The sequence below is a fragment of the Pan troglodytes genome, chromosome 18 (genome assembly GCF_028858775.2).
Source record: "Pan troglodytes isolate AG18354 chromosome 18, NHGRI_mPanTro3-v2.0_pri, whole genome shotgun sequence".
NCBI lineage: Eukaryota > Metazoa > Chordata > Mammalia > Primates > Hominidae > Pan > Pan troglodytes.
Window position 1 is genome coordinate 25917132 of NC_072416.2, and position 279741 is coordinate 26196872.

Here is a 279741-nt window from a genome sequence, read left to right on the forward strand (position 1 = left end):
ACAACAGATTGCAGCCGACTGAATACGAGAATCCAGCTGTCTCTTATTAAGCCAAGCATTAAAGAGATTTGCAAAAATGCTAAACAGTGCCCTTCCCACTGATTTTTTTTTTTGAAAAGTATTTTTCAGCCAGACATGATGGCTCACACCTGTTATCTCAGCTCTTTGGGAGGCTGAAGTGGGAAGATTGCTTGAGGCCAGGTATTTGAGACCAGCTTGGGTAACACAGCAAGACTTTGTCTCCAGAAAAATAAACTTTTTTAAATTAGCCGGAAGCAGTGGCACACACACCTTGTAGTCCCAGCTAAGGCAGGAAGATGGCTTGAGCCCAAGAGTTTGAGGCTGCAGGGGTCACACCACTGTGCTCTAGCCTGGGCGACAAATTGAGACCCTGTCTCTCTTTACCAAAAAAAGAAAAAAATTGTAAAAAAGCCTTTTATTTATGTCAACAAGTAGTGGGTTTATTATAGTGTAATGCATTAATAAATATTTTTAGGTATCAGTTTTAGTTTCTCATATGGAAAGTATCATTATATAAACAAAATAACATATATGTGTTAAAAACACGTGTGTGTGTGTGTGTGTGTGTGTGTGTGTATTCCACATAAACAAAAAGTCTCAGGTATTCTGTAATTTTTTAAAGTACAGAAGATTCCTGGCTGGGCATGGTGGCTCACACCTGTAATCCCAACACTTTGGGAGCCCGAGGCGAGTGGATCACTTGAGTCCAGGAGTTCCAGACCAGCCTGGCCAATATGAAGAAAACCCATCTCTACAAAAAACACAAATTAGCCAGGCATGGTGGTGCATGCCTGTAATCCCAGCTACTAGGGAGGCTGAGGCAGGAGAATCGCTTGATTCCGGGAGGTGGAGGTTACAGTGAGCTGAGATGACACCACTGCACTCCAGCCTGGGCAACAGAGTGAGACTCTGTCAAAAAAAAAAAAGAAAGAAAGAAAGAAGAAAGAGAGAGGTAGGGAGGGAGGGAGGTGGAGAGAGAGAGAGAGAGAAAGAGAAAGAAAGAAGGAAAGAGAAAGAAAGAAAAAGAAAGAAAGAAAGAGAAAGAAAAGAAAAGAAAAATACAAAAGATTCCTAAGACCAAAAATTTTGAGAATGACTGCATTAGGACAATCTATGGAGAAATATACAGGAAACTAAGTGTTAAGGATATTGGCAAGAAAGTGGCTGAAATGATAGTCCTGAAACCTTGACTTGATGAGAAGAGAAAAGAAAAGGAAGGGAAGATTCGAGGAAATGCGCAAGGCCCGCCAGTGCCCTGAGGCTAGAGCACAGGTGTAGCGGGCACTCCAGAGGGGGCCAGAGGTCCCAATCTCGGGGTGGGCTGTTTGAATTTCTAATGCAAAGATAGGACCTATCGGGGATGATTGAGATCTGGGAGGTCTCCCCCTTGGTGGAGGTGGAAGAGGCGGAGGGAAGAACGTTCCTGGGAAAAGTGGCTGCATATGTTCCCCTAAAATCACCAACTTGCCCAGAGGACACTGTGTCTGCAGGGGTGTGGATGTGATGGGGGCGCGCCTGTACTGGTGAGCACGATGCTTCGCCTAGGTGAACGGGACAGGTACACGCGTGGGGTGGGATGGAGTGTTCATATATGTGGCTTGTGATATGTACTGAGGGGACGTGGGGTACACTCGGATGAGGGGTCTGTGGACATATTCGTGGCGCATGTGGGTATCGCTGGTGTCCCGAGGTGGGGAGGGAGAATGCGGAGCGCGTGCGTGCGGGGGGCGTCCAGTGTCCCTGAACCTGGCGTGTGGGGGCTGGAGCTTATTGGGAGGCGAGGGAGGTGGCCAGGGGAGCCGGGACCGTGCGTGTGGCCAGGCCGGTAGCGCCCAGTAAGCTCCACCCGCGGGCGCTCCCCGTGCTTCCCCGCCCCTGAACCTGCTCCCTCCCAGTCGGTCTCGCCGCGCTCGCCGGGTGTCCCAGTGTCACCAACACTCGGCCGCCGCCGCCAGCTTGGCGCGCACCGCCGCCTCCGCCACCGCCGACAGCGCGCATCCTCCGTGTCCCCGCTCCGCCGCCCGAGCAGGTATGACGGCGAACCCTGGCTCGCACCCGGTCTCCCGCGCCCTGCCCGGAGTCCCTGCGCGCGCGCCTTCTCCTGCCCAACCCCGGCCCGCGCGCTCCTGTCCCGGCCTCAGTTTCCCACGGGAGGGCGCTTGGGTGCCTGTCTGAGGCGCCTGGGACCCGGCCTGGGGACTGAACGGGTTGGGGGCGGAGGGGAGAGCTGGAGGCTGGGAAAAGCCCCCAGGGTACAGAAGGCGGACGGGGCGAGGGTCCCCGGCGTGTCTGGGACCTCAGAGACGGCGGCAAAGTCCTGGCACGGAGTGGGCGGGGCGAGAGGTTGTTCAAGAGGTGACAACAATGAAACTCGAGAGCGCTTTCTACGTGCTGGGCACAGCTCAGCAGAGCGCCTTGCTCAAACGACCTAACTTCGCTCACAGGGCATCCCTGTGGGGTGGTTCTCTTGCTGTCCCCACTTTGCAGAGGTGCAAACTGAGGGGCAGAGGGTGGGGAAGCTTCCCTACGTCCCAGGAACAAGTTGCTGAGCTCAGATTTGAACCCAGGCAGTCCGACCCTGGAGCCTACCTCGTGAGCTGTCAGTGGCGTCCGGGGAACGTGGGTTTCATTTGGGGTGATGTGGTGGAGGAGGCCAGATCCGAACGCCCTGCAGTTGTCTGCGCTGAGGATTCTCAAGTGCTAAGTTGATGTCTGGACAATGTCATATGACTTAGGTGTGCTGTGGAGGGAAAGGGTCTGGGATATAGTACAGGGACGTTCTCACTCTAGCGTGGAGGGGGAAAATGAGGCACAGAGTTTAGGGAGGAAGTAGCAGAGACCTCCAGTCCACAAAAGGCACATCTTCCCACTCACCTCCACCAGGGAGTAGGGGCAGAACAACCAAGACTGGCTTTGGTCCCTGGCAGCCCAGCTCTCACAAAGCCGGGTGGATGGGTCTGAAAGCTCCCAGAGACCTGAGCACCCCTGTCTCAGATCCCAGCATCCGTGAGTGACCCAACCTGCCTACCCATTGAACTGTGTAATTCCATGCAGAACACAGGGATCCATTCTTCTTCCTCTGTAATCTTCCACCCCTGCCCTCCCAGCTCCCCAAAGGTAACCACCTTCATAATTTGGAGTGTTTCCTTCTAGACCCTTTCCCCCACCTACACAGTCATATATACAGAGCCATAGAAAATATGTAAAATACTTAGTAATGTAGTAATGTTGTAGGTGGATATTTAATAGAAATGATACAACCCTTGGGAGGCTGAGGAGGGCGGATCACTTGAGGTCAGGAGTTTGAGACCAGCCCAGCCTACATGGTGAAACCCCATTTCTACAAAAAAAAAAGAAAATTAGCCGGGCATGGTGGTATGTGCCTGTAATCCCAGCTACTCAGGAGGCTGACGCAGGTGGATCGCTTGAACCCAGGAGGTGGAGGTTGCAGTGAGCTGAGATGGCACCATTGCACTCTAGCCTGAGTGAAAGAGCAAGACTCTGTTTCAAAAAAATAGAACTAGAAGTAGAAATGGTACAACCCACCTATGTCATTCTGCAACTTGAGCCCTCTCATCCCCAGTTATCCATGCTGCTGCATATAAACCCAGCTTATTTATTTAAACTGCTGCATGGATTCCCGCCGTGGATAATGCCTACCGATGGGAATTTAGGTGACAAAAATTTTCAGGTTGGTTTCTATTTCAGCATCTTCTATAAATTGTTATCTCTGGGTTAAGTTCAGTTTATTTTTCTTTATCCTAAACTAACTTCACAGGATCTGAATTTAGGCGATGAGGTCCTCTCTTTTCCACTGCTCACATACGGACCCATAAATGCACGCACACACACACATGCACACACATGCACACATATGTGTACATATGCATGTTCACACACAAGCACACACGGGCACACATACATGAGACATACACACAAGCAAGTGTACATGCATGCATACACACACACAGGTGTGTGCACACACCTCTATTCTGTCTATGACCAAGGACAAACACCACACTTTCTCTAGCTGCAGTCTCTGCAGGTCCCTAAGGCTGGGACTCAGCCAGGCCACTAGTTCTGCCTGGCCATGCCCCAGCGGGCAGAGGTTCCATCGGGGCCACCTCCAGGGGTTCTCTCTAGATGCCCTCCAAAGCCAAACTCAGCCTCCAATAGCAGACAGAAGGAGTTGAGAACCACGGACTGGCAGACTGGACTGTCCAGGGTCCTGTTTGTGTACCACAAACTGTAGGTCCAGGCTGTGGCCTAAAGAGAGTGTGTTTGCTATAGACTGACAGGACCCTTAAAAGTTTGGTGGAACCCATGATCTGGGTTGATGAAAAGCTAGAATCAGAGACACTACATTATAATCCCAGCTTCACCCCCTCCTAGTTCAGGCAATTCCCTTCCCCTCCCTGAGCCATAGTTTTCACATCTGTAAAATGGGCATGATAATAATGGCACCCTCCCCAAACTGTTAGGTGGATTAGTGGGGTGATGTAAATAAAATGCTTAGGGACTCATCAGCTTCAGTAAGCAGGAAGTCTTTTCCTGAACAGGGGAGACCTGGAGATGGCCCTTGGGTGGTGGGGGGATGCAGGGGTGATGCCTAGAGCCACTGTTTGTGACTTCATCCACACCCCAAGTACAGACCAGAGGGTCCTTTGCACTGAGCCCTGAGCCAAAGAAGAGATTTCCGCTTGTTGAGAGCCAAGCCCAGCTTACTGTGGAGTCCAGAAGTGTCATGTTACTTACAAAAGGCCTAAGGCGTGCCTGGTCCTGGGTTAAGACGCAGAAATGAAGTGAGCTGAGGTGCTCCCCTTTGGAATACAGGAGATAGCAAAAGTCACAAAGAAGGCCTGTGGACTTTTAAATTTTTAGATTATTCCCAAGATTTTAAAAATCAGTTCATATAAGACTCCATATTTCTGGATCCTCTTGAGATATCAGTAAAGCTGGCAATGGCCAGGCATGGTGGCTCACACCTGTAATCCCAGCACTTTGGGAGACCAAGGAGGGTGGGTTGTTTGAGCTTAGGAGATAGAGACCAGCGAGTTGCTTGAGCTTAGGAGATCAATATCAGTCTGAGCAACATGGCAAAAATCCATCTCTACCAAATATATATATTTTTTATATATAAATAAATATATATTATATATAAATATATATAACATATATTTATATATATAAATATAATATATAAATATATATTAATATATTATATATAAATTATATATATATATATATAACCTGGGTGTGGTGGCATGTACCTACAGTCCCAGCTACAGGGGAAGCTGAGGTGAGAGGCTCCCCTGAGCCCAGGAGGTTGAGACTACAGTGAGCTGTGATCACACAGTTGTACTCCAGCTTGGGCAACAGAGTGAGACCCTGCCTCAAAAAAGGAAAAGAAAGAAAAGAAAAGCAGGCAACTCCGGGCCAGACACTCAGCTGCCCCCTTACATGGAGCAGGCACCCTGCAGGGCATGACAGTCCCTACCTGGCCCACCCCTGATTCATAAAGAGCAGCTAATATAAAAGTTAACACCACGGACTCCACAGCCAATCTCTATCTCCCAGCTATGCAGTGGATCAGTGGATTAATTACAAGTTTCAGGCCAGGCGCAGTGGCTCATGCCTGTAATCCCAACACTTTGGGAGGCTGAGGCGGGTGGATCACCTGAGTTCAGGAGTTCGAGACCAGCCTGGCCAACGGGGTGAAACTCCATCTCTAGTAAAAATACAGAAATTAGCTGGGCATGGTGGTGGGTGCCTGTAGTCCCAGCTACTTGGGAAGCTGAAGTGGGAGAATCGCTTGAACCCAGAAGGTGGAGATTGCGATGAACCGAGATTGCATCATTGCACTCTAGCCTGGGAGACAAGAGCGAAACTCTGTCAAAAAAAAAAAAAACCTATGTTTCAAGCAAATTGTTTAGCATTTTTTGTGACTCCATTTCCTTATGTGTAAAACAGGCATAATAAATAGCACTTGCCTCAAACGGTTATATTGGGCATTAAATGAGTCAACACACATGAACCCCTTAGTACAGTGCCTGACTCAAGTAAACACTGTCTAACCATTGCTGATGCTGATGCTGATAATGGTGGTGTTATCAGCACCTGCCTGGCCCCTGTAACAGTGGATTATACTCCAATTATACTCCTTATAAAATGTGGTAGGAACATAAGTAAGGGAGGGAGGAAGGAAGGAAAGTAACTCTTTGAGCCCCTTCTTCAAGTAAGATGCTGCAATACCTTTTCTGGCCAAGGACAAGAAGGGAACACTTAAAGGAAAGGTTCAAAGAGAAGGGCTTTTTAAGGTGGGTTTTAAAGGATGCATGGGAGTTCTTCTGGAGCAGTGGAGTGAGAAAAGCATTCCACACAGAGGAAACAGCCTTTACAAAAGCCTAGAGGCATGAACAAAGGAAGTATGTTTAAGAAGTGATGTAGTCTGTTGTCACTTTGTAGTAGGGTGAGTAGGAGGAAAGATAGGAAGATGTATCTGGAGAGTGAGAAAAGGAACTTGAGGCCGTGATGGGGCGTGAGGCAGGAATAGGGATGAGCATTTCTTGAGTAACTAGTGTGTGCAGGTTCTCTTGTAATCATCACCCCTGTAGTCGTCATAATGCCCTGGGAGTCATGTTTTGTGATCTCTGTTCTACAGATGAGTTAGACTGAGGCTCAAGAAGAGTAAACCACTTGCCCAAAATCTTGCAGTGGGTCAGTGGTACAGCTGGAGTTGGACACCAAATCTGTCTGATTCAAAGCATGTGAGCCCTTGCTGAGCCTCAGTTTTCTCACTGTAAAGTGGAACTAGTACTAAAAAAACCCACCCTACAGGTGTGCTGGGAGGGTTCAATGACAGAGTGAATGCACTGCACAGTTCCTAGCATAGAATCTAGCACACAGCAACTGCTGCCGTTATTTTGACTGGAATGAAGCCTGTGCTCCTTTTTTTTTTTTTTTTTTTTTTTTGGCGGTTGTGGGGTGGTGGGGGGAACGGAGTTTCATTCTTGTCATCCAGGCTGGAGTGCAATGGTGTGATCTCGGCTCACTGCAACCTCCACTTCCCGGGTTCAAGCGATGCTCCTGCCTCAGCCTCCCAAGTAGCTGGGATTACAGGAGTCCGCCACCATGCCCAGCTAATTTTTGTATTTTTAGTAAAGACGAGGTTTCACCATGTTGGCCAAGCTGGTCTCGAACTCCTGACCTCAGGTGATCTGCCCACCTCGGCCTCCCAAAGTGCTGGGATTACAGGCGTAAGCCGCTGCGCTTGGCTGCCTGTGCTCCTTTATGCCCCTTGACCTAACTCACATGGTAGACCAGCCTTAGATGGGGGAACCCAGGGAGTGAATGACCTAAGCCAGTGGGTCTCAAAGTATAGTCCCCCCACCAGCAGTATAATCATCACCTGAGCTTGTTGGAAATGCCAGGCGCAGTGGCCATCGCCCGTAATCCCAACTGCTTGCAAGGCTGAGGCAGGAGGACCACTTAAGCCCAGGAGTTCAAGACCAGCCCAAGCAACATAGCAAGACCCTACAAAAAAATTCAAAAATTAGCCGGGTGTAGTGGCACATGCCCGTAGTCCCAGCTACTTGGGAGGCTGAGGTGAGAGGATTGCTTGAGCCCAGGAGGTTGAGGCTGCAATGAGCTATGATCATGTGATTGCACCCCAGCCTGGGCAACAGAGAGAGAACTTTTCTCAAAAAATAATGAATTTTGGTGTGGTGGCGCATGCCTGTAGTCCCAGCTACTCACAAGGCTGAAGTGGAAGGATTGCTTGAGCCCAGGAGTTTGAACCTGAAGTGAGCTGTGATCATCGGGCTACACTCCAGCCTGGGTGACAGAGCAAGACTCTGTCTCTAAAAAAGCAAAAAGAAAGAAAGACATGCAGAGTACAAGCCGGGTGCAGTGGCTCCCACCTGGAATCCCAGCACTCAGAGAGGCTGAGGTGAGAGGATCAATTGAGGCCAGGAGTTCAAGACTAGACTGAACAACATAGCAAGACTCCATCTCTGTACAAAATTTAAAAATTATCCAGGCATGGTGGTGCACACCTGTAGTCCTAGCTACTCTGGAGGCTGAGGCAGAAGGGTTGCTTGAGCTCAGGAGTTTGAGGCTGCAGTGAGCCATGATCATGCCGTTGTACTCCAGCCTAGGTGATAGAATAAGGCCCTGTCTCTAAAAAACAGAAATGCAGGTTCTCACACTCATCCCAGACTTCCCACATCAGAGACTCTCAGAATGAGCCTGGCAATCTGTATTTTATTTTATTTTATTTCATCTTATCTTATTTGTTTATTTATTTTGAGACAGAGTCTGACTGTCACCCAGACTGGAGTGCAGTGGCACGAACTTGGCTCACTGCAACCTCCACCTCGGGTTCAAGCGATTCTCCTGCCTCAGCTTCCCAAGTAGCTGGGATTACATGTGCCTGCCCCCACACCCACCTAATTCTTGTATTTTTTGTAGAGATGGGGTTTCACCATGTTTGCCAGGTGGCTGCGTCGGCCTCCCAAAGTGCTGGGATTACAGGTGTGAATCACCATGCCTGGCCACGATCTGTATTTTAATAAGCTCTCTTAGTGATTCTGAGGGACAGTCAAGTGTGAGAATCACTGGCTTAGTGTAAAACTTCAAATGAGATCTCCTCCAGCCGTCTGTGTCTGACTTGCACTAGAAGGGAGGGTGGATGGTGCAGAGTTCTGTCCTCAGCAAAGACATAATCTGGAGGGTATATCATAAGATAAAGGCATGTCCCTCTCGGTCCTGGAGCTTGGAAGAAACCATTTTTTTTTTCAGATAGAAAAGTTGCTAAGGGAGCTGGTGGAGTTCCTAGAACTATTATTCTTCCAAATTTGCTCACCATCCTATACTTACAGCTTCCAGTCTGCCCCCACCTGAGGGCCTGGGGCAAACTTGACTTTTAGAGGAGTTGCTTTCTAGTGAAGACTGCCCCTGACAGCTGAAGACCTGCTCCCACCCCACTATAACTGTATTAGTTAGGGTTCTCTAGAGGGACAGAACTCATAGGATGGATGGATAGATGATAGATAGATAGATGATAGATAGATAGATAGATAGATAGATAGATAGATAGATAGACAGACAGACAGGTAGATAGCTAAAGAGGAGTTTATTAAGTATTAACTCACATGATCACAAGGTCCCACAATAGGCTGTCTGCAAGCTGAGGAGCAAGGAAGCCAGTCCGAGTCCCAAAACAGAAGAACTTGGAGTCCGATGTTTGAGAGCGGGAAGGGTCCAGCGTGGGAGAAAGATGTAGCCTAGGAGGCTAGGCCAGTCTAGGCTTTTCACATTTTTCTACCTGCTTTATATACTAGCTGCATTGGCAGCTGATTAGCTGGTGCCCACTCAGATTAAGAGTGGGTCTGCCTTTCCCAGCCCACTGACTCAAATGTTAATCTCCTTTGGCAACACCCTCACAGACACACCCGGGATCGATACTTTGCATCCTTCAATCCAATCAAGTTGACACTCAGTATTAAGCATCACAGCCACCTTATAAAGAGCCTGTTCCTAGAGGCTCCTCTGTGCCTGTGGGCCTTCTCTCTTGGCCCCCGTGAGAGCACGTGTCAAGGCACAAGTCCTAGGCAGTGGGGAATGATCTCAACTCTACAAGAGGACTATTAAGGAGGCCCCAGGTCAAGCTCAGGTTGGGGACAGTCATATCCTGCAGATGACTTCAAATCAAGAAGCACGCCCCTCCATACATCCTCTTGGAAGCACTGATTAAGAGTCAGAAGGACAAGGCACCGTGGCTCACACATGTAATTCCAGCACTCAGGAAGGCTGAGGCGAGAGCATTGCTTGAGGCCAGGAGCTTGAGACCAGCCTGGGCAGCATAGTGAGACCCTGTCTCTATTTTAAAAATAAAAATAATAAAAGGCCTTCAAGATTGCTGGGTCTGACTACATAAAAGTTAGTATGTTCTGCATGACCAAAAAAAAAAAAAAAAAAAAAAAAAAAACCCCACATGAACTCAGGCATTCCAAGCTAGTTAAAATATTTGCCACTGTTATGACCAATAATTATTTTATGGATAGGGTTCTTGCAGGCTGAGCACAGTGACTCATGCCTGTAATCCAAGCACTTTGGAAGGCCAAGGTGGGAGGATTGCTTGCTTGAGGCCAGGAGTTTGAGACCAGCCTGGGCAATATAGTGAGACCCCACCTCTATAAAAAAAGAATGATTAGCCAGGCATAATGGCACAAGTCCCAGCTACTTGGGAGGCTGAGGCAGGAAGATGGCTTGTGCCCGGGAGTTGGAGGCTACAGCAAGCTATGATTGCACCACTGCACTCCAACTTGGGCAACACAGCGAGACCCTGTCTCAGGAGAAAAAGAAATGTGTTCTTGCAAATCAAAGACCAAATACCCATCCAAAAAGTTAAAGAGCAAAGGCTATAATTTGGTTGATCACAAGAAAAGAAGTGCACATTGAATTCACATAGATGAAAAGATTCTCAACTGCACTCCAAAAAAAGAAACCCACAATGATTATTTTCCACCTGTCAGGTTGTTGAGTAACACTCAGTGTTGGTGAAGATGCAGGAAAACCAGGACTCTCAAATTCAGCTGGTGAGGGTACAAATTGGTGCAAGTTCTTGGCCTAACTCACACCATGGCCCAGCCTCGGATGAGGGAGTCCAGGGAGTGAATGGCCTAGGCCAGTGGTCAGGGTGCAAATCGGTGCAAGCTCTTGGCCTAACTTTGAGGGCGGTTCGGCAAACATGTCAATGCTGAAGATGCACATACCCTATGAATCTGCCATTTCACCCGCAGGAATTGACCCAGTGGTTATCTCTGCATTGGGCACAACTTGTTAGAACAAGGATATTCGGCACTGTGAGAACAAGCAATTGGAACTGGGAGCCACTGGTGGCCCCTTGGCAAATGTGGCCCTTTCCTTTCAGACCTTCAGGACCAATGTAGGCCACCTTGTTCCCCTCCACATGCTAGGGAGCTCATTCCTTAGCCAAGATCTGGAAGGAGGACTAAGATCTGGAAAGTCTTCTGTAGCCTCTCTCAAGAGTTACTCCTGATTGGACTCATTTGAGGACCTTAAGCAGGGGCTGGGTTGCACCCTCCCAAAACTAGCTTTGTCTCACCCACCGGCTGATTCTTGAAATTCCTAGGTGGGTGTCTCACCTACGTCTATGTGTGGAGGTTGTTGATTCTCTAACTGAGCTCAAGATTTGAATCCTGATTGGAAAACACCACCACCATCCCACCTTACCCCTACCCCAGGAGGGATTACCTTTGTCTTTCTCAAGGACTAAGTTTGCACCCCAGCAAGAAGGAGTTGGAAAGAGGCTTTGGTAGGTTGGGTTAGGGAGCGAGACCACGAAGAGGCTTGGGGTCTGAGGCTGTGGACTTCAAGGCAGGCTTTCAAGGATTGTTTTAGAGATTGGTGGGGAGGGGAAATGTGAAAAGTTTAGAAACATGTCTGATACATGCCTGGCTCATTAATGGGGCCAGGAGGGGAGTGTTGGAGAGGAAAGGAGATAGGGAAGAGGGGGAGATTTAGGAAGACAGAGAAAGCCCCAAGAGATGGCCATGGGCCTGTACAGGGCAGAGACCCCTGCCTCCAGCACCCAACACCCACCCTCCCTCCCTGGTTGCATTTGGGGGTGCGGTGGGGGAGCAGAGGCTGATGTAGGGAGGGGGAGGCCTTCATTACCCCACTACATTGGAGGCAGAGCTTTGCCTGCCCTAGGAGAAGGGACCAGGGGAGTTCTGGTTTACCCCAGGCTGTCTGGGGAGCCGATTCCTGTCCTTAAAACATTTTCTTTCCTTTCTTTCATTTTTGTAGACAGGGTCTCACTATATTGCCCAGGCTGGTCTCAAACTCCTGGGCTCAAGGAATCCTCCCACCTCGAGCTCACAAAGTGTTGGGATTATAGGCATGAGCCACCTCGCCTGGCTCCTTAAAGCATTAAGGGCAAGATTTGGGTGCTGAAGTCTCCCAGTCTCCTTAGCTGTACCAGGACAGGCTGTTTGTTTAACAGTTAAGAGTTTGGGAGTCAGGCAGACTGGAGTTGGAGCTCAGTTGCAGGACAGGTGGACCCCCACCTGTCCATGGGATAACTTGGTGGGGGGAATTTGAGGGGATCGTGAGGCATTAGCAAGCCAAGTGCACAGCATGCTGACCCCCAGGCACTGGACCCACCCTGGCTATTGCTCTGATAACCTCCAAATGGCTACTATGCTGGTCCTGCCCTGCTTGGAGAAGGGATGAGGGTAGGGCAATGATGGGAGAGCTCTGGGCTGAGAAGCCAGAAACAGCTTTATCTGCAGAATTCAGGGAAAATGGAAATCTCAGAATCAGGGCCTTGGGTGAGTGGAGAGAGGGCAAATGTCCGAGTGGATGACAATCTGGTTGGTTACTAGTCGCCAGCTGTTGGAAGAGGAGCCTAGCCGGGCCTCACCTCCCCCGATCCCTTGGCACCAGATGATAGAGAGTGGCGCCATCCTGGCCACAGGATGGTGAGCCCACTGGGCAGATTCCCCTCCCCAACCCTCACAGAAAGCAGAACCTGGTGAAGAGCCGTGGTGGAGGGGAAGGAGGCTGCACATTTTCCTACATTTGGGTGGGAAGGGAGAAGATACTTTCTTTCCCAATACAAAGCAGTTCTCTTTGCAATTCATTCATTCATTCAAAAAGTATTTAGGGAGTGTTTCCTGAGTGCTATAACACTAGTTCACAGGAACTGAAACACTTAGAGGAAAGGTTTTATGTGTTTTGTTTACTGCTATTGTCCAAATTCCCAGTAGATGCTCAGTGAACGTTTATTGAATGAATAAATGAATGAATGATGGATGGATGGATGGATGCATATCAGCATTGGGCTAGACACTGAAAATACAGTGGTGACCCAGCCACATCTCTCATCCTCCAGGAAATTCCATGGACCCCCATTCTCTGGTCCCCTCCCCATCTTCACCCCTAATCTTGAACTACCAGTAGGGCCCCACAAATGGTGGCTGGGCCTGAAATGGGCAGGGCTGTATTCTTGTTGGATCTTATGATCCAGCTGGCTAAAAACCCTATCCTGAAGACCCCTCTACAAAGGATCTCATTCACTTGAGGAGGTGTAGTCACCTTGTCTGGGAACCCCGTTGTTTTGTTTGCCTTACATACAAGGACTGAACTGGATTCAGTTTCTTTTTCAACACATGCTATCGTTTGCCAAATCAACTCTGATAGGGCCCAAATGGCTCTCTCCCCTACAGTATAATAATAAAAATAAGCACCGATTTTTGTGTGTGGTTTGTTTGTTTGTTTTGAAATGGAGTCTCGCTCTTTCACCAGGCTGGAGTGCAGTGGCATGATCTCGGCTCACTGCAACCACTGCCTCTTGGGTTCAAGCCATTCTCCTGCCCCAGCCTCCCAAGTAGCTGGTACTATAGGCAAGCGCCACCATGCCCAGCTAATTTTTGTATTTTTAGTAGAGACAGGGTTTCTCCATGTTGGCCAGGATGGCCTTGATCTCTTGACCTCGTGATCTGCCCACCTTGGCCTCCCAAAGTACTGGGATTACAGACATGAGCCATGCACCCGGCCAGCAGCATTTTTTAAGTATGACTACATGCCAGGCATGTGCATTCTTTCATTGAATTCTTTCAGCAACCATATAGGGGTAGGTACAGTTTTTTAATTATTAATATTATTTTTACATTTTCCTTGTTTGTCGAGATAGGGTCTCACTCTGTTGCCCAGGCTGGAGTGCAGTGGCTCAATCACAGCTCACTGCAGCCTCAACATCCCAGGCTGAAGCGATCCTCCCACCTCAGCCTCTCCAGTAGCTGGGACTGCAGGTGCACACCACTACGGCCAGCTAACTTTTTTATTTTATTTGTTTTGGTAGAGACAGGGTTTGGCCATGTTGCCCAGGCTGGTCTTGAACTCCTGGGCTCACGCAATCTTCCCACCTTGGCCTCCCAAAGTGCTGGGATTACAGGCGTGAACTGCCACGCCCGGCCAGGTACAATTATTATCCCCCTTTTACACACAGAGAAACTGAGCTCTCTCACTGCAGGATTTCAAAGTATCTTTACAACAATCCAGTGAAACAGGTAATGTAATTGTCTACATTTCACAGAAAAGAAAATAGGCTCAGAGAGCTTAAGTAACTTGCCCAAGGTCACACAGAGCTAGCAAATGGTGTGTCTGGGATTCAAACCCAAGCAGTTTGACTGTAGATCCCACTCTGTTCACCCCAGCTTGCCTCTCCTCAGCTTCTTGGTGTCGTCTGAGAGGTGAGTGTGGAGGAGGAGGGGAATTTTTTTCTCTGTGACATGGCTCTCGAAGGCTTTGGTTCACCCACAGCCAAGTGTAAGGTTTCGGCTTTTCACAATGCCAGGAACCACCCTGGGTCACTGTGAGGGTGAAGATTCTAATCTCCCCCAACAAAGAGGGTACTCAGCCCCTTGCCTTCAGGGCGCCACATTCCCAGCCTTCAATTTTCCCTGGAGGCCTGGCTTCCTACAGCCAGATGGCCTTTGTAGGGGCTGAGGGGACCATGGACCCTGGGCCTCCTTCCCAAGGTTTTGGATCCAAGGCCATCTACTATGCCAGCCCAACTCTGGCACAAGGTGGGGAACGCGTGGCCCAGACCAGGGCCTGGAAAAACAAAGTTGGATTTCAGAGGTTGGCAGGAAATGGAGACAGAGCAGGAAACAGAAGGGGCTAAGAGAAAAACATGCCACCGGCTGGGTGCGGTGGCTCAAGCCTGTAATCCCAGCACTTTGGGAGGCCAAGGCGGGCGGATCACCTGAGGTTGAGAGTTTGAGGCCAGCCTGACCAACATGGAGAAATCCCCGTTTCTACTAAAAATGTAAAGTTAGCTAGGTGTGATGGTGCATGCCTGTAGTCCCAGCTGCTCAGGAGGCTGAGGCAGGAGAATCGCTTGAACCTGGGAGGCAGAGGTTGCAGTGAGCCGAGATCGCACCATTGCACTCCAGCCTGGGCAACAAGAGCGAAACTCTGTCTCAAAAAAAAAAAAGTCACCATTCTTTCCCTTTCTTGTCTCTGATTCATGCCTTCCACCTGGTGTTTGGCAAAGAACATGTTTATTTAATAAACTGCGATGCCATGGAACCCATTCTGGAGGCCGAGGGCACAGGGAGCCCAGCTGACCCAGCATGTATAAGCGCTTACTATAGAACAGGCATGGGAGCCTAGTGCAGTGGCTCACGCCTGTAATCCCTGCACTTTGGCAGGCCAAGGTGGGAGGATTGCTCGAGCCCAGGAGTTTGAGACCAGCCTGCCTGGGCAACATGGTGAGACTCTCTCTATAAATTTTTTTTCTTAATTAGCCACATGTTGTGGCAACTGTAGTCTCAGCTACTTGGAAGGCTGAGGTGGGAGGATCACTTGAGCCCAGGAGTTCAAGTCTGCAGTGAGCCGTGATCGTGCCACCGCACTCCAGCCTTGGTGACAGAGTGAGACCCTGTCTCTTAAACGAAGTACAGGCATAGGGAGCAATGTTTTGCCTGAGTCCTCTCATTTAATCTGCACATAATAACCCTATCAAGTAGGTACATCCTTACCATCACCATCATCATCACCATTACCATCCTCATAGTCACCATCACCACCATTCCCCTCATCACCTCTCACCATCACCATCCTCACCATCACCGCCATCATCATCATCACCACCATCATCCCCATCATCACCATCACCATCCTCACCATCACCACCATCAGGATCACCATCACCACCATCATCACAACCATTATCACCATCTTCACCATCACCACCATCACCATCCTCACCACCATCACCATCATCACCATCGTGATCACCATCACCACCATCGCCCTCACCATCTCCTCCATCATCACCATCACCATCCTCACCATCATCACCATCACCATCATCATCACCACCATCACCATCACCATCTCCTTCATCATCACCATCACCATCATCAGCATCACCACCATCAGGATCACCATCACCACCATCATCACAACCATTATCACCATCCTCACCGTCACCACCATCACCATCCTCACCACCATCACCATCATCACCATCACCATCATCACCATCATGATCACCATCACCCTCACCATCTCCTCTGTCATCACCGTCACCATCCTCACCATCATCACCATCACCATCATCATCAACACCATCACCATCACCACCATCACCCTCACCATCTCCTCTGTCATCACTGTCACCATCCTCACCATCATCACCATCACCATCATCAACACCATCAGTATCACCACCATCACCCTCACCATCTCCTCCATCATCACCATCATCATCCTCACCATCACCCTCACCATCACCTCCATCATCACCATCACCATCCTCAGCACCATCACCATTATCATCACCATCATCAGCATCATGACCACCATCACCCTCACCATCACCTCCATTATCACCATCACCATCACCATTCTCACCATCATCACCATCACCACCAGAGCAACATTATGGTCACCCACATGGTTTCCCAGACCCAAGATGCAGCCCACAGATGGGGTAACAGACCCAAAGGACATGATGACACGTCATCTCCTAGAAAGATGGCTAAGAATTTGGGCTCTAAAGCCTGAAAGACCTAAATTTGATTCCTAGCTCTGCCACTTTTGAGCTGTGTGACTTCAGGCAATTGACCTAACCTCTCTGAAACTCAGCGGCCTTGTCTGTAAAATGGTGATGATCACAGTTCCTCCTCACAGGGCTGTGGTAAGAGGCACATGAGCTAATGCCTGTGAGGCCCTGGCACAGGGCCTGGCTGAAATCATAAAAGGGAAAAACAAACACTCTGCAAAGGGGGCAGCAGTTAAGGGAATCACTCAGGGCGTCTGGTTGGTAGTTCCCAGCAGCTCAATCTCTGGATTGCAAGAAGTAGGTGTTGCCCAGCGTGAGAACGGGCACTGGAGAGCAGTGTGGGGACATGACTGGAGAGACCACTCAAGGGCCTTTTTTTCTTCTCAAGGAGCCAGGGTGTGGAGGGATGGGAGGGGAGCTTTTGTGTGGAACAGGGTCGAGAGTTCAGAGCTGATGCTGCCGCCAATCCGGTCTGAGAGAGAGCAGGGAGCAGGATCCTTTTCCAGGCTGCACAGAGGAGCTCTCAGGGAAAACTCCTTCCTGCTCCTGTCCCAAAGGGTTCCCCAGAGCGGCTGGCACACACCGCCACCATGCATGATGGCATTTCCTTGTGGGCTCATCTCCCTTTTTGATGATTTGCTTCTAAATAGCAGTAAAGGTGGGCACCGAAGGGTAATGCTGTGCCAGGGAATCCTGAGTGTCTTGCCTCCAGCCTCTAGGGCTGCCACAAATGCCTGTGGGGTATGTGTGCTGCCAACTCCAGGGATGTCATTGTCAATCACACAGACTACACACATGATGAAGGATGCTCCTTGGAGTTGTATAGGGCACAGTCTGCACAACCACACAGGGCTGCCCTGCCAGCCTCCTTCTTCCTGCAGAAGGTACAGAACTGTTTTGAGTGCCTCAGCTCCAGCTGCAGCTCAAGGCAGAGAAAGGTTGAATGTAAATGCCAATCAAGATGCAAATGGCCCAGGTTTGCTGCCCAAGGCTTGTTCTGGAGAAGATTGTGTCTGGGCATTGTGGTGACTGGTGATGGTGGTGGATTATTGATTGTCCTTAATATAGATTATCAGGAGGCAATATAGCAAAGTGGTTATGAGAGCAGGCTCTGGAGCAAACAGACACGGTTTCAATTTTGCTCTGCTACTTACTCTCACTGTGTGATTTGGGCAAATCACCTGACCTCTCTGTGCTTCCATCTCCTCGTCTAAAAAACAGGTGTATACTAATATGCGGCCAGGCACAGTGGCTCATGCCTGTAATCCTAGCACTTTGGGAGGCCGAGGCTGATGGATCACCTGAGGTCAGGAGTTTGAGACCAGCCTGGCCAACATAGTGAAACCCCATCTCTACTAAAAATACAAAAATTAGCCGGATGTGGTGGCGGACGCCTGTAATCCCAGCTACTCAGGAGGCTGAGACAGGAGAATTGCTTGAACCCGGGAGGCAGAAATTGCAGTGAGCCGAGATTGCGCCAAGGCACTCCAGCCAGGGCAATAGACTGAGACTTCGTCTAAAGAAAAAAATAAAATAAAATAAAGACTATAATAATATGCATGAGTGTATTCTAGCTCTCCCTGTCTTTCAGAGTGGCTGTAAGAAGGAGATGAGATCATGTGAGTAAAGCTAAGCACAGTGCCTGCTGCACAGTAAAAGATCACTAAGGGCCAACGAAATTGCCAGCCAGAAAGGTGGGGCACAGAGTCACCCATAGGAAGGCAGCTCCCTGAAATCCTGCCAGCATCATGGAGGATTTGGGGCCCAGCCTGAAGTCTTTGGCCTAGGGCCAGATCAAGCTGGTACTTGATTGGGCCTTGTCAACATAACCTTTTCATAGTCAAGTGCTACTAAGGTTTCTGAGATTGTGCAGGGGTGATTCTGTGTGCAAACACCAGGAAGGAGGAGGAGTCCTGCAATCTGGTTTTTTGTTTTGGGGGGGTTTTGTTTGTTTTGTTTTGTTTTTGAGACAGAGCCTCACTCTGTGCCCAGGCTGGAGTGCAGTGGCGCGATCTTGGCTTACTGCAACCTCCACCTCCTGGGTTCAAGTGATTCTCCTGCCACAGCCTCCTGCGTAGCTGGGACTACAGGCCTGTGCCACCATATCCAGCTAATTTTTTGTATTTTTAGTGGAGACGGGGTTTCACCGTGTTAGCCAGGATGGTCTCAGTCTCAATCTCCTGACCTCGTGATCCACCTGCCTCGGCCTCCCAAAGCGCTGGGAGTACAGGTGTGAGCCACTGCGCCCAGCCCAATCTGGGCTTCCTTGCCCTCAATTAATTCCTCCAGCCTAGCGGTCTGCATACTATGGCCCAAAGGCCGGTGTTTGATCCACCAGCTGTTTTTTGTGCAGCTTGTGAGTTAAGAATGGTTGACATGGTTGAAAAAAAAAAATCACATTTCATGACACCTGGAAATCAAATGAAATTCAAAATTCAGTGTTCATAAGTGAAGTGTGGTTGAAACATAGCCACGCCCAGTCATTTACATGTTATCTACGGCTGCTTTTGCACTATGATGGCAGCATTGAGTGGCCACAACATAGACTGTATGGCACGCAAAGCCTAAAATACTGCTGCCTGGCCCTTTCCCGAAAAAGTTTGCTGACTCTTGCTCTAGCTTTGTGGCTCCCAAACTCTGCTGCACATATTATCAAATTATCTAGGAAACATTTTATTTTTTGTTTTTTTTTTGAGACAGGGTCTTGCTCTGTCGCCCAGGCTGGAGTGCAGTGGCGCAATCTTGGCTCACTGCAACCTCCGCTTCCTGGGTTCAGACAATTCTCCTGCCTCAGCCTCCTGAGTAGCTGAGATAACAGGTGCACGCCACCACGTCTGACTAATTTTTGTATTTTTTTGTAGTGACGGGTGTCTCAAATTCCTGGGCTCAAGTGATCCTCTCACCTCGGCCTCCCAAAGTGCTCAGATTACAGGCGTGAGCCACCTTGCCCGGCCACGTCTCAAATGTTAACATGCGCATGAGTCACTAGGGGTCTTGTTAAAATGCAGATTCTGATTCAGTAGGTCAAGTGGGACCCAGCTTTTGCGTCTCTAACAAGGTGATGATGCCAGTGCTGCTGGTTCTGATGCCCTACTTGGAAGAGTAAGGTGGCGGGCTGGTGGTTCTCAAACTTTAGCATGGCCAGAGCCTCCTGGAAGGCTGTTAAAACCCAGATTGCTAGTTAAAACCCAGAGGCCTCGGGGGAAGACTGAGGATTTCCCTTTCTAACAAGCTCTCGGGTGATGCTGTTTCAGCCAATCTGGGGACCAGACTTGGAGAACCACTGCCCTCAGCTCTGCACTGACTCTCCCCAAGGGTCGGGGGGCCCCGCAGTCCACACAAGGTGGGATTTTTACTGTGTCTGAGGCCAGACTCCTTGACACCCAGTTCTCACTGAGGGAATTAGGTCTCAGTTGGCTTCTTCAGTCAACTGTCTCTGACCAGACTCAAGGGGTTTCCTCAAGTTCAAACCCATGACTTACAGACATGATTGGAGTTGTGAGACAGCAAAAGTTCTCGTCCATGTGTTGCAAACCTCTTCCCCATTCCAGGGGGTTCTGATCCATGCAGTTTACAGCCGAGGCCCCCTCTGAGGAGCTCTCACGTTAGACACCACCGTGGGCCTCTATACAAACAAATTTGAGCCCCAGGTATGAAGTCGTGGGTAGGCCCTGGCCTTCAGCTTCAGGCCTGGAGCCCCAGGGATGGGAGGGGAAGGCCACACCCCCACAGAGAGCTGTGGCTGCTGCAGCGTCAGGGACAGGGGCAGGGCCCTCTCTTGGGTCAGGCTGGGCCCAGAGCCATGTCCTCAACTGCCTTGAACAAGAATGACCACCTAAGCCCCAGCCGGTTTCCCAGAGTCCTTGAACTTGAGAGTGGTGGTGGCCGGATCTAGATGAGTGAGCTTAAGGAGATCAGAGATTATGAATTGCTGAATTCTCTTCCTGGACCTTATTTTATTTTATTTTTTTGAGACAGAGTCTCGCTCTGTCGCCCAGACTGGAGTGCAGTGGTATGATAGCCGACTGCAACCTCCGTCTCCTGGGTTCAAGTGATTATTCTGCCTCAGCCTCCTAAGTAGCTGGGACTACAGGGGTGTGCCACCATGGCCAGCTAATTTTTGAATTTTTAGTAGAGACGGGGTTTCACCATGTTGGCCAGGCTGATCTCGAACTCTTACCCTCAAGTGATCCACCTGCCTCAGCCTCCCGAAGTGCTGTGATTACAGGCATGAGCCACGACACCTGGCCTCCTTCCTGGACTCTCAACAGCATCATCTGCTTGCCTCTGGCTGGGGCTCCCTGTTCCTCTGAAGGCCCCGCCTGTGGGTGGGGTTGTGAGCAGGGCTGGTGTCTGCTGTCCATCCCAGGCAGGGCCAACAAGTCCCATAGGACAAGACAGCACACAGAGCCTGGACCCTGGGAAAGGCAGGGGTATTAGGAGGCTTGGACAGGCCTTCAGGCAAACCCTTGCTCTCTGCTCTCCAGCAGAGTGACCTTGGGCAGCTGTCTATGCTGCAGAGGCAATGACCCCCCCGGAGCATTGACTCAAGGATTAAATGAGATGATGGCTTAAAGTGCCGTGACAGTTCCTGGCACGTTAGGTACTCCGTGGACGGTGGCTGCTATCATCAGCGTAATAATAGATATTGGACAGACGCAGTGCCTAACACTTGTAATCCCAGCGCTTTGGGAGGCCGAAGCAAGAGAATCGCTTGAGTCCAGGAGTTTGAGATCACCCTAGACAACGTGGCAAAACCCTGCCTCTACAGAAAAAATACAATAATTAGCTGGGCATGGTGGTGTGCACCTATAGTCCCAGCTACTCAGGAAGCTAAGGTGGAAGGACCGCTTGAGCCCGGGAGGCAAACGTTGCAGTGAGCTAAGATAGCACCACTGTACTCTGGCCTGGGTGACAGAGTGAGACCCTGTCTCAAATAATAATAATAGATATTAATTATGATGATTTAGTTATGTAAACTGCCCCGACACAAACTCTCTCCCATTCCCTTGGAGCCTTCCAGATACAACAGTTTTTGTTTGTTTGTTTGTTTTATGCCTGAAAAGAACCTGTTTGGCTGCAACTGTATTCATTCCCATATTAAGCCCACATTTAAGTGCCTACAGTGCCGGCCATTGATCTAGGTCAGCACTATCCAACATACACACAACACAAGCCACAGATCGGAATGGCATAAGCAATTTAAAATTTTTTTTATTTTCTCTTTTGAGACAAGGTCTCACTCTGTCACCTAGGCTAGAGTGCAGTGACATTATCACGGGTCACTGCAGCCTCGACCTTCCGGGCTCCAGCGATCCTTCCACCTCAGCTCCTGAGTAGCTGGGACTATAGGTGCACACCACCATGCTTGGCTAATTTTTTTTTTATTTATTTATATGTTTTGTAGGCACAGGGTCTTGCTATGTTGCCCAGACTAATCTTGAATTCCTGGCCTCAAGTGATCCTCCTGCCTGGGCCTCCCAAAGTGCTGGCATTACAGGCGTGAGCCACTATGCCCAGTCCAGCAATGTAAAATTGTCATAGCCACATTTTAAAAAGTAAAAATAAACAGATCAAACTAATTTTATTAATATATTTCATTGAACCCATATATCCAAAATATTACTTCAACATATAATCAATATTAAAAATGATTTGTGAGTTTTTAAATGTTCAATATGTCTTTTAAAATACTTAATTGTGGAAAATACATGTGTATAGCAAAATTTACACTGTGATCATTTTTAAGTGTGCAGTTCAGTGGTCTTAACTCCATCCACATTATTGGTCCTCAAAAAATATTCTGAGGGCTGGGCACGGTGGCTCACGCCTGTAATCTGTAACCCAGCACTTTGGGAGGCTGAGGTGGGCAGATCACCTGAGGTCAGGGTTTCGAGACCAGCCTGGCCAACATGGTGAAATCCCATCTCTACTAAAAATACAAAAAAAAAAAAAAAAAAATTAGCTCGGCATCACCATGGGCGCATGCCTGTAATCCCAGCTACTTGGAAGGCTGAGACAGGAGAACCACTTGAACCTGGGAGGCAGAGGTTACAGTGAGCTGAGATCACAGCACTGCACTCCAGCCTGGGTGACAGGAGTGAAACTCCATCTCAATAAATAAAAAAAAAAACTGGGGCTACAGAGGAGGGAGGATGACCTCCATTCACAGAGGACTTCTTGGAGGAGGTGGCACTGGAGCTGCGCCTGGAAAAAGGTAGAGGATTTGTGGGTAGAGGTAAAGGTTTTGCACTCCAGGACTGAATAACAGCATGAGTGAAAGTGTGGTGGTGGGAATTCCCAGGGTACCCAAGGGCTCCAGCCTGTGGTTGCATGGGTATATGCAAATAAGAAGCCTCTCATAGGCACTGATCTCTCTCCATGCCAGACACTGTGCTAGGTGCTTCATATTTACAATTTAATCTTCACATCAACTCAATGAAGTCAGTACTATTTTCCCCTCATTTTACAGATGGGGAAACCAGGGCACAGAGAGGGTGAGTAAATTCCACAAAGTCACACAGTGAGTAAGTGACCCAACTGGGGTTCGAACCCAACTTCTTAACCACTACCCCATTGTAAAGGAAAGTGCAAGGAATTAAAGGAGACATCTAGGCTGGGACCAGGTTGCAAGGTGTCTTAGAAGCCAGCTAAGGGTTGAGGGGTCTTTATTCTATAGACACCAGTAGCCCTTGAAAGTTTCTGACAGGAGCGTGACATAGACAGCTAAGCCTCAGGGAAGTGCAGGCCAAAGACTGAATCTTTCATTTACCAAGCTGGGAAATTCCCCTTCCAGCATCAGTCCTTTCTAAGGCAGCCTTGCAATTAAGTATCTAAACTCAGCAACCACCTACACATTTCATCCTTCTTTCTCCCTAATGAATTACAGTAGCCAACCTTCATTCAACAGGATGCTGAGAGCTTTATATGCATTTTAACCCTCACTGAAAACCAAACAAAAACGCAAGGAGGGAGGTACTATTGCTGGCCTCATTTGCAAATGAGACAACTGAGGCTCAGAGAGGTGATGCGATTTTGCCAAGATCACACAGCCACCCAGCCAGTAAGAGATGGGATGAAGATGCCACCCAAGTCTGTCTAACTCAAAAGCTCACTTTTTTTTTGAGACAGGGTCTTGCTCTGTTGTCCAGGGTGGAGTGCAGCGGTACAATCATAGATCACTGCAGCCTGGAATTCCTGGGATCCAGCGAACCTCTCACCTCAGCCTCCCAAGTAGCTGGGACCACAGGCATGCACCACTTCACCCAGCTAATTTCTTTTGTTTTCTGTTGTTGTTGCTTTTAGAGACGGTGGTCTCACTATATTGCCCAGGCTGGTCTGGAACTCCTGGCTTCAAGCAATCCTCCCACATCAGCCTCTCAAAGTGCTGGAATTACAGGCCTGAGCCACTGGCCCCTGGCACATTTTTAATAGTAATAGGATCATTCCTGTTTCCCAAAGTGAAACAGAGAAAAAGAAACTATAGCTTGTCCTCCTACATAAGCCTCCAAACATTATCAGGTTGACCTTATTTTTCTGACTCTATTCTGGAACACCGCATTTTATTCCCAATGGAATAACCACCTCCCTTCTCCACCTCTACCCATCCTACCCCACCCCACACACACACGCCCCTGGCATCTTTCAAGGCTTGGCAGAAACTACCCTCTCCAAGTTGCCTCCAGCATTGGCATGGAGGGAGCAGATGAAACTGACCACACTCTTCCCTGCTGGCTGTCAACACACACCACCCATCCTGGGCAAGTGGCCACTTCCATTTCTGGGGATGGGCTTAGGTGCTCACCATTGGCACCCCCCCAAGTCCTCTTTGTCCACTGGGACACAATGACATGGCTCCTGGCATGGGGCCTGGTGGGCAGGGTGTTTTCCTGTGTAATTGTACTCGTACAGGATAAAGCCCGGTGCAGCTGAGTGCTCTGGCAATAAGGAAAGCAAACACAGCAATAAGACTCTGTCAACAAGGGTATGGGAGAAAGGAGCCATCCAGGAAATGCAGGCTCTGGTGCAGCCACCTCCTCTGAAATCCCTCTTTGGTTCACTCCGTCCCCAGCAGGACAGGTCCAGAAATTATGAAAAGAGTTGTCAGGCTGCTAGAGACCCAAGGCAGATTTTTCTAGTTGATTGAACGCTCTCCCTTTTGGTTGCTTTTATGCATTTTTCTTTTTTTTTTTTTCTTTTTTTTGAGACTGGAGTCTCACTTTGTCGCCCTGGCTGGAATACGGTGGCGCGATCTCAGCTCATTGCAACCTCCGCCTCCCAGGTTCAAGTGACTCTCCTGCCTCAGCCTCCCGAGTTTTTGGGATTACCTTCCTGCACCACCATGCCCAGCTAATTTTTGCATTTTTAGTAGAGACGGGATTTCACCATGTTGGCCAGGCTGGTCTCAAACCCCTGACCTCAAGTGATCTGCTCACTTCAGCCTCCCAAAGTGCTGGGATTACAGGTATGAGCCACCGTGCCCAGCCTCTTTTTTGAATTTTTTTTTAAACTATAAAAGTAATACAATTTTGGAAAACAGGTACAAATATCAGAATGCAAGTTGAAGTGCGCATCCGATCTTAATTTCTTATACAAACCCCTGTTCTGCCAAATAGTAGAAACTTAATTCCAACCCATCCAGCATCTCCCCAGATCCTTACACCAGGGTTGTACCTAAATTCAAGGAAGGAGGCTGGACATGGAGGCTCACATCTGTAATCTCAACACTTTGAGTGGTCGAGGCGGAAGGATTTCTTTAGACCATGAGTTTGAGACCAGCCTGGGCAACATAGTGAGACCCTGTCTCAAATAAATAAATAAATAAATAAATAAATAAATAAATAAATAAATGCCACACAGCTGTAGTCTCAGCTACTTAGCTACTCGGGAGACTGAGGTGGGAATATCTCTTGAGCCAGGGAGTTTGAGGCTGCAGTGAGCTATGATTGCACCACTGCATTCCAGCCTGGGCAACAGAGCAAGACCTTGTCTCTAAAATAAACAAAACAAAAAAATTCTTGGAAGCTTAACTTTTTTTTTTAAGTCTGTATTTCCTGCTTCCCTACAACTATCTTTGCCTAACAATAGATTTTTTCATATACTTAGAATCTTGGTTTTTTTCAAGCAGCATTCTATTATAAGCTTTTTTCCATTTTGCTATTAAAAATTATCTTCTCATTTATTACTTTTATGATGCAAGCAATATATGTTCATTGTAGGAAAGTTACAAAGCACAGATAAACTAAAACAATTTCTTAAAAATAACTCAAGATCCTGCTACCCAGAGATAATCATTATAAACGTTCTGGTTAATGCCACCTGTGTTATTTTTCCTATGCACATAGATACATATAAACCCACATGGTTTTTTTGTTTTTTGTTTTGTTTCTTTGCTTGTTTTGAGACAGAGTCTCACTCTGTCACCCAGGCTGGAGTGCTGTGGCGTGATTTCGGCTCGCTGCAAACTCTGCCTCCCAGGTTCAAGCGATTCTCCTGCCTCAGCCTCCCGAGTAGCTGGGATATAGGTGTGCGCCACCACGCCCAGCTAATTTTTTTTTGTATTTTTAGTAGAGACAGGGTTTCATCATGTTGGCCAGCCTGGTTTCAAACTCCTGGCCTCAAGTGATCCACCTGCCTCAGCCTCCCAAAGTGCTAGGATTACAGGTGTGAGCCACCACACTCAGTCATTATTTTTTATTTTTACAAATTTATGGGGAACAAATGCAGTTTTGCTACATGGATGTACTGCCTAGTGGTGACGTCTGGGTTTTCAGTGTAACCGTCACCCCAACAGTGTACAGCGTACCCATTAGGTAATTCCTCATTCCTAACCCCTCTCCTACTCTCTCAAGTCTCCAGTGATTATTATGTTCTTTTATTGCTATTGCCCAGGCTGGAGTGCAGTGGTGCAATCATAGCTCACCACAGCCTCAAACTCCCAGACTCAAGCAATCTTCCCGCCTCAGCCTTCCAAGAAGCTGGGACTATAGGCATGCATCACTATGCTCAGCTAACGTTTTTATTTTTTGTAGAGGTGGGATCTCGCTATATTGCCCTGGATGGTCTCAAACTCCTGGCCTCAAGCGATCCTCCCACCTTGACCTCTCAAAGTGCTGGGATTACAGACAGGAGCCACCATGCCTGGCCTAACATAGTTTTTTTTTAAAAACAAAAATAATTGGCTGGGAATGGTGGCTCACGCCTGTAATCCCAGCACTTTGGGAGGCCAAGGCAGGCGGATCACCTAAGGCCAGGAGTTCAAGATCAGCCTGGCCAACATGGTGAAACCTCCATCTCTACTAAGAATACAAAAATTAGCCGGGCATGGTGGTGCACGCCTGTAATCCCAGCTACTCGGGAGGCTGAAGCAGAGAGAATCACTTGAACCCAGGAGGTGGAGGTTGCAGTGAGCCAAGATTGTGCCATTGCACTCCAACCTGGGAGGCAGAGCGAGACTCCATCTCAAAAATGATAATAATAATAATAATAACTAACCATTTTTCTTAATGGCTCCCCAATACCTCATTGTGTGCCTGTATCGTAGTTTGTGGAACCCTTCTGCTCTTGCATGTTTAAGGTTTCTTGCCATGAGTGTCTGTATCCATACAGAGAAGCTGGGCAGAGAGGATTTAGCCATCGCAAAATGTGGTCACTTCTCAAACCAAAATGTGGTGCTTGGCTAGCAGGTGAACAAGAAAATGACAAACCAGGAGCCCTTCTGGCCTCATGACAAGATGGGTCCTCCAAAGGCCAGATGCACACTTGTTTTTCCTTGAAAAGGACATTCACAAAGAAAAGAATAAACAGGAAGGTTTTCCTCACAGCTATGACCACATCTTCTGTCTTAGAGTTTGGGGTCTTCCGGATCAGTTGGCAAGACATGTGTCAGGCTGCTGGGATGGAGGCCTATATCATCCTAGAGCCAGCAGTGGAGAAACCCACAGAACGAGTCTTGTAAGGAAGCCGCCAAGCATGGCAGCTGGGGCCAAGGGGTCAGTAGGGCCAGTTGTCTTTAAGTCACAAGTGGGAAGGTGTTTTATCTAATCTGGTGAGTTTACAAGACAAGAAAGGATCTTTGCTGAATCTGTCACCCCACGCAGAGTGGCATGTGCAGATGGCTTTTAGATAGTGCACAGACAATTGCTTTTCATCTCATTAGTAATTATTTATGTTGAGGGGTATTAGAAAACATATATAATTAGTAGCATCCAACCTGTGATTTTGTGGACATTCTTGCTTAGGACAAAACTAAAGTAGGTATTTAAGTAAAAAACAAGAGTGAGTCAACTTAAAGAAAGATATTAAGTAAATGATAGTATAATTGGTTCCCAGGGACAGCCCAGATCATGATGGGCATGAAGTCCATCCTTGTACATCTCAAAGTCAGCCCTTGTGCATTAAGTACTTAGTCCCTGAGAATAGAAAGACAGCCAGCAATCTTTCGCTCCAATCTTTGGTCTGCCTTTGCTACAAGAGGCCTCTGTTTTCAGAGACAGCTTCTCAGAGCTCCTTAACAAGCATGAGCTGGACTCAAGAACCCAGGAGGTACTGGAAACAGGCAGTCAGCACAGATGCAACATCTGAGTTCCTAAAATCCGGAAGTGGGTCAGGTCAATTTCAAACATGGAAGTCCTGTCCTGCAACAATTTGGTTAAATGCCTCTGAATCGTGGGTGGTGGTTTCGCCACCCAAGCTATACCTTGAGCGTTTATTTTTGAAGTGAGTTTTTGTTTGTTTGTTTTTTGAGACAGGGTCTCGCTCTGTCACCCAGGCTGGAGGGCAGTGGCATGATCATGGCTCACTGCAGCCTTGAACTCCTGGACTCAAGTGATCCTCTGACCTCAGCCTCCTGAGTAGTTGGGACTACAGGCACGCACCACCATACCCAGTTCATTTTTTAAGATTTTTTTTGTAGAGAGACGGTCACGCTGTCTTGCCCAGGCTGGTCTTGAACTCCTGGGCTCAAGCGATCTTCCAACCTCGGCCTCCCAAAGTGCTGGGATTACAGGCATGAGCCACCATGCCTAGCTTGTTTATTATTATCATTATTATTATTATTAGAGACAGGGTCTCGCTCTGTCCCCCAGGCTGGAGTGCAGTGGTGCAATCATGGCTCACTGCAGCCTCATCAGTTTGGGCTCAAGGGATCCTCTCACCTCAGCCTCCTGAGTAGCTGGGACTATAGGTGTGTGCCACCAAACATGGCTAATTTTTGTATTTTTTTGTTTCACCAACATGGTTTCACTGTATTGCCCAGACTGGTCTCAAACTCCTGGGCCCAAGCGATCCTCCCACCTCGGCCTCCTAAAGTGCTTGGATTACAGTTGGGAACCACTGTATCCAGCCTGTTTATTTTAAACCTAGTTTTCCTTTTGTATTTAGAAGACAATAATTTTTCTACTTGCCTAATGAAGTGAACCACAGCTAATAAGAGCTAATGCACCCATAGTGCTGTGAACTACACATTGTTTTAAGCACCCTCGGAGGTAGGTGTAATACTGCCCTCTCCATGCAGTTGAGGAGACAGAGACACAGAGATACCATGTAGCTTGTGCAGGGTTACACGGCACAGCTGAGCATTCACACCCAAAGCTTGGCTCCAGCAACCAAGCCCTGACCAACTCCCCAGTAAGGGGAATCATGGTAAAGCCCTTCCTTCAAACCGTATCTTTATCGCATCTTTTTTTCCATACTGGGGGTCATGCACACTCACATTCCAACCAAGCGATAGAAGGCTTTCTTCTTTTGAAAATACGCCAGCCTGGGCAACATGGTGAGACTCTGTCTCCACAAAATATTTTAAAAATTAGTTGGGCGTGGTGGCATGTGCCTGTGGTCTCAGCTACATGGGAGACTGAGGCGGGAGAATCACTTGAGCCCAGGGAGTTGGAGGCTGCGGTGAATTGCGATTGCACCACTGCACTCCAACCTGTGTCACAGAGTGAGACCCTGTCTCAAAAAAAAAAAAAAAAAAAAAAGAGTGAAAGAAAAAGAAGAAAATATGGCCCAGCTCAGCAAAACATTGTTGACTATGGCTCCAGGCAGAAGCCCATGTTTTGCAGCTACCCATGTGTCGCCTTTGAGGGCCTCAGGAAAAGTCACTTCTTTGTGTGGTTGTAGTGCCCAGGGACCCCGACTCGGCAGGTGGAGCACGGGCTGGACTTCAGCTCTTGTCCGGCATCCTCCAACCTGGATGGGCCCAACGTGAACAATCCCCTTGGTCCCTTGATGGTTAGGAAGAAAAGCAGTCACAAGCAGCTATTCTGAGGCTATAGCGGTTTTGCTCGGAGCATTGGCCCACGTGTGGGGTTGGGATTGACAAAAGCAGGCTGAGAGAGATGAGGGCCTTGGAAGGAACAGGAAAGAGGCCAGACAGGATTCTGAGGGGCATTTCCCCCAGCGCCTTGCTTTCGGATCCTGCAGCCTGCTCTCTGTGCAGTGCCTGAGGGGCAGGGATGTGTGCTGTACTGAGCTCTGAGGAATGAGATCTCTTGTCTTTTTGTTTTTTGGGTTGTTTTAGACCAGGGTCCTGCTCTGGTGCCCAGGCTGGAGTGCAGTGGCACGATCATAGTTCACTGCAGCCTCCAACCCCTGGGCTTAAGTGATCCTCCCTCCTCAGCCTCCTGAACGGTTGGGACTAGAGTCATGCGCCACCACACCTGGCTAATTTGTAAATTTTTTCTAGAAATGGGGTCTTGCTATGTTGCCCAGGTTCTTGAACTCCTGGCCTCAAGCGATCCTCCTGCTGCAGCCTCCCAAGTGGCAGGCATGAGCCACCATGCCCGGCCGAGATCTCTTAAGGGCAGTCGAGGCTTCCCTGGAGCTAGCTGCAGGAGATGGAGATAACCCGGGTTATGGCTTCACATCTGGAGACCAGACAAGGTTTTCCAAGGACCCTGGCACATGCTCCCTGAAAGGTGTGGCCAGCGTTCTTTATCACCAGCCAGCAGCTTTCATCTGAGCTCTTATCTGATACTTGCCATGATTCATCTTCCATCTCAGGACCAGCTAGATGGGCACAGCCGAGATGGATTGAGCCCACAGGAGGGCAGGGCTGTGTTGAAGAGGGTGGCAGGTCTCTGCCCCACACAACTTGCTCACCCTCCCCACTGGCTCCTGTCAGAATCACTCCCTTCTTTCTCAGCGCTCCTGGGTGGTGTGTAGCACCTGCAAGTTTGGCCTTAAGTACTCTCTTCTTTTCCCAACAGCCCAGATGACAAAGTTCAAGGGGCCAGGGAGCTTTTCCTAGTCACTTTTTTTTTTTTTTTTTTGAGACAGAGTCTCACTTTGTCATCCAGGCTGGAGTGCAGTGGTGCAATCTCTACTCACTACAACCTCTGCCTCCTGGGTTCAAGTGATTCTCCTGTGTCAGCCTCCCAAATAGCTGCTATTACAAGTACCCACCACCAGGTCCAGCTAATTTTTGTATTTTTTTTAGTAGATTCGCCATGTTGGCCAGGCTGGTCTCGAACTCTTGACCTCAGGTGATCCACCTGCCTTGGGCTCCCAGAGTGCTGGGATTACAAGCTTGAGCCACCACGCCCGGCCTCCTGGTCACTTTTATAAGTACACTAATCCCACTCATGATACATGATTCAGCACCTCCCAAAGGCCAGCCTCATTTCAACATATGAATTCATTTTAAAATATGAATTTGGTGGGGGGACACATTCATTCAGATCACAGCACCAGCACAGCTCAGAATTAGCACAGGAGGGGGAGCGTCTATTCCAGGTCTGAGTTCTGTCTCAACAGGGGCCTCTTTGTAGGATCAACACTGGCCATGTAAAGGGGTGGGATGAATTTACACCACCATGAAATGTGAGCTAAGGACAGGGCATTATAAGGAAACCCACAAGGCTGTTTTGTGTGGGGTTGGGTTTTTGTTTGTTTGTTTGTTTGTTTGTGATAAGGTGTGCTGAGCTCTGAGAAATGGGATCTCTTGTCTTTTTGTTTTTTGGGTTGTTTTTAGAGACAGGGCCCTGCTCTATTGCCTAGGCTAGATTGCAGTGGTGCAATCACAACTCACTGCAGCCTCAACCTCCTGGGCTCAAATGATTCTCCCACTTCAGCCTCCTAAGCAGCTGGGACCACAGGCACATGCCATCATGCCCAGCTCTTTTTTTTTTTTTTCTTTTTTGAGATGGAGTCTCGCTCTGTTGCCCAGGCTGGAGTGCAGTGGTGTGATCTCGACTCACTGAAACCTCTGCCTCCCGAGTTCAAGCGATTCTTCTGCCTCAGCCTCCCGAGTAGCTGGGATTACAGGTGCCCACCACCATGCCCAGCTAATTTTTTGTATATTTAATAGAGACGAGGTTTCACCATGTTGATCAGGCTGGTCTTGAACTCCTGACCTCAGGTAATCCACCCACCTTGGCCTCCCAAAGTGCTGGGATTACAGGAGTAAAGCACAGCACCTGGCCTCGTTTTTTATTTTTTGTAGAGACGGGATCTCACTATGTCGCCAGGCTGATCTCGTACTCCTAAGCTCAAGTGATCCTCCTGCTTTGGCTTCCCAAGGTGCTGGGATTACAGGCATGAGCCACCATGCCTGGTCAGAGATGTTTTTTATCTCCTAGGCTCCCTGTAATCCCACAGGTAGGCATTGCCAGGGCCAGGGCACCTGCTGACATGGTGAGGATTCCATCCTAGTGGAGTGACCCCAGCCTCACGGGTCTTCCTTCAAAGGAGCCAAGTGTAGAAAAGTGGCCTTGTTGGCCAGGCGCAGTGGCTCATGCCCGTAATCCAAGCACTTTGGGAGGCCGAGGCAGTGGATTACGAGGTCAGGAGTTCAAGACCAGTCTGGTCAAGATGGTGAAACCCCACCTCTACTAAAAATACAAAAACTTAGCTGGACGCGGCGGCAGGCGCCTGTGATCCCAGCTTACTCGGGAGGTTGAGGCAGGAGAATCGCTTGAACCTGGGGGCAGAGGTTGCAGTGAGCCAAAATCGCCCCATTGCACTCCAGCCTGGGCAACAGAGTGAGACTCCAAAAAAAAAAAATAAGAAGAAGAAGAAAGGGAGGGAGGAAGGAAGGGAGGGAGGAAGGAAGGAAGGAAGGAAGGAAGGAAGGAAGGAAGGAAGGAAGGAAGGAAGGAAGGAAGAAAGAAAAAAGGCCTTATTACTGAAGCATAGATGGCCACCAGGGCCAGGCAGGCTAGGTTTAGGTGCAGCTGTTTGCAGTTGTTGTCTGGGGAAACCAGCTGCCAGCCATTGAGGAATTTGGGACAACTAGAGACCTTGGGGAGTGTGGGATTTCCCTGCCAGGGAGTGACTCAGTCCCATGAGAAGCAGAGTCTAGAGACCTCTTCTCTGCTTGGCCATTTCTCTGTGAATGACAGTTCCAACCACCCATGGTAAACACCCAGGGCCATTTTGAATAATTCTACACCTTCCATAAAATGTTAATACCAAGAATAATAATTTTTAAAAATAACAATAGCTGCCATTTATGAACACTTACTTTGCGACGGGCACTGTGCAAACTGCTTCCCATGCCTTATCTTATTGAATCCTGACAACAACCTAGAAGGCACAGGTACTATTATTCCCATTTGCAGATGATAAAATTAAGGCTCATGGCTGGATGCAATGGCTCGCACTTGTAATCCCAGCAATTTGGGAGGCCAAGGTGGGGGGATTGCTTGAGCCCAGGAGTTTGAGACCAGCCTGGGCAATACAGCAAGACCCCATCTCTAATTTAAAAATTAAATTAAGTTAAAATTTAAAAATAAAGACTCAGAGAGACCAACCTATTTACGTCATGGATTGAGCCCCTTCCTTAAGGAGATGGCAGAACCAGACCCTAACTGGGGCCTAACTCCCAAACCCTACCCTGTCTGCCCTTGAATGGGAATGTTAGTCACATCCAGGTCCTTAACGCCCAGATGTGCTGCGCTTGCCTGCGATGTGGATGGGAATGACTCATCACCATGTAAGGTTGCTCCCTGCCCCATAGAATGAGAGGGTGACTCTGCCATTGCCACACCATGGAATGAAACCGTGGGACAGCCACCAACATGCCCCCAACAGGGTGGACAGCCACATTCCCCAGACACCACCCAACACGTGGGGCGGCGACCCCAGAGGACATCTCCACGTGGTGTGGGAGTGTGGCTACTGCCTCAACACTGCCTTACAGTGAACCTCCCATGACCCACCCCGGAGAACTCAGAGTTGACATCAGCATGACATTGCTGTAAATTCTTAGCATTTCAGGGCTCGAATGAATGATAAAGTGTTTCTAAACCAGTGCTTTCCAGCCTTTTTCGAGTCATGGACTATATACATGCATACTGTATGCACAGAATTCACACTACAGTAAAGAGACAAGGTGGCATGTGACCAACGGCAGTGGAGGGCAGGCAGTGGGGGACAGGGGTGCTCCAGCCGCCCACAGGTCTAGAACATCAACACTTCAGCTCACCTGAAACCCTGAGGCACACCCGTCTGGACTGCCCTAGTCCTGCCTTAACCTGCAGCAGCTGTTCTTCCTCGCTTTGCTTCTACAGCTCTTGTGGTAAAGCTGTTTGCACCCCATTCACCCCTCTGCAACCTTCTCATTCTAAGTGGTCAAGCTGTTTCCCATTTGAGAATATTACAGTGTTGCAATCAACATCCTTAAACTGTGCACACGTGTGTGCATGCACCAATGCACCAAAGCACACTTACTACATGAAATGGAACTGTGGGGTCATGGGCTGTCACATTTTAAATGTAGTAGGGACTGCCAGATTACTGTCCAAATGACTGCACCAATTTCAACCCCATCAGCACATAAACGTGTTTTTTTCCCCAGAGCTCGGCCCATACTTAGTATTATGGAACAGTTTAATCTTTGCAAATCTAATCACTGCTATACAAATTTGTTGGCTCTAACTCCAATCAGTCCACATTTTAAATTTTAATTGTTCTTTTCAATATTTTTTTTTCTCTTTCCTGTGGACATGTAAGCTACACGAAGGCAGAGATTCATTGCCTGACTGTTTTGTTCACTGATGAATGTCCAGCACCTAGAACAGTGCAGAGTACACAATGGATGATTAATCAATATTTGCTGACTGAATAGATTAAACATTGATATGATGCAAAATTCAAAAGGTGCAAAAGGAGTAAATAACTTTTTTATGTCTCCTTTTCTGCCTGTTCCCCCAGCCACTCAGTTCCTTTCTTGAGGGCAACTCATATTACCACTTTCTTGTGTGACCTGGTAGAAGGACTGCACAGATACAAGGAAATACCTCTATGTTGCCTAAGCTGGCCTCATACTTGTAGGCTCAAAGATCCTCCTGCCTCAGCCTCCCAAAGTTCTGGGATTATAGGAGTGAGCCACCGTGCCAGCCTGTATTTTCTTTTTTTTTTTAGATGGAGTTTCTGTCTGTCGCCCAGGCCGGAGGGCAGGCTTGGCTCACTGCAACCTCTGCCTCCCAGGTTCAAGCGATTCTCCTGCCTCAGCCTCCCAATAGCTGGGATTACAGGTGTGTGCCACCATGCCCAGCTAATATTTGTATTTTTAGTAGAGACAGGGTTTTGCCATTTTGGCCAGACTAGTCTTGAACTCCTGACCTCAGGTAATCCACCTGCCTCAGCCTCCCAAAGTGCTGGGATTACAGGTGTGAGCCACCATGCCCGGCCTCTATTTTTTTATTTTTTAACATAAATGCATGTGTGCTTCATATGCTGTTCTACCCTTTCTTTGCTCTCACTTAACTGTATATATTGACAACATTCACTGTCTCTGATCAGCTCAAATAAGACCTTTATCTTAGAGGGCTGTGGAGGAAGCCACTTTTCCTATCGTCTCCATTAGTCATGCTGTGTTTGGCTTTCTGGGAGCACCCCTAGATGTCAGGGAACCACAGCCTTGGGCAAAGGAGGTTCATAGGTGCACACAGAGGATGCGGGCAGCTGCATGGCCCCACTTCAGATTTCCCCAACACCCACCAGAACAGGTGCAAGATGTCAGGTGTCCCGTCTGAGCTAGTAGGTGAGAGGTGGCCGGAAGCCAGGCAATCTGGTTTCTATTTTCAGACCTGCCCTTTGACTCACCATGACTGTGGGTAAGTCCCTCTGAGTCCCTCTGTGCTCTAAATTCTCTGTGTAATGGGCATAATTATGCCCACCCCAACATACTTAAAAGGACGGCATGAAGCCACACCAGGAAATGCCTTGGAAGAGAGCATATGTCCTTGGACCAGTACATGCTTCAGCCCGTGAAAGACAATTAACAGGGCATTTCCCAAAGGGTGGTAAGCAAGACGATTTTTTTTTTTTTGAGACAGAGTCTCGCTCTGTCGCCAGGCTGGAGTGCAGGGGCACGATCTCGGCTCACTGCAGCCTTCCCCTCCCAGGTTCAAGCAATTCTCCTGCCTCAGCCTCCTGAGTAGCTGAGACCACAGATGCGTGCCACCATGCCCAGCTAATTTTTGTATTTTTAGTACAGACGGGGTTTCACCATGTTGACCAGGATGGTCTCGATTTCTTGACCTCATGATCTGCCCACCTCGGCCTCCCAAAGTGCTGGGATTACAGACGTGAGCCACCACGCCTGGCCAAGATGATTTTTCTTTCAATGATTCTCAGAGGAACCTTTTTCTGAATAGTTAAGAAAGTATGTTCATGTGTATTAGGAAAAAATGGCTCAGCACATCAAACCTGTTATTTCACAGGTGTAATATTGCTTTGTATTCATAGTAGTGCCTAGGAGGAAGTTGAGTTTATTTTAGCCAAAAATAAAAAAATGAGATGATGTGGCATTATCTAGTAAGTAAATAATGATACAAGTGCTACACAGATTTAGCAAAAATTGCAGAAGTGGTATACAAATGATCAATGCTAAGGAAAGCATTGAATTAGCAGGTAGTTAGAGGGAAATAACAAAATCAAGCTTATAAATATTTATATGAAATACTCATTTGAAATATTTCTTTTTACTATTTATTTATTATTTTTTTAGACAGTGTCTTGCTGTGTCACCCAGGCTAGGCTTGCAATGATACAATCATAGCTAATTGCAACCTCCAACTCCTGGGCTCAAGCAATCCTCCCACCTCAGCCTCCCTGGTAGCTGAGACCACAGGCACATGCCACCACATTCGGCTAATTTTGTAAGTTTTTTGTCGAGGTGAGGCTTTCAATATGTTACCTGGGCTGGTTTCAAACTCCTGGACTCCAGTGATCCTCCTGCTTCAGTCTCCCAAAGCACTGGGATTACAGGCATGAGCTACCAGGAGTGGCCAGGTTTCTTTCTCTTTCTTTCCTTTTTTTTTTTTTTTTTTTTTTTTTTGAGATGGAGTTTCACTCTTGTCGTCCAGGCTGGAGTGCAGTGGTATGATCTCGGCTCACTGCAACCTCCACCTCCCTACCAGGTTCAAGCAATTCTCCTGCCTCAGCCTCCCAAGTAGCTGGAATTATAGGCACCCGTCACCATGCCCGGCTAATTTTTGTATTTTTAGTAGAGACAGGGTTTCACCATGTTGACCAGTCTGGTCTCGAATTCCTGATCTCAGGTGATCCACCCACCTCGGCCTCCCAAAGTGCTGTGATTACAGGCTTGAGCCACCGTGCTTGGCCCCAGGTTTCTTCTTATTTAGTGCAAATATATATGACATAGTAAATCAGAGATCAGCAAACTTCTTTAAAGTACCAGATGGTTAATATTTAAACATTTAAAAAATATAGGCCAGGCACAGTGGCTCATACCTGTAATCCCAGCACTTTGGGAGGCCAAAGCAGGAGGATCACTTGAACCCAGGAGTTCAAGACCAGCTGGGCAATATGGCAAAACCCCATTTCTACCAAAAAATAATAATAATAACAAAAATTAGCCAGGTGGCACGCACCTGTAGTCCCAGCTACTTAGGACACTGAGGTGGGAGGATCGCTGGAATCCAGAAGGTTGAGGCTGCAGTGAGCTGAGATTGTGCTACCGCACTTCAACCTGGATGACAGAGTGAGACTCCGTGTCAAAAAAACCACAACAACAAAAAAGAAAGGCTCATTTAATACATTTCCTGCACCAAAGCTGGTAGCAACCATTTTTCTAAGAAGCCCTGGTTCTTTTAGTCAAAAATGGTATTTAGAGACCAAAATCTTGGTGCTGGGAATGCACATAATATTTGAATTTGTAAATAGAAATTGTGTCCAAGGTATGCCCTGGCTTCTCTAGAGATCCTGACAGCTCCCCTAAAACTCTTCTTCACTTTTTCTGGCCTGGACACTAAACCTCAGCTGTGGCTGTTACACCTGGCCAGGTGCTTGAGAATAAAGAGTCAGTCATGTCCTCTGGTTGCCCTTGCAGAGGCAGAAACATGCAAGATTTTTCAATAACCAGAGTCAAATCCACTTTCAGGTTAACCTTCAATTAACTTTAAAAATCCAGCTACCAGAAGCCATATTCCCCAGTAATCTTGGATAATTGAGGTTTTGCTACAAAAATAAGTACAGGGGATTTTAATGAAAGCATCTGACCTGCAATTTACAGGAGTCACAAAGTCAGACGTCCACATGAGCCAGAGCAGCTAATGAAAATAAGTAAAGAGGGCTGGGTATAAGACAGCATGGAATGGGAAGAATTGGGGTGAACTGGGAACACACTACCCATCCAGGGAGAGCAGCTGCTAGTCAAATCTAGCAGAACATGGTCATGCGGGGACAACTGTCACATCTTTCTGACTTTTCAAAGGATGAAGAAAATCCACTTTTTAAAAAAATGTGAAATCTCATCATTTTGAAATGGCAATGGATTAAAGTCTTTTGTTAGAACTTTATTGAGACATAATTTACATATAATAGAATGCATCCATTTGAAGCATATTGTTTGATGAGTTTTCACAAGTGTATGCATTTAATGAACCACCATCCCATTCAAGATCTAGAATATTCTCATCGTCTCCAAAAGGCTCCCTGTACAACTTTTAGTCAATCCACTGCTCACCCAAGGCCCAGATACTTACTGATCTGCTTTCTGTCACAATAGATTAATTCATATTTTCTAGGGGTTCATATAATGGAATTCTATAGTATGTATTCTTACGTGTTTAGCTTTTTACTCAGCATAATATTTTTTATATACATCCATGTTTTATGTATCAATAGTTGGTTCCTTTTTATTGTTGAATGGAATCCCATTATGGATATGCCGTAATTTATTCATTTCTTCCCCTGTTGGTGGGCGTGTGGATTGCTTCTAGGTGGGGGCTATTATGAATAAGTGAACATATATGTACAAGTCTGTGTGTGAACGTATGTTTTTCTCCTGGATAAGTAAAAGTGGAATTGTTGGGTCATATGATAAGTGTCCATTTAACTTTTTTTTTTTAAATATAGAGACAGGGTCTTACTATGTTACCAAGGCTGGCCTCAAACTCCTGGGCTCAAGCAATCCTCCTGGCTTGGCCTCCCAAAGTGCTGGGATTACAGGCTTGAGCCACTGCACCTGGCATCCTTAACTTTATTATTATTATTATTATTATTATTATTATTATTATGAGATGGAGTCTCACTCTGTCACCCAGGCTGGAGTGCAATGGCACGATCTCAACTCACTGCAACCTCTACCTCCTGGGCTCAAGCGATTCTCCTGTCTCAGCCTCCCAAGTAGCTGGGATTACAGGCGTGTGGCACCACTCCCAGCTAATGTTTTTGTATTTTTAGTAGAGACAGGGTTTCACCATGTTGGCCACGGAGTCTCAAACTCCTGACCTCAAGTGATCCACCAACCTTGACCTCCCAAAGTATTGGGATTACAGGTGTGAGCCACCGCGCCTGGCAACTTTATAAGAAACTATATCAAACTACCTTCCAAGGTGACTGTACCATTTTGCATTCCAACCAGCTGTGTAGGAGAATTCCAGTTGCTACACATCCTCACCAATACTAGATACTATCAGTCCTTCTAATGGGTGTGAAGTGATAGCTCATTGTGGGTGGTTTTGATCTGCATTTCTCCAGTGACTAATGATGGTGAGCATTTTTTCACGTGCTTATGGGCCATTCATATTTCCTCTTTTATGGTGTCTATTCAAATCATTGGCCCTTTTTTGTTGAACTGTTTGTCTTATTATTTAGTTGTAAGAGTTCTTTATATATTCCGCATAGAAATTCTTTGTCAGACATATGTATTCCAAGTATTTTCTCCCAGGAGCTTGCTCTCTCATTTTCTCAACCATGTCTTTTGAAAAGCAGAAGATTTTAATTCTAATAAGGTACAATTTATAAGTTTCTTATGATTCATGATTTTAGTGTCCTATCTGAAGATCTTTGCATATCCTAAGGTTACACAGATTTTCTTCTATGCTTTCTTCTGGGTGTTTTATAGTTTTATTAGGTCTATGAACCATTTGAAGTTAGTTTTTGCATATAGTGTGGGGTAGGAGTTAAGATTCCCTTTAAAAAAAATATGGACAACTACTTGTTTCAGCATTTGTTGTTGAAAAAAATTACACTTTTTTTATTTTTTTACGTTTTAATCTTTCTTTTAAATAGAGACAGGTTGTCACTGTGTTGCCCAGGATGGTCTCAAACTCCTGGGCTCAAGTGATCCCAGTACTTTATTGGCCCAAGGAACTGGAATTACAGGTGTGAGCCACCATGCCCGGCCAAGACTACAATCTCTTCATTGAATTACCTTGGCAAATTTGTAGGTCTAACAGAGCTCCTTAATCCAATGATCGGTAGATCTATCATTACACCAATACCACACTGTCCTGATAAATGCAACTTACAGTAAGTGTTGTTATCACATAGAAATGTCTTTCAACTTGTTTTTATTTTTCATAAGTTTTTTAAAATTTTGTTTTGAAGTGTGTGTGTGTGTGTGCATGTGTACACATGCATGTGTGTCTGATTTTGTTTTGTTTTTGCTGTTTTAGTTCTTTTGCTTTTCCATACATATTTTAGAATCAGTTTGTCAATTTCTACAAAAATTCTGCTGGGATTTTGGTTGAAATTGAGTAGACGCTAGAGATTACATGTGAGTTGACTCTAGAGGTTAATTGACATCTTAACAATATTGAGTCTTCTAATCTATGAGCATGGTATAGCTCTCCATTTATTTAAGCTTTCTTTTCATTTAAATGCTAAAACATCAGACAAGGTGCCAAGACAATTAAATGGGAGAAAGAATAGTCTAGGTGCTGGGACAAGTGGATAGGTACATGAAAAACAATGAAGTTGGATTCCTATCTCACACTATATATGTAAATTCAAAATGAATCAAAGACTTAAATATAAGAGCTGGAACTATAAAGTCCTTAGAGTAAAGCATAGAAACAGATCTTCAGGACCTTGGATTAGGCAATAGAGTCTTAGATATGAAACCAAAGCACACACGCAAAAAAGAAATATAGAGAAATTTGGCATCATCAAACTTAAAAACTTTTGTTCTTCAAAGGAGACCATCAAGAAAGTAAAAAGACAACCCACAGAGAAGGAAACACAATGTTTGCAAGTCCTGTCTGTTAAGGGACTTGTGTATAGAATATATAAATAACTCTTGCAACTCAGTAATAAAAAGATAAATAGCCCAGTTAAAAAATGATGAAGGATCTGAATAGACATTTCTCCAAAGAAGATATACTGGCCATATAATGGATCTAATGGCCAATATATAAGCCTATGAGAAGAAGTTCAACATCATAGCTATCAGGAAAACGCAAATTGAAACCAACGTAAGATATCACTTCACACCCCATTAAGGTAGCTGTAATAACTTTTTAAAATGGATAATAAGTTTTGGAGAGGATGTGGAGAGATTAGAACTCTCACACACCGGGTGAAATTGTTAAGTAGTGCAGCCATTTTGGAAAACAGTCTTGCAGTTCCTCAAAAGGTTAGACATAGAATTACCATCAGACTCAGATCAGGAGTTCGAGACCACTCCTGGATATATAACCAAGAGAAATGAAACCTATTTCTACACAAAACTTATACATGATCATTCATAGCAGTATTATCATAACAGCCAAAAAGTAAAAACAACCCAACTGTCCATCAACTGATGAATGGATAAATAAAATGTAGTCTCAACATAATATGGGATATTATTTAGCAATAGAAAGAAATGAAGCACTAATACATGCTGCAACATACCTTCAAAACACACTAAGTGAAAGAAGCCAGTCAGAAAAGACCACACATTGTGCAATTCCGTTTTTTGTTTGTTGAGACAGAGTTTCACTCTTGACACCCAGGCTGGAGTGCCGTGGCACAATCTCTGCTCACTGCAAACTCTGCCTCCCAGGCTCAAGCAATTCTCCTGCCTCAGTCTCCTGAGTAGCAGGGATTACAGGCACATGCCACCACACCCGGCTAATTTTGTATTTTTACTAGAGACAGGGCTGTACCATATTGGCTAGGCTGGCCTTGAACTCTTGACCTCAAGTGATCCACCCACCTCACCCTCCCAAATTGCTGGAATTATAGGCATGAGCCACTGTGCCCAGCCTGCAATTCCGGTTCTATTAGGGGTGTCCAATCTTTTGGCTTCCCTGACCACAATGGAAGAAGAATTGTCTTGGGCCACTTATAAAATGGACTAACACTAACAATAGCTGATGAGCTAAGAAAAAAAAAAATCTCCTAGTGTTTTGAGAAAGTTTATGAATTTGTGTTGGGCCACATTCAAAGCCATCCTGGGCTGCCTGTGGCCTGCAGGCCGCAGGATGGAAAAGCTTGATTTATATGAAACATCCAAAACAGGCAAATCTAGAGAGACAGAGAATAGATAAGTGGTTTCTGATGGGGAGGAGGAGAGTGGAGAGAGGAATGAGAAATAACTTCTAATGGGCATGGAGTTTTCTTTAGGGGAAATAAAGATGTTTTAAAATTGATTGTGATGATAGTTGAACAATGTGAATATACTGAAATCCAGTGAATTCTACACTTTAAATGGAACACACAACAAAAAATGCTAAAACAAATAGTTGTCCATATTTTTTTAAAGGGAATCTTAGCTTCTACCCCACACTATATGCAAAAACTAACTTCAAATGGTTCATAGACCTAATAAAACTATAAAACACTCAGAAGAAAGCATAGAAGAAAACCTGTCTCGTAAGAGAACTGAAACAGGGCTGGGCATGGTGGCTCATGCCTGTAATCCCAGCGCTTTGGGAGGCCAAGGAGGGCAGATCACCACGTCAGGAGATCGAGACCAGCCTGACCAACATGGATAAACCCCGTCACTATTAATCATACAAAATTAGCCGGGCGTGGTGGTGCATGCCTGTAATCCTAGCTACTCTGGAGGCTGAGGCAAGAGAATTGCTTGAACCTGGGAGGTGGAGGTTGCAGTGAGCTGAGGTCACGCGATCGCACTCCAGCCTGGGCAACAAGAGCAAAAGTTTGCCAAAAATAAAAAAAGAAAAAGAAAGAAAGAAAGAAAGAAAAAGAAAGGAAGGAAGGAAGGAAGAAAAAAAAAGCCGAAACACTTTTCCGCATTTATTGTTTTTGCATTTGCTAACAGGAACATTTACCATGAGTTCAGGGCCAATGTATAGTCAGCAATCTGTGACTCTGAAGCATGACAATTGGTGTCTCTTTCTGTGTGCACACATGGACTTAGTCTCTACTTTACTTGTTTGGATTGGGTTAAGCTGTACACTGATTCAATCCCTTCTCCATAAACTGTGTATACATTCCAAACACAGACCATCTATCACCGTGGGGGTGAAATCTGACCAGAACATCATAAAGTTGTTTGCAGCACTTACTGAGTTTGATCTGGCTAATGACCCAAGGGGCCAGACTAGTTAGATGCTCAGCCAATACTCAACACACTTCTGTTATTTGCCTACCATTGTAACAACTTTTGCTACCTGTAGTACTGTTGTTTACTTAAACATTTTTCTTTAAATCAATTCCCCTTTTTTTACTTAAGCACGTTTATGAACATAAAGCAAAAGTCAGTATCTCTTGCCATAAGTAGAAGGTGGCTCTTAAAAATAAGCCCAGTGAAAACAGAATGTTACCCATTCTAACTAGATACTGTTGCCTGAGCCTGAGGCCTCATTGTTAAACCTGGAGATTAGAAGAGTTGGAGAGGTGTTAAGGAGCTGTTGGTACCAAGCTGAGACTTTCTCCTTGCCTAAATCAGAATAATTACATGAGAATAGAAAAGGGTAGACATTCTAGAGGCCCTTTATATCTTCTACAACTACCTATTGGAACCTAATGTGATGTTCACCTATGTGGCTTTGGGGTGCTAGACTATATAAGGCAGACGAAGCCTTGGTTCTTCCCATATGCTTGAGTCATGGCAAACATTTAATACTTTGATGTTGCTCTTGTAGTTGCTATTATAATAACTGTTATTACTTTATTATTTCAGAGCAGGGAATAGACCTTCTGGGGAAAGTTGGGAGTGGGGTTACTCTATGAACATCCTCTTACAGCCATGATGGCTTGGGCAGGCACATAGAGTTTAATTCCTATCAGAGAATGGAGTTGGAGGTGGGGTGCAGTGGCTCACACCTGTAGTCCAAGCACTTTGGGAAGCCAATGCGGGTGGATCGCTTGATCCCAGGAGTTCGAGACAAGCCTGGGCAACATGGCAAAACCTTGTCTCTACTGAAAATACAAAAATTAGCTGGGCATGGTGGCATGCGCCTGTAGTCCCAGCTACTCAAGTGGCTAAGGTGGGAGGATCACCTGAGCCCGGGAGGTGGAGGTTGCAGTGAGTCAAGATCGTGCCACTGCACCCCAGCCTGGGCAACAGAGCGAGAGCCTGTCGAGAGAGAGGAGAGAGAAAGAGACAGAGAGAGAGAGAACAGAGTTGGAGGAGAAAGCACTTCATGCTTTGGCCAAGACCCCTTCTGGGGAAGGAAGGTGAGAAATGTTACTGTGTCAGATAATTGGATCAGGAGTGAATATGCTTGGGCAGGTTTAACATCTCTGTTTAGACGTGAAGGTCTGACCTTATACATCTGGATATTCTGTGGGGTGTCAGGCACTGTGCTAGGCTTTGTCAGGGATACAGAGCTGCTGCCCTCAAGGGGCTTGTGATCTCCTGGGAGAAGCCACAGGCACAAGAAACTAGAACACAGGATAAAACAAGGCTCAATTTTACTTGTTTTATCCTGTGTTTTACTTGTAAAAACAAGCTTAATTTTACTATTAAGCTTCTTATGGGTGCAAATGGCAGGCATCCAATTTGGATATGCATAAATAAGGAAGAAAATGTATTGTTTCCATATCTGATGAGGCCAGGAATGAATGGCTTCAGGCATGGCTGGATCCAGGTGTTCAAATGGCTAAGTCAGAAATTTCTCTCCATCTCGTGCCTCTTCTTTCCTCTGTATTGGCTTTATTCTCAGGAAGACTTCCCGTTTGGGCTGCCAAATACCACCAGCTTAGTAGGCTTAGTTAAAAGTGAGGTCTCTCCTTCAGTTATTCCAATATAAACTAATAGAATTGAGTCCTAATGTTCCACTTTGAGTCACATGCACATCTCCCAGAGCTAAGAGGAGAGATCAGCCTGGCAACTCACACCAACTGAGATGAAAGGGACAGCGGGATATCTTCACCTGAAACCTCAGTGCAAGGGGGAGAGTATGCTGGGCACAGAGGAACCACACTGCCCAGCATGGTGCCCCCAGAAGGGAAAGGCTCTCAGAGGGGGTGAGGGTCCAGCCTGAAGTCAGGAGAGCTTCATGGAGGAAGTGGCCTTTGGTCTGGACCTTAAAGATCAAATACAACTGGGGCTCCAGGAATAGAGCTGGGATGCTCCTGCCGCAGGTTCCTGCTCTGTGTCCAGAGAGAAGGGAGGGGGAAGCAGGAATGTCCTTAGAAACCCTCATGTGCCATAACAAGTACCTGGTGGTCTTCACAAGAACCTGCCCTCTCATGCATATGGGAAACAGAGTCTCATCCATGACCCATACTCTCCAACCTCATGCTCCGGACACAACCTCACCCCATTCTAATTTGTATCCATGGAACACCCTTTTTTCCTTTTCTTTTTTTTCTTTTTTTTTTTTTTTTTTGAGACGGAGTCTCACTCTGTCGTCCAGGCTGGAGTGCAGTGGTGCGATCTCAGCTCAGTGCAATCTCGGCTCACTGCAACCTCCACCTCCCAGGCTAAAGCAGTTCTCCTGCCTCAGCCTCCCAGGTAGCTGGGATTACAAGGGCCCGCCACCAGCTAATTTTTGTATTTTTAGTAGAGACAGGGTTTCACTATGTTGGCCAGGCTAGTCTCAAACTCCTGACCTCAGGTGATCCTCCTGCCTCAGCCTCCCAAAGTGCTGGGATTACAGGCATGAGCCACCGCACCTGGCTGGAATGCCCTTTTCAAATCCCAGCTTTGATGGCATCATACCCTCATGCCTCCAAAGGTTCCAGTTCTCTTGGGATTGAAACCCTAATCTTTAACACAGTCCACAAGCCCTTGCGTGGCCTGGCCCTGCTCACCCTTGCAGGCTCCCTCCCCACCCCTACAGGCTCCCTCCCCACTTCAGCCTTCCCCCTTCCCCTCCCCTCTCCTATCCTTTAACCTCAGCTCCTCCATCGCTTCTCCAAGGACTCTCAGACCCGGTCAGGCCTCCGTTTTCTAATAAAAATCACTGACACTTAGGTGCCAGGCATGAATCTACCCTCTCCATATTTTCATGCAGCCAGCCTCCACGACACCTTTATCAGGTGGAAGCTGTAATTATCCCCATTTTATGGATGAGGAAACTGAAGGACTGAGAAGGAGATTTGCTCAAAGTCACACAGCTAGGAAGCAGCAGGGCTGAGAGTCAAAGCCAGAAATTTCCCAGGAGTTCGAGGCTGCAGTGAGCCATGATCATGCCACTGCACTCCAGCCTGGGTGATAGAGTGAGACCCTGTCTCAAACAAACAAACAAAAAGCCAGAAAATTTGGTTACAGAATCCTTATTCTAAACCACCACCCTTTAATGCCTCTAGCATCTCAGGGCATGGGGTCCCAATCTTTCCTGTCATGTTTCATAGCTCTGCTTTTTTGATGGATTCTTCACTTAACATCTGTCTTACCCACTGACAGCTAGTGACAATGGAAACTGGCATACTGAGGACCTGGCCTGTGCTAGGCTCAGTACATAGCACTTTTTGTGTATTGCCGAATTTCATCCTCTCAGCAATCCTGTAAGTTAGATGTAATTGTTACAGTAAGTCTTCACTTAACATTGTTGATATGTTCTTGGAACTGCAACTCTAGGCTAAACGATGTCTAATGAAATCAATTTCACCATAGGCTAATTGATATCAACAAGACTTAAGCTCCTATGGCCTATTTCTGGTCACAAAAAAAGTCACCAAATTTCTAAGTAAAGACCAAAATGCTTATAATATTAAACATTGAAATAAATATGAGCTATACATACATTTAAGAAAGATTAAGACCAGGTGCGGTGGTTCACGCCTGTAATGCCAGCACTTTGGGATGCTGAGGTGGGTGGATCACTTGAGCTCAGGAGTTTGAGACCAGCCTGGGCAACACGGTGAAACCCCGTCTCCACTAAAAATACAAAAATTCACTGATATGGTGGTGTGCATGCCTATAATCCCAGCTACTTAGGAGGCTGAGGTGGGAGGATCGCTTGAGCCTAGGAGGTAGAGACTGCAGTGAGCCACGACTGCGCCACTGCGCTCTAGGCTGGGTAAGAGAGTGAGACCCTATCTGAAAAAAGAAAAAGAAAAAGAAAGATTAATAAAAACAAGTAAGATCATTATTTACCCACTTATTCAGTTCAAGGTCACAGTGGCCAGAGCCTATCTCCGCAGCTGAGGCCACAGGCGGGAACCCACCCTACACAGGACACATTCCATTGCAGAGCACTCACACACAGTCACACTCACTCACCTGGGACCATGCAGACACATCATGGGGAGGACATGTAAACTCCATATAGACAGTGGCCCTGGCTGGGAATCTACTTTCTTTTCTCATCAATGTTACAATGAAACATTGAACAAAACGACGTCGTTTGAGGACTTGCTATACCACATTTTATGCACAGAGAACCTGAGTTGAGAGTTTAAGTCGCTTGTTCACTAGGTTATGAATTCCCAAAGGGCAAAAAACCTTGTCCATTTTGCTCATTGAGTCCAGAAGGACCATTTGAGTGCCTGGCATATAGTAGGCATTCAATAAATGCATTTTGGTTGATTAGATGGATGGATGGATTGATGACGGATAGCCAAAGGAAGGAAGAAAAGAAGGAAAAAAGGGAGGGAGGGAGGGGGGAAGGTAAAGAGGGAGGAAGAACGGGGACGTACCGCCGCCCAGTTCCTGGACGTGACTGGGACATCCTCGCAGGCAAGGCTGGTGTCCCAGCTGATGTGCGTCCCCATGCCTCTCTGCAGGTGCCACTATGCACGTGAAGAAGTACCTGCTGAAGGGCCTGCATCGGCTGCAGAAGGGCCCCGGCTACACGTACAAGGAGCTGCTGGTGTGGTACTGCGACAACACCAACACCCACGGCCCCAAGCGCATCATCTGTGAGGGGCCCAAGAAGAAAGCCATGTGGTTCCTGCTCACCCTGCTCTTCACCGCCCTCGTCTGCTGGCAGTGGGGCATCTTCATCAGGACCTACTTGAGCTGGGAGGTCAGCGTCTCCCTCTCCGTAGGCTTCAAGACCATGGACTTCCCCGCCGTCACCATCTGCAATGCTAGCCCCTTCAAGTAGGTGGCCCCGGAGCGCACAGCTGGCCTCAGCAGACAGGCGGTTCTCTTTCTCTCTTTTCTTCCCTTCTACCTTTCCTTTCCTTCCTTTCCTTCCTTCTCTCTCTCCTTCTCTTTATTTCTCCCCTTTCTTCCTTCCTTTCTCTCTTTATTACTTTTCCTTCCTTCTTCTTCCCTTTCTTTTTTCTTTTCTTTCTTTCCTTCCTTCTTTCCCTTTCTCCTCCTCTCTGTCTTTCCATTTCCCTTCATCCTTTTGCAGCAACTAAGATTCAAACTTCATAAACTTTTGGCCAGGTGCAGTGGCCTGTAATAACAGCACTTTGAGAGGCAAAGACAGAAGGATCCCTTGAGGCCAGGAGTTGGAGAACAGCCTGGGCAACATAGCAAGATCCCACTTCGAAAAAAAGTAAATAATTTTTTTTTTAATTAGCCAGACGTGGTGGCACATGTCTGTGGTCTGAGCTGCATAGGAAGCAGAGGTGGGAGAACTGCTTGAGCCCAGGAGCTCGAGGCTGCAGTGGGCTGAGATGGCGCCACTGAAGTTTCAAGTCAAGGCTAAGAAAACATAATTAATTAAAAATAAAAACAAGAAGATGCCACTGCATTCCAGCCTGGGTAACAGATGCTATCTCTTAAAAATAAAAAAATCATAAGTTTCCTAGGCTTAGAGAGAACCTTGGGCACCCTCTGTCTTCAGGCAGGCCAGTGCCTATTTATCGATTCCACGCGTGTTTATGGAGCACCTACTATGTGCCAGGCACTGTCCTAGGCAACACAAATACAACAGTGAACAAAACAGAGTCCCTGTCCTCTTCACAGCCTGCCAGAGCAAACATGCCCCACAAAGTTGTCCCCACAAATATCGAATTCATTATCATTATGATGATAAAAAATAAAACAACTCAGCCGGGCACCATGGCTCATACCTGTAATCCCAGCATTTTGAGAGGCTGAGGTGGGCAGATTACTCGAGGTCAGGAGTTTGAGACCAGTCTGGCCAACATGGTGAAACCTCATCTCTACTAAAAATACAGGCGATGCCTGTAATCTCAGCTACTTAGGAGGCTGAGGCACGAGAATTGCTTGACCCCGAGAGGCAGAGGTTGTAGTGAGCTGAGATTGCATCACTGCACTCCAGCCTGGGCAACAGAACAAGATCCTGTCTCAAAAATTAAAAAATAAATAAATAAAACCACTCTTCAACAAATGCTTATGATATGCTAGGCACTGTGTTCAGTGTTCTTTGGGTAATTGGTGTCATTCTAATCCACACAACCACCCTAGGATTGGGAACTCCTGTCGCAGCCCCAGTTTACAGGTGAGGAGATGGAGGTTCAGAGAAGTAAGTGAGCTTGCCTGGAGATGCACAGTGGAAGACTGTGGGATTTGAATCCAGGCCTGATGTGATCCCAGAACTGCTACTTTTTAACCATTCTTCCGGGTTGCCCGTTCTCCATTCTCCGCTTGATAGCAAGACCTGTGAAGGGGACACAAGAGGAGACCCAACCTAGTCAAGGTTATGGAGAGACAGGGAGTCAGTCCAAAAACAAAAAATAAAAAAAAGTGCCCTAAGGAATGAGTAGAAGTTGGCCAGGTAGGGTGAAGAGAGTGCCCCCAGTGTTGGACACAGCAGGTGCAGCTGGTGAGAAGCTTGGTGCATTCAAGGAACTGAAAGAAGGGCTGAGTCACAGAAAACATTTTTATTCAAAAGAGAGTCCTGACCGGGCACAGTGGCTCACGCCTGTAATCCCAGCATTTTGAGAGGCCAAAGCGAGTGGATTACTTGAGGTCAGGAGTTCGAGACCAGCCTGCCCAACATGGTGAAACCCCATCTCTACTAAAAATACAAAAATTAGCCGGGTGTGCTGGCACATGCCTGTAAACCCAGCTACTCAGGAGGCTGAGGCAGGAAAATCACTTGAACTCGGGAGGTGGAGGTTGCAGTGAGCTGAGATCTCGCCACTGCACTCCAGCCTGGGTGACAGAGCAAGACCTTGTCTCAATTGAAAAAAAAAAAAGAAAGAAAGCAAAAGAAAGTCCTGACTGGGCACGGGCACAGTGGCTCAGGCTTGAAATCAGAGCATGTTGGGAGGCCGAGGCTTAAGGATCACTTGAAGCCAGGAGTTCAAGGTCAGCATGGCCAACATGGTGAGACAGCATCTCTGTTTTTAAAAGTCCTGGAAGGGAATTCTCACATAGTGATTACTTTCCCAATTATCAGAAAGTCCCTTCTTTCTATTAATAGGGTTCTTCCTGCCTTGGTGGGTTCTTAGTGCTGCTCAAGAGAATCTTTAATAATAATAGGAACGACAGCACTCCTTCTGGGCACTGATCCATGCACTTTATAAGCAGCACCTCATTGAATCTTCCCAACGATTCTCTGGGGTACTTATTTTTATCCCCCTGTTTTGTAGATGAGACAACAGAGCCTCAGGGAGGTTAAGTTGCCCAAGATATTAAGTGGCATGCCAGGATTCAAACCTGGAGCCCATACAGTGACCCATCAAGCTTCCCAGAAGCTGTGGACATCTAGGCTGTAATAACACCACCACCTGCACAGACGCCACCCTTCCCAATCCTCCTGTTCCTGTGTACACAGATTTAATGGTCAGGGAACTGGCATCGAAGGCCAATGTTAGCTCTGGCTGCTGTACATCTTTGTACCAGGACCTTGGCCTCTGTCCAGCATTTAATGCTCCTGCAGGAAGTTCTCCAGCCAGAGTTGGCACTTGTGGCCTCAATTACCCCACTTTGAGGCAGGGTCTTGGGTAAATTGGACATGAAGTGACTGGGGTGCAGGGCCCGGCCCCCACGGGGCCTGGCAGAGATACTTCTTGATAGATCCATCTCTCACTGGCCACCATGTCCAACATGGGAGCGCCACAGGGCTGAGGGAAGACATTGGAGCCAGCCTCATAGTCCCATTCATTTTCTGTCTCCTGAAACTGGCTCCTGTTCCCAAAGTTGCTCCCCCCTGGGAGGGAGATCTCAGAACCCCCATAAACATACCCACTGGAGCCCACCAAACCTAGATTCTAAACTCACCTCTGCCCTTTATCAGTGGAGTGACCTTGCAAAATCACACCAATTCCTGGAGCCTCAGTTTCCTGAGCTATATATGGGGACGGTAACAGACTTGTGGCAAACAAGACCTGGAAAGCACCTAGCACCTGGCACATGGTAAGCTATCAATAACCATGAGCCATTACAATTCTTCCTCACTCGAGTGTGAATTTCATAAGGAAAGAGACCAGGTCCCTCTTGTTTGCTACTGTATCGTCTGTGCCTTGCACAGTGCCTGGCACATAGTAGGTGCTCATTAAAAGTTGGTGAATTAATGAGTGCATGGGTGGTGGAAAGATGGATGCGTGGGTGGGTGGACGGAGAGGTGGGTGCTTAGGTGGGGTGTTCTTCTTATACATAGTGGCAGCCATGCTGGAGTAGCAGTGTGATATGGTTTGGCTCAGTGTCACCACCCAAATATCATATCGAATTGTAACCCCCATGTGTCGAGGGAGGGACCTGGTGTGGGTGATTAGATCATACGGGCGGCTTCCCGCATGCTGTTTTCGTGATAGTGAGTGAGTTCTCACAAGATCTGATGGTTTTAAAGTGGCAGTCTCCCCTGTGCGCTCTCTTTCTCTCTCTCTCCTGCTGCCATGTAAGACATGCCTTGCTTCCCCCTTCACCTTCTGCCACGATTGTAAGTTTCCTGAGACCTCTCTCCAGCCATGCAGAACTGTGAGTCAATTATACCTCTTCTGTTTATAAATTACCCAGTCTCAGGTAGTATCTTTATAGCAGTGTGAAAACAGACTACTATGGAGTGGGTCTCAGATTTCAGTTGCTCTGCTTTACAGATATGCATTCCTCCCCGCTAACCAGCCCTCTCCCCATCCAGGTATTCCAAAATCAAGCATTTGCTGAAGGACCTGGATGAGCTGATGGAAGCTGTCCTGGAGAGGATCCTGGCTCCTGAGCTAAGCCATGCCAATGCCACCAGGAACCTGAACTTCTCCATCTGGAACCACACACCCCTGGTCCTTATTGATGAACGGAACCCCCACCACCCCATGGTCCTTGATCTCTTTGGAGACAACCACAATGGCTTAACAAGGAGCTCAGCATCAGAAAAGATCTGTAATGCCCACGGGTGCAAAATGGCCATGAGACTAGTAAGTGGTCCCTGGGCACATATCAAGCAATGGGCCCCACCCAGTGAGGCTGATGGGTGTTTCTTTTCTGTAGTAATTTGAATCTCGCTGGGGGAAAGACAAGATGGAAGCCAGAGCCTGTTTTGCTTGTTTGCAGAGATTTTTTAAAAATAGAAATTTTTGGCATGTTAGTCAAGACTCTTTTGGTATAAGTGATCCAGCTCACACTAGCTTAAGCAAAACAGGCGATTCATTGGCTCACATGACTAAGAAATCCAGAGGTATACTGCATGCAGGCAAGGCTGGATCCAGGTATTCTAATGAGGTCATCAGGAATCTTTCTCCATCTTGGTTCAACTTTTCTCTCAGGCAACTTCACTCTCAGGCAAGATGTCTCCATGTGGAGGGATCCCCTCAGTGCCCTTGCTTAGCAGTGGTCCCAGAAAAAGAGCTCTTTCCCTATAGTCCCAGCAAAGGTCCTAAGAAGACTCATTAGATCACATGCTCACCCCTAAACCAATCACTGTGGGCTACAGCAGGGGCTCTCATGATTGGCCAGTCCTGGGCCATGTGCCCTGGAGTTGGGAGTGATGTCAGCCTCTGTGAGACCACATGGACTGAGCAAGGGGGAAGGTGGTTCCCTGAGGGAGGAACTAAGTCTTGTTATCAAAAGATAGGGGCATAAATATTGGGCAGGTGAAAAGCCACAGCTGTGCAGTACAGTCACATGCCAAGAAACAACTGCCCTGCACTGGGAGGCTGGTATGCCATTAGTTCTTAAGCCTAGAAGTGGGGACAAGGTCCCCTGCCCGTGTCTCAGGATCTCCTGGGAGCTCTGTCACAATACACATCCCTAGGCCCCACTCCTGGAGAATCTGAGTGAGCAGTTCTGGGCCCAGGCCCAGGAATCTGTATTGACAACAGGCTCCCTGGTGATTCTGATAATCAATCTTGGATGGGGATCCAGGAGGGGACCATACACTCCCCAGATGGGGAGCCACTGCCTTGCTGCTCACACTCATGGCGTTATGACTTCCACAACTGCTTTATCCCCACCTCTCCACACAAACTAGCCAACGTCATATGGGGGATCTGCTGTGGTCACACCTTCCTTAACCTCCTCGGCCTCAATTTCCTCATGATGATGGGGATAACAATGATACTTACCTCCTAGCTTTGCTGTGAAGCTTCAATGGGATTATAGATGTAAGACACTGGGAACAAAGCCCGGAACAGGGTAAGGATTAAGGGCTGCCATTACTTCCCCAAGGGGAGGCAGGGAGGCCCCCAGGAGTGGGCTGGCCGGGCGTGTTGGGAAGGGTGGTGTAAGAATGCCAGGGGAAGCTTCTCTATCCGGCCTCCCGGGTTCCAGCAGGGAGAACCAGCAGCAGCCTCGTGGCCAAGGCCAGAGTCCCAGGGCCAAGTCTGTCACATGTCTGTGCGATGACTTGGATGTCATGAGAAGCCAGATGTGACCAGATGGAAGGGTGCTCTGCACCCCGTGGTGGGCTCAGAGTGACTGGGTCTGTGTCTTTCCCAGGACAGATAAGAGGCAGCATTTCCTGTGTGTTGAGTTCCTTCTTGGTCTTCATGGCCTCCAGGGGAGCTGCATCTGGAAGTCTCTGGCAGAGGCTGGAAAAGGAATCAGAACTGTGTGTGTGCGCGTGCGTGTGTGTGTGAGCATAAGTGTTGCGGCCACTTGTGTGAATCTATGTATATGGGGTTCGGGGCTAGGATGGACGTGTGTTACAATGACATGAGGCTGTGGAGGTCAGAGAGAGGGCATCTTCTGTGCATGCCTCTGCACACATGACCGTGTGTGTGTTTTTGCTCATGCATAATGGTACAAGTAGGGGTGAGGCTGGTGGCTGTAAACTGAGCCACTGAGTCACCCTCCCTTGAACGAGGGGACCAGCCTCTGTGCATGCCCATGAGTTGGTCACTGGCTGTGGGTCACTTCCAAGAGGTTGCTGAGGGGTCTCCTAAACTCCCAGGCCTCACCCTCAGCAGCTGGGGGTGGGTGCACCAGCCTGATGAGGGGATCTTGTGATCAGCACGCAGCTGTGTATGAGGCAGTAGCCCTTGAGCATGTGTGAGCATGAGTGTGAACGTTTCCCACCACCAAGTTGCAGCCAGAAAGGCGGCTGGCAAAGCACAGCTCTTGCCCTGCTAGGGCCCTCGAGCAGTGGCTGGGGTCCTGCTAGCAGCTCCCACGCCACCCACAAAAACCCCTCTTGGCCTCCACAGTGTAGCCTCAACGGGACCCAGTGCACCTTCCGGAACTTCACCAGTGCTACCCAGGCAGTGACAGAGTGGTACATCCTGCAGGCCACCAACATCTTTGCACAGGTGCCACAGCAGGAGCTGGTAGAGATGAGCTACCCCGGCGAGCAGATGATCCTGGCCTGCCTGTTCGGAGCTGAGCCCTGCAACTACCGGTGAGAGCCACCCCAAGCCCACCTGCCCAGGCCCTGGCACCAAGAGGCAGTGGCATGTTACGGTTGGGAGCACAGCCTGCCAGGGTTCCAATCCTGCCCGGCCACTTACCGGCTATCTGCGGCACAGTTTTCTGTGCCTCGGTGTCTTTTAGGTCCTGTTTCCTGGAGGCAGAGCCTGAGGCAGGGATGCATTGAAGAGCTCGCGAAGCATTGAGAGAACTGTGTTAGGAAAAGTCTGCAGGGAAAGTGGGATAAGGAAGGAGGATTTGGAACATGTAGGAAAAGGAGGAAATAGAAAAAGAAAAAGAAAAAGGAAAGGCTGGGCGTGGTGGGTGGGTGGCTTACCCCTGTAGTCCCAGAACTTTGTGAGGTGGAGACGGGAGGATCGCTTGAGACCAGGAGTTCAAGACCAGCCTGGGTAATATAGTGAGACTCCAGCTCTAGAAAATAGTAAAATAAATTAAATTTTAAAAGGAAGGAGGAAAAAGTTAAACAAGGATGTGGTCTCAGGTAAAGTCTAGGCTCAGCTTGATCTGTGGGAGGATCTGGAGCATAAACTGAACCAGAGTGGTCCTCCCTTGAAGGAGGGGACCAGCCTTTCTGCGTGCCCCATGAGCTGGTCACTGGCTGTGGGTCATTCCCAACAGGTTGATGAGGTGTCTCCTAACCTCCCAGACCTCACTCCTAGCAGCTGGGGGTGGGTGCACCAGCCCGATGAGGGGATCAGGGTGGGCACCCAGGCATCTGTTGCCTCAGTTTTCTCATCTCTGAAGCAGGAACAATAATCATAGTTTCTTCATAGGGTCATTGAGAAGAGTAAATGAGTAAGTTCATGGCAGCACCTAGAACAAGGCTATGAGGCTGGGCGTGGTGGCTCATGCCTGGAATCCCAGCATTTTGGGAGGCTAAGGCAGGAGGATCGCTTGAGGCCAGGAGTTCAAGACCAGCCTGAGCAACATAGCGAGACCTCATCTCTACAAAAAATCAAAAACCAGCCAGATATAGTCATGCTCACCTGTAATCCCAACTACTCAGGAGGCTGAGGAGGGAGGATCACTTGAGTCCAGGAAGTCGAAGCTACAGTGAGCCATGATCACACCACTGCACTCCAGTCTGGGTGACAGAATGAGACCCTGTCTCTAAAAACAAAAAGAAAACACAAGGTTATATAAGTGTTTCCTGTAAATATTCTTTTTCCCTAACAACCTTTAATATGAGAGACTGGCAGAATGAGGGTAATGGTAACTCTGGAGGTCTAGGTCTTCTTGCAATTGACCCACAGATTCCCACCTCCTTGGCCTCCCAGCTCCTGGCAAACCAACCCTGGGCCTAAGCATCAGGTGTTGTCCCAGTCTCTAGGACAACCAGAAAGTGGGGGAATCTCCATTCTATCCCCTCCTAACAGCCTCCAGAGAGCTCAGCTGGCAGAAGCACGTGGGAAGGAGGCCTGAGGATGGGCAGGAACACTGTTGAGGCCTCAGAGCCCCTTGTCGGCCTCCTGACCCAGCCTCCAGGTGTGGGGTATGCCACACCCACCTCGGCCCCACCCCAGGTTTCAGCCAGTCCTGTTTCTGAGATTCGATGGTATCCTCCTTGATCTGGGGCCTCCAATGCTCACACTTCAGGCCTCTGTGGAAAGGAGCTTTTAGCTGAATCTTAATGCTATGGGCACGTGACAGGCTTCCAAGCTCACCTCCGAGGGACTGGGGTTGCAGGCAGCTCTCTGAACTCAGAACCTTCCAGAATCTCTAATGAGAATTCTTCAGAAAGCTCTGGGGCCTCTGTCCCCTCAAAATGCACAGGTGCAACCGGACATGTGGCTCACGCCTGTAAGCCCAACACTTTGGGAGGCCAAGGTGGGTGGATCACCTGAGGTCAGGAGTTCGAGACTAGCCTGGCCAACATGGCGAAACCTTGTCTCTACTAAAAATACAAAAATTAACCGGGAGTGGTGGTGCACATCTATAATCCCAGCTACTTGGGAGGCTGAGGAAGGAGAATCGCTTGAACCCCAGGGGCAGAGGTTGTAGTGAGCAGAGATCGCGCCACTACACTTCAGCCTGGGCAGCAGAGTGAGACTCTGTATTAAAAAGGAAAAAACAAATGCACAGGCACACATGGGCAGGGTTCTTGCACACAATGTCAAATAATTCAAGGCCACTAAGCAGGACAGAGCAGCACATATGTCCCATTGTACAGACTGGCAAAAGGTGGTTCCCATAGGTGGAAGATTTGACTGATGGCGCCCTGCTGATGGGATACCCTCTTCCTTGAGGGCCACCCCATGGCTAGCTGGTCACAGTCTGTGTTTCAGCCTCACTGTCTTGGCCAGGGTCCTTTGCTCAGGGCACACCCGCCAACCACACCTGCCATAAGGCTAGGGATACCAAACAGACTACTGTAATGTCCACAAGCACATTCATCTCACCCGCTCAGCTGAAAGAGAGCTGTAACACTGCAACTTCAAGTGCATGGCCCATCTGCTCAGTGAGAACATGCCCAGGAGCGAGAATGGGGCAGGAAAGTGAACCTGCTGTCAACTCCCTACCCATCCAACGGGATCCCAGTGTTCAAGGGCCTGTGTTCCACACACAGCCCAGCCCCGAAAGCTGTGCCGGCCACCTCATGGGTAGCTGGGCTGGGCTGGGTATAGCTGGCCTGTTGTCAACATGGTGCCCTCCAAAGGGAGCCCTATTTGAGTCATATGGGCTGAGGGTGAGGGACGGGTGGTCCCCCAAGGGAAGCTAAAGAACTGTTAGCAGAAACAGGGAAAATAGCTGGCTGATGGGCCACTAAAACCCCCAAATATTGGCCACATAACTTCTGCCATGTGGCCGTGGCGAGGGGTAGGGGGTAAGTGTAATGAAAGGGTCAAGGCTTGGGGTCTGGGGTTAGACCACCTAGACTCAAATCCTGGCTCCATCTTACAAGCTGTGTGACCTTGAACAAGTTTCTTAGCCTTGCTGTGCCTCAGTTTCCCTCCTTTGTAAAATAGGGGAGAGAACAATACCTACCCTACATGGTTACTTTGAATATTAAGTGAATTAATATGCATGAGTAACTGACCCTACTACTGGGCTTAATAAATAATAGTTATAACTATTACTTTTATAATAGTTTTATAACCCACATTTTAGGCTGGGCTCAGTGGCTCATGCCTGTAATCCCAGCACTTTGGGAGGCCGAAGCTGGCAGATCGCTTGAGACCAGGGGTTCGAGACCAGCCTGGACAACAAGGCAAAACCCCATCTCTACTAAATATACAAAAATTAGCCAGGTGTGGTGGCGCATGCCTGTAATCCCGGCTACTCAGGTGACTGAGGCACGAGAATCACTTGAACCCGGAAGGCGGAGGTTGCAGTGAGCCGAGGTTGTGCCACTGCACTCCCGCCTGGGCGACAGGGGGAGACTCTCTTAAAAAACAGCAACAAAAACAAAAACCCCCATTTGACAAGGAATGCAAATTCAATAATTATGCCAACATTTACTGGGCCTTTCTCGTCCCTGTAGGTGTCAGGCACTATTCTAAGCACTTTGCATGTTAAAATTGCTTTCACCCTGGCAACAAAGTCATGACAAAGGAGCTGTTATTTTCCCCTTATTTTATTTTTTTAAGAGACAGGGTATCACTATGTTGCCCAGGCTGGTCTCAAACTCCTGGCCTCGAGTGATCCTCCCACCTCAGCCTCCCAAAGTGCTGGAATTACAGGCATGAGCCACCATGCCCAGCCTTCCCCATCATTTTATAGTTGCTGTAACCTGCCCAGAGAGGTTAAGTAACATCTCTGAAGTCACACAGTTGGTGAGTGGCAGAGCTAGCAGTCTGGGCCAGGCCCACCCCGCGTCACTCTATTGCCTCATCAGAAAGGGTGATCGTCATCTTCCCTCCCTACCCACCTCTCCCAAGCCTATTTCCCCAGCCCTCGGCAGGTCCCAGTGAAAGGTACCACCCAGGCACCTTAGCATAGAGATCTCAGCCAACTGCTCTCTGAGCTCTTCCTCACTCCCACAGTTGACTGGTCACCTGCCTTCCTGAGTCAGCCTTGGACACAGCTGTGGGAATGTGCCTCTCTGCTCTCCCGGTGCTGGGCCACAGACACTGTGGCCCCTGCTTCCTCCCTCTCTCTCTGACTCCATCCTGTCCCCCTCCTAACATGACAAACACTCTAGAAGCAGCAGCTGCAGAATTAGGAAAATGTGAGCCTCATGTGGACCCCAACATCAAACTGCCTGGACTTGAATGTCAGCTCAGTATGTGACTGGGCATGCTACTTAGCCTTTCTGTGCCTCAGTTTCCTCATCTGGAAAGTGGGGACAGTGAAATAACCACATAGCATTATTGGGGGATTAAATGAGAACATATGCAAAGTACCTGGTGCAATGCCTGGCACATAGTAAACATTATAGGAGCATTTTTTTAAAAAGGCTTTTGGGCCGGGCATGGTGGCTCATGCCTATAATCCCAGCACTTTGGGAAGCCGAGGCAGGCAGATCACCTGAGGTCAGGAGTTTGAGACCAGCCTGGCAAACATAGTGAAACCCCATCTCTACTAAAAATACAAAAATTAGCTGGGTGCAGTGGCTCATGCCTGTAATCCCAGCTACTCGGGAGGCTGAGGTAGGAGGCTGAACCCAGGAGGCAGAGGTTGCAGTGAGCTGAGATCATGCCACTGCACTCCAGCCTGGGAGAGAGAGCGAGACTCCATCTCAAAAAAAATAAATAAATAAAAATAAATAAATAAATAAATAAATAAAAAGGCTTTTGGCCAGGTGCGGTGGCTCACTTACTCCCAGCACTTTGGGAGGCCAAGGAGGGAGAATCGCTTGAGGCCAGGAGTTTAAGACCAACCTGAGCAACATAGTGAGACCCCCCCATCTCTACAAAAAACAATTTTAAAATAACAAAATTAGGCCGGCGTGGTGGTACACACCTGTAGACTCAGCTACTCTGGAGGCTGAGGGGGAAGGATCACTTGAGCCTGGGAGTTTGAGGCTGCAGTGAACCAAGATCACACCACTACATTCCAGCATTCCAGCCTGGGTGACAGAGTGAGACTAAAATATAGAGAGAGAGACTTTGTTGTTGGTGGTGGTGGTGGTGGGTTTTTTTTTTTTTTTTTTTGAGACGGAGTTTTGTTCTTGCCCCCAGGCTGGAATACAATGGCATGATCTCCACTCACTGCAACCTCTGCCTCCCGGGTTCAAGTGATTATCGTGTCTTAGCCCCCCGAGTAGCTGGGATGACAGGCGTGCACCACCACACCTGGCTAATTTTTGGTTTTTTGCTTTTGTTTTTGTGTTTTGTGTTGTTTTTTTGAGACAGAGTCTCACTCTGTCGCCCAGGCTGGAGTGCAGTGGCGCTATCTCGGCTCACCACAAGCTCCGCCTCCCGGGTTCACGCCATTCTCCTGCCTCAGCCTCCCGAGTAGCTGGGACTACAGGCAGCCGCCACCACGACCGGCTAATTTTTTGTATTTTTAGTAGAGACAGGGTTTCACTGTGTTAGCCAGGATGGTCTTGATCTCCTGACCTCATGATCCACCCGCCTCAGCCTTCCAAAGTGCTGGGATTACAGGCATGAGCCACCGCGCCCGGCGTAAATTTTGTATTTTTAGTAGAGACAGGGTTTCACCATGTTTGCCAGGCTGGTCTCAAACTTCTGACCTCAGGTTATCCGCTGCCATAGCCGCCCAAAGTGCTGGGATTACAGGCATGAGCCACCGTGCCTGGCCTAGAGAGACTTTTTATTGAGGAATAGTTTTAGATTTACAGAAAAACCACAGCCTCCAACTCCTGGACTCAAGTGATCCTCCCTCCTCAGCCTCCAAAAGTGCTAGGATTACAGATGTGAGCCACTGTGCTGGCCTTTGCTCTGTGCTTTGGAAAGGAGTCACTAAATTCAGACTACACTCAGGGGAAGGGGAAGGGAGTGGCCAGCGGGAAAGGAGCATTGAGCTCCACCCCTCCTAGAGAGAAGAATATATATTGTTTGGAATTCTTCTGTAAAGGAAGATTTGTCTCTTCTCCTCCATTTATTTATTTATTCCATCATTTATTGACACAGTATGGACTCCTGTAGATTTAGGTTGTAATCCAATTCCATGTTATCTATTCTCTTACTTAAATTCTTCTAGCTTTGGCCACTCTGTCAGTTAGCACCTGTGTGCCTTTGATATGTCCTCACCTGGGTGGGTTTTTTAACTTTTGCCTACTTTCTGGCACTACAGGATGCCCCCGCCCTAGAATCAGCCATTTCTCTAAAGAGCTCTGTTTGGTTTTTTGGTTGTTTTGTTTGTTTGTTTGTTTTTGTTTTTGTTTTTGTTTTGAGATGGGATCTCACTCTGTTGCCTATACTGGAGTGCAGTGGCACAATCGGGTGCCCGATTAATTTTTTTATTTTGTAGAGATGGGGTCTCCCTATGTTGCCGAAGCTGGTCTCAAACTCCTGGCTCAAGCAATCTTCCCACTTCAGCCCCCCAAAGTGCTGGGATTACAGGAGAGAGCCAACAAGACTTGCCCAAGCTCTGGTTTTTTAAATTGAAGAATGGTATTTAGAAACCAAGATCTGGGCCAAGCATGGTGGCTTATGTATATAATCCCAGCACTTTGGGAGGCCGAGGTGGAAGGATTGCCTAAGCCCAGGAGTTTGACACCAGTCTGGCCAACATGGCAAAACCCCATCTCTACTAAAAATACAAAAATTAGCCGGGTGTGTTGGCATGCACCTGTAATCCCAGCTACTAGGGAGGCTGGGGCAGGAGAGTCACTTGAACCTGGGAGGCAGAGGTTGTAGTGAGCCAAGATCATGCCACTGCACTCCAGCCTGAGCAATCTCAAAAAAAAAATAATAATAAAGTTAAATAAAATTTAAAAATAAAGCAACCAAGATCTGGGCATATATAAGCATTATTATTACTATGGTTGTTGTTGTTTCAGGGATTATCCAACTAGTTTCTGCCCTGGAAAGTCTTTCCTGACCTCTGACCACACAACAGTGGTTATACTGCTTCCTGCCAGGATGCTCTATTTCCCAGTCTTTTCTGGAGGCTCACTGGTCTCTGTCTGCATGCCTGGCTCCCAGCCCAGCAGAGATTTCTGTAGGGAAACACCTGGCTCTGGAATCAGAGGCAGCCAGTCCTGGGAGCAGCCTCTCTGGGTGAAGAGTATTATCAACAAGCAAATAGTTGGCACGCACGTGGAGACCAAGAGCATGGCGCGGGCAGGAGGGGACCTGGCCACACCCCATGCAGCCTCCTGCTCCTGGGCTGCATCTGACCAAGACAGTTCCTTGGGAACACTGTGTCCCCACGCCCTGGGGCGAGGTCTCTCCTTCAAGAGCAGGGCCTGGATTGAGCTGGTTTGCTCTGCTCTGTTCTTTTCCTGTGGCCACAGCCCTGATCCCACAGTTTATAGACTCCATGGTGCCCGCCCAGAGCTATTTCTTCCCTCTGGGGCTTTGCCTGTGTTGTGTCCCTGCCTGGTGAGCCCTTTCTCCTCCCTGCCCTGTAGACTTAGCCATCGCTTACTTGTTCATAAAGTCTCAGCTCAGGCCTCCCCTCCTCCAGGAAACCTTCCCTGACTCGCTCCCCACTCTCCATTGGGACTTGGGTGTCACTTCTCCACACTTATCTCTGTCGATGCTCTTATCGCCTATTGTAATTTATTCATCAAATATTTACTGAGTGTCTGTGTGCTCTGTACCAGACCCTGGGCATGGAGCTGTGAACAGTAGCAGCCAAGATTTTTTGAGTATTACAGTATGCTAGGCATCCACCCCTTGCCGCAGTCATGTAGGGTGGGCGCCAGTATTATCTGGTGTTACAAATGGGGAAAGTGAGGCACGAAGATGTGACGTAACCATCCCAAAGCTCACCAGCTGCTAAGGGACACAGCCAGAATTGAAATCAAGCAGGCTGGCTCTGTGGCCTGTGCTCTTGACCTCTGAGCAATTCTCCTTCCAGACAGACAAGGTCATGCTCCCTCCCCGGGCTTATGTTCTAAGCAGGAGACAGCTAAGTGAGCAATTAAATCAAGAAGATAATTTCAGGCCAGGCACAGTGGTGGATGCCTATAATCCCAGCATTTAGGGAGGCTGAGGCCAGAAGATCACTTGAGGCCAGGAGTTCAAGACCAGCCTGGGCAACATAGCAAGACCCCATCTCTACAAAAAATTTTACAAATTAGCTGGGTGTGGTGGCACATGCCTGTAGTCCCAGCTAGTCAGGAGGCTGAGGCAGGAGAATATCTTAAGGCCAGGAGTTTGAGGCTGCAGTAAGCTATGATCACACCATTGCACTCCAGCCTGGGCAACAGAGTGACACCCTGTCTCTACCAAAAAACAAAAGGAAGATGATTTCAGATTCTGATGTATCTGATAAAGAAGATAATCAACTGGTTGAAGGGCCAGGTGCAGTGACTTACCCTGTAATCCTAGCACTTTGGGAGGCCAAGGCAGGTGGATCACCTGAGGTCAGGAGTTCAAGACCAGCATGACCAACATGGTGAAACCCTGTCTCTACTAATAATACAAAAATTAGCCAGGCGTGGTGGCGCATACCTGTAATCCCAGCTACTCAGGAGGCTGAGGCAGGAGAATCGCTTGAACGGGGAGGCAGAGGCTGTGGTGAGCCGAGATCATGCCACTACACTCCAGCCTGGGCAACAAGAGTGAAACTCCATCTCAAAATAAATAAATAAATAAATATAAATAAACTGGAGGAAAAGATCTAGAGTAACTAGGTAGAAAAGTCTATTACTATTAGTAATAAAGTACTATTAACTAATAGTTCTAGTCCATCACTTTGCATAGGGGTTCAGGGAGGCCTCAGAGCAGATAAAAGCTGAAGGATGGGGAGAAGCCAGTATCTGAAGAGCTGGTTAGAGAATATTCCAGGCACAAAGGACAACAGAGGCAAAAGCCTTGAGCTTGGAAACATCTAGAGTGTCGCTGGAGTGTGGGGAATGAGACATAGAAGGCCAGCATAGGGACTTTGCACTTTATTCTGTGAGTGACAAGAAGCCTTTGGAGGGTTCTCAGAAAGGGAGTACCGTGGTCTGACTCACAAATTTAAACAATCACCCTGACTGCTGTGCAGAAGGAAGACTTTAAGGATGAGCAGAGGCAGAGGCTCCAGCAAGAATCCAGACATGAGATGCTGGTGACTTGGGCCAGGGTGGGAGCGTCTGAGGTGGAGACAGGTGGACAGACTAAAGTCACATCTTGGAGCCTGGCGTGGTGGCTCACACATGTAATCTCAGCACTTTGGGAGGCTGAGGTGGGAGATCACCTGAGGTCAGGAGTTCAAGACCAGCCTGGCCAACATAGTGAAACACCATCTCTACTAAAAATACAAAAATTAGGCCAGGCATGGTGGCTCACGCCTGTAATCCTAGCACTTTGGGAGGCTGAGGTGGGTGGATTGCCTGAGGTCAGGAGTTCGAGACCAGCCTGGCCAACATGGTGAAACCCCGTATCTACTGAAAATACAAAAATTAGCTGGTTGTGGTGGCAGGCACCTATAATCCCAGCTACTCGGGAGGCTGAGGCAGGAGAATCGCTTGAACACAGAGGGCAGAGGTTGCAGTGAGCTGAGATGGCACCACTTCACTCCAGCCTGGGGTGAAAGAGCAACACTCCATCTCAAAAAAAAAAAAAAAATAGTTGGGCGTGGTGGTACCCGCCTGTAATCCCAGCTACTCAGGAGGCTGAGGCAGGAGAATTGCTTGAATCCGGGAGGCAGAGGTTACAGTGAACCAAGATCGCGCCATTGCACTCCAGCCTGGGCAACAGAGCAAGACTTTGTCAAGAAAGAGAGAAAGAGAGAAAAAGGGAGGAAGGGAGGAAGGAAGGAAAAGGAAAGAAAAGAGAGAAAGAAAGGAAGGAAGGAGAAAGAAAGAAAGAGAAGGAGAAAGAGAAAGAAAAGAGAAAGAGAAAGAAGAAGAAAAGAAGGAAAGAAAGAAAGAGAAAGAAAGAAAGAAAGAAGAAAAGTCACATCTTGGAAGGAGAGGGGGGTTGACAGGATTCCACTCTCTGTCCTCTGCCACACTGGAAGCTGCAAAAGGCAGCCCTGTCTTGTTTTGCTCAGTGTCCCTAGCCTAGCACCCACCTCAACAAACATTTATTAGGTGGAAAAATGTGGTTTCTTCCTGCTTCCCCTTGCACCGTTGAGGAAACCCAAGCTCAGAGGTTGAGTAAGCAGCTCAAATCTGTTGACAGTGGCAGAGCTTGGGTCGGCCCCCATATCCCATTTCACAGCCTGTCCTGGACCCAAGTCATTCTGCAAGTCAACTAGCTGAGACAACAGATACAGGAAATGGCTTTCTTATCTGAAAACTCGGGAAAATAACACCTGCCCTCGTGGGGTTATTTTGAGAATTAAATGAGATCATGAATACAGAAAGATTCAGCACAGGCCTGGCCCATAAAAGTCACTCAGTGAATGTTTGCTGTGGAGCATAAGGCTTCAAAGACAATACTGCATGGCAGGTGACGTTTTGTGTGTGTGCATTATTTGATGTACTTACTCTCATTCCTTCCTGTTTTTATTTTTAATTTTTTACAAATTATTATTGTTTTTTGATACAGAGTCTCACTCTGTTGCCCAGGCAGGCGTACAGTGGTGCAATCACAGCTCACTACAGCCTCAACCTCCCCAGGCTCAGGTGATCAATCCACATCAGCCTCCCAAGTAGCTGGGACTACAGACACCCACCACTACTCCTGGCTTTTTATTTTTATTTTTTATTTTTTATTTTTTGTAGAGACGGGGTCTCAATTCGTTGGCCAGGCTGATCTCAAACTCCTGGGCTCAGTTGGGCGCAGTGGCTCACGCCTGTAATCGCAGCACTTTGGGAAGCCAAGGTGTGGGGATCACCTGAGGTCAAGAGTTCAAGAGCAGCCTGGCCAACATGATGAAACCCCATCTGTACTAAAAATACACAAATTAGCCGGGTGTGGTGGCGGGTGCCTGTAATCCCAGCTACTCAGGAGGCTGAGGCAGGAGAATCGCTGAGATTCTCCTCAGCCTGGAGTGAGATCACACCACTGTACTCCAGCCTGGGCAACATAGTGAGACTCTGTCTCAAAAACAAACAAACAAACAAAACTTCTGGGCTCAAGTGATCCTCCTGCTTTGGCCTCCCAAAGTGCTGGAATTACAGGCATAAGCCACCGCTCCCAACCTCCTCTTATTTTTAATAAATAAAAAAAGAACAACATAGAAACATCAAGAGATATTTTTTAAAGCTGCTTACTTTGGAGACTTGAGAACATGCACTTCGACCGAACAGAGTTTGATGAACTCCAGCACACCAGTCATCAGAAGAGGCAAGGAGGAATTCTCCCCTGAGCCTTCTGGTGGGCCCAGGAGTTCCTCGGCTTGTGTCTGAAGGCCCCTGCCTCAGTCTTCAATGAGCTTCTCCTCTGTATCTGTCTCTCTTCTGTGTCTTCTAAGGATGCTTGTCATTTGATTTCGGGCCCACCTGGATAATCCAAGATGATCTCATCTCGAGATCCTTAGCGCATCTGCAAAGACCCTTTTTCCAAATAAGGTCACACTCATAGGTTCCGGGGCTGAGGACATGGATGTGCCTCTTTTGAGGTGTATATGAGACAGATGAAAACATCTGAGAAAGTTCTTTTTCATTTTTGTTGTTGTTGTTTGTTGTTGTTTTAGAGACAGGGTCTCACTCTGTCACCCAGGCTGGAGTGCAGTGGCACAATCATAGCTCAAGCAGCCTCGAACTCCTGGGCTCAAGCGATCCTCCCACCTCAGCCTCCCAAGTAACTGGGACTGCAGGCATGCACCACCACACCTGGCTAATTTTTGTATTTTTTGTAGAGATGAGGGTCTCACCATGTTGCCCAACCTGGTCTCAAACTCCTGGCCTCAAGCGGTCCTCCCACCTCAGCCTTCCGAAGTGCTAGGATTACAGGCGTGAGCCACCACGCCCGGCCAGAAAGTTCTTTTTCATAACTCATGGCCAAACCAGAGAGCCTGAGCCCCAACTCCAGAGAAACTCTCTTCCCCTGCTTTCCCAAGGGAGCCTGGGAATCTCCCCTCTGGTTTGGACCAGAGGATGGACAGAATGACCTGTTGCTTGCCTCTCCCTTTCGGAGCCCCTCCAAGGAGGAAATGAAAGGTGGACGGCAGAGAGTCGGGGGAGGCATTGCCTGTGGTGGAACCTGCCCTGCAGCTGATGCTGTTTCTTTTAGGAACTTCACGTCCATCTTCTACCCTCACTATGGCAACTGTTACATCTTCAACTGGGGCATGACAGAGAAGGCACTTCCTTCGGCCAACCCTGGAACTGAATTCGGTGAGTTTTGGTTTATCGTGGGGCCAGAGCCATGAGGCTTTAACCACCCCCACAATGTGGGACTGAAAGACCATCAGCTGTTGCAGGGTGGGACTGAGGGGGGACCGAGGCATCAAGAGGAGTGGCCGCTACCGAGGCTCTACTGTGTGCCAGGGGAGGCCAGGCCAGGCGCTTCCTCAGCCATTCCTGCCCACAATGCTCAGAATCCCTGGGGTAGCAACTGGTGTTCCCATTTTACTGATGAGCAAAGTGAGGACTTGGAAGCAGCACAGCTTCGTGGTCAAGAGCTCAAGCTTCAGCCAGGCGTGGTGGCTCATGCCTGTAATCCCAACACTTTGGGAGGCCGAGGCAGGAGGATTGTTCAAGCCCAAGAGTTCGAGACCAGCCTGGGCAACAAGGTGAAACCCCATCTCTTAAAAAAAAAATACAAAAATTAGCGAGGCATGATGGCACGTACCTGTAGTCCCGGCTACTCAGGAGGCTGAGGCAGGAAGATCGCTTGAGCTGGGAAGGTCAAGGCAGCAGTGAGCCATGATCACACCACTGCAGCTCCACCATTTACTTGGGTGGTGTTCCTGAGCTCCAGAGCAACCTTCTCAAAGCCTTAGTTTCCCCATTCATAGATTAGTATATAGTAGCAGAGCAGAGCATTTAGTATAGTAAATCGTATCTACTGTGTGAGCCATGATGATGAGTAAATAGTATAAGCCTTGTGAGTCATTACGATGTAATGTGGTAAATCGTTTCACCTGCCTAGGAAGTAGGGAATGCTCCATATATGCTGAGTATTCTGAGCAGTTTTTAAACAACTTGTCCAGGATCATGCAGTTAATACATGGACCAAAAGACATTGCATGTTCTTACCTGTAAGTGGGAACTAAATGATGTGCACACGTGGATATAGAGTGTGGAAGGAGAGACATCAGAGACTTAGAGGGTGGGAGGGTAGGAGGCAGGTGAGGGACAAGAAATTAATGGGTACAGTATATATGATTCCAGTGAAGGTTACACTAAAAGCCTAGACTTCACCACTGTATAATAATTCCATGTAACAAAACTGCGCTTGAACCCCTTCCATTTATACAAATTAGAAAAAGAAAAGAAATACATAACAGTCTCTTAGTCTCTCTGCCTCTCTGGTGTACAGTTTTTTTGTTTGTTTGTTTGTTTTCTTGAGACAGGGTCTCACTCTGTCACCCAAACTGGAGTGCAGTGGCACGGTCATGGCTCACTGCAGCTTCAACCTCCTGGGCTCAGGTGATCCTCCCACCTCAGCCTCCTGAGGAGCTAGGATTGCAGATGGCTAATTTTTTGTAGAGATAAGGTTTCATCCTGTTGCCCAGGTTGGTCTTGACCTCCTGGGCTCAAGCAATCTGCCCTCCTTGGCCTCTCAAAGTACTGGGATTACAGATGTGATCCACTGCGCCCAGCTGTACAGTTCTTAAAGAAAGACAGAGACAAACAGAGAGAAGCGGAAGGAGTCCATGGAAGTGAGGAAGTGGGGCATGGTGGATGACGGATCCCCCTCCCTCGGGGCTCATGTGTTGCACTGACCCCTAGAGAGGGGCTGGCGGACTCAGGCTGGCTGTGGTTTTGCGGCTTGTGAGCCGGGCACGGGTGGGAGTGGATCCCTCCTCCCATCTCTAGGTTCTGACCTCTGCAACCACCAAGAGGCAGGCTGTCATTCAGCGACCATCGGGGCCGCTGGCCAAGAGTAGGGCAGGTGAGCTGAGTGCCTTTCACTTAGCCCCCGTGCTGCTGAGAGCACTGCCACAGAGGTGCCAGTCAACTTACTCCCAGAGGCAGATGGTTATAGTCAGGGAGCCAGCTGCTGTATCAGAAGCCCAGCAAAAGCACTTCCTCACTGGAAGACCTCAGACAAGTCCCTTCACTTCTCTGTGCCTCAGTTTCTCCATCTGTAAAATGGGGACAATACTAGTACCTCCGTCATGCGGCCCTTGTGAGCATCCGAGGAGCTCATGTTTATTTTATTTTATTTTTGGAGATGGAGTCTCGCTCTTGCTCAGGCTGGAGTGCAGTGGCGCAATCTTGGCTCACTGCAACCTCCGCCTCCTGGGTTCAAGCGATTCTCCTGCCTCAGCTTCCCAAGTAGCTGGGACTACAGGCATGCGCCACAATGCCCAACTAATTTTTGTATTTTTTTTTTCTCTATTTTGATATGGAGTTTTGCTCTGTCGTCCCGGCTGCAGTGCAGTGGCGCAATCTCAGCTCACTACAACCTCTGTCTCCCAGGTTGAAGCAATTCTCCTGCCTCAGCCTCCCGAGTAGTTGGGATTACAGGTGCCCGCCACCATGCCTGGCTAATTTTTGTATTTTTAGTAGAGACGAGGTTTCACCATGTTAGCCAGGCTGGTCTTGAACTCCTGACCTCAAGTGATCTGCCCGCTTCAGCCTCCCAAAGTGCTGAGATTACAGGCGTGAGCCACTGTGCCCGGCCAAGGAGCTCATGTTTAATGAGGCCCTTAGCACAGCACCCCGCAGGTAGCAAGTGCTCAACTAGCCCTTATTGTCCTAACCAGAGGGACTCAACTCCACGTAGCTCAGGACCGTGGTGCGTGGGAGACTGGGTCCAGTCCCTTCCCTTGAGAACAGTCAAGAGGGGAAGGAAGACAGACAATAAAAGAACAATCACACAAATGAGGCAGGTACACAGAAGGAAAGTTCTGGGGCTAAGAAAGTGTACAACCAAGACCCTGACACCTCGTCTGAGCCATCAGGGAATGTTTCTGGAGGAAGTGATGCTGGTTGAGATCTGAAGGAAGAGCATGTGTTTCTAGGGGAAGGGAAGGGGCAGAGACAGCATTCCAGAGCTAGGGAATAGCACTCCAGATTGAGGAACAGCATTCCAGGTGAGAGAACAGAATTCCAGAGCAATGAACAGCACTCCAGGTGAGGGAACAGCACTCCAGAGTGAGGAACAGCATTCCAGAGTGAGGGAACAGCATTTGCAAAGGCATAGCAGGAGGAAGGCGTGCAGAAGCTCGGAGGCATTGAACGGGGACAGCGAGGGCACCTGTGGTGTGAGGCGGGGTGGCATGGGTGGGCCGTGGCCATGCTATGCCTCCTTGATCTACCTCCTGATCAGAAAAGAGATCACGGGAGGCAAGAGACACCTAGGGAGGAGGCTACGTAAGAGCCTGCCTTGGAGATGATGGGGGCTTTGCAGAAGGCAAGCAGTATTTGAGGACTGAGTTTTTGCAAAGTGGAGCCAGCCTCCTTGGCGGTCCCTGGAGGTCCCCTGGCTGGAGGGAGCTTGGAGAAGTGGGTAGTGGGGTCTCCTTTCTGCCTCAGGAGAAAGTTCAGGCAGCCCTCACCCCACCCTCCCCACAGGCCTGAAGTTGATCCTGGACATAGGCCAGGAAGACTACGTCCCCTTCCTCGCGTCCACGGCCGGGGTCAGGCTGATGCTTCACGAGCAGAGGTCATACCCCTTCATCAGAGATGAGGGCATCTACGCCATGTCGGGGACGGAGACGTCCATCGGGGTACTCGTGGTATGGCCGGAGCCCAAGGGCAGTCCTAGAGGGTCTGAGGGTGGGAGCCCACCTGTCCAGGGCCAACTGCCCTTGACCTGGGAGGAGGGGATCTGGGCCCCCCAGCCCTGGCCTTCCTTCCTTTTGGCTGGAATCCCCCCAGGGTGGCCAAGCTTTAGGGGAAGGTGAGCCCTCTGGTGCCCCCCCTGGCACCTGCAGGGGTCCACAGCCCTGTGTCCCCAAATGCTTGATAGAAGGGAGGTGCAGAAAGGGCTTCCTGGGGTGACCAGGGTCCCCCTCAAGCCACCCTTCTAAACACAGGACAAGCTTCAGCGCATGGGGGAGCCCTACAGCCCATGCACCGTGAACGGTTCTGAGGTCCCTGTCCAAAACTTCTACAGTGACTACAACACGACTTACTCCATCCAGGTGGGAAGGTGGTGCACGCCTCATGCCCTGGGGCCCCTGTCCGGGTTTATGGGGCCAAGGCCTCAGTACTCCAGGAGAGCTGGCCCCAGCAAGTCTGGCTCTGCTGGGCCTCTGTAGGTGGCCACGGGGCACCCCGGGCCTGTGGGACCAGTCACTTTCCTGGGCTCTCTCACCAGGGCCTAGGGTTGGCCACTTCTCATCCCCACATGGGCAGGTGTACCCCTGGGGAAGCCCAGGGGATTATGGGGATCTTACTCTGGGGTTTCCCAAGATGAAAACAAAAAATAGCAGCTAACACCATCAAGCTTCCATTGTGTGTGAAATGTTGTGCGAAGGGCTGGAACACATTCCATCGTCATTTAATCTTTCAACTGCCTCCCGCCATGAATCTACAATATAGTAATGACAGCAGCATTTATTGATAAACTAATAATGGCAGGGTTACCATGTGTTAGGCAGTCACTGTTGTAAGTAATTTACATGTATATGACATCATTTAACTTTCACAACAACCCTAAGATGTAGATACTATTATCATTCCCATTCTGGGAATGAGGAAATTGGGATTGACAGACCCCAGTTCAAATGCATCATCAATTTACCTGAGAAGTCCCGTTTTTTTTTTTTTTTTTTTTTTTGAGATGGGGTCTCGCTCTGTCACCCAGGCTGGAGTGCAGTGGCGTGATATTGGCTCACTGCAACCTCCGCCTCCCAGGTTTAAGCAATTCTCTGCCTCAGCCTCCCGTGTAGCTGGGATTACAGGTGCCCGCTGCCACACCGGCTAATTTTTTTGTATTTTTAGTAGAGACGGGGTTTCACCAAGTTGGGCAGGCTGGTCTTGAACTCCTGACCTCGTGATCCAGCCGCCTCGGCCTCCCAATGTGCTGGGATAACAGGCTTGAGCCACCGCGCCCGGACTTTATTATTATTTTTTTAAAAGAGATTGCTGGGCATGGTGGCTCACGCCTGTAATCCCAGCACTTTGGGAGTGCGAAGCGGGTACATCACTTGAGGTCAGAAGTTCAAGACTAGCCTGGCCAACATGGTGAAACCCCGTCTCTACTAAAAATACAAAAAAAAAAAAAAATTAGCCGGGCGTCGTGGCACACGCCTGTAGTCCCAGCTGTGCAGGGGGCTGAGGCAAGAGAATTGCTTGAACCCGGGAGGCGGAGGTTGCAGTGAGCTGAGATCACGCCACTGCACTCCAGCCTGAGTGACAGAGTGAGACTCTTGTCTCAAAAAAGTAAAATAATAAAATAAAAGAGAGAGACAGGGTCTTGCTCTGTTACCCAGGCTGAAGTGCTGTGGTGCCATCATAGTTCACTGCAGCCTTGAACTCTTGGATTCAAGCAATCCTCCTGCCTCAGCCTCCCTAGTAGCCAGAACCACAGGCATGAGCCACTGTCCCTGGCTAATTTCTTAATTTTTAAAATTTTTTGCAGAGAGAGTCTTGCTGTGTTGCCCAGGTTGGTCTTGAACTCCTGGGCTCAAGCAATCCTCCCACTCTGGCCTCCCAAAGTGCTGGGATTATAGGCATGAGCCACTGCGCCCACTGGAAGTCCCTCTTTGTATCTGCCCTCAATCCCCCTTGCTGTAGCTGGAGGCTTCCTTCTCATCCTGATCTCCAGAGTTAACCCAGACCTGCCGCTAGTCCTGGCCCCCTTGGAGAGGGCAGACTGAATCCTTGCAAAGGTGACAAAAATGACCACTCGCTGATACTTCCTCTCCAGCCCAGTCTGCATTGCCATATCAGTGCACTGAGGCATAACAAGAGGGCAGCCCAGTGCCTGCCTCAGTGTCTGGGTGCCCGAGCATGGCATGGTTTGCCCTTTCCCCTTAGGAAATGACCCTCCTGGTGCCCACCTGCCCACCCATTGCCTGGCTGGTTTGGCCACCTCGCGTCTGGAGGGACTTCTGCCCATTATGGAGAACTCTAGCTGTCATCTGAGCCTCTGGAGGGACAGACAGACAGACAGGACAGTACAGGGAGGTGGGAAACACGGAGAAGAAGGTACCAGCCCCAGAAACCTCATTCCAGGAAAACTGCATCTCTCGTTTCTTCCGGTGTGGTAGCCACCCAGGCCAGAAAACTTAGCCAAGAGCCAGGCCCTGATCGGGAGCTCTGCCTATCCCCATGGCCACCCCAACCAGGAGCAGGCTTGAGCCCACCCCAGCCTCCATCACAGGGCTTGGAAGGACTCCCACTTTCCAGATGAGACAGAAAGGTCTACAAGAATATAAGACGCCTTGGTGGGGCGTGGTGGTGCATGCCTATAGTCCCAGCTATTCAGAGGCTGAGGCGGGAGGATCACTTGAGCCCAAGAGTTTGAGGATGCAGAGAGTTATGAGCATGCCACTGCACCCCAGCCTGGGCAACAGAGTGAGACCCTGTCTCAGGAAAGAAGAAAACAAAAAACAAAAAAAGAGGCCAGGCACGATGGCTCACACCTGTAATCCCAGCACTTTGGGAGGTCAAGGTGGGTGGATCACTTGAGGTCAGGAGTTCGAGACCAGCCTGGCCAACATAGTGAAACCCCGTATCTACTAAAAATACAAAAATCAGCCGGGGGTGGTGGTGCATGCCTGTAATCCCACCTACTCGGGAGGCTGAGGCAGGAGAATCACTTGAACCCAGGAGGTTGAGGTTGCAGTGAGCCGAGATCATGCCACTGCACTACAGCCTGAGCAACAGAGCAAGACTCCATCTCAAAAAAAAAAAGAATGTAAAACACTTGCCCGAAACCCAGCTCTGGCTCCTCCTGGCGATGCCGTTTAATCTGCCTTCCAGCCCTGATTTCCTGCCCTCAGAGAGCCACAGACTCGTTAGGGGTAATAGAAAGGCAGGACATAGGGACCTGAGACGGAGCCCGAGCCGCAGGAGGAACAGAAGAGGACTCAGGAGCGCAGGTGTGGAGGGGCGGGGCCGAGTGGAGAGAGGTAGGGAGGAGCTGGCCAGGGCTGTGTCCAGGAGCCCAGGGTAGTCAGGACCTAGGAAACTGGATAGGCAATGAAACACCAAGAACCACTGCCTCCATCCGTGCAGCGCTTCCTGAGCACCTGATGTGGCCCTGAATCCTCCCTCCCAACCTCAGGAGACAGGTGTCCTCAGCACCCTGTTTCACCTATGAGTAAACCAAGCCCCGGAGGGTCATGACTCACCCTAGGACACATAGCTGGTCTCTGAGTGGACTGAAACCAGGTCAGAATGACCTGAAAGCCCAGTATGTTGGGGCCGAGTGAGTGGAGACTCATCACGTCCAGCCTCCTGGAGGCTGCCTGGGAGCCCTCCTCTTCCTCGCCCCACCAGAAGACGTTCTGCAGACCAGTGGGCCACTCACTTCCTCTGTCATCAGCTGTGCGTCAAGACGCCCAGAGATCATCCTTCTCCTGGCTTTCCCTGGGCAATTCCCTCTGGGAGGAAGGAGCATAGAGCCAGCCTGCCTGGCTTCCTCGGTGGCCTGTCAGGGTGCATCTGTGTCAGGTGCTTGGACGGAGGCTGGCATCCTCATAATGAGAGCTCTCTGGGCATTGGCTTTATTATTAGGGGCAAGCCGCTCTTCGCCATGTTAAAGGGTGAGGACCCCAGCTCTGAATGGTGGGACCTGGGATACTGCGGTCTAGCCTGGGTCCCTCTGTGGGGTCCAGAGACCTGCTGGGAAGCCCAAAAGGGTCCAGGACTGTGGGGTCTGTAGCTGCAGCCAGTCATCTCACCACAGCTTCTCAGCCCTGGAGCACCTCCACCAGCTCACCTACCTCCCTTAACTTGGGCATCACTTCTCTGGACACCCCTGGTGCTGGGATGGGGACATCACTGACCATGCCTGTGTTCTCTCCTTATGAACCCCCTACCCTCCCCAGGCCTGTCTTCGCTCCTGCTTCCAAGACCACATGATCCGTAACTGCAACTGTGGCCACTACCTGTACCCACTGCCCCGTGGGGAGAAATACTGCAACAACCGGGACTTCCCAGACTGGGGTGAGCGGGGGCACGGGGGATCGGCACTCCAGCCATCTGGGGCCACAGAGGCTCTGACCATAGAGGAGGAGGCAGAGCTCAGTGCCCTCAGCAGAGTCCAGAGATGTGCCCAGGGTGGCTCCTCCACAGTCTGAGGTCCCTCCTATGATCCCCTCCCAGGCCTCCTTTCTGCAGGAGCCCAGCCTTCTCTCTGCTCCTCAATTTCATGAAGCATGGGCTTGAAACACATAGGCATAGGATGCACGTGTCCTTGTGGGCCTGTGTCTGTGTGCCACACAAATGCTCACACATGTGCAACCCTGGGCATGTGGCTGCTGGCGAGTGTGTGCCTGCACTCATGTTTCCAAGTGCACAAGTGCAAAGGCATTTCCATGCTTGCGTCCAAATGCACAGGAGCTGTTCGTGACTGCAGTGGGTTGCTGTATGTAGTTTATGCACAGGCACAAATCACTTCCAGGGTCTGCATTTGTGCACTCTGGCTTTTGTGCACGTGTGTGTGTGTGTGTGTGTGCACGTGCATGTATGTATAAGGCCACGTGTCCATCTTCAGCATGTGTGTTCATGTCTATGTGGGCTCACTGGGTCTCTCTGCAAGGTGCTGGGTGGAAGGGGAGTGTGAGGAAGCCATTAGCATGATGGTAGCCTCCAAGGACTCGAAACCTGGAGTCACAGCAGGAAGAAGAGCCCTGCTGGGCTCACAACCAATTGGAGCTGGGGCCTGGGAGCCCTGGCGGTCTGGAGTCCAACCACCGATGAATGTTGTCAGCAGGGTGCAGTGGCTCATGCCTGTAATCCCAACACTTTGGGAGGCTGCGGTGAGCAGATCACTTGATGCCAGGAGTTCGAGACCAGCCTGGCCAACATGGCAAAACCCCGTCTATTAAAAAAAAAAAAAAAAAAGAAAGAAAGAAAAAAAAGTAAAAGAGAGAGAGAATAAAAAGAATGCTGTCAGCTGGAGACTCACCACTTACAACCAACACAAACTAAATGGGAAAACGTTATTCCTTCCAGTCACCCACCCTTTGTTCATGACCCCATAACCCTGTCCACCAGGCAGGGATGGGGATGGCCGGCAAAGGGAAAGCTGCTGGGACCCCCCTGAGCTGGGCCCCAGGCCAGGCTGGGGTGAAATGGCTGGAGGTCGGGGGCTGGGTGGGGAGCGGTGATTTTTCATGACACCTCCTCCCGCCACCTAACCACAGGGCCAGGAGAGCAGAGGGGCCAGCCAGAGGCTCAGCAGGGGACAGGGGCACCTAAAAAGCCCCCTTAAACCTCTTGGCCGCCTTTCTGTCTCCTGCGCAGCCCATTGCTACTCAGATCTACAGATGAGCGTGGCGCAGAGAGAGACCTGCATTGGCATGTGCAAGGAGTCCTGCAAGTGAGTGCGGGTGGGCGGGCACAGCAGCGGGCAGGCATGGAGGGGCATCACTGGCAGGGACCACAACAGGCCTGGCCTTCTCTTTCAGTGACACCCAGTACAAGATGACCATCTCCATGGCTGACTGGCCTTCTGAGGCCTCCGAGGTGAGACAGTTGGGGGCCAAGCTCCTGGCCCCCACCTTTGGCTGGGGACAAGTCTGGGCATAAGATGTGGGCTATTTGGAAATTTGAAGGGGGTGCCTTTTTCCCTCCCTCCCTCCTTCCTTCTCTGTTTCCCTCCTTCCTTCCTTCTTTCTCTGCTTTATTCCTTCCTTCCTTCCTTCCTCTCTTTTCCCTTCCTTTCTTCCTTCTCCCTTCCTTCCTTCCTCCCTCCCTTCTCCCTTCCTTCCTTCCTCCCTCCCTTCTCCCTTCCTTCCTTCCTCCCTCCCTTCTCCCTTCCTTCCTTTCTTCCTTCCTTCATTCCTTCTCCTTTCCTTCCTCCCCCCCTTCTTCTTTCCTTCCTTCCTTTCTCCCTCCCTTCTCATTTCCTTCCTTCTTTCCTTTCTTCCTTCCTTCTCCCTCCCTCCCCACTTCCGTTTCCTTCTTTCTTTCCTTCCTTCCTCCTTTCTTCCTCACTCCCTTCCTTCTCCCTCCCTCCCCACTTCCGTTTCCTTCTTTCTTTCCTCCCTCCCTCCTTTCTTCCTCCCTCCCTTCCTTCTTTCCTTCCTTCCTTCTTTCCTTCCTTCCTTCTTTCCTTCCACCAATATTCTCCCAGGCACTGTGCTGTGTACACAGCACAGAATTAGACAGACATAATCCTTTTAATAGGAGAGGGCCAAGATCACAAGCAGAAATAAAATCGTTTCAAAGTGTGATTATGGCTGTGAAATAAATAAACAGGTTATGGGAGAGAGTAACTGCGGGAAACTACTTTATTTTTGTATTTTTACTTTATTTTTTATTTTTGGAGACAGGGGCTTCCTTTGTCGCCCAGGCTGGAGTGCAGTGGTACGATCACAGCTCACTGAAGCCTCGAACTCCTGGGCTTAAGTGATCCTCCTGCCTCAGCTGTGATCCTCAGCTGGGACCACAGGCACATGCCACCAGGCCTGGCTAATTGTTAAACTTTTTGTAGAGATGGAGTCTCGCTATGTTGCCCAGGCTGGTCTTGAACTCCTGGCCTTAAGCGATCCTCCCACCTCGGCCTCCCAAAATGCTGGGATTACAGGCATGAGCCACCACGCCCAGCTTCTGGGAAAGCACGTTAGACCGAGTGGTCAGGGAAGGCCTCTCTGAAAAGGTGACATTGGAGCTGACACCTGGAGGCAGAGGCTGAGCCATCATGGGCAGAGCTGGGGAGGATTCCGGGCAGAGGGAGCAGGAAGTGTGAGGACCAGAGGTGGGAGAGAGCTGGGCAGGGTGGCCAGGCCCGCCGGGGAAGAGTCTGGAGGCCCGAGTCCTTCCTCCCCTAGAACAGCAGCCACAGCTTCCACTACGACCTTCCTCCTGCTCCTCATCCAAATTGTGATTCCCCCGGGGGCCTCAGGAAGGGACAGGGCTGTGGTCTACCTCCCCCAGGGAACAGAGCCATGACTGGGAGGGATGCTGCAGATGGCAACTTTTGCAACCACCTTCTTGGGTTCCAGGACTGGATTTTCCACGTCTTGTCTCAGGAGCGGGACCAAAGCACCAATATCACCCTGAGCAGGTGAGCCTGAGCCTGGGCGGGGCTGTGGAAGACAGGGAAGGGGTCCAGAAACTCGGGGCAGGAGTTTGGACACAGGACAGCTCCTCAGACACATTCTCACATGTGTCAGACCCAGGAGCAAGTCTTGAGGAGGAGGCACTAGGAGTAAGAGAGAGGAAAGGCAGCCACGGGGACTCTGAGTCTACCACCTGCTAAGGAGAAGCCTGTGCTTCCCTCTGTCACTGTCCATCCAACCAGCCATCCATTCATCCTCTATCATCCACCCACGCACCCAGCCATCCTCCACTCATTCATCCTCCATTCTCCCACCCAGCCATCCTCCACCCATTCATCCTCTATCATCCACCCACGCACCCAGCCATCCTCCACCCATTCATCCCTCCATCATCCACCCACACACCCAGCCATCCTCCACTCATTCATCCTCCATTCTCCCACCCACGCACCCAACCATCCTCCACCCATTCATCCCTCCATCATCCACCTCTCCATTCTCCCACCCACGCACCCAGCCATCCTCCGTTTATTCATGGATCTCTCCATCCACTCAACACAAACACTGGTTGAGCACAAGAAAGACACACAGTCCAAGCTAGCAGGATTCTAGGGGGCAAACATATGTAAAAAGGGCTTAAGGAGAGGAGGGTCTGTACAAGCCCCCTACTCTAGGAGTACAGCAGGGAAGGAGCCTCAGTCTGCCTGAGAGATAAGGGAGGTCTGCGTAGGGAGGTGGCTTTGAGTGAACTCTCCAAGGAGGAGTAAATGCTGTTCAAATAAGAAGAGGTACCAATGTCCAGGCAGAAGACAAAGCTTGAAAGCCTGGAGGCACGAGACAGCACAGACTTTCTGAGGACGATCAGATGGGAGGGGATGCCCACACAGCCACCCTTCTCTGTCCCAGGTGCAGTGAAGGCGCTCAAGGCTCAGTGAAGAGCTCTGTGCAGAGTCACTCCGTATAGCCCAGGCCACCCTGAGGGCACAAAGTGGGGAGCTCAGAGCAGATCTTTGGGGCTGTCCCAGGCCAGAGTGTCCTGTAGGGAACTGGTAGGCAAGGGATGGAGAAAGGGGGCCATAGGATGGGTGCTGGGCAGAGATGCCCAGAGGGGCTGGGAAGGGCTGCACTTGCAGTTCTTGTTTGGACCTCCCCACTCATGGGGGCATGCATGAGAGAAGCTCAGGACAGAGGAGGGCTGGGGCGGCCATCCCTGGCTGCCTTCCTGTGTGCATGTGTGCACGGGTGTGTGGGTACATGTGTGTGCATACATGTGGGTGTGTGCACGTGCATGTGTGTGCATGTGTCTATGTGCGTGTGTGTGTGTCTGTCTGTTTGGAAGGGGGATACATTAGTCCTGGCCCTTCTCGCTGCCTCCTGCAGGAAGGGAATTGTCAAGCTCAACATCTACTTCCAAGAATTTAACTATCGCACCATTGAAGAATCAGCAGCCAATAACGTGAGTTTAGGAGTCTCCCAATACCCCAGCCCTGCCCTGCCCTGACCCCTGCACCCTGAGGGTGGGGGAAGGGTTCTGAGCCCTATGAAGGAATTAGGAAGATCCCTAAGACAGTCCCAAGTTATTCCCCTGGGCCAAGATGGTCACCCCCTCCCGTTCCCACCCAAGAATCACCTCCCAGGAAGCTGTGAGGCTGGGCTAGAGGCAAGAATGTGTGGCCTGAGCTCACCCCAGCTCCCTGTTCCCCACAGATCGTCTGGCTGCTCTCGAATCTGGGTGGCCAGTTTGGCTTCTGGATGGGGGGCTCTGTGCTGTGCCTCATCGAGTTTGGGGAGATCATCATCGACTTTGTGTGGATCACCATCATCAAGCTGGTGGCCTTGGCCAAGAGCCTACGGCAGCGGCGAGCCCAAGCCAGCTACGCTGGCCCACCGCCCACCGTGGCTGAGCTGGTGGAGGCCCACACCAACTTCGGCTTCCAGCCTGACACGGCCCCCCGCAGCCCCAACACTGGGCCCTACCCCAATGAGCAGGCCCTGCCCATCCCAGGCACCCCGCCCCCCAACTATGACTCCCTGCGTCTGCAGCCGCTGGACGTCATCGAGTCTGACAGTGAGGGTGATGCCATCTAACCCTGCCCCTGCCCACCCCGGGCGGCTCGAACTCACTGAGCAGCCAAGACTGTTGCCCGAGGCCTCACTGTATGGTGCCCTCTCCAAAGGGTCGGGAGGGTAGCTCTCCAGGCCAGAGCTTGTGTCCTTCAACAGAGAGGCTGGCAGCAACTGGCCCGTTCCTGGCCAAGGGCTCCGTAGAATCACGGTGCTGGTATAGGATGCAGGAATAAATTGTATCTTCACCTGGTTCCTACCCTCATCCCTACCTGTCCTGATCCTGGTCCTAAAGACCCCTCAGAACACCCTCTCCTGGTGGCAGGCCACTTCCCTCCCAGTGCCAGTCTCCATCCACCCCAGAGAGGAACAGGCGGGTGGGCCATGTGGTTTTCTCCTTCCTGGCCTTGGCTGGCCTCTGGGGCAGGGGTGGTGGAGAGATGGAAGGGCATCAGGTGTAGGGACCCTGCCAAGTGGCACCTGATTTACTCTAGAAAATAAAAGTAGAAAATACTGGGTCCAGATGTGTTGTTTGTTTGACTGGGCAGCCGAGGTGCCCTGATGGCGGAAGGGCATCCATAGTGGCTTGAGAGAGACCCAAACTGGTTTAAGGGAAAGGGTCTCAAGCCCCTCCTTCCACTGCCAGCTCCCAGGCTGACACTCACTGATCCCTGCCTGGGTTGTGTGCCCATCTCTGACCCAGTCAGTGTGGCCAGTTAGATAAGCTGCTCTGATTGGTCACACCTGAATTCATCTGCCCAGACCTGAAGCCAGTTTGGCCCCCAGGAGAATCACATGGTCCAAGGGCGGTGGGGGCACAGTACCCACGGTTGCCAGATAACAATCAGGCTGCTTGGTTGAATTTGAATTTCAGATAGACAAACTGATTTTTTTTTTTTTTTTTGAGATGGAGTCTCACTGTCATTGCCCAGGCTGCAGTGCAGTGGCACGATCTTGGCTCACTGCAACCTCTGCCTCCTGGGTTCAAGTGATTCTCATGCCTTGGCCTCGCGAGTAGCTGAGATTACAGGCGCCTGCCACCGCGCCCAGCTAATTTTCATATTTTTAATAGAGACGGGGTTTCACCATGTTGGCCAGGCTGGTCTCAAGCTCCTGGCCTCAGGCGATCCACCTGCCTCAGCCTCTCGAAGTGGTGGGATTACAGGCATGAGTCACCGACCCCAGCCGAAAAACTGATTTTTTTAGTATATGTACATCCATGCAATACTAGAGACACATACAAATAAATCATTTGTTGTTTTTTTTGAGCATTTTATACATACATATTTTTATAGAGATGGGGTGTCACTGTGTTGCCCAGGTGGGAGTGCAATGGCATGATCATAGCTCACCGTAGCCTCAAACTCCTGGGCTCAAGCCACCCTCCCACTTCAGCCTCCCAAGCAGCTGGAATTACAGGTGTGCACTACCATGCCTGGCTAATTTTTTTTAATTAAAATTTAATTTTAATTTTTTTCATTCTGTATTTTTAATTGCTAAATACCGTCCCCCAAAAGCTTAAGGTCCCCAAAGAGAGATCAGGGAGCTGTCACCAGAGTACGGTCTGGCAGGTGCACACACAGCACTGCAGCACCCTGCTGTCACCTACCGGGCCCCTGGTGATGAAGGAGAGGCTGGCTTAGAGCCTGAGCCTCTGAGGGCCCAGCCTTCCTGGCCTAGGTCACCTGTGTCCCTTGGTCTGGAAGGTAAACAAGCTGGCCTCCCATCAAGTGCTCAGGATGGCACCTGTGGAAGAAGGAGGTGCCACAGAGTCGGTGCCACTTCAGTCAAAGGCAACGTTGCTAGGGGCTGAGTAGGGAGGGCTGAGTAGGAAACCGGGTTTCCCAGCTTGGGGCCTGGCTAGCTCGCAGGCTGGGCCCACAACTCTTGGTGGTTACCACCCTTACTACTTACTGTGTGATTACCGCTGTGATTACTTACTACTGTGATTACTGCTTTTATTACTAGCAGTAGTAGTTGTGGCCACAATCACTGTTACCATTTGTTGTTATTAAACAAGGACTACATTGGATCAAGTACTTATCATATGCCAGGCACTATGCCAGTAACTTTTTAAATTTTATTTCATTCTCATAACCACTGAGAAATAGTATAATAGCATCCCATTGCACAGGTAAGAACACTGAGGCTTAAGAGGTGAAGTAAGGTACTCGAGGTTTTTAAGTGACAAAGCTGAGACCCCAGCCTCACCCTCTGGGTGCCAATGGTCATAACAATACCAGTCCCTTACAGGAGCCCAGAGCTTTCGTATTTATTATCTTATTTGAAGCTATGGGGCATTATTATCTAGCCCGCGTGACAGCTCTTCAGTTACATGTCAATTTGAACAGGCTTAAGCTACAAAGGGAATTCATTAGCTCTTGTAGTAAAAGGGTTTCAGGCATGGCTGTATGCAGGGGCTCGCCTAGGTCTGGGGTTTCTTTTTTCTTGAGATGGAGTTTTGTTCGTTGCCCAGGCTGGCATGCAATGGCGCTATCTCGGCTCACTGCAACGTCCATGTCCTGGGTTCAAGTGATTCTCCTGCCTCAGCTTCCCAAGTAGCTGAGATTACAGCCACCCACCACCACGCCTGGCTAATTTTTATATTTTGATAGAGATGGGATTTCACTATGTTGGCCAGGCTGGTCTCGAACTCCTGACCCCAGGTGATCCACCTCGGCCTCCCAAAGTGCTAGGATTACAGGCATGAGCCACCATGCCCAGCCTAAGGTTTCTTTTTTTCTTGTTTTGAGACAGGGTCTCACTCTGTTGCCCAGGCTGTGGTGCAGTGGCACAATCACGGCTCACTGCAGTCTGGACCTCCTGGGCTCAAGCAATCCTCCCACCTCAGCCTCCCTGAGTAGCTGGGACTACAGGCATGCACCACCACGTCCGGCTAATTTTTGTATTTTTTGGAGAGAGGGTGTCTTCCCATGTAGCCCAGGCTGGTCTTGAACTCTTGGCTCAAGCGATCCACCAGCCTCAGCCTCCCAAAGTGCTGAGATTACAGGTGTGAGCCACCACGCCTGGCCCTATCTGGTGATTCTGTGTTGCTGTCCTTCTTAGAAAGGTTTCCTCCACGTGCTGTTCTTTCTGAATATCTCTTTACACCTGCAATTGCAGCCCTGTCCCCTCAGCACAGCAATCCCAGGGGGAAGAAAGCTCTTCCTGAACATTTTCCCAGCAATAGCCCCAAGAATGAGGCTTGTTTGGACCCACCCAGGGCCCATGATCATCCTGAACAGGTCACGGCAACAGGGAATGGATGAAGATGCTGCCTGGCCGGCCCTGAGTGAATCTATGGAGGGTGGCCCTTTACAGACACCTGTAAGAGGTCCTGTTCAGAGACATTTTGGAGCTGCCTGTAGATTGTGAGGTCAGGACCAGGCTGAGGGTGAGCATCGGCGAGCATCAGCTTGCCATCCCTGCTCTCAAGGGGCCGTGAGGGCCAGGCTGTGGTGCAATGGCCTCATCGCTAAAAGCAGGCTCCAAGTCATTCATTCCCCTGCCCTCTGGATCTAGCGAAGAGAAATGCTGTCCCGCTCCTACTCTGAGATCCCTTTTTTACGGCTGGAAACTTAGGCCTGTGGAGCCCAAATTGCCCAAAAACAGCATTCTGTAATTCCCAACTCTACCCCAAAAGGAAAGGAGGGTTACAGATGCCAGAAGACTATGAAATTAACATTGTGGGCTGGGCACGGTGGCTCATGCCTGTAATCCCAGCACTTTCAGAGGCCGAGGTGGGCGAATCACTTGAGATCAGGAGTTCGAGATCAGTCTGGCCAACATGGTGAAACCCCATCTCTACTAAAATACAAAAATTAGCTAGACATGGTGGCGCATGCCTGTAATCCCAGCTACTTGGGAGGCTGAAGCAGGAGAATTGCTTGAACCCAGGAGGCAGAGGTTGCAGTGAGCCGAGATCACACCACTACACTCCAGCCTGGGACACAGAGTGAGACTCTGTCTCCAAAAAAAAAAAAAGAAAGAAAGAAATTAACATTGTGTACATGTGGCCACCACCACTGTATTTCAGCGGCTTTTCAAATAACCCTGTGAGTTAGGTACCATTTTGACTCCCAGTTTTCAGATTAGGAAATGAGGCGCGAAGAGGTGAGGTGACTTTTCCAAGGTCACACAGCAGCTGGGAGGTGGCGAAGCGTTGAATCAAGCCCAAGCCTGTCCCACTCCACAGCCTAGTAGCTCTCATGAGCCCAGCACAAAGCTCACCACAAAGCTTCCACTTTCGAGCAGCATGTGTCACCTTCCAGGTTTCTGGCTCTCGCTTCTTCGAGGCAATAGCCAGGCTCAAACCCTGCCAGGAACAGCCTGTGATCCACCACATGAGAAACCAAAATATTTTTCTTTGTGTGGGTTTGAAGCCGATGCTGTCGGGGCCAGCCAAACTGGTTCTGAGGATGTGAGGATGGCATGTGTGGGAAGCCCTGTGAGGACAGAGCCGGTGGGACACTGGCCCTAGCAGCCCAGTGGGGCTGGTTCAAGAGTGTTGGAGGCTGGGCGCAGTGGCTCACGCCTGTAACCCCAGCACTTTGGGAGGCCGAGGCAGGCAGATCACCTGAGGTCAGGAGTTCAAGACAAGCCTGGCCAACATGATGAAACCCCATCTCTACTAAAAATACACAAATTAGCCAGACATGGTGGCATGTGCCTGTAATCCCAGCTACTCGGGGCGCTGAGGCACAAGAACCACTTGAACCCAGGAGGCGGAGGTTGTAGTGAGCTGAGATCACCCCACTGCACTCCAGCCTGGGCGATAGAGTGAGACTCCATCTCAAAAAAAAAGAACAGCCTTGGGGATGGCAGGGTCACTCCAGAGGGCTGGCCTGGGCCACCTGCTGGCCCGCTGGGATGAGATATCCCGCCACGTGCCCACCGTGTCCCACATGAGGAAGGCTGCCTGATAGCCGGGCAAGAGTACAGGTGCCGCAGTCACCAGGCTCACTCTGAACTCCGGCCCTGCCACAGGGTAGCTGAATGGCTCTAGGAAAGTCCTTAAACCTCGCCATACTGCGGATAAGACTCCCCGCCTCCCAAGGCTAGAGTGAGGTCTGTTTATTTATTTATATATTGATTGATTGACACAGGGTCTCACTGTCACCCAGGCTGGAGGGCAGTGGCGAGATCATAGCTCATTGCAACCTCCAATTCCTGGGCTCCAGTGAGCCTCCTGTCTCACCCTCTTGAGTAGCTGGGACTACAGGTGCCCACCACCAAGCCCAGATAATTTTAAAAAAATTTTTATAGAGATGAGTCTTGCTCTATCACCCAGGCTGGAGTCTAATGGTGCAATCTTGGCTCACTGCAGCCTCAAACTCCCAAGCACAAGCAATCCTCCCACCTCAGCTTCCAAAGTAGCTGAAACCAAAGGTGCGCATCACCGCAGGCTAACTGTTATATTTTTTTTTTGTAGAGACAGGGTCTCACTATGTTGCCCAAGCTGGTCTTAGACTCGTGGCCTCAAGCGATCCTCCCGCCTCAGCCTCCCAAAGCCCTAGGATTACAGGTGTGAGCTACCATGCCCAGTCTGTGGTGAGGTTTAAGTGAGACATCCCAGAGAGAGGCAGAGCTCAGCCCAGCCCCTGAGACCCAGGCAGGGCTCAATTCCAATGACAGCCCCTGCGACAGGCACCACTGCCATCCCCTTTCTTTCTTGTTAACAGAAACCCAATCAAGGCAGCCAATAAGCCCAGCTCAGGCTATAAATCCTGATTGGCCTAAGCCAGTGTTTCTCAACTGGAGGAAGTTTCTGGAGACATTTTTGGTTTCACAACTAGGAAAATACTACTGGCATCTAGTGGGTCAGGAAAGTTAAACAGCCTGCAACGCATAGAACAGCGTCAAACACAGAGCTGTACAGCCCAAAACGTCAATAGCCAAGGCTGAGAAACGCTGGTAGAAGCCAGCCTGGGCTTTCCCGCCTCCTTTGTAGCGGGGATGCCTCATGACTGAGAAACAGCCAGTGAGGGCTAGGAGAAGGCTGGCCAGGGCTTCCAGGGAAGCCGCCACTTGCATGATAGAAGGGACAGAATTGCTGCTCTACCTTCTCTGCTCCCTTTTTCCCTGAATGCAGATGCAGCACCTGCAGTTGCAAGAGTCACCTGCCACGATGAGGCCTCCAGCACATGGGGCTAAGTTTCAAAGCACAGGGCCTGACTCCAACCAGCCACTAAATCAGTGCATGTAGCCACCACTATTTTTTTTTTTTTTTTTTTTTTTTTCGAGATGGAGTCTCACTCTGTCACCCAGGCTGGAGTGCAGTGGCACTATCTGGGTTCACTGTAACCTCTGCCTCCTGGGTTCAAGCAATTCTCCTCCCTCAGCCTCCAGAGTAGCTGAGATTACAGGCATGCACCACCATGCCCAGCTAATTTTTGTATTTTTAGTAGAGACGGGGTTTTGCCATGTTGGCCAGGCTCGTCTTGAACTCCTGACCTCAGGTGATCTGCCTGCCTCAGCCTCCCAAAGTGCTGGAATTATAGGCGTGAGCCACCGTGCCCAGCCACCTTTTACTTCTTTTTTATTTCTTGTTATCAAGAAAAATTAATTTCTGTTTAAGTCACTCAAATTACGTTATTCCATTATTTATAGCCAAATATAATCTTAACAGATAGACGCTATTAATGAAAAACACTGAAGTTCATACACCATACATTTTAAAAAAGAAAAAATGTGGGCCAGGCACAGTGGCTCACGCCTGTAATCCTAGCACTTTGGAGGCCAAGGCAGGAGGATCACTTGAGCCTCGGAGTTCGAGACCACCCTGGGCAACAAAGCAAGATCCCGTTCCTACAAAAAATGTTTTAAAAAATTAGCCAGGTATGGTGGTCTCCATCTGCAGTCTCAGCTATTTAACGGGCTGAAGCGGGGGAGTTGCTTGAGCCCAAGAATTCGAGGCTGCAGTGAGCTGCGATTGTGCCACTGCACTCCAGCCTGGGTGACAGAGTGAAACCTTGTCTCAAAAAAAAAAAAAGGAAAAAACTGAAAGCCTAATTCCTTACCATGGCTGATGAGCCCCCTTATGATCTGGCCCCCAGCTTCTCCAGGGATACTGCTTCACCCTTTCCTCCATGAAGCCCCTCCTCTCCTGCCCCAGCCGCCCTTGGACATGCCTCAGGGCCCGGTCTGCACCACTCCCTGGGCCTGAACGCACCTCCTCCTTCACTCTCTGCCACATGGCTCTTACTCTGTAGGTCTCGGGCTGCCCACTTTATGCAGTGCCAGCTTCCACCCTGACACCCGCTTTTCTGCTAGCACTTACCTCTGAAATTATCCCCATTTACCTTCTTCTCCCTCCCTCTCCCACTGAACATAAGCTACAGGGGAGGACCCATATCCCTAGACATTCCCAGTGCGCACAACATGGCAGACATGTGGGAAGCACTAAAAAATGCACTGAAGACGTAAGAGGCCGGGTGCAGTGGCTCACACCTGTAATCCCAGCACTTTGGGAGGCTGAGGCAGGCAGATCACTTAAGGTCAGGAGTTTGAGACCAGCCTGGCCAACATGGCAAAACCCCATCTCTACTAAAAATACAAAAATTAGCCGGGCGTGGTGGCGGGTGCCTGTAATCCTAGCTACTCGGGAGGCTGAAGGGGGAGAATCACTTGAGCCCAGGAGGCGGAGGCTGCAGTGAGCCAAGATCACACCACTGCACTCCAGCCTGGGTGAAAGAGTGAGGGGGAAAAAAAAAAGAAGAAGGAAACAGTCTTCTTGCATTTCACAGTAGTTATTTATTCAATTTTCAAGATCTGATCCTTTAAAAAAATTATCTAAAAAGTCTTCTCTGATAAATAATACATCTTTAATTTACAACTCTTTTTGATTATACAAATGAAACAAGTCTTTTTTTTTTTTTTTTTTTTTTTTTGAGACAGAGTCTCGCTCTGCTGTTAATTTTTGTATTTTTAGTAGAGATGGGGTTTCACCATGTTGGCCAGGCTGGTCTCGAACTCCTGACCTCATGATCCATCTGGCTTGGCCTCCCAAAGTGCTGGGATTACAGGCGTGAGCCACCGTGACCAGCTGAACCAAGTCTTTTTAAAGTAACTTCTGCCCAATCTTGGGCAGAGTTTCTGAGCAAATCTGTGCTGGTGAGTCGCGAAACAGCAGCCCTGGCTCTCTTGGTGGTCCGGTGTGTGGTGGGGTCAGTAATTCACACTCCGCATGGTGGCCACGGTGGTGGCCAGGCGACGGGGCAGGCCTTTGCTGACCTGTCTATAGTCCTCAGGCCTGGTCTTCAGGAGCGTCACGATGTGCTGGAGGGTGCGGGACGGCTGCAGGCCCAGGGCATCCATCACATTGATCAGATAGTCTGTGGGGGCGGAGAGGAGACAGACAGAGCTCCACAGACTCAGCACCAAGCAGGTCAGAGCCCCACAGGGCCTCCCCTGAATATGAAACAGAGAAGCTGCCCTGCCAAGTCCCTAGATGCGGGGCGCCAACCCTGCCCTCAATAGGCCCTTTACTCACCAGGTTCTTCCCACAGTGTCAGACCAGACTGTGAGCTTGGCTCGAGTCTAGGAACTCTAATTTAATAAAGAACTAACCAACATCACTCCCATCCCCAACCACACACACACTCACATGCACACACACGCACACACACTCTCACATCCAAACTCACACAAACTCACATGCACACACACTCACATGTACACACTCACATGCACACACACTCTCACATCCACACTCACACACAACTCGCACACACACACATGTACACACACTCACATGCACACACACTCTCACATCCACACTCACACACACTCACATGCACACACCCGCCTTCAGCACCAGTCTGAAGGACCAGCTGACCTCACCCAAAGCTCTGTTCTGGGGACTCCTGGGTTCCAAGCCCTGGCCCCCAGGGTATCCACTGACCACTTGGAAAACCCAGAGGGTCAGGAGACACACAAGCTTGTCTGAGCAGTTACTAAAGACCTCCTGTCAGAACGCCGCAGTGAAGACAAGGACAGTGTCTGGGGTGGGACCCTGGTATAACACAGGTTTCCACATTTCCCAGATGACCCCTGAGGCACTGGGGATACAATCGGATACAGATTTCTGAGCCTACCCCCAGACTAGGTCGATGAGCATCCCAAGAGAGGATTCTAGGGTTCTGTCATTCTACAAAGCGACCCCGGTGGTTCTAACCACCAGGCAAGCTTGGGCAAAACAGACAGCATGGGGGAGCAAACCAGGTGCAGCCAGGTGTGACCTCAGAGAAGCCCTTCCACCTCCCTGAGTCTCTGCTTCCATCTGTCCACAGTTACCACCCATCCGGCAGCATGGATAGGGGATGAAGCGGGAAACGAACATGAGAGCACCTGATGTGTCGCAGGTGATCAATATATCAATGCTGCCTTTCCCTCCTGCCTGGGCAGTGCAACCCAACCCAAGGGAAGCCTTGCAAAGCCTTCTCCAGCTCCTCCCAGTTCATGCTTGGAAAGACTAGAAGACAGCACCACCCGATATGCCCCTGGCTAGTTTTTTTTTTCTTTTCTTTTCTGAGACGGAGTTTCACTCTTGTTACCCAGGCTGGAGTGCAATGCTGCGATCTCGGCTCACTGCAACCTCCGCCTCCTGGGTTCAAGCAATTCTCCTACCTCAGCCTCTCAAGTAGATGGGATTACAGGCGCCTACCACCACGCCTGGCGAGACGGGGTTTCGCCATGTTGGCCAGACTGGTCTCAAACTTCTGACCTGAGGTGATCCACCCACCTCAGCCTCCCAAAGTGCTGGGATTACAGGCGTGAGCCACCGCGCTCAGCGCCCCCCCACCGGCTACCTTCTGATCTTGGGTTCATCTCTTCTCCTTGACTAAAGTGGAGCTCCAGGCAAGGCCTCAACCTTACTTGTGTTTTTTGTTTTGTTTTGTTTTTAATATTTTGTAGAGACAGGGTCTCGCTATGTTGCCCAGGTTGGCCTCAAACTCCTAGGCCCAAGCGATCCTCCTGCCTCAGCCTCCCAAAGTGCTGGGATTACAGGCATGAGCCATGGTGCCCAGCCCCCTGTGTTTTCTTTTTAGGCCCCACTCAGGGCAGGGCCAGGAGGAGATGCCTGCTCTGTCATGGCTGACTCAGGAAGAGCTGCTTCCCAGCAAAGGTGCCGCCAGGCACGTACTTACTCCTTTACAAGTTTATCCATAAAACCATGAGCTCCACTTGACTGTCAGCCAAGAGCTGCAAAGAGCTGGCCCACAGTCTACTAGGACATTTTTGTTTGGCGAGCAGTGTTTTTTGTTCTGTTTGTGCTCATGCTTAATTTGAATGTCTTTCAGGTGTGCATGCTTTGCCACAGACCTCACCACTCTGTCGCCTTATACCCTGTCAGTTTCATATACTAGCCTGACCTTCCCTGCCCCTAACCGTACATCCTTACAGTGTAAGCTCAGTAAGCATGGGAGCTGCCTAAAGCTTTGTTGTCTCTATCTCCTAGAACTACAGCTGGCACACAGATGCTCGAGCAATGCTGAATGAGTGAAGAAATGAATCTGCAGGGGGAGCTTAACAGGGAGGAATAACAAGGACAACTGAAACTGAGGGGCAATCCCTAGATTTCACTCCACTCACTAGTTCCAGTTCTTCCCCCTGCTGCTGCTTGTACTAACAGGGAACACCAACACGCATTTGAATTCTCTCATCTCTCTTTCTCTGAAGGGAAGTAGCCAAAAGGCTGCCTGTTCCTCTGGTAAGTGCTGAGAGCTGACTATGAAATGAGCAGGGGTCAGGAACTCAGGACAGCTGGATCCCAGGCCTGGCTCCATCACTAACAGCTCTGGGACCCGGAGGAAAGCACCTTGCTTCTAGTTCTTCTTCTGCAAAACAAGAGCCAGAAGCCAGTTGAGCCTGGCTCAGCCCTGTGGTCACTGAGGACGAAGCTCTGGCTGTGTCCCCAGGGAGCTGATCTTTCAGGCTTCTACCACCCGCTCTCCTGACCACCCCGAGAGGTGCGTTAGGCTAAAGAGCAGACAAGGCAATGGAATGGCATCAACAGACTGGGGAGACTCCCTGCCACCTGCCAGCAGTAGCCCCATGCTCAGAGTACACCTGGGCAGTGAGGCCCTCCAGTGAAGAGGGCAGGCAGGAGCAAAGGGGACACGCCCACTGACTTGGCAGGCAGGATGCTATCTGGATGGAGACCACAAAGTGACCCTGGCCACATGGCCTTGTTATGCAACTGCCCTGGGCCTCTGTTCCCTATCGGTATGATGGAGAAGAGAGCACCCACCTCACAGGGGAGTTTGGAATTACATAAGATGATGGGTGCGAGTGCTTGGTCCAGCGCCAGGCATGCCTGGTATGCAGTAAGAGCTCATTAAACACTGGTTGGGAATTATGGCACAAATGGAGCGGGCCAGGTGGGGCCAGGCTGCAGGACTCGCTGAAGCTTATCTCACTGAAGCTCCCCTCAATGGTTCTCAAGTCCTCTTCGAAAACATAGATGTCTGAGCTTCAACCCGGTCTTGCTAAGTCAGAATCTCTGGGGCAGGGCCTGGAGAACCTGAATTTTCAACCAGCTTCAGAGCCAAATCCACAGCTGAAGCTAAGGGGAGACTTGGGATGAGATTCCTGGAGGGCAAAGGAGAAACTGACAGATGCAGCAGGCAAGAGCTGTCCCTCCCACCGCCTGTCTTGTGGGGACCCACCGATGTCAGTGGCCAGCTGCTTGGCAGAGTGTGGGCTCAGCTCGGGGATCTGTAGGATCGCATCACAGTAGGTCTGCATTGTGGCTCTGGCGATCGAGCCCAGCCAGTTGTCAGCCATGTTGTCCAGCTCGGGCAATTCATCCCCTGAAAAGAAAAGGAGGTCATCAAGGAAAACACAGGCCTGCAGTAGCTGCTGAATGCACCAAAGTACCAGGAAGCTTCTGGTCTCAATGGGAAACACAGGAAACCGAAAACAGTTACATCTTAGGGCCAGGTGCAGTGGCTCATGCCTGTAATCCCAGCACTTTAGGAGGATGAGGCAGGCGGATCATTTGAGGTCAGAAGTTCGAGACCAGCCTGGCCAACATGGTGAAACCCCGTCTCTGCTAAAAATACAAAAATTAGCCAGGCGTGGTGGTGCGCGCCTGTAGTCCCAGCTACTCAGGAGGCTAAGGCAGGAGAATTGCTTGAACCCAGGAGGCGGAGGTTGTGGTGAGTCAAGATCGCGCCACTGCACTCCAGCCTAGGTGACACAGCAAGACTCTGTCTCAATAATAACAATAATACAGAATACAAAGTTACATACAAAATACCATCTGCTTACAGAGCAGAGCCAGAAGGCACAAGCGAAAGTGGAAATACCAGTGTGTTCCACAGTGGGATGTGGTTATAGATTTTTTCAAGTTGTGATATTGTTTTAGATACAGCATGTGTACAAAAAGTACATGTTAGAAGGTTAAAAAAAAAAAAACAGGGCTTGGTGACAAATGAGCCCAAGGATAAGGTGTCATCTGGAGTTTCTACCCTGGAAACTGACAGCTTGACTTGTAACATCGCCAGAAACGGTCCCCGCTTACCCTGCTCAGGAGGAAATGGCAGCTTTCCAGCGTGCAATGCCAACTCTAAGGCAGAGTCCTCCTGAGTCACAAATGGCTCAAGATTCAGGGGGAGGGACATGATGTACTGCCCGATCTGAAACAAAAGAAAGCGCTGTTAGCCTGACATTGACACATACGGGTTATTACTTTATGGGTACATTTGTGTGAAGGCAAACGGCAGAGAGACAAAATTGCTAGACCTCGGGTGATCCCAAGTCTGATCTTTCTAGTATGTGGTGATGCTTGTTATGGCAGTACCCTAAAAAAAGAATCACTGGTAGCTTGCATATAGATTATAGATTCATCCTTCTTATAATGGCCTCAATATTTTTGAAATGCATTCAACACAATCTCTATCTCCAATGAAGTAATGGATATCAAAATGCTTTGTAAAATTTGAAGCATTGTGTAAATATAAGTATTATTACTGTTCATAGGTGAAAAACCAGTAAGATACTAGTGTCAGAAAGTGTGGGGCCAAGCAAGAATTCAAATCCTGTCTTCTGAGGCCAGGCACAGTGGCTCACACCTGTAATCCCAGCACTTTGGGAGGCCGAGGCGGATGGATCTCCTGAGGTCAGGAGTTCAAGACCAGCCTGGCCAACATGGTGAAGCCCTATCCTACTAAAAGTACAAAAATTAGCCGGGGATGGTGGCAGGCACCTGTAATCCCAGCTACTCGGGAGGCTGAGGCAGGAAAATCACTTGAACTCGGCGGGGGCGGAGGTTGCAGTGAGCCAAGATCATGCCATTGCACTGCAGCCTGGGCAGACTCTGTCTCAAAAAAAAAGAGACTCTGTCTCAGAAAAAAAAAAAAAAACCTGTCTTCTGGATTTGGATCTGATTCTCTCCCTCCTAGATAATTTAACCAGAAGAAGAAAGGAATTCTGTTTGAAAAAAAGCCATTTATAACTATAAATTAATTTGGAGAAAAAACTATATTGTTTTCATAATATAAACTCTTGAAACTAAAGATAGACAAAACCTTGGCTGGTGGGGAATTGCAAAAGGTCATTTGCAATTGTCCTAAAAGACATTTAGGACATGCCCACAATTAGCACAGTCTTGGTCATGTGTTTGTCAGATATCCATGTGATGCCAAGAGTGTAATTTAGACCACTGTTTCCTATTTCTATTGTAATTCATTGTTTTGTGTTTTAAGGTTAAGTATGTGTTTTGTTTCAAAATAAGGGGGTTGACTTTTCAGGTTTCAAAATGATAATATATGTTTTTAAAAGGTCTTTCTGCCTGTTGTTGCTTTTTTTTCTTCCTGCTACATATTCATTCCATGACATTCCTGTCACTGATAATTAATTCTGTAAACTAAAAGTCAGGAGACTATCAAAGCAAGATCTTCTCAATCTGGCTTCACACATGTCTACGTAACAGCGGGCTCCTTTCAGGGTGTGGTGTCCAGAAGTTAACACAGACTCGAAAATCTACCCAGACCAGAGAACTACAGGATGATCATGCCCTTCTTTCCAAACATTCAATATGGTTTGGCTGTGTAAGTGTAAACATCCATTATTAGTTTGGTGTTCCTTTTTTCTTTTTTCTTTTTTTTTTTTGAGACAGAGTTTTGCTCTTGTTGCCCAGGCTGGAGTGCAATGGTGCAATCTCGGCTCATTGCAACCTCCGCCTCCTGGGTTCAAGCAATTCTCCTGCCTCAGCCTCCCGAGTAGCTGGGATTACAAGTGCCTACCACCACACCTGGCTAATTTTTTTTGTATTTTTAGTAGAGACGGGGTTTCACCATGTTGGCCAGGCTGGTCTTGAACTCCTGACCTCAGGTGATCCGCCCACCTCGGCCTCCCAAAGTGCTGGGATTACAAGCGTGACCCACTGTGCCTGGACTGGCGTCCCTTTATAAGAGGTACACAGATGGTAAAATAAATCATTTTTTTCTTTCATGTACTTAGTATAATCTTTCACCCAAAGTAAGCAAGTGGCCACTTACCTCACTAATAACAACAGCTACTGTAAATTTCAGCTTGAAGTGTTAACAAATTCATCATTTTTCCCCAAGGCTGGGGGAAGAGAAGGATGCTGATTTCTGGTGTTGGAATTTCTCTGTACTACAATAATTCCTCTCAACAAGCCCTTCCTGAACACCTACTACGTACAAAGACCCCAGACATACTCCTATATTTGGTATACCTTTCATCTGTAGCCATAAGCTTTTGGCTAAGTCCACAGACTCAGTTTTACCTTGCATATATATTGTTTTTAAATTTCAAAGCATTTTCTCCTATTTCATCTCTTTACAATGCTCACATGATTCTGTGTGGGTGAGGGCTTTCACCAACAAGGCAAAGTATCATTTAGGTGAAAAATTTCAGTAATCTGACGTCTCTAACTTCAATCAATTGGCCTTAGACTGTAGGGATTGCTGGGGTTCCTAGATCTCACGGTGCAGGTTTCTCCCAGGGATCTTGTCTCTATTCACTCCTTGGAAATCAATATGGAAAGGGCTGCTTATCATCCCACCTGTGGGTATTTGTCTACTATTCTCACATATGCAATCAATATTTCTTGATATCCTGGTTGGGTTAACTCACTGACTTGGGAAAAATGAAGTTTTGAGGTCAGACAGACTTGGGTTGGAGTTTTGGCTCTATCACTGTGAGAACCTGGGCAACTTAATCTGTCAGGACCTCGGATCATCATCGCTGAAATGAGGATGACCTCATATTACTTCAAAAGGTTGTGGTGAGGGTAGAATTAATACGTGTGCTATGCACGTAAAGCAGCTGGCGTCCTAACAGAGCAGCCACTGGGTAAGTCGCTGCTTCCTCCCAGCCCCACTCCCACTGTGAAGGAGGGCTGCCACACCTGTCTCATGGACATGATCTGGCCCAGCCACTAAATAACCTGGCACTGTCTCTGCACACAGTACGTGTTCAATTAGGTGTTCCTTTCCTGGGTTCAGGTCATCAGCCTCCGTACAGCTCAGGAGGACAGCAGCAGGCAGGGAAGGGCCCGGGCCTGGAAACTCCTCCTAGCCCTCATTCCCTCTCTAGACCTCAGTTTCTTCAACCTTAGAATCAACTTGGTAGCCACTCAGGTCCCTTCCAGCACCATCATTTTCTGAATCAATTTAGACTGCAAGCATACTATCTCTGCTCTAAAATCAGATCATTCAGCCGGGCACAGTGACTCATGCCTGTAAACTCAGCACTTTGGGAGGCCAAGGTGGGCAGATCACTTCAGGTCAGGAGTTTGAGACCAGCCTGGTCAACATGACGAAACCCTGTATCTACTAAAAATAGAAAAATTAGCCAGGTGTGGTGGTGGGCGCCTGTAATCCCAGCTACTCGGAAGGCTGTAGCAGGAGAATCACTTGAATCTAGGAGGCCAAAGTTGCAGTGAGCCAAGATCGCGCCACTGCACTCCAGCCTGGGTGACAGAGGCTCCATCTCAAAAATAAATAAATAAATAAAAATAAAATCAGATTATTCCCATGGGTTGTAAAGACCAACCCACATCTTAACAGTTTCATCAGTAGAGGGTATCAGGTGCCCTGGGAAATAGAAGGGAAATGACTGTTGTTTTAGACTTGATACTGCCCCAAATGAACAGAGAGCAGAGAGCCAGCCACCTCACTGCCTGCCAGAGGGACTGCCATGCACTTCTTGCAATTATACAACATGTACTTTTTTTTTTTTTTTTCCTGAGGCAGGGGTTGCTGTGTGGCCCAGGCAGGAGTGCAGTGGTGCAATCACAGCTCACTGCAGCGTCGACCTCCTGGGCTCAAGCGATTCTCCCACCTCAGCACCCCAAGTAGCTGGGACCACAGGACACACCACCATGCCTGGATAATTTTTTACTTTTTTGTAGAGGCGGGGTCCCCCTATGTTGCCCAGACTGGTTTCAAATTTTTGGGCTCAAGCAATTCTCTCGCCTCCACCTCCCAAAGTGCTGTGACTATAAGCATGAGCCACCATGCCCAGCCTAACATTTATAATACTTTTAAAATTCCTTTCTAGTCATTTTGGCAGAGTCACAACTTACACATAGGGGTTGGATTCTAAGGCAAGAGCGTAAGGCAGAAATCACCTTGAAAAGTCTCAGAAATCTCCCATTGTGTGAGGTGAGTGTGGTTTGGCACATATTACTCCTCTATAGTGTTTCTTGTGCGCACTGACATTTAAGAGCACCTGAGCTAGACTGCAGGAAGGAATGGAAGGAAAGGCCATGTGCAGGTGTCTGGGTGACTGTCAATTCCCAAGGGTGAATGGGGAGGGCAGCAAGGACTCCACGTGCCCCCATTCCCCTGCATGGTTTATTCTGTTCTCTTTTAATATTAAGCCTCTATAACTGTAATTCTTCTGAAGAGATTTGTTTGTTGCTATGAAGTTAAACATGAAAGCACTCCACACAGAGCCTGGCACATAGTAGGTGATCACTAAAAGCTGGCTGAATTTGAATTCACAACCACAAACACACACTACTCTTCTGAAAGTCACAGAGAAGAATTGGCCATCTGCCTCCTGTCTTCCCAAGTCAGAATTTCCCATTAGACTCTCAACTCTGACGCCCTCAGGTACTGGCCACATCTCATATAGGGAGAGATGGTGAAGGAGTGAGAATGTGCTGGGGTCTGGAATCGCCATGTGGCTCTGCTGATCTTCTTAAAGTCCAGGATCTGGGTGCAGACTACCCCAAAGCACAGGCTACCCAAAAGGATCAGATAGCACCCATGGGGAAATGACTATAAGGGCAAGAATCAAAAGACAAGGAAGGTCTGAAAGACTTCGACCACCCTGGAGAAGCACACAGAAGCTCTTACGTTGCTGATGTACTCGAGAGGGGTGAGACTAAAGGCAGGCAGTTCATCTGTGAGGGTTTCTCCGATGCCAGCCGTATTCCAGCTCTAAGGGTGGAACAAGAGGACACAATCAGTACCTAGCAGCCAGGCAGCTGTGAAGACGCCACCCAGAAATACACAAGAAGAACATGGCCTTCCCTGGAGGCACTGTCTTTGGTTGGAGCTGACCGTTGGAGCCTCCACCACTCAGCAGGCAGGGGCTTCTCTTCTTTAAAGCTTCACCTGGAAGCCCGCCATACAGAAGGCAACGAATTCTCTCTCCGCATTCCTGCAGGTCCATGAAACAGGAACTGCCACATTGGCTGAACTGTGGGGTGGGAACTGATCCCTTTCATTTATCTCGCTGAGATTGTAACAGGAGAAAGTTGGATATTTTTGGTCCAAGTTTCTCTGCGTAGCGGGGCCACTGTGTAGAGAGGTGCTGGGTGCAGACAGCCTCACTACTTCGTGGGTCCTTAGCACCCTAAGGAGAACAGGGCACCCTGAGGTCCCCCACAGAGGCCACGTGTCAGTCCCTTATCTGGGAGGGAGACCTAGGAAGCCCCTCTGGCTGCAGGAAGAGCCAAGCCTCATCGGCAATACTGCTTTACCTCAACTAAAGCTGCTGCTTTATTTCTCACCACCTTCTGGATCTGTTTCTCAACTCATCAGAACTCAGAGGGATGGGGATGGGACGGCACTTCCAAACCCCAACAGCTGCCCCTCTGGCCTCTCTGTAGTCCCCCTGTGCGAGGAGAACCTCAGCACTAACACGTGTTTCTTGCCATTTGGAGTGGAAACATCTTCCGTGTTGCTGTGGGAGCCTTCCCAGCAGTTTATATAGAGTTGGGTAAAGGACCTGTGCACATGTGCTCACAGACTTCAGAGTGGCACACCTTCACACAGAAATCTCGCTTCTTACTTCCAACCTGAGCCACTCTAAAGCCAGCCTGGAAAACAAGGCCCTTTCTGGCTGAACTCTGGGAGTGACTCCGGCGGTCATGTAGGAACTGCTGTCTGCAGCCACCTGATGCCGGATCCGGTTGCCTGATCCTTTAAGTAGCATTCCGGGAAAGGAATGACCATGTCCAACCCTGGGCTCCCAGCCCAGGCTCAGCCTCGGCAGCCCTCCCTGTGCTCTCTAGCGCCCACTTGATTCGGTCTCATTTTCTTTGATGTAAATGAGCCCTTTTCTTCCCCACCCCAGGTGCCCCCAACCCTTGTCCTACAGTTTTCTAGACTCTTTGTTCTTGCCTGCGAATGCTCTTTTGTCTCAAAAGAGCCTACATTTTTTCCAGCTAACTCCCAGTCCACCGAGAAGGAACACGCCAACCATCCACATTTACCAAGTACCCAGGATGTCGAGTGTCTTGTGCTAAGCTTTGCAGGGAAGAGATAAAGAAATGTAAGATTTGCTCCTTGCTCTCTAGAAGGGAGCTACTTGGGGAAGCAAGACCCCCTGACATACTCCCACCCTGTACACCCCCACACCTCCCATCCTGTTCTGGCCCCTCCCCTCTCCCCCCTGCAGACACATGAGTGCTGCCTCCCACTTCTAGAGCTCTCGGTGTCAGAGGCAAGGAGCAAGAAGAGCTCAGGGCGATTAGAGAAGCGGCTGGCCATAGGATGTATGCGGTACACAGAGGCAGACAGAGGCTGGAGGGAGAAGGCACAGCTTTAAACACCAGGCTAAGTAAAGGCTTTACCTTGAACAAGTAAATTGCAAGGGAAAAAGAGAGAGAGAGGAAACTTACCATTCAAAAACGACAAAAAAGACATCCCAATAAATCTCTACGTGCAGGATCCTGGATCCTACATCCTGACTCAAAGGGTTAAAATAAATTATGCCATTTATAAAACAACTGGAAATTTGAACACTGATGACATTAGGAATTCCTTTTCTTTTTCTTTTTTAGGGTTGACTATGGTACTGTGATTATTTTTAAGAGTCCTTCTATTTCAGATGAGGCGGTATGTATGAAACAGGATGGCTAGGAGTGGATCATGGTTGGAGCAGGTGATGAGTATATGGAGTTCCTTATACTCTTCTCCCTACTTCTGTGTATGCGTGAAAAGGTCCATAAGAAGTTGCTAAAAACAGACAATCAGACTAGCCCTGGGGAGGGTTTTGAATGAGGAGAGATAAAACCAAAACAATGCTTTGTGAAGGTGAATACAGCAGCTCTGCAGAAAATTGGGGTGGGGGGCAGATGAAAAGCTCAAAAACAGCTCAGAGATGATGAGAATCCCCTGTGGAGACAGGTGTGGGACACAGAGAAAAGGAAGGGACAGCAATCCTTGGTGGTTTGTCGGCAAAGAGGGGTGCAGCAAGGGAGCCCAGATGGTGACAGGCTGGGAAGCAGAGTGTGGGGAGAAGCAACGGCTTCCAGGAAACCAAGAGCAGGTACCAATGTGCAGGGCGAAGACAAGCACTGCTGCCATCCATCCCAGGGACTGCAGCCTGGAGGCCCCAGGAAAGGCCTCAAAGGGGAGGCAGGAGGAGCAGCCTCAAAACATGAACAGGCAGAGGAGAGAGGGAAAGAACAGCTGGAGTGGGAAAGAAGTTTGGAAGAAGCGCAAGACAGAGTGGCTTGAAATAGGAGGGTGCTTAAAAAGCAGCAGATGGCTGGCTGCGGTGGCTCATGCCTCTAATCCCAGCACTTTGAGAGGCTGAGGCAGGCGGATCACTTGAGCCCAGGAGTCTGAGACCAGCCTGGCCAACATGGTGAAACCCCATCTCTACTAAAAATACAAAAATTAGCCGGGTGTGGTGACGCTCGCCTGTAGTCCCAGATACTTGGGAGGCTGAGGCATGAGAAGTGTTTGAACCCAGGAGGCGGAGGTTGCAGTGAGTGGAGATCACACCACTGCACTCCAGCCTGGGCAACAGAGTGAGACTTTGTCTCAAAAAAAAAAAGGAGGGGGCGGGGAAACAGCAGAGAATGTCACTTGAGGGCAATAGGGAAATGCTGCAGGTCATTTTTTAATTGTTCAAAATTTATTTAAAGTGTCCTTCAAATGGGCTTTTCTATCCATCTGTCACCAGGTAAAATAGGTAAACTTCAATAATCCATTTTGAAATCAAATATAGCGTTGGTTTGTAGTCTCGGAATATAAAAGGGCAATAGAATTTACCAGCAAATGCTGAAAACAAACATTTGATGACCAGGGTTTAATTTTCAAATCCTTAAGGCCAGAGTGTTTGCCTTGGTATTGTGTGCTGGCACCCTCGGAGTGCTCCTCCTAATCTCCAAAGCCACCTGCGCCCATTCCCAAGGGGCCACGGTGCTGTGGTGAAGCCGGAATGAGAAGGTAGGGCCAAGCACCCAGGAACTCCACCATCAATAATGAACTCTGGAATGCAGAAGTAGAGGGAAAAGGACGGGGGAAGCACCACCCCTGTTTAAATGTAGAACTAAGCTGGGAAGCACTGAGGTTTCAGAACAGAAGGTCAGTACCGTCAGCTTTGACAAAATAAAAATAATACAAACAACCCAATCTGCAGGTGAGGGAGGGGACAGGAGAGAGACAAAGAAAGCTAATCCTTTCGTTTTTCAATGGATCATATGTATCAGTATCTGTCTGCAATGGAAACAGGATTAACAAAAAGCAATGGCAACTCCAATCTCTTCATACTCATAATCTTTTTTTCATAACCTTGGAGAGAGCTTCTGGGGAATGAGTATCTTTCGTGGAGAAAAAAAAAAAAATCTCGACCAGGCTTGGTGGCTCATGCCTGTAATCCCAGCACTTTGGGAGGCCGAGGTGGGTGAATCACTGGAGGTCTGGAGTTCAAGACCAGCCTGGGCAACCTGACGAAACCCCGTCTCTACCAAAAAATACAAAAATTAGCCTGGAGTGGTGGCAGGCACCTATAGTCCCAGCTACTCGAGAAGCTGAGGCAGGAGGATCGCTTGAACCCAGGAAGCAGAGGTTGTAGTGATCCAAGATCGTGCCACTGCATTCCAGCCCGGGTGACAGAGTGAGACTCAGTCTCAAAAAAAGAGAAAAGAAAAGAAAAATGTCTCAAGTTCAATAATTCCTTTAGATTCATTTAGTGTCTCTTTTTTCTGGTTAAATTCAAATAAAATTATATTGTGCATATCTTGTTTTTCTTAAAAACAGCATTATAGTATAATTCCATTTCTTCCTTATAGATCTATCCACTGATGCCCAATCAGCCTTTAACATGTATAGGCGTGCAGAAAGAGATGTCTGGGTTGCTGGACATCAAACTGCTGACGCTGATTATTTCTCAATGGTGGGATCTTGGAGGTATTTATTAGATTTTTTTTTTTTTTGTATTTTCTTGTATTGCTTGAGTTTCTAAAAATAAATACCTATACAATTTTTATTTTAAAAAAATCAAGTAAGTCATTCTTCTTAAAAATGAGAATCACAGAAAAGAAGAAAACTACCACTTATTACGCATCTACTCTGTGGCCAGTGCTATGCTAAATTCTATCAATATACAAAATCTCACTTAATCCTCATCAATCTATATGAGAATTACTATATCCCCATCACACAGATGAGGAAACGGAGGCTCACGGAGGAAGGAATGACTCAGCCACGTGATGGCACCCGCCTCATTTCTGCTACAGCTCTCCTCCACTTTACGTCCCCTTCTGTGCTACAAATACAAAATCTGATTGAAATAGATCTCATGGCATTTTGCACAGAAAAATCATAAAGAGTGAAAATCACAAACTTCAAGGGTAGAAGGAACCTCACGATCATGTCGTTTAACTGAGCAATTTTACGGATGGGAATCCTGACTCCCAGTGAGGGGGTGAGGCCTGACTGAGACCATGCAGGAGCCCTGGACTCCCAGCCTTGCAGGCTTTCTAGAGGGTGGCAGAAAGGAGAGCACGTTTGATTTTGCCAGATGAGTTCTTGTCATTTTGTAAAAAGATCTCTTGGTTATTAAAGGCCCATAACTGGAATCCAAATGGCCTTGAAGGGTCAGTAAGATACATTAACCAGGGGGCTGTCCCGCCCAGTAATCCAAAAGGAAAGTAACAAGATCTGGAGCAGGGGAAAGACAGCAAGTAGAGAAAATAGAACAGGCAATGCCTTGAAAAATAATTCGGACAACCAGGAAAGAGAAGAGGGTGTGAGGAAAGGAAAGTGAGTCGATTCTAGAAACAGCCAAACAGAAAAGGTATCAAGGAAAGAAAGGAACAGAACCCTCCAAAGCCCCCTCAAAAACACAAGTTCAATTCTGATAAGGCACTCCGCTGAGTAAAGTTCCAGAACCAATTCTCCAGAAATGATTCGTGTGGTGTGAAAATAATTCAATCTCAAAAGACAATTAGCTCTTCTGACCTGGCCTAACCTACGAAGCGGCACATAATCTCTATTACTTCTCTGCTGCTCCAAATAGGGAAAGTTAATCAAGCAATTTTAATAATCCTGAGAACCGCCTGTGAATAAAGTATCAGAGTAACTACAATAAAGATAAGAAATTCATGCTAAGCAATGAGGTGAAATTGGAAAGTGGCTCTTTCCGGCTTGGGAAAGTTAAAGCGGGATCTTCCCAAAGCTCTTGGAACAGGGAGGGTTAAGCCCACACTCAGTATGCTTGAGTTGGAGGCAGGACCCGGGGAAAATTGATGTGGTCAGTGAGAAACTCACGTCCATCTTGGAAATAAGCAACAGCTGTTGTTTGATGCGCAGGAACACGGAATCGAAAGCCAGCTGGTGGGCCTGCTGGTTAAGCCGAGTCAGCGCTGCTCGAGGTGCAGCCAGCAGGTTGTGGTTGCTTGACCCTTTTTCCTAAGACAAGAAAATGCAAAAGGCAGTTGTTAGGCCTGAAACCCAACCCAAGTATTAGCTAGTTAACCATTTTGAAAACTCACAGGAGAACTGGGGGTTCTATGCAATAGTGGTTCCCAAACCTGGCTGTGCCCCAGGCCCCTCTGGAGAATATGCTGAATTACAGATTCCCAAGCTCCACCCCAGAACTACTGCATCAGAGTTCACTGGGGTTGGAGCCCAGAAACCTAGATTTTAAATTCACTTTCCCAGGTGATTCTGATGCACTTGGGCTAACATGAGCTCATGGACTAGCAGTTTAGGAAAAGTTCACCTGTGACCATCCCTCAGGGATAGAGGAGGTGGGAAAGAGGGGGGAAACAAGATCAGAAGCTTCACATATAAATCAGAGTGATGGACAGAGCCCTAATTCCCGGGGAGGTCAGGTCAAATATACTTGGCTGAAAGCCAAAGTATGTACAACCTCCATGAGTCCCAAGGAATTCCAAATAGCCTGAGAAAATAGAGATGGAAAGTGTAACCTTAGTTTTGTTATTATAAATGAACCGATTACAACAGACATAAATCAGATTAGCAATAAAGATAAACAGAGTTGCTTTAACCTAATCACAGAAGCATGGATGAATGAGTTTCCAGAATTGCTTTACGAAGTGTTTGTCAAGCTCAATGCAACCAGTTGGTGGGTCAAGGTGCAAAGAGATGGGGAGGCCCTGGGAGAATAGCACTGAAGCCTCAGACATGTCCAGGCCCCCTGTGCAGTTCATTCCAGAGCTCTAGGCTGTGGATAATTTTCTACTGCATCTGGCCAGGTGCAGTGGCTCACACCTGTAATCCCAGCACTTTGGGAGGCTGAGACGGGCAGATCACCTGAGGTCAGGAGTTCGAGGCCAGCCTGGCCAATATGGTGAAACCCTTTCTCTACTAAAAATACAAAAATTAGCCAGGTGTGGTGGCGCATGCCTATAATCCCAGCTATTCAGGAGGCTGAGGCAGAAGAAACGCTTGAAGCTGGGAGGCGGAGGTTGCAGTGATCCGAGATTGTGCCACTGCACTCCAGCCTAGGCGACAGAGTGAGACTCCATCTCAAAAGAAAAAATTTTCTACTGCATCTGGTGCTCCAGGAACAGCAATGTCTCCTCTGTCTATCACCAAGAGTGAAGTTAAAGCCAGACCAGTGAGGGAGGAGGACGGTTCTGCAAAGGATGCCCACGGTCTTCTTATGACCCTGGAAGCCATTCCCAAGGAATTGTGTGACTCATTCCATTTGTTAGGAAGTTCTCCTGTCCCTGGACCCCAAGGGGCTCAAAGTCAAGGGCAGCGTTATGGCAGGCAAACTAAGAGTTTAAAGAAAAAAACCAGGAGGGAACACCAATCCCCAAGTCCTCATGGTCCCATGTGGAAGAACTTGTACTTGGGTAGACTCCTGGTGACTCTGCAGCCTGGCTTCTCCCTTGGAAAAGAGTAGTGACTTCTCTTGCTCCGCCTGGTATCCTGGGTTGGGATCCTCTATTACAGGTTCTGCCTGCCTGCAAGCAGTACACATCTGATCCTCTCTCAGGAGGCTGACCCTGAACAGGGCCAGGGGCTGTCCAGCTCTGTCTGACCGGCTGACAAGTTTCATTCTGGAGTGAATTACAGCAAGTCCCCCTAGCCGCAGATCTAAACCCACATTCTCTTTTTTCCTTTTTTTTTTTTTTTTTGAGATGGAGTCTCGCTCTGTCACCCAGGCTGGAGTGTAGTGGCACAATATTAGCTCACTGTAACCTGTGCCTCCCTGGTTCAAGTGATTCTCCCACCTCTGCCTCCCAAGTAGCTGGGACTACAGGCGCGTGCCACCACACCTGGCTAATTTTTGTATTTTTAGTAGAGACCGGGTTTCACCATGTTGGCCAGACTGGTCTTAAACGCCTGACCTCAGGGGATCCACCCACCTCAGCCTCCCAAAGTGCTGGGATTACAGGTGTGAGCCACCACACCTGGCCTAAAGCCACATTCTCTAACCTGGCTTTTATCAGTAATAAAGATCCATCTCTTCTAACCTCTACATCTGTATCTCAATGGGTTTCAAGTTTAATATCTTAGCTCCTTAAAATCCCAACATAAATGAGACAGAGAGGTAGTAGCAGGGTACGTCACAGGCCAGGGCCACACACAGGGCCCGCCTGTAACCCAGAGAGGGAGAGGGTGAGTGATGAGAAGAAGCCTTTCATTTGCAAGAATGCCATTCATTTGGTCTCATACCTTAAGGGTATAAAGTATTTCCATTAAACTGGCATATTCAGCAGGGTTATCTTTCTGGAGGTAATTATATTCTTGCCATGGGTTCTTGGCAGAGTTCTTCTTGTCTGTCAAGATGCTCTCCTGAAAACCAGCCAGGCTCCGGGGGCTGCAGGAATCAGATAGATACTTCCCAGCTGTGGACAAAATCCTGTAATGAAAGGAATGACCATTATGCCCTGAGCTATTTGCACGGAACTTTCTTCTTGGAGCAGTCAGATTGCTCCTTACTAAATTCAAAGATAATCCTCATGAGACAGACTGAATTAAGGTCCAGTTTATAAGGCAACGAAAGGATGCCCTTCATCATTGAGGAGTGAGCTGGACCTCAGGTGCACAATAAAAAAACCCCAGTGTTTTTATTCCTGCTGAACATTCACAGTGCCAGAACATGCTATCTCCCTAATATGACCAACAGCCTACATAGGGGCAGCTCTCAGTTTAGTCTGGAACACTGTGCACCTTCTATGGAGACTTTTCTTGCTATATGAGCATCAGGGTGTAGAACAGTCAAATGCCAGCATGGGCCACCACCACCACCATCAGAGAGACCACCGGGCAGGATAGCAGCTGGCTGGCTCCTAGAGAACAGTGACAGCAGCTCGCTGCACGCCTCTTTACCCATGGGCCCACCTGTCCTACATGCCGAGCTTGCATGGTATTTGTGTTTGGTGGCACTGGGAGGTTTATTTTTGTGGTTTAGGTGCTACAGAGAGATCTATTGAGGCTGGCACTTTCCAAACTCTTTGAGAAAGACAAACGCCTAGAGGAGGTTTCATATGATAATCCACCCCTTGTACTGCTGGGGAAGTGGAATCTTGACCTCCACCCTGTTTTCCTTAGCCCAACTTTACCACCCATCCTACCCATCTAAATATGTACAGAATTACATGAACATGTGTAACGCATTATGACACATCCCAAATTTGGCTAATTCCCTGCCTTCTCCTTTACTGTAATTTCTTATGAAAACATTGCTTTGGACATAGCAGTTTTTAGGATGCACTCACTATTTCAAAAACAGATCCTTGAGTTGTTCAAGAAATGCCTGTACTTGCAAATAAATCCCTGTGATACGATCTTCCTCAGAAGCCACTGCTGACATAAGCAGCTACCTGCCTCTGCCATTAAGTTCAAGTTCGTTCTTCCTGTTGCTTGAGCCAACCAGTAACTTTGGTTGGGTCTCTTATCTGTCAAACTGTGGCCTGTCTCTGCCATTGCCTTACTTCCAGTCTTCACTAGTTCTTGTCTGGATCACAGCAGGCTTCCAACTAACTGGCTTCCCCTTCCTCTAGTCCTCGAAGTTCTACTTAATCTGTCCTCCTAAGGGTTAGCGGAATGATCTTCCCAGAAGGCAAATCTGATTTTGGCTTTTTCCCAAAGATAGTGCTTCACAGGGGCATTAGAAAGGCTTGGTAGAGGAGAGGCCTTAAGGACCCCAGGAGGTTTCAGCCCTCTGCGCCATCAGCCAATGGCAGAGCTCCCAAAGGGCTCTTGCTTCTGTTCTGCATTTAACACATGCTGTCTCATTTCCCTCCAACTGGACGGTGAGGACAAAACACAGACTGTTCTTCATTTGTGAATTACTAGCACCAGCACAGTGCCTGGTACGTGGCAGGGGCTCCACAACTGTTGAAGGATGGGTGACCCTGGCTTTAGTGACTAGGTCTTCGGGGGACAGTTCAATGAGACAGTCAGGTTTTGGAAATCTAGCATAAATTTACAAGTTCCCATGGCTGAGAAGTGGGCAATAACTTGTCATAGTTGAGGGAACCAATGGAATTGTAATCCTCCCTCCTCTGTGCACACTGCGTTCTCTTGGCACAGCAATGAGCATACTGGCACATGCTGGATGCTCCCATTAATTTCTAAGCTCTTTGAGGGCGAGGATTGAGTTTAATTAACTGATATTCCCAAGACCTAGCTCAGAGCCCAGGAAAGCTGTGGCACAGTGGGAAGGGAGGTAGGGGTGAGTAAAGTGGGAGACAGAGGTGAGTGGGGCGAGAGATAGGGGCAAGTGGGGCGGGAGGTAGGGGCGAGTGGGGCAGGAGGCAGGGGGCGAGTGGGGCGGGAGGCAGGGGGCGAGTGTGGCGGGAGGCAGGGGGCGAGTGTGGCGGGAGGTAGGGGGCGAGTGGGGCGGGAGGTAGGGGGCGAGTGGGGCGGGAGGTAGGGGCGAGTGGGGCGGGAGGTAGGGGGCGAGTGGGGCGGGAGGCAGGGGGCGAGTGTGGCGGGAGGTAGGGGGCGAGTGTGGCGGGAGGTAGGGGGCGAGTGGGGCGGGAAGTAGGGGGCGAGTGGGGCGGGAGGTAGGGGCGAGTGGGGCGGGAGGTAGGGGACGAGTGGGGCGGGAGGTAGGGGTGAGTGGGGCGGGAGGCAGGGGGTGAGCAGGGCAGAAGGGAGAGGCGAGTGGGTGGGGAGAGGTGGGGCAGGAGGTAGGGGCGAGTTGCTAAGGAAGGTCTGTGCTCTTTGTTGGCAGTTTCTTCTCACGATTCTTTGTTTTCCGTCATTTCTGAGACCACCAACTGTCTTTAGTCCAAGATTTTTTGTGATGGTTCTCATTATGGGGAAAGGCTCACAGCAGGATAGAGTGGGAGCAGCTGCTGCTGTTCCTAACTCACTCCTGAATGCCCAGCACAGAAATTGCGTGACTTTCGGGAGTGAATAAAACCAAAGTGCCACAGGCATACAGTAGAGCGTGTGTAAATAATATAAATGAAGTAAATGGTAATTCCTAGGACACAGATTTTCCTTAATCTCTTAATGAAATCAAGTATTACATTCTGAAGGGTAAGGAGAGACTGGTTAGGAGCACGAATGGGGACACAATAGATAAAAGATGGGCCTCTCTGGGCTGCATTTTGCAGCCCAGAGAGGCTGAAAGCCTGGCTGAGCTTCAAGTCAAGAACAGCCTGGGTGTATCCAAGGGAGCTCCTGAAAGAGATGATGTCATCCTGGAAGCACTAAGCCTGGAAAGGGACAGTCACCATCTGTGTTCCTGGCTGGAAGGCTGCACAGTGTGCATGCGTGTGTGTGTGTGTGTGTGTGTGTGTGCGTGCATGTGTGTGTGTGTGTGTGTGTATGTGGCAGGCGCCTGTAAAGCTTATCTTATCTCCCCATCAATCTCACCAGCAGCACCTAGACTCCTACCAAGGACCACTCCCCACCAACAGGCGGGTGGCAGAGGCAACAGGTCAGAACGCGCTGGGCCGCTCCAGTGACAAGATTGACATTGGCCACCCAGCTCTTATGATCACTTCCCTGCAGAAAGGGATCATTTTGTGATTTACGGGCTGAGTAAAGCAAGGCCGAGTTGAAATCTCATCTGAGAGATTTCTCTCGTCCTGGGCAGCTTGGGCCAGATATAGGGAGATTGCTGTGGCTCCTCTGTATTTTCCTAGCACCCATTACTTACTTTTGGAACAGTGGTGCTTTCATTTCACTTTGTACCACCACTAAAAATTTCATCACCCAGAGATTACTTTAGGGCAATAAAGAATCACCTAAGAAGGAGGTTAAGGGATTGCTGCTGGTCCCTCAAACAACTGTATGAAACAGACTTCTTCCCCTTAACTCCTAAGGAATAGAGGCATCAGCCATACCAAGGGAATCGAGAGATTTCATTTAAAGGGATAAAGAAAGAAATGTGGGAAGCCAGAGCCCCTTGAAGGGAAAAACTGTCTAAGGAAGGCCACCTCAGGGCAACATAAAAGCCCTGGCAGGTATGAGAAGAGAGGAAGGGAGTAGGACAAGCTTTTCCAGGGCAGACCCCAGAGATTCCCCTTTGATACACAGCCCTTCAGCAGCACGGAATTTGACTGCAGGACCCAGAAGGCAGGCTGCCTAAGTTCACCCCGATCCTGAAGGCTGGCCCAAGGGACTTCACCACCACTTGTCACACCGTTTCTATATGGAAATTTATTTTTAGTCCCAACAACTAATTTATAAACAAGCAGTCGGAACGAAGCCCATTCCTAATTTGGAGACAAGATGCACTGTTTCCTCATTTAGGCTGAAACCACCATATCAAACCAAAATTATGTGACCCCTGCCAAGTAGGACAAAGCCTTGCCCTTTTTAGGTGCTCAATAAACGTTTAATGATGACAATAATGACACGCTGTATCTAGGTACAGACAGTCCTCCAGCCCTGTGGCCTTCACATCTGGCATATGCTGTCCTTGCTGTACTGTGTACTAGACCAAGCTCGTGCTGATCAGGAACCCCAGGGTGTAGAGGACAATGACTCCTCTCTCCTACCTGTTGGCTAGCTGCTGCTCGAAGTCCCCACAATGCCGCAAAAGCTCCCCACAGGTGGCTATTATCCTAAACAAAACAAAAAGCACTTCAAGTTCAAGTATCTGGAATGCCAGCCTTTACAGGACAAACATTGTCTTATTCATAAAAATCCTAACTATTTGCTCCTTTGGGTAGTTCTGGTTCTGGGAAAGCCGTTAAACATCTGCTGGCCTGAAATGTTTCATTCATTAGTCATTAATGTAAAAAGAAAATGCTGGTCCCTTCCAATAACCTCCATTGTCACTGGCATCTCTGCTACGAAAGCACAATTCTATCCATGGCCCCCTCAAATAATTTTACATTTCCAAAATACTCAGCTTTGTCCTTGAGAAAAACAGGGTAGAGATATTTTATATCTAAAATTTATTATTTATTTATTTATTTATTTTTGCAACTAAGTCTCGCTCTGTCACCCAGGCTGGAGTGCAATGGCGTGATCTTGGCTCACTGCAACCTCTGCCTCCCAGGTTCAAGTGACTCTCCTGCCTCAGCCTCCCAAGTAGCTGGGATTACAGGCGCACGCCACCACGCCTGGCTAATTTTTGTTATTTTTAGTAGAGACGGGGTTTCACTATGTTGGCCAGGCTGGTCTCAAACTCCCGACCTTAAGTGATCCGCCTGCCTTGGCCTCCCAAAATGCTGGGATTATAGGAGTGAGCCACCACATCCTGCCTGTATCTAAAATTAAAAACAAAAAAAATGTATCACTTAATATTTGCTAGATGCCTGCTAGTTTCCAGACACAGAAAATGTTTTGGTACTCGAAGTATCTTTCCCTGATCATATGAAAGGCAGATGAAGATTAATCCATTTGTTTCTCAGAGATAAGCCCAAATGACCATCATATCCGTATTGAATGATCCTTTAATTTTCAAGTAATTTTATGCCAAGCCTCAAACTCCCAGCTGCTGGGCCCTTCAACACCAAACTCATAATGTCAGGACAAATCCAAGGATTAAAAACATCTTAAGTCTAGTTAACTTTTAACTTTCTCTAAAAGTGCCCATCATCACCAGGGTATCTAGGCATTCCATCATAAGAAAAGTTTATGAGAAGGTAAAATATTCCACTTCCCTTACGTGCAACAGAACAAACTTGTGCATAATATTTTCCAGAATACCAAACCACCACGGGTGATAAGGGATACAGTTAGCATCTAGAACATTACATTTTTTTAAAATTTAATTTTATTTTAAGTTCCGGGATACATGTGTAGGACGTGCAGGTTTGTTAATAGGTAAACGTGTGTCATCGTGGTTTGCTGCACCTATCAACCCATAGAACATTACATTTCATCAAAACAATCCAGAACAGAGCCTGTGAGGTGAGGTAATAATCTAAAATGGTCCTGAGTGGTCCTGGATCTACCCAACGGCCTTAGGTGGGTCTGGGTCTGCTCTGGCATGGGCCACCGCATTAAGAACCACATGTGTCACGGGCAAGGGTCAGGTAAGACATGAAAGTGGGTGAAGTGCGCCAAGTGAACGGCCATTTCTCTCTTGGGAAAATATATCCAGGAAGAATGGTTTTAAGAAAAACAAACTTCCAGATTGCTTTTTTTTTTTTTTTGAGATGAGGTCTTGCTCTGTCACCCAGGCTGGAGTGCAATGGTGCAGTCTTGGCTCACTGCAACCTCCACCTCCCAGGTTCAAGCAATTCTCCTGCCTCAGCCTCCCAAGTAGCTGGGATTACAGGCACGTGCCACCACGCCCAGCTAATTGTTGTATTTTTAGTAGAGACAGGGTTTCACCATGTTGGCCAGGCTGGTCTTGAACTCCTGACCTCAGATGATCCACCTACCTCGACCTCCCAAAGTGCTGGGATTACAGGTGTGAGCCACTGTGCCCAGCCTGCTTTTCATCTGTTGTATGGTGCTTCTCTCCTCTGCCAAGTGGTCTGAGAGCCTAATCGTATCACTATTAGCCCACTTGGGAGAGGAGAGAAGCACTGCACAACAGGGAACCCGTGCCCAGTTTCTCAGGGACCCCTGCTGCCAGCCCCAGTGGCTATGACAATGCAGGCCCAGTGTTGCCTGAGCATCTCATTTTTTAGGTGACATTAGAAATCCGGATCATGTTAAATCTAGTTTTTAAATATTGGCAACAAATCCACTTGTTAAAAACTGCAATGATCAAACATGTCCATAGGTCAAATCTGGCCATAGGCCAACAGTCCATGCTCTCCAGCTGGACATGTCAAGGAACAAATCTTCTCAGGCAACTGCTGATCGAACCTCCATCAAGCCTCAGGGACTGGGGCAAAATAGGGTGTCTACCTAGTGGCCCACAGGCCACACAGGCTATTCCAGAATCTGGCCATCAACAACCACTTGAGAAGGTCACCTCAATTCCTTTCACTGAACCTTTTTTGTTTTGAGACAGGGTTTCGCCCTGTCACCCAGGCTGGAGTGCAGCAGCAGGATCTCGGCTCACTTCAACCTCCACCTCCCAGATTCAAGCAATTCCCCTGCCTCAGCCTCCTGGGTAGCTGGGATTACAGGCATATACCACCACACCCAGCTAATTTTTGTATTTTTAGTAGAGACGGGGTTTCACCATGTTGGCCAGGTTGGTCTTGAACTACTGACCTCAAGTGATCTGCCCGCCTCAGCCTCCCAAAGTGCTGGAATGAAAAGCATGAGCCACCAAGCCCAGCCCTCTCACTGAACTCTTAAATGGCCCTTTCCAGGCCAAATAGCGTTGCCTGGAACCATTTAGTACCATGTACCATGGTTCTCAGATCCAGAAACAGGATCCGATCACCTATGCATTTTCTAATACATAAGCCCTAAGTTATTTTAGGTCTATAAAAACTATACGCTAAGGTGGGGGTAAAAAAATCTCACATCAAATATAAAAAATTTAAGTCATTAAAGGAGATGAGGCATTTGTAAAGAACTTTTAAAAATATCTTAAGAGCTGGAGGGGTCTTTTTGTTGGTTGGTTTGGGTTGGGTTTTATTGGTTTGTGTTTAGAGTCTGGAGTATTTGCTTTTTAAAAAGGCAGTGAAAGAAAAAAAACGAACCCCTTCCAAACACATTTGTCATTTTTATATACTATATCATGCATGTTTATGCTGGCTACATTAGGAACAAGCTTGAATTACAACCCCCGGTTTACCTAATGGAGTTCTGAAAAGCCGTCCAATCTTCCTGGAAGAGGGAGTTAGGAGGAATGTGGTCCAGTTTGCACTTCTTTCGTATGGACTGGAGAGTGCTGGTGAAATCAGACACATACCTGCCGGGAAAGGGAAGAAAATGGTAGGGAGGTCACCACTGATTCCCCAACTCTAAAGAGACCTGGAATTCTACAGCTCTGGACAAATTGCTAATGGCCTTGAGAGCATCTTTAGAGGCTCCCACCGACGAGTGAAACTGCTTGTAAACCTCTGAACACAAAAAGTTCTTCTCTATGTGGCAAGACTGTCTTCACCACCTGGTTGAGCAGTTTCTAAAAGAGATGCCCAAGAGGAGAAGGAAGGAATAATCGTGAAGTTGACTCCAGGGAGCAACCAGGTGAGAGATGATGCTGATAAATCCCCCCTCATCCAGATAAGTACATTTCTGTGAAAGCAGGTTTGAAGAACTGTTTAAACATCACGGTCCCATGGTAATAACTGACTGTGACCTGGGATAACGTAAGGAAGGTCATGACATCCAAGGTACCTCTGCATCATTCTTATCCTCTAAATTTAGATTAAATATCCGTGGCACAAAGATTAAAGTTTCACGGCTGGCAAGGGTCTGACTTTAATGGGACAGACGCATGAAAGTGGATTCAAAGCCAGGAGATCCTCCCTCACAGGCTGCGTTGTTTGCTCTCACTGTACACACATACTTTTCCCTCACAGCATCTAAAACACTGTAATTAAACAGCTTGTTTAGACAGGGCATGGTGGCTCACACCTGTAATCCCAGCACCTTGGGAGGCTGAGGAGGGAGGATCACTTGAGCTCAAGGAGTTCGAGACCTGCCTGGGCAACACAGTGAGATCCCATCTCTAAAAAAAACAAAAAAATTAGGCGGGTGTGGTAGCTCATGCCTGTAATCACAGCACTTTGGGAGGCCGAGGTAGGAGGACCACTTGTGCATAGAAGTTCAAGACCACAATGGGTGACATGGCAAAACTTTGTCTCTACAAAGAATACAAAAATTAGCCTGGCGTGGTGGTGCATGCCTGTAGTCCCAGCTACTCAGGAGGCTGGGGTGGAAAGATGGCTTGAGCCTAGGAGGTCAAGGCTGCAGTGGGCCATGAGCACGCCACTGCACTCCAGCCTGGGTGGCAGAGCAAGACCCTGTCTCCAGATAAAGAAATAGCTTGTATGATGCTTATTGCTGCTGCTAGACTTTAAGCTCTGGGAGAACAGAGTCTGTGCCTCATACTTATATCCCCAGGAACTAGCACAGAGCTGGATATAAAGGAGGGAGTCATGTCCTCTGAAAGCTAAGAAACCTGTGACATTTGCATGCATCACAAGAGGCCTTGCCGCTTGCCCCTCCCAAAACGAAGCTCTAAATGAGGAAGGTGAAATGTGAGGACCCAGGCCACAGCCCCAAAAGGTCAGTCCATGCAGTGGAGACACAGGCCACTCAATGAACCAACTGGAAGAAACGGCTTCAGGCCACTCCACTGACTGCAAATGATCCTGCTGCTCCCTTTACAGAGAGCTCGATGCTTTCAGGTGGAAAGCTGCAAAACCCAGAGTACCACTGACAACACCTTCCCCTTGCACCAAGAGAGGTGACAGCTTTCTAGAGTTATAAGTCCCAGGAAGGAGAGGGGCTGGCCTCAAGCACAAACTGACAGGGGAATGTTAAGGAACATGATTGTGCTTTAGCCATGGGAAGTTAAACAACCATGTCACCACCTCTGCAACTATGGCAAATATCCATGTGCTCTGCAGAAAGAGCAGGTACACACTGCAGGAGAAGGAGTTTTGTTTAGCCACTATTCTCAGGCATGGCTATAAGCAAATGCTTTCTCTATTTCATTAGCTGTCAATCCAGAATTCTAAATGGTTTGTCATGAAATCTCAGAGGAAAGTGTAGCTTTCATCACATCATTTTTGTTCCCAAACCCTCCAGCTGTTTCTCACAATACACATTTCCAATTGTCAACCATGTCAGAGTCACCGTGTTAGGGGCTTTAATGATATGCTTTTGGTTAATATTCACAACCTCCTTGGAAAGGAGATATTGTCATCATCAGTTTACTCAGAGAGGAACACTACCATCTCTAAGGTCCCCACTAGTAAGTGTCCAGAGCTCCCGTGCCCATCACAGTCTTAATACCCCTCCTTCTTGAACCACCGGTTGGCCACTATACTCTATGCTTCATCCTAGTTCGAGTTAGGCCAACCTGCACCTGCCTTTCCTGCGTACCCTGTCCTCCTTGCCCCTGCCTCCCTTAATACCCTTCCGCAAACCCTCCTCACTACTGAACAATGTGCCATTTGAACCCTGCTCAAGTTAGCTTCGACCTGATTTCCCTGATTTTATAAGCATCAGCTATTTTGGTAACTTCAAAATCTTCCCTTTTAGAGAAGATGGCCTGGGTTTTCCAGATATACTTTTGTACAGTTTGAATGCTTAATATGGTAATGTATTATTTTTATTTTTTTTTATTTTTAATTTTTTGAGACAGAGTTTTGTTCTTGTTGCACAGGCTGGAGTGCCATGGCACAGTCTTGGCTCACTGCAAGCTCTGCCTCTTGGATTCAGCAATTTTTATGTCTCAGCCTCCTGAGCAGCTGGGATTACAGGCATCCACCATCATGCCTACCTGATTTTTGCATTTTTAGTAGAGATGAGCTTCGCCACGTTGACCAGGGTGGTTTCGAACTCCTGACCTCAAGTGATCCACCTGCCTCAGCCACCCAAAGTGCTGGGATTACAAGCGTGAGCCACCACACCCAGCCTGATGTTTCTTTTTCTGCAGGAACACATCCACGCTCATCCGGCCACACCAGATGATGTGTTCCTATAGAAATGCCTACGTGGAACTGCCCTGGGAGGTGCTGGATGCCCGATGGCAATGCCAGGGAGCTCTGGGTCCAAGGAGCCTCCACAGTTCACAGAGGCATGCTCAGTATTTCTGGAACAATCAGAGACAGGGCTTCACCATGTTGGCCAAGCTGGTCTCGAACTCCTGAGTTTAAGCAATCCACCTGTCTTGGCCTCCCAAAGTACGGGGATTACAGGCGTCATTCACCGCACCAGGCCAAAGGTCCTTTTTCTTGTTCAAATAAACTTTGTTAAATTTAACTTGTCTAAGGTTTCTTTTTTTTTCTTAACATACTTTAACTGCTGCACAAGTTTCCCTCATATGAATATGTCACATCTTAAGTAACCTTCCCCAATGGGTAGACATTTACGTTGTTTCAAATGTTCCACCATTACAAACAATGCCACTATGAATATCCTTAACAACATCCTCTTGGGTTCAGGTGCAAGTGTTTCCCAGGGTTCAGAGAACAAATACAGAACACGTGCATTTTTATCTGGGACAGACACTGCTCCAATGTGGCCCGTCTGGTCCCCAGTTCCCCAGCCTTACTTGGCAAAGAGGGATTTCAGGGCTGACAACAGGCCGCAGGTCCCCAGGCCATTGGTGAATCTGACGCATCTGTCAACGGCTGCAGACGCCAGACCAAACAGCTTGTTCACGGAGTGGCTCAGCTCCTGCACACAGTCAATCACTTCCCCATGCTCCTGGTCAGCAAATACAGACAAAGCTGCATTAGGCTTTAGAACAGACAATGTTGAGATAGGGGAAGACCTCCAAGCCTTCTCATCTGTAGTAAAATCACTTAATAACGATGTCAGAAATATAGTCCCAACCTTTGAATGCTTCTCTAGAGCCTGAATCAAGGGAGAACAGTCTAAGTCATCAGTGGGATCATGGAAATTCACTCCTGGCAGAAAAGCATGATCGAATGTCTGTCTACTTGATCCTAATGCTTTTCATTGCTTTCCTCTTTTTCTGTGATTATTAAGATGGCATCTCTTCCTCTGGCTCTCGAGCTACGATTCAAATTCTCCTTATCAGACGCTCCAAAGAATGTAGCAAAAGGGGGCTGGGTGCAGTGGCTCAAGCCTGTAATCCCAGTACTTTGGATGGCAGACGTGGGCAGATTGCTCCAGCCCAGGAGTTTGAGACCAGCCTGGTCAACATGGCGAAACCCCATCTCTACAAAAAATTAGCCTGGCGTGGTGACATGCACCTGTAGTCCCAACTACTGGGAAGCTGAGGTGGGAGGATCGTTTGAGCCTGGGAGATCAAGGTTGAAGTGAGCTGTGATTGTGCCACTGCACTCCAACCTGGGCACCATTGGACTTCAACCTGGATGACAGAGCAAGACCCTCTCAAAAAAATAAAAACAAAAAATAAGGCAAAAGGAAAATGCTTCCTTCCTTCAGGTGCAAGTATGGCACTGAAGTGCAATAGACTTTCTAGGTATATCCCTAGAAAACAAGAAAATGGTAAGAGGCAGTAGATTTGAACTACTATAAGATCAATTCTGAAATATCAATGTACCTCATGCTAGACAACCTTATGACTTGAAAACAAAATAATATTTGAAATGGAAATGGCCTCAGTTCCACCCCTGGTGCCCACATAGCATAGTGAACCTGCCCCTGCGGCATTGCCCATGAGTGCTAAGATCCTGTGCCCATTTGCATGTCTTCCTTAAACAAAAGACCGCCTTAGTAAGAAATTAGTTAACCAGGGAGATAATCAACTTATCCCCCAAAAGATTTAAGCCTCTCATTTTGTTTAACCTTCATTGGGGATTTTAAATAGAAAACTAGGGCCCGGCAGGGTGGCACATGCCTGTAATTCCAGTACTTTGGAAGCCCCAGGTGGGTGAGTTGCTTGAGCCCAGGAGTTTGAGACCAGCCTGGGCAACATGGCAAAACTGTCTCTACAAAAAATACACAAAAATGAGCCAGGCGTGGTGGTGCATGCCTGGAGTCCCAGCTACTCGGGAGGCTGAGGCAGGAGGATCACTTGAGCCCAGGAGATCAAGGCTGCAGTGAGTTGTAATCAATCGCACCACTACACTCCAGCCTGGGCGACAGATGGAGACTCTGTCTCAATCCATCAATCAATAGAAAATTGGTAGCAAATATATGGTCTCATTTTACATTGGGATTACAAGAGCCCACAAGTGCTTAAAGGTCATATTTCAGCACCCCGAATCCCAACCCCCAGCCCTCTCCCAGACGTGGCCAAGACCCTGGCTAACAGAATGCTTCCTCAGTGGCCCCAGGACACACTGCGACTTTACCAGAGGCACAGCACTCATCTGGATGAGGAGGTTGCTCTCTTCCATGTCGCCATACTTCAGCTGGTAGGGTTTGTATGGATCATACACAGCATCCACCAGCTCCGTGACTTTTACCAGATTGTGTTCATCTTTAGGGAATCAGAAATGTAAAACGATAATGTACAAAGAATCTGAAATTAACTGTGGGAAAGCAACAATCAAGAGGCGCTCTACTAGAACTTTCCCCATTTGATCTCCAGAGGGGACTACATTTTGTTAAGCAGCTTTTATCATTCATGGAAGCTTCTCCTACAATCAGTTCAGCAAATATCTGGATAAATTTGGGCTTTGCACATTGTTTGCCTAAAGCACTATTAAAGACACCAGCCCCCTGAATCCCATGACCCACCACGAATAAGAATCCCTTCAAAAGATAACCCTCATTGGCCGGGCGTGGTGGCTCACGCCTGTAATCCCAACACTTTGGGAGGCCGAGGCGGGCGGATCAACTGAGGTCAGAAGTTCGAGACCAGCTTGACCAACATGGAGAAACTGAAACCTTGTCTCTACTAAAAATACGAAATTAGCTGGGCATTGTGGCACATGCCTGTAATCCCAGCTACTCGGGAGGCTGAGGCAGGAGAATCACTTGAACCTGGGAGGTGGAGGTTGTGGTGAGCTGAGATCACACCATTGCACTCCAGCCTGGGCAACAAGAGCGAGACTCTATCTCAAAAAAAAAAAAAAAGATAACCCTCATCAAGGTCAGGTTCAAGAATTGCCACAGAGGCTGGGCGCGGTGGCTCACACTTGTAATCCCAGCACTTTGGGAAGCCGAGGCGGGCGGATCACCTGAGGTCAGGAGTTTGAGACCAGCCTACCCATTATGGTGAAACCCGATCTCTACTAAAAATACAAAAATTAGCTGGGCGTAGTGGCGGGCACCTGTAATTCCTGCTACTCGGGAGGCTGAGGCAGGAGAATTGCTTGAACCCAGGAGGCGGAGGTTGTAATGAGCCAAGATCATGCCACTGCACTCCAGCCTGGGTGACAGAGTAAGACTTCATCTCAAAAAAAAAAAAAAAAAAAAAAAAGAACTGCCACAGAGAAAAGGCAATACAGGAAGAACAATTCCCATGCCACATGTTCCTAGGACTTCCTAGAAACAGAATACCCCCACTGGCAGGTCGTGGTGGCTCACACGTGTAATCCCAGCACTTTGGGAGGCCGAGGTGAGCGGATTACTTGAGGTTAGGAGTTTGAGACCAGCCCTGGCCAATACTGTGAAACCCCATCTCTACTAAAAATACAAAAAAAATTTAGCTGGGCATGGTAGCATGCACCTGTGGTCCCAGCTACCTGGGAGGCTGAGGCAAGAGAATTCCTTGAACCCGGGAAGCTGAGATTATACCACTGCACTCCAGCCTGGGCGACAGAGCGAGACTCCGTCTCAAAACAAAAACAAAAAACAAAAGGATACCCCATAGCCCAGGCATTCCAAAAATTCCTACGTTCAACCACATAAAAATGTAAAACACGCTGTATCAGAATGTAAATGTGCATATTCTACAACACAGTAATTCAATTCCTGAAAATCATCTCAAAGAAATCAACAAATACACAGAGACAGAAGGATGTTCATGGAAACATGGCTCAGAATCAGAAAGCTTTGGACACAGTCTCAACAGGGGATTAGTAAATGTAATAGCCTACTTACTGGTATCCTCACATCCTTCTGGTCCCCTCCTTCAGCTAGTTTTATTATTACTTCTACAGCCTCATCCTCCTTCCCTCTTCCTCTAGCTCCCAGCCTTCTCTCAGTTCCTAAAAGCTTCCTTCTGTTCACATGCTGATCCTCTGTCTGGAAGGACCGGCTTCGTCCCTTCCCCTCTTCATCTAGTTAACTCCTACTTCTCCTTCAATACTCACTCAGCTAAAGTCTGCTGCTCTTGATTTCTGGCACCAATTTTACAAGGTTTTGTAGAGATTAGGTAAAGTAATGTGGGTCTAACATGGTAATAATCAAATCTGCACATGTATAGAATCCAAAGTGTTATTTCTTTTTTCTTCTTCTTTTCTTTTTTCTTCGAGACAGGATCTCACTCAGTTCCCTAGACTAAGGTGCAGTGGTCCAACCACAGGTCACCATTGCCTTGGCCTCCCAGGCTCAAGAGATCTCCCCACCCCAGCCTCCTGAGTAGCTAGTACTACAGGTGTGTGCTACTATACCTGGCTAATTTTTTTTTTTTTTGTAGAGATGAGGTCTATGTTTCCAGAGCTGATCTTGAACTCCTGGACTCAAATGACTCCCCCACCTTGGTCTCCCAAAGTGCTGAGATTACAGGTGCGAGCCCCCATGCCTGGCCCAAAATGCTGTTTCTGAATGGTGAGTTGAGAATGATTTCTTTTTCCTTCCTTGTTTTTTCCTAGATTTTTCTATAATGATAAAGTCAACCTAAATTTTTAAAAATTTACTTTATATTGCATAATCTTTTATATTTTGAATTGTATTAGGTACATGTATTAACTATTAAAATAATAGAAAAAATGTTAAGGGTAAAATTAAAAGTTAGGCAATATATTTACAACATATTTGATAAGCAATGGTAAAAATTCCTCACTATATAAGGATCTTTCAGGAATATGCACCAAATTTGTAACAGTGGTTAAAGTGGGATTATAGGAGAGTTATTTTGTGTCACAGATTTCTATATCATTAATTCTTATAATACATATTTTGTTGCTTTTTATAATATATTTAATAATATATTATTTTAAATAAATTGCCCTTACAAATTAACCAGAAATAGGTTAAACTCCCAAACAGAATAACAGGCTAAAGAATAAGCAATTCAAAAGAGAAAAGATACTTTTTATCATGTAACTTTCAAACTTGCTAATAACCAAAGTGAAAAACTAAAAATGGTATATCAGTAATTGTCTAAGAACCTGGCAATGACAGGAGAAAAAAAGAATCTAGTGCTGGTGAGGGGATGGCAACACAGGCACCTTCGTTCACTACTGATAGATACAAAAACAGGTCTAAAGAACAAAATGTGTCAGGAGACTGAGGAAGGAGAATGGCATGAACCCAGGAGGTGGAGGCTTCAGTGAGCCGAAATTGTGCCACTGCACTTCCGCCTGGGCAACAGAGCGAGACTCCATCTCAAAAAAAAAAAAAAAAAAAAAAAGAACAAAATGTGACAAGTATCTTCAAAGTTTTCATTTCTGAGCAACTGCAAATTTAAACTTATCCTAAGGAATAATCGGAGCTAGGCTCAAAAACTAATGTATAAAACAGTTCATTATAGTTTTATATATCATAGTGATTAAAAATGGTAGTAAATTGGCCAGGTGTGGTAGCTCACACCTGTAATCCCAGCACTTTGAGAGGCCAAGGCAGGAGAATCACTTGAGCCTAGGAGTTTGAGATCAGCCTGAGCAAAATAGGAAGACCCTGTCTCTACAAAAAATTTTTAAAAATGAGTCAGCCTTGGTGGCATGTGCCTGTGGTCTCAACTACTCAGGAGACTGAGTTCAGAGAATCACTTGAGCCCAGAAGGTTCAAGGCTACGGTAAGCTGTGATAGTGTCACTGCACTCTAACCTGGGCGACAGAGCAAGACCCTGTCTCAAAAAAACAACAAAAAAATAAAGACAACAAAACTATGTCTTAGGAAAACATTTAATGACATAAGAAAATGCCCATTATATTATTTTGAGCATTTCAAAAAATGAAAATATAAGACTGTCTACAACCAATATTTTAAGATATTTTGTATATATTATATAACATATATTATTACATGTAAATATATAAAAGTATTTAATATATTTAATATATGTTATGTATTTATTACATAATATTTATATGGTAGATATTAAGTATTTATATTAATATTTGTGAACAATGTATATTTATATTTGTATTACTGGAAGCAAATAATGTTGTTGGTGGCTCTGACTGATGAGTTTATGGATTGTTCTTGCTCTCTTCTTATTTTTGTGTGTGTTTCCAAAGAATTTTTAAGTTAAAAGAAAAACTAAAACTCTTTTGGAAAACCTCAGGGAGAATCATTAGTAATCTAGGTCAGGTGTGGTGGCTTACGCCTGTAATCTCAGCACTTTGGGAGGCCAAGATGGGTGGATTGCTTGAGGTAAGGAGTTTGAGACCAGCCTGGCCAACATGGTGAAACCTCCTCTCTACTAAAAATACAAAAAAATTAGCCAGGTATAGTAGTGTGTGCCTGTAATCCCAACTACTCAGAAGGCTGAGGCAGGAGAATTGCTTGAACCTGGGAGGCGGAGGTTGCAGTGAGCCAAGATCACGCCACTGCACTCCAGCCTGGGCAACAAAGCAAGTCTCTGTCTCAAAAAAAAAAAAAAAAAAAAATGAAATCTAAAGTCCCAGCCAGGCATGGTGGCTCACACCTGCTGTAATCCCAGCACTTCAGGAGGCTGAGGCGGGTCAATCACCTGAGGTCATGAGTTCGAGACCAGCCTGGCCAACATGGCGAAACCCCATCTCTACTAAAAAATACAAAAATTAGCCTGGTGTGGTGGCACACACCTGTAGTCCCAACTATTCAGGAGGCTGAGGCAGGAGAATTGTTTGAACCCAGGAGGTGGAGGTTACAGTGAGCCAAGATCACACCGCTGCACTCCAGCCTGGGCGAGAGTGAGACTCGTCCCATGGCTGACTAGCAAAGCACTTCCAGATCTGTCTCAAGGGTGGTTCTCTTCCCCACTACATCCATCCCCAGGGGAAGGATGCAGCCATTCCTTGCTCCACCTTCGTCCCACTGTGCTGCAGCAACTCGCCTTAGCCCAGCTCTCTCAACTCTCCTTAGCCACTTCCACAAAGGCATCACGGTCCCTTGGAAGCTTCCCCATCCACTGGGCCTTTCCCATAACTAAGGCCTGACCTGTGAGCATGCCAAAAACACCGATGAGTCATCAGGAATCCGAACAATAAACACACTCCCTGGAACGTACAAGGCAATTATACACAGATGTAATTAAAGAGAATAACTATTAAATAAACCAAGTCAGTGACACACAGCCGCCGAACAGCAGAACAAGGCCTTCCTGAAGCAATTTCCTGATTTGACAGCAACATGCGTCACGGGGTCTGTGTTCTTTAAAAATTTATGAAGCTTTTAACATAGACAGGAAAGAGCTTGGAGAGCATCACACACCAGGCACTGTTTACCCAAATGGGAGTAAGGGGTGCTCTGCTCTCAGTTGGCCACCAGGGAAAGCCCATTTTCTCTACAACAACCTGTAGTCCTAACACAGCTCCCCTGCCCTGGGACACTTGCTGTTGCTCCTTCAAAAAGCCCCTGTAGGCTGGGCACAGTGGCTCATGCCTGTAATCCCAGCACTTTGGGAGGCCGAGGCGGGCAGATCACCTGAGGTCAGGAGTTCGAGACCAGCCTCAACATGGAGAAACCCAATCTCTACTAAAAGAACAAAATTAGCCAGGCGTGGTGCTGCATGCCTGTAATTCCAGCTACTTGGGAGGCTGAGGCAGGAGAATTGCTTGAACCTAGGAGGTGGAGGTTGTGGTGAGCCAAGATCGTACCATTGCACTCCAGCCTGGGCAACAAGAGTGAAACTCCATCTCAAAAAAAAAAAAAAAAGCCCTTGTAGCCTGTTTGTTCTCTAAAACTGACTTTTGAGGTTGAAATGTCTGAGGCTTCGTGATGACTTCAAAGGATAAGCACACTTGCCTCCTGGTGTAATCTGCCGCCAACTCTTTGCCATAACATCTACCTGCCTCACTGTGATGCCTCTTTTATATCCCAAGCCCCACAGAGGTGTCCATCACTTCCCCAGAGCATGTAAGGCACCCAGGCAGCACTGGAGCCAGGCAAAGATATTAAACAACTATTTCCTTGATGGCAACGTTTTTTCATGGAAAAGCCCTCCACATCTGCTGAGAAGGAAAACACCGATCCCTTCCATTTCTGTAAAATCAGTCATCTGAAAAGGCAAACAAATCCAGGCCCCAGAAGCTTCAGAAAGAGCGAGTAAAGACAAGCTAGAGAACTGGCAGGAAGGAATGTTTACGTAGGTGGGGGAGCAGTGCCATCTCCAAGCCCTTGGCGAAGTGGGCGGTGGTGTCGTAGAACTCCAGCAGCCTGGTGAGCTCCTGCTCGGGCCCTGCCCTCTCCACGCCGTTGCTGAGGCAGGAGGGCAGCGAGGGCATGAGGGCCCCCAGGGTCTGAATCAGCAGCACCATTACCACCTCGTGGGGCTTCTGGAAAACCTGCAGTGAGAGAGAGGTGTACCTGCCTTAGCACATGGAGCCAAATAGGAGCCCACCTTTTTTAAAAAACTTTTTTGAGATGCCAGGCACGGTGGCTTATGCCTGTAATCCCAGCACCTTGGGAGGCCAAGGCAGGTGGATCACTTGAAGCCAGGAGTTCAAGACCAGCTTGGCCAACATGGCAAGACCCTGTCTCTACTAAAAATACAAAAATTAGCCGGGTGTGATGGCGCATGCCTGTAATCCCACCTATTCAGGAAGCAGAGGCAGGAGAATCACTTGAACCCGGGAGGTGCAGGTTGAGTGAGCCAAGACTGTGCCACTGCACTCTAGCCTGGGTGACAGAGCGAGACTCTGTCTCAAAAAAATTAAAATTAAAATTAAAAATTAAAAACTTTTTTGAGACAGGGTCTCACTCTGCCACCCAGGCTGAAGTGCAGTGGCATAATCATAGCTCACTGCAGCCTTTAACTCCCAGGCTCAAGTGATCTTCCCACCTTAGCCTCCCAAGTAGCTGATACTACAGGAACACTACCACACCTGATTAATTTTTTATTTTATTTTATTTTTTTGTAGAGACGGGGTCTCACTATGTTGCCCAGGCTAGTCTCAAACTCCTAGCCTCAAGTGATCCTCCTTCCTCAACTTCCCAAGGTGTTGGGATTACAGGTGTGAGCCACATCACCTTTTAAAGAAGTATAACTTTTAAAGAAGCTATCTCCTGGGTCATCTCAAAAGGATCTCCCCTGATAGATGAAAAGTGATCTAGTTTAGAGCTATAAGCCCAAAGTTTTCCTCATGGCAAATGTGAACATGCTCAGAAAGTAAACTGGCAAGACTTGGAACTTGCAACTTGCCTAGAACAACTGGCAAGTTTATGTCTATCAGTGGCCCCAAGTGTCTAGCTATTTTCAAATCTAACGAACACATTCATGTGGCATTTTTTTGATGGTCACCAAAAATTAACTAGAGAGAGGACTATGGGCCAGGTGTGGTGGCTCATGCCTGTAATCCCAGCAGTTTTGGAGGCCTAGGTAGGTGGATCACTTGAGGTCATGAGTTCGAGACCAGCCTGACCAACATGGTCAAACCCCGTCTCTGCTAAAAATACAAAAAAATTAGCTGGGCATGGTGGTGCACGACTGTAATCCCAGCTACTTGGGAGGCTGAGGCAGGAGGATTGCTTGAACCTGGTAGGCAGAGATTGCAGTGAGCTGAGATGTTGCCACTGCACTCCAGCCTAGGTGACAGAGCAAGACTCTGTCTCAAAACAAAAGAAACAAAGAAAAGAAAAGAACTATAAACCAACATGCCTTATGAATACACATGCAAACATCTTCAAGAAAACACTAGTAAGCTGAGTTCAGCAGCATATTAAAAAACATTGTACACCATGATCAAGTAGGATTCACCCAGGAATGTGAGAATGGTTAAACTAAACAAAAATGAATCAAGGCCGGGCACAGTGGTGGCTCAGCCCTGTAATCCCAGCACCTGGGAGGCCAAAACAGGAGGATCACTTGAAGTTAGGAATTTGAGACCAGCCTCAAAAAATAAAAATATTATAAATCTCTAATTTTAAAAAATGAATCAATGTAATACACCACATTAACAGAATGAAGGGAAAATACATGATCATCTCAATTAATGCAGAAAATATATTTGACAAAATTCCATACCCTTCATGACAAAAACACTAAACTAGGAATAGAAGGAAACTTCCTCCACATAATAAAGGCCATATATGAAAACCCACAGCTAACTTGATACCCAATGGTAAGAGATGGTAAGAACAGGAACAAGATAAGGATGCCTGCTTTTGCCACTCTATTCAACAAAGAACCAGAAGTCCTAGCCAGAGCAATTGGACAAAAAAGAAAGAAAGAAAGAAAGAAAGAAAGAAAAGGCATCCAAATTGAAAACAAGAGTTATCTCTGTTCACAGATGACATTATTTTATGTGTAGAAAATCTTAATCCACAAAATACTTTTAGAGTTAATAAATTCAGGACAAGTGCAGAGTGGCTCACGCCTCTAATCCCAACACTTTGGGAGGCTAAGGTGGGAGGATCGCTTGAGCCTAGGAGTTTGAGATCAGCCTGGGCAACAAAGTAAGATCCTGTCTCTACAAAAAATGTTCAAAAATTAGCCAGGTGTGGTGGTGTGCACCCGTAGTCCCAGCTACTGGGGAGGCTGAGGTAGGAGAATTACCTGAGCCCAGGAAGTGGAGGCTGCAGTGAGCTGAGATTGCACCACTGCACTCCAGCCTGGGCGAAAGAGCAAAACTCTGTTGCAAAAAAGCAAACAAACAAACAAACAAAAACCAGGCTAGGCACGGCGGCTCACGCCTGTAATCACAGCAGTTTGGGAGGCCAAGATGTGGTGGTGGGCACCTGTAATCCCAGCTACTTGGGAGGCTGAGGCAGAGAATTGCTTGAACCCAGGAGGTGGAGGTTGCAGTGAGCTGAGATAGCGCCACTGCACTCTAGCCTGGGCAACAGAGAGAAACTCTGTCTCAAAAGAAAAAAAAAAAACAAAAAACAGCTAAACTGCTGAGGACTCTCCAATTTGTGTTTCTTCCAACCACCTACTGGATGTCACCATTAGGATGCGTCACTCTCACTTGGAATTTAAAAGCAGTCAGAATTGGAATTCATTGTTTTGCCACTGACCTCCCCAGACCTGCTTCCTCCAACTTCTGTGTTCCCGTCAGTAACATCTCCATTGAACCAGGATGAAAACTGCCCTCTGACTCTCTGTTCTTGTGGTCCATTCATCAGTTACCAGGTCCTAACAACTGTTTATTCTTCTTGAACTTCAACATTTCCATCACCATCCTTTACCAAAGGTTCTTACCTGTCTCCAGCATAGCCTCATCAGTTCACCCTCTAGACCACCACCAAATTCGTTATTTTTAAATGTTATTTTTAAAATTCAAGGCCTAGCACGGTGGCTCACACCTATAATCCCAGCACTTTGGGAGGCCGAGGTGGGCAGAGCACTTGAGGCCAGGAGTTCGAGACCAGCCTGTGCAACATGGTGAAACCCTGTCTCTACTAAAAAATACAAAAATTAGCCGGGCATGGCGGCATGCACCTGCAGTCCCAGCTACTCCAGAGGCTGCAGCATGAGAATCACTTGAACTGGGGAGGCGGAGTTTGCAGTGAGCCCAGATCATGCCATTGTACTCCAGCCTGACCAACATAGTGAAACCCCATATCTACTAAAAATACAAAAAAAAAAAAAAATTAGCTGGGCATGGTGGCACATGCCTGTAATCCCAGCTACTCAGGAGGCTGAGGCAGGAGAATTGCTTGAACCCAGGAGGCGGAGGTTGCAGTGAGCCAAGATCATGCCACTGCACTTCAGCCTGGGCGACAGAGCAAGACTCTGTCTCAAAAAATAAAAAATAAAAAATAACTGCTACAACTCAATAATAAAAAGGCAAATAACCTGTTTTTTTTTTAATGGACAAAAGACCTGAATAGACATTTCACAAAGGAAGATGCACAAATGGCCAATAAGCACGTGAAAAGTTCCTCAACATCCTTAGTCATCAGGGAAATGCAAATAAAAACCATGATGAGATACTACTACACACCCACCAGCATGGCTGAAATTAAAGAGAATGTCAACACCTAATTTTGGCAAGGATATGGAACAACCAGAACTCTCACACACTATGTAGGAGTGGAAAAAGTACAACCACTTTGAGCAATGTGGTTGTTTCTTTTCTTTTTTTTTCTTTTTTTTTTTTGAGATGGAGTCTCACTCTGTTGCCCAGGCTGGAGTGCAATGGTGCAATCTTGGCTCACTGCAACCTCCACCTCCCAGGTTCAAGTGATTCTCCTGCCTCAGCCTCCCGAGTAGCTAGGATTACAGGCATCTGCCACCATGGCCGGCTAATTTTTTGTATTTTTGGTAGAGACAGGCTTTCACCATGTTGGCCAGGCTGCTCTCGAACTCCTGACCTCAGGTGATCCGCCCACCTCAGCCTCCCAAAGTGCTGGGATTACAGGCATGAGCCACCACACCCAGCCATCTTTCTTTTTTTTGAGACAGGGTCTCACTCTGTCGCCCAGACTGGAGTGCAGTAGAGCAATCATGGCTCATTGAAGCCTCAACTTCCCAGGCTCAGGTGATCCTCCCACCTCAGCCTCCTGAGTTGCTGAGACTACAGGCATGTGCCACCATGCCCAACTAATTTTTGTATTTTCTGTAGAGACAAGATTTTGCCATATTGCCCAGGTGGGTCTCAAACTTCTGGGCTCAAGCAATCCTCCTGCCTTGGCCTCCCAAAGTGCTGAGATTACAGGTGTGAGCCACCACGCCTGGCTGGGCAGTTTCTTACAAACCTAAACATACACCTAAGATTTGACCCTGCAATTCCACTCCTAGGTATTTACCCAAGAGATGGGAACATGTGTCTACAAAAAAAAACCTACAGAACAATATTCAAAGCACCTTTATTCATAATTGCCCAACACTGGAAACATACCAAGTGTCTACCAATAAGAAGTGTCAACAGGCTGGGTGCAGTGGCTCACGCTTGTAATCCCAGCACCTTTGGGAGGCCGAGGCGGGCAGATCACCTGAGGTCACGAGTTTGAGACCAGCCTGGCCAGCATGAAGAAACCCCATCTCTACTAAAAATACAAAAATTAGCTGGGCATGGTGGTGTGTGCCTGTAATCCCAGCTACTCATGGGGCTGAGGCAGGACAACCACTTGAACCTGGGAAGCGGAGGTTGCAGTGAGCCAAGATCATGCCACTGCACTCCAGCCTCGGCAACAACAGTGAAACTCTGTCTCAAAAAAAAAAGTGTAAACAAACAGGTATATTCACACCATGTAACAGTATTCAGCAACAGAAAGGAACAAACTAGTGAAACAAACAACACGAGCAAATCTCAAAAACACGCTGAGTGAAAGAAGCCTACAAAAGATGAAATGCTGTCTGATTCCAGCTAGGTGAAATTCTAGAACACATTAAACTAACTTATGATGGAAAAAATCAGGGCAGTGGTTGCCTTGAGGGTGCTGGTGCACAGACCAACTGGGAAGGAGCATGAGGGAACTTTCCAGGGCAATGGTGATATGGATGTTCTGGATCCTGAAAGGGGATTAGGCTACCCAGGTATTTGTAGTTGTCAAATGAATGGGATGGCATATTTAAGATCACTATGGCTGGGTGCAGTGGTTCACTCCTGTAATCCCAGCACTTTGGGAGGCGTGCGGCCCAACAGTGGGAGGATCACTTGAGCCCAGGAATTCAAGACCAGCTTGGGCAACATGGCAAAACCCTGTCTCCACAAAAAATACAAAAATTAGTTGGGTGTGGTGGCACGCACCTGTAGTCCCAGTACTCAGGAGGCTGAGAGGGGAGGATCACCTGAGCCCAGGGAGGTCAAGGCTGCAGTGAGCCATGATCATGCCACCGTACTCCAGTGGGGAAAACAGGGCAAGACCCTGTTTCAGAAAAAAAAAAAAAAGATTGTATTTCACAATTTTACCTAAAAAAATGTTAAGTAAACATTGAACTCTAGTTAATAATATGTATGGTCTGAAGTGAATGAAGTTTGCAACTTACTCTGTTTTTTTTTTTTTTTTTTTGAGATGGATTCTCGCTCTGTTGCCCAGGTTGGAGTTCAGTGGCACAATCTCGGCTCACAGCAACCTCCACCTCCCAGGTTCAAGCGATTCTCCTGCCTCAGCCTCCCAAGTAGCTGGGATTACAGGCGCCTGCCACCACGGCTAGCTAATTTTGTATTTTTAGTAGAGATGGGGTTTCATCATGTTAGCCAGGCTGGTCTCGAACTCCTGACCTCAGGTGATGTTCCTGCCTCGGCCTCCCAAAGTGCTGGGATTACAGGTGTGAGACACCACGCCCAGTCTTGTAACTTATTTTGAAATGAGTAAAACAAATAAGATGATTGACTGGGCACTTTGGCTCATGTCTGTAATCCTAGCACTTTGGGAGGCTGAGGCGGGAAGATCACTTGAGCCCAGGAGTTCGACACCAGCCTGGGCAACATAGTGAGACCCCATCTCTGTTTAATTTAATATTTTTATATAAAAAAGAATACAAATAAAAATAATTTTAAAAAATAAGATGGATTAATGAACAGACAGAGACAGGGATAGACGGGCAGATCTGCAATAAAGCAAATAGAGCAAAATGCACACTGTACAACGTAGGAGGTGGCTACATGGGTATTCACTGTACAATTCCCTCAACATTTTTATATATTGGAAATTTCTCATATGAAAATGCTAAGGGGAAAAATCTGAAGGAGACACATGTGCCCTGGCTCCTGTGTGCTATACCGACCTTCAGGAGGGGACGGCCCAACTATTATGCTTCCATCCTGAAAAGAAAATGGGCCACAGGCCAACAGTATAAATCAGCAGAAACTCATGTCTCCCAAAATCTAGGATGAGGCCCAAAGAGAAGTCTGAGAAGTCTAAGTTCTTTTTCTTAGATGACGAAAGGCATTCGTATGTATGGACATGAACTGTTTTTATCCTTGTGATACAAGAAGTAGTAGAAGAGGCAAGAACACATGAATCATTTTTTTCTTGGCCGGGCACAGTGGCTCATGCCTGTAATCCCAGCACTTTGGGAGGTCGAGGTGGGTGGTCATTTGAGGTCAGGAGTTCGAGACCAGCCCAGCCAACATGGTGAAACCCCATCTGTACTAACAACACAAAAATTAGCTGGGAGTGGTGGCGGATGCCTGTAATCCCAGCTACTCAGGAGGCTGAGGCAGGAGAATTGCTTGAACCAGAGAGGCGGAGGTTGCAGGGAGCCGAGATTGTGTCCCTGCACTCCAGCCTGGGTGACAGAGCAAGACTCTGTCTGAAGAAAAAAAAAAAAAAAGAAATATTCTTCTTAAGAAAAATAAAATAAAGTCAGGTGTGGTGGCTCATGCCTGTAATCCCAGCACTTTGGGAGGCCAAAGTGGGAGGATTACTTGAGGCCAGGAGTTGGAGACCAGCCTGGGCAACACAGTGAGATCCTTATCTCTACAAAAAAAAATTTTTTTAATTAGCCAGGCATGGTGGCACATACGTGTATTCCTAGCTACTTGAAAGGCTCAGGCAGGAGGACAGCTTGAACCCAGGAGGCCGAGGCTGCAGTGAGCCATGATCATGCCACTGCACTCTAGCCTGCATGACAGAGCAAGACTCTGTCTCAGACAAAACAAAACAAAACAAAATCCTAAGAATGAATTAGGTTAGTTCAAGGAAAAAGAACAAGGATGGAGAAAAGTGCTTTAACCAACAACTTGAATGACATGACCCAGTATAAGGAATTCTCTCCAACCTTAGTCAAGTTCATTCCAGCAAATGACTGATGAAAATCTGAAGAGTGATTCACAACTATAGTAAAAAATAAAATATGGGGAACGTGACACTAAACCACTCGTAGATGACCTGCTTCTAGGTTGGGGTTTCGTACATAGCAGAGCAGCTCCCTCACTGCAATCTATTTCAATAGCTCTCTATCTGAGTGCTATTGAAAATCGGCCCTCAACACAAGGGTTTGGAGAAAAAAAATAAATAAATAAGAAAAAAATAAATCAAATAAGCCACACTAGAAACAGGCCCAGTAAGTCATTACTGCAAAGTAAGACAGGCTCTTCCCCTACTTACAAGAGGTTCTACTGTGCCTCCTGTCTCAAGGCAAGAGAACAACGGTTTAAAACCTTTATGGCTGGAAATGCCTAGAGACTTGAGGAAAGTAAATGATGGATAGTTGCCACTTGAAACAAAGTTCCTCTGTCTCTCCTCACTCCTAGTCAGGGGGTACCTTTAAAATTATCTCTTCCCCTACTTCTTGGTGTATCATGAGAACAAGGGAGACTCACTTCAGGTAGGTAAATTTTACCTGAAGTAAAGATAAAAACATTCCTGTTCATTCGAACACCACCTGACGAGGGGCCTCCTGCTTTTACATGGGAAGAAAATGGCCTTCAGGAATTCCACAGGCTCCCTTGCTGGACAACAGGCGGCATTGTCACATTAGGTCCTATTTAAGTTATAGATAAGAGTGGTAAGAATAGTTTCAGTGGAGACCTAAAGATTTCACTGATGTGGGTTTCTAAGCTTATCTTTTAAACTTAAACCATTTAACTGGTCATCGTTTTTTCTTTTGTCATTGTTTGTTTGTTTGTTTGTTTGAGACAGAGTCTTGCTTGCTCTGTTGTCCAGGCTGAAGTGTAGTGGTGTGATCATAGTCACTGTGGCCTCAACCTCCTGGACGTAAGCAATCTTCCTGCCTCGGTCTCCTTAGTAATTGTGCCACCATACCTGGCTAACTTTTGCATTTTTTGTAGAGTTGGGGTTTCACCGTGTTGGCCAGGCTGGTCTCGAACTCCTAGGCTCAAACGATCCGCCCACTTCGACCTTCCAAAGTGTGGTGATTACAAGTGTGAGCCACCGCACCCAGCCTAACTGGTTATTTTTTAACCCCTTGAATGACAGCAACAAACGGGGAAGTTCTTTGAGCTGTGCTCTGCAGTTGAGGGTGGCCACTCCCGAGGCAGTCACCCGTTCCCTTGTCACCACAGACTCTGTTCTCCCTAGAACAAAAATGAGCTGTTACCTGTGTAGCCCACTGGATTTGTGTGTGCCAAGCACCAAGCAAGGCGTCATAGAGTCCGGTAAGCTGCCGGTCCAGGGATAGGTCACTTTGACACAGCTCTTGCCAGGCTGCTAAAAGCTGCACCTGCAGAGACAGAACAAAGGGAACCTTATTGGGTACGTCAACATAGGTTGCCTGCGAACACTGCCCTGCCCTGCTACCCAGCGTAATCACGGATTGCTCAATGGGCTCACTGGGCAGCCCAGCGAGGTCCATCCACTTCAAAGAAAGGCAGGAAAAAAAAAAAACATTTGCAGTTATCTGCACTGATTCACAGCTTTAATCTGTCACCCTGCGGATGTGATCCCCTCTCCATTTATCCTGCCCTAAAAACATGTAATGTGCAACCACTTGGCACACCATCACTCTTCTGAATAGATGTTGGGGCAAGAGCGGGCAGACATGTATGTTTAAGCTTCATGTCCTAACATCACTGCTTAAAAGACACAGAGCACTGGACTTGAAGGAATTAAGGTCAGTTCAGGAAGCTGTCAAGTTTTTTGGCAATCTAACTTCAGCAAACCTAGAAAACATAAAATTCCAAGCCAGGTGGAGTGGCACGCGCCTGTAGTCCCAACTCGTCACAAGGCTGAGACGGGAGGATCACTTGAGCCCAGGAGTTCAAGGCTGTAGTGCACCATGATCGGATCTGTGAATAGTCACCGCACTCCAGGCTGGGCAAAATCGTGAAACCCTATCTCTAAAGAAAAAAAGAGAAATTCTTACTGCCTTCTGAGGGTGTAATAAAGCTTAAGACATAAATCTCCCTTAAAAGACAAAAATGAGAATAAATTAAAACAACGTTTCAAGTCTATAATGAATCCAGCTGTAAACAGAAAAGAGAATGAAAACGGATAACTTTTTCCAACTGGCAATTAAACAAATCCATATGCTAGACCAAGGGCACCCCCTACTGGCTAACTAAGAGAAAAACAGCCAGAGGGCAAGGAGACAAATGTTCTTACCTTCTGAATTATGAACCTGCGATTCTGTGACCCAGAGTTATGAGCATTCCACAACTGCACAACTGTCATCGCGCACAGCTTCTTACCTTGTGACACTTGTAGTAGTAGGCCAGGAGCTGGGGCATCCGGTCAATTTCAGTAAACACCTTCACAAACACTTTGGACTGATCTAAAGAACATACAATGTATATATACTGTTACCAGTCTTTCTGGTGTAGACATGAGAAAAAACTCACCAGGATGAAGGTGGATATATGGAAGCTAGTATTCACAAGTTCCTGCCTAGATACTGAATTAACTCATGCATGAGGATCATAAATTTGAAAAATAAGCATGACGTGAAAACCAGATACTGCAAGGTATTCCCCACTGTTCCTCACAGAATTCATATTTTAACATGATATTGAGAGGTTATTTATGTCTTTCAAAATTCCTACTTTGATTATACCAGATGGGAACTTTAAAAAAGCAAACACACTGAACTGCTATATGTCAACATATCTGGTGGTTTGAGGAATAAGTAAATAATTTGGGCTGGTCGCGGTAGCTCATGCCTGTAATCCCAGCACTTTGGGAGGCTAAGGCAGGCGGATCACCTGAGGTCAGGAGTTCGAGACCAGCCTGGCCAACATGGCAAAACCCCATCTCTACTAAAAAAAAAACAAAAATTAGCTGAGCGTGGTGGTGCACACCTGTAATCCCAGCTCCTTGGGAGGCTGAGGCAGGAGAATTGGTTGAACCCGGGAGGCAGAGGTTGCAGTGAGCCAAGATCGCGCCACTGCACTCCAGCCTGGCCAACAGAGCAAGACTCCCTCTAAAACAAAGCAAAACAAAAAAACAAAACATAAAATCAAATAATTTGGTAACTATTAGCATTCCACACATAACAATGGATTCTAAGACCCAAGTTATGGGCTTAATATCAAGTAGTTTCTTACATATTTCCCTAAGGGCAGAGGAAATGACTGGGCAAAGCACTTGCTTCCAGGCTCACCGCTGGACAGACAGGAAGGTGGGTTTCAGTGCAGTCTCTGAATAGTGTGCACAGCAGCGCCACCTCTGGCTCCTGTCCGCCCCCTTCTGGCCAAAATGTACATGCCACAGCCTTAGAACTGTATCAAAAGAAGGGAAAAAAAAGCCTTGAGCTAACAGGTCTCCAAACTTCTTATATTTGCTCTGTTCCCCTTCACTTCTGGGAAGCCCAATAAACTGCTGAGAAGGAAATGTTGTAACAGCAACCGCTGTGGGACACCCAGCTAAGCGCTGGAGACCTGCCAGTGGAACTTGACTTAATGGGCAGAAATCCATGAGTTAGAAAACGAATATTTAACTTTAAAATGCTTATTATTTTCATAAGAACACTTAAATAAATGAATCTTCCTGTTACATTTAAAATTATTCCATAGGCCAGATGTGGTGGCTCACACCTGTAATCCCAGCATTTTGGGAGGCTGAGGTGGGAGGACTGTTTGAGCCCAGGAGTTCAAAAATGTCCTAGGCAACACAGGACCCCTCTACAAAAAATAGAAAAAATTAGCTGGGCATGGTGTGCACCTGTAAACCCCAGGAGGCTGAGCTGGGAGTATCACTTGAGCCTGGGAGGACAAGGCTGCAGTGAACTGAGATCACATCACTGCACTTCAGCCTGAGTGACAGAGCAAGATTCTAGCTCAAAAAACAAAATTCTATAAATTGGGTTTGACCAGTGAGAAGCAAAAAAATTAATTAAAATAATTCTACAAAAAGTTGCTTCAGTGTATCAGCTGAATTCATTGGTTATATAAAATTAACTGGGCATGTATACTTGGCTATACTCACATTGTCATTTTCGGAGATGGAAAAGGGGAACATGTTGGGGATGAACAAATTTATCAGAGAATTCCCTTTAAAAACTGTTAGCTAGGCCGGGTGAGGTGGCTCATGACTATAATCCCAGTACTTTGGGAGGCTGAAGTGGGTGGATCATCTGGGGTCAGGAGCTCGAGACTAGCCTGGCCAATATGGTGAAACCCCATCTCTACTAAAAATATAAAAAATTAACCAGGCGTGGTGGTGCATGCCTGTAATCCCAGCTACTCCAGAAGCTGAGGCGCTTGAATCCAAGAGCTGGAGGTTGCTGTGAGCCGAGATCACACCACTGCAGTCCAGCCTGGGCAACAGAGTGTAGACTCTGTCTCAAAAAAAATAAAAAGTAAAAACTGTTAGATAAAGAACTACCTCAGCCTTCCAGGAAACATGGCTGATTATAAACAGCACATTACCTGTGGGGCGGGGGAACCCTTCCTGATGCTCGCCAAAATTAAGATTAATCACCAAAAGAAAACATTGTTTTATCTGCGTTGAAGCCAGGAAAATATCTGTACTACATATTTCAGAGAATCCCAACTAGATATCTAATCACTTTGGGCCACAATGGGTGGGGAAGCTGGTAAAAGTCTGGGCGCTAAGGGTGGCGCAGAACAGTATAAAGGGCCAAAGACTGGGGGCCAAGGGGGCTTGGGCCAGGCATGGGAGGGAGGGCTGTTTCCACTGCGGCCCAGCAGAGGAGGCGGCCTATGGAGCTCAAAAGCGCCATTTTCGCCTTCTGAATCCATGTCCTGCCTAGAGTCAAGCCTGATTCAAATTTGTGCACAAAAGCTGTCAAAAACTGCTTATCTCCAAAACCAAACCCATGATGCTGAACCACCAGGCATCACTCAAATCCAACACCAGCTCCCAGAAGCCAGCTCACTCAGAAGGAAACAAACAAAAAACCTTAAATGCATGGAGCCACCACCTCTCCATCCCCACTCCCACTCCCTCAACCCCACAGAACTGGATGTAACCCCAACCAGAAAAGTGAGCTCTGTAGTAGCCACAAATTCACAAGAGAATGTGAGGAACGAAGCTCCTAGATGGTAACTTTCCAACCCCCCAGCTCCAGCCTTAGAATTCTGTGAATGAAGAAAAGACTCAAAATAAAGAATTAACAAATGAGGAAGAGAGGGAATTACAGGGCTGGAGATGAGTACTAAGGCCATTCTCTCTAGCTAACTGAAGAGCACAGTGGAGAATATAAACTTTCAATCAAGGGCTAAAGGAAAGCGCTCTTAAACAAGGAGGGGCTTCCAAGGAAATTCCACTATTTTTCAGTAAATACCAGGCCCAGAACAAAAGCACTATCACACACAAACAGAATCAGCAGAAACAAAGAAAACTCCACCACGGTACCTATGCACTCAATAAATTGGACTACAACAAAATTAAAAACTTGGGGCCGGGCACAGTGGCTCACACCTGTAATCCCAGCACCTGGGGAGGCTGAGGCGGGTGGATCACGAGGTCAAGAGATTGAGACCATCCTGGCCAACACAGTGAAACTCCATCTCTACTAAAAATACAAAAATTAGCTGGGCGTGGTGGCACACGCCTGTAGTCCCAGCTACTCGGGAAGCTGAGGCAGGAGAATCGCTTGAACCTGGGAGGCAGAGGTTGCAGCGAGCCGAGATCAAGCCACTGCACTCCAGCCTGGAGACAGAGCAAGACTCCGTTTCAAAAAAAATAAATAAATAAAAATAAAAACTTGGGCATCAAAAGATTTCATCAATAATAGAATGAAAACACAATCCATGGAATGGGAGAAAATATTTGCAAGATATATTCAATAAAAGAATAATATCCAGAATATATGAAGAATTTCTACAACTCACCAGCAAAAAACCAAATAACCCAATATAAAATTGGGTAAAGGGCCAGGCACCCTGGCTCATGCCTGTAATCTCAGGACTTTGAGAGGCTGAGGAGGGAGGATTGTTTGAGTCCAGGAGTCTAAGACCAGCCTGAGCAGCATAGCAAGACCCTATCTCTACAAAAAACAAAAAATTAGCTGGGCGTGGTAGTGCACACCTGTAGTCCCAGCTACTTGGGAGGCTGCCGTGGGAGGATCACTTGAGCTTGGGAGGTCAAGGCTGCGGTGAGCCATGATTGCACCACTGCATTCCAGACTGGGTGACAGTGCAAGACCCTGTCTCAAAAAACAACAAAACAAAACAAAAATGGGGAAAGGATTTGAATAGACATTTTTCCAGGAATATACAAATAGTCAATAAGCAAATGAAAATACACTCAATATCATTAATCATTAGAGGAATGAAAATCAAAACCATAAGATACCATTTCATACTAATTAGTATGGCTATAATCCAAAAAAAACAAAAAATGACAAGGGTTGGAAAGGTGTGGAGAAATTGGAACCCTTGTGCATTGCTGGTGGTAGTGTAAAATGGTGCAGCCACTATGGAGAACAGTATAACAGCTCCTCAAAAAATTAAACATCAGATTACCATATGGCCGGGTGTGGTGGCTCACACCTGTAATCCCAGCACTTCGGAAGGCCAAGACGGGTGGATCACTTGAGGCCAGGAGTTCGAGACCAGCCTGGCCAACATGGTGAAACCCCATCTCTACTAAACATACAAAAATTAGCTAGGTGTGGTGGTGCGCACCTTTAATCCCAGCTACTCGGGAGGCTGAGGCACAAGAATCGCTTGAATCTGGGTGGCAGAGGTCACAGTGAGCCGAGATCATGCCACTGCACTCCAGCCTGGGCAACAGAGTTAAACTGTGTCTCCAAAAAAAAAACAAAAGATAGGCATATGATCCAGCAATTCCACTTCTGAGTAGATCCCTAAAGGAATTGAAAGCTGGAACTCAAACAGACAGATCATGCCACTGCACTCCAGCCTGGGCAACAGAGTTAAACTGTGTCTCCAAAAAAAAAAAAAAAAAAAAGATAAGCATATGATCCAGCAATTCCACTCCTGAGTAGATCCCTAAAGGAATTGAAAGCTGGAACTCAAACAGACACTTGTACACCCATGATCATTCTAGCATTCTTCACAATAGACAAAAGGTAGAAATAACCTAAATGTCCATCAACAGATGAATAGATAGAGAAAATGTGGTAATATATGAGATGGAATATTATTCAGCCTTAAGAAAGGAAATTTTGACACATGCTACACCATGGATGAGCTTTGAAGATGTTATGCTAAGCCATAAAAGGAAAAATACTATGTGAATCCATTTATAGGAGGCATGTAGAGTAGTCAAATTCATAGGGACAAAAGTAGAATGATGATTGCTGGCAGGTGAGGGTAGGAGGAATGGACAGTTGCTGTTTAATGCGTATGAAATTTCAGTTCAGAAAGATGAAAAAAGTTCTGGAGATGGATGGTGGTGATGCTTGCACAGCAACGTGAATGTACTTAATGCTACTGAAATGCACACTTAAAAATTATTAAAATGGTAGATTTTGTTACATGCATCTTGCCACAATTTTTAAAATTTTTTTCTAAAAAAGAACACTTCCAAAGATTTTCCCTAAGAAAGAAAAGAAAATCTTAGGCAATAATTGCTTCACACTCTCAAAGAAATTACATGTCCTTTCTTTAACAGGACCTAATTCTTCAGGAGGCTGAGGTGTGAGGATCACTTTAGGCCAGGAGTTCAAGACCAACCTGAGCAATATAGCAAGACCCCAGCTATACAAAAAAAAAAAAAAAAAAAAAATGCTGGGCACGGTGGCTCATGCCTGTAATACCTGCACTTTGGGAGGCCAAGGCAGGCAGATCACCTGAGGTCAGGAGTTCAAGACCAGCCTGGCCAACATGGCGAAACCCCATCTCCACTAAAAATACAAAAAATTAGCCAGGTGTGGTAGCGCATGTCTGTAATCCCAGCTAGTTGGGAGGTAAGGCAGGAGAATCGCTTGAACCCAGGAGGCAGACATCATGCCACTGCACTCCACCCTGGGTGACAGAATGAGACTCCATCTCAAAAAAAAAAAAAGAATCTAAGGTATTACAATGAGATACAGAGGGAGGTTGGCAGAGCTAAGGAAAAAAATTAGGAAGTAAATCATGACTTAACAAAAATTAAAAATTAATTAGTAGAACAAAGAAAACAAAACCTATTTTTTTTTTTTGAGACAAGGTCTCACTCTGTCACTCCTGGGCTCAAGCGATCCTTCTGCCCCAACCTCCTGAGCAGCTGAGACTACAAGCGTGCGCTACCATGCCTAGCTAATTTTTTATTTTTTGTAGAGACGGGGTCTTGCTGTGATACCTCGGCTTGTCTCAAACACCTGGGCTCAGGCGATCCTCCCACCTTGACCTCCCAAAGTGCTGGGATTATAGGCATGAGCCACTGCACCCGGCCGAGAACAGATACTTTATTTTTTTAAATAAGTAGAGAGTTTATTTGGGTGAAGTTTGAGGACTGCAAACCAGAGTCATGGATTCACGCTGCCCTGCATATATGCTCCGGAACAGATACTTCAGAAAACTCCATCAGCCAAATGAAAAACAAGCTTTAGAAAAACCACACATGGCAGGAGGGGACTGAGAGGGAGCAGGCAAACATCCAAAAGAGACCAGAGAAAATATGATATATATGGAGAGGGAAAAAGGAGAGCTAATGAACAGATAGTTGATGTTCTCAAAGACAGAAAAGAGAACAAATAAAACAGAAAAAAAAATTTTTTAAGGAAGGTGATTTTCTATAAATGAAGATATGAATTGGTAGGTGAAAAGGGCTGACGCTGGGTCCTGGAAAAGTTAAAAATTTTCAAAACTGAAAAAGAACCTAGAGAAGTTACTAAACTACAAGGTAAAAGAATCTTATAAGCCATAATTTGGCAAACTATGCACCAGCAGGCCAAACTGCCATCTGTTTTTGTAAATAAAGTTTTACTTGGCCAGGCATGGTGGCTCGCGCCTCTAATCCCAACACTTTGGGAGGCCGAGGTGGGCAGATCACTTGAGATCAGGAGTTCAAGACCAGCCTGGACGACATGGTGAAACCTCATCTCTACTGAAAATATAAAAATTAGCCAGGTGTGGTGGCGCACGTCTGTAATCCCAGCTACTCGGGAGACTGAGACAGGAGAATCGCTTGAGCCTGGGAGGCAGAGGCTGCATTGAGCTGAGGTCACGCCACTGCACTCCAGCATGGGGAACACAGCGAGACTTCGTCTTAAAAAAACAAAAAAAATTTACTGGCACACAGCAAAGCCCATCCATTTACGAGTGGGCTTTTGTGCCACAATTGCAGAGGTATCTGTGAGAGAGACCACAAGGCCGCCAAATACTAATATTTATGATCTGGCCCTTTACAGGAAATGTTTGTCAGTCCCTGTTATAACTATTCAGGGAAAAGAAACAAGCTACACACAAAAAAAAAATAATAGGAAGAAGCAGCAGGCCAATCTCATACTTATCAGAATATAGAGGGAAATGCATTCGCACTAGAAGACAGAATTCACAGAAGTAGCATTTCACCTTTTGCCTTTACAGAAGTATATTTGGCTGTTTTGTGAGACATTCTGCGGGAAAAGAAAAATAAATATAGATGGCAGAAGACAATGAAGAATTCTGAAGGAGAAAGTGTGTGACCCAAGAATTCCAAAAGCAGTTATTGCTTTCTACACATAAAAGCAATAGAAAGACACTCCTGGCCGGGCGCGGTGGCTCATGTCTGTTAATCCCAGCACTTTGGGAGGCCGAGGCGAGTGGATCACCTGAGGTCAGGAGTTCGAGACCAGCCCGGCCAACATGGTGAAAGCCCGTTTCTATTCAAAATACAAAAATTACCTGGGTGTGGTGGCACACGCCTGTAATCCCAGCTACTCAGGAGGCTGAGGCAGGAGAATCACTTGAACCCAGGAGGTGGAGGTTGCAGTAAGCCAAGATTGCGCCACTACACTCCAGCCTTGGTGACAGAGAAAGACTCCGTCTCAAAAAAAAAAAAAAAAAATTACAGAGTTCCTTCTAATCTATATAATTCAATCACCATTAAGACATTCTAAAAACTGAAGACTTACAAGGCCTTATCTTTATAGAGAGATATACACAGAGATGAGAAGCAGCTAGCACTCACCTACAGACTGAGAGGTGAATGCCGCTACAATCTGCGGACTGGCTAGGGCCTCCAGCCTGTTCTTCAGTGCCTCCAAGTGCACACACTTTTCTGAGTAGTCTGGTGTATCAACAAGCATCATTAAGCTGTTCTGCATACCTGTTAGCTTGGCAGAAATCACAGCTATGTCCTAGAAAAGACCAGAATAGAGAATATTTATTTTAAATGATCCCTACTGCCTCAATTGGGAATAGATAAAATACATGAAAAGGCAACTCATCAAGTACGAAAATGGGGCTGGGCATCGTGGTGGTTCATGCCTGTAATCCCAGCACTTTGGGAGATTGAGGCAGGAGGATCCCTTGAAGCCAGGAGTTCAAGACCAGCCTGGTTAACATGGCAAGATCCAGTCTCTACAAACAGCAAAAATTAGCTGAGTGTGGTCATGCGCACCTGTAGTCCCAGCTACTCAGGAAGCTAAGGCAGGAGGATCACTTGAGCCTGGAAGGTGGAGACTGCAGTTAGCCAAGATCGCACCACTGCACTCCAGCCTGGGCAACAGAGAAAGACCCTGTCTCAAAAAAAAAACAAAAAACCTGTACTCAAATAAATGCAAATTAAATTAAAACAAGAAAGTGTCATTTTCCTCCTAACAAATTGGAAAAGTGTTTGAAAAATTATAATAGCTATTGTTGGTGAGGGTACAAAGAAAAAAGACAATCTGGTATCATAAATTTAAATTTATACTGTCTTTCTGGAAGGCAATTTAGCAATATGTGCTAAGAGTTTTAAAAATATTCACATCCAGGCTGGGCACAATGGCTTATACCTATAAATCTCAGCATTTTCAGAGGCTGAGGCAGGAGGATTGCATGAGGCCAGGAGTTCAAGACCAGCCTGACCAATATAGCAAGACCTTGTCTTTACAAAACATTTTAAGAAATTGGTCAGGCAGCCGGGAAGGGTGGCTCACGCCCCTGTAATCCCAGCACTTTGGGAGGCCAAGGCTGAAGGATCACCTGAGGTCAGGAGTTTGCAACCAGCCTGGCCAACATGGTGAAACCATCTCTACTAAAAATACAAAAATTAGCCAGGCATGGTGGCGTCCACCTGTAATCCCAGCTACTCGGGAGGCTGAGGCAGGAGAATCGCTTGAACCCAGGAGGCAGAGGTTTGCAGTGAGCCGAGATCATGCCACTGGACTCCGGCCTGGGCAACAGAGCAAGACTCTGTCTCAATAAATAAATAAATAAAAGATAGATTGTTGAGTGAAAAAATAAAGTGAAAAGCAGTGTTCACAATGAGCTTTGTGAGGAAAAAAAGAGGCAGGGAACATAAATATGTATGTGCATATCTGGAAGGATGGGCATAAAGTTGATAACGGGGCTTGTCCGCACAAGAAAAATTAGCCCCTGGCCGGGCATGGTGACTCAGGCCTGTAATCCCTGCACTTTGGGAGGCCGAGGAGGGCAGATCACCTGAGGTCAGTAGTTCAAGACCAGCCTGGCCAACATGGTGAAATCCCATCTCTACTAAAAATACAAAAATTAGCCGGGTATGGTAGTGCGCGCCTATAATCCCAGGTACTCGGGAGGCTGAGACAGGAGAATCACTTGAACCCAGGAAGTGGAGGTATCATGCCACTGTACTCCAGCCTGGGCTTCAGAATGAGACTCCGTTTCAAAAGAAAAAAAAAAAAGAAAAATTAGAGGACTAAGGTGGGGGTCAGGGTTAGGAAAAAAACTTATTTTTTGCAGTTTATTCCTGTGTAATAAATTTGTTCCTATGTGCATTTGTAACTTTTTTAAAAAATTGACTGATAAATCATTCATTTTGCTTTACAATTGAGTAAGAGTTCTTCATAAGACATCATCTTACTTCATCCTTACATCCCAGGTGGAAAATGTTACTATTTTCCACACTTTGCAGCCTCAGAAGGGGTCAATAACCCACCAAGTCCCCAAGGTATATAAGGCTCCCCTGTCCCCATGTTCCACCCTCTCGTCCATTTACCCCCAACCTTCTCTGCCTGTGCTGGTTTTTCTTTTCTTCTTCTTCTTCTTTTTTTTTTTTTTTTGAGACAGGGTCTTGCTCTGTCCCTCAGCATAGTGGTATGATCATAGTTTACTGTAGCCTTCAACTCCTGGGCTCAAGAGATCCTCCCACCTCAGCCTCCTGAGTAGCTGGAACTACAAATGTGCAGCACCACACCTGGCTAATTTTTTAATTTTTTTGTAGAGATGGGGGTCTCATTATGTTGCCCAGGCTGGTCTCAAACTCCTGGCCTCAAGTGATCCTCCCACCTCAGCATCCCAAAGAGCTGGGATTTCAGGTATGAGCCACAGTGCCTGGTGCCTGTACATCTTTATCGAGGCTTCTCTTGAACTCATTCTGTGACTAAGAGGCTTCAGTCACACAGAGGGTGCAAGCTAAAGAGGCTGGAAACACACCGAGCAGCTTCAGATCTTCCCCACCCTGAGTCTGAAAGTTTCTGAATGCTGCTATTGGCTATCAACTTTGTATCTCTTTTGCTTTCTCCAAACCTCAAGTTCTTGCTTAAATACCTTTCATAACATCCCCTAAACAAGAAACCTACCTGAGTCTTAAATGTCTCCTCAATATCGGCGCTCAACGTGCTCCACTTATCTGCTTCCTGAAGAGATTCGGCAGCAAGTTGCATTCTGGACTTCACTTGGTCAATTTCTACCAACACCTGAAAGAGGCGTGAGGGGTGAAAAATGAAGGGGTAGGTCCTTTTTCTCCATCTGCCACCAGGGACTTGAAATGTAAGTATGGTGGCTTGCTCCTGTCTTTAGGGAGCTTCTGTCTCCCAAAACACCAATCATCTGGCTAAATTTATTCAGCAGTGAAGAGATGAACTAGCTGAAAGACCCAAGCAAAAGCATAGTTTCGGGGAGCCAGGCACAGTGGCTCATGCCTGTAATCCCAGCACTTTGGGAGGCCAAGATGGGAGGATCACTTGAGACCAGGAGTTCCAGACCAGCCTGGGCAACATGGTGAAACCCTGTCTCTACTAAAAATACAAAAATCAGCCGGGCATGGTGTTGCACGTCTGTGATCCCAGCTACTCAGAAGGCTGAGGCACGAGAATCGCTTGAACCTGGGAGGTGGAGGTTGCCATGAGCTGAGATCACGCCACTGTACTGCAGCCTGCACTCCAGCTACAGAGCGACACTCTGTCTCAAAAAAAAAGAGCATAGCTGGAGTGCTGGGCAGAATCTTGAGTGATGGTTGGCCTCCCAAAACACCGTGCTGTTCTAAAGCCCTTACGAGAGTGACCACCTTCCCAAAGCAAGAATCACCATTTACAACAGGAGCCAAAATACCTTCATGGATTGAGATGTGTCCTGTTCAAATTTTTTAATGTCCTCCTTGACAAGAATCATCTGTTCTTTCAGGAAAGATGCCTCCTGTTTTAGGGCTTCAACATCACGGAGCACTTTGGGCATGTTCTGGAGAGCTTGGTGACTTGTTTCTGTAGTTGAAAAAAAAAAAAAAACCAACAACAGTGATAGCCACAAAAGGTGAAAGTTGGACCAGCCACCAGTAAAATACAGGAAACAAATCAGACAACAGAAAGGAAATGCACGACCAACCAAACGGTTTTTGGAGCCTGCAGAAAATATGGGGCAGGAGAGGAGATGGGCAGTGAGGTGGCCCCTGCCAGGATCACGTCCCCAGACTGATGGGAAAGGGCCTTTGATATCACAAAGAATCAACAATCAACCTGTCCCAACACCAACTTGCCACCACCAGTGAAATCATAACTCCATTTGCAAGGAGGCATGCCCCAGGAGCTTTGCATACATCATATTACTTAATGTCCACGGCGGTCATTAGCAGCCACCTCCTACTGATAAGAAAACTCAGAGAGGTTAAAGTAACTTGCCCAAGATCTTACAGAGCTAAAACTAAGCCTCAGATGGGTCTGGCCCCAGTGCCTGCTTTCCATGGTCTTTTTTTTTTTTTTGATACAGAGTTTCGCTCTGTCACCCAGGCTGGAGTGCAGTGGCGCAATCTCGGCTCACTGCAACCTCTGCCTCCCAGGTCCAAGTGATTCTCCTGCCTCAGCCTCCTGAGTAGCTGGTTTTATAGGCGCCCGCCACCCGCCTGGCTAATTTTTTGTATTTTCAGTAGAGACGGGGTTTCACCATGTTGGCCAGGCTGGTCTTGAACCCCTGACCTCAGGTGATCCACCCGCCTTGGGCTCCCAAAGTACTGGGAATACAGGCATGAGCCACCACGCCCGGCCTATTTTAAAATTATTTTTGAAACAGGGTCTCACTCGGTTGCCCAGACTGGAGTGCAGTGGTGAAATCACTGCTCACTGCAACCTCAACCTCCTGGTCTCAGGTGATCCTCCCACCTCAGCCTCTCAAGTAGGTGGGACTACAGGCACACACCACCAGGACTGAATAATTTTTATATATTTTGCAGAGACAGAGTTTCACCATGTTGCCCAGGCTGGTCTCAAACTCCTGGGCTCAAGGGACCTGCCTGGCTAGGCCTCCCAAAATGCTGGGATTACAAGTGTGATCCACAATGCCAAGCCTAAAAATATCTTAAATATACCCATTACTCATCATCTTCACTGCCATCACCCCAGTTGAAGCCACTATCATCTCTTTTCTGGACCTCAGCAATAGCCTCCTGAACCATGTTACTCCGCTGCTTAAAAATCTTACAATGCCTTATTTTTAAATTAAATTCACACTCTATTTATTTATTTATTGAGACAGAGTCTCCCTCTGTCACCCAGACTGGAGTGCAGTGGCACAATCTCAGCTCACTGGAACCTCTGCCTCCTAGGTTCAAGTGATCTCCTGCCTCAGCCTCCCAAGTAGCTGGGATTACAGTTGTGCACCACCATGCCCGGCTAATTTTTATATTTTTAGTAGAGACGGGGTTTTGCTGTGTAGGTCAGGCTAGTCTCAAACTCCTGGTCTCAGGTGATCCACCCACCTCAGCCTCCCAAAGTGCTGGGATTACAGGCATAAGCCACCGCACCTGGCCTTAAAATCAAACTCTTTAATGTGACACTGAAATCCCTGCATAGCACTCTAACCTGGGTGACAGAGCAAGACCCTGTTTCTTAAAAATAAAGAAATAAAATAAAATCCCTGGCCAGGCGTGGTGGCTCATGCCTGTAATCCCAGTACTTTGGGAGGCTGAGGCAGGCGGATCACGAGGTCAAGAGATCAAGACCAGCCTGGCCAACGTGGTGAAACCCTGTCTCTACTAAAAATACAAAAATTAGCTGGGTGTGGTGGTGTGTGCCTGTAGCCTCAGCTACTCGGGAGGCTGAGGCAGGAGAATCACTTGAACCTGGGAGGCGGAGGTTGCAGTGAGTTGAGATTACACCACTGCACTCCAGCCTGGCAACAGAGTGAGACTCCATCTCAAAAATAAATAAATAAATAAATAAATAAATAAATAAATAAATAAATATAAATAAAAATAAAATCCCTGCATAACGTGGCCCCTGTGGACCTCTCCAATCCAACACTGGGTCTTGTTCAACAGAGTATTTTTAGAACCTAGAAAAGAGTTTGTGCCCAATAAATATTTGTTGACTGACTAAATGGAGAAATTGGTCCTCCAATTTGGGGTCCTCAACATGTGCTTGAACGGCTACAATCACCTTTCCTCATCGCAGACTTGGGCCCTTGTCTCATCTTGCATAAAAATAAATGAAGCTTTAAACCTATGAAGGCTACCTGCTGCCTAAGGGATAAAAGCCAAACTCCCAAGGCTGGCCAGAAAGGTCTTTCGCAGGCTGATCCCGATCTATTTATCTGCCTCATCTTCAGTTACATTTCCCCTACAAAAGTGTGATTCTCTAATAATAACACTACTAATTATCTTGTCTCACTCTGTCCCCCGCATTGGAGTGCAGTGGTGCAATCCTAGCTCACTGCTGCCTCGAACTTCTGGGCTCAAGCAATCCTTCCGAGTAGCTGGACTACAAGCATGAACCACCATGCTGGCTAGTTTTTTAATTTTTTGTAGAGATAGGGTCTTGCTATGTTGTCTAGGCTGGTCTGGAACTGCTGGTCTGGAACTCCTGGCCTCGAGCAATCCTCCCACTTCAGCTTCCCAAAGCACTGAGATCACACCCAGACTGTTTACTGATATTATTCATGCAGCTCTGTTTGAACTTCTCACCTTTCCCTGGACTATGCCTTCTTATAGCCACACTCCTGTGCATATGTTACTCTCTCTCTCTCTTTAATACCAAGGAAGTAGTGAAATATAATGGTTAAGGGCCTGGGCTCTGGAGCCAACTGTCTGGGTTCAGTCCAGCCTCCCCATTCATTAGGAACATGATGCTGAGCAAGTTACTTAACTTCTCTCAACCTCAGTTTCTACAAGTCTACAGTGGACATAATAACTGTGCCTACCTCTAAGGATAACTGTCAGGTTTAAATTAGATAACCATGCCCAAAAGCAGGTACTATTCACATTTAGGCCAGGACAATTCTTCACTGTGCAGGACTGTACCAAGCACTGCAGGACATTAAGCACCATTGGGTCCTCCCACTGAATGTCTTATGTCTGAATGCCACTGAATGTCACCCCTTTAATGCAACAACTAAAAAAGCTCCCACAGCCAGGCGCAGTGGCTCACGCCTATAATCCCAGCACTTTGGGAGGCCGAGGCGAGTGGATCACAAGGTCAGGAGATCGAGACCATTCTGGCTAACAAGGTGAAACCCCGTCTCTACTAAAAATACAAAAAATTAGCCGGGCGTGGTGGCGGGCGCCTGTAGTCCCAGCTACTCGGGAGGCTGAGGCAGGAGAATGGTGTAAACCCTGGAGGCAGAGCTTGCAGCGCGTCGAGATCACGCCACTGCCCTCCAGCCTGGGCGACAGAGCGAGACTCCGTCTCAAAAAAATTAAAAAAAATAAAATAAAATAAAAAATAAATAAAATAAATAAAAAAGCTCCCACAGTCCAGGTGCAATAGCTCATGCCTGTAATCCCAGCACTTTGGGAGGCCGAGGCAGGCAGATCACCTGAGGTTGGGAGCTCGAGACCAGCCTGACCATCATGTAGAACCCATCTCTACTAAAAATACAAAATTAGCCAGGCATGGTGGTGCATGCCTATACACCCAGCTACTCGGGAGGCTGAGGCAGGAGAATTGCTTGAACCCGAGAGGCGGAGGTTGCAGTGAGCCGCGATCACGCCATTGCACTCCATCGCACTCCATCCTGGGCAACAAGATTGAAACTCCATCTCAAAAAAAAAAAAAAAACCTCCCACCAATTTCCAAATATTCCCTGTTCCTGAGGGCAGGAACAAGGATAAGGGGAGGCGAGGAAAGCATTGCAACCCATGTTTCAGAATCACTTAGTTAATACATATAGAGCACTAAAAAGAGTGTCTGACATGTACCAAACCTCATATATGTGCTATTATATCATTATTATTATTATTTTTGAGACAGAGTCTCACTCTGTCACCCAGGCTGGAGTGTAGTGGTGGGATCTCTGCTCACTGCAACTTCTGCCTCCTGGGTTCAAGTGATTCTCCTGCCTCAGCCTCCTGAGTAGCTGGGACTACAGCGCATGTCACCACATCCACCTCTAATTTTGTATTTTTAGTAGAGATGGGGTTTCACCATGTTGACCAGGCTGGTCTGGAACTCCTGACCTCAGGTGATTCTCTCGCCTCAGCCTTCCAAAAGTGCTGAGATTACAGGCATGAGCCACTGCGCCCAGCCAATTTGCTATTATATTATTATTAATGTCCTTTCCTCTTTGCCCTACAAAGTTTTCCTTCAAGGTCTAACACAGGGCAAGTGCTTTATGATTCTCCTAAACAAGACGTAACTGCACCCTCCTGCCAGTTCTCACAACTCCAGATTCTATTCTGAGTAAAGCCATCTGTCATTGTAATTTACTGTTTCTATCTTCCCCACAGGCAGCAAGCTCGAGCAAGATAAACTTTTCCTCCCCACTGCCCATTTCTGGACACATGCATAGTAGATGCTCAATAATTAGTAAAAGATGCAAGGTACAATAAAGAATAAGGGCTGGGCGCGGTGGCTCACGCCTGTAATCCCAGCACTTTAGGAGGCAAAGGCTGGAGGATCGCCTGAGCTCAGGAGTTTGAGACCAGCCTGGACAACATAGTGAGACCCCATCTCTACAAAAAATCAAAAAATTGTGCCATCTGGCATGGTGGCACAAGCCTGTGGTCCCAGTTATTCAGGAGGCTGAGGCAGGAGAATTCCTCGAGCCCGAGAGGTGAAGCTGCAGTGAGCAGTGACCACACCACTGCACTGTAGCCTGGGTGACAAAGTGAGACCCTGTCTCAAAAAAAAAAAGAAAGAAAGAAAACAATCTGCAGTGAAATAGAGCCCCCTCCCTACCTTTTCTTAAACAATGGGCACATCTGGCCGGGCACAGTGGCTCATGCCTGTAATCCCAGCACTTTGGGAGGCCGAGGTGGGTGGATCACCTGAGGTCAGGAGTTCAAGATCAGCCTGGCCAACATCATGAAACCCCGTCTCTACTAAAAATACAAAAATTAGCCAGGGGTGGGGCACGCACCTGTAATCCCAGCTACTCAGGAGGTAGAGGCAGGAGAATAACTTGAACTCAGAAGGGGGAGGTTGCAGTGAGCTGAGATGGCGCCACTGCACTCCAGCCAGGGGGAAAGAGCGAGACTTCGTCTCAAAAAAACAAACAAAAATGGGAACATCTCTTGGACTATCCACTCCCAGTGGAAGCAGTCTGTTTGGTCTTTCCATCTGAGCCTAGGAGAGAGACTTGTGTGCAGTATGTACTGAATCAACACACAGTGAATCAACACACGGTGAATAAAAGTCAAGTTGAGGAGTTACATGAAATGGTTGCCAGTGCATGTTATTTTTTATAATTTAACTTATCCTCAACAAATGGTTTAGGCCAGGCGTGGTGGCTCACACCAGTAATCCTAGGGCTTTGGGAAGCCAAGATGGGAGGATCACTTGAGGTCAGAAATTTGAGATCAACCTGGGCAACATAGTGCGACCTTGTCTCTAAAAAAAAATTTTTTTTAATTAGCCAGGCATGGTGGCACATGCCTATAGTTCCAGTTACTTGGGAGGCTGAGGCGAGCGGACTGCTTGAACCCAGAGTTTGAGGCTGCAGTGAACTATGATGGTATCACTGCATTCCAGCTTGGGCAGCAGAATGAGGAATGAGACCCTGTCTCAAAAAAAAAAAAAAGGGTTTAAGTCTCCACTGAGACCAGCCTATCTTCCTCAGCTGAAATAAAATCCACTAAAACAATGTTTTCCAGATCTGTGTCATTCTCTTACACCTATACTATAATACGTTTTTTCCAGATATAAGGATCCGTTGGCTATTCTTTCATACTCTCAAAATTCACTTTTTTTTTTCTTTTTACAGTTTATTGTTTGGTACAAAACAGGCTCTTTAACTCTTTGAATAAACATCTCACAGACTCGTGCTCCTAGATTACAAAAAGTCAAAGCCAATTTTCTTTGACACTGGGCTCTTGACTCTGAGATTCAAGTCACTATAACAGAAACTGGAGTTGTTGTATCTTATGTTCTGGAAGGTGCCTCAACAAAGACATGTTAAGAACTGGTTAAAACTTCTAGCATTTAAAAAGATCCATCTTGTCTTCCAGTGCCTATGGATAATAATAAAAAGGGAATCCCAGAGATCTGCTATTGAATTATTTAGAGAAGAGCTACTGCAATAAGATCCACTCTTTTAAGTTCCAAAAGGAAACTTCAGGCCAGATGTGGTGGCTCACAGGTATAATCACAGCACTTTGGGAGGCCAAGACTGGAAAACCCATTATGCCCAGGAATTTGAATTTGAGACCAGCCTGGCAACACAGTGAGATCCCATCTCTACAATTTTTTTTTAAACAAAATTTGTGGGGCGTGGTGGCTCGCGCCTGTAGTCCTAGCGATTCGAGAGGCGAGAGGATCGCTTGAGTGCAGGAGTTCGAGGCTGCAGTGAGCTATGATCGAGCCACTGCACTGTAGCCTGGGCAACAGAGAGAGACCCTGTTTCAAAAGAAAAAAACAAAGAGAAAGAAAGAGAAGAAAAAGGAAACTTATAGCCCAGCCAGAGGAGGAAAAACAACACCCAAAATTAGCAAGTGTTCAAGACAGCCCGGCAGCCAGCTGAGACTCCCGCTGACGTGATCAGGAGTTCGGGGCTTGCTCTTTTGCCGAGGGTATTTGCTGTCCATGCGTGCCCCGCCCACCTGAGTGCCTCACGCAAGTTCGGTGACCTCTGCCCAGCCGAGAGGAGGAGAGGGTCCCGCGGCCAGGGCCCCGAGCGGCTCACCCTCCACGGCGTGGTTCACCTCTTGGATGAACAGCTGCAGCTTCATCACCAGGGTGGCTGCGTGGCCATCCGCCTTCCCGGACGCCGCCTCCTTGGAGCCGGCCCTGAAGGCCGCATTGATCCACTCCTTCACGTCGAAGTCGTCTGCCAGGAACTTGGAGAAGTCCATGGCGGAACTGCCTCAGGCCTGGCGTCCAGAACTTAAGAGTTGGCTCCGGGCGGCAACGGGGATGCAGAAGCGAGCGAGCCTGCGAGAGCACCGAGGCTAGCCTCCGAGGCGAACCCCAGAAACGCCAGGACGGGTAACTTGCCCCTTTGCACTTCCCCGCTCAGCCCACTCAGGTTGCGGCTGGGAATGACCCTCGCCGGCCGCCGTTCTTCTTCCGGAAGTCGTTGGCCGTTACCATAGTGACTGTAGGCGTCCGGAGCGCTGAGCAGAGCTGGGTGTGGGAAAACGCCCCGGACTGAGAGCTCCCGGCACCGACAAATATCCCATGTCTGCTAACATTTGCCGAGGACTAAACTATATGCTTACTATAAAGCCCTGACATACATTAGCGCATTTACGCGGTGGCTCGCGCCTGTAATCCCAGCTCTTTAGGAAGCTGACGCGGGAGAATCGCTTGAGGCCAGGAGTTCTAGGACAGCCTGGGCAACAGTGGAGCGCAGTGGGCAGCAATGGAGTGCAATTGAACGATCTCTGCTCACTACAGCCTCAAATTCCTGGGCAATTGAACGATCTCAGCTCACTGCAGCCTCAAATTTCTGGGCTCCAGCGATCCTCCCACCTCAGCCTCCAGAGTAGCTGGGACTACAGGCGCGCGACAACACTCCCGGCTATTTCTTTCTTTTTCTTTCTTTCTTTCTGAGACGGAGTCTTGCTCTGTCGCCCAGGTTGGAGCGAAGTGACGCGATCTCGGCTCACTGCAACCTCCGCCTCCCAGGTTCAAGCGAGTGTCTTGCCTCAGCCTCCCGAGTAGCTGGGATTACAGGCGCGTGCCACCACGCCCGGCTACTTTTTGTATTATTAGTAGAGATGGGGTTTCACCACGCTGGCCAGGCTGGCCTCAAACTCCCAACCTCAGGTGATCCGCCTGCCTCGGCCTCCCAAAGTGTTGGGATCACAGGCGTGAGTCACTGCGCCTGGCCTAATTATTTTCTTAATGATGTGTTTTGAGGTGCAGACCTTTTAAAGTTTGTTAAGTTCCTTATCACCTTTTTTTAATGGATCATGCTTTTGGTGTTGCGGCTGAGAAATCTGTGCATAACCCATAATCACAAACAATTTCTCAGCCTGGGCAACATCGGAAGACCCCGTCTCTGCAAAAAAATTAAAAATTAGCTGAGTGTGGTGGCGCACACCTGTAGTCTCAGCTACTCGAGAGGCTGGGGTGAGAGGATTGCCTGAGCCCAGGAGGTCGAGGCTGCAGTGAGCTGTGATCACGCCACTGCACTCCAGCCTGGGTGACAGAGCGAGACCCTGTCTCGAAAAGAAAAGAAGAAAAGGTAGGGGAAGGTATGAGGGTATTCTTTAGGTTCTAAGTTTTTATGTTGTTTCAAGAGTGGGACCAACCCAAGGGGGAGGACAAGATGTCATCCTTGGAAACCCTACAGGGGACAGTTTTCCAGGTTGGCCTGCCATTGGGGTATGAGTGGCTGGCTGCCATCTCCAGGCCTGATAATCTCTCGTTTTTCATTGGCATCTCCCTTGGTTTGTCTCATTCTTCTGGGTTGAGTAGGTTTTAACTGGGGTAACCCTTCTGCTAGGAGTCCCAATTATTTGGGGGGAGGGGAGAGGAGGGAAGGGGAGAGGAGGGGAGCAATGCGGGGAGGGGAGACGAGGGGAGGCGAGGGCAGCAATCTGATACTGTAAGTCCTCTTACTTTGTTCTTGTTAAAAATTTAGGCAGGACGCAGTGGCTCATGCCTGTAATCCCAGCACTTTGGGAGGCCGAGGCAGGCGGATGATGAGGTCAGGAGTTTGAGACCAGCCTGACCAACATGGTCAAACCCCATCTCTACTAACAATAAAAAAATTAGCTGGGCATGGTGGCACGCGCCTGTAATCCCAGCCACTCAGGAGGCAGAGGCAGGAGAATCGCTTGAACCTAGGAGGCAGAGGTTGCAGTGAACCGAGATCCGCCACTGCACTCCAGCCTGGGCAACAGATCGAGACTCCATCCCCAAAAAAAAAAAAAAAAAAAAAAATCCTGCTGGGATTTTGACAGGGATTATGTTGAACTGTTGAATTGTTGGATTAATTTTAGGAGAATTGCCATCATGACAATATTGACTGTTCCAATCCATAGCATGAAACGCCTCTTCATTTATTTAGATGGGAATTTTTCAGCCTTGGCACTACTGAGCCCAGATAATTTTTAGTTATGGGGGCTGTCCTATGCATTGTAAGATATTTCGCAGCATCCCTGGCCGCTACCCATTAGGAGCAACATCCTCTCCAAGTTGTGACAACCAAAAATCTGTCCACACAGTGCCAAGTGTTCCCTAGTAGGAATCACCCCTGGGGATTTAGATCTGATTTAGATCTTCTTTAATTTCTCTCAGCAATATTTTGTAGTTTTCATTGTATAATACAAGTCTTGCACTTATTTTGTTAAATTTATTTATTTATAAGTATTTCCTTTTCTAGGTGCAGTGGCTCATGCCTGCAATCCCAGCACTTTGGGAGGCCGAGGCAGGCGGATCACAAGGTCAGGAGTTTGATACAAGACTAGCCTGCCCAACATGGTGAAACCCCGTCTCTACTGAAAATACAAAAACAGCCTGGCGTGGTGGTGTGCACCTGTAATCCCAGCTACTGAGGAGGCTGAGGCAGGAGAACTGCTTGAACCCGGGAGGCAAAGGTTGCAGTGAACAGAGATCGGGCCACTGTTATCCAGCCTGGGTGACAGAGTGAGACTCCGTCTCAAAAAATAAATAAATAAAATAAGTATTTCCTTTTAATGCTACCATGAATGGAATTTTCTTAATTTTCATAGTTTCTTGTTACAGAAAAATGATTTTGTGTGTGTGTGTGACAGAGTCTTGCTTTGTCACACAGGCTGGAGTACAGCAGGGCAATCTCAGCTCACTGCAACCTCCGTCTCCCAGATTCAAGCAATTCTCCTGCCTCAGCCTCCCAAGTAGCTGGGATTACAGGCATGTGTCACCACACCCAGCTAATTTTTGTAGAGACGAGGTTTTGCCTTGTTGGCCAGGCTGGTCTTGAACTTCTGACTTCAGGTGATCCACCTGCCTCAGCCTCCCAAAGTGCTGGGATTACAGGCGTGAGCCACCACACTCAGCAACAATTGATTTTTATAGATTTATCTTGTACCATTTGACTGTTAAATTTGTCTTCTAGTTTGTGTGTTGGGGTGTTGTTTGGGATTTGTTTACATACAGGATCATGTCGTCTGTGAATAGACACTTTTTCCTTTGCAATTTTTTTTTGGGGGGGCGGGTGCGGGGGGACAGAGTTTTGCTTTTGTTGCCCAGGCTGGAGTGCAATGGCGCAATCTCGGCTCACTGCAACCTCCGTCTCCCGGGTTCAAGCGATTCTTCTGCCTCAGCCTTCCAAGTAACTGGGATTAGAGGTGCCCACAACCACATGTGGCTAATTTTTCATATTTTTACTAAAGACGGGGTTTCACCATGTTGGCCAAGCTGGTCTCGAACTCATGACCTCAGGTGATCCACCTGTCTCTGCCTCCCAAAGTGCTGGGTTACAGGCGTGAGCCACTGCACCCGGCCAGAAGTCCCTTTCTATTCCTAGTTTGTTGAGAGTTTTTTTAGGATGTTGGATTTTGTATTTTTTTTTCTCTGCCTATTGAGATAATCATGTCGTTCTTGTCACATTCTATTCAAATGATATAGTAATTGATTTTAAGATGGCAAATGAATCTTGGGACCAGGCACAAAGTGCTGTAATCCTAACACTTTGGGAGGCCAAGGCGACGGATAGCTTGAGGTCAGGAGTTCGTGACCAGCCTGGCCCAAATATGGTGAAACCCTGTCTTTACTAAAAATACAAAAATTAGCTGGGCATGATGGCACACACCTGTAATCCCAGCTACTCGAGAGGCTGAGGCAGGAGAATTGCTTGAACCCAGGAGGCGGAGGTTGCAGTAGGTGGAGATTGCGCCATTGCACTCCAGCCTGGGCAACAGAGCAAGACTCCACCCAAAAAAAAAAAAAAATTGTCGGTTTTAGGCCAGGTGCGGTGGCTCACACCTGTAATCACAGCACTTTGGGAGGCCGAATCACTTGAGGTCGGGAGTTCGAGACCAGCCTGGCCAACAGGGTGAAACCTCGTCTCTACTAAAAATACAAAAATTAGCCGGGCATGGTGGTGGGTGTCTGTAATCCCAGCTACTTGAGAGGCTGAGGCAGGAGAATTGCTTGAATCCAGGAGGTGGAGGTTGCAGTGAGGTGAGATTGCGCCACTGCGCTGCAGCCTGGGAGACAGAGCAAGACTTTGTCTAAAAAAAAAAAAAAAAAGTCTATTGTATGTGATATTAACATAGCCACTCCAGCTTTCTTATGATTACACTTGCATGGCTAATTTTTTTTAATTTTTTTTATTTTGTGTTTTTTTGTAGTCCCAGCTGCTAGGGAGGCTGAGGCAGGATTGCTTGAGCCTGGGAAGCGGAGGTTGGAGGAAGCCGTGATTGTACCACTGCATTCCAGCCAGGGCAACAGAGCAAGACTCCATCTCAAAAATAATTGTCCATTTCATCCAAGTTGTATAATTTGTTGGCATAAAATTGTTCAAAGGATCCTCATATAGTCTTTTCTCATCTGTAGAATTGTGACGTCTGCCTGTTCTTTCCTGACTTTGGTAATTTTTTTTTCCCTTGGTCAGTCTGCTGAAATTTGTGAATTCTGTTGCTCTTTTAAAAGAATCAGCTGCAGGCCGGGTGCGGTGGCTCACGCCTATAATCCCAGCACTTTGGGAGGCCAATACGGGCAGATCATCTGAGGTCAGGAGTTTGAGACCAGCCTGGCCAACATGGTGAAACCCCGTCTCTACTAAAAACACAAAAATTAGCCAGCCGTGGTCGTTGGCGCCTGTAATCCCAGCTACTCAGGAGGCTGAGGCAGGATAATTGCTTGAACCTGGGAGGCAGAGATTGCAGTGAGCCGAGGTCAGGCCACTGCACTCCAGCCTGGGTGATAGAGCAAGACTGTGTCTCAAAAAAAAAAAAAAAAAAGAACCTATTTTGACTTTGTTAATTTTTTTCTATTCAACTTTGACTTTGTTAATTTTTTTCTATTTTTCATTTTCTATTATTGATCTCTATGCTAATCAGTTTCCTTCTTTCTTTGAATTTAGTTTGCTCTTTGGTATATTAAAGTAGAATCTTAGGTTACTGATTTTAAATACTTTATTTTCTCATATAGGCATCTAAAATTACTAATTTTTCCCTCATAGTCTAATGGCTAGGAAAAAATAAAAACAAAAAATAAAATTATAAAGCAAGACACTGTCTCCACAAAAAGTTAAAAAAAATTATCTAGCCATGGTGGTTTGCACCTGTAGTTCCAGCTACTCAAAAGCCTGAAAGGCCAGAGATCATTTGAGCCCAGGAATTTGAGGCTGCAGTGAGCTATAACAGTGCCACTGCACTCCAGCCTGGGTGACAGTGTGAGACCGTCTCTAAAAAAAATTTCCTCTGAGGCCGGCTGCGGTGGCTCACACTTGTAATCCCACCACTTTGGGAGGCCGAAGCGGTTGGATCACCTGAGGTCAGGAGTTCACGACCAGCCTGACCAATATGGTGAAACCCTGTCTCTACTAAAAATACAAAAACTAGCCGGGCGTGGTGGTGGGCACCTGTAGTCCCAGCTACTCAGGAGGCTGAGACTGGAGAATCACTTGAACCCAGGAGGCGGAGGTTGCAGTGAGCCAAGATCACGCATGCCATTGCACTCCAGCCTGAGCAACAGAGCAAGACTCTGTCTCAAAAAAAAAAAAAAAAAAACTTCCTCTGAAGCATTGCTCTAGCTGTAATTCATAAATTTTGATGTTTTCATTTTTGTTTGATTCTAAATGTTTTTAAATTTTTCTTGTGACTCATTTAACCCATGGGTTATTTAGAAGCATGTTGTTTAATTTCCAAATAATTGGGTATTTCTTGGATTTCCTGTTGTTGATTTCTAATTCAATTCCATGTGATTGGAAAACATACTTGGTATGATTTATATTCTTTTTTTTTTTTTTTTTTTTTTTTTTGAGACGAAGTGTCAGTCTGTCTCCAGACTGGAGTGCAGTGACACGATGTTGGCTCACTGCAACCTCCACCTCCCAGGTTCAAGCGATTCTCCTGCCTCAGCCACCCAAGTAGCTGGGACTACAGGCACCTGCCACCACACCTGGCTTTTTTTTTTTGAGACAGAGTCTTGCTCTGTGGCCCAGGCTGGAGTGCAGTGGCACAATATCCACTCACTGCAAGCTCCGCCTCCCGGGTTCACACCATTCTCCTGCCTCAGCCTCCCGAGTAGCTGGGACTACAGGCACCCGCCACCACACCTGGCTAATTTTTGTATTTTTAGTAGAGACGGGGTTTCACCGTGTTAGCCAGGATGGTCTCGATCTCCTGACCTCGTGATCTGCCTGCCTTGGCCTCCCGAAGTGCTGGGATTACAGGCGTGAGCCACCGCGCCCAGCCTACCCAGCTAATTTTTGAATTTTTGGTAGAGACGGGATTTCACCATGTTGGCCAGGATGGTCTCCATCTCTTGACTTTGTGATCCAGCCGCCTTGGCCTCCAAAAGTGCTGGGATTACAGGCATGAGCCACTGCATCCGGCTGGTTTATATTCTTTTATTATTTATAGAGATGGCATCTTGCTTTGCTGTTAAGGTTGGTTTCAAAATCCCCTGCAGATTCAAGCAATCCCCTGTCTCAGCCTCCCAAAGTGCTGGGATTGCAGGCCTGAGCCACCGTGCCCAGCCCTTAAATTCTTTTAAATTTATTGAGACTTGTTTTATGGCCTAGCATTGGTCTATCCTGAAGACTGTTCCATGTGCACTTGAAAATATGTATCTGCAGTCATTGGGTGGAGTGTCATATATATTTTAGCTACGTTAATAGTGTTGTTCAACTATTTTATATACTTGCTGATTTTCTATGTAGTTGTTCTGTCATTACTGAAGGTAAGGTATTTAGATCTCCAATTATTATTATTTTGAGACAGAGTTTTGCTCTGTCGCCCAGGCTGGAGTGCAGTGGTGCGATCTCAGCTCACTGCAACCTTGCCTCCCGCGTTCAAGCGATTCTTCTGCCTCAGCCTCCTGAGTAGCTGGGAGTATAGGCATGTGCCACTATGCCTGGCTAATTTTTGTATTTTTTAGTAGAGACAGTGTTTCACCATGTTGGTCAGGCTGGTCTCGAACTCCTGACCTCGTGATCCACCCACCTTGGCCTCCCAAAGTACTGGGATTACAAGTGTGAGCCACTGCACTCGGCCCTATTATTTATTTATTTTTTTTTTTTTGGAGATGGAGTTTGCTCTTGTTGGCCAGGCTGGAGTGCAATGGTGTGATCTTGGCTCACCACTACCCCCGCCTCCCAGGTTCAAGTGATTCTCCCGCCTCAGCCTCCCAAGTAGCTGGGATTACAGGCATGCACCACCACACTTGGCTAATTTTGTATTTTTAGTAGAGACAGTGTTTCTCAATGTTGGTCAGGCTGGTCACAAACTCCTAACCTCACGTGATCCATCCACCTCAGCCTCCCAAAGTGCTGGGATTACAGGCATGAGCCACCATACCTGGCCTCCAGTTATTATTGAATCATCCATTTTTACATTCGATTCTATTTAATTTTTGCATTAGGTATTTTGGGGCTTTGATGTGAGGTGCATATACATTTTATAATTTTATGTCTTCCTGGTATATTCACCTTTTATCATTATTAAATGTTCTTTTCTGTCTCTAGTAATATTTCTGTCTTAAAGTCTATTTTTATGCCAGGTGCGGTGGCTCACACCTGTAATCCCAGCCCTCTGGGAGGCCGAATCACTTGAGGTCAGGAGTTCAAGACCAGTCTGGCCAACATGGTGAAACCGTCTCTACTAAAAATACGAAAATTAGACAGGCATGGCGGTGGGCGCCTGTAATCCCAGCTACTCGGGAGGCTGAGGCAGGAGAATCGCTTGAATCCAGGAGGTGGAGGTTGCAGTGAGGTGAGATCACACCACTGCACTGCAGCCTGGGAGACAGAACAAGACTGTCTCAAAAAAAAAAAAAAAAAGTATTTTGTGTGATATTAACACAGCCACTCCAGCTTTCTTATTACTACTTGCATGGCTAATTTTTTATCCTTTACTTCCAACTGATTTGTGAACCTAAGTGTACCTTTTGCAGACAGCATAGAGTTGGAATTTGGTGGTGGTGGTGTTTTCAATCCAGTATGACAGTTTCCGCCTTTTTGGAGACAGGGTCTGGCTCTGCCACCCAGGCTGGAGTGCAGTGGTGTGATCTTGTCTCACCACTGCCTCCTCTGCAACCTCTGCCTCCTGGGCTCAAGCCAACCTCCCACCTCAGCCTCCCAAGTAGCTGAGACTACAGGCACATGCCACCATTCCCAGGTAATTTTTTGTAGAGACAGGGGTCTCACTGTGTTGCCCAGGGTGGTCTCAAACTCCTGGGCTCAAGCAATCCTCCCATCTCAGCTTCCCAAAGTGCTGGGATTACAGGCTCGAGCCACCACAGTTTCCTCACAGCCTTTTGAGTTAAGGCAGGTAGTATTTCTATTTCCAAAAGAGGAAACTAAAGCTGAGATGAGGCCATGCTGTAGAGAAACTTGAATGCTAGGGCAATTGATTTTATTTAATCCAAAAAGATATGCAGTACTAATTAAATATGATTAGAGATGCAAGTAGGGTCAGGCTAGGCATGGTGGCTCATGCCTGTAATCCCAGCACTTTGGGAGGCCAGGAGTCCAAGACTAGCCTGGGCAACATGGTGAGGCCCTCATCTCTACAAAAATCTAAAACTTAGTCAGGTGTGGCAGCACGCATCTGTAATCCTAGCTACTTGGGAGGCCAAAGTGGGAGGATCCCTAGAGCCCAGGAGTTTGAGGCTGCAGTGAGCTATGACCATGCCACTGCACTCCAGCATGTCTCTTAAAAAAAAAGAAAAAAAATGGTCTGTAAAGAAGGCACAAGGAGAACACCACGTGACAATGAAGGCAAAGGCTGGAGTTATGCAGCTACAGGCTAAGGAAGTCAAAGATGGTGGAAGCCAGCAACCACCAAGAGGGAGCACCATGGCTCCAATATTAGACTCCCACCCCACAGAACTCAGACAACACATCTGTTGACTTAAACCACCCAGCTTGCAGTACGTTGTCATAGCCGTTCTAAGGAACTAATACAGAGAAAAATAAACATTTCGACTGTTACTTTGGGTTTGTTTATTGCAGCTGATCCTGATCTTAACAAAGGGTATGGTCAGATTTTTTTTTTTTGAGATGGAGTCTTGCTGTGTTGCCCAGGCTGGAGTGCAGTGGCACGATCTCGGCTCACTGCAAACTCCACCTTCTGGGTTTGAGCAATTTCCAGCTAATTTTTGTACTTTTAGTACATGGCCAGGCTGGTCTTGAACTCCTAATCTCATGATCCTTCGCCCTGGCCTCCCAAACTGCTAGGATTACAGGTGTGAGCCACCACGCCCAGCTGGTATGGTCAGATTTTATTAAAAGTATCAACCTTTTCTGCTGCCTATAAAAATATTCATAAGTTATCAGTATTCTTAGAACAATTTCTGTGGTTTTATGAGAGCAGGAGAGGCTGTGAAATGAACAGTGATGAAATGGAAGTCACCACTGTTACAACAGTTAAGAAAATCTCAGATGTGAAGGTGATTTGAGAAATAGCACCTAAATTTATAGAATATCTATCCTATCTGCTATTTTGTACACCTCATGACATTCTCACCAAAATGTGTGAAGTAGACTTCTAACATTTTTACCATTTACGGATATAAAAACTGAGGCCCAGAGACCACTGACTTGCCCAACATGCTACAGATGGTAAAAAACTAGAAATTAAACCTGGCTCCCCAGCCCACACTTGGTTCACTCTAGCGCACAGGGCTGCCAGAATTGAGGCGAGAGAGGGTTGCCAGGGAAAAGTCTGGCCTGCTTGGCTGCCTGGGAATGGTGCCAGCGGGAGGGAGAGGATACAAGGAAACTATGAGGGAACTGCTACCCCAGAGTTTTAACATGCAGCACTTTCAACACATAAGTGCTTGATTTATACCATATGAGCTCAGGGAAGAGAGCGGGGTTATGTTTCTAAGTAATTCATACTGATAATGGCATTTTCTCCAAGCTATCTATGGTGTTAGATGAAAAGAACAAAACACAGAACAGTATACTATATTTTCTTGAACATGCCTAGAATCCCTCTGAAAAGACAGAGGATGGTAACTGGGTGGGAAGAATTTTCACCTTTCATAATTTTGAATCATGTCAATGTCTTCATCTTAAAAAAGACGACACTGAGCATAAAAAAATAAGGTTTTATTTTCAGCTGATTTTAGAAAGCTCAGAAAAAATTTAAAGAAAATTTATAATTCCCTGACCCAAAGATTACCACTGTCAGATGTGCACACAAACATCTTGGTGCATCGCTTGGCTTTAAAACAAACTGGGGTCAGGACATGGTGGCTCATGCCTGTAATCCCAGCACTTTGGGAGGTCAAGGCAGGAGGACTGCTTGAGCCCAGGAGACCAGCCTGGGTAACACAGAGATCCAGTCTTTACGAAAAACTGCAACATTAGCTGGGCGTGGCAGCATGCACCTGTAGTCCCAGCTACTCCAGAGGCTGAAGCCGGAGGATCGCCTGAACACAGGAATTCAAGGCTGCATTGAGCTACAATCATGCCACTGCACTCCAGCCTGGGCAACAGAGCAAAGCCCTGTCTCAAGAAAACAAACAAACCCACTTTTATACTCTTGACGCTGGGTAAGCATCTTCTATAATGGGTATATTTAAAGGATTTGGGATTAATATTGTAGTAGGCAAGCACTATTTGTATTCTAGAATATTGCCCTTGCTTTCTAGCTTTAACATTTTCTGTCTCAATTTACACTATTTGTACTAGGTAATATTCACTTTTCTTTTGGTTGTCATTTATTCTGTTTTCAACACTATCTTCATGACCTGTTTGTGTTCAGAGTGGCTCATAGATAAGGAAACATTTTTGCCCAGTCTTAAGTTCATGGAAGATAATAGGAAGAGTAATTAACTGCAGCAAAAGGTTAGGACAAAACATGGCATTATCAGGGCTTGAAACGACTTTATTGTGGCTGTGGTGAAGCAGGCCCTGGTCTTGGCAGATGATACCAGAAGGGCACTGAGTGCCAGCGTGCAACTTGAATTTGATCCCATAAAGTCAGGCATCAGGAGGCCATTCAGAATTTTTCACCCGGTCAGATGCTCAGATTTGCTAGAGAACTCTGGTAGTGGCAAGAACCAGAGCTGGTACTCAGAATTGGGACAGAGGCATTGTCCCAAAAAAAAAAAAAGCCCAAATCAGAGCAGTGGCAATGTAAGTGCAGGGAGGACATGATGTGGGATTATTTAGAAAACAGGCCAAATGACATGCAACTACTCTGCGGATACAGACGAAGCAGGAATCAGGGACCCTATAAGTCTCAGGTGCTTTCAAGTAAGAGCATGTAGGTGGAAAGGGGCAGGACTCTGGGTTCCATTCTAAGTAACTGAGACTGAAGCAACAGTGGAACCTCCAGATACAGATAACCCCTGACAGACTGAAATACGATCTGGGGACAGCAAGGAGGTGGCAGCTTGAGAGAGGTCTACAATCCACCTAATGGTTTAGAGCCACCTGACTACCAGGCCTCTGTGTGGACGGGAAAGTCCTGAGGATTGGACTCTGGAAAACCATCACACTTAAGAGACACAGGAAAAAGAGCAGTCACGGAGGTAGGTCACGAAACGGGTCAACAGGACCCCCGAAGAGTTCAAGATACTGGAAAGCACTGGCCATGAGTGCCAGATCTCCAGCACACACATCATGAATTTGCTTCTCCCCAGAGGAAAAGAAGCTCCTTCAGGGTGGTGCCTGGCTCAGGGTAGCTGGTCAACAACTAGCTTTTAAAAAAACAGAGACACGGTCTCACTATGTAGCCCAGGCTGGACTTGAAATCCTGGGCTCAAGCGGTCATCCCACTCAGCCTCCCAAAATGCTGGGATTATAGGCGTGAGCCACTGTGCACAGCCAATAACTACTTGTTAAGTGAATGAAGAGGTAGGAGCTGGGCTCTAAGTGGCCACTGGACTTGCTGATTAGAAGGGAGTGATGCCATAAACCACAGCCACTTTCAGGACAGCAGCCTGCCTCCTCTCCTCCTACCCCTATCCTGTCCAACACCTAAGCATAGTAGTACCATTGGGAGTCTGTCTCCTCAAAAGCAAGAATGTTCAGGTACACACGTGTGAGTTCACCTCTTAACTATAGGGGAGAAAGCCTGTCTTTATAAGTCTCATTCACCCATTTTGACCAAAACCCTTCAGAGGGAGATGCTGTCATTATGATGGGTACCTCTTCAAGACTACGCAACAGTAACAGAGCCTATAAAAGCTACACAGAGGCCGGGTGCGGTGGCTCACGCCTGTAATCCCAGCACTCTGGGAGGCCAAGGCAGGCGGATCACCTGAGGTCAGGAGTTCGAGACCAGCCTGGCCAACATGGTGAAATCCCGTCTCTACTCAAAATACAAAAATTAGCTGGGCGTGCTGGCTCACGCCTGTAGTCCCAGCTACTCGGGAGGCTGAGGCACGAGAATCGCTTGAACCTGGTAGGCAGAGATTGCAGTGAGCTGAGATTATACCACCGCACTCCAGCCTGAGTGACAGAGTGAGATATGGCCTCAAAAAACAAACAAAAAAAAGCCACACAGACCACAAGCAACAAAGTACTTTTAGATTAAAATTCGTCTTATGTGAATTATGGCTAATGAAGTCATCCCCCTGTTTACCTGTTTTATGAGTTTTTACATTTGCTTAAAATTAGCATACTTGATCTTTTACAGTTCCCATCTCCACCAATTAGTATTGGCAGATTTCCACTATATGTAGAAGTCAAAAGATCAGACTGTAAAAATATCAGATATTGTAATTAAGAGCTCCAAACAAGTCTTGCAGTTTCAAAGGTAGAAACCCACCCAGCCAGTTCAGCTGCTTGGACTTCAAAGCCCTCCGCCTAGCCATCTCAGCCAGGCTCAGGTTCCTTCTCCCACCCATCAGGCCAAGCAGGACTTGTCAAACATACACATTCAAGTTCCTAGCACACAGTAGGTGCTAAGTGGGAATTGATTATAAACTTGAATTCTTCCATCAACAAATATCCACCTCTCCTGTCCAGCTTGCCTCAGATCTTCAGGTTCTCTCTTCACTGAGGCAGCTAAGCTTCTACATCCTTCATGAAGTTTCCTTTACTTCTCGACAGAAGACAGTTCCCTTTAGGCCTATCATCTCTAAATGCAACTGGCTTTCCATTTTCCACTTACTCAACACTCCACAAAGTACATTTGCTACATGGTATTTATTCAATGACTGTATATTTAGTCACCACCTCAATCACTGCTAAGCTCTCTTCATGTCTATCTGTACCACAGTTTCCCATCTTAGACTGTGACGTCAGCTGGCAAGGGCTGGCTGTTGGCCGATTCACCATGACTGACATGGTGTGTCACAAAGAGCTCCAAGTAAATGCTGTGAAGGAAGAGGATGAGGATGGAGATGAGGATCCTGAGAAGGGCCCAGACTGGCTGCCCAACCCATGGACCTGAGGCCTGAGTAAGGCCTGGGAGCTGCTTTCCCCTCTGCCCAGGAGCTCTGTCCAGGGGCGATTCTAAGGCACAGTGGTGAAGGACATGATTGGTCCCCCAAGTGTGGTCCTCAGGTCTCATGGCAGCCACTCGCCTGGGAACAGTGCAACAAGCATTCCATTTAGATCTTCCAGAACACACACAAGAAGCATTGTCTAATGAAAATGGAGACAAGGTCTTTCTTGGAAGAGAGTGCCCAAGTAGATACTCTCTGCCCCAAGACTAACCAGGTCCCTTTTAAGGTCCCTGAGAACAGCAGCCTGGGAGCAACCAAGCCTTTCAAAGGCTGACAAGGCACAGAGTGGATGAATGGAACGAACGATACATGAAAAAAACACTTTGGCTGATAAAACCTCCAACCTGAGGCAGGGACAGTGTCGCTCGCTGACATGCAGAAACATGACTGTAGCAGAGATGATGATGATGAGAAATGCTTCGCATTTCCCACACTGCCAATATCCCAAGCCCTGTGCTACCACCCTCTCCCCGAACACACACACACACACACACACACACACACACAGCTGATATCCCAAGCCCTGTGCTACCACCCTCTCCCCGAAACACACACACACACACACACACACACACACACACACACACACACACACACACACAGCATCTGCAGAATAAGTCAGAGGTTGACACCCAGAGCCTGACGTCAGGATAGGACTCTTGGCACTCTGCACTGAAACACCGTGATTAGTCCTGACTAGACAGCAAAAGTAACGCCAGCCTAAGCTTGAAATGAAGGGTCCATCTTGTGAAAAGTTAGGCTGCGCCCAAGACAGCCAGGTCTGGAAAGTCTTTCACTTCTCCTACTTCGCTGAAAGGCTGTCCACCTTGGTTGAATGTCAGCTTGTACCGTAAGCGGATAGGTTCCTGGGACAGAAGAGACAGAAGATGTCAAATCAGTGGAGAGCAACCCAGGAACAGGGGTCAATGTTAAGTCAAGTGAGTGTTTCAAACAATTCTGACACAAAATACCTGGGATACTCTCTTTGGGACTACAAACAAGGGGAAACAGGCACATATCCTGGGAACCCTTCGATACTTCTGCAGTCCTGAAATCCTGAGATGGGCTGCAATTCAGAGACCAGCTAAGGAAGACAGACCTTGTCCTTTCAGAGGACTCCAGAGGATTAGGGAGAGTTCATGTGTCCCTCCCTTGGTCCCCAGCTATGACAATCCATCTGATCTTCCTTCAATGAGCCCCAAAGACAGACTCCAGTGAGGGATATTCCACATATACCCCTAACACCCAACCAAACCAGAGACTGACTTTCTTTTCTTTTTCTCTTCTCCTTCCTTCCTTTCCTCCCTCCCTCCCTCTCTCTCTCTCTTTCATCTATCTATCTGTCTGTCTGTCTATCTGTCTATCTATTTGATAGAGTCTCGCTCTGTCACCAGGCTGGAGTGCAGTGGTGCGATCTTGGCTCACTGCAACCTCCGCCTCTTGGGTTCAAGCAATTCTCCTGCCTCAGTCTCCCGAGTAGCTGAGACTACAGGCGCACGCCACCATGCCCAGCTAATTTTTGTATTTTTAGTAGAGATGGGGTTTCACCATGTTGGCCAGGATGGTCTCCATCGCTTGATCTCGTGATCCATCTGCCTCAGCCTCCCAAAGTGCTGGGATTACAGGCATGAGCCACTGCACCTGGCCGACTTTATTTTTTTTTGAGATGGAGTCTTGCTCTGTTGCCCAGGCTGGAGTGCAGTAGTGCGATCTTGGCTCACTGCAACCTCCACCTCCTGGGTTCAAGCAATTCTCCTGCCTCAGCCTCCTGAGCAGCTAGGACTAAAGGTGCGTGCCCCCACAACCAGCTAATTTTTGTATTTTTAGTAGAGATGGGGTTTCACCATGTTGGCCAGGCTGGTCTCAAACTCCTGACCTCAGGTGGTCCACCTGCCTCAGCCTCCCAAAGTGCTGGGATTACAGGGGTGAACCACTGTGCCCAGCAAACCAGAGACTTTAGAGCAAGGCCTCAATGTGCCTCTCTCTACCCACAAAGTTACCTCCCCTTACAGTTCAGGGGCCCCCATCTCCCTGCTACCACAGACACTGGAACATACTTTGTGTGGATTGTCAAGCAGCAGCATCTGAGATATCACAGCTGGAGGCATCAAAGGACTGAATGCAGGAAGCTTGGAGCTGGATGCCGGCTGCAGCTTCACTCTCATTGACTATCAGGGGAAGAAAACCAACATGTAACTCATTCCTAACCACAGCTTCCAGGATGGAGATCAGGTGAGGGGGAGCTGGACCTCCCCAACACCCCTCCAAGAGGAAATGGCCCTCTTAGACGTGGTACCCCGAGGCACCTATGGGAGCCCAAGCAGACAGACTCCCACTAATTGATAAAAGGATCTAAGAGGCCTTTCCTTCCACACACACAATGGATCGGGAGTTGTGTGGTCAATAACCGGCATCTGAGACGCAGCATCAACAGCCAGGGCACATCTTGGGTTGAATTCTAACTGCTTCTCACTAGCTCTGTGACCTTGAGTAAAATATTTAATTTCTGAGCCTTGGGTTAACTTACAAAACAGAGGTAGTAGCAGAACATTGCCCACAGGACTACCGTAAGAAGTAGAGACTGCAGGTCATATTTTTGTCTGTCTCAAATCTTTTCCTTTCAGGACAGGCCCCTTCCCCTGTGACTGTGGGGTGCCTGTTAATCAGTAGGGCCCCACTTCCCTTGAAAAGGGATGGATGTTATCTCACATTGGCCAAGTGTCTTATATCCCAGGATACAAGTTCCTGGTCCAAGGTATGGAAGTAACACCAACAAGCCCAATCAGAGCCCTTTCCTGGGTAATCAATATATGTGCTTCATGCCCGGTGAGAGTTTCTGAGATAAAGAGGATTAAGGACCATGGAACCCTGGAGCTGTGGGTAGCCACTTTCCTGTTTGTGGAGAAACTGTCAGAATGGTGCCAAAGAAAAGCAGAGTCAAGAGATACAGACAGATTCTTAAGGCATTGTTTAAGAACCTATTTGGATCCACTCATATCTGAAGCCAGATATTCAGGAATCCCCAGTCAGGTAAGCCATTACATTCCCACTTTATCTTCAGTTAGTTTGAGTGAAGATTCTTTCCTTGACACTCGACAGGTAAGTCCCAGAAAAGAACCTGGCACTCAAAAACGACAGCCATTACTGAGAAATCCGCAACAGATGACTCACCTTTGGCACAGCCACTTGAAACATGATATCCCAGACAGGCTGGGGAGCCGTGCTCATCATGGTCAAGAGCAGCACCTGTACCTCTGGGTGCCCAGGGGCTCCCGTCTGGGAGAAGTGGAGCAGAATTCTGAATCCATTCCGGTCATACACAATGAGAGGCGGCAGGCTGCCTGGTAGAAAGGGCACAAGCAGAAGGGTTAACACCACTACAAACCCCCCGGACAGCCAGGCTGGAAAGAGATGTACATGTTATCCCCAGATGCTGTTGCTTCTCCATGCAGAACATGTCCAGGACTGAATTCCTCTGCACTACCATAATCCAAGTCCTCATGACTCTAGCTGGACTCCTATGACCCTCCAAACTGACCTTTCCCCACCATCCAACCATCATACACACAACACCAGTTATTAAAAATCACATTTTTGAGGAAGATACGATCATGATTAAAATAATGCATGAACACTATAGAAAATAGAGAATTATCAGCCAGGCGTGGGGGCTCACGCCTGCATCCCAGCACTTTAGGAGGCCAAGGCGGGTGGATCACTTGAGGTTAAGAGTTCAAGACCAGCCTGGACAACATGGCAAAACCCCATCTCTACTAAAAATACAAAAATTAGCTGGGCATGGTGGTACACACCTGTAATCCCAGCCATTTGAGAGGCTGAGGCACGAAAATCACTTGAACTCGGGAGGCGGAGGTTGCAGTGAACTGCACTCCAGCCTAAGTGACAGAGCGAGACTCTGTCTCAAACAAACAAACAAAAAACAAAAAACCACACACACACAAAAACAGGATTATCATTAAAAAATGAAATAAATGCTTTTTTTTTTTTTTTTGGATGGACTTTCGCTTTTGTTGCCCAGGCTGGAATGCAATGGCATGATCTTGGCTCACCGCAACCTCTGCCTCCCGGATTCAAACGATTCTCCCACCTCAGCCTCCCTAGTAGCTGAGATTACAGGCATGCACCACCACGCCTGGCTAATTTTTGTGTTTTTAGTAGAGATGGGGTTTCTCCATGTTGGTCAGGCTGGGGGAGGTCAGGCCTCAAACTCCCGACCTCAGGTGATCCGCCCACCTTGACCTCCCAAAGTGCTGGGATTACAGGTGTGAGCCACTGCACCCGGCCAATGCATTCTTAATTCTACCCAGAAATAAGCACTTACTTCCTTCTGGTCTCTTTTATATGACTACAAACACACACATATGCTCACACACACACATATACCACCTTATATTTAATTGTACAAAACTGTAGATACCAAATCACCTCAAATTAATAAGTTTAATAACATTCCAATGGAAATTCTAAAGAGACTTTTAATTTAGCTAAGGAGTGACTCTAATGTTTATTTGAGGGGGGAAAACTCTGTAAGACTAACCAATAAATTTAAAAAGGGGGGCAGGGCTATAGCAAATACTCAGATAAAATTACAATTCAAGTAAAGTGACATAAACAAAACATGTGGAACAGATCTAAATGAGACTGTAACATAACATATCCTTCAAAAATCAGGGCTGGCTCAATGAATGGCACTCAGACTGGTAAATCAGCTGGGAAAAAAACCTTAATATCAAAATATACATTACTAAAATATAGCTTAGAGCTGGGTATGGTGTCTCATGCCTGTAATCCCAGCTACTCAGGAGGCTGAAATGGGAAAACTGCTTGAGGTCAGGAGTTCAAAACCAGCCTGGGCAATACAGTGAGATCTGCCTCCCACCCCCAAAAAGACAATAAAAATTTGCTGGGTGTGGTGGTGCATGCCTGTCATTCTAGCTACCTGGGGGTCTGAGGCAGGAGGATTGCTTGAGCCCAAGAAGAATATGAGGCTGCAGTGAGCTATGACTGTGCCACCGCACTCCTGCCTAGGCGATGGAGCGAGGCCCCATCTCTAAAAAATTTAAAAAAAAAATTAAAACATAGTTTAACAATGAAACTACCAAAGATTTAAGAGACTGAAAATACCAGTGGGGTATGGTGGCAAGAGTATGGGGAAAAAAAGCAACCTTTTCAGAAGGGAAATTGGTAATGCAGATCAAAATTTTAAATGTCTACATGTGGCATTTCACTGGTATTATGATCTCCTAATAATCAGGAAGGTATAAAGAAAGGCATCCAAAGATGTTCTTTGTAGCCCTGGTTTTTTTTTTTTTTTTTTTTTTTTTAGACACAGTCTCACTGTGTCACCCAGGCTGGAGTGCAGTGGCGCCATCTCAGCTCACTGCAACCTCCGCCTCCCAGGTTCAAGCGATTCTCTTGCCTCAGCCTCCCAAGTAGCTGGGACTACAGGCGCCCACCACCACGCCTGGCTAATTTTTTTTGTAGTTTTTAGTAGAGACAGGGTTTCACCATGTTGGCCAGGTTGGTCTCAAACTCCTGACCTCAGGTGCTCCACCCACCTTGGCCTCCCAACGTGCTGGGATTACAGGCATGAGCCACCACACCCAGCCTGTAGCCCTGTTTTTAACAGCAAACAGGTAGAAAGAAATTGACCTTCAGAGAAGGACTTAATAAGCTGGACATAGTGGCGCATGCCTGTAGTCCCAGCTACTTGGGAGGCCAAGGTGGGAGGATGGCTTGAGCCTGGAGGATGGAGGTTGTAGTGAGCTGAGATGGCGCCACTGCACTCCAGCCTGGGTGATAGGGCCAGACCTTGTCTCAAAAATAAAATAAAATAAAATAAAATAATTTTTAAAAAAATGACTGAATAGGGCCGGGCGCGGTGGCTCACGCCTGTAATCCCAGCACTTTGGGAGGCCGAGGTGGGCAGATCACGAGGTCAAGAGATCGAGACCATCCTGGCTAACACGGTGAAACCCTGTCTCTACTAAAAATACAAAAAATTAGCTGGGCGTGGTTGTGGGCACCTGTGTCCCAGCTACTCGGGAGGCTGAGGCAAGAGAATGGTGTGAACCCAGGAGGTGAAGCTTGCAGTGAGCCGAGATCATGCTGCTACACTCCAGCCTGGGTGACAGCGAGACTCTGTCTCCAAAAAAAAAAAAAAAAGACTGAATAAACAGATTACAGTACCTCTACTTAACAGTGCATATATATATAAGTTCATTAAAAATCAAGTTTTTAAAGAACAACTAAGGGCATAAAAATGGTATAGGCTTATAAAGTAACAGTAAATAGAGTATAAAACATTCTATACACACTGTGGTATCAAATTATTAAGAACTGTATGTACATATATATGTATATGATAAGACAAGAAGAAAATCTATCAAGACATGAACAGAATTTCCATCTCTGGCTGTTAATGGTATAGATGATTTTACTTTTCTAGTCTTTTTTTTTGAGACAGAGTCTTCTCTGTTGCTCAGACTGAAGCACAGTGGCACGATCTCAGCTCACTGCAACTTCTGCCATCTGGGTTCAGGTGATTCTCCTGGCTCAGGCTCCTGAGTAGCTGGGATTACAGGTGTACATTACCACACCCAGCTAATTTTTATATTTTTAGGGTTTCACCATGTTGGCCAGGCTGGTCTCGAACTCCTGACCTCAAGTGATCTGCCCACCTTGGCCTCCCAAAGTGCTGGGATTACAGGCATGAGCCACTGCGTCTGGCCTATTCTATCTTTAATAAAACTCTACATTTTGAACATGTATTTTTGTTTTTAACTTTTTTATTTTTTAAAGTTTGTTTTGTAATAATTTCAGACTTACAAAAAGTTATAAAACTAATACAAAAATTTCTATATACCCTTCATGTAGCTTCCCCAGATGTTAACATCGTAACTACAATACAGTTATTGAATTCAGAAAATTAACATTGAACATGTATTATTTCTTAAATCAAAAATCAATAAAGAAATGTGCAAAGAGCTCCCACTGTTTATCAACTCTGTTTATTTATAAATTTGTCTGCCTGGCTTTCAGGGCTCTCTGCAATCTAACCTCACCACAAAGAGCCATAGGAGGGCTCTGTGCTAAAGAGTCCAGGCCCTGGAACAGATGACCTGAGTTGTGTCCTGCTCTGCATACTGGTGTAGGCACCTTAATTAGCCGAGCCTTCCATTTCCTTCCCTTTTAACAGAGATAATATCCACTTTTCTGCCTTAAGGAGGATCCCTAGAGAAGGAGGATCACTAGCCAAATTCATCCACTCGTTTGAATTCTACCTCTTGCCAGTCATTTCAGGCCACATTAAACATTCCCTTCTTGAATCCCAAATCAACGAACATTATGTGCCTAAGTAAGCCTTTTAATTAAATTCTGCCTGCCCATATCCTTGACAGTGTCAATACTAAGGAAGGCTAAGAAATCAGCTAAAAGACAAAGAAGCAAACTTTTTTTTTTTTTTTGGAGACGGAGTCTCACTTTGTCACCCAGGCTAGAGTGTGGTGGCATGATCTTGGCTCACGGCAACCTCCACCTCCTGGATTCAAGCAGTTCTCCTGCCTCAGCCTCCCAAGGAGCTGGGATTACAGGCATGCACCACCATGTCCAGCTAATGTTTGTATTTTTTGTAGAGAGAGGGCTTCATTATGTTGGCCAGGCTGGTCTGGAACTCCTGGCCTCAAGTGATCACCTGCCTTGGCCTCCCAATTTTCTTCTTCCCCCCCAAATAGAGACAAGGCTATGTCGCCCAGGCTGGTCTCAAACTCCTGGCCTCAAGTGATCCTCCCACCTCAGCCTCCCAAAGTGCTGGGATTACAGGCGTGAGTCACCATACCTGGCCACAACCTCTTACTTTCTGCCCTCATGCAAAATCTCTCCCATTTATCAACCAAATTTAAGGGCCACCTCTACCAAACTGGAGTGGAAAAAGCTGGGAGTCTAATAGATTCCCAGGAAAAAAAAAAAAAGGTGGGGAGTGAAATTGTACTTACTGGGCTTAACAGACTCCAAAGGGACAAACACTTGAGCCAGAGGTGTATTCTGTGAAGATGGGGAAGGAGCCAACGGGCCAGCCTCCCAGGACCAACCTGGAGAGGACTTAGTACCTGGTGGCACTTCCTTGGGGACACTTTTCTGCGAAACATAATTCCTACAAAGAAATAAAAAATATCAAAGACTAGCAAAAATTGTAGCGATTTCCTGGAATCTGGGTTAGGCTTATTAAAGAACAAGGAAAAAATAACACACACACACACACACAGAGTTAGATGTTATATGCCTTTTTTTTTTTTTTTGATACAGTATCTCGCTCTGTTGCCCAGGCTGGAGTGCAATCGTACAGTCTCGGCTCACTGCAACCTCTGCCTCCCAGGCTCAAGCGATTCTCCTCACTCAGCCTCCCGAGTAGCTGGGATTACAGGCACCTGCCACCATGTCCGACTAATTTTTGTATTTTTATTAGAGACAGGGTTTCACCACATTGGCCGCGCTGGTCTCAAACTCTTGACCTCAGGTGATCCGTCCGCCTCAGCCTCCCAAAGTGCTGGGATTACAGGCGTGAGCTAATGCGCCAGATGTTATATGACTTTTGTCAAGTAATCGAACTCATACCTCAGCTTCCTCATCTGTTAAATGGGAATAACAGAAGTAATTTACCTCCTAGGGCTACTGTAAGAATCAAATGAGACGATGTATGAAAAGCACTTAGAGGCTGGGCACGGTGGCTCACGCCTGTAATCCCAGCATTTTGGGAGGCCGAGGCAGGTGGATCATTTGAGGTCAGGAGTTCAAGACCAGCCCGGCCGACACGGTGAAACCCATCTCTACTAAAAATACAAAAATTAAAAAAAAATAAAAAATAAAAAATTAGCCAGGTGGTGGTGGCACACGCTTGTAATACCAGCTACTCAGGAGGCTGAGGCAGGAGAATGGCTAGAGCCTGGGAGGCGGAGGTTGTGGTGAGCCGAGATCACACTACTGCACTCCAGCCTGGGCAACAGAGTGAGACTCCATCTCAGGAAAAAAAAAAGAAAAAAACAAAGAAAAGCACTTAAAATGTCCACACATAATAAGAACCCAATAACCTAGAGCCTTTGTTATGAAGGTTGTTCATGTTGTACCCGTCGGGCAGTCCCTGACAACAAGTAGCTCAGTCAGGTTGTTTCCCAGGTGTGATCACAAAGGGACTTGAGCCAGGCAGATGATACACAAATTATACCAGCTACTATCCACTCCATGATTTTGTTCATTTGGGACACAAACTGAAAACATTTTAGAAAACTAAAGTCCTGAGAGGAGAAATAACCCACCCTGCCCGAGTGGCTAAAAAAAAGAAGACTGCAAGAAATGACCTCTGGGTGGCAAATGGGAATGAACTCCCAGGACATCCCACTTCTGCCAGAGCCTGGTGGTTTCTATCAGGAACATGGGCACTTTCAGGCTGTTGGGGTGAAGGTAAGCTGCACTTTTCCAGAGGCAAAGGGACAGGATCTATGAAAATGTTGTTACATTCACACCTTAGAGAACCTCTCCCTTCAGGGATCTATACTATAAGGCACTCCCCCAAGCACCTCCAAACCGGAAATTATGTAAATGTCCAAAAAAGGGAAATGATCAAATATATCCATGCAATAAATTGTAATGTGGCTATTAAGACTGAGGCATATTTATAGAAACTGATATGAAATGCATCACAGATATAATATGAAAAGGTCATGCTGGAGTGCGGTTTATAAATTAAAATCCTGTTTGTGTAACAAGACACAGGAAGGTACCACTACATGTATACAAAAAAAGCAAAGAAGGAACGTTCAACCTTGTTTTTAGGGAGTGGCACTTTGCACTTTGTTGTATGTTTCTCCATGGATCAAATTTTGCTTAACTTCAATTATATGGTTATTAGAAGGGAAAACAAAAACAAACGGCAAAAACCTCATGTTCTACTACTCCTAGTCCTTAAATAAACCTCTTTTCAGATGTCTTGGCCAAAGCAGGTATTTTCCTACGACTTAGGAAAAGAAGTAAAATGAGAAAAGGGAAGCAGCACATTAAACTTTTTTTGAGACAGGGTCTCACTCTGCTGCCCAGGCTGGAATGCAGTGGCATAGTAATGGCTCACTGCAGCCTCGACTTTCCGGGCTCAAGTGATCCTTCCACCTCAGCCTCCTGAGCAGCTGGGACTACAGGCATGACCTACCACGCCTGGCTAATTTTAGTATTTTTTGTAGAGATGGGGTTTTGCCATATCTCCCAGGCTGGTCTTGAACTCCAGGGCTCAAGCGATCCACCTGCCTTGGCCTCCCAAAGTTCTGGGATTACAGGTATGATATGGTTTGGCTGTGTCCCCACCCAAATCTCATCTTGAATTGTAGCACCCACAATTCCCACATGTTGTAGCAGGGACCCAGTAAGAGATAACTGAATCATGGGTGCAGTTTCCCCATACTATTCTCACAGTAGTAAATCTCATGAGACCTGATGGTTTTATAAGGGGAAACCCTTTTTCGTTTGGCTCTCATTCTGTCGTCTGCTGCCACATAAGACACGCCTTTTGGCTGAGTGTGGTGGCTCATGCCTGTAATCCCAGCACTTTGGGAGGCCGAGGCAGACGGATCATGAGGTCAAGAGATCGAGACAATCCTGGCTAACACAGTGAAACCCCATCTCTACTAAAAAAAAATACAAAAAATTAACCGGGTGTGGTGGCACATGCCTGTAATCCCAGCTACTCAGGAGGCTGAGGCAAAAGAATCGCTTGAACCTGGGAGGCAGAGGTTGCAGTGAGCTGAGATCGCGCCACTGCACTCCACCCAGGGCGACAGAGCGAGACACCATCTCAAAAACAAACAAACAAACAAAAACACATGCCTTTTGCCTTCCGCCATGACTGCGAGGCCTCCCCAGCCACATGGAACTATGAGTCCATTAAACCTCTTTTTGTTTTTAAATTACACAGTCTTGGGTATGTCTTTATCAGCAGTGTGAAAACAAGTACAAGGCATGAGCCACTGCACCTGGCCTAAACTTTCAATAGAAAGATGTTTCTCGGCCAGGCAGACGGATCACCTGAGGTCAGGAGTTTGAGACCAGCCTGGCCAACATGGTGAATCCCCGTCTCTACTAAAAATTAAAAAAAAAAAATTAGCTGGGCATGGTGGTGCGTGCCTGTAATCCCAGCTACTTGGGAGGCTGAGGCAGGAGAATCGCTTGAACTCAGGAGGTAAAGGCTGTAGTGAGCCGAGATTGTGCCACTGCACTCTAGCCTGGGCAACAGAGTGAGACCCCGTCTCAAAAAAAAAAAAAAAGAAGAAAAGAAAAAAAAAAAAAAAAGAAAGAAAGATGTTTCTCCAGGGCGAGAGGCTGTCTTAGAGCACCATTCTCTGGCCCTCGTCCCATGAGAAGGAACCGCACTCAGGAGCCACACTCTCCCACTCCCCTTGCCCAGAAGACTCACAGAGGGCACGGAGCTGGCTGTGGTGAGAGGAGGTCCAGCAAATTCCTGTCTGCAGAAGGGTTCTGAACACCACCGCCTGGCAGCGTGCTGGAGGAGGGATTCCTCTTTTCCTCACAGCAATTCTGACCAGAAACCTGTCAAATCAGGAATGGCTAAAATAAGACCGGGGTATGAATGACCATCAGCCACAGTAAAACCAAGGCACAGCTCTCCTGAGCCCACCCAAGCTGCTGTGGCCCAGACTGGTGACATCTCTTGGGGCAAGAGGGGAAAGAAAGGGCAAGATCACATGCAGCTCCTGGGCAGACCTCCAGGAAGCAGGAGCCTGGTACAACCTGTCTCCCCCAGGTATCAGCCAGACAGTATGGGTGAGGAAGAGGCTGTGGACCTCCAAGGCCATGATCCCACCGGGACAGTGCAGGAGCACCTCTCTGCTCGCCAGGCAGTGCTGCCTCACAAGGGCAGGTCTGAGACCCTCCCCCTCTCTCTCCGGGCCCTGGGAAGGGCATCCTTACCGTGCCTGTAACAGGAGCATCACTGATTCCTGTAAGAAAGGAGTAGGGTGAGATGCCTAACAGTAACTCCACCTGCTTCAAGATGAAGAGTAATGCCACACCCATCCTTTCTAGGACATCCAGAAAGTCTAGACAAATAAGCAACTTACTGAAGGTCATGTGACTCGTCCATGGCCAATCTGTGACTAATATGCAAGGGGGACCCTCTGAACTGCCCAGAACACCTGATTCCCTTGGCAGCAGGTATGTGCTCCCCAAGGGAACCAGCTCACTCTCCTACTCACAACCACCCTGATTGCCTCAGCAGCAGGTATGTGCTTCCTGAGGGGACCAGCTCACTCCCCTACTCACAACCACCCTGATTCCCTCAGCAGCAGGCATGTGCTTCCTGAGGAGACCAGCTCACTCCCCTACTCAGAACCCTGCTGATTCTCTCAGCAGCAGGCACTTGCTCCCAGAGGAAACCAGCTCACTCCCCTACTCACACCCATCCCGATTCCCTCAGCAGCAGGCATGTGCTCCCTGAGGGTCCAGCTCACTCTCCTACTCACAACCACCCTGATTCCCTCAGCAGCAGGTATGTGCTCCCTCAGCAGCAGACACGTGTTCTCCGAGGGTCCAGCTCACTCCCCTACTCACACTCTCCCTGACTTGCTCAGCAGCAGACACGTGCTTCCCAAGGGGACCAGCTCACTCCCCTACTCACACCCATCCTGACTCCCTCAGCAGCAAGCATGTGCTCCCAGAGGGAACCAGCTCACTCTTCCTATTCACAACCATCTCGACTCCCTCAGCAGCAGGCATGTGCTCCACGAAGGGAACCAGCTCACTCCCCTACTCGCACCCATCCTGTGCCTGCTCCCCACAAGCACCTGCCCTCACCCAAGGCTGCCAGGTCCTGATGAAGCAAAGATGGCACCACAGTCCCCGTCTGCGCAGGTCCGTTGTCCACCTCCAAGTCAATCAGGGGGCAGGTCTTCATGCAGCCTGCTGGATTCTGAAAGACTAGAAAGCCCAGGGTTAGGAAGAGAAGTCAGTTGGACATGAGAGCAAAGTCTCCACATAAATCCTATCAGCTTCCCTCAGACCACCTCCTAATCAAATGGTAACGCCCTCCCTGCCCTTCCAAGAACCTTCCACTCAGCTGAGTGTCCTGACACACAAGCTCAGCTGGCATCCAAGACAAGAGGGAGCCAAGGCCTGCCTTCCTACCCCAGGGATCATAGGCCCTCCTGCAAAGATCCCATCACTCTGGAGGAAAGCAGATTCGGCCTTCTCCAGCTCAGGCCATTCTGAGGCTTCTGACCACAGCTGATTAGAATCACCCACAGTGCTTGAAAGACGCACACCTCCAGGCCCAGCTCCAAGCAGTCTTGATTCAGAAGGTCCAAGCCAGGGACCGCATTTCAACCAGTGCTCCAGGTGATTCTGATACAGCTGACCTGGCACTAGGAACCACTAAGGAAGATCATTTCTTTTGTCTCTAGCTCCTGTATGCAAGCATTTATGAGAATTCAAACGCAGGCACAGCTTAGCCATCTGCTTTTGTGTGTAGTCAAAGCTGGGGTCCAGCCCGGCAACCAGCTCATGACAATTCCTGTGGCTGGGTGTGGCAACATATCCACTTTCACAGGAAGGGGAACAAAGGGCGAGTTCTCTCATTGCTATTCCTTAACCCAGAATATGTTTAGGACCCATTTCTTTTCTGGGAATTGCAGGCTGCCCCAAGGCAGAGAAGGCAAGGAGAAGCTTTCAAACATACCTCTGGAGACAGGGATGTCTCCCAATGAGCTGGTCACTCTGTTTCCAAAGGTGACCCGGCCCTCCATCACCTGTTTGTACAGCAGAACTCCTTGGGTGAGGAGGTCATTTGCCTGGAGAATTTCCGCTGAAGAATGAGGGAAGACTCAGAACCCCCGGTTTGGCAACCAACAATCTCAGTCTTTTCTAAGCTTTTCCATAAAACAGCCTTCATATGGCTAGACTATGTTCAGTTTATCCACACCTCCTGCCTCCAGATTGTGTCATCGGACCCTATCAGGCCTAGTCAGTTAACCCGAGTCCTAACATGTTAGTAGTTCTCAATGCAGAAGGAAGCAAATCTGTTCACCTTCTACACCTGTACTGTCCAGAGTAATGGCCAGCAGTAAGCACTCAAATTAAGGCCCTTTCAATAACAAACTTTTAACTCAGAACCTGAAGCTGCTGGCTCTGTGCAGTGGCTCACGCCTATAATCCCAGCATTTTGGGAGGCCGAGGCGGGTGGATCACCTGAGGTCAGGAGTTCGAGACTATCCTGGTCAACATGGTGAAACCCAGTTTCTACTAAAAATACAAAAAATCAGCCGTGGCAGGTGCCTGTAATCCCAGCTATTCGGGAGGCTGAGGTGGGAGAATTGCTTAAACCCAGGAGACGGAGGTTGCAGCGAGCTGAGATCGCGCCATTGCACTCCAGCCGGGGCAGCAAGAGCGAAACTCCATCTCAAGAAAAAAAGAAATATCAGAAACAGAACATTAGCAGCATCATGGGGGATGCCACGAGCAAAACTGAGACCGAGAGAACTGTCAATTCAGAGGGCCTATTTTCATGCAAGGAAAAAAGGCTGTGTGTGGTGGTTCATGCCTGTAATCCCAGCACTTTGGGAAGCCAAGGCGGGCAAATCACTTGAGCCCAGGAGTTTGAGACCAGCCTGGCCAACATGGCAAAACTCCATCTCTACTAAAAGTACAAAAATTAGCCAGGTGTGGTGGTGCGCAACTGTAGTCCCAGCTACTCAGGAGGCTGAGGCATGAGAATCGCTTGAACACAGGATGTAAAGGCTGTAGAGGCTACAGTGAGCTGAGCACGCCACTGGACTCCAGCCTGAGCAACAGAGTGAGATTGTCTCAAAAAAAAGGAAAAAGGATTGCAGAGGGCATGCACATGCTATCCACTAAGAGAGACAGAAGAAATATAAACCAATTATACAGTATGGCTTTTCTTTTATGTCTGATTTAGAACAATTTTTTTTTTTAAGTTAGCAAGAGATGATTAAGGAGAAATTTTATCAGGGAAATCTGAACACTGACTGAATCTTTGATTATTTTGAAATGTCCAGAGGCCGGGGATTGTGGCTCACGCCTGTAATCCCAGCACTTTGGGAAGCCGAGGCAGACGGATCACTAGAGGCCAGAAGTTTGAAACCAGCCTGGCCAAAATGGCGAAACGTCATCTTACAAAAATACAAAATTAGCCAGGCGTGATGGTGGGTGCCTATAATCCCAGCTACTTGGGAGGCTGAGGAAGGAGAATGGCTTGAACCAGGGAGGTAGAGGTTGCAGTGAGCCAAGACTGCACAACTGCACTCTAACCTGGACGACAGAGCGAGACTCCATCTCAAAAATAATTAAAAGAAAAAGAAACGTCTAGAATTTGCTTCAAAACAGACTAGGGAATGGGTGTGTACAAAGAGAGGTACAGATGAAGTAAGATTAAAAAAATCAGCTATGAGCTGGTAATTATTAAAGATGAGTGAAGAATACATAGGTTTTACTATTCCCCTCTCTCATGTTTCGAGATTTTCCACAATAAAGAGTTAAAATTCTTTTTTAGTAACTGTGGACAATTCTCCACTTCCTTACAGATGTACCTTCCATTTCCCATCGGCCTGGCCCTCTTAGTTGACCTACCTGGCCCCTGAAGATACAAAAGCCCGTGATCCCTTTGAGACACCACCCACAGCTGTTTCTCTGGCCCCTGCGATTGGTCAGCTTTTCCTGAAGCCTCCAGTGGGATCTTTCTTCTACCTCTCACACCCCAATCTCCATGGTCAATTTCCACCCCTTTTCAGGCTTTAGACCTGCTGCTGATTTCTTACTGAAGCCTGGATCCTGCTGGAAGTCAGTTCTGAGGCAACTCAGGCCACACCCTCCCCAAGCCCAAGCTCCACGGAACCGAAAGTCCACTCTGTCTTGTTCCTGGCACAGCAGTGTGACAGGAGGGACTGAGTCTGTCTTGCACCTGGGCTGCTAGCTACACCCAAGGAAAGAAAACTTACCGAGTGCATCATCGTCATCAGTGGTGTCACTCGCCAACCGGAACAGCGTGGGCCGCAGCTTTTCACACCTCTCATACACCACCTGAAAGTGCAGAGCTTGGTTCATGACACACGCCCAGGCACCCCATAACGCCCCCCTCCAGGGCCCCAGGAGCCTCCGATCAGGCAGACAGCAGAGTCTGGGGCTTCAGAAGGCCTCCCATTGGTCCTGACTTAGAGACTGCAGTTTTGAAGTAACATGGCAGAGTTTCAGAAAAAGACTACAGGCTACAAGTGTACGATTTTTGAAAATAAAATAATCTGACCGGGCAGGGTGGCTCACGTCTGTGTAATCCCAGCACTTTAGGAGACCAAGGTGGGCTGATCACCTGAGGTCAGGAGTTCAAGACCAGCCTGGCCAACATGGTGAAACCCTGTCTCTACTAAAAATACAAAAGTTAGCGGGTGCCTGTAATCCCAGCTACTCGGGAGGCTTTCTCTTAGGAATTTGGAAAGACAGTAGTTCATTTCTACTAATCTTGTGAAGTGGAAGGACAGGTAAATAAAGAAGTTATGTGGAGGCTGGCTCTCCTCCTGTGCAGAGAGACATAAAAAAACTGGAATGCAGAGGGAGATGGCTGAAACAGACCTGCAGAAGGAGGTGGAGAACAGAGTTCCAAGGGAGACCAACAGCATGGCTGCCTCGAACCTGGCACAGACAGGCTATGGTTTCTTTTTGATTGTTTGTTTTTTTGGTTTTTTTTGAGACAGAGTTTCACTGTTGTTGCCCAGGCTGGAGTGCAATGGTGTGATCTCAGCTCACCGCAACCTCCGCCTCCTGGGTTCAAATGATTCTCCCTGCCTCAGCCTCCTGAGTAGCCGGGATTACAGGCATGCGCCACCACGCCCGGCTGATACTGTATTTTTAGTAGAGACGGGGTTTCTCCATGTTGGTCAGGCTGGTCTTGAACTCCTGAACTCAGGTCATCCGCCTGCCTCGGCCTCCCAAAGTGCTGGGATTACAGGCATGAGCCACTGCGCCCGGCTGGGCTGTGGTTTCTCAGATGTGATAACAAAAGCACCAGGAAGACATTAAAAAAAAAAAAGGCCAGGCATGGTGGCTCATGCCTGTAATCCCAGCACTTCAGGAGGCCAAGGCAGGTGGATCACCTGAGGCCAGGGTTCAAGACCAGCCTGGCCAACATGGTGAAACCCTGTCTCTACTGGCCAGGCACAGTGGCTCACACCTGTAATTCCAGCACTTTGGGAGGCTGAGACGGGTGGATCACCTGAGGTGAGGAGTTCGAGACCAGCCTAACCAACATAGAGAAACCCTGTCTCTACTTAAAAAAAAAAAAAAAAAAAATACAGAATTAGCCAGGCGTGCTGGCACATTCCTGTAATCCCAGCTCCTCGGGAGGCTGAGGCAGGAGAATCGCTCGAACCCGGGAGGCAGAGGTTGTGCGGAGCTGAGATCACGCAATTGCACTCCAGCCTGGGCGACAGAGCGAGACCTTGTCTCAAAAAACAAAACAAAACAAAACTTTCCCGCTTCAAAAGATGCTATCAAAATAGTGAAAAGACAGCCCAAAGGAAGGGAGAAAACTGTCTGATAAGGAACCTGTATCCAGAATATATAAAAAACACTTGTAACTCAAAAAAGACAATCCAAAAGGCGGGCAATGGATTTGCACAGACATGTCTTCTAAGATGCACAAGCTGCCAATGAGCATAGGAAATAAATAAGCCATCAAGAAACAGAAAGTTGCAATGAGACAGTACTTCACACCCTCCAGGAGGACTCCAATCAAAAAGATAACAGCAAATGTTGGCAGGATGCAGAGAACTGGAGCCAATACATTGCTGCTGGGAATGTAAAATGGCACGGCCACTTTGGAAAACAGTTTGGCAGTTCCTCAAAATGTTAAATATGGAGTTACCCCAAGATCCAGCAATTCCATTTCTAGGTATATACCCAAGAGAATTTAAAACCTATGTTCACATAAAAACTTGGACAAAGTTCAAAGTCATTATTCGTAATGAATAATTCAAAGGCATCATTCATAATAGCCAAAAAGTAGGAACAACCCAAATGCCCATCAGCTGATAAATGGAGAAACAAACTGTGGCATAGCCACACAATGGAACGCTATCCAGCCATGAAAAGGAATGAAGCAGTGACACATTACCAGATGGATGCACCTGCAAACATTAGGCTACATAAAGGAAGCCAGACACGAAAGCCCACGTATTGTGCAACCGCATTTGGACGAAGCATCCAAATAGGCAAATCCAGAGAGACAGAAAGTGGATTAGTGGTTGCCAGGGACTGGGGAAAGGGGAGTTTGGGAAAGGGGGAATGACTGTTAATGGGTACAAGGTTTCTTTTAGGGGTGATTAAGATATTCTATAACTAGGTAGGTGTGATGGTTGCTTTTATGGTATGTTAATTATCTCAATAAAGATGCTATATAAAAACCAAGATCTCAAGACGTGGAGGAGCTAGAACTTGCATATGCTGCTGTTAGGACTGTAAAATGGTGCAATCACCCTTGAGGATAGCTTAGCCACTTTGTTTCCTAACAAGTTAAATATATACTTAGCATATGACCTAGTAATCCCAGACATTTACCCAAAAGAAATGAAAATCGATGTTCACACAAAATCCCGTACACAATTGTTTACAGTAGCATGATTCATAATCACCCAAAGCTGGAAACAACGCAAGGCCCATCAACAGGTACATGCTGTGGTACATCCAGGTGACGGGACAGTACCCGGCAATAAGAAACAAGCTACTGCTACACACAGCAACGTGAATGGATCTCGAGTGAGATCCAGAAACCAGGCAAAAATAGAGGGTTATGTACTGCATCATTCCATTTATACAAGAGTCTGGGAGTTGTCAGCCAATCAGAACAGAAAGCAAATTAGCAGCTGCCTGGGGACTGGGGAGCAAGGGACAGACAAAGGGAGGACAAAGCAGCACAACGACATTTGGGGAGGTGTCAGATATGTTTACCGTCTTGACTCTGAGATGGCTTCATGGGTGCAAACAGGTGAAAGCATTTCAAACCCACTTTAGTAAACATGTGCAGCCCCCTGTGTTACACCTGTATTACCTGCAGGGCCTCCTGGTTGGGCGGGGCCTGCCCTGGCCTGCGGTACATGCTCAGCATCTCCTGCAGCACCTTCACATGGCTTCGCACTTCCTCCACCGCACTGACCCTCTTGGACACCTTCTCCGATTTTTCTTGTTCCTTTTGGGAAAAAGAGGAGGATGGGAGTGAGGGAGCAGAAACCCTGGCTGAAGCCTGAACAAGGGATGGGAAAGAGTCACTATTGAGAGAGCTCGCTCAGGGGCATCACCAGGATGTTAAGTGCATGGGAGAACTCACACAGTGGGTGAAAAAATACTCAAAAGCCCAGAGTTCCTGGGGAGGAAAATGCAGTTTGGGGACTGGTGACCGTGACCTCTGCCTTTGTGCCACCAGCCTCAAGTCCTCTGAAAAGCAGATTCCTAAACCTGGACTTTGTCCATACCAATACCTGTTGCTGGGACCCAAGCTGGTGTCTAGGAAATGCTTTGAGCAGCACGGATGAAAGCAGCTGAGAAGTACGGCAGCCGGATTTCTGGTTCCAATCACCACCTTGCTGCCCTTGAGGGAGACTATGGCTGTTCCCCAGAGTTCAGGGCTAGGAGCCACTCTTTCTCCCAGGCAACCGTTCCTCTACCCCTCAAGCATAGGCTCATATGCACTGTCCTTCAGCCTCTGTCAAATGCTGCTTCTACTGAACCAACTGGAAGAATGCCCACCTCCTTGACCAAATTCTTGATTAACCGGTTTGCAGCCTGAAGGTCCTCGGGGTGGTTGCTCTTTAGAAGCCTTGTCAGAAGCTGCAGAGAGTGAACAGGAAGAGTAGGTGAGACCACAACTCCCTCAGGCCCAGAGCAGAAGCAGCAGCAACAGAAGAGTTAACACTAACAACAGCGCACACATTTTACATGCACCATCTCACCAAATGGTCCAAGGACACTACGATGCAGGCACTCTGACTATCCCAATACACCACTGGTTTTCTTTTCTGTTTTTTTTTTTTTTTTTTTGAGACGGGGTCTTGCTCTGTTGCCAGGCTGGAGTGCAGTGGCGCAATCTCGGCTCACTGCAACCTCTGCCTCCCGGGTTCAAGCAATTCTCCTGCCCCAGCCTCCCAAGTAGCTGGGACTACAGGCGCGTGCCACCATGCCCAGCTAATTTTTGTGTTTTTAGTAGAGACAGGGTTTCACCATGTTGGCCAGGATGGTCTCAATCTCTTGACCTCATGATCCGCCAACCTCGGCCTCCCAAAGTGCTGGGATTATAGGCGTAAGCCACCGTGCCTGGCCCGCCACTGGTTTTCAGTGGGGTAGGGGGATGTGGGGGTTACTTCTCCCAGGGGATGTCTGGCTAAGTCTGGAGAAATTTGGTTGTCACAACTAGAGAGGGGGTGCTACTGGCAGCTCGTGGGTAGAGTGAGGAATGCTGTGAACATCCTACAGTGCACAGGACAGTCCCCAACAACAGAGAATTCTCTGGCCCAAAAGGGGACTAGGTCTGCAGTTGCCCTGGACCATGTGCTTTATGACACAACAGACCCTGGTGATCTTGTTCATCCCTTCATTTCCAGCGCCCAGCAGGATGCCTGGCACAGAGAAGCCACTCGATCTTTGTGGGACGGATGGCAGGAAAAGTGGGGATAATGAGGGCTGGTGACACAGGATTATTTCTCAGAAGTCACACCATACCTCCTTCCTAGCTCCTCCCACCCTCTGCAAACCTAAGGCACCAAGCAGGAGGAAAGCGGAGAAAGGTGGCCTGTAACCTAGACTAGCCTTGCTCATTCTAACAACAGGGACCTGATGGCCACAGAGTATCTAGGCCCAAGGAGTGGGTACAGGGAGAGGGTGCAGTTGACAGGCAGAGCATACCACGCAGAAATGAGTACGCAGCGTGTAGCCTTCCAACGCTCCATGAACTAGACCTTGTGACTGACCAAGAACAGTCACGACCAAAAGCACCGCCAGCACCAGGCCAAAGGGCTCCCCACTCACAGGCACCACAGTTATCCCTGGGTCTTGGCCACCTTCTTCTTCTTGTCCCTCTAGATACTGATGTCCTAGGAATAACGATTTGGGGAGTTCATGGTGGATGGAAAATGGATAGGGCCGGGCTCACTGGCACTGAGAAAGAGCTGAACCAACACACAGCAGCAAGTTCTTCCACTGTCCCCACCCCAACACCACACCCACACAGGACATGACCCATCCATCACCCACACTCCCCACGGGCTATCCTTCTGCACCTTCTTTCCCCCAGGAAGGCTGTGCACAAAAGGGAGAGGGCACAAAGTACCCTTGAAGGAGGAGCAGGAATTATGTCCTGGGCCCAGATCTACACTGGGGTAAGGCAGGATCACAAACAGATCCTACCAAGACCCAGGATGCAGTGTCTGCCTAAGAACCAGGCTGAATCAAAACAGACTGGCCCTTATTAGTTGACTTATCCATGAAGAATGCACCCAAACCTTCTGCTACCTCACTCCTAAGGGCCTGTCTGGAGAGAACCCATGTAACCTGCCCCCCTCCATACTCCGATTCAAGCATCAAAGGGCATTTACAGTGCCTAAGAGAAAAGGTCTGATCAGACACCATGTAGGTCTGTTTCCTTACCTTGGACTTTTCTTCATCAGCATCAAAGATGGAGCTCTTGGGCCAGGGAGATGGTGGGGGTAAGATTTTATCCACTGGTAGTTTAGGGTCTTGTTTTATAATTCCTAAAAATGCAATTTACAAAGTTAAGACACCGATATGGTACCCAGAAACTTCAGTCAGAATCCAGTATAAAGTCTGGAAACCTCTGGTTCCTAATACCATGCTAGCAAAGCACTGTCAACAGCCTTCAAAGACAACACCCAGTGTATGAATGAAGTTTTGCATCATCTCTTAGGAGAATCCAAGGGACCATGGTGGCTGGGACAGCAGAGCCAACTATGTCAGAGAAGAGCCAGTCCTGAAGGCCTGCAGTCTGTGGGCCTTATGCTGTAAAAACATGGATCAGTTTATCCAGCTACATAACCTCCCAGGGATCAAAAGTTTCTGGAGGGTCCCTGATGAAGCTCCTGAAAATGCTGAGTGTATGTGTCAGGGAACAACAGTCCATCCTGAACCTGAGTTCCTTCTTTTAAGAGCCCAACATAAAAAGGAATTCAGATTCCCATCTTCCAAACAGGACACACAAAGGTGGGAACTATCACCCCCACCGTGACAACAACAAAACACTGGAAAGTGTGCAAATTCACATTTTTGTTGTTTTTGAGACAGATTCTTGCTCTGTCTCCCAGGCTAGAATGCAGTAGTGTGATCATGGCTCGCTGCAGCCTCAAACTCCTAAGGTCAAGCAGTCCTCTCACCTTGGCCTCCCAAGTAGCTGGGACTACAGGTGGGCACCACCACACCCAGGTAATTTTTTAAAAAAATTTTTTGTAGAGATGGGGTCTCGCTATGTTGCCCAGGCTGGTCTCAAACTCCTGGCCTCAAGTGATTCCTCACCTCAAACTCCCAAAGTGCTGGGATCACAGGCGTGAGCCACCATGCCCAGCCTACAGCTTCCCTGAATCCATCAGAGAGCCCAGATCACAGGGCAACAACCAAGTAACCTGAAATCTAAGGAAAAAAACAACCTCCAAGGATTGACAAAAGGCAATACCAATAGTAACAACTAAGCTAGAATTATTTAAAAATTGTCTACAGGCCAGTGTGAGCTACCAAGAGAATACAGAATTTCTGGAGGCTGCAACAAAAAGAAAATAAGCTCTTCTCCAGAGGCTCACGAAAACAGCGGGAAGGCCTGAAGGCGGGATTAGGGGGAGAAGAGTAACAAACCCTGCAGCCTTAGAGCACCGGTGGAACCCACTGCAGCTAGAGAAAAAACAGGGGAGAAAAAACAAAAACAAACCCTAGTACCCTTGGAGGAGGAGCAGGAATTATGTCCTGGGACCAGATCTACACTGGGGTGAGGCAGGATCACAAACAGATCCTACCAAGACCCAGGATGCAGTGTCTGCCTAAGAACCAGGCTGAATCAGAACAGAGACTGGCCCTGCCCGCCACCCTATCCCTCTGACAAGGGATGGCTGTCTACTGCTACGAGTGGCAAGAACAAGGAGAAAGGCTCTCTCTGAGGTGCAGAGGAAAGTGAAGACCTACAGCTGAGAGAACAGATACTGAAGAAAACTAACAAACTAGCCCCCAACCTAAACATCGGCTAACACTAGAGGAATCTGAAGTCTGATATAGTAACTACAGCAACAACAAATCTCACACCCAGCTCAAATCCTGTCTACCAAAAGGAAAGCTCTACCCAATTCCAGGGATTAAAAACTCCTTACCTCACTGATGGATATGCCAATTACCCTGATTGGATCACTACACATTGTATGCATGTACCAAAATATCACATTGTACTCCAATAAATGTGTATAAGTATGTGTCAATTAAAAATAAATCCACGGCCGGGAGCGGTGGCTCACGCCTGTAATTCCAGCACTTTGGGAGGCTGAGGCAGGCGGATCATTTGAGGTTGGGAGTTTGAGACCAGCCTGAGCAACGTGGTGAAACCCCATCTCTACTAAAAATACAAAAATTAGCCAGGCATGGTGGTGGGTGCCTGTAATCCCAGCTACTCGAGAAGCTGAGGCACAAGAATTACTTGAACCCAGGAGGCGGAGGTTGCAGTGAACAGAGATCGCCCCACTGCACTCCAGCCTGGGCAACAGAGTGAGACTCTGTCTCAAAAGAAAAAAAAAAAAAGAAGTAAATAAAAATAAATCCACTAAATGATTACTGAAAGATCTTTTGTAACTATAAAATATTTTATGTCTGCACGTTGTTACTTTTATCACAATAGTATTTTTCAAACTCTAGCTCATAGGTAGCATTTATCTGTACTTCATAGTAAGGTTCCACTATTTCAGGAAAAGAGGTTAAAGATGGGCATGGTGGCTCACGCCTGGGAGGCTGTGGGAGGATCATTTGAGCCCAGTAGTTTGAGACCAGCGTGGGTAACATTGCAAGACCCTGTCTCTACAAAAAATACAAATATTTGGTGTAAGTGAGACAGCAAGTGAGACAGAGAGAGAGGGAGAGAGTGTGTGTGTTTGTGTGTGTGTGTTGGGGTGTGGGTGGGAGAATAATAATGAATAAATTAGTTGGGTATGGTGGCACACGCCTGTAGTCCCAGCTGCTTGGGAGACTGAGGCAGGAAAATGGCTGGAGTCCAGAAGGTCGAGGCTACAGTGAGCCATGACTGCACCACTGTGCTCCAGCCTAGGTAACAGGGCAACACCTTGTCTCAAAAAAAAAAAAAAAAAAAAAAAAAACCAAAAGGTTAGTTTTTAGGCAAACAAGTCTTTTAAAAGATAAATAAGTGCTTTAGTGACATAGGTAGCTTGTATTTTGACCTTTTTCATGCTGTGGTTTCCTATGATTTCCAGGCAACAGGGAAAAAAGCAAACCCTACATCATCTTTCCAGGTTTGCACTATGGCTTTTAAAGGTAAGTAGATAAAAGATTTATTGCGTAAAAAAAAAAAACCAAAACTCTACCTCAGTGTCTATGGTCCTACATAAGAAGTACAGCTTTCAACAAAAAATTATAAGGCAGATGAAAAAGCAAGAAGATACAGGCCTAGTCAAGAGGAAATAAGACACAGTAAGGCAAGTCAGACCTTGTTTCTTCAGCATCTGATAAGCGTCTCGAATCTTGATGTCTTCCGGAAACCAGACTGTCCAACTAAAGAGTATTTCAATGACTCTTCCTTTAACTTTTCCTGTGGCCCAGGACCCCAGGTACTGAAAGTAAAAAGGAAAGAGAATTCTAGAGCTGGAAGGGACTTGGGAGACCGACACTTTAACTAAAGAGGTAGCTGCTGAGGCCCAGAGACACAAGCTCCCAGGCGCGGTATGAGTGTGAGGAGAGACTAGAGGCCACACCATCTGGCGCCCAGCCCCAGAGCCCTTCCTGGGATTCAAGGAATTCATCTCGGCAATACTCACACTAAACCCCACCATGCAAGAGCCTGGGTCAGAGCCTGTTCTACACCACTGGGGACAGTCATTTTTTGCCTCGGACAAGATATAATAATAAAATTTGGTCTTTGTTTCCATTCCTGGCACAGAACTTCAAAAATCCTTGGAATTTCCTGAGTCACAAGAGTGTCTTGTTATTCAAGAGACACACTCGCAGGGTGCACCTGAGTTTTCACTAATGACTTACAGTGAGTGCCTAGAGAGCTTCAAGGACTGGCCACTCCAAAGAGATCAACCTTGTGATCAGAGGGCTGAAACTTTCAGCCCCATCCCCTGACCGGTGCCCCCACATCCCCCAACCTGTGGAGGTGGTGGGGCGGGCAGGGGGGTGTGAACTAGAGATTGAGTTCAACTATGTGGCCAATGATTTGACCGATCATGCCTAGGTAATAAAACCTAGTGCTAGTTCAAGCCAGCAATGATGTGTAAAAAAACAAAACAAAACAAAAAAAACCTCAGATGAAAACACTGAAACAAGGAAGCTCAGAGAGCCTCTCAGTTGAACCTACGTTGGGAGGATGGCAAGCTCAGAGTCCAGGGGAGGGCACAGCAGCTCTGTCCCCTCTTGCCCCACCAAGACCTTGCCTATGTATCGCTTCCATTTGTATCCTTTACAATAAAACAGGGATAGAAAGTATAGTGCTTTCCTGTGTACGTGAATCATTCTAGGGAATTATGGAATCTGGGGCAGTGGGGGTCATGGGAACCCCTGAATCTGCAGCTGGGGATGCAGAAGTGCAGAAGTGCAGCAGCTTGAGGACACATGAGACTCACGGCTGGCAGCTGAAACACAGGAAGCCTAAGCAGCACTGAGCCCTCACTGCGTGGGGTCCGGGTAGCATGCAACTCTGGGGAGTGTCAGAACTGAAATGAACTGTAGGACCCATGGCCAGCATCAGCACTGTTGTGGGAACACAACAAGGCAGGGCTCAATGTTGGTTACCTGAGACTGGCTGAGCTAAGACAGGTGCCAGGAGGACAGGTACAGAGGACAAGGCAGGAGGTGATAGGAAACTTTCAGGCCACCCCGGGATCTCTCACTGTCTCTATCAGGAACCTGTGCCTCCAAGCTGGAGTTCCCCATCTCCTCTAGGCCACATGTTCCCCAGGCCTTCTTAAAAGGGAAATGTGAAAATGCTAACAGTGAGGGGCAGGGGTCAGCTAATGAGCAAAGCCTCTTCCTAGAGCTTGGAGAGGAGAGCGCTTCTTTCACAGGCAGGAGCGGGTTTTGTCCATGTGTGGGCCTGCCTCTGGCCTGAGGAGGGAGCCAGGAGTTTGACAGTGGGCGTAGGTGCGACACAGTCAGCAGAGCCAAGCCCAGGTACTCACCTTTGGGGACAACACTTTGATCAGTTCGTTCAGGAAACGAAATTTGGCCACCTCGCTGTGGAACTTCTCCCCACAGTGGTTCATGCACATCTCCAGCACCTGCACAGACACAGGACCCCCAGGAGAAGGTGGAAAGCCATTGGTCCCAGGCTCCCCTCCAGGCTGGTAATCACTTGCTGGAGACTGCGCTGGAACCAAGGCTAACCCTGCCTCAAGCCTATGAGGACACTGAAGTTTTGATGAAGAGGACGTTTTCAGATCAAGAAAAAAATGTCCCCTGTTCAATCTTGCTATAACTGCCTGAGGTTTATGCCCAGGAAATAGCTTAGTGAGGTATGTCAAACCCTGACGTCACCCCACCTTTTAAGGAGACCCTTTGAGAGGGTAAAGTGGCTAAAGAACCAACCCCTCCCCAGAGGCAGAGATCTGGTATCCAGTGCCCAAGACCAGCCAGATGTCACCCACTGGCACTCAAGAGGCAAGCTGAGCCTGCAGACCCCTCCTCTCGTCCATACTGTGGCTTTCAACACTGCAAATTAGTCACCAACATCTAAACACTCAAACATATACAAAGACCTAAACTAGCAACCCTGAGCCCATACTCATACCTGCCAACAGCTAGTGGGCCCTGTGCTAGAACTGCCCTCTCTAGAAAAGGCACATGAACTTGCCAGCCCTGGTCTAAGAAGGGCAAATGAAATAAAACCTTCCTTTCCTTCTCCCACAGTAGACTCAATGCTGCCCTGAAGAAACAGACGAGAAACAGGAGGAAGAAGGGTGGGGACCCTGGCCCAGATCTCCCTCCTCCAACCTGCTGTGAAAGTAAACCTCTCAGGTGACCTCCCTTCTCCAGTGAAAAGGATCTGCGTGGAAGCAAAGTGCCTCTCGGCTCTCTATAGCACAAGGACAGGAAAGGTTAGGCTACAAGGCAAGCCAAACTCACCGTTAAGGCATAAAGAGCTTCCTTCTCTTGCGGAGACTGGATCTTGTGGGCCAGTAGCCAGGGCGCCTGTGTGGGGCTACAGGGAAACAAAAAGACCTAGACTCTGGGCGGGCAAAAAGAAACTAACCCGAGTGGCTGAGCATGCTCAGTAAAATCACTTTTCTTCCAGGGGCTGGTGTCCAAAAGCAGAGGTGGAGCGTGCCTGACAAACAGCCCACGCGGGGGCCCTGGAGAGGGCCACCTCGCACCCACCCTGGTTGCACCTACAGCACCCAAGGTCCTCCTCCTGCCCAGGGCACACTGCCCTCCCCTCAGCCAACCCCCAGCCCCCAAACTCCAAGCTGCCAGTCCCAGCCCAGTCCCATGAGTAGCCACAGCAGCACAGGCCCTGTATGGCTGTGATAAATACCTAGGAAATGCTAGAGCAGAAAGTGCAATCAAACTCTGGGTTCAAACTGGCCAAATATGCGACACCACACAGATTAAACATCTGGATGGGCCAGGCACAGTGGCCTGTAATCCCAGCACTTTGGGAGGTCAGGGCAGGTGGATCACCTGAGGTCAGGAGTTCGAGACCAGCCTGGCCAACATGGTGAAGCCCCATCTCTACTAAAAAAATACAAAAAATTAGCCAGGCATGGAGGCACGCGCCTGTAATCCCAGCTACTTGGGAGGCTGAGGCAGGAGAACCACTTGAACCCGGGAGGTGGAGGTTGCAGTGAGCTGAGATCGTGCCCTTGCACTCCAGTCTTGAGACACTCTGTCTCAAGAAAAAAAAAAAAAAAAAAAAAAAGAAAACAAAACAAAACAAAAACAAAACATCTGGATGACTCACTTGATTCTGATTCTTCAGGTCCTATCCAGATGCTGTGGAAACAGAATTCAATAAAACCTTCCCCTTTTCCTTTTTCTTAAAATTACATTTAAATGGTGGAGAATACACAGATCTCTTTTAATTAGGTAACGTGTCTATAGTCTATCAGTAACATTCAGAGTTCTCCTCAGCATTAGTGTTTTATAACACTATTTAAAATTAATAACTGCCAGTTGCAAGTGAGCTATCCTGTGTTTTTTTTCCCCCACATGAATTTGCTGATTTTAGAAAAATAATGTTCTCAGGATTATAGGGGAAAATGAGAGAATGAATGCCAGCCTGACTGCATTTCTATTTTTTTGAGACAGAGTCTCTCACTCTGTCACCCAGGCTGGTCTCAAACTCCTGGGCTCAAGCAATCCTCCTGCCTTGGTCTCCCAAACTGTTGGGATTATAGGCATGAGCCACCGATCCTTGCCTAGAGAGCTTAACCCTAAAACAGTCTTGAGAGACAAAGGCCTACACTCAGTGTGGGGTGCCCCCAGAGTCAACTATGTGTGTGAGAAGTTACCTTACCCATTGGGGTCAGTGTTCACCTGCTCACAGAAATTCTGGATAGCTGACCAATCCTGTTCCGACATGCTTGGGTCTGTGGCTTTGTCTGTCAAATAAATAATAAAGTTAGAGAGTACATAATAGGAAGAAATTTACACCCCTCCCCATACACATGGTGGCCAAGAGCTGTCTTATCACAGATCTACAGGATCAGACCAGTGGGCAGACAGCTGGAAGGAGAGGAATTGTGCCTGCGCTGCCTACCACCACCCAGCACAGCACTGGGCACATGGTATGCCCTTACTGAATATTTGCTGATTGAGTGAACCAGCAAATTAACAAGCTGGCTGGGCACAGTGGCTCATGCCTGTAATCCCGGCATTTTGGGAGGCCGAGGTGGGGGGAATCATTTGAGGTCAGAAGTTTGAGACTAGCCTGACCAACATGATGAAACCCCATCTCTACTAAAAATACAAAAAAATTAGCCAGGCATGGTGATCCATGCCTGTAATCCCAGCTACTTGGGAGGCTGAGGCAGGAGAATCGCTTGAACTTGGGAGGTGGAGGTTGCAGTGAGCCAAGTTTGCGCCACTGCACTCCAGCCTAGGAGACAGAGGGAGACTCTGTCTCAAAAAAAAAAAAAAAATTAACTGACAAGTTATTCCCCTGAAAGCGGCTCCACTTTTAGTGCAGAGGTTGGCCCGGGTGTTGGCTTCACACTCGAGTTGGGATGCCCCCACCTGGCCTGTGACAAGCGGAGACAGAAGAGAGGCCACCTGGAAGTGTCTCAGCTGTGTGACAGGAAGACAAGAACACACCACCAGAAGGAATACCATCCTGATCGTTCATAAAACTTCCAGTGGCAGCATGGTGGCTCACACCTGTAATCCCAGCACTTCATGGGGCTGACGTGCATCGCTTGAGCCCAGGAGTTTGAGACCAGCATGGGCAACATGGGGAAATCACATACCTACTAAAATTTTAAAAAATTAAGACCAGGCGCGATGGCTCACGCCTGTAATCCCAGCACTTTGGGAAGCCGAGGCAGGTAGATCACTTGAGTTCAGGAGTTTGAGACCAGCCTTGCCAACATGGCGAAACCCTGTGTCTACTAAAAATACAAAAAATTAGCTGGGCGTGGTGGAGTGTTCCTGTAATCCCAGCTACTCAGGTGGCTAAGGCAGGAAAATTGCCTGAACCCAGGAGGTGGAGGTTGCAGTGAGGTGAGATGGCACCACTGCACTCAGCCTGGGCAACAGAGCGAGACTCCATCTAAAAAAAAGAAAAAAAAATTAGCTGGGCGTGGTGGCATGTGACTGTAGTCACAGCTACTCAGGAAGCTGAAGTGGAAAGACTGCTTGAGGCTGAGGCTGCAGTGAGCCAAGATCATGCCACTGCACTCCAACCTGGGCGGGAGAGCAAGATCCTGTCTCAAAAACAAACAAAAAAAACAACCACCCTTCCAACTCCCCTCTGGCCATCTGGTCCTGGCCTGCCCAGCCTCTCCGATGAGAAACCGTACTGGTTCTGACAGAGCAGCTCTTTTAGGCTCTGGAAATGAGGCGTTGCTTCTCGGGGCAGTACTTCTGACATTATTATCCTCCTGGCCCGAGTGTCCACTCTGTTCCTCCCAGTGCCCTATCCATATTCTTCCAGACCCATCTGAATTTCCAGCTCCTGCAGAAAACTTCATCCTGCTGCGCCAACCCCACTGCTTCTCCCTCTGATTACTCAACACAGCACAGTCCGAGTTGAATTTTTCCTGACTGCAGTCACATTTATGTCACGTGGAAGTCATGTGTCTAGATAGGGAGGGTCAACGGACAGGTAATCACCATCTTCCTGCCCACTGACTCCATTCTAAGTGAAGAGAGAACACAAGGGCGAGGGAAGGATCAGTGATTGATTCCTACATTCTCCTCCCCACCCCCGCAAAGCTCTCTCCCATGTTCCGTATCTTAAAATCCTATCTACCCTTGAGTCCCAAGTCACATTCCACCCTAAAGACTTCTCTGACCTTTTTATCTCCCGTCCCCATAAAACAAAAGCTGTCTCCTCCTCCTCTGAACAGATATTTTATCTGCCCCTTCTCCGATAGGGATCTCCAGCTACACCCATTAGTCACATGTACTTGGACTCTCTGAGCCTCAGTTTCCTCAACTATAAAATAAAGAAAATAGGGCCAGGTGCTGCAGCTCATGCCTATGATCCCAGCACTCTGGGAAGCCAAGGCAGGAGGACCGCTTGAGCCTAGGAGGTTGAGACCAGCCTGAGCAACATAACGAGACCCAATCTCCACAGAAATTTTTAAAAAAAATTAGTCAGAAGGCTGGGCGCAGTGGCTCATGCCTTAATCCTAGCACTTTGGGAGGCCGAGGAGGGTGGATTGCCTGAACTCAGGAGTTGGAGACCAGCCTGGGCAACAGGGTGAAATCCCGTCTCTATCAAAATACAAATAATTAGCTGGGCGTGGCAGCGTGCATCTATAATCCCAGCTACTCAGTAGGGTGAGGCAGGAGAATCGCTTGAACCCGGGAGGCAGAGGTTGCAGTGAGCTGAGATCGTGACACTGCACTCCAGCCTGGGTGACAAGGTGAGACTCTGTCTCCAAAAAAAAAAAAAAAAAGCCAGGCATGGTGGCACACACCTGCAGTCCTAGCTACTCAGGAGCATCACTTGAGCCCAGGAGGTGGAGGCTACAGTGAGCTATGATTGTGCAACTGCACTCCAGCCTGAGGGGACAAAATGAGACCCCATCTCAAAAATAATAATAAAAACAGTCTGGGCACAGTGTCTCATGCCTGTAATCCCAGCACTTTGGAGGCCAAGGTAGGAGGATCGCCTGAACCCAGGACTTCGTGACAAGCCTGGGCAACATAGTGAGGCCCCATCTCTACAAATATGTTTACAAAAAATAAAACAACGAAAATAGTACCTTCCTCATGGGACTGTCATGTGATTTAAAGGGGAAGGTGTCTAAAATGCTTAGTACAGCAGCACGCAGTAAGAGGTCTACAAAGGATAATTGTTTATTATTACGTACAGTCTCTGGCTTTTACTGTAATATGTAGACATGTCTTGTCCTACCTAAAGAGAATGAAACCTTAAGGGCAGAAGCCATATCTTCCCTACAGTGCCTTACCCATAGGTACAACATAGAAACTCATCAAATAAATTATTTAAAGCAGTGATTCTCAGCGATTATGTGTCTGAATCACCTAAAGTCTATACCATTTAAGCTTCTGTTTCAGTTCACTACAAGGTCAAGGTTGACACCTCAAAAGAATTCTGACTTCAGCATGTGACTGGACCTGGAGGGAGAGAAGAGCAGAGGCAGGGAGAGAAGAGCAGAGGCAGGGAGAGAACAGGGGGAGGCAGGGAGAGAACAGGAGAGGCAGAGAACAGGAGGCACAGCCCAAGCTCCCCTCACAGAATCCAGAGCCTTCTCACTCCTCCCTGGCTGCCAAGTGAAAGAGACACAGCACTGACGGGCACCACCTTTTTTTTTTTTTTTTTTTGATATGGAGTCTCGCTCTGTCACCCGGGCTGGTGTGCAGCGGCACAATCTCGGCTCGCTGCAACCTCCGCCTCCCGGGTTCAAGCGATTCTCCGGCCTCCGCCTCTAGAGTAGCTAGGATCACAGGTGCCCACCACCATGACTGGCTAATTTTTTGTATTTTTAGTAGAGATGGGGTTTCACTATATTGGCCAGGCTAGTCTCGAACTACTGACCTCGTGATCCATCCACCTCGGCCTCCCAAAGTGCTGGGATTACAGGTGTGAGCTACCACACCCGACCGGCACCAGCTTTAAGAAAGAAAAAACCTCTCTGAGGTTAAATTACGTTCCAAACCCTTAACCAAGGCCAAGCAGCAATACAATCCACAAAATGTAAGGAGGTTTCTTTCTTATTTGCTAGAGCTTGTATCATGAGGACTCAATCAAGATTTATTGGTAATCCCAGAACTTTGAGAGGCCGAGGCGGGAAGATCCCGAGTAGGGACGGGGTTTCACCATGTTAGCCAGGATGGTCTCGATCTCCTGACCTCGTGATCCGCCCGCCTCGGCCCCCCAAAGTGTTAGGATTACAGATGTGAGCCACTGCGCCCGGCTCGGTTTTCTTTTACATAAGCCTCTTCATTTGTTGAAACCATAAGACCTTCCTCACAGTGTAGAAACCTGAAAGCTCCCAGCAGCCAGCAATGAATGAAAGGTAGGGGTGGGGCCGCTGGCAGGGCGGGGCCTGGTGAACCACGTGCCTAGGCTCCCGCATCACGATGGGAACAGGGCATGTGGAGGGGACTCTGGGCCAGATTGGTTCCTGGGAACCAGGAGAGAGCTCTGGTGGTTGGCAGGGCAACCTCCTTCAGTTGGTGGGAAGCAGTGGAAGGAAGAGGAGCTCCCTCTGTGCTCTCTTCTCCGCAATCACAGCTCTCAGGCTTGTTGTATCTAGACCCATTCTAAGGAAACCAAACAGGTTCCCAAGGGACCCTTGTAGACAAGGCAGCTCAGGGGTGGCAGCTGAGGCGGGGTGCGGGCTGCTAGTGGGGAGCAGCCCCACAGCCAAGGGCTGGCCCTGCCAGCGTGCCTTTGCTGGGAAGAGGTATAAGTGCTGAGCTCTGCAGACTTGGAAGCAAGGGAAGGCCCAAGCTACCGGAGAGAAGCCAGGAGCCGAGCCGCCTCACGGGGAACATGCTGAGCTGTTGCTTGAGCACCAATGCCAGCCCCAGGTAGGGTCGGCCCGGGGGGTCTGCGGAGCTGTACTGTGGCTCTGACATCTATGAGGCGGTGGCAAGCAGAGGTGCAGGCCAAGGCAGAGAGGAGTGGAGGCACAGCAGATGGAACACGCTGTTCCCCAATGCCAGCCCCAAGCGGGGCCAGTGTGCGGGGCCTGGGGAGCTGTTCTGCAGTGCTGACATCTATGAGGCAGCGTCAAGCAAAGGTGCAGGCCAAGGCAGAGAGGAGCAGAGGCGCCGCAGATGGAACATACTGCTCCCCAATGCCAGCCCCAAGCAAAGCCAGTGCAGGGTGTGGCGGGTGGAACCGCCCTGCAGCTATAACATCACGCAGGCAGAGGTGGCAGTAGCGCCACACCCCACTGCTGTGGAGCCTGCCCAGTCGGATTTAGGAGCCCGCAAGGGCCATGACCTGCAGCACATCAGTGACCAGGAGATGCCTAAATATTTTGCTTCTGACCATCCAAGGGAAAGTACGCTTTTTTTGAGAAAATATCAAATGAGTGTGCAAGAAAAGAGGAGGAGCTCTCACCTATATTATATACCTCCATGGCATCTTGATAGAAAATACACCTCGCGTTACACCATATTGCTAGATAACAGAACAGTCAGCCAGCCTGATCTTTGACACACATTAGAAAGTGTGACTTGGGCAATATATTACAACATAAAGCACAGATATGCAAATAGATCTCTGGCTATTTTTGACAAGCCAATACACCCACTTTCACAAGAGAAGGTTCCAGGGAAATCCTTCGAGCATGATCCCAAACGCAGCTGTACTTTCAGATATTTCTGTACTCTTTTTCAAGTCATAAAACTAACAGCTCCATGTGCAATCGTAGCTTTGGTGTACATCGAACGACTTTTAACTAATGGTAGCATCGCTCTTTGTCCTACTAATTGGAAAGAGATTGTCCTTGGAGCCATGCTTCTTGCCTCCAAGGTTTGGAGAAATCATGGTCTGTGGAGTGTGGATGACAGCCAGAATCCCAAGGACATTGCAGTTGAGAACATGAGCAAGATGGAGAAGTGTTTTTTGGAGCTACTTGAGTTTAATATTCATGTGTCTGCCAGTGTTTATGCAAGATATTACTTCGACCTGTGTGCCTTGGCAAATGACCGTGACCTGTATTTTCTATTTAGTTTTCTTCACAAAGATAAAGCACAGAAACTGGAGGCTGTGTCATGGCCATGTGAATACAAAGACTTGCATCAACATGCCGCTGCTATAACAAGGGCTGTCAGCATGAATTTCATTGGTATTCGGTGCACTAATGCCATCTTAAAGAGAGAAATTAACATTATAAGATCCTAAACTTCTCAACTGTAAAGACTAGAAAATATCACTTCTGCTGAAAGAAACAACAAAATTAGGATTTTCTTTTTTTGTTGTTTAGGATTTTCATCGAGAGGAAACATCTTCAAGTTAGCCACTTGAAGGAACTGGGTGATGGTGGTATGAACAGTGGGTGCCAGGTGCTTTCTGCCCTTCTTGTTCCACTGGGTCCAGATGGCATTCCTAGGGCACCACCTTCTTGAACAACTCTTGGGGAGAAGGAGTGTCACATGGACACAGCACATCCCTGCTCAGAGTCCACAATCACCCACAGTCTCAAGCAGGTGCCAGTGATGTCCACAGTCACCCACAGTCTCTAGCATGTGACAGTGGTCTGAGCTGAGCTGGAGTCCAAAAAACTTTAGAATTGGCTCCAGATTTGTGAGAGCACCTGGGTATGGTTCTCTGCCCACTGAGGCACTGAATGCATGATGGCCCAAAACTCAACAATGGTGGGAAGAGAGAGTGGCATCGGGGCAAGGCTGTCATTACTCCAAGCACCAGGGTGGCCCAGGCCTGCTCATCTACTCTTTGGAGGGAATCTGTGCATGTGAAATGAGGCCCCTACGTCATGATTATAAAGGAAGAGATGAAATCAGTTCATCTTACCCCAGGCCGATAATGGTCATGCCACCTAGGGAAGCAGTAAAAGACCTGGTCTTGGGATTGTTAGGGGAGCTACCGAAGTGAAAACTGAATTTACCCACTTCCAGGAAAACAACAAAAGAGGAACATCTGGGTTCAAACCTTTATCAGAAGATCATTTACCCAGCTAATCTTGCTGTGGTGCATTGTATGGTCTCAGCAATTGTCAACAAAAGCCTCTTAATAATTCTAACACAGGGACACACTGCAACTCACATTTTCCAGTGCACCTCAGTGGTTAAAGAGATTGCTGGTGCTGCCTGCATCTGTCAGTCTGTTCACATATGGAGAGGAGCAGCGGTTCTCACGGGAGCAGCTTCTGCATCCTGAGGAAGTTTGCCCAGACATTTCTGGTTGTAATAACTGGTGGCTCCCACTGACATGCAGTCAACAATGGGAATCCTATGGTGCACAGGACTGCACCCCTTCTCAGTCAAAAAAGAATTTTCTGGCTTCCAAAATAGAAAGTGCTGAGGATCAACTGCCCCAGAGTCTACAAGGGAAACACTTTCTGAGACTTTCTTTTTTTCTTACAAGAACACCAGATCCCCACCAATGTGAGATGTCAGATTAAGTTTTTGTGGAAGGGTGGATGTGGGGGGCAGAATCCTAAGACGCCCCATGATCTCTGCTGTCTTTTGTTACACCCTGAATCCTCATCTTTCCTTGGGTATGGCCAGACCTGTGCCTTGTTCAGAACATTTGAATATGGCAAAGTGAGGGAGTGGCTCTCTGGGAGTTACCTTTCCTTTCCTTTTATCGGGAACAATAGGAATCCCTATTTTCTTTCTTGTGTTTGCTTTACACAATACAGTGGTTTGGAATATCCCACTGTCGATTTGCGATTTCCTCCTCCAACCATAGTCTATAGCCCTTTATACGTAATTGAATATTTTCATGTATTGATTTTTTGTGTCTGAAGATGAAATATTAGATGAAACATGTTAAAACATTTCATGCAAAGCCTTCAGTGGTTGTAGAGTCTACTCTTTGGTGAATACACAAATTGATCTATTTTATATATTAAAAATTGTATTAGTTGTAATAATGATATTTTCTTTTTTATCTTTACTTGTCAGATATAGTTACTTAAATGTTTCCAAAATTAATGATATTATATCTTATATTTGATTTAAAACACTACTAGGATATTTGGATTGATAGTTGAAAATAAATGGCAAAATAAGAATTGCTGAAACCTAGTGATAATGTACTTATGATGAGTTTATTATCTATTATCCCATCATTGTTAAATTTTTAAATTTCCATGAAAACCTATACATAAGAACATAAAATTTTGTGTAAAATACTTCGTGCCCTGCACTTTAGCTCCACTGCATACTGAATAAAAGGAAAACGGATTTTCCTGTGGGGGGGAAAAAAAGATTTATCATGACTCAAAAGTAACAGTAACCGTCATTTTTAAAAGTACCTAATATGGGGCCGGGCGTAGTGGCTCATGCCTGTAATCCCAGCATTTTGGGAGGACAAGGTGGGTGGATCACCTGAGGTTGGGAGTTCAAGACCAGCCTGACCAACATGGAGAAACCCCGTCTCTACTAAAAATACAAAATTAGCCAGGTATGGTGCTGCATGCCTGCAGTCCCAGCTACTTGGGAGGCTAAAGCAGGAGAATTGCTTGAACCCGGGAGACGGAGGTTGCGGTGAGCCAAGATCGTGCCATTGCACTCCAGCCTGGGTAATAAGAGTGAAACTCCGTCTCAAAAAAAAAAAAAAAAAAAAAAAAAAAAGTACCTACTATGGGCCAGATACCATGCCAGATGTCCTCAGAACAATCCAGGTTGGCACGATCATCTACACCATTTTACAGATGAAGAAACCTATCCAGCCACAAAGCAAGGGAGTGGCAGAAACAAAAATTAAGTCACAGGCTGGCCCAGCTCCACAGCCTGGATGTGTTTCTAACCACTCTTGCGGTGAGGTCTTCAGTTCCTTGACAAAGTTAGGGCCTCTCTTGGAAGCCAGCTTGATCTTCGTGCTCATAAACTCCTTGAAGGCAAAAAGCAGGCCTGTCTCATTCACTCTCACAGGCTCTAGTACCTAGAAGAGTTGCTGGCAGGTATCTACTGAATGAATGATTCCTCTTTTGCTAGACAGTGTTTGGCCAGCTGGCTGGACATACTGATAACACGGGGAGATGGCTATCTCAGTTCTGAAATAACTGGGCCCCTAAACACATAATCCCAGCCTGCACAAACTATTTCAGAAGACTTGAGCAGCTCCAAAAAATGACCCCCAGGGGGCCAGCAGCTGGGTCTGACCAGGCCACAGCAACCGCCGTAGGTCTGTTTGACACCAATCTGCTCCAAGGACTAGCTAGGGGCCAGACAGGGCACGGCCAGGGAGAAATTCAAAGGATGCCTTCTCTGTTTTGGGCTATCCCAGACTCCAAGGTGGTTTATTTATAGCTGGCACTTGAGCAGGACAGAGGGGTGCTGAGAAATAGCACTGCTGCCATGTATTTCCTCACTAAAAGCAGTGTTTGTATGATTCATTTCAAGCGTGCTACAGGGCCAGAGGTGTTAAGAAAACAGCTGAGACCTCCAGCTGTGAGTGAAATGGCTCATCCAAGAGTGACTAATTCAGAAGCCAAACCATCCCACGTCAGCTGCCAACCAACCACCGGGGTCATGACCCTGGCACCAGCAGCCACCTGTGCTAGCAAGGGGAGCCCCAAGACTGTGAGGAAGTGGTCACCCCGAGGAGCAGAATGCAATCCTTCAGCAGTCCACGCTGCAGGGGGACTCCTTCCCTGGGAGGGACACGTGGACCCCAAGAGTCTGGCAATCATACAATTCAGCACATGTGAAAACCTCCAAGACTCAGCATGGGAATGTCCTACACATCACCTGGGAGTAGGACCAAGTGGAAGGAAGAAACAGATTTACTGAGCACCCAACTTTTACTAAGCCATGGCCTCCCTGGTAGCACTACCAGAGCTAGAATCCCAGAGCCCAAGAGGACTGAGTGCTGTTTTTAATAGCGCAAGGCTAGCAACACCTAAGATGTCTACCAACAGGGACCCAGTTAAATGGATCCTAGGACACCCATACAACGGGGCATCTAAGGCTTTTCATTTAAAAGAACAAGGCGGCTACATCTTCAGTCATGTGGAATAATGACCAAAATACATGAAGTGGAAAAAACACCACAGAACTGAATGACAGAATGCACAGGCGCTGCCGTTTGTACTTTTAAGGCATGAGATTCTGGTAACGGCTTCCTGATACTCCTCTAGGAACAACCCCTCTCCTCAATTCCAGGTCCCCCATTCACCCTCCCCACCCTTGGCTCTGGGTTGGGTACTGTCCCCCACCCCACCCCACCCCAGGTCTGGCCATCTTCATATTTCATGACCCCAGGTCATGCTGACTCCAAGGTGGACACAAAACCCAAGCCAACAGGCAGAAGAACAATAACTCTTGCAAATCAATGGGGAAAAGAAATTCTGCTGGGATTGCAGTAGGGAGAAGAGCAAAGCAGAGAAAATTCAATCAAAGAAGTGAACCGTGGAGCTCCTGGACTGAGCCTACCCCTACTCTGGGACTTTCTTTACTTTCCTTTTTTTGGTAAGCGGGTATGGGTATGAGTTAGTTTCAATTACTTGCAGCTATAAAAGCCTAATGATAATAATAGCTAGCGCTTCTTGGGCACTTACTACAAGCATAGTAAGGCACTATTTTAAGTGCTTTCTGTGTATTAAAGCCTTTGATTCTCTCAACAACCCTAAGAAGAGGTTTTATTACTCTCTTCCCATCTTAAAGATACAGCTGCCTTGTTTGCAGGGACCTGATCTTGGCCAGTCCTCAGACACCACCCCCTGGTGACTTCATGTAGCTCAGACCCATGAGCTTTTGCCTTCAACTACACCCATGTCTTGGCCATACTATCAATCCCACGACCCCCTTATCCCTCCATTGCAGCACCAATGGCCCACCATCCCCAACAAACCTGGCTTAACCCATCGTTCACTTCATCTTCTCTGCTCCTACTCCCAGAAGAAAACAACAACAAATACAGCCATGAAGACTGCAACCCACATTCCTGATGTCCAGTCAGCATTCTGCAGTCCTCACTCAGGAACTCAGCGGGGAGATGGGTAGGAGTGATCCCATCCCACTCAACCCTGGGGAAACATGGCAGTATCTGGTGACATTTTTGGCTGTCATGACTGGGAGGAAGGGTGTGAGCTTTGGTATCCAGTGGGTTTAGGCCAGGGATGCCACTAAACATCCTACAGTGCACAGGTCAGCCCCCACAACACAGAATTATCGGGCCCAAGATGTCACTCGTGCAAAGGTTGAGAAACCCAGCTCTCCGTCCGGGTGGGCCCACTTCGGTTTGCCTCACCAGCCACTCCCCCATGCTTCCCCACCTTCCTCAAGTCCCCTGTTCCACTTGAGCACCTAATACTCAGGTGGCAATGGTGGCACTGATGAACTTGTTTGCATGTGCAATCATCTTGATCTCCTTCCCCAGACAGTCAGAAAAACAAAAGGTGTCCTTCCTCTCTGAGGCCAGGTCCCCCCTTTTTGCTCTGGCTCTGAGCTCCTTCAGCACCTTCAGGCCCCTCTGCAATGGATGGGACACTGGACCCAGAATGGGGGAGGGGCAGTTCCCCAATGGAACATCAACATGAAGAGGGGCTCACGTGTCCCCCTCTCCTTCTAATAATCTCCTTTACTCCTAAATTCCCTCTCGCTATTCTCTCCCCCTCCTTCTACATTCAAGCCTCATGAAAAACAGCTGAGGAGGCCACTGGCTGCACCCTCCCCACACATTTATTCTGCCTGGCCTTCCCCAAATTATGGTCCAAAGTAGGCACCACCTTCTGAAAACCCACGATATTTCACTTAAGAATATAGGTTCTAGCCGTTCCTGAAAAACAGGAAGATCTAGCAACTTTGGGACACTGCCCCCAAAAGCTGGAGCTTAATACAATGTATATGCCATGAAAAAAACCATAATAATAAAACACAAATTAGGCCGGGCTCATGCCTATAATCCCAGCACTTCGGGAGGCCAAGACTGGCAGATAACTTGAGGTCAGGAGTTTGAGACCAGCCTGGCTGACATGGTGAAACCCCGTCTCTACCAAAAAATATTAAAAATTAGCCCAGGCCAGGTGCAGTGGCTCATGCCTGTAATCCCAGCACTTTGGGAGGCTGAGGCAGGTGGATCACCTGAGGTCAGGAGTTTGAGACCAGCCTGACAAACATGGTGAAACCCTATCGCTACTAAAAATACAAAAATTAGCCAGACATGGTGGCTAATGCCTGTAATCCCAGCTACTTGGGAGGCTGAGGCAGGAGAATTGCTTGAACCTGGGAGGCGGACGTTGCAGTGAGCTGAGATCGTGCCACTGTACTCCAGCCTGGACAAGAATGAAACTCCATCTCTCTCTCTCTCTCTCTCTCTCTCTCTCTCACACACACACACACACACACACACAAATTAGCTGGTTGTGGTGGCGTGTGCCCATAATCCCAGCTACTTGGGAGGCTGAGGCAGGAGAATTGCTTGAACCAAGGAGGCAGAGGTTGCAGAGAGCCGAGATGGCACCACTGCACTCCAGCCTGGGCAACAGAGCAAGACTCCATCTCAAAAATAAATAAATAAATAAATAAAAATACATTTTAAAAAAGCTAGAACTGGGGAGGCTGATGTGGGAAAAATGCTTGAGCCCAGGAGAGGGGCAAGCTGCAGTGAGCTGAGATCATGCCGCTGCACTCCAGCCTGGGTGACACAGTGAGACTCTGTTTCAAAAAAAGCTGGAGTTGAAGAACTGTGTCCTTGAGCAGCCTCAGTTCCAGGCACTCCTTTTATCTCCTCCACCTGAGGCAGCTACTTTCTCTTACTCCGGCTACTTTTTTTTTTTTTTTTTGAGACAGAATCTCGCCTTGTCACCCAGGCTGGAGTGCAGCGGTGCAATCTTGGCTCCACCTCCACAACCTCTGCCCCAAGGGTTCAAGTGATCCTCCCACCTCGGCCTCCCAAGTAGCTGGAATTACAGGTGTGCGCCACCACACATGGCTATTTTTTGTATTTTAGTAGAGACGGGGTTTCACCATGTTGGCCAGGCTGGTCTTAAACTCCTGGCCTCAAAGGATTGGCCCACCTCAGCCTCCCAAAGTGCTGCGATTACAGGCATGAACAGCCTTTTTTTCTAATTTTTGCAACTCCAGTCTAAGCCTTCTGTTCTCCATTGCCTCCTAAAACTACTACCTTCTGTCTCTACTGTTTAACTCAAGGATGTCTCATTAAATAACTGGTTGGTTACCAAATTCAAAGTTCCCTCTTCTCCTTCCTCATTCTCCTCCATCTTTAAGCAGCAAAACTACGTTACAACCACAACCCTCCTTTGCTATCAGTGGGTGCCCCTGCAGGTCTCCCCCTGCCTGTTTCTGCTCAGCCTTCAGTCTTCTCTTCCCATCTGCCTCTTCAATGCTGGGGCTCCCCACGCTCTCTCTCCAAACCTCTGCTCTTAATATACACAAGCTTCTCCCGCAAGCTCACTGCCAATGAACCAGACTCCCAAACCGTACGTCCCACACTTGCCCTCTCCAGTGCCAACCAGCTGCCTAGAGGGCATCTCTTTTTTGACTATGCCACAAGCACCTCAAACTCCACATCTCAACCTTCTCTGCCTAAACCAGCTCCTCCTCACAGGGGAGGCATCTGTAACCCACCAGTTCCTCGAGCCTGAAACCCGCGATCTAGCCTAGATTTCTCCTTGTCCCCTGTCTGCATTCCAAGGCACCGAGGCTGCTGACTACGCCTGCTCATTGCTTCTCCCTCTCCCCACTGCCTTAGTCCTCCTGCGGCCCCCAACCACCACCCAAAGAGCTTTTTAGCCGCTCTCCCTGCCTGAAGTCTCACCCTCTCCGCCCAATTTAGCACCATATGGCTGCAAGTGACGCCTTTAACAGGCTTCCTTGATCAGATTCTCCGGCTGAAAACTCCCAAACAGCTCCCCCGCCCTCGGATAAAACATAAACTCCTTTCTGCAGCACACAAGGCTCTTGAAGATCTCGCCCCAATTAGCCGTGCAGCCCCTTTCCAGGATTCCTGCGCCTTAGGCTTGCACTCCAGCGGACTGACCTACTTGTTCCCGGAGTGCTCCACATTCTCTTGTCCCCAGCTTTTGCACACGCAGTTTCTTCTGCCTGGAATGCGGTCGGCTGTGACGACCCCCAGGTAAACCAACTCCTACCACCACAGGTGAAACGAACGCCCTCCTGCTCCTCGCCAATCCCGTAAGGTGATGTGACTGCCGGCTTGTACCCACTAAAAAATGTTTTGGTGAGCAAGGACCCTGTGTTATGCATCTCAGTGTTCCTGGCACCTAGCAGAGCTGGGTACAAGGGGAATATTCTTTATCCCCTTTGAACCTCAATCTCTCATTGGTAAAACGGAGATAATAATAACCCCTAAGATGACTGTGAAGCTTACAGGAGACATGCAGAAGAATTCTGGCCAAGGGGTTTGAGCCCAACCAGGGTAACATAATGAGACCCCGTCTCTTAGAGGAAAACACACACACACACACACACATATGTGTGTGTGTGTTTAAAAAAAAAGTCTGGCCAAAGTAAACACAAAAGGTAAAAAATCTCTTTTTGACGCGGTAGCCAGATAGAGATCTTTCTCAGCCCCAAACAGACTGCATGTCTTGCACGACTGCGTCTCCTTAAGCCTCAAGGTCCCCGCTTCCGTAGTGGGGTTAATAATAGAAGCCAGCTCGGGGTGGGAATGAGGATTAAGCAGGACTAAGCCGCTGTGAGCACAGTGCCTGGCGCAGGGGAAAGCGCAGGTCACGTAGCCATTGGGGTGGGGGTCGGGGTCCTGTGCTGCTGCTAAGTGGGGGGTGGGCGGAGGGGGAGGGGCAGAGCTCAGAAGGGGGCCGCTGCCCCGGCGGATGCTTGGGGCTCCTCTCGGGGGACCCCTGGGCGATCCTCCCCACCGCGCCGGGCCCAGGCCCCCTACCCGGCCGCCGGCCTCCCCTGCGGCCGCCCGCCCCGAAGCAAGGCCCCGGGAGGCGGGAAGCGAGGCCTCACGTGCGGCTCAGCGGCTGCGCCGAAGGCCTGCCAGGCTACTCACTGAGCCACAGCTCCAGCGAGGCTGCCGGGCCCGGGGGACCCTGGGCCGACTCGGTTCCCGCCACCGCCGCCGCCACCGCGGTCGCCGCCATCGCTCCAGCCCCGACGCTGCGGCCGCGGGCGCCACTGCCTCTTCAGCTGCTGTAGCCGCCTGGCGCTCTCCTCTGCTGACTGCGCGGCAGGAGCGGCGGACACGTGACGGGGCGGGGCCGCTGGTGCCACGCCCACCCCAGGCCCCGCCTCCACGCGGGACGGGCCGGAACATTTCTTAGCCCAGATCCCTCCACCCAGCGCTGGTCTTCTAAGACCACTCACCGTACGGTTGCCAGATAAAATACAAGACGCCCAATTAAATTTGATTTTCAGAAGAACACGAATAATTCTTTTAGCATTTTTATTTTTTAAGAGACGGGGTCTTGCTCGGTCACTCAGGCTGGAGTCCAATGGCGCGATCACGGCTCACTGCAGCCTCCACCTCCTAGGCTCAAGCGATCCTCCCGCTTCAGTCTCCGGAGGAGCTGGGACTAGGGGAGGGCACCACCACGCCTGGCTAATTTGTGTGTGTGTGTGTGTCCACGCCTGGCTAATGTGTGTATGTGTGTATGTGTATGTGTGTGTGTGTGTGTGTGTGTGTGTGTGTGTGTTTGGTAGAGACTGGGTTTCACCATGTTGCCCGGGTGGTCTCGAACTCCTGGGCTACAAGATCCTCTTACCTCGACTTCCCAAAGTGCTTGCATTTATTTTTTATTTTTTTTTCTTTTTTTGAGACGGAGTCTCACTCTGTCGCCTAGGCTGGAGTGCAGGGGTGCCATCTCGGCTCACTGCAACCTCCATTTCCTGGGTTCAAGCGATTCTCCTGCCTCAGCGTCCCGAGTAGCTGGGACTACAGGTGCATGCCACCACACCCAGCTATTTTTTTTTTTTTGTATTTTTAGTAGAAACGAGGGTTCACTATGTTGGCCAGGCTGGTCTCGAACTCCTGACCTCGTGATCTGCCCACTTCGCCCTCCCAAAGTGCTGGGATTACAGGCGTGAGCCACCACGCCCGGCCTATGTGCTTGCATTTTTATTCACAGAAGGGTTTTCCTGGAACACTTTTTTTTTTTTTTTAGATGGAGTCTCGCTCTGTCGCCCAGGCTGGACTGCAGTGGCGCTATCTCGGCCCATTGCAACCTCCACCTCCCTGGTTTCCTGGAACACTTCTAAACTAACATGTCCTGCATTCCTCAATACTCTGCTTTATTTTCTGCATCACACAGTACACCATCGATGTATTATGTACTTGCTTATTCTGTTAAAAGATAATTTTCCCAAAAAAGTATGTCATGATTATCATAATTATGAAATGAATACGTGTTAAATATTTTATTTAATTACATGAGGGAACCAAGCAGATGTTATAATCAATCCAAAAGTGAAGTCAAAGAAGGGAAAATTTATCTGGAAAAAAAGGAAGATAAGACGAATGTGCAAATGGAGGCAAAACTGGCTTTTCGACCGGGGTGAGAGCTATCCCTCCAGTGAGCGGAATTTACCTATTTATAGGCAAGAATTATTTTGCATTGCTATCAGCTGTCTACAACTTAACAGAGTTATGAGACTTCTCAAAGACAAAGAAAGGCTAGAACCTGGAAGGTTGTGCTGTCTAGACAACACATAATTTTCCATTGAAGCTGTTGTGCCGTACCCCTATTAACTTCAGTAGGGATGGCACCATGTTTGAAAGGCAGAAGAAGAGACCCAGAGCCACTGAATGAGGCAGGTTTACTGAGGGGACTTACGGGGTGGTCTAGTGGCAGTGGGCTGGACAGGAGGACCACTACCATTTGTAAAGAGCATCAGTTTATATAGTATTTTCAACTAGCACCCTTCCCCTAGCAACCTCCATCTGGCAACCTCAATTTAACCCCAAAGGGCCTTGATCCCCCGTATGGCCTGCGTTCCACAGGATGGGGCCAAGGGTTCAGATGTTCCTCTTAGATAAAGAGTGAACCTCTGGGCTGGCCACTCTGTGATTCTGTAGCTTGGAACTCAGAACACACATTCTTCTTAGACCATAGGTACGTACGTATGCCATACAGAAGCACAAATTCTTCCTTGTAGATAACTGAATAGCAATGGGTGATGATTCTTGTCCACACACAAGCAAATGAATACTGTTCTGGGAACACACAGACTTCTTCTTGTGGAAAAACCAGTTCTGCCCCCACTTGCACATCCATTTCAACATTCCTGATCTATACATGACGTCCATTCTTTGGACTGGTTTGAACATCTCACCAGTTTCCTCATTAAGGAGTTAAAGAAAATCTTTTTTTTTTTTTTTTTTAAGTCTCGCTCTGTTGCCCAGGCTGGAGTGCAATGGTGCAATCTCAGTTCACTGCAACCTCTGCCTCCTGGGTTCAAGTGATTCCCCTGCCTCAGCCTCCTGAGCAGCTGGGAATACAGGCGCCCACCACCACACCGGGCTAATTTTGGTATCTTTAGTAGAGACAGCGTTTCACCAGGTTGGCCAGGCTGCTCTCGAACTCCTAACCTCAGGTGATCCGCCCACCTCGGCCTCCCAAAGTGTTGGAATTACAGGCGTGAACCACTGCACCTGGCCTAAATAAAATCTTTAATACATATTTATCTCTTGAAGATTCTAAACATCTGGCAACACTGGACCCGGCTTTCCACATTTCAACAAAACCTGGACATGACTAGAGTCTCCACATGCTACAGGGGGCATGAGCTCTACAGTTTGCCGAGGACCATCCTTCAACTCCTGAAACTTTACTTATTTTAAGCCCCTGCAATCCTTTAACATTTTTACATTGTTGGAGCTCAGAAAACCATATCCCAGAGCATGGTGTTTTGGCATAGCGAGTACTTTGAACTCAAAGACAGTGGAAACCCTCAGAAGCAGCCTCAGAGCAAAGGTTCTCTGACCTCCTGCCCGTCTTTCTTCTCCCAAGGCAAGCCACAGAAACTCCAATTCCTCTTTCCCAAGATGGGTCAGGGAAACTCAAACCCCTCTCCCCTAAAGCCAGCCACAAAACCTAGACATATTACTCCAGCCTTCCTTTATTTCTGCTTAAGAGTTGGCCATAAAGAAATTCTCAGTCGGGCATGGTGGCTCACACCTGTAATCCCAGCACTTTGGGAGGCCGAGGCGGGCAGATCACTTGGGTCCAGGTGTTCAAGACTAGCCTGGGCAACATGGTGAAACCGCGTGTCTACAAAAAAATACAAAAATTAGCTGGGTGTGCTGGTGTGTACTTGTAGTCCCAGCTACTCAGGAGGCTGAGGCAGGAGGACCACTTGAGCCTGGGAGGCGGAGGTTGCAGTGAGCCGAGATCACACCACTGCACTCCAGCCTGGGCACGGAATGAGACTCTGTCTCAAAAAAAAAAAAAAAAAGAAAAAGAAAAAAAAGAAAAGAAAAGAAAAAAAAAGCAATTATCTGAGCTACTTTGTCTGATAACAGGTGGTCATGCCCCCTTATTCCTGCCCTATACCTAGGAAGAAGGAGTGATATACAGGTAAGCCAAGAAGAATTTGGACGGGCCTTGCTGGATCCCCCCACCTAAGTCTAATAGATCATTCATACCATTTTGTTCAATCCTATTTCTACCTGGCTGTTGGTCATCAAACCTAAATATAAAAGTAGACAGCCTTCCCTCGGTCTTTATTTCTGAAAGCTCCCATGTCAACATAAAACTTTTTTTTTTTTGATGAAACTTTTTTTGATGAAGTCCTGTCGCCCAGGCTGGAGTGCAGTGGCTCGATCTTGGCTCACTGCAACCTCTGCCTCCCAGGTTCAATTGATTCTCTTGCCTCAGTCTCCCGAGTAGCTGGGAATACAGGCACCCCGCCACCATGCCTGGCTAATTTTGGAATTTTTTTGTAGACATGGGATTTCACCATGTTGGCCAAGCTGGTCTTGAACTGCTGACCTCAAATGATCCGCCCATCTCAGCCTTCCAAAATGCTGGGATTACAAGAGTAAGCCACTGTGCCCGGCCTGTAAAAGTTTAATTAAATAAATCTGTTATGCTTTTCTCTTGTTAGCCTTTTTTTTTTGAGACAGGGTCTTGCTCTGTCAACCAGGCTGGAGTTCCGTGGCACCACCAGAGCTCACTGCAGCCTCGACCTCCCAGGCTCAAATGATCTTTGCAACCTCAGTCCTCAGAGAGTAGCTGGGATAACAGGCACACACACCACCGCTCCCAGCTAATTTATTTAGTTTTGTAGAGATAAGGTCTCACCATGTTGCCCAGGCTGGTCTCAAACTCCTGGGCTCAAGCAATCCTCCCAAAGTGCTGGGACTACAGGCATAAGCCACCATACCTGGTCTTAACCCGTCTTTTGTTATAGGAGTGTTGGCCACGACCCTTTGGAGAGGTGAGGAAAGATGTAAGGTATAGATGTCCCACAACATCTAGATCAATGGTTTTCAAACTAGCATGTGTCAGAATCACCTGGAGGGTTTGTTGCAAATTGCAGGGCCCCGCCACACAGTTTCAGATCTAGTACGTCTGGAATGAGGCCCCAGAATTTGTCTTTGTAATAGATCTCCATCTGACATTGATGCTGATGGTCTGGAGACCACAACAGAAAGGATAAAGGCTAAGTGGGTAGGAAGTGGTTGAGGAGTTTAATGTAGTGGTTGGGTGTGCAGGCATTGTGATTAGAACTATGTTGTTTTCATCTAAGAAATAAGGTAAGTGCCTATTTCATGGGTTTTTTTTCCCTTAATCTAAAAGAGATTATATATATATATATAAATATGTATCAGCTGGGTGTGGTGGTGCAAGTCCCTGTAGTCTCAGCTACTTGGGAGGCTCAGATAGGAAGATTGCTTGAGCCCAGGGGTTCAAGATCAGCCTGGGCAACATAATGACAACCATCTCTACAAAAACAAAAAATATTAAAAGGCCAGGCATGGTGGCTCACGCCTGTAATCCCAGCACTTTGGGAGGCCAAGGCAGATGGATTATCTGAGGTCAGGAGTTCAAGATCAGCCTGGCCAACATGACAAAACCCCTTCTCTACTAAAAATACAAAAATTAGCTGGGCATGGTGGTGTGTGCCTGTAATCCCAGCTACTCAGGAGGCTGAGACCGGAGAATCGTGTGAACCCAGGAGGTGGAGGCTTCAGTGAGCTGAGATTGCACCACTGCACTCCAGCCTGCAAAAAAAAAAAAAAAAAAAAAAAAAAAAAAAAATTAAAATTAAAAATAAATTACTCAGCCTCCGATATTTCTTTACAGCAACACAATGACAGACTAACACACAGCTTAAGCTGAAATACCAATCTTCTGTCCTTGGTACTCCTGGATTTCAGGCATTCGGGTTTGGATTGGAATCTACACCACTGGCTCTCCAGCTTTCAGGCCCTTCAACTACACCACTGGCTTTCCTGGGTCTCCAGCTTGCACAAGCAGATCAGATGACTTTTCAGCTTATCTATCAATTTTTATTTTTTCTACAGACAGAGTCTAGCTCTGTTGCCCAGGCTGGAGTGCAGTGGCACAATCATAGGTCACTTGCAGCCTCCAACTCCTGGGTTCAAGTATCCTCCCACCTCAGCCTCCCATAGTGCTGGGATTACAATTACAGGCATAAGCCATCAGCTCTGACCTATTTTTTTTTTTTTTTGAGACAGGGTCTTGCTCTGTTGCCCAGGCTGGAGAGCAGTGGTACAATCACAGCCCACTGCAGCCTCAACTGCCTGGGCTCAAGTGATCCTCCCGCCTCAGCCTCCCTAATAGGTGGGACTACAGGCACACGCCACCATGCCCGGCCAATTTTTTTTTCTATTTTTTGTAAAGATGGGGTCTTACTATGTTGCCCAGACTGGTCTCGAACTCCTGGGTTCAAGCAATCCTCTTGCCTCGGCTTCCCAAAGTGCTGGGATTACAGGCATGAGCCACCACACTCGGCCTTTTCAGCTTCTATAATTTGGTGAGGCACTATCTAATAATAAATCTCTCTTCCTAGATATATATCCTGTTGGGTCTGTTTCTCTGGAGAACCCTAACCTAGGCCCTTAGAGGCCGTGATGAGAGAACATGGCTTTATCGTGAAAATAGCCCTTTTCTGTGCCTCATTTTCCAATCTTCTCCTACTGGGGCTCCTTCCTTCCATCTGCTCCTGCTTAAGTCTCTCCTTGGCATAGTTGCCAGAGTGACCTTTCAAAAACCACGAATCTGCTCATGTCATTTCCCTGCCTAAAACATTTCACTGGCTCTGCACCTCCCTCCTTATGAAGACCTAACTCCTTGCCTTCATTAATTGAACCCTAACTTTGCTGAGGTGCCTGCCACTCCCCACCTGGCCATGCACCTCAGGGACACACAGACCCCCTTCATCTCCAGCTCTGGATCTGACTGATTTACGGAGACCCTCACTTCCCCAGCAGGGATGGCTAAAAATTTGGAAGTTGAGTAGAGGGAGGGTACTTAGGAGTTTCCTTGCTGTTGGGAGACAGCCATAGAAAGCCACCCTCTCCCCAGCAGACATGAAGGAGGAAGTGCAGAGGCCTGACTGCTGCAGGCAGCCAACTGTGGCTGCTGCAGATGCTGTGGCCAGGAGGGTGGACAGAGAGAAGGACCCTGGGTCCTCACTGATGTCACCACACGTGTAATTAACCAACCCTGCAGCCCACCTTACCAATGAACTTCCTGCTAAGTAGGATAATAAATCTTATTTAAGATTTATTGCTCTCTTGCCTAGGCTGGAGTGCAGTGGTGCAATCACAGCTCACTGCAGCCTTGACTTCCTGGGCTCAAGTGATCCTCCTGCCTCAGCCTCCCTAGTAGGTGGGACTATAGGCACATGCCACCATGCCCAGCTAATTTTTTTCTATTGAATCTGGGTTTTATTATTTGGATCTCACATCTGCCTGGTTTCTCAGCAGCCAGTTCTACCTCTCCCCTGACTCCTACTCTTGGTCCAGTCCTGAACAACTTTGTGAAGCTTTATTTTTCATCCCTCTCCTTGGAATAGCCTTCCAACCCCCATCTACCTGGGAAACTCCTACTCATCCCTCAGAACCCCTGAGGTGCATGCCACCACACCTAGCTAATTTTTTGTGTTTTTAGTAGAGACAGGGTTTCACTGTGTTAGCCAGGATGGTCTCGATTTCCTAACCTCGTGATCTGCCTGCCTCGGCCTCCCAAAATGCTGGGATTACAGGCATGAGCCACCGCGCCTGGCCTATTTATTTATTTATTTACTTATTTATTTTTAGAGATGGAGTCTGTCACCCAGGCTGGAGTGCAGTGTTGTGATCTCGGCTCACTGCAACCTCTGCCTCCCGGGTTCAAGCGATTCTCCTGCCTCAGCCTCCTAAGTAGCTGGGATTACAGGTGTGCACCACCATGCCTGGCTAATTTTTGTATTTTTAGTAGAGACGGCGTTTCACCATGTTGGTCAGGCTGGTCTCAAACTCCTGACCTCATGATCCACCTGACTTCACCTCCCAAAGTGCTAGGATTACAGGCATGAGCCACCACGCCTGGCTGACATTTATATTTTTTGAGACAGAATCTCACTCTGTCACCAGGGATGGAGTACAGTGACACAGACAGCTCACTGCTGCCTCGACTTCCTGGGCTCCAGCTATCCTCCCACCTCAGCCTCTCACGCAGCTGGGACCACAAGTGCTCACCACAATGCTCAGCTAATTTCTGTATTTTTTTGTAAAGATGGGGGGGTTTCACCATGTTGCCCAGGCTGGTCTTAAACGCCTGTGCTCAAGCAATCCTCCCCCATTGGCCTCCCAAAGTGCTGGGATTACAGGAGTGAGCCACCACACCCAGCCAACAACTTCTAATTTTAGTCCCCACTAAACACATGTCAGTCATCTGTCCCCACCCTTCACTTCCAAGCTTTGTCAAAGGTAGTCTCTCCCAGACAGCTGGATTCAATGCAAATTACAAGCAACAGACTGGACTGCTAATTATACTGGCAAATCTTGCAAAAGAGGAAAGACTTCCCCGCTTAAATGGAAGTGATACTGGTAACTGTTAGAGTCTGGCAGTTAGACCAGCTGATGAGTGCCATTTCTGAAGAAACTGATCTTACTAACATAGTCCTCAAACACTTTTTCATCATGAGATCTTGACCCTTACTATGTATCTGGCAACGTGCCAGGTGCTATGGTTATACAAAAAGACAGACTTCCTGCCATAATCTCATATTCTTTTGAGTAAGATAGAGAGTAAATATGTACAAATATATAATTTCATTTAGTAAAAAGTACTATGAAGGCAAAAATAAAGTAGGATAAAGGCAGTATGAATGGGATTCCAAATTTGGCTATAAAAATGTAATTTTCTAGAACGGATACTGTCTTTTTTTTTTTTTTTTGAGACAGTCTTGCTCTGTCACCCTGGCTGGAGTACAGTGGCACTATCCTGGCTCACTGCAGCCTCCACCTCCCTGGGCTCAGGTGATCCTCCCACCTCAGCCACGCCAGTAGCTGGGATTACAGGTGTGCATCACTACACACCACTAATCTTTGCATTTTTTGTAGAAACAGGGTTTCACCATGTTTTCTAGGTTGGTCTCGAACTCCTAGGCTCAAGTGATCCACTGGCCTTGGCCTCCCAATGTGCTGGGATTACATGCATGAGCCGCCGTGCCCAGCCCTGGAAAGGATACTCTCTAAACAACACCGAAAAAGAACACGCTCAGGGGAAGGAACTGGTTTCCCACGCACTAAAGTGAGCCACCTGCAGCCATGATCATAGAATATGACTCCCATTGACCACAGCTGATTGGACCAGGGGTAGACACCTGACCCAGGCTAGGCCAATCAGATTCTCCCCTGCGAGTTTGTATGTGGAATACTGGTTATTTAATTGGTGATGTAGGAGAAGAGAGATGATTTACCTTCAGGGCTAGGGCAGCTGTTGGCCAACTGCAGAGATAAAGAGAAAGGCAGCCTGCAGAGGGAAAACAAGGGGAGCAGACACACAGAGGGGTGAATGTTAGAAACTGTGCCATCTCAGAGGGCCGAATGGCTGCCTTTGGTCCCAACAGGTTTCTAGGTACACATTCCATTCTTTTGTGAGGTCCAGTTGGAAGTCCTGCCCTTTAGATCTGTGAGAGTCCTAATTCTTCCAATAAATTCCTTTCATGGTTTCAGTTAGTCTGAGTGTGTTTCTATGCATTGCCACCAAGATCACTGTTTCTAAGGATGAAAATAATGGTGATAGTTACCTAACATTTATTAAATGCCATGCAATGTTCTAAGAACTTCATATATGTTGCCAGGCGTGGTGGCTCATGCCTGTAATCCCAGCCCTCTGGGAGGCCGAGGCAGGTGGATCACCTGAGGTCGGCAGTTTGAGACCAGCCTGATCCACATGGAGAAACCCCGTCTCTACTAAAAATACAAAATTAGCTGGCTATGGCGGCACATGGCACATGCCTGTAATCCCAGCTACTTGGGAGGCTGAGGCAGGAAAACCACTTGAACCCGGGAAGTGGAGGTTTCAGTGAGCCAAGATCACGCCATTGCATGCCAGCCTGGGCAACAAGAGTGAAACTACGTCTCAAAAAAAAAAAAAAAAAAAAAAGAACTTCGTATATGTTATCTATTCCAATCCTTACAACTCTTTGAGATGGGTACAATTCTTATTCCTATTTTACAAACAAGAAAATTGAGGTACAGAAAGTCACTTGTGAATAAGGGGCAGAATGTTTCTGAATCTAGACAGCCTCTGTGCCCTTCACTGCTGCACTATACCCTCAAAACACTGGGGATGGGCTTGAGGTTATTTAAAATGTATGAAATTCCTTCAAACACTTTTACTTAGCCAGGTGTGGTGGCATGCACCTGTGATTCCAGCTACTCAAGAGGCTGAGATAGGAGGATCTCTTGAGCCCAGGAGTTAGAGCTACAGTGAAATATAATTGTGCCACTGCACTCCAGTCTGGGCAGGCAACAGAGCAACATCCTCTTAAAAAAAAAAAAAAAAAAAAAAAAAAAAAAACAGTCTTACTGATCCTGAGCAAAACCCTCAAACAGAAGACAGACGTCTGGAGCTGCTTTCAAGATAGCACAGCACACTTCACTGGAGGAAGTAGCAACAGCTTTATTAATTTCGCTTTTTTATTAATTTCTTGTTGAGACAGAGTGTCGCTCTGTTCCCCAGGCTGGAGTACAATGGTGTGATCTTGGCTCACTGCAACCTCCCGTTCTGTGGGGGTTCAAGTAATTCCTGTGCCTCAGCCACCCAAGTAGCTGGGATTATAGGTATGTACCACCACACCTGGCTAATTTTTGTACTTTTAGTAGAGATGGGGTTTCACCATGTTGGCCAGGCTGGTCTTGAACTCCCGGCCTCAAGTGATCTGCCTGCCTTGGCCTCCGAAAATGTTGGGATTCTAGGTGTGAGCCACCAGGCCCAGCTCTAATTTAGTATTTTTTAAAAACTGTGGTAAAATACAGAAAAATATAAAATTTACCATCTCAGTCATTTTTAAATATACAGTTCAGCGGCATTACGTATCTTTATAATGTTGTGCAATTATCACCACCATTGACCCCTGTAACTTCATCTTGCAAAACTGAAACTCTATACCCTAAACAGTAACTTCCCATTTCTGCCTCCCCAAGTCTGACAACCACCATCTTATTTTCTGCCTGTATAATTTTGATTATTTTAAGTAATTCAAATAAGTAGAATCTTACAGTATCTATCCTTTTAACTATTTTATTCATTTTTTTTTTTTTAGACACAGGATCTTGCTCTGTTGCCCAGGTTAGAGTGCAGTAGTGCATTCATAGCTCACTGCAGCCTTAACTCCTCAGCTCAAGTGATCCTCCTACCTTAGTCTCCCAAGTAGCTGGGACTACAGGCATATGTCACCTCACCTGGCTAATTTTTTAATTTTTTGTAGAGACAGGATCTCACTATGTTGCCCAGGCTGGTCTCCAAACTCCTGGCCTTTGACAAGCCTACCACCTTTGCCTCACAAAGCATTAGGAAGTATTTGTCCTTTTGTACTGACATTTCATTTAGCATGAAGTCCTAGAGGTTCATCCATGTTGTAGATATACCAGAATCGACTTAGTATTTTGACCACTCACTTTGTTAAAAACACTCACTTGACCATGAGCCAAGAAGCTCCTTTTAACCATTCTTAATGTCTTAGAAACAGATGCTCTGACAACACTCAGTAGATCAGAGTTAAGCTTGGACTCTGGATCGGCACAGATCTGAGTTTAAATCTTGGTTTTGCCTCGTACTATAACCTCGGAAGTTTTAGTTAACTTTTCAGAACATCGGTTTCCATATCTGTAACAGAAAAAAAAATACTGCTTCTCTCATAGTGTTATAAAAAAAATTTACTGAGATGATGGACTAAGGCATTTACGAGCATTATCTGACACCTGGGAGAGGGTGAGGCTCACATAAGCGCACAATAAATTACAAGTATTATTATTGTCCCCTTCTGTGGTCAACCACCTGTTGTTTCTGCCATTACATCATCTTCTGGAAAAAGCTCCCTAGTTTTCCTTGAGAACAACTTTTCCTCCATTGCATATAATCCCTGTGAAACTACCTATTACTGGCCAAGGAATGGTAGCAGGACCTCAGATAGCCCAACAGATACTTGCTCCTCAGAATCTGAACCTTGAGCAGAGTCATCCAAAACTGAGGGGAAAACACGGAGAAATTAACAACAACAAAACGGCTGTAGTTCATGTGTCGCCATCAAAGAACTCAGACAAGATTGGCCATTAGCTCCTGTAGCTAGTTCCTGTCTTTTCCAAGACCTGTTTTTTTTTTTTTTTTTTGGCTTTTTGGTAGATGCTGTGGCTCTCTTATGGCCTCCAATAAACATAAGTGAGGCAGAGTTGGTTTCTATTGTTTGCAACCAACGAACTTAATGGATTCTGTATTAGAAAGAACTGGTATATTTCTTTAAGCAAAGACTAGGACTCTATGGGGCTCAACAAACTCTGTAATCGCCTTTCCACTCCCCTGGACAAAATAAATATATTGTCTACTGCTGAAATGCAAATTATCCCCAAACCAAGTAGCTTTAAACAATAAACGTTTACTATCTCACAGTTCATGTGTCTGACATTCCGGAGCAGCTTCTCTGAGTGGTTCTGGCTTAGGGTCTCCCATAGAGGTCACAAGCGAGATCAGCTAGGATTGCGGTCATGTGAATGCTTGGCTGGAATTGAAGGACCAGCTTTCAAGATTGCGCACTCCCATGGCTATTGGTGGGAGGCCTCGATCCCTTGTCATGTGGAGCACTCCATAAGGCTGCTTGAGTATTTTCATGACCTGGAAGCTGGCTTCCCCCAAAGTAAGCGATCAAAGAAAACAAGACAGAAGCCACGATGTATTTTATGACTTACCCTCAGAAGTCAAACTCTCATTTCTTCAATAGTGTAGTCGTTACACAAGTCAGGCCTATTCAATGTGGGAAGGAACCACACAAGGGTGTGAATAGAAGAAGGCAGGGATGGTTGGGGGCCAACTTAGAGGCTGGCTGCCATGCAGGGGAAGCCTAGAAGCCTGGTAGGGGTTCATGTACCCTGCCACCATCCTCCTTTCACTTGCTATTCCTCTTCACTGAAGACCCCAAGAAGCATATCTCATTTCAGAAACCAGCAGAGATGATGACTTATAAGTCATGGAGGAAGGACGAGGTGGATTTGAAGAGAAAGCCACAAAATAGGCAGGGTGAAGGTCTCCAGTCCAAGGACCAGGTCTGGAAGACTGGAAAAACGGAACAGATGACGTTTAGGGAAGAGAGACACAGGCTGCCCCAAGGTTCAAGAATAAAGGGTAGCATAAGACAAGAGTGCTTACCCTTGGCAGTGGAGTCACACTTCTCCTTTTACAGCCCCAAAGAAAGTCTGGTGTCCAGTTCAGGCCTGCTTGTGTCACGTATCCTTTGCTGCTCTGAGTCCTTGGGGCCTGAGAACTGGGACCCATGAGTCCTGCTGCCAGGCTGCTACGGGCTGAATTGTGTCCCCCTAAATTCTTACATTGAGAAACCCCCGGAACCTCAGAATGAGACTGTACTTGGAGATTGAGCATTTAAAGAGGTGATTAAGTTAAATGAGGCTGGTTAAAGTTAAAATCCAGTCCAACTGGTGTTCTTAGAAGAGGAACGTTGGGCACATAATGAAACCAGAGATGTGTGTGCATGGAGGGAAGACCGCACAAGGACACAGTGAGAAGACAGCTGTCTGCAAGCCAACAAAAGAGGCCTCTAGGAAAAACCAGGCCTGCTGACACCTTGATCTTGAACTTCTAGCCTCCAAATGTGAGAAAATAAATCTCTGTTGTTTAAACCACCTGGTTCTGTGACATTTTGTTATGGGGGCCCTAGCAAACTGAAACCCAAGCCTTCTGCACTGTTCCGGGATGTTAACTTTTCTGTGAACTAACTCCAAACCTCTGCTGTGTAATGTGTGAGAAACCAGACCCGGAGAATGCCTTTCCAGAGTCCAGGAGGTTAGATGGGTTGGGCTTCCCCAGCCAACTGACAAAAACGGGCCTGTGGTGGATCACAAATGCACTTGTGTGCAGTCAGAGATTGTTTCCACTCTTAGTTCCTTCAGCAAACTTCCCGACGGGCCCCAGGCCTCCTTCTGGTCTCTGAAAGCTGTTTCTAAGCTCACAGGTTCTTAGGGCGATCTCCACTGCCCGACACATCCTCTCCCTAGCTGGAAACCACCTTCTGGATCCGTTCCCGTACTTCCTTTGGTCCCAAGGCCAACATCATCTCAGCTACAGGAGGTCCTTGCTAAGAACAAAAAGAGCAAATATTGCCTTACTACCTTAAACAGCCTAAAGAACTGAAGCTCAGCCTTAGTCTGCAGAAATTATTCCCAGGCCAGCCCCCACACTGCTGCCTGTGTTCTGAGGATCAGTGCTTGTGTTATTTCCCTGGAAAAGGATGGGTCCTAAGAGCCTGTTTCTCCTCCAACCACCGCCCTTTTTTTTTTTTTTTTTTTTTTTTTTTTGAGATAGAGTCTCACTCTATCACCCAGGCTGGAATACAATGGTGCGATCTTGGCTCACTGCAACCTCTGCCTCCCAGGTTCAGGCAATTCTCGTGCCTCACCCTCCCAAGTAGCTGGGATTACAGGCGCACCACCACCCCCAGCTAATTTTTGTATTTTTAGTAGAGACAAGGCTTCACCATGTTGCCCAGGCTGGTCTCAAACTCCTGACCTCAGGTGATCCACCTGCCTAGGCCTCCCAAAGTGCTGGGAATACAGGTGTGAGCCACCGTGCCTGGCCTGATTTTCCCATATTAAGTAAGCTGTTGCTAGGTCTGTTATCCCCAATAAACTGCAAACCCCATGGAGGCAGAGATTATGTATGTGTGTTTCATTCTATACTGTATTCACTGTACCTAACACAATGCTTGCACATAGTAGGTACTCAATAGTGTCTGTTGATTGACTGAATGAGGGGAGTGATCATGTTTCATTCACCTTTGTATACTCAATATTGAGCTCAGTGCCTGCCAGGAAATGTAAGTTCAAAGGATCAATGAGGGGCTCCAGGGAACAATCCAACCCGTGTCCCTGCCTCACCTGCTGTCCACTGAGGGCCATCCGAAGGAGTTTCATCACATTACTATACTTGGTGCCTTCCAGACCTTCTGATAGCTTCTTCAGTTCTCCATTCAGCATATCCTGAGTTAAGCTCATACCAGATCTTTCTAGAAGCCTAGAAGAAGAGGGCCAGTTTACAGGGCCTGCATGGGCCAATGGCAAGTGGGTGGGAGGAAGGGCTTCAGAAGGTTATTGATCAGCTACAGTACGAGCAGCACAACCAATGTTCAAGCCTGTTTTGAGGGAGGTGAGGAAGATATCGACCACTTTCTCCCTTATCCAGGTCGGGAAGGAAAAAACACCAAGGGACCACACACAGAGAAGCCAGTGGTCACAATGCAGGGAGGTAAGTGGTGCCATAAGAGGCTTTACTCATTGCTACCTCTGCGTCATGCAATCTTTATGCCTCAGTTTTCTCATCTGTAAAGTGGGGAGAATAATAGTATCTGAGGCTGGCGCAGTGGCTCACGCCTGTAATCCCAGCACTTTGGGAGGCCAAGGCAGGCAGATCACTTGAGGTCAGGTGTTCGAGACCAACCTGGCCAACATGGTAAAACCCCATCTCTACTAAAAATACAAAAATATTAGCCAGGGATGGTGGCGGGTGCCTGTAGTCCCAGCTACTCAGGAGGCTGAGGCAGAAGAATTGCTTGAACCTGGGAGGAGGTTGCAGTGAGCCGAGATCGCACCATTGCACTCCAGCCTGGGTGACAGAGCGAGACTTTGTCTCAAAATAAAAAAAAAATAATAATAGTATCTGTCCTGCACAAGGCTATCGTAGAGAGTTAAAACTTATAAAGCACCAAGTGCCTGAACACATGATAAATACTCAGAAATATTACCTTTTTTTTTTTTTTTTGGAGATGGAGTCTCGCTCTGTTGCCCAGGCTGGAGTGCAATGGCACGATCTCAGCTCACTGCAACCTCCACCTTCCAGGTTCAAGCGATTCTCCTGCCTTAGCCTCCTGAGTAGCTGGGATTACAGGCACGTGCCACCACGCCCAGCTAATTTTGTATTTTTAGTAGAGACAGGGTTTTACCATGTTGATCAGGCCGGTCTCAAACTCCTGACCTCAGGTGATCCACCCACCTTGGCCTCCCAAAGTGCTGGGATTATAGGCAGGATTATAGGCATGAGCCACCATGCCCAGCCAAGTATTACATTTCGTATTTGAATTTAAAATTTTTAAAAATTAGTTAACTTAAGTACAATCAAGAGCTTTGAGACATTACAAAAGGATCTAAAAAGAAACAGTTCTGCTTGCAGGCACAACAAAAAAGAAACTTAGGAATAGATTTGACATAGAATGGATAATTTCTGGGAAATTATCTGAAATATAGCTTTAAGATTGGTAGAGGGAGACTTCTTTGGAGACGTAGCCAAGAAGAGAAGAAATCAGAAGACCCCACCCAGCTCCAGCAATGGCTCTGCCACCAACTTGCTATGGCCATTCTTCCACAAATTGAAGCCTCTAGGATTCCAGCGGGCCAGCAACCAACCCCCACATCCTGGCAGTCCAGCTGAGCAAGATGCTCTGCCCAAAAGCTTTTGTTTCAGGAGAAATTCTCCATTCAGTTAGAGGTGGACTTACAAAAATTTGCCTCGGCCCTGATTGAGTTAGTCAAGAGATGGGAATAGGCTGGGGATGAGTATATTTCACTGCAACTTTCCAGTTCCTCTCAGTTTTTAAAAATAATTAATTATTATTTTTTTTAAGACAGGATCTTGCTCTGTCACCTAGGCTGGAATGCAGTAGTGCAATCACAGCTCACTGCAGCCTCAAACTCCTGGGCTCAAACGATCCTCCCACCTCAGCTGCCTGAGCAGCTTGGACCACAGGCACCCACCACGATGCCTGGCTAATTTTATTTTTACTTTTTGTAGAGATGGGGTCAAGCTATGTTGCCCAGGCTGGTCTCAAACTCCTGGCTTCAAGTGATCCTCCCCATTCACCCTCCCAGAATACTGGGATTACAGGCACAAGCCACAGTGTCCAGCCTCCCTTCAGTTATTACTGGAGATTCCAACATGGAAACACTGAAGAGTAACTGGGGCTGGACATCTTTCTGGTGCAGATGATCTGTGATGTCAATTCTGACCCTGCCTGCTCAAACATGGTCCAGGCAACTGCATTCCAAAGTCAACTCAGTATGGACCACTACTGTCTCAGGGAATTGGGTTCATAAGTGATTTGAAGCAGCAGCCTTTCAGTGCAGACAGATTTCCTTACTAACTGTCAGCACTGAAGCAGATGAGTTTCAATTTCAGACAAGGGTGATCGTTCTTTTCTTTTTTTTTTTTTTGAGACAGAGTCTTGCTCTGTCACCCAGGCTGGAGTCCAGTGGTGCAACCTCAGCTCACTGCAAGCTCTGCCTCCCGGATTCACGCCATTCTCCTGCCTCAGCCTTCTGAGTAGCTGGGACTACAGGCGCCCACCACCACACCCGGCTAAATTTTTGTATTTTTAGTAGAGACGGGGTTTCACCGTGTTAGCCAGGATGGTCTTGATCTCCTGACCTCGTGATCGGCCCGCCTGGGCCTCCCAAAGTGCTGGGATTACAGGCGTGAGTCACCGCGCCCAGCCAAGGATGATCGTTCTTACTGCATCATCTCTATGTTCTGAATGTTTGTGTTCCCCTAAATTCATATGTTGAAATTTTAACCCCCAAGGGGACAGTATTCACAGGTGTGGGCTTTGGGAGGTGAACAGGTCAAGCAGGCCGAGCCCTTATGCACAGATGAGTGCCTTTATAAAAGACACCCCAGAGAGTCCCTCGTCCCTCCACCACGTGAGGATGCAGCGAAGGGCTGGAAAAGGGAAGGGCCCAGGAACAAGGCCCTCACCAGACACTGAATCGGTGGCACCTTGACCCTGGACTTCTAGCCTCTAGATCTGTGAGAAATAAATGTCTGTTGTTGAAGCCACCAGTCTGTTATTTTGCTATAGCAACCCCATGGACTGAGACAATTATTAACTGGGTCACATGAGTACTGCTATTTACAAAAATCAGGAGACGAAATACTGAAGACAAAAAATATAATGTGGGAAAAAAGCAGACACTCTCCCCAATGGCACTGCAGGGAAGCAGGCTGCCAAGGAGCTGATGAAACAATGACAGGCCCCAGGCCGGGAACAATGGCAGTTCCAGACCTGCTAGAGCTGGACCAGAGTTAAGAACCATGGCATAGGCACAGAAAGGATTTCTAGTGATCTGGCAGCTCCTGAACATTTGGGTATCAGCTTTCCTGACTCGAGAGGGAGTCCCAGAGCAAATCTAAAACCCAACCTCATGGTGGAGACAGGCAGTTACGACACTGAATCCTGGTGAATTAGAACTAATAGGCCCTGGCCAGGCACTATGGCTCACGCCTGTAATCCCAGCACTCTGTGAGGCTGAGGTGTGAAGATCGCTTGAGCCTAGGAGTTTGAGACCAGCCTGGGCAACATGGCAAGACCTTGTCTCTACAAAAAATAAAAAAATTAGCTGGGTGTGGTGGCTTGTGCCTGTAGTCCCAGTTTCTAAAGAGGCTGAGGTGGGAGGATGAGCCCTGAGCTGCTTCCTGCAGATTGCTACATAATGGAGAAATGTACTTCCACAAAGGACATGCGCTGTCATTTCTTTTGTCTGGTAGAGAGTCTTGCCCTCTAGTTACCTGATACACAGCCTCTGCAGGAAAAGTGGTCAGCATCGGCGAGTAGGGGCAGAAGGGGAAAGGCAGAGAGAGAAAGCGAATCTTGGTAATGGATTACCGACTCCTGCATTAAGCTGTGCCTCAAGCAGCCCTTCTTCTAGCATCTACAGTTACATAAGCAATTATTCCCCTCTTGCCTAAGCCAGCTTTGGTTGCGTTTGTAATTGAAAGTTATTACTGTTACAGTAAGAATTAGCATTGTCTCTCTCTCACTGAGAAGGAAAAGGAAGCTCAAATAGGTACAGTAACTTGGCCAAAGTGAAGCCGCCTGAGCAAGGTGACATAATCTGGTGAGTACACGGCAGAGCTGGGATGCAACCAGGTTGGTGCAAGCAGTGAACACATGCCTATGTCCAGAGAAAGCCCGGGTTCTCCGGGTAAGCCCTCCTCACCAGCAAAAGCCAGTGAAGGGTCACTTCTTCACTGGCCATGGAGTTGTGCTGGGGCCCCAACAGCCCAGCCCTGAAGGAAAGAGAGCCATGGGACAGAGAGAGGGAAGGAGGGTGTGAAACCCTGAGCTCAGCCTGCGGGTACTCACCCCAGCACACGCTTGGCAATCACATCCACCTTCTCCGAGATGGCGTCCAGCTGTGCTCGACCTACTGCAGGGCGAGTCCACAGGTAAGAGTATACTGGGGACACCAAGTCCTGCAGGCGGCAAATGTGACCCTGGGGAAGGAGGCAGTCATTGAATGCACTAGGGACAGGGCTCTGGAAGGCAGGAGGAATTGAGGCACCCAGTAACCCCTCCCTCAGCCTCCCAGAATCCTGACACCACACCTGTCTCAGCAGGAGGATCCTCTCCACGTAGACTGGGTTGAGGACATCCCTGTTTTGCAGCTGGCAACCAAAGGCCTCCTCCACAAGGACCTGCAGCTTCCCCACCAGCTGGCGCCTCTGGCTCTCATTGCTCACCAGCCGCTGGAGGTGCAGTCTGCGGAAGAAATGAAGGGACTGCCCTGCTGTCAACACCCCAACCCACCCAAACCGTCTCTCCCCCAGGGAAAGGGTGAAGTTGGAAGAATGACATATCAGGTCCCATGAGCCCTCCCTTTCGCAAGCTAGAAGAATCTCTTCACGTTTATAAAAAGAAAGGGATGTGACTAAGGTCACAAACAGCCTGAAAGTCCCAAGCAACTCGGAGACGTGCTTTCTTTTCAGGGGTTTGGTTTTTGTTTTTGTTTGAGAGTCTTGCTCTGTTGCCCAGGTTGGAGTGCAGTACCACGATCATGGCTCACTACAGCCTAGACCTCCCAGGCTCAAGCGATCCTCCCATCTCACCCTCCCAAGTAGCTGGGCCCACAGACACACATCACCATGCCCAGCTAATTTTTTAGTTTTTTGTAGAGACAGGGTCTTGCTATGTTGTCCAGGCTAGGCAACAAGCAATCCACCCAGCTGGGCTCCCAAAGTGCCAGGATTACAGGTGTGGGCCACCATGCCCAGCCACGCTTTCAGTGTTTTCAAAATAGTAGCTGACCTTTTATTTTTATTTATTTATTTTTGAGACGGAGCCTCACTGTGTCACCCAGGCTGGAGTGCAGTGGTGCGACCTCCGCTCACTGCAACCTCCGCTTCCCAGGTCACCTGCCACTCAGTCCTGCTGGACCTGGAGAAGCTTTTGGCCAGGTGCAGTGGCTCACTTAATCCCAGAACTTTAGGAGGCCAAGAAGGGAGGATCACTTGAGGCCAGGAGTTTAAGACCAACCTAGCAACATGGTAAGATGCCATCTCTACAAAAAAAATTTAAAGTAACAAAATTAGCCTGGCATGGTGGTACACACCTATAGACTCAGCTGGTCTGGAGGCTGAGGGGGAAGGATCACTTCAGCCTTGGAGTCTGAGGCTGCAGTGAACCGAGATGTCACCACTGCACTCCAGCCTGGGTGACAGGGCGAGACCCAGCCACTAAAATATATAGAAAGAGGCATTTTTTTTTTTTGAGATGGAGTTTCACTCTTGTTGCCCAGGCTGGAGTGCAATGGTGTGATTTCGGCTCACTGCAACCTCCACCTCCCAGGTTTAAGTGATTCTCCTGTCTCAGCCTCCTGAGTAGCTGAGACTACAGGCGCCCGCCGCGTCGGGCTGATTTTTGTTTTTGTATTTTTAGTAGAAATGTGGTTTCACCATGTTGGCCAGGCTGATCTTGACTCCTGACTCAGGAGATCCATCTGCCTCAGCCTCCCAAAATGCTGCGACTACAGGCGTGAGCCACCGCGCCCAGCCTACATCCACTCTTGAATGCCCCATTCAAAAGATGCCCACTGTTTACTGTGTGAACTTTGGCTAGTTTCTTTCTTTTTTTTTTGAGACGGAGTCTTGCTCTGTCGCCCAGGCTGGAGTGCAGTGGAGCAATCTCGGCTCACTGCAAGCTCCGCCTCCTGGGTTCACACCATTCTTCTGCCTCAGCCTCCTGAGTAGCTGGGACTACAGGTGCCCGCCACCACACCCGGCTAAGTTTTTTGTATTTTTAGTAGAGACGGGGTTTCACTGTGTTCGCCAGGATGGTCTCGATCTCCTGACCTTGTGATCTGCCCGCCTCGGCCTCCTAAAGTGCTGGGATTACAGGCGTGAGCCACCATGCCTGGCCACTTTGGCTAGTTTCTTAACCTCTCTATGTCCTGGGTTCCTCATACGTGAAACAGGGCAAAATCATACAACTGACCTCATAGGTCTGATGGGAGAAGTAAATAAAGTAATAGCCCTAAAATATCTGCAACTGACGTTAATTCTCTGGGCTCATGCAAGTAAATGCACTGATACTGTGTCCCCAAACCAGTGCTCTAGGCAAAGTATCAGGAAGACCCTCACCTCAGGTGCACACCTGGCTGATGGTCTTACAAACCACTAATAACTTTTTTTAAAGACAGAGTATCACTTTGTTGCCCAGGTTGGAGTGCAGTGGTGTGATCCTGTCTCACTGCAACCTCTGCCTCCCAGGTTCAAATGATCCTCGTGCCTCAGCCTCCCAAGTAGCTGGGACTACAAGCATGTGCCATGTCCAGCTAATTTTTGTATTTTTAGTAGAGACAGGGTTTCACCATGTTGGCCAGGCTGGTCTCGAACTCCTGACCTCAGGTGATCTGCCAACCTTGGCCTCTCAAAGTGCTAGAATTAAAGGTGTGAGCCGCCACACCCAGCCAACACTAATACCCTTTGACTCAGACATGTTAACTATGATCTGAGTTGGAACGATATTTGGAGGTTTCCAAGTGAAGAGCTACTTGCAATATCAAATACATGAAATATAAAGTAGATGCCATGAGACAGTGCTCACTCACTGTGTTGGCTGGATGTAAGGCTGAGGGTGGGGAGGGAGTCTAAAATGAAGATACACCTCTCCAGGCTTTGGTTGTTAACAGAGTCCATGCAAGGGGTGGCTAGGAACATAATGTTAATGATAAAAATATACGTACCATTTACTGAGCACTTTGTATGTGCCAGGGCTATACAAGATATTTTCATGCAACACTTAATACAAGATACTTTCATAGAACAAGCATATAAGATCGGTACTGTTATTAATCCCATTTTAGAGAAGAGAAAACAGAGGCTCAAAGAGGCTAGGTGATTTAGCCATGGTCACACAGAATTAGGTACCAGAGCCCATTATACCCTCTGCTGTAGGGATCATCATAAGCAAGAAAGCCCTTTGCCACCAGGGGATCTCCATGCTCCCCACTCACCTGTTGAATTCTGGGAGCTTCTCCAGGTCCAGCAGGGCTGAGTGACAGGTGACCTGGGTCAGGTTGAACTGTGTGATCAGCTCCGGCAGGGTCCTGCCCATTTGGTTCTCTGCAAAGAAGAGAGGCCCAGCCACTCAGTTTCCTCTCTCCCTTCCTCCTTCCACTTTATCTCTTTTTTTAAGAGACAGGATCTTGCTCTGCTGCCCAGGCTGGAGTGCAATGGTACAATCCTAGCTCACTGTAACCTCAAACTCCCAGGCTCAAGCAATCCTCCAGCCTGTCTTCCAAGTAGCTGGGACTACAGGCACATACTACCACACCTGGCTAATTTTTAAATTTTTCTGTAGAGCCAGGCATGGTGGCTTACACCTGTAATACCAGCATTTTGGGAGGCAGAGGTCGGCAGATCATGAGGTCAGGAGTTCGAGACTGGCCTGGCAAACATGGTGAAACCCATCTCTACTAAAAGTACAAAAATTAGCCAGGTGTGGTGGCGCATGCCTGTAATCCCAGCTACTCAGGAAGCTGAGGCAGGAAAATCACTTGAACCTGAGAGGCGGAGATTGTAGTGAGCTAAGATTGTGCCATTGCACTCCAGCCTGGGCAACAGAGCAAGACTCTATCAAATAAATACATCATACACACATACATACATACATTTTTCTGTAGACATGGAGTTTCACTATATTGCCCAGGTTGGTCTCAAACTCCCAGGCTTAAATGATCCTCCTGCACTGGCCTCCCAAAGTGCTGGGATTACAGACATGAGCCACTGCGCCCGCCCTCCTTCTACTTTCAAACATAAGGGAGGCTGAGTGAGCAAGCCCTGGGCCCCCCATTCCACTTTGCCCAAAGGGATTTAACTTCTAGCTATTTATATATCAAGAGCCTGAATGAGATTTCATTTTCAGAAAGGGTTCCATCATTAAAGAAAAAAAGGTCTGAAAACAATCAGGCTAAACCCATCTCCATTACTCTCAAGACACAAGCTGCAGAACAGTACGCCCATTGCCTGGCTGTACCAGAGACTCTGAGTCGACTGGGTTTGGTTGGGGTCTGAGCATATTTTAGAAGCTTCCTAGCTGATTCCAAAGCACGATCAAGAGTTAAGAACCAGGCCAGGCACGGTGGCTCACGCCTGTAATCCCAGTACTTTGGGAGGCCAAGGCGGGTGGATCACCTGAGGTCAGGAGTTCAAGAACAGCCTGGACAACATGGTGAAACCCCATCTCTACTAAAAATACAAAAATTAGCCAAGCGTGGTGGCGGGTGCCTGTAATCCCAGGTACTCGGGAGGCTGAGGCAGGACAATCGCTTGAACCCAGGAGACGGAGGTTGCGGTGAGCCGAGATCGCGCCATTGCACTCCAGAATGGGGGACAAGAAGTTCTGTCTCAAAAAAAAAAAAAAAGTTAAGAACCGTAGTGCTGGGAGCTGCTTCTTGTGAGCAGCAGCTCAGTCCCATACGGTCAGCAGGCATCGTGATCAGGCATAGGCCTGAAGCACTACATCCCTCACTAGGTGTGTGACTTTGGCAAGTTACTCAGCTTCTCTGAGCTTCACAATCCTCTTACAAACAGTGGAGATATGTATCTACCCCTTAATAGTATGTTGTGTTAAATGAAATGAGACCAGCAGGCAGGCTATTCTGGACACATTTTCAGAAATCCTTCAGGTCATCCTATTTGATGCTTGCTTCTTCAAGGTTTGGGTCTAAGTCTTGGACCATGGATAAGTGCTCAGCTTGAAATAAACTAGATTCATCTGGCAGTAAAATGAAGAAGGAAAAAAAGAAACTAAATCCATATTAATTCTAGTCATACTGTTAGCATACATGCTTGTAATAATTGTCACAATCATAGGGTCTGTCATTTTTTGTGCTTACAGTGTGACAGGTGCTGGGCTGGGTACCCTACACTCCTGAGCTCAGTGAATCCTAACCCAATGAGGTAGACACTTATCCCCATTTTCCAGATATGCAACTGAGGCTCAGAGACTATAAGTCCCTTGAAGGCAGGAATCATGTCTATCTCACCCACTATTGTAGCCCCAGCACTTACTGTGGTGTCTGGCAAAATAAACATTTACTGAATAAAAGAATAAACTTGTTCAAGGTCACCTGGCTGGTAGGTGGCAAAGCTGGGACCAAAGAGCAGGACTGTCTGAGCCAAAGCCCTGCTCCTCCTGGCCATGCTCTCTGCTGCCAGGACTATTCAGGTGGGCGCGTACCTGCAAAACCTGAGCCACAGTTGGTGATGATGTCCAACAAGGAATCGGGCAGGAAGCCATCAGCAGCAAAGTGCTCCAGGAAAATGTCCCCTTGCCTCTTGGAGAGCTTGCTGCCATCCCTGTTGAGGAGCAGAGGCAGGTGGGCGAAGTGGGGTGGCTGCCAGCCCAGGGCCTGGTAGAGGAGCAGGTGCTTGGCAGTGGAGACGAGCCACTCAGAGCCTCGCAGCACGTGGCTGATGCCCATGTGGTGGTCGTCCACCACGCAGGCCAGGTGGTATGTGGGGAAGCCGTCGCTCTTCATGATGACTGGGTCTCCCTCCACGCTGGCCACTTCATGCCTATTCCAGCCATACACCAGGTCCTGGAAGGCCGGCGCCACCTGCTCCAGGCGGAAGCGGATTGCAGGCTTGGGGTCCTTGGCCAGCTTCTGGGCCACCTGCTCCTGGCTCATGTTCCTGCACCGATTGTCATACCTGATGGGGAGCAGAGCAGCATGAGTACTGTTGATGGAAAGGTTGATGGACAGGAGTCCTACCTTTGTCATAGCTGTGTGACCTTAAGCAAGTCAGTTACTGCTGCAAGCTGCTTCCTCAGTCTATAACAGGGATGATGGTACAGTTGTGTGGAAAACTGAGATAACATGGTGTAGCAGACACTAATGTCTGCCTATCTACCAGCTATTCCACGCTTCTTCCTTGCTAACAAGAAAACAGCAAAATGCTTAGTCCGAGGGGTTGAATCCTGATTGGTATAGCCAATCTTGCAATCCTATTGCTCCATGCCAGTGACCAGTCCAGGCAGGAATGTAACCCCATCCTAGTCACTGGGATGCAAAGAAAAGCACGCCTGGGGAGTAAGGAAGGTTTAAGGTTCCGGGAAAGGTTTTTCTCTCCAAAGGACAAGAAAAGAAAGCCACAGGAGGAAAATCCCTTCTTAAAATTTCCCACTGCCCCACTTCTGTCCTCTTTGGATGTTGTCCTGTAAGGGAAGCATGCTTGGACCTGCCGCAGCTACTTGCAACTGCAGGAGGGAAGGCAATGAAGTCAGAGAGAAGCCAAAATAGAGCCCTGGTGTCTCTACACTGCTAGTCTCATCCTGGAGTCACCCACCTCCAGCCTTGTGCAGAATCAAAAGACAAATGTCTATGATTGATGCCCTGGCTACTGAAAGTGTGGTCTGTGGGCCCCTAGCATCAGCCTCTTGGGAGTCTGCCAGAAATGCAGACTCTTAGGCTCCACCCCAGACCTACTGAGTCAGAATCTGAACATTAACTAGGTCCCCAGGTGATCCATCTGTGAGTTAAAGGATCGTTTGTCCCTTCTAACAGGGTATTCCACTAACTGCACCCAAAAGCGTTCTGAGACACAGATGGAATGCTTGTAAGGTTAGTCTTTGCCACAGCTAAGTGTTCAATCAATCAATAAATGGTGCACAGGGCTGGACACAGTTGCTCACGTCTGTAATCCCAGTGTTTTGGGAGGTCAAGGTAGAAGGACAGCCTGACCTCAAGAGTTCAAGACCAGCGTGGGTAACATAGCAAAATCCTGTCTCTTATTTAAAAATTTAAAATATCAACCTGGGCAACATAGTGAGACTCTGTCTCTACAAAACAAAACAAAACAAAATCAGCCAGGTGTGGTGCTGCATTCCTGTAGTCCCAGCTCTGTGGGAGGCCAAGGTGGAAGAATCACTGGAGCCCAGGAGGTTGGGGCTGCAGTAAACTATGATGGCACCACTGCACTCCAGCCTGGGTGACACAGCGAGACCCTGTCTCAAAAAAAAACTTTTTTTTTCTTTGAGATAGAGTCTCGCTGTGTCACCCAGGCTGGAGTGCAGTGTCGTGACCTTGACTCACTGCAACCTCCACCTCCAGGGTTCAAGCAATTCTCCTGCCTCAGCTTCCTGAGTAGCTAGGATTACAGGTGCCTGCCACCACACCCGGCTAATTTTTGTATTTTTAGTAGAAATGGGGTTTCACCACGTTGGTCAGGCTGGTCTCGAACTCCTGACCTTGTGATCTACCCGCCTCGGCCTCCCATAGTGCTGGGATTACAGGTGTGAGCCACCGTGCCCGGCCAAAAAAGAAATTTTTACAAATGAGTCAGTTGCACATGAGTGAACAGGAGGGTGTTCAGCTGCAGAAGCAGGGCAGCATAATGTCTGAATCAAAGGAACTTGTTTCTTCAAGCTCTTCTGGCAGGAATTCTGACAGTGAGTTTGACAAAAAGTTAAAGAAGAAAAAGTAAGTTGCTCCAGAAAAACTTGTAAAGGAACAAAAGACTGGCAAAACTTTGGGAGCTCTGTCATCTTCCAAACAGAGCAGCGGCAGTAAACATAATAACATGTTTATTTTCTTTTTTAAATTTCATATAGAGATGGGGTTTCACCATGTTGCCCAGGCTGGTCTCGAACTCCTAGTCTCAAGTGATCCACCCTCCTCAGCCTCCCAAAGTGCTGTGATTAGATTACAGGCCACTGTACCCAGCTGATAACATGTTTCAGATTGGGAAAATGAGGTACCTTAGTGTTTGGGATGTTAAAGGGGAAGTGCTAATTGATGATATTAGAGATTATTGGATGGATCTCAAAGGTTAAATAAAACCAGGAAGAAAAGGTATTTCTTTAAATCCACAGCAATGGGGCCAGCTGAAGAAATATTCATTCATTCATTCATTTATTGAGACAGGGGACAAGGTCTCACTCTCGTTGATCAGGCTGGAATGCAGTGGTGCAATCATGGCTCACTGCAGTCTTGACTTCCTGGGCTCATGTGATTCTCCCATCTCAGCCTCCCGAGCAGCTAGGACTACAGGTATGCACGACTATACCCAGCTAATTTTTTGTATTTTTAGTAGAGACAGGGTTTCTTTCTTTTCTTTTTTTTTTTTTTTTTTTTTTGAGTCAGGGTCTCACTCTGTCACCCAGGCTGGAGTACAGTAGTGTGATCACAGCTCACTGCAGCCTAGACATTCCCAAGGGTAAAGTGATTCTCCCACCTCAGCCTCCCAAGTAGCTGGGACTACAGGCGTGCATCACCATGCCTGGCTAATTTTTGTATTTTTTTTTAGTAGAAATGGGGGCTCACCATGTTGCGAAGCCTGGGCTCTAGCAATCTGCCCACCTTGGCCTCCCAAAGTGCTGGGATTACAGGCATGAGCCACCGCACCTAGCTGGAACAGATATTCTACATCGATACATTGATGATGCAGTAAGAAAACTGTAAAGTCTGAGCCATACAAAACCTACACTATCCTAGTCGGGTTTTTTTGTTTTTTGTTTTGAGATGGAGTCTCGCTCTGTCACCCAGGCTGGAGTGCAGCGGCGTGATCTTGGCTTACTGTAGCCTCTGCCTCCCAGGATCCCAAGTAGCTGGGATTACAGGTGCACGCCACCATGCCCAGCTAATTTCAGCAGAGATGGGGTTTCGCCACGTTGGCCAGGCTGGTCTCGAACTCCTGACCTCAGGTGATCTGCCTACCTCAGCCTCCCAAAGTGCTGGGATTACAGGCGTGAGCCACCGTGCCTGGCTTCTAGTTGTATTAATCTGTCTTTTTACATTGGCTTCTGTTTTCTAAATGTTGTTCTCCAAGCTGTCATATGTTTGGATTACAGAACAACTTGTAAGACGAATACTTGTTTTAAATGTGCATTATTGAATATGTTCTGTCCAAGTGCGGTGGCTCACTCCTGTAATCCCAGCATTTTGGGAGGACAAGGCAGGAGAACTGCTTGAGCCCAGGAGTTCAAAACCAACCTGGGTAACGAGACCTTGTCTCTACTAGAAATTTAAGAAAAAAAAAAGAATTAGCCGGGCATGGTGGGTACATGTGTGTAGTTCCACCCACTTGGGAGACTGAAGCAGGATTGCTTGAGCCCAGGAAGTCAAGGCTGTGGTGAGTCATGATTGCATCGCTCCAGCCTGGGTGACACAGCAAGACCCTGTCTGGAAAAAAAAGTCCTAAGGGAAGCTAACTGTCAGCTTTATTAAGAAGGATTGCTTTGTACCTACCACCTAATGTAAAATAAAATCAAGTAATACAATCTCAACAGTTATGGCCCCCCTCCTTTTTTTTTTTTTTTTTTTTTTTTTTTGAGACAGGGTCTCATTCTGTCTCCCAGGCTGGAGTGCAGTGGCACAATCTCAGCTCATTGCAACCTCCATCTCCCTAGTTCAGGTGATTCTCCTGCCTCAGCCTCCTAAGTAGGTGAGATTATGGGCACACACCACCAAGCCCAGCTAATTTTTGTACTTTAATATAGATAGGGTTTCACCACGTTGCCCAGGCTGGAGTTGTGTCATTTTTTTGCTCATAAGAGCTAGTACTGTTTAAGGCCCAAAGTAATAGTTTTTACAGATCTTTTAGTTTCAACTAAGCTTTTACAATAGAAAGGACTTGTATTGCATTGAGTTTGTAAACTTTTGGTTTGTGAAATCCATACTTGATCTGTTCTTTTCCAACCAAATGTCTAGGCTTGACTTTTCCACCCCAATGACATTTCACTTTATTAAATATTAGCAGATATACTTTAATAACAAACACAACTTGTATGAAAACTGAGCAAGTGTCCATCATGACCCATAGGGTTCTGGGTAGTTGTTACCTTACTGTTTAGTCCACAAGAAATAACGACTTAGATAAGCTGTCTGATTTGCTTTCGCTTATTAAACACGTTCACCATGAGATGATGTGTGTAACATCAGATACCGTTAAACTAGACTAGGATTTAATACAAATCCTGAAAGCTTAAAATAAATAAATAAATAAATGGCTGCAAGGATTCCACAACAGGGCATGACTATAATTTAAAAAAAAAAAATCTGTTGGCCAGGCATGGTGGCTCATGCCTATAATCCCAGCACTTTGGGAAGCTGAGGTGGGAAGATCGCTTGAGTTTCATACCAGCCTGGGCAAAATAGGGGAATTCCATCTCTACAAAAATTTAAAAACTAGCTGTGTGCCAGCCGGGCATGATGGCTCACACCTATAATCCCAGCACTTTGGGAGGCTGAGGTGGGTGGATCTCCTATGCTCAGGAGTTTGAGACCAGCCTAGGCAACACGGAGAAACCCCGTCTCTACCAAAAAATACAAAAAAAATTTGCCGGGCATGGCGGCACACACCTGTGGTTCCAGCTGTTTGGGAGGCTGAGATGAGAGGACTGCTTGAGCCCAGGAGGCAGAAGTTGCCTTGAGCCAATATCACACCACTGCACTCCAATCTGGGTGACAGAGTGAGACCCCATCTCAAAACAAAACAAAACATAACACTCTGTGTGTGGTGGTACATGGCTGTGGTCACAGCTACTTGAGAGGCTGAGGATGTAGGATTGCTTGAACCCAGGAGATTCAAGGCTGCAATGAGCTGTGATCAGGCTACTGCACTCCAGCCTGGGTCACAGAATGAGATGAGAAAAAAAATATTCTGTCAAGAGACAAATACATTGTTTATAATAAAAAGGCAATGTCACCGTAAACGTCATGACCTTGGCCAAACAGCTGAGCCCTTGACCAAATAGTTCACTGGAACTGCAATGTAAATGTTACGATGCTATTGCGGATGGGAGTGTAAACAAGTAAAGGGCCAGCCACTTGGCAGTATCCATCAAAGCTACAACTCGACTCTGCAATTCCACCTCTAGGAAGGTATTCAGCAAACATACTGCACAAGTGCAAAATGACATATGTCAACATTAGTCATCACAGCTCTCTTCTTTTATAACCAAATATTAGAAATAACATAAAGGTTTGGGCCGAGCGCAGTGGCTCATGCCAGTAGTCCTAGCACTTTGGGAGGCCAAGGCAGGCGGATTGCCTGAGCTCAAGAGTTCAAGACCAGCCTGGGCAACACGGTGAAACCCCGTCTCTACTAAAATATAAAAGAAAATTAAATTAGCCAAGTGTGGCGGCATGCACCTCTAGTCCCAGCTCCTCAGGAGGCTGAGACAGGAGAATTGCTTGTATCCAGGAAGTGGAGGTTGCAGTGAGCCAAGATCACACCACTGCACACCAGCCTGGGCAACAGAGCAAGACTCCGTCTCCAAAAAATAAATAAATAAATAAATAACATAAAGGTTTATTAAGGCCGAGTGTCATAGCTCATGCCTGTAATCCCAGCACTTTGGGAGGCCACTTGAGGATCACTTGGGCAGATCACTTGAGGTCAGGAGTTTGAGACTAGCCTGACCAACATGGTGAAACCCCATCTCTACCAAAAAAATACAAAAATTAGCAGGGTGTGGTGGCGGGCGCCTGTAATCCCAGCTACTCGGGAGGCTGAGGCCAGAGAATCACTTGAACCTGGGAGATGGAGATTGCAGTGAGCCAAGATCTTGCCACTGCACTCCAGCCTGGGGAATAGAGCAAGACTCCATTTCTAAAATAACATAACATAACATAAAACAAAACAAAACAAAAATAAATGTTTGTTAAGATGAAACTGATTAAGTAAATGAAGTTATATCCACAAATGGAATATTATGCATTATTATGAACTGATACCTGATCCTCAAGATGGTAAGCGGACATGGTAAATTGCACCACATAGCATGTACATAGTACATTGCGTGCTACCATGTGAATAAGGAAAAAGAGAAAATAATATGTACTTATAGGTATATGTACTGAATGTCTCTGGAAGAGACATAAGAAAATTTTAACACTGGTTGTCTCTGGAGAGCAGAATTGAGTGGCCACAGTCAAGATTGGAAGAGAGTTCTTTCAATATATATCTTTGTGGATCTTTTTTTTTTTTTTTTTGAGACAGTCTCCCTCTGTCACCCAGGCTGGAGTACAATGGCACAATCTCAGCTCACTGCAACCTCCACCTTCTGGGTTCATGCGATTCTAGTGCCTCAACCTCCCAGGTAGCTAGGATTACAGGCATGCACCACCAAGCTCAGCTAATTTTTTTTTTTTTTTGGAGACAGAGTCTTGCTCTGTTGCCCAGGCTGGAGTACAATGGCATGATCTCAGCTCACTGCAACCTTCGCCTCCCAGGTTCAAATTATTCTCCCGCCTCAGCCTCCCAAGTAGCTGGGATTATAGGCACCCGCCATCATGCCCAGCTAATTTTTGTATTTTTGTAGAGATGGGGTTTCACCATATTGGCCAGGCTGGTCTTGAACTCCTGACCTCAGGTGATCTGCCCACCTCGGCTTCCCAACGTACGGGGATTACAGGCATGAGCCACCACTTCAGGCCTAATTTTTGTATTTTTAGTAAAGATGGGGTTTCACCATGTTGGCCAGGCTGGTCTCGAACTTCTGACCTCAAGTGATCTGCCCACCTCCGCCTCCCAAAGTGCTGGAATTACAGACGTGAGCCACCATACTTGGCCCTTTGTGGACCTTTCATTTTTCTTTTTTTTTTTTTTTTTGAGACAGTGTCACTCTATCGCCCAGGCTGGAGTGCAGTGGTGCAGTCTTGGCTCACTGCAACCTCCACTTCCTGGGTTCAAATGATTCTCCTGCCTCAGCCTCCCGAGCAGCTGGGACTACATGCGCACCACCACGCCCAGCTAATTTTTGTATTTTTAGCAGAGACAGGGTTTCACCACATTGGCCAGGCTGGTCCTGAACTCTTGACCTCGTGATCCACCCACCTCAGCCTCCCAAAGTGCTGGGATTACAGGCGTGAGCCACCACGTCCGGCCTGTGGACCTTGTTCATTAAAAATAACAAATAATTAAAATTACTTTACACATTACTTTCTGAGACCAAATCTTGGCTTCTAACATAGCCCCAGTCATTCTCGCCTTCTGGTGTTTCTGTCCTTGTGTAGTCCCCTCCCCTTGAGTGTGGGCTGGGCCTAGTGACTTCTGCCTAATGAACAAAAATAATGCCAAATATGCCTAATCTGAAATGCTCCAATGGTCCAGGTGCAGTGGTTCATGCCTGTAATCCCAGCACTTTGGGAGGCTGAGGTGGGAAGATTGTTCGAGTTCAGGAGTTTGAGAACAGCCTGGGCAACATGGCAAAACCCTCTCTCTATTAAAAACACAAAAATTAGCCAGGTGTGGTGACATGTGCCTGTAGTCCCACCTACACAGGAGGCTGAGGCACGAGAATCCCTTGAACCCGGGAGGTGGAGACTGCAGTAAGCTGAGATTGCACCACTGCACTCTAGCCTGGGTAGCAGAGCAAGACTCTGTCTCACCAAAAAAAAAAAAAAAGTCAGGTGCAGTGGCTCACACCTGTAATCCCAGCACTTTGGGAGGCCAAGGTGGGAGGATTGCTTGAGGCCAGGAGTTCAAGACCAGCCTGGGCAACATAGTGAGATCCCCATCTTTATGAAAAGTTTAAAAAAAAAATTAGCCAGGAGTACAGTCCTAGTTACTTGGAAGGCTGAGATGGGGGGACTGGGTGAGTCCAGGAGTTGGAGGCTGCAGTGAGCTAACATCACACCATCGCACTCCAGCCTGGGTGACAAAGTAAGACCCTGACTCTATGAAAAAACAACAACAACAACAACAAAAAAAAACCAAAAAACCTGATCTGGCTGGGCACGGTGGTTTACGCCTATAATCCTAACACTTTGGGAATCTGAGAAAGGCGGATCACCTGAGGTTGGCCTGGCCAACACAGTTGACACCCGTCTCTACTAAAAATACAAAAATTAAATGGGTGTGGTGGCGGGCACCTGTAGTCCCAGCTACCCAGGAGGCTGAGGCAGGATAATTGCTTGAACCCAGGAGGCAGAGGTTGCAGTGAGCCAAGATTGCACCACTGCACTCCAGCCTGGGCGACAGAGTGAGACTGTCTCAAAAAAAAAAAAAAAAAAAAAAAAGCCACAACTGATCTGACATTTGAAACCTTTTGAGTGCTGACATGATGCCGTAAGTTGAAAATTCAACACCCAAACACATGTGACAGGCTACAGTCAAAATAGTCAAAACTTTGTTTCGTGCACAAAATTATTTAAAATATTCCATAAAATCACCTTCAGCCTATGTGTATAAGCCGTTCATGAAACATAAATGAATCTCATGTTTAGACTTGGGTCCCACCCCCAAGATATCTCATTATATATATGCAGATATTTCAATATGCAAAAAATCCGAAATCCAAAACACTTCTGGTCCCAAGCGTTCCAGAGAAGGAATACATAGCCTATAAAACAAAAGTGGTGAGAAGTTGCTTCCACAACTAGGTAGACTCCAGCTTGTATGTGCTCACTCTCTCCTTGGCTGGCTTTGAGAAATGCTGGCTGCCACGCTGTGAGCTGCTCTATGGAGAGGCTCGCATGGCAAAGAACTGATGTCTCCAGGCAACAGCTAGCAAGGACCTGAGGTTGGCCAATAGCCTTCTGAGAGGAGATGGAAGTAGATCTTCCCCAAGCTAAGCCTTAAGAGAACTCCAGGACTGGCTAGGACCTGTAGTTGCTTGCGGCTTTGAGAGAATCCCTGAGCCAAAGAAACAGGTGAGGCCACGCTCAGATGCCTGACCCACAGAAACTGAGAGGTAATACATGTTTAGGGGAATTTCTTACGCAGCACAAGGTAACAAACACACCCAATGTTGATGAGGCATCTGCAACAAGCTGAGGTTCTTACCGGGGCGTCTGGTGGTTCCGCAAGGCCTCCTTCTTCAGAAGCTCCAGCCGCTGGGGTGAGCAGAAACAGGGGTAAGCAGCTCCGGTCTTCAGCAGCGCTTCTGTGGCCTGGGCATACAGCTCCAACCGCTGAGATTGCTGGTAGGGCCCAGCAGGACCGCCCCGGCGGGGGCTCTCATCAGGGGGGATGCCTGGAACACAGGGAATAATGACAGCTAAGGTGCACACAGCGCTCGTCGTTCTCAGGCATTGCTCTAAGCACTTTATGCACATATTAAAGCTTTAATCCTTGTAACAATCCATGAGGTTGGCATTAGTACAATGTCCTCCCCCTACCTTTTTTTTTGAGGCAGAGTCTTGCTCTGATGTCACCAAGGCTGGAGTGCAGTGGTGCAATCTTAGCTCACTGCAACCTCCACCTCCCAAGTTCAAGCGGTTCTCCTGCCTCAGCCTCCCGAATAGCTGGGATTACAAGCATGTGCCACCTCACCCAGCTAATTTTTGTATTTTTAGTAGAGACAGCGTTTCACCATGTTGGCCAGGCTGGTCTTGAACTCCCGACCTCAGGTGATCCACCTGCCTCGGCCTCTCAAAGTGCTGGGATTACAGGCGTGAGCCACTGCACCCGGCCCAATGTCCCTTTTAGAGATGAAAAGTTAAAACACAGAGAGGTGAAGCACTCAAAGTCGCATGGGCTCATGGACTAAGGAGCAAACGGAGGTGTACGGGCTCCAAAGTCCACATCCCTAATTGTATGTCCTCTCAATCCCTGATGGGATTCCCTGGAGAGGGAGAAACAAGCCCAGGCCTGGGAACAGCTGACTTAGGAGAAAAAAGCGTGGTTCAGAGAACAGCCCATCAGGCCCTGGTGGGACTCATGGCTCTGCCACTTAGTAGCTGTGACAAGGGATCCTGAGGTGCTACCAACGTGTGAGCACCAGGGTGCTGAGTGCCATAAAAGACACTTTTCCCTGAAGCCTCAAACCCACCCTACCAGGTAGGTGCGGTTATTCCCCCACTCTGTGAGGACACTGAGGCACAGAGATGCTTTGTCACCTGGCCGAGTAGAAGGGGCACGATCAGCTTCAAACCCAGACTAATGGGCACCGGAGCCGATATTCTTAACCACTCATTACACTGCTGTTTGTGTTACTTAGCCTTTCTTTTTCTAAGAGATGGGGTCTCACTCTATCACCCAGCTGGAGTGCAGTGGTGTGATCATAGCACACTGCAGCCTCGAACTTCCGGGCTCAAGCCACCCTCCTGCCTCAACCTCCTGAGTAGCTAGGACTACAGGTGCACATCACCACATCTGGCTATTTTTTTAGTAGAAAGCGAGTCTTGCTGTGTCACTCAGGCTAGGGTGCAGTAGTGCAATCATAGCTCACTACAGTCTCCAATTTCTAGGCTCAAGTGATCCTCCCACCTCAGCCTCTCGAGTAGCTGGGATTATAGGAATGTGCCACCATGCCCAGCTAGACTTAATCTTTATAAGCCTCAGTTTCCTCTTTTGAAAAGTGGAGCTAGCAGCCTCCTGTGCAGAGGGAATTGTGAGAACAAATGTGTCAGTGCTTATAAGCGCTTAGCCCAGTGGTGTATATTTAGGACAGTTTCAATATATGCTATAGAATAGATTAAATATGATCTACTGTAAGCCAAACCCCAAACCCAAAGTCCAATTCCCTCCGATTACATAGGATAAATTTCATTATGAATGCTTTCAGGAGAGGGCACAGGGACACGAGAACTGGAAGATGGTGTTTCTGCCCTCAAAGAGCTTTCAAAGGAATTGGGAAGATAAGGACATTGTTCACCTTGCTACCCTCAATGCTAACACAAACTGAGCTGAGTGGGCCTGGGTTCAAACGTACCAGCCAGCTCAGAGACCTTGGGCAAGTCATGTTTCTGGGCTCTGGGTTCTCATCTGTCAAAGAAGGAAACAAGTAGTAACTTTCTCATGAGGATCATCATGAGACTAGAATAACATGATCTAAGTAAAGTACTCATCAAGTGGCCTGTGACCGGTGCTCTCTATGCTTTGGTATTTATGTATTTATTTATTTGAGACAGGGTCTCACTCTGTTGCCCAGGCTGGAGTGCAGTGGCACGTTCTCGGCTAATTGAAGCCTCAACCTCTCAGGCTCAAGTGATCCTCCCACCTCAGCCTCCCAAGTAGCTGAGACTACAGGTACATGCCACCAGGCCTGGCTAACTTTTTTTAAGTTTTCTATAGAGACAAGGTCTGCCCATGTTGCCCAGGCTGGTCTCAAACTCCTGGGCTCAAGTGATCCTCCTGCCTCGGCTTCCCAGTGTTGGGATTATAGGCGTGAGCCATGGCACCCAGCCATCTGTGATTATTATCAGTGTTACTTGGCTCCCTCTCATGGGACCTCCATTTCTTCATTTGTCAGAAAGGAGGGCTAAATCGGGTAAATTTGGGGGGGTCCCTTCCTGATCTAATGCTAAACAAGTCTCTTTAATGTGGTATCTTGGAATGCCCCAGGGTTTAAGAGGGACTCCCCTAGGAGAACTGAAAACATGTTAACTTAAACTCTGGCATGTAAATGTTCATAGAGTTTTATTGGACGGCCAAAAACCAGAGTAACTAAAATGCTCATTCACTAGTGATGAATAAACAAAATATGGTATATCCATATGATGAATATTATTTGGCTATAAAAAGGAATGAAGCATGATAGCCCACAGATGCGCTTATGGTAAGTGAAGGAAGCCAGTCACAGAAGGCCATATATTATATGATCTCATTCATATGAAACGTCCAGAAGAGGCAAATCCATTGAGGCAGAAAGAGATCAGTAGTTGCCAGGTGGTAGGAGAGGGTAGAATGGAAAACAACTGCTAATAAGGAAGAGTTTCTTTTAGGGGTGATGGAAATGTTCTGGAATTAGTGGTGACGGTTGCACAACACAGTAAATATATTGAAAACCACTGAATTGTACACTTTGATATGGTAAATTTCATATCATGTGAATTATATGTCATTTTTTTTTCCCCGAAGACAGAGTCTAGCTCTGTCACCCAGGCTGGAGTGCAGTGGCACAATCTCGGCTCACTGCAACCTCCACCTCCCGGTTCAAGCAATTCTCCTGCCTCAGCCTCCTGAGTAGCTGGGATTACAAGCATGTGCCACCACGCCCAACTAATTTTTGTATTTTTATTAGAGACAGGGTTTCACCATGTTGGCCAGGCTGGTCTGGAACTCCTGACTTTGTGATCCGCCTGCCCAGGCGAGAGCCACCCCAGGTGAGAGCCACCACGCCTTGCTTATATGTCATTATTTTAAAAAGGCTGGGCATGCTGGGTCATGCCTGTAATCACAGCACTTTGGGAGGCCGAGGTAGGTGGATCATTTGAGCTCAGGAGTTTGAAACCAGCCTGGGCAACATGGTGAAACACCGCCTCTAAAAAAATAATAATAATAGCCAGGCGCGGTGGCTCACGTCTGTAATCCCAGCACTTTGGGAGGCTGAGGCGGGCAGATCACGAGGTCAGGAGATCAAGACCATCCTGGCTAACACAGTGAAACCCCATCTCTACTAAAAATACAAAAACAAAATTAGCTGGGCTTGGTGGCAGACACTTGTAGCTCCAGCTACTCGGGAGGCTGAGGCGGGAGAATGGCATGAACCCGGGAGGTGGAGCTTGCAGTGAGCCGAGATCGCGCCACTGCACTCCAGCCTGGGTGACAGAGCGAGACTCCATCTCAATAAATAAATAAATAAATAAATAACATGAAAAAAATAAAAAAAGAAAGAATGACTCCCAAAGTAAGGTGCTCCAGAAGTCAGCCACCATGAGGTGCCTGAATACCTGCCCTCTGCCTCGCCAAAACACCAGGGTGGGGGACAAGCTCTGGGCTGCAAGCCTCATTCTCACAATGATGCTGCCCCAGGAATTCCACGAGGGTGGGACCCGCCACCATCACCGTTGTTCATCACTGTATCCCTCATGCCTGGCGTGGTACCTGATAAGTAGCAGATCCTCTGTGAAACTGAAGCCTTCATCTTGGTCTGTGAGGCACCATGTAATTTGGCTCCTGGAAAGCCTTTTTTTTTTTTTTTTTTTTTTTTGAGACAGGGTCTCACACTGTCACTCCAGGCTGGAGTGTAATGGCATGACTGACAGGAGACAGACAAATTCCTAGGCAGTCAGGGACAGGTCCCTGGTGAAATCTGACTTCTAAGCCAAAGACAGCCTGAAAACCAAACTGTCAAGTCAGGATAGAGTCCATGACTGGAGTGAGAACTTGTTTCCCTGTCTCACCCACTCTCTCTCGATTGGTTCCTTCCGGATGATGTTTTAACCAACTGAATGGTCCTTTTTCCAAGACCACTCATGGACCAATCGGCAGGCACTCCCCCATTCTAAGCCCATAAAAATGATAGACTCAGCCTCACAGATGGCTACCACTTTCAGGGTCCCCTCTCGCAGTGGAGAGTTTCCCTTCTGTCATTCAATAAAATTCTTCTCTGCCTTACTCACTCTACGGTACCTGCACACCTCATTCCTCTTGGTTGCAGGACAAGAACCCAAAACTCGCCAAGCTGCGGGTGACGGGAATAAAAGAGCTGTAACACGCTCCCGCTCACCAGACTACAGGAGAAAGAGAGCTGTAACACGCTCCCACTCACCAAGCTACAGGAGTGAAGAGCTGAGACAGTGCTGGGGACTCAGATCTCAGGACTCCCCAAACAAGAGCTATAACACCCCTTGGAGCTCCACGACTGATGGTATTTCCCAAGTTTTTGGGTGCCACCATGTTCCCCTCATCTAGATGCCAGCACCCAACACAGAAGCCACTCGTGGCACACCCAGTCCAGCCATGGGCTGAGTGTGGAGCCATGGCAGGTGTGGGATCCAAGTGGGCATGAGCCAAGTGCAGCCTGCTGGGCCAAATGGGCCCAGAAGGCCCAAGCGAGGCCCCAACAGAGGTGAGGGCAGCTGCAGAGATTTCTGGCTGGCAAAGTGGCACTGAAGGAATTCTGTAACATGATCACAGCTCACTGCAGCCTCAACCTCAACTTCCCCAGGCTCAGGTGATGCTCCCACCTCAGCCTCCCAAGTAGCTGGGACTATAGGAGTGCACCACTACACCCGGGTAATTTTTTGTAGAGATGAGGTCTCACTATGTGGCCCAGGTTGGTCTTGGACTCCTGGGTCCAAGTGATCCTCTCTTCTTGGCCTCCCAAAGTGCTGGGATTCCAGGCGTGTACCCCTGTGCCCGACCTGGCAAGCCTTCTATCCTCACATCCCTGGTCATTCTGCTCACTATGGTTAGACCAAGCTGGTCTTTTTGATGCTCCTCAAATACATCTAGAACACTCCTGCTGTGGGGCCTCTGCATTGGCTATTCTTTTTGCTTTGAACATTCTTCCCCCAGGTCACCACGGGGCTGGCTCCTCACTTCATGCAGGTCTCTGCTCCAGCATCACCTCCTAAGAGGAAACTGCCCTATCTACAAGGGCATCCCTCGCCCTAGTTTCTAAGCCTGTTACTCTTTTCTCCATACTGGTTATTATCATTTAGTATCCTATGAAGAATGAATTAGGAGCCAGGAGCGATGGTTCATGACCGTGATGCCAGCACTTTGGGAGGCCGAGGCAGGAGAATTAACTTGAGGTCAGGGGTTCAACAGCAGCCTGGGCAACATAGCAAGACCCTACCTCTACAAAAACATAAGTTAATAAAATTAGCTGGGCATGGTGGCACACAGCTATGGTGCCAGCTACCGAGGAGGCTAAGGTGAGAGGATCCCTTGAGCTCAGGAATTTGAGATTACAGTGAGCTGTGTTTGAACCACTGCGCTCTAGCCTGGGCAACAGAGCAAGATTTTGTTTATTAAAAAAAAAAAAAAAAAAGAAATAATTAATCCACTCATCTGTCTTTTCCCTTGGCACTAAGCACAGGGTCTTTTTTTTTTTTTTTTTTTTTGAGACGGAGTCTCACTCTGTCGCCCAGGCTGGAGTGCAGTGGTGCAATCTCGGCTCACTGCAAGCTCCGCCTTCCGGGTTCACGCCATTCTCCTGCCTCAGCCTCCTGAGTAGCTGAGACTACAGGCACCCGCCACCACGCCTGGCTAATTTTTTGTATTTTTAGTAGAGATGGGGTTTCACTGTGTTAGCCAGGATGGTCTCGATCTCCTGACCTCGTGATGCGCCAGCCTCGGCCTCCCAAAGTGTTGGGATTACAGGCGTGAGCCACCGCGCCCGGCCAACCATTTTATACTCTTTAGGAATCCAGAGTTTAGTGAGTAATTTACCTGAGATTAGAACACACATCTCAAAATAGTCTTGGGATTTTTCTTTCTTTTTTTTTTCAATCTCCAGACTAGCAGAGTCTTGGTATTTTTCCTTGGGAATCTCCCCTTTCCTAGTCACACCTGTCCATACAGGTAGACAACTGTCGACCCATGAAAAGGAAACACACTCCTCTTTGTTCTCCCTGACCTTAGCTGTCCTCAGGATTAAACTTCCCACAAGATCAACTTCAGAAGCTGTACGTGTTTTGTGTGGCTTATACAACATGGTTAAAAAAAATCTGAGCCCAGATTTAATAATGGTTAAGTATTCATCCAGAAAAACTGGATTTCTGGCTCCTATTGCAACTCAGAGGATTGGACAAGCTGGGCCAGCATTCCCGCATGGGCACAAGGAGCTGGAGCTCAGAGGCACTCCCAACTCTGGATGAGGTGTGGTTTTCACAGCTCAGCACTGGCCCAGCTCCTCCAGTTCCCACTTGGCCCTGTGTTTCCTGCCTGGCCCCTGTAGGGAATGGACTTGAGATTCTGAGGTGAAAACAGGAATCTCAAAACAGCCTTGGCAGTGGCTCACACCTGTAATCCCAGCTCTTTGGGAGGCTGTAGCAGGAGGATTGCTTGAGCCCAGGAGTTTGAGAATAGCTTGGGCAACACAGCAAGATCTCATCTCTACAAAAAAATTAAAAACTAAAAATTAGCCAGGCGTGGTGGTGCGTGCCTGTAGTCCCAACTACTTGGGAGGCTAAGGTGGAGGATCACTTGAGCCCAGGTCGAGGCTACAGTAAGTTATGATTGTGCCATGCAACTCTAGCCTGGATAACAGAATGAGACCCTGACTCTAAAAAATTAAAAAATAAAGAAACCAAGTTGGGCGCGGTGGCTCATGCCTATAATCCCAGCACTTTGGGAGGTCGAGGCAGGTGGATCACGAGGTCAGGAGGTCAAGACCATCCTTGCTAACACAGTGAAACCCCGTCTCTACTAAAAATACAAAAAAACTTAGCCGGGCGTGGTGGCGGGCGCCTGTAGTTCCAGCTACTTGGAGGCTGAGGCAGAAGAATGGCGTGAACCTGGAAGGCGGAGCCTGCAGTGAGCCGAGATCGCACCACTGCACTCCAGCCTGGGCAACAGAGCAAGACTCCGTCTCAAAAAAAATAAATAAATAAAAATAAAGAAACCAGTCTTGGAGCTGTGTTTCAGAGAGCTTCGGCATTTTTTCAGGTGTCATCTGCCACCCCGGGCAGGGCAGTACAAATGTAGCCACTTCTCCAGGAACTCCCCATTTTCCACCCAGAACTCCATGAGAAGACCCACAGGCTCCTTTTCCTGCTCCCTGTTCCTTCCCTGCAGAAAGATCCTTTCTCTGCCAGGCTTACCTGCCCACTCCAGCATGTCCTCAATATTCTCCGCTGCCCCAGGCACAAGGCGAGTCTGATCTGTGTCCTCTAGCCTCAGGATGAAGCTCCCCTGGTACTTCTTAGCAAAGATGTAGTTGTACAAGGCAGTGCGGAGGCCACCCAGGTGCAAGAAGCCTGGAGAAGAGAACAGCTCAGATAAGACAGGGAAGATAAGCTAATAGGCCTCAGCAAGGGGCAAGTAAGCACTACTGTGACAGAATGTTGCAATAAATTTAAAAGACCAGCAGGACACATTGGCTCACGCCTGTAATCCTACCACTTTGGGAGGCCAAGGCCGGGGGGATCACTTGAGCCCAGGAGGTTCCTGTAGGTTTTTTAAGACAGAGTCTCACTCTGTCACCCAAGCTGGAGTGCAGTGGCACAATCTTGGCTCACTGCAACCTCTGCCTCTTGTGTTTAAGCAATTCTCATGCCCAGCCTCCCGAGTAGCTGGGATTACAGGTGTGTGCCACCACGCCCAGCTACATGTTTGTATTTTTGGTAGAGACAGGCATTCGCCATGTTGGCAAGGCTGGTCTTGAACTCCTGGCCTCAAGTGATCCCTCCAGCCTCGGCCTCCCAAGTGCTGGGATTACAGGCAAGAGCCATCACACCTGGCCAATTTTTGTATTTTTAGTAAAGATAGGATTTTGCCATGGTGGTCAGGCTGATCTCGAACTCCTGACCTCAAGTGATCCATCTGCCTCGGCTTCCCAAAGTGCTGGGATTACAAGCGTGAGCCATTGTGCTTGGCCTGAGTTTGAGATCTGCCTGGGCAACATGGTGAGACCTTGTCTTAGCAAAAAATATAAAAATTTAGCTGGGCATGGTGGTACATGCCTGTGGTTTCAGTTACTGAGGTGGGAGGATCACCTGAGCCTGGGGACGCTGAGGCTGCAGCGAGCCATGATCACGCCTCTGCACTCCAGCCTGGGCAGCAATAGAGTGAGACTCTGTCTCAAACAAAAAAAATTAAAAATTAAAAAATTTTTTTCAAAGACTAAGAACTAGTTACCCCTGTGCCCTGTCTCCAGACACATTTAATCCCTCATCCTGAAAATGGAAACCACCCAGGATTTGGAGCATGTCATTTTATTAAAAGGCTCCAATTTTCCCCCAACTGCATCCACCACTCTATTTTGATATTTGTCTCAAGGCCAAGTTTCGCCTGAAAGAGAAGCAGAGAGTTATTCATTGAGGCCATATCATGTACACTTAACTTACAGAAATTCAATGATGTGCGCTGGGAAAAAAATTAATTACAAACAAACTAGAAATTTAAAATACTGTACAATCACATTGTGGGCCAGGTGCAGTAGCTCACACCTCTAATCCCAGCACTTTTGGAGGCAGAGGCACGAGGATCACCTGGGTCTCTAAATTTGAGACCAGCCTGGGCAACATTGTGAGATCCTGTCTCTACCAAGAAAAAAAAAATCGGTGGGGCATGGTGGCTCACACCTTTAATCCCAGCACTTTGGGAGGCCAAGGCGGGTGGATCACGAAGTCAGGAGTTTGAGGCCAGCCTGGCCAACATGTTGAAACCCCATCTCTACTAAAAATACCACAAAAAAAATTAGCTGGGCATGGTGGTGGGCGCCTGTAATCCCAGCTACTTGGGAGGTTGAGGCAGGAGAACTGCTTGAACCCAGGAGACAGAGGTTGCAGTGAGCCGAGATCGCACCATTGCACTCCAGCCTGGGCGACAGGGCGAGACTCCATCTCCAAAAAAAAAAAAAAAAAATCACATTTTGCATATGCAGTCTATGCAGTGTACATGACTGTCCACATCGTACATTTTAAGTTTCATCTACTTGAGATTTTTACTTTTTTAAAGAAACAAAATTCATTTTTAAAATTGGAGATGGGGTCTCACTCTTGCCCAGGCTGAAGTCCAGTGGTACAGTCACGGCTCACTGCAGCCTCAACCTCCCAGGCTCAATCAATCCTCCCACGTCAGCCTCCCAAGTAGCTGGAACTACAAGTGTACACCACCATGCCCGGCTAATATTTGTTTTTTGGTTTTTTTTTTTTGCAGAGGCAAGGTCTCACTATGTTGCCCAGGCTGGTCTCAAACTCCTAGGCTCAAGCAATCCTTCCACTTCAGCCTCCCAAAGTGCTGGGATTACTGGCATGAGCCACCATGCCTTGCCAAGATTTTCACCCTAATTGCTGGCTTTAAACACTAACCAAAAGTAGTGTTTGATTCCACTGTATTTCTCTTCATCAGTTTAAACTCCTAAGATTTGCCTTTTTCATCATTCCTGTCTGAAAACTGAAAGTTAACAGCTTTTCCAGAGTTGTCATTACCTCTTACCGTACCTTCTTCGGACCAGCCCACAGCCCTAAGTCTCCACAATGAGCTCATCTACATTTACAAGTACAAGAGGCAGCAGAGGAGAGAAAAAGCTCTTCTGGGGCCAGGCCGACCCTGCTTCAACACTGATGTGTGTAACCTTCGGATAGTTACTGCAAGGACACCAGAAAACCAGTGGTATTCAGTGGCACTGAGTCCCAAGAGTCCCCAAGACAAAAGAGGAACCCAGCTGCTGAAAACAAAGCCTCTTACATCAAGTACACCTGGATTCAAATTCTGCATCCACCATTTATTAGTTGCTACCCCTTGAGAAGGAACTCTACTTAACTTTTATGAGCTTCTATTTCCTCATCTGTCAGAGGGATTAAGAGCAAAAAAATAAGAATCTTCTCCTTCTTTATTATAGGGTTGCTCTGAGGTCTAAATGCTGACCAAAGTAAACCCTCAATTAATTTCAGCTACTGTAATGATCTGTGCCTGATAATTCTTTTATCTGTTTATAGTCAAAAGCCTTTCCCACATGGGCTTTTCCCGCAAATGAGCAAGGAAATGAGAAGTACAATCATCATAATAGAGGCTGTTTATTAAGTGCTTTCTGGGTGTACTAGACCTTACTAAGTGGTTCGGCTGCATGAGCTTAACCCCATAAGACAGATACTATTATTAGCCCCGTTTTGACAAATGGTGAAACTGAGGCTCAGATTCATTAAATAATTTGCACATCTAGGCCAGGTGTGGTGGCTCACACCTATAATCCCAGCACTTTCGGAGGCCAAGGCAGGTGGATCACTTGAGCTCAGGAGTTCAAGATCCGCCCAGGCAACATGGCAAAACCCCATCTCTACAAGAAAATACAAAAATTAGCTGGGCGTAGTGGTCACACACTTGTAGTCCCAGCTACTCAGGAGGTTGAGGTGGGAGGATCACTTGAGCCCCGGAGGCTGAGGTTGCAGTGAGCCGAGATTGCACCACTGCACTCCAGCCTGGACGACAGACAGAGCCAAACCCTGTCTCAAAATAACAATAATAATTTGCACATCTAGTAAGTTACACATCTAATAAGTGGCCAAGACAGAAATTTGGACCCAGGCAATCCCAGGCTTTGGCATTCTACATAAGTGCTCTTCAAAGCAACGTGTGCAATCCAGTGCTGGTCTGAAAACAGTTGTCAGTTCACAATCAAGTACAGAAACTGAGAGTAAAGGTTTAGAAACTTTTGTTGTTGTTGTTTTGAGATGGAGTCTCACTGTGTCACCCGGGCTGCAGTGCAGTGGCACGATCTCGGCTCACTGCAACCTCTTTCTCCTGGGTTCAAACGATTTTCAGCCTCCTGAGTAGCTGGGATTACAGGCCTGGGCCACATGCCCGGCTAATTTTTGTATTTTAGTAGAGACAAGGTTTCGCCATATTGGCCAGGCGAAACTTACATAGCAATCTGGCAGAATGATTTTACCTCTGCTAACCCAAATAAAATGAGATTGGTTTGTATTTTGGATGTTTTCAAAATTTTATTTTTCTGGTCATAAATTTATATTAATTTTGTGCAAATATTGATACACAATTGATTGGAAATTTAAAACCAGCACTTCCACAACAGATGGTTTGAAAGGCACTGCTCTACGCTATACTGCCTGCCAGAAAGATCCTGTCATGTATAGCTGGGATTTTACCACAAAGATCTTTGTATGTTCATCCTGGGATTTGGGATGAGAGGCATACTCCGTGTAGAGAACGTAGAAGGTAGCCTTACTGGTGGGAACCAGAAGGCCCTGACAAGATCTCCAACAGGCTATACAATGGGCCTCTGTCACCCTCTAGCTTGCTAAGCTCCCAACAGCACTAGCACAGTGCCTTGGTACCTGCGATTTCCTCTACCCAGAAGGTTCCTTCTTTTTTGTTTTTGAGACAGAGTTTCGCTCTTGTTGCCCAGGCTGGAGTGCAATGGCGCGATCTTGGCTCACCGCAATCTCCACCTCCTGCGTTCAAGCGATTCTCCTGCCTCAGCCTCCCAAGTAGCTGGGATTACAGGCATGCGCCACCATGCCCAGATAATTTTGTATTTTTAGTAGAGACAGGGCTTCACCATGTTGGTCAGACGGCTCTCAAGTGATCCACTTGACCTCAAGTGATGCACCCACCTCTGCCTCCCAAAGTGCTGGGATTACAAGCGTGAGCCACCGCGCCTGGCCTCCAGAAGGTTCCTTCTATAGGCTTCACATAGCGTGCTCCTTCTTGTCATTTGGATCTCAGCTCAAATATTACCTGCTCAGTAAAGCCTTCTGGAGCGTCCTTCTTAACCCCCAGTCTCCTATCCTGTTTCATTTCCCGCATGGCACATGTGACTCTAAAATTACACTTATTTTTGTAAGTGTCTGCGGCGGCCACTAGAATGCAGACTTCCACAGAGCAAGGCCCCTACCTTTCTCAATGATCACTGCATCCCAGCGTCTACAACACCTGTTACACAGTTTGTCATCAATACACATGTATGGAATGCATGAAAAAAAGATCGAAAGAGATGGGATGGCACAAAAAACACAAAGAAACTCCTGGCAATTTGAATTATTTCCGCTCCTGCACCTCAGTTTCCGCCTCTGTAAAATGGGCTCGCGCTGCCTTAACCCTCCTCCGCCCGCCCACTCTGACACCACCGGAAAGGATTCATTCGGGAACATTCGTGGGGCGGAGACGGGACAGGGGGCCTCGGCCTGTAGCGTCACGTCCGCCAGGGTTACCTGTGGGGCTGGGAGCGAACCGCACTCTCACCGCAACCCCGGCATCAGTGCCCAGGCTGGCCTCGCGCCGTCCTACGGGGCGGCCAGAGGCCGCCGAAGGCCTCTCGCGCTGCAGCAGTCTCCTCAGGAGCGCCGCCATGTGGGATGGAATAGCACACGTGGGCTTCTCCCTGCGTCACTTCCGGGGACTGCTTCCAGCCAATCGGCCTCCGCCACAGCCAGCGCAGCCTTGCCCCTTAAAGTCACAGGCCCCCTAGCGCGAAAGCCCACGCCCCCCTGGACGGCTGCGGCCGCACTCGCCACCAGGGGGCAGAGGCCAGAGAAAGGGCTATTTCCCGGACCCGCCCCCTTCAGCTTGGGAAAGCGAAAGCGTGGCAGGGGCCGGACCTGGGAGCGGAGGAGGCGGGTCTCCATAGAAACCTCCACCTGTTTCCGGCCGGGCTGTGAGAGATTAGGGGCTGCTGCGGGGGCCAATCTCAGCCAGCTCGCCTCTTCCCAGCGGCCTCTGCGGGAGCGGTGGGTGTTGTACACAATCATCATGGCGGCGGCCGGGGCCCCGGATGGTGAGTGCGGTGGGGGTGGCGGGCGCCGGGCCGGGGCTGAGGTTGCGGTCGCTCCTCTGGGGGATGCGGCCCGGCCCGGGAGGGAGAACCGCGGCTCGGGAACGGAGGTCCGGCGGCGCCCGGACAGCGTCCGTTCCCAAGCCCAGCCCGCGGCGAGCGCCCACCCCCTAACCCCCTTGCAGGCATGGAGGAACCTGGCATGGACACGGAGGCCGAGACTGTGGCTACTGAGGCTCCCCCGCGGCCCGTCAACTGCCTGGAGGCCGAAGCCGCGGCGGGGGCGGCGGCCGAGGACTCCGGCGTCGCACGAGGCAGCCTGCAGCCGGCCCCGGCCCAGCCCCCTGGGGACCCCGCAGCCCAGGCCTCGGTCAGCAACGGCGAAGACGCGGGCGGCGGCGCGGGCAGGGAGCTGGTGGACTTGAAGATCATCTGGAACAAGACCAAGCATGACGTGAAGTTCCCCCTGGACAGCACAGGCTCCGAGCTGAAACAGAAGATCCACTCGATTACAGGTAATTCCTGTGGCGCTGACAGCCAATCTTCCCCACCCCGCCTCTTGATGGCCCTTGCACCCAACTAGGCACCTGGTGGCTTTCCTTGCATCAGGTCCCCCGATCCTTACAGCAATCTTGTGAAGGATACTTGGATGCCCATTACTCAGCTGGGGAAAGAGACTCAAGTTTATAGAGCTAGTAAGTTGCAGAGCTGGGATTAAAGCCGAAGTCTGACGTTTAGGCCCCAATTTCTCATTGATGTTGCTCTAACATCTCTAATTAAAAAATCACCTAAGGCACTTGTTTTACAGCTTCTGGGCCCTTTCCCAGGAGATTCTGATTCAGTGGGTCTGGGATGTAGCCAGGAATTTATTTTTAGCAAATATCTTAGGTAATTCTTCTAAGCGAAGTTTAGGAAACACTGCTATTGACTTTGATGCTGGTTCTTCACAGTCGATTCTGTTTCTTAATTTTACCTTGTTTGTAGCTCTTTGCCATCTGAAATTTCTTTTCTTTTTCCTTTTTTTTTTTTTTTTTTTGAGACGGAGTCTTGCTCTGTTGCCCAGGCTGGAGTGTACTGGCACCATCTTGGCTCACTGCAACCTCCGCCTCCCAGGTTCAAGCGATTCTCCTGCCTCAGCCTCCCGAGTAGCTGGGATTACAGGTGCCCGCTACCCCGCCGGGCTAGTTTTTTTTATTTTGTCCACCCACCTCGGCCTCCCGAAGTGCTGGGATTACAGGCATAAGCCATCACTCCTGGCCTTGAACTTTTTTTTTTTTTTAAAGCTTTCTACATGTAGCCTTGTAAACTCCATTAAGAACAGGAGTTTTGTCTCTATTGGCTTCTGTAGCTCTGATGCCTGTGGATTCTCACTTAATATGTGAATGATTTAGATGACTGAGGAACAACTTGGAAAGAATGAGAGCTAGTACTTACTGAAGAATTATTCAGTGCTAGCCACCGTACTAAATGCCCCGCATTGGTCTCTTAATCCTTGAAACAGGTCTGTACAGAAGGACTTACTCTAATAAATCTTCTACAGTTCTAGAAACTGAGGTTCAGAGGTTGTAAATCTCCCAAGTTCACAAAGCTAATAGGTGGTGGAGGCAGTATTCACTTTTTGGTCTGTTACCAAAGAGCTGTGTAGTATCCATACATTTTTCTTTCCTTCCTTCCTTTCACTGTCCACCTTCTACCTTTTCCTAAGGTCTCCCGCCTGCCATGCAGAAAGTCATGTATAAGGGACTCGTCCCCGAGGATAAAACATTGAGAGAAATAAAAGTGACCAGTGGGGCCAAGATCATGGTGGTTGGCTCCACCATCAATGATGTTTTAGCAGTAAACACACCCAAAGATGCTGCGCAGCAGGATGCAAAGGCCGAAGAGAACAAGAAGGAGCCTCTCTGCAGGCAGAAAGTGAGTACATCTTGTGCTTCTTGGTCTTGAGAAATTTGAGGCTTTGTCCTCTTGAGCCGTGGCTGGTTATATTCTCCCTAGAATAAGCTCCTTTTTGGACAGGGCCCATGATGGAAATTTATGGCAGCAGTTGGGTGCCGCAGAGTGGAGGTGACAACTACCTGAGATTTGCAACTTTGTCTCATCTGGCGGGTCAGTGTGTCTCAAGTCTACCTACTTTAGGATAAGACCTTGGTAAAGGGAGGCTTCAGACTATGTGTTGAAAGGAATCAGACGTGGGTTTCTCTCTCTTATTTAGTGCCAGAGAAAACTACCAGTACTAGAAGTAAGCCCTCATTTTGTACAAGTGCTTACATTTGGCTTTTTGGTTTGTGGCTTTCCCCAAGTCGACAAGCCTGGCTAGGCATGGAAATCAGCAACTCTCGGAGGTTCCCCTAAAGCTGACCGTTTCAGGAAGCTAAATGAAGCTGAGTAGGAAGACAACTACACTGATGGATTTGTTTATTTATTTTTTTGTCCTGATCTGTGAAATAGGAGCTTGGTTTTTTACGTTCTCTGTTCTTTTGGCTGCAAGAGATCCTGCCTTGTCTTGTGCTCATCATAGCCATTAACATTCTTTTACGTAACGAGGAAAAGTGAGATTATTTTACTATGGAAGGAACAGGTTGTAAGAATCATCACTTGTTATCTTTTTACCTGGCAAATTCTACTGATTGCTGTGTAGCCTCCTGATCGTTCTTCCTAGTGTTCCAAGGAAGACAGGTATTCTCAACTGTGTCTGAAGTAGAGTAGATAAACTTCAATCAACATCATTTAGTGACCATAGACACTAAGATATATGACCAACAGTAAGAAAAGGACACAGTTTGTGTTACAGATCCATAATCCCCCATGTGTGCTTCCAAAACCCCAAAGGAGTATAAAAACGAAAAGTGTTTTTATAAATTTAACAGCAAAACCTGACCAGAATTAGTGTGAATTTTCCTCTTTGGTGACAAGGTACTGCCCCAGACCCCACAGAGAAGATTGTTATGTATTTGAAAGCAATATTATCTTTATAAAACTTCCAAAACCTTGAAAGTTCAAAACTCTAGGGTTTCAGATAAGGGGTTATAAACCTATATTAATTATCTAAAAGGTGTTGATTTGGAGACTTCACCCCCACATATGGGGTCTCAGTGTCTTGAAACCGATTGAGTTTCTTATATTCCTGTTTTTCTTTGCCACATGTATGAAATAGTGAAATGTGAGCACGTCAGATAGGAGTGGTCGCAATGGTCACACCCTTGGAGCATAACATGCCTCCTAAATACAGGTTTTTAGTTACTAATGGTAGCTTAACAGGCTTAGAACTGTTCTCCACAGTACAGGAAATCTTGTTCAAAAGGTACTTGAAAGGTGTGACTCGAATTGTACTTCCAGCCCATGCTGCTGTGTTTCATTGAGGCCAATTATGATGCATCACATGACCTAATGAGAGGGATATAGTCCCTTGCCTTTTTACCAGCTTATTAAGGGGTCTGGGGGTGATGTCTGGAGTGACTTTTTGCTAGCAGTCTGGCAGTGCTGAGTTTATTCCTCCCAGAGGGATTCCACCATGCCAGTGAGGATTTGGGCTGGCTTGTGGCTGCCTAGTGCTTACATTTGATTAAATTGTTACCTTCTATCCATTCATTGTCCCCTAGTTCCAGCCTTCCAAGCAATGGCTATGCCTATAAGGCCACAGATGGAGAAGAAAGAAGACTCAGGCATTTGGGCCAGGCAGGAGAGCTGTTTAAGGGGCCCTGAACTTAGAATCCTTAAAGAGCTGCCTCAGAGTTCTTGGGGCAGGCGGTAGGGGTGGAGTTTAGAGGCTTCTTAATGTCAGGTTATAGAGTAATAAGCATTTCTTTCTGAAAGGTGGCTCTTCCAGGTTCCTGTTAGCTGGAGTTAAGGGTAGGGCAGTGGGGAAAACTTCAGCGATGGGCTGGGTCTCCCATTTGTTGAAGAACTGCTCCTCCTAGGCAGTTAGACGGATTACCAGCATCTTATACTGTTCTCTGGAAGTTTAAGTTGAAAAAGGTGGGTGCCATTTTTTGTCTGCTAGGAGAGCAACACCCTTTGTCGCCCTCTTTAGTTTGATGGTTTAATCATTTCAGTGGTGATTTTTTTTTTTTTTTTTTTTTTTTGAGGGGAGAAGGGCAATCTGGAAATCCCGTTTGCTGTAGAACTTTGATATCTAATATGGTAGCTAGCCACATGTGGCTGGTTAAAATGAAATTAAGAATTCAGTTCCTCAGTCATAGTAGCTGCATTTCAAGTGTGTAATAGTCACAGCAGTAGGTAGTGGCTAGCACAGGTACGAACATATTCGCCCTCCCAGAAAGTTCTGCTGGACAGCACTGTGCTATAGTTTCAAAGGATCCATAGTCTGTCGTCATTAAAAGCTTTTGAGCCAAAACACTAAGGCTTTCTTCATCCTCTCTTTCAAGGGAATAGTAACACGACGAAATGTAGTCAGCTGTTTCATTTCATTCTCTCTTCTGACTTATAGCAACACAGGAAAGTGTTGGATAAAGGAAAACCTGAAGATGTGATGCCATCTGTTAAGGGTGCCCAGGTAAGGCGGATTTCTTTGTGAGCATTCTGAAAATGAGGCAGCCCCACCGTCTGACTTGAGGTTCCTCCAATCCTGTCCCTTCTCTTTTTTCCCTGTTTTTTTTTTTTTTTGAGACAGAGTCTTGCTCTGTCACCCAGGCTGGGGTGCGCCACCACACCTGGCTAATTTTTGTATTTTTAGTAGAGACGGGGTTTTACCATGTTGCCCAGGCTAGTCTCCAACTCCTGACCTCAGGTGATCTGCCCGCTTTGGCCTCCCAGTGTGCTGGGATTACAGGCGTGAGCCATCGCGCTTGGCCCCCTTCTCTTTTTTTCTGACTGTCCCTCCATCTCTTACCATGCTCTTGTGCCTTCAGGAGCGCCTGCCAACGGTACCGCTGTCCGGCATGTACAATAAATCTGGAGGAAAAGTGAGACTCACCTTTAAACTAGAACAAGACCAGCTGTGGATTGGCACTAAAGGTATGTTCTTCCTCGCCTCCTTGCTGGCCCACTGCCTGCCTCTGGCACCCAGCAGCACTCACATTTTAGAGTGCGATTTCACCCCTCCTTCTGAAACCTCTCTCTCCACTGTGCTTTGCTTGCTTCTGGCTTTTAAATTTGCTTTTAGATGCTCACCTTTTGTTTGGACCCTTTTCCCTCATTGTTTTCAGTCTGATCTTAGGGCTGATCCACCAAACATTGGCTCTTCAGTTGCACACAGATTCGGAGGTCCCAAACATGTGGCCCAAGGGCCAAATCTGGTCCACAGAAAAATGTTTTGTGGGATGACACACAATCTGTAAAAATTGGGAGATTTCACTAATCTGATTTTTTTTTTTTTTTTTTTTTTTTTGGCTTCTCTTGAAAACTCAAATGATCTGGCCCTTTGGGGCCTGCATTCTCACATGGCATCGATCCGCTAGAGCCGAGTGGTGGTTTCCAGTGGGCCATAGTACAGTCCTCATGGTCCCATTTACCTTAGAAGTAGCCAGCTTTGTTCATTTGTCACCTGCCTGGCCCCTGTAGGTCAGAGTTTGACCCTATAGTAGGTGAAGTTTTCCTAACCGCTGCCGAGGAATCTGCCTCTCCCTCCCCGCCTGGTTGCCCTCTGCCTGCCCCACCCCCGCCTGTGCACGGTGTCTGGATCAGCCTTGCTGTTTGCTGGGAAGTGTCTCTGACTGTCCTCCCTCTCCCTTCCCCCAGATGGTTACAAAGTCTTGTTAGTTACACTGCAGAACTGTCTGTCCCTTTCTTTGCCACACTGTTGTGCCAGTTAAAGTTCCCAAGCATCTTTAAACTTGGTCTGTTCAAAGCGAGTTACCCTGTTTCACTGCCCCATCTGTGTTTTCTTCTGTCCTGTCCATCTTACCTACTGCTTTTTATCCTGGGTACCCGTGCTCAAGGACCTTTGGCTGTTTAAGGACACATTCAAATGCCTAACCATAGCGTTCAGTGTTCTCAACACTGGGCCTTAGTTTAAATTTTGGTTCCAGCTTCTGGCCTGTTTGCCCTGTGGTCCCCTGTGTATTTTAGCCACATCTCTCTGTGAAACTCCCAGTGTGCTTTGCACAGCTCCTTGTCTTTGCTCATGCTGTGCCCTTACCTGGAATGCCTTTTTCCCATTCCTTGTTATTAATAAAATCTTCCAAGGCCCTACTTAAATGTCCTCTCCGAATGAAGCCTTCCTTGATTCTCCCCCCACCCTCCAAATGACTTGCTGCCGCTTCTGTTCATAGAGCGCTTCGTTTATATCCCCAGAGCACTCATTACTCTCTGACTTGTCTGTCCCCCTGTTAGATTCCTGGAGGGAACCGAACATGCCTAAATCACCTGTTTCTGGCCAGCACTGTAGGTATTCAGTGTTCGAGGTAAATGCTAAAGAGAAGTATAGGGGGTCCCATCATCTGACGTTCACTGGTTTCAGGGACAGACCATTTAGTGAGACTCCACTTAAAATGGGACCAAGTTTTATGGAGAATAATTGGGGCAGGGGTGGTGGGAAGAGAGAGTTTTTAATCATCTAAAACACAAAAATCAGTGTTCAACCCTATACTGATTGTTAAAATGAACAAAAATTGAAATGCCAAAAATGCTTGAGTTTTCTATCAATTTTATGATAACTTGCTATTTTCTTCATTTCACATTCAACTCTAACTGCATGGTCAAAGCAAGTTTTGCAGAATATCTGAGGGTTCCCCCCAGTTTTTGCAAGGGCCTTTGAACCCTCTGCTAGATCATTCTCTTCTGTAGAGCCTGTCCATCTTCCCTTTATCAGTAGTAAGCTGCCCAGCCTCTGTCAACTTTGCAGGTGATTTTGCTTAGTTCTGTCTCATCACATTCACTTGCTGAAGTGCATAGACTTCCTGCCTCTTGCTGGACCTCTACTTTTGCTTGTGGGCAGCCTCATTGAAGGCAGTTGCTACGGCTGACCTGGAAAGACCCTGCCATGAAGATAGGTGCAGGCAGAGAAGTCTGGATGGGAACTAAGTCTGTAAGTGCTCATTGGTTCCTTGGGGAATATTTCTGTGTCAGGAAGTTGTATAGGGAACACGTAACTGCAGGAACTGACAGAACAAGAACTTCCTGACCCTGTATTGGAAGTTTTCTTTTTGCTAGTAGGAGCAGCCGCCTTCCTGCTTTGGCCTAAAGGGAGAGCTGTAGAAGAAGCTCAATATGTTGGGGCTTCTGAGCCCTTGAAAGCCTCCTTACTCACCAGTCTTGTTGAGGAGCATGGCCATGGACTACTCATGTTTTGTAGGGTTGAACAAGGTTAAGATTTTCATTCCCACCCATAGCACTGTACCTCTGGAGCCCAAGGGGCAGGCACTCTTGTCACTTGCCCAGTCCTGTTACCTAAGTGTCATAAGCACTCATAAGAGGACAGCTTGTTCTGGGAGTTGGCTGCTAGCCACTGGCTTCGTCTTTCTGCTGGCAAGAAGCGGCGGCTATGGAATGACCATCCCAGCAGCGAGTTGGCCTCTTCGTGGGGCGCTTTGCTGAGTAAGTGACCCTTAAGGGCTGCTACTCTTGACTAAACTCTGCTAGCTTGTGTAGGAGGAGGCAGTTCTAACAGCCTCAAAAGAATGAGAACAAGCTCCAGGCAGGAAACCGGAAGCCGCTGGAGGAGAGCATGTACCCTGCTCGTAGGAAAGTTGAATCTGGCTGAAGGTCTGATGTAGTGATCAGGAGTGTGGGTCCAGAATTGCCCAATTTTTGGAGTTTTCAAGAGAAGCCAGAAATCTGTTGTATATTTTTGTGAAATCTCCAGACATTTCAGGATGAAAGGTGTTTTAAAAGTTTCCATCTTAAAGACAGCTGCTGCCCAGGTCCTGCTTTAGGACCGACTGTTGTAGAGCCACTAGAAGTCCAAACCTAAATAAACATCTTCAGGTCCCTTCTCCCCAGCCCCCATTTTTCAGATACTGAGGCCCACAGAACTGAAGTAAAATGTCTTAAGTCCCCAGCTAGACCAGAACGCTGGTCTCTAAATACCTAGTCTGTTCGGCCAACTTATCTATTTTTAGACTCTACCTTTCCAGATTTTTCTTTCTGCAAAGGCTGCAAGTTTTTTTCCACTTGGTTTAGCTGTTTGCTGAGCCTCCCCGCCCCCCTCCCCCTGCGCCCCCGTCCCTGAGGTGTCTGCTGCTCCAGGATGGCCATGTCCCGTTGTGCAGGTGCACCTCGCCTCCCCTGTCCTCACCCAGTCCCGCTTCACTTGGCTCACTCCCGGCAGTCTCATCTCACTCCAGGCATCCCTTGCTGCCCCCTTCTCTTACCTGCCATCCTCCTTAAACTCGCCTCAATGTCTTCTGACCCCATATGATCAGTGGTATCTCAAGTGTTAATCACAAAAGGTTATAAATGTTTTAAGAGAACTTCATAAAAGTGTGTGAATATAGAGTGTGGAGGACTTGAGGAGGGAGGCGGGGGAAGGGAGCAGGGTCGTGGTATAGAATCTAGCCCTAAAATCCAGGCATTCCCCTTCCCTTGTGAGAGCCACAGGGGAACGTGTTGCCTCTTTGTTCGTAGGCCTCTTGACTCTCCCTACTGCCCAAGACCTTAGTCAGTGCTGGGCTTGCATAAGGTTACAAAGGAATTTCTTGGGTATTTATTTATTTTATATATTTTTTTGTTGAGATGGAGTTTCGCTCTTTGGCCCAGGCTGAAGTAAAGTGGCATGATCTCGGCTCACTGCAACTTCTGCCCCCCGGGTTCAAGCGATTCTCGTGCTTCAGCCTCCTGAGTAGCTGGGATTATAGGTGCCCACCACCACGCCTGGCTAATTTTTTGTATTTTTAGTAGAAACGGGGTTTCACCATGCTGGCCAGGCTGGTCTCAAACTCCTGATCTCAGGTGATCCACCCACCTTGGCCAAATCCTAACTCGCAAGATGTTAGGATTACAGGCTTGAGCCACCACGCCTGGCCTTTCTTGGATATTTATTAACCATCAGACTTTTAAAAAATAATCCCAGGGAAGATACAGTTCTGCCCTCAGAGACCTTTACTATACCATTGCCAAACCCAGTTTCCCACTTGCTCCTACGGAGTTCCCAGCTCCCACACGAAGCCCTATGTGCACTGGTCAGAAGACCCTGTCGTGTTGTCCCCAGAGGGCATGGCGCCAGTCACTTGAGTTTACTGTAGATCCCGCAGCCACCAGCCCTGATGAGGGACTGCTGAGTCAGAGAAGTTAGAACAGGAGGGCCCTTTGAATAATCACTGTAATCCCTCTCAACTTAGAGCGGACTGAGAAATTGCCCATGGGCTCCATAAAAAATGTGGTCAGTGAACCTATCGAAGGACATGAAGACTACCACATGATGGTAAGTAGCGCTGGCTGAGTTCAGCCCCTCTCACTAGACTCCCACTTCACCTGGCAGGAAACAGTTTTAACTGAGCTTGTTTAACGGAAGAAAACTCAGTCTCCAGAAGATGCACTTTTTTAAGACCCTGATGTTTTCTTCATCTACTTAGAACTTAATCCATGGCCTCTATTCCTAGTTCTGTTTATTTTACACCCCCCCACACACACCTTCCATCAGTTTAAAGGGGATATGTTTTCTCTTACCTCTTTTAGAAAAGTCTCTCTTGCCTCCCTCTTGTCATGTGTTGTTTCTAGACCAGGAAAATAAATATAAAGAGGAGGAATGACTTGTGGATTTTCATTATAAGTTTTATCTTGCTTGTAAAACAAAACTTGCCCTTAGCCTTGGTGTTGGTGAGGGCACCAGGCAGCCTCTTTTCTGTAATAACGATGCCGCTCTTCCAGGCCCAGTGGCTGAGGGCCTCGTGGGGAAGACGGGCTCTGTGGAGCATCTATTCTGCATAGAACCCACTCTGCAGAGAGCAGGCTACTCTTTCCCAAGACAGAATGTTTGGAGGTGTTGTGCAGGTCTGCAGAACAAAGCAAAAAATTCATTCATCTGGTAAAATGAGCAGCTTAGGCAGTTTCCAAAATTTTCCCAGTGCTCTTTGGAGGAGCCACATTGACCACGAAGTTGATTCTGCAGTTGCCCATCAGGGGCCTGGCCTGAGCAGCTGTAATGTGAGGGCGGGGCCTCCGGCCATTGTTCATCCAAGGAGGCAGGCCTTTCAGTGTCCATCCCACAGTGATGAAGCCACATCAGCCCATCCCAGGGAAAAGAAGGAACTAGTGGTTTGACCAGTAGATTGGGATAACAAGTCCCAGGCAGAGAGATGTGTTGGAAGATCCTCTTGCTATAGAAAAAAATCAAAGGGGCTTAAAATATGGTGGGCAAGGGAGGCAGCCCTGTTGGCATCCTGCCTAGTGTGGCTGTAGCAAGGCTGTAGCTGGGAGTGCAGTCCCTAGGCTGTGGGGCTCTTGGGGTTTTGTCTTCTGGAAGTGATGATGCCCCTTGGCAGCCGTGATGATGCCCCTTGGCAGCCCTTCCACCCCTACTCTCTCTGTAGTCTTTTTTTTTTTTTTTTTTGAGACGGAATCTCGCTCTGTCACCAGGCTGAAGTGCAGTGGCGCTATCTCGGCTCACTGCAGCCTCTGCCTCCCAGGTTCAGGCGATTCTCCTGCCTCTGCCTCCTGAGTAGCGGGGATTACAGGCTCACGCCACCACACCCAGCTAATTTTTGTATTTTTAGTAGAGATGGGGTTTCACCATGTTGGCCAAGATGGTCTCAATCTCTTGACCTGGTGATCCGCCCACCTCAGCCTCCCAAATTGCTGGGGTTACAGGCGTGAGCCTCCATGCCCAGCCCTCTCTCTGTAGTCTTTATTACAAGGATTGCAGACAAATTGGTTTGGCCTGGTCAGTTATTTTTTTCTGTTTTAACAGTTGGGCCGGGCGTGGTGGCTCACGCCTGTAATCCCAGCACTTTGGGAGGCTGAGGTGGGCGGATCATGAGGTCAGGAGTTTGAGACCAGCCTGACCAACATGGTGAAGCCCCGTCTCTACTAAAATTACAAAGATTAGCTGGGCGTGGTGGCGGGCACCTGTAATCCCAGCTACTCAGGAGGCAGAGGCAGGAGAACTGCTTGAATTGCTTGAACCTGGGAGGCGAAGGTTGTAGTGAGCAGAGATCGTGCCACTACACTCCAGCCTAGGTGACAGAGACTCCGTCTCAAAAAACAAACAAACAAAAAAAAACAGTTGGACTTGAATGTTTTTAACTGGGCCCCATCACTCCTTTTTGAATAGTTTGTGTTGCCAGTCACACCCTGTAGGGTTTGTAGCCTGACTTTTCAAGCAGTGTGGTGGTAGGGTGTCCAAGGAAGTTGAGTGGACTGTTTTGGACGTCTTTGGAGGAATTGGTGTGGATGGGTAATGACTTAGTATTTCATTGAAATGTTCATTTCTCTCGAGTTATTTCTGGCAGAGGATAGCTCTAGTAGTCCCCTTCTCTTTTCCAAACACCTTTACCTTTGTCCTAATGAAAGTACTTAGTTATCTCTTTGGGCAGATGCTATTTCTCTAGCTAAATTAACATGTCATCATTCACAGTTGGAAAACTGTGGCTGTGCTTTTTCATTTTTAGAGAAATGTTTTTAAAATACAGAAAAGAGGCTGGGCGCAGTGGCTCACACCTGTAATCCCAGCACTTTGGGAGGCCGAGGTGGGTGAGTCACTTGAGGTCAGGAGTTTAAGACCAGCCTGGCCAACATGGTGAAACCCTGTCTCTACTGAAAATACAAATATTTAGCTGGGCATGGTGGCGCGCACCTGTAATCCCAGCTACTTGGGAGGCTAAGGGAGGAGAATCGCTTGAAAGTGGGAGGCGGAGGTTGCAGTGAGCTGAGATTGCACCGCTGCACTCCAGCCTGGGCAACAGAGCGAGACTCCAGCTCAGAAAAAATAAAATACAGAAAAGAAAGAGAATAACTGTCACAAACCCATACATCCATCACTGAGAAGTGGCAATTGTAAATATTTTGTAATTTGCTTTAATTTTTTTAAATAAAAGAAATAAAGTTTATTCGCAGCAATGATGGCCCCACTGTCTTCCCCTCCCCCCATTACCATCGTCATGTGTCACGTGCGTCCTTCCCATCTATCCATTCTTTGATTTACACGTGTATCCACGAACAAGATGGAGTATTGTTTTGTGCTTCCAGTTTTCGTAAATGGTATTATGTATTGTTCTACAACTTGCTTTTCTTTGGTTCAACATAAGAATCTGTCAGTATTAACTGTAGATCCATATGGACCCAGTTGATACCTCTTTAAAAAGAGCTCCAGTATCGGTGTGACTAAGCCTTGTCACTTTGAATTCTGCATTCCCTTACTGATGGATATGTAGGTTGCCCCAGGTTTTTGTGGTTTCAGACAGTGCTGCAATGAACATTCATACCTGTTTTCTTGAGCATGTGTGACAGGTTTTCTAGGGCAGCGTTTCTCCAACTGTGGTCCCTGGATCAGTAGTGTTGCATCACCTGGGAGCTTGCTAGTTTCTCAGGCCCCACCCCAGACCTCCCCAAATTAGAAACTTCACAGGGTTGGAGCCTGCTGATCCGTGTTCCAACAAGCCCTCCGGATGGCTCTGATGACCACTCAGGTTTGAGAACTGCTGCTTTAGGGTTGGCTCAGCTTAACCCTCACCCTGCCTGTTTTTGTTTTTGGTTAGGAGAATGCTCCCCACGTGCAAAGTTTTGTTTGGTTTTTCTTCCCTTTTTAATTAACTCACATCCCAACCCTCCCCCATGTTTGTCCTGCCTGCTTGGTCTCCCGACCTCTGAAGTACCGCTTGGTTTTCCTTTTTCCCTTCCAGGCGTTTCAGTTGGGCCCCACGGAAGCCTCTTACTACTGGGTGTACTGGGTTCCAACTCAATATGTGGATGCAATCAAAGACACTGTGCTGGGGAAATGGCAGTATTTTTGAAAGCACTTTCACCTCTGGCCCAGGAGACTGACCCAAAGTGAAGGACATTGCCGGGAGAGGCCTGCAGCATCCCTGGATTTCAGAGTTCTGGAACTTTGTTCATAAAAAATCTATATTCAATCTGAGGTGATGTGGTGACTGAAGCCAGAGGTGATGTACTTTCACCATTAGCTTAATTTTAACTTAAAATTACCAGTTCCCTTTCTTGCAGTCAGCTTCATACCATTTTTAAAGTCAATACGATGGAAATCAATAAATCTGAATTCCGAACATGTTGTGTGGAATACTCTTAAGTGTGTTTGAGAGTAGATCTGCCAATTATGTTGACAAGGGAATGATCAAAAGCTTTGTTTTTTTTTTTAAAAAAAAAAAAGCAGTTTCAATTGAAATATTTTCATACATCTTTGGTTGCAAACATTTGGACTGCATTGCAATGAGTTGGGGTGTTTTTTTTTTTTCCTTTTTTGTATAAAATTGTATGCAAAATGGGGGTGGGTTAGTAAGCCATATATTTCTGTCCATTGATTCAGATTTAATTCTTTCCCTTTTTCATTCTCTCGCTTCCTCAATTTGAGTTTTTGTTTTAAGAACCCAAAGATGTCAGTTCTTCTTTTGGTACCTCATCAACGCTTCCTTTCCTGGGCTCCCTCCCGCCGTGCTGCTGCTGCCTGTGAACGCACGGTGGGAGAGGAAGAGCTGCTCAGTCTTGGGCAGGGAGCTCTCACACTTGCTGTGGTGTTCGTTGAGCAGCAGAGTATCTCCCAGTGACTCCTGTTTAAATGTCTTGCCCTTTGGGCCCCCATCTCCGAGGAGTTCCATTGCTGGTTGGATGATTGTCTGCACCCCTCACTGAGCTTGGCCTAGAGGCCCAGCCTGGCGTGGTTGTGCCTGGGCTGTGCCGCTCAACAGCCCCAGCTCCCAAGCAGACAAAGGCCTCTTCCAGGAGGAGCCAGGTAGAAGATAGTTATACAGCCATATAGCTGCAGATCCAGATAACCTTCTTTCTTTGGAAGTTTTCAAGAAATTCTTAAGCAGTCCAAGGATGATTTCAATTATGCTTCTCCATTGGGTCCTTCTGCTCATGCATTCAGTTCAAGTGTCCTTTATCCCAGGTTCAGAGATGCTGCCTTTCTGAAGAAGACATCTGACCCTAGCAGGTTGGCCAATGTTATTGAACAACAAAAATGGGATAAATTGCTTTCATGATTAGCTCACCTTCTTCTGGTTTTAGCCCTTCTGTTCTCTGTACACGTGAACTTCTGTCATCTCCTTCTGGCTTGGTTGCCTCTGAAAGGAGGGAAAGTCTCTTGGTAAATTATCTATTTTGTGCTGTTTGCTGTTTCTCTGCTGCCGTCTTTGCAGTTCTCCTCTCACTGGTTGCAGGCTCTCATAGTAAGGTTTGGCGAGAAATGTTCCAAACATCACATTTTGGATTCTAGGCTGTCACCCCTCATTCTGTGAAACGTATTAGCATGTGTTCGCCCAAGATGACTATTCCTTGTGAGCCAGTTAATGATGATATTCTACGCCCTTCCCTTCTAAGCTGTAGTTCAGGAATCCAGCCCACATAGACAGACTCTTGCTTTCCATGGTGTAGTCAATGCCAAGTGATGCATCTAGGCAGGAAAATCTACTCTTTGCTTTTTTGGGGGCAATTAGTACATTCGTGAAGTGCAGCATCCAAGAAACAGCCTGTTTTTTCATCCCTTGAGAAAGGAGCAGTCATTGCAGCTTTTCTGTCCTTGTCGGCCTGCAGTTCCTGGGGAAAAGAGTGCATCTGAGCTACTTGTCCAAGCCTCTGTCTGCAGGTGACAGGTTTCGGGGGAAATGAGATGCATTAAGTAGAACATCATCTCGGGTCAGACATTGCCCCTTTTGTTTGCCAATGCCCCAGTCCTAGAGACTTGTGCTGACAGTGCCCGCACACCTACTTTTGATCTCTCAGAGCAGGTGGCTCCATCCCCAGACTAGCCTGGCTGCTCTCCGAGGCCCCTCCACCTGCTCCCCTTATTGCCCCATTCTTGTGGCTTGCCAGGCCACTTGGCCTCCCTTCTTGCCGGTGACAGCGTTCCATCATCTCCCCGCTCCCCAAGGGCCAACTGCTTCTCACTCAGGCTGGTGTCATTTCAGGAGGACCAAAGCCTGCGTGAGCCTTTTTATTTTCAGTAAAATGGTGCTTTTTTCCTTACTTCGAGATACTATATATAAATAATAATGTAAATGACACCTTTTCGTACGGAGCTGTTTGAGTATTGCTTTACAGAGCTCACTAAATCAGCTTCAACAATCTTGAGCTCTGTGGCTCCTCACCCTGTCTGCATGGAAGACCTTGCTGGAAGCTCTCGGGAGAGCAGACATAGCACCAGAAGCCACTGGGAGAAGTGTTTTCGATCCGTGTCTGGGCCACAGTAGTATTCACTGTTTAGTCTTTGAGTTCCGTAAGCAGTCTCTTCATACATTTCTTACAGTCTGGAGTGTACTGACTAAATCTGTGTAAGCAAATTGAAATACTCTTTCTTTTAGGTAGCGTCACAGTGGTTTTTTTTTTCCTCAGGATAATTTCTATACAATTTCCTTACTGTCAGAGGGACCAGATCTTTCCCTCACTGTGGCAGGGGCCGTGCAGGTGGGTAAAGGAAGAGCTGGTTTCCGGAGAGTGACTGTAACAGCGTTGACTCGAAGCTAGAGATGGAGGGGGTGGCCGTCTCTTAGACATTGGACACCTCTCAGAGCCTCCTGAGGGCTTCTTTGTCTTCTAGAATCTCTACCGATGGTCCTCCTGCAGGTTCTGGCTCACAGACATCATCATGCCTTTTTTTCCCTCCCTGAGGCGCCTTGGCAGAAGAGCGTGACCCTGTGAGCCAGGCCCCCCTTAGCTCTGCTTCAGATCACAGAACACAGACAGACTCGCGAGTTGCTGGACCTCTTTGGTATTAAGTGTTTGAATCCATGGTGGGCCTTTTGCAAGTAGCGTTAGCTCTTTTTAAATGTTGAACTGAGCTAAGGATGCACTTTCTTGTGGACATAGAAGGGGCCCACGTAAGGCCCTGAGTAGGCTCCTTAGTTGCTGCTTTACCTGATGAGGGCCAAAGAGATTAACTCTGCCTCGTTGCCATGTCTCAGAAAAGTTGCCATATTTCACCCAGAAGGGGCTCGTTTTCCTCTTACTCTTACTTTAACCATGTGCCTGGAGGAGCCATTCTGGGCTCTTGCACTTGCCCAGCCTTTCTTTGCCAGGGGCAGAGAAGGGAAAGGGGGTAGATTGAGTGTGCCAAGGGCCGTGCAAGGGCAGGCTTGCTTTCCACCCATCTGCTGAGGGAGCCCTCTCCTCTCGCTCCTTGCCTCTGTTCACACCTGTTGTCTTGGAAGAGGATGGTCCCTTTGTCTTAAGGCTTTGTGATAAAGTCATCGCCAGTTAGGATCTGCACCTGTTTCCTTCGTAATAGTGCCTGGCGGCCTTTCTGAAGTTACAGGTGGTTGGGAGCCCTCTCGCATGCAGAACATCTGGTAGATTGACCTGCCAGGCTGGGTGGTTCTACTGCTTTCTCAATTTCTAAGAACCTTTTTTTTTTTTCTTAAAGAGTTCTGCAGAATTATTTGACAATATTTGTAAGTACCATGTTTCCTTGTGGTGTATGCTCTGTTCTGGTTTCTGTTTTCAAATCAAATGCCTGTTTGGGAGGAGATGAACGTATTTAGTCTATTAGATTTGCGCTGCTGGATTTTTTTTTTAAAGTGTAACCTTGACTAGCTGTCTTATTGTTTATCCTGTAAGATTAGTCAATCGATTAAAGTTTGATAATTAATTGCGTCTCTTTTTCCTTCCAATTCTTCACGCGCCTAATCCATACTGGGGAATAACCAACATTTGGAATTGGACCTGGAGCCATTTCTTTGCCAGTTGTGGTCTTATTTGGCTTTAAGTATATTCAAATGTATTCTCTGCTGAAACAGTTGACATTTACTCTGCAAAATGGTGAAAGTGACCGGTGTGACAGTGAGCCACACTCCTGTTGGAGCAGCATGGTCTGCTCCTTGGTGGGCCCTGGCTTCCACATGTTGGAAGAGAAGCTGCCTCCCTGTACTCACACCTCCTGACTAGTGCCTTGGGCAACCCCACCTAGCCATTTAGTCTTTGAGGACATGTTTTAGAAAACACTGAGATTGGAGCTACAGATTTAGCCACAAGCTATAAAGACCCAGGAGTCGGGAGGAAGAAAATCTATTACCAAAAAATGGGCCAGGCTCACTGGCTCACACCGGTAATCCCAGCACTTTGGAAACCAAGGTGGGAGTATCACTTGAGCCCAGGAGTTTGAGACCAGCCTGGGCAACATAGCAAGAGCCCCATCTCTACAAAAAATACAGATATCGGCCAGGCACGGTGGCTCACGCCTGTAATCCCAGCACTTTGGGAGGCTGAGGTGGATGGATCACCTGAGGTCAGGAGTTTGAGACCAGACTGGCCAACATGGTGAAACCCTGCCTCTACTAGAAAATATAAAAATTAGCCAGATGTGGTGTCAGGTGCCTGTAGTCCCAGCTACTTGGGAGGCTGAGGCACAAGAATCGCCTGAACCCCAGAGGCAGAAGCTGCAGTGAGCTGAGGTTGTGCCACTGCACTCCAGCCTGGGTGGCAGAGCGAGATCCTGTCCCCCCACCAAAAAAAAAGGCAGGGGACTAAAACAGAATCCTTGGTATATGAAGAGTGATGGAGTTTGTCCCTGCTGGTCTCACTTCTTCCTAGCAGGCGGAGGGGGTCAGCTCTTCACTTTTTCACAGTACCTCATAATCCTGAAACAATACGGCTGGATGCTTAGGGATCTGACTCCTACATGGGAGAGGGGGAGCATTGGGATTGTGTCCCATGCTATACGTTGGCTGATGCCCATCTGGAGAATCTGCTATCTGGTACTTCTAGGCTGAGTGTGATGGCTCATGCCTGTAATGCCAACACTTGGGAGGCTGAGGTGGGCAGATACCTAAGGTCGGGAGTTCGAGACCAGCTTGACCAACATGGAGAAACCCCATGTCTACTAAAAATACAAAATTAGGCGTGGTGGTGCATGCCTGTAATTCCAGCTACTAGGGAGGCTGAGGCAGGAGATCCTCGGAGGTGGAGGTTGCAGTGAGCTAAGATCGTGCCATTGCACTCCAGCCTGGGCAACAAGAGTGAAACTCCATCTCAAAAAAAAAAAAGAGACCACCTAGCAGGGTGTTTTGACCTCTTGCTGTGTGCCAGGCAAATGCTGCTTCTCTAGGCCTCCAGCCCTGGAGGGAAGAATGGACATCACCTTTGGGCGCTCTTCCACCACGTACTTGCTCTAAACACTCTGCATTCAGGTCCTGTGACATCAGCTCCTTCCTTATGTCTTAACAGTGTGAAGGATGTTACTTGCATTATACAGTCAACACTGCACCACATCCCTCCTGTGACCCTCACTTCAGCCACTAGAGGAAATCTTAGGTTCAGAGAAGTTAGATGGCTTAGCCAACATCACATGCCTGTTACCGAGTGAAGCTACAATTCAGAGCCCAGCTTTGCCTGATGCTAAAGTCTGTGCTCTTAGATACTTGCCTGGTACTTGAGAAGTTAGGAAAGAACCCAGCTGCTTTATTTTGCTTTGAAATTTTTTTCTTTCCTTGGTTTTGCTGTGTGTCTTCAGGGCACTAAGTTGGGTGTGTGAGTTGCTTTTTTAAACTTTGAACCTTGGCATTTGTTTGTTGGCTTTATTAATTAGCTTTGCATATTAATAAAGTTAATTTGTCAGTTACATTTGTTTAATTGGCTTTATTTATTAGTTGGCTACCACTTTAAAAATTAAAACAGTAACACATGCACTTGATAAAGAATTTCAGGTGATAGGTAAGTCTTTCACTCAGTTCTCCTAGCTTCTCAACCCCAGCACCAAATCATCCCTGAAGAAGAATTCACATTACGCTCAAGTACTTAAGTGCGCATCCCAGGGGCAGAGGGCCAATCATTCCCACTTAAGCCACTTCCTAGAGTGGGGTGAGGGGACTCCTCAATGGGAACTTAGCAGGAGGGAGCCGGCACTGGGGAAGCACCTCGCCAGCGCTCAGACTCCAAGCCTGACATTTTTCTTGAACTGTTGCTCATTATCTGTTGCCTGCTCAGGTATCCTACAAACACCTCAAATTCAATGCATCAAATCCAATCCTCTGGTCCCTGCTTTAGACCGCAACTCACCCAGTACTGGTACGTTGGGAGATAGCTTAGACACAACTGATCAGATTCTGCCATTTATTTGTTTTATTTTATTTATTTTGAGATGGAGTTTCTGTTGCCCGGGCTGGAATGCAGTGGCATGATCTCGGCTCACTGCAACCTCTGCCTCCCGGGTTCAGGCGATTCTCCTGCCTCAGCCTCCCAAGTAGTTGGGATTACGTGCACCTGCCACCATGCCTGGCTAATGTTTGTATTTTTAGTAGAGACGAGGTTTCGCCATGTTGGCCAGGCTGGTCTCGGACTCCTGACTTCAGGTGATCCACCCACCTCAGCCTCCCAAAGTGCTGGGATTTCAGGTGTGAGCCACTGCACCCCGCCTATTTATTTTTCAATTCTTTTTTAGAGACAGAGTCTCCCTCTGTTGCCCAGGCTGGAGTGCCATGGTGCAGTCATAGCTCACCGTAGCCTCTAATTCCCTGGCTCAAGTGATCCTCCCAGGTTCTGCCATTTTATTCCCAGAATCTCTTGCCCATCCATCTCTCTTTATCCCAATCTCCAAATCTGGGACTAACTGCTACTACAGGCAGGTGACACCGCACTCAGCTAATTTTTAATTTTTTTGAAGAGACAGGGTCTCACGATATTGCCCAGGCTGGTCTCAAACTCCTGGCCTCAAATCAAAGTGCTGGGATTAACAGAACAGGCATGAGCCACCATGCCGGGCCTCTCATGACACTTTTTAAAGTCCAGGCCTTATAAACTCCCACCTTCTGGATTTGTTTCCTCATAATCAGATTCAGGTTAGATGATTTTAGCAAGAGTGCCTCAGAGGTGACATGACCTCAGTGCCTCACATCAGGAGCAGCATAGGAGGTTGACTTGTATCATTGGTGGTGCTGAGTATGGTACCTCCACCTAGGTTGTACCTACCTCCCTTACAAGGTGGTGAGCTCCTGGAGATGGGAGACAAACTATGTGGTGTGAAACTGTGTACTCAGGCTCCAGGAGTGCTTAACACACAGTGGGTACTTCCTTGTGTGTGGAGCGAGTGAGTGAACTTGCTGTATGGAGAACACAGTGAGAAGACTGAAGCAGCTCCACTGGAGATATGGTGGGGATGGCTGGAGACAGGACTGGGACTGGGTCATGACAGGCTTCACAAACCGCCCTTTCCCAGTGGGAACGGTGTACAACAGAAGCACAGATCCTCCGAGGTGTTTTCAGCAGCTATTAAATACCATATGCATACAATTCCATTTATCCTGTTCTTGAATTCACACACACTTTGGAATGCTACATTTGGCCAGTTTGCTGCCTACCTATAGTGGCACAGAAGTCTCTCAAAAGAACATTCTGATAAGCTCTTAGAGCAGAAAGAACAGAAAGGCCTTTGCTATTGCTTGAACAACCAGACCCTAAATGGCCTTGGGGATGAATGATGTGTGTGTGTGAGATCCAGTAAATGTCTTCCCTCATTCTGGCTTCTTTGGGGCTTACACCAGCTACTGGATGATGTGAATGGGCTGTTTCACTGCAGGCATCTGGTGAAGATAGTAGCAAAGCAGGCACTCAAGTGGCAGTACAGTCAGACTTTGTGATCTTAGGCAGACACAATCACAGACGCTTTTTTTTGGTAAAATGTACAGCTGCCATGGGATTTAAAATAGCCAGAACAACTTGGGGACTACCACCAAAATACCCCCAGTGTTAAACTACTAGACGTTCCAATCAAAGGAATAACACACAGCCTGTTTACTCCCTATTTGATCACCAGTGCTTAGTAAGTGCTCAAGCTATTGTTAAATAAATGCAGTTGTAAAAAAAAACGAGGAAGAGCCTTATCCTCCAGTTTGGCAGTTTTCCAAGATACGTTGCTAAGTATTGCAAAAAAATAAAAAAGGTGTAGTGTAACAATGTATGATTTTCATAACTGAGGATATGCTTTCTATTGCTAAAAAGGGGCCAGGTGCAGTGCCTCATGCCTGTAATTCCAGCACTTTGGGAAGTGGAGGCGGGAGCATCTTTTGAGCCCAGGAGTTCGAGACCAGCCTGGGTAACACAGTGAGACCCCATCTCTATAAATAACTTAAAAAATTAGCAGTGGTGTGCCTACTTGGGAGGCTGAGGCAGGAGGATGGCCTGAGCCTGGGAGGTTGAGGCTGCGGTGAGCCACAATCGTGTCACTGCACTCAGATTGGGTGACAGTGAATGTCTCAGCTCAAAGAAAACGAGGTTTGCATTCAACCCAGCAATCCCATTACTGGATATACATAAAGGAATATAAATCATTCTACCATAAAGACACACACATGCCTGTGTTCACTGCAACACTATTCACAGTAACAAAGACATGGAATCAACCTAAATGCCCATCAACTGCAGACTGGGTAAAGAAAATGTGTAGGCTGGGTGCAGTGGCTCTCGCCTATAGTCCTAGCACTCTGGGAGGCCAAGGCGGGCGGATCATTTGAGGTCAGGAGTTCGAAACCAATCTGGCCAACATGGTGAAACCCCATCTCTTAATAAAAATACAAAGTATCCGGGCATGGTGGCGGATGCCTGTAATCCCAGCTATTCAGGAGGCTGAGGCAGGAGAATCACGTGAACTGGGGAAGCAGAGGTTGTAGTTAGCCAAGATAGCACCATACCACTCCAGCCTGGGTGACAGAGTGAGACTATCTGAAAAAAAAAAAAAAAGAAAGTGTGTATACACACACACACACACATCACACACACTCTCCATGGAATACTATGCAGCCATAAAATATGAGATCATGTCCTTTATGGTAACATGGATGCAGCTGGAACCAGTATCCTAAGTGAACTATCACAGGATCAGAAAACCAAATACCACGTTCTCACTTTAAGTGGGAGCTAAACATTGAGTAAACATGGACAGAAGGGAAAAACAGGCACTGGGGCCTACTGGAGGGTGGAGGGTGAGGCTCCAAAAAACACCCGTCGGGGACTGGGCACAGTGGCTCACATCTGTAATCCCAGCACTTTGGGAGGCGGAGGTGGGCGGATCACCTAAGGTCAGGAGTTCAATACCAGGCTGGCCAACATGGTGAAACCCCGTCTCAACTAAAAATACAAAAAATTAGCCAGGTGGTGGTGGGTGCATGGTGGTGGTGGGTGCATGGTGGCGGGTATAACGTCAGCTACTTGGGAGGCTGAGGCAGGAGAATCGCTTGAACCTGGGAGATGGAGGTTGCAGTGAGCCAAGATTGTGCCACTGCACTCCAGTCTGGGCGACAAGAGCGAAACTCCTTCTCAAATAAAAAAACCCATGGGGTATTATGCTTATTACCTGGGTGATGAAATAATCTGCACACCAAACCCCATGACACATAATTTACCTATATAACAAACATGCACATGTACCCCTGAACCTAAATAAAAGTTAAAAAAAAAAAAAGGACTATGTCTGCCTAACATGCCTGGAATAACTCTAGAGCAACCCAGAAGGAACCAGCGTATTGGTACCTGCAGGAAGGGAAGCAGATGTGAGTGTGGACCCAATCCCAGAGCTGACTCCCATCCTTCGACCACCTCATCTCTCAGCCATGAGATTCTCTGCTGGCTGAGGGCCCCTCACCTTAGTCCCTCTGCCTCAAAGACACTACTTACTGTAGGCCTTTGGTTCCTCTTCCTTCCCCATACTAGAAATGTCAGTAAAAGGAGAGGAATTATTTTGATGTAACTCTCAAACTAAACTCTTCAAGAGCTAAGCAATGCATACATGTTATCTACATCAACCCCAAGGAACCAACACAGTGCTAAGAGTAAAAGGGGCAGAACCAATAATGATGTGTGACAAATCAAACTGTGGTTTGATGTGTGGCAATGTCAAACTGACCTTCCAGGAGGAAAGAGAGCCTCCCATTCT

General features: G+C 47.7%; 5 protein-coding genes and 1 long non-coding RNA gene across 20 annotated transcripts; 3 read left to right on the top strand and 3 right to left on the bottom strand.

Annotated features, from left to right (window-relative positions):
* Window positions 1-1705: 1705 nt before the first annotated feature.
* Window positions 1706-80451, top strand: SCNN1B (sodium channel epithelial 1 subunit beta). Of its 2 annotated transcripts, XM_016929629.3 has the most exons (13): window positions 1708-2050; window positions 47945-48263; window positions 52165-52438; window positions 54665-54855; window positions 67070-67173; window positions 70525-70688; window positions 70989-71096; window positions 74955-75072; window positions 76375-76450; window positions 76539-76596; window positions 78078-78139; window positions 79515-79590; window positions 79842-80451. In XM_016929629.3, exons 2-13 carry the CDS (start codon window positions 47953-47955, stop codon window positions 80220-80222), a joined length of 1923 nt encoding a protein of 640 aa, XP_016785118.1. In that variant the 5' UTR covers window positions 1708-2050; window positions 47945-47952; the 3' UTR covers window positions 80223-80451. The 2 variants fall into 2 exon arrangements, with proteins under 2 accessions (XP_054525012.1, XP_016785118.1); XM_054669037.1 differs by lacking the exon at window positions 70989-71096 and having other exon boundaries at window positions 1706-2050.
* Window positions 80452-87930: 7479 nt separating this feature from the next.
* Window positions 87931-152664, bottom strand: COG7 (component of oligomeric golgi complex 7). 3 transcript variants are annotated; one of them, XM_510875.8, is made up of 17 exons: window positions 152284-152664; window positions 145291-145439; window positions 144540-144656; window positions 141965-142133; window positions 134134-134216; window positions 133044-133166; window positions 124239-124437; window positions 118189-118316; window positions 116454-116608; window positions 113019-113135; window positions 109861-109926; window positions 105572-105758; window positions 103190-103330; window positions 97535-97618; window positions 92725-92839; window positions 91868-92011; window positions 87931-88531 (listed from the first exon to the last, which is right to left on the bottom strand). In XM_510875.8, the coding sequence occupies exons 1-17, from the start codon at window positions 152450-152452 to the stop codon at window positions 88365-88367; spliced, it is 2313 nt and encodes a 770-aa protein (XP_510875.2). In that variant the 5' UTR covers window positions 152453-152664; the 3' UTR covers window positions 87931-88364. The 3 variants fall into 3 exon arrangements, with proteins under 3 accessions (XP_510875.2, XP_063652923.1, XP_009428772.1); XM_063796853.1 differs by having other exon boundaries at window positions 87931-88607; window positions 152284-152452; XM_009430497.5 differs by having other exon boundaries at window positions 152201-152317.
* LOC129137408 (uncharacterized) lies at window positions 152463-155246 on the top strand. Its single transcript, XR_008539992.1, has 2 exons — window positions 152463-152585; window positions 154933-155246. It is a non-coding gene; the product is annotated as an uncharacterized LOC129137408 (long non-coding RNA).
* Window positions 155247-165415: 10169 nt separating this feature from the next.
* On the bottom strand, window positions 165416-210012 carry GGA2 (golgi associated, gamma adaptin ear containing, ARF binding protein 2). 3 transcript variants are annotated; one of them, XM_016929630.4, is made up of 17 exons: window positions 209782-210012; window positions 194962-195046; window positions 193572-193647; window positions 192629-192727; window positions 190939-191062; window positions 187884-187987; window positions 185991-186071; window positions 185296-185433; window positions 182195-182276; window positions 179920-180045; window positions 179040-179162; window positions 178158-178186; window positions 177643-177776; window positions 174182-174339; window positions 169338-169507; window positions 168224-168334; window positions 165416-167032 (listed from the first exon to the last, which is right to left on the bottom strand). In XM_016929630.4, exons 1-17 carry the CDS (start codon window positions 209870-209872, stop codon window positions 166922-166924), a joined length of 1842 nt encoding a protein of 613 aa, XP_016785119.3. In that variant the 5' UTR covers window positions 209873-210012; the 3' UTR covers window positions 165416-166921. The 3 variants fall into 3 exon arrangements, with proteins under 3 accessions (XP_016785119.3, XP_063652925.1, XP_063652924.1); XM_063796855.1 differs by lacking the exon at window positions 209782-210012 and adding an exon at window positions 201877-201986; XM_063796854.1 differs by lacking the exon at window positions 209782-210012 and adding an exon at window positions 195911-196212.
* A 12114-nt stretch (window positions 210013-222126) lies between these two features.
* Window positions 222127-256702, bottom strand: EARS2 (glutamyl-tRNA synthetase 2, mitochondrial). 7 transcript variants are annotated; one of them, XR_674873.5, is made up of 10 exons: window positions 256258-256681; window positions 251185-251340; window positions 243533-243722; window positions 233982-234454; window positions 231754-231862; window positions 228848-229001; window positions 228606-228736; window positions 224353-224488; window positions 222611-223553; window positions 222127-222517 (listed from the first exon to the last, which is right to left on the bottom strand). XR_674873.5 is itself a non-coding variant. In XM_001162700.7 (9 exons), the coding sequence occupies exons 1-9, from the start codon at window positions 256394-256396 to the stop codon at window positions 223470-223472; spliced, it is 1572 nt and encodes a 523-aa protein (XP_001162700.3). In that variant the 5' UTR covers window positions 256397-256702; the 3' UTR covers window positions 222127-223469. The 7 variants fall into 7 exon arrangements, 4 of the variants coding, with proteins under 4 accessions (XP_001162700.3, XP_016785122.3, XP_063652926.1 ...); XR_001710263.4 differs by having other exon boundaries at window positions 255942-256482; XR_010152313.1 differs by lacking the exon at window positions 256258-256681 and adding an exon at window positions 252079-252159.
* Window positions 256631-273468, top strand: UBFD1 (ubiquitin family domain containing 1). Of its 4 annotated transcripts, none has more exons than XM_009430499.4 (7): window positions 256631-256820; window positions 257003-257332; window positions 258523-258731; window positions 261265-261330; window positions 261686-261791; window positions 266054-266136; window positions 269552-273468. In XM_009430499.4, the coding sequence occupies exons 1-7, from the start codon at window positions 256796-256798 to the stop codon at window positions 269660-269662; spliced, it is 930 nt and encodes a 309-aa protein (XP_009428774.4). In that variant the 5' UTR covers window positions 256631-256795; the 3' UTR covers window positions 269663-273468. The 4 variants fall into 4 exon arrangements, with proteins under 4 accessions (XP_009428774.4, XP_063652928.1, XP_054525014.1 ...); XM_063796858.1 differs by lacking the exons at window positions 266054-266136; window positions 269552-273468 and adding exons at window positions 263109-263159; window positions 263620-263752 and having other exon boundaries at window positions 256696-256820; XM_054669039.2 differs by lacking the exon at window positions 266054-266136 and having other exon boundaries at window positions 256696-256820.
* Window positions 273469-279741: the final 6273 nt, after the last annotated feature.

Excerpts from the sequence above, each read along its gene's own strand:
- EARS2 (XM_016929633.4), bottom strand. The coding sequence starts at position 256,197 with ATGTTCCCGAATGAATCCTTTCCGGTGGTGTCAGAGTGGGCGGGCGGA. Across the intron at positions 231,863-233,981 it reads CTGTGGCTCAGGTTTTGCAG|AGAACCAAATGGGCAGGACC; the intron begins GTACGCGCCCAC and ends TCTTCTTTGCAG. Across the intron at positions 228,737-228,847 it reads GGATCCTCCTGCTGAGACAG|GGTCACATTTGCCGCCTGCA; the intron begins GTGTGGTGTCAG and ends CTCCTTCCCCAG.
- COG7 (XM_510875.8), bottom strand. The coding sequence starts at position 152,452 with ATGGACTTCTCCAAGTTCCTGGCAGACGACTTCGACGTGAAGGAGTGG. Across the intron at positions 144,657-145,290 it reads ACACATCTCAATCCATGAAG|GTGTTGGTAGAAATTGACCA; the intron begins GTATTTTGGCTC and ends CGCCTCTTTCAG. Across the intron at positions 88,532-91,867 it reads GCAGCTGGCCACTGACATCG|ACTATCTGATCAATGTGATG; the intron begins GTGGGTCCCCAC and ends CCGCCCCCACAG.
- SCNN1B (XM_016929629.3), top strand. The coding sequence starts at position 47,953 with ATGCACGTGAAGAAGTACCTGCTGAAGGGCCTGCATCGGCTGCAGAAG. Across the intron at positions 67,174-70,524 it reads CAACCCTGGAACTGAATTCG|GCCTGAAGTTGATCCTGGAC; the intron begins GTGAGTTTTGGT and ends CCCTCCCCACAG. Across the intron at positions 76,451-76,538 it reads ATGTGCAAGGAGTCCTGCAA|TGACACCCAGTACAAGATGA; the intron begins GTGAGTGCGGGT and ends CTTCTCTTTCAG.
- GGA2 (XM_016929630.4), bottom strand. The coding sequence starts at position 209,872 with ATGGCGGCGACCGCGGTGGCGGCGGCGGTGGCGGGAACCGAGTCGGCC. Across the intron at positions 186,072-187,883 it reads CTGATGAAGAAAAGTCCAAG|CTTCTGACAAGGCTTCTAAA; the intron begins GTAAGGAAACAG and ends CACTCTCTGCAG. Across the intron at positions 180,046-182,194 it reads TGATGACGATGATGCACTCG|CGGAAATTCTCCAGGCAAAT; the intron begins GTAAGTTTTCTT and ends CTCATTCTTCAG.
- UBFD1 (XM_063796857.1), top strand. The coding sequence starts at position 256,796 with ATGGCGGCGGCCGGGGCCCCGGATG. Across the intron at positions 258,732-261,264 it reads AGCCTCTCTGCAGGCAGAAA|CAACACAGGAAAGTGTTGGA; the intron begins GTGAGTACATCT and ends TCTGACTTATAG. Across the intron at positions 261,331-261,685 it reads CATCTGTTAAGGGTGCCCAG|GAGCGCCTGCCAACGGTACC; the intron begins GTAAGGCGGATT and ends TTGTGCCTTCAG.